The sequence below is a fragment of the Lagopus muta genome, chromosome 7, assembly GCF_023343835.1.
Source record: "Lagopus muta isolate bLagMut1 chromosome 7, bLagMut1 primary, whole genome shotgun sequence".
Lineage (NCBI taxonomy): Eukaryota > Metazoa > Chordata > Aves > Galliformes > Phasianidae > Lagopus > Lagopus muta.
Window position 1 is genome coordinate 31,303,186 of NC_064439.1, and position 288,358 is coordinate 31,591,543.

The window sequence follows — 288,358 nt, forward strand, 5'->3', positions numbered from 1 at the left end:
GTGGTTGTGGCCATTTTTCCTTCTGGGAATATCAAAGTGCTGTACACAGCACTGATTTACACTAAGAAATCCTTTTCTAAGAAGGGCTTTTTAATTCTCCCCCAGCAAGCAATCTACCATACACCCATCTCTTCTCTATTCCTGAACAGACAGAATCAAAACGTTTCTCTCTTCCCCGTTCAGAGGGAAATTGGAGAAGGGAGAAACCAGTGTGAAGGTATTATGCCTAAGCATGTAAGCTTGGAATGTACCTGCTTGTGTTCTCAGACTCTGAAAAGGAAGAAAGCTTACAAATGTATACCCATCCATCTATTGCTTGGTCTCAGGAGAGCTGGAGAAGATGGAACAAAAAATGCATCCTATTTCTAGGTATCTACCTGTGAAGTATGCATCTTTCCTTCATTTTTCTTTTCCAGAATGATTACAGAGTCTTAATGGCAGATATGAACAAAGAGATATTTACAGTCGCTGTGAATTTTGATTGATAGGAGGAAAGTAAAAGCAACTTCTTTACCAAGCTAAGAAGTTTCACAAAATCTTGTAATAAAGAAGAGAAGTTGGAAATCATTTCCTGAGACCAAAACAGAAATTTGGCTAATCTGATCAACCATAGCTTTGGGATACTTGGTCTAGGAAAAGAAAAATAACTGATTAAGTCAGCTAAGAAGCAGACCTCACTGTAGCCAGTGCAAATTCACTGGGCTTTGTGGCTTTTTATCTTTGTTTGTTGATTACAGGACTTTAAAGTGATTTCTGTACAGGCACAGAGCGGCTCAGAGAATTAGCTTCCATAAATAACGATAATTGAAAAAGCCTGAGATGTAAATATAATTTAGGCCATACTCCCCTCCACATCAATGCTTTAAAAAAAAAAGTAAAATTCTAGCTAAGAAACAGAGGTTGTTTTTAGTGCTGATTCTACTGTTTCCAGTGTTCTTGAGTCCTTCTTTGTTGCCCTTTTACCCATATTCTGCTAACAATAGCTAGTGCAGATTACTGCCTTGTACTTTTAAGGTAGGATTTGAAACTTGAAGTTACATCATCAACTGTAGTGTAACTCAAGCACATTGTGTAAGTGGAGACATTGGGCTCCGGTGTTGCAGAAGAAGGATCAGAGCTTGCAGCTCTGCAAAATATCATTTGATACGTGGACTGAGTAAATATCACACCATGCCTCAGCTGGCTGATTTGCTAACGTGGAACCTATTACCCTAAAATAAGTGACAGCAAAATACAGACTGCTGGAGACAGGTAACCTCATCTGGGTGATTTCACCAGCTGAAGCAAAATTGAATGCAACCAGCCAAAGGAAAATTTACTGAACACAGGGAGTTGCCAAACTTTCAGTTGCAGGTAGGTGAGTTTATTTCTTACTGTTTCTAGGCTTCCACTGCTTCTCCTTTCAGACTGGACTACCTGGCACTACTAATTAGGCTAAAGCATAGGCACAGTGCTAATCCTGATAAATGCTGAACATGTAATGAGAATATGTAATATCTCATCCTTTACTAACCTTGTTTCATTTCCACTTTGTTTCCCCTTTCTTTCCTTCATTTGTGTCATCTTGATTTCTATCCTATGACCCTGTTCTGTTGTTGAAGACTTCTCTCTATCCTTGATAGATTTTCTGATATGGAAGAATCTCTTAACTGCAAAACCCAACCTTTGGATTGTTCTATGAACCTTTGCTTTGTTCTACAGGGAGTTGTTTCAGATGTGTCATCGGCATGCTGGTATACAAAGATGTGTCATCTTTCTGAGAACTCAGAGTGGCAGCACATACACATACAAACTAAAATTTTAATGTCTGCTCACACGTCTTCTAATAGGCACTGAAATACAAGCTTAGACCTAATACAAGATTTGAACACCCACAAAGGCTCAAGGCCTTGAGTATTGCAAAGCTGCCCTTTTTTATTATTATTATTTTTTTAGAAAATAGTGGGAGATGGGATTCCCAACTAGCACTCATACTCAACATTTTATTTTGAGTTGTAATCTGTATGATTTGACATGAAAAAAAAACATGATCTTGACGCTGCAAATGCCTTATATTTAGGTATGTGCCAGAAAAGCAACTCAGATGGTTGACCACCCAGCTACGTATTCTAGCTAATTAAGGTTCGCACTCAAGATTTTAAGTGTCTGTTTCCCTAGGACCTTAAATTGCAACAATGCTAGTATATACTCATATGATATGATATATCATGGTTTTCTGAGCAGTTGGAGCCTATCATCAAATATTATTTATGTATTAAAAACAGGACAAAGCTTATTTTTAACAAAGATTGATGTGTTCCTACCTAAATGCTAGTGAAGAAACTACTAAAATCTGTATATCCGTTTCAGGCATGATTCTTTAAAGACAACATCGGGGGGAGCTCCACAGCAGGAACAAAGCCTAAGTATGCATTGGAGGTCCCCACTTTTGATTAAGAATCTCTTAACAGTCAGAAAGTAACATTATCCCTTCTAACTGAAAGAATCTTTTACAATATGAATACGTTGAAATTTAATATAAGCTACCTCGAACTTGAGTTAGCCTGATGAAATATGAAACACGTATCAGGCTTAAGAATTCAGAAGACATTTCCATGCATCCAGCTGTATTAATAATCTCCAGCACTTTTTGCTGAGCACTTCCAGTAAAAGTGCTTTTTGTACAGATGAATGTTGCCTTTCAAACGGTCGAAGGCTCGTTCAAAATTGCTTTCAAGTACCTGTTACGAATTTCTTCTGCTTTTTAGTACATTGGCTCCCTCTTCTGTTCATTTGGTGTAAACAACAAAGTGATCAGTTGTTAGTTGGTCGCCAGCACCTAATGTGATTCTTTTTGGAAACAGGTTCCAAAAGCTTACAGAAAAGATTATTTCCAGGTATCCTAATGAAGGATACAATCACTCTTCAATATATAAGAACACCTGGGTCAAAAAGAGTGATATACACAGAGGAATCAACTAAAATGCAATTGCATGAAGGGTTGTTAAAAAGCAAACCCTCCAATGAATTTTAAAAAATCGTATTTTAAATGATGAAAAAGACAAATTAGCATTTCCAAGTTAAATGATTTTTCAGAAACTGGAAAAAAGTCCACTACAGAATTAAGAGACATTGAAATTAGAGAGTTTATTTGAGCACTGAAGTACCTGCAGTTCAGCCAAAACAGAAGATAATATATCTATATTATATATATATCTATATATAATATATAAGAATAAATTATAGAATTAGCATGAAATAAGAAAAGACCTAGTAGGTAAACTAACTAATGAATACTTCTAAACAAGAAACAGAATTTAACATTAGTGACTATGGCAAAAGTCTGTAGAATTGAAAATGTGGTACCTTTCCTTTAAAAATAGCACTGGCAAAATCTTCAGGCTTAATATCAATAGAAGGTAAGCTGACAACATAATTGGAGTTAAAATGTCAGAGTCCCATAAGGAACATGTTACAGCATGAAGAAGTCTGATTTCCATTTCCTTCTGCTTTCTGAGCAACAAATCAGCAGTAGAATGAAAAACGCAAGAAAAGCTGTCAGGGAAAGGCTGGTTCCAGTCAGCGTCAGCACATGGCTGCAATGCTGAGGTGACAACAATGATATTTTTTAAATTTACCATATGTAGTGCATTCTTCTTATTTGTCTGGAAGCACTACGTATCAGGTAAAGTGGTCCCAGATTATTGCTCAGCTCTCACGTTGCAGCTCACCTTAAATAAGACCTGACATCTAAAAGCCATGTAAAACTCTACCTGCTTGTTAGCCTTAATGAAAACTGAGTTAAAGAAGATCAGCAAAAGTCAATGGAAGACCAACTAAAAATCATCAGACGTTAAAAGAACAGTCACAGCTGACCGAGGACAGAAGCAGTAAATTTCTGTAGGGTACCATAAAGATGAGAACATTCTTCTGTTCAACAGCTTTTGGGTGCTTAAGACCCACTGGCAGTATGGCGACTTGAGGGCAGCACAGTCTAACATACAAAAGTATGTTTCAAGACCTGGATGACCAGGAGGAAGAAAACACATCGAGAAAGTGGGTGATTCTGATGGTAAGAGAGCAGGGGTTCACACTGCCTCATCAAACAAACACTGGCCGACAGCAGAAAGCTGCAGCAAAAACTATTAATAAGATATAGAATACCTTGAGTATTGATTTCTGATCTCCACTGCCAAGTTTATTTTTATACATGTTTAAAATTAAATGCATAAACAATCTGGAAAGCACACAACTTCTTCCCTGCTCCAAGGTATGTGTTTTGAACACTGTGCTACAGGTAGGTCCCATTACTTGTTTTTTTTTCCAGTTCTGCTTTGGCATAAAGACAGCACCAAAAGAAGCAGAGAACACTTTTGTTGTAGCGCGTGTTCACCTTGATGTTTAAAACAGTATTCTAGGAATTCAGGGATGTCAGTTGGCATCCTGTCACCAATACAAACGTGTAATCCAAGTCTCTCACCTCTGGTGAAACCTCTAATCAGAAACTAATTATTTGAAAGGCAACCATTATATTTTCTCTGTTTCAGAGCAAAATAATTGTGGGAAAAATAATCCATGCAAGTACTTACATGCAAGCAGTGAATCACGAGCAGATGGATGTAGCCATCTCAGTCCCAGTTCAGACGTGACTGCTGGAAAAGGACAAGACTGCATACAGGTTCTCTTGCTAGCACTGGGCTGCTCTCCTCTCAGAATACCCTGGTTTTCAGGGTATCAGTTTTAAACTGTTCTACTCATCCTATATGCAGCAACATAAAGAATTTGGTTGGTTTAGGTCCTGGAAGAGTTTTTTGAATGCATTTTAAAGGCAAATGACCCAGCTTAATTGAAGTAAATGTGTGCACTTTAATGACCTTTGATATATATGATAAGACTAGAATATCTGATAATTCCTTTACAAGTTCAATCTCCTTGCCTTCCCATAAGAGAAGCCTAACATATCACATTTGTTTGGACAACTGATACTATATTTTGTAACAAAAATAAAAAAAACCTTCAGCCAAAGTGTCTATCTACAATGGTGTGAGTTGCTACAAATGCAGATTCCCCAAATGCAGCTGTTTGCAGTGAGATCACATGAATCTCACTCTAAGATGGAGCTTCTATATCATTAAATTTCACCAGGATGCATAACTAATAACTTCCATGATTTCAAAATTCTCCTGTTTCATTCTGGTTTTGAAAAGTAATATTTTGAAAAGGTGTACATTTGATGGCATAGTCCCATTAAAATCCCATCTTTATGGGATTGTGCAATGTTTGGTGCCTCGATTCCTTAATTCGCAACTATAATTTACTGAAATTCCACGTTTTTAGACTGAAAACATTGCACTTGCTGCTTCATAAAACATAAGCTTTCTGTTCAGTAAAACTTGAAACCAAAGAACAAAATACTGACTATACAGTCAATTCCTTCCCTACTCCCACCCCCTCCCAAAAACAAAACAAAAACCCAACCAAGAAACCAACCAAAAAGTACCACCCAGGTACTTGCATTCATACCAGCCTCAATAAGTGACAATTTTACATTTTTCCATTTCAGTATTCCTACCTTGCTGAGCCACTTGCAGTAATGCTGTGGTAGCACGCTTGCCCAATGGTGTCAAGTAGAATGGAAGCTAACTATTTAGTACAACAAATCTCATGAACTGTTGCTATCCAGCACTGTATGCATAGAAAAATGACATTTTAACAGTGAAGTCTTTCTCCCCTTTCAACAGTATGCATTAGCATGAACTTCACTCCTGTAAAAAGGCTGTAAGATACGGATAAAAGCAACTAAGTGTACTACTACCTTAGGACAAAGGATCATTCTCCCTTTTCCTGGAGTTTTTTTCTGATGTGACATAATCTCATTTGTGCAGACTTAAATGCCGTCTAACTGCAAAATCCTCCTCAGAATATGTTTCTTCTTCACCCTTAGCAGAGAAGAACAACAGCTTTCTAAGTGTTGCAGTTTCATAAAGGTGCCAATGGAACAGTTCCACAGTACTCTTTTATAATCCATCTTACAAAGACTGTAGAGCTGGGTAAGGTTATGTTCTGCATCTAGGGCTGTTCTATCAGGGTTCTGACAGTGAAAAACCAACAAGTTCTGCATAGCCATAGAGGTGCAATAAAAACATCACTTCCAAAGACTGTGCAGTGTCTAACAACTACAGCTTGAAGGTATATCTGAAGTTCTGTTGGTTTTTTGTTTGTTCAACATGCTTAATATCAAGTCTTCCTTCCTATTTGCATGAAACACTACTTGCACATTCAGTTTGAAAAAAAATTAAGAAAAAAATAATCACAAAACATCACAAAGCAACCATCCAGACTTCTCAGCGGTCTTTCTTCCACTTATTGTGAACAACAGCCCTTTCCAACTCAGTTGCTAAACATTCTGTTCTGACATAACTTGAGAATTCCACCAACTTTACAGCACAGCTTCAAGATATTTTGAGTTTCCAGTTTTATCCAATTAAAGAAGCACAGCAAAGGCAACACTGGAAGAAGAGCCTAGCTTTGCTGGTTCTAGTTCAAAATACTTTCTAACTGTGCCACATTTCCAAGTGCTTTTCACACCAGCATTCCCACCACACTATTAGTGTTTACTTTTTTCAAGCTGAGCTTTTGCTTGTCCTTTAGTGACATAAAGCCTGTACAACCCCACCATTTCTGTTTCAGACACATACAGCAAATAAGACTTTGAATTCTTTTAATTTACAAGATTGATCGCTCTTAGTTGTGCCTTACTGTTGATACACAGTAAATACATTCATCTGAACAATTTGCTTAGTCTGAAAAAAAGAAAAAGCAATTAAAACACTAACGTACTACTTAACACTGTTGATGACACAGTCAGGCACAGAAGACCGTTTCCTAATAGCCTACCAGTGCATTTATTGCTGTGCGTCTCAATCAGCAGTTGTGTGTAACAGTAGATTTTAGGTTAATGCTACTGCTGAAATAAGATTTATCAACTCTCAGCTCAGCCTTTTGTAGTTACCTTTCCAGAAGAAATGTTTCTTCTTTCATTCACTATACTACAAATATTTCTTCTCTGGAGATCTACTGAACACAGAGTTTCAATAACATTCGAAAAGATGTAAAAATGACACTGGAGAACTCTAGTCTACTGGTGCATGCAACTGTGAAAGTCCAGATAAATCAAGTAACATGTTTCTCCTAGACTGAAGGAGCTGGGCACAAGTGTCATTTTACAAGTAGCACTTGAGATGCATTCTTACCCCAAGCTTTAGATAGATTAATATGCACCACAACACCTACAACTGATCAGTTCAGAAAAATATTTTAAAGTCTTTGTTTACTTTTAAATCTTTACAGAAGACTTATGGTGGAAGATGCCAAGACCCACTCTGCTTTTTTTTTTTTTTTTTTTTTTTTTTTTAACCTTGAAGAGTTGGGTTATCAAAGCTATTATACTTTTGACAGTTACTTGTTAGATACTTTTTTTTGTTGTTGTTTTAAACAATGAAGAGGCAGGAATTTATTTTTTTTTTTTTAATTTCATGATTAAGAACAACTGAACATTATACTCATTTAAATCAACCCAGTTACATAGCTTACATAAGTTAACGGCTGCCAAGTGTGTTCATCAGTAACCCACCATGAGTGACATTATGTGATGGGCAAAACTGATTTTAAGGTTAGACATGGTATACATAAAAATAGAAAGTTTAAAAACCAATCTTGTCACAGACATTTCCATTGCCATCTCCTTTGTGAAATAAATAAGGCAGCAGATAACTTTTATTTTGAAGTGGCATCTTTGAGATATGCTATTAAGTCTACTCTCTCAGACTTCTTCTTGATACCCGCGAAAATCATCTTCGTTCCTGGGATGTACTTCTTTGGATTTTCCAAATACTCCATCAGAGTATCCTCACCCCAAGTGATACCTGGCAAAAAAAAAAAAAGAAGAAATAAGAAAAAACAAGTGACTTGAAAGTGAAATGAACACTTTTTTTTTTCTGGTCATTCCCATTATTTTGCTTTCTGCAGGTTTCAGTACTTCTGACTATCATCAAGAACCACCAGTAGCTCAGGGGAGCTGTTTTACATTTACCTTTGTTCTTATTAGCATCTGTGTAAGAGAAGCCCTCAGCTTGTCCTGTTTTGCGTCCAAACAGGCCATGGAGATTGGGTCCAGTCTTGTGTTTGCCTCCTTTTTCAACTGTATGGCACTGGGAACATTTCTGGACAAAAATCTTCTTGCCCTTCTCAATATCTCCCATTGTCAGTACTAGACCAGGAACATATACAGAGGTCAAAATCACAATATCAAGGTCAACTACTCATCAGAAACATTAAAAAGGTTCACATTGGTTTACAAATCTGCAGCTACAGTCCATCAATCTGGTAACACTCCTGAATGCCTTCCAGACACGAGTTATAGCTCTTTGAAGATTTGCATAGAACCATTAGACTATGTAAAAGGTACTAGGGTCACAGACTTTATGCCTGAAGAACAGGAAAAAAAAAAAACCAAAACCATGCCTCAGCTCAAGTATGCCCCAGAGCATTTAAGAAGCACGGCAGTGACTTTTGAAGTGCAAATTGAGCACAAGTTCTAGGTATAGCTTGAGCAACAACAACCGCGGGGCATCCCAGTCACCAACAGCCTCGCGTAAAGGACAGAACCGCTCCCGTTCCCACTCCCGCAGGGCAGCGCGCCGCCTCGGAAGCGCCGAGAGCGGCACCACCGCACAGCGCCCAACTGCTAGCCCAGTCCAGGATGACCTTGAGGCGAGCGGCTCGCCCGGAGCGGTCACCTCACGGTGGGACGAGGGCCGGCCCAGCAGCTTCGCCTACAGCGAGGCTCCGCGCACCTCCCCAGGCCCCCCAGGATGCGGCGCCCCGAGAGGCGCTAGGCCCAGCCGTGACCTTCCGCTGCCAGCTGAGGCCGCGCCTCCGGGATCCTCGCGAGCCGCTATCCAGGCAGGCGGCAGAACCGCCCGGCCCCGTCCCTCATCACACCTTTCCCGCCTAACGGTCCCGCCAGGCCGCGTAGTGGCACCAGACTCGGACACCGCCACTTGGAGGTCAGAGCCTGATCGCCCACAGGCCTCGCCTGACGCCGCCCGCACCTGCCTAGCCTGCCGCTCCGCTTACGCTGCGCCCACGGCGGTGACTACGAGTCCAGCTGCCCCACACCGTCCGACTTCTACGCCCAAGGACACGCCGGACTCCGCTCTATGTAAGCCGGTGTCGCTGCAGCCAAACCGCGCCGGCACCCCACCCGCCCACTCTGGCTCGGTAGGCAATCAAATGCAGCCAGCTGAACTTCTGATTGGTTAAAGCACCTGTCCTTCAGGGATGACGTCACGACGCTTGCGAGTAGCGGGGTAGGTTGCGACAGCGAGCGCCGAGCTCCCTCTCCTACTACTTCCGGCGGAAAACGACTAGCGGAACTCCTCTACGTAAAGGCAGACGCGAAGCGCGGGACGCCTGCAACGCATGCGCACAACGGAAGGTGAGGCAAGTGTCGCGCGGCTCCCCGATCACGCTCTGACCTCAGCTGGTGGTGGCGTGGCGGTGGGTGGGGCCCGGGCCGTTACCGTGACCGTGACGTCAGCCACTCTCGGCGGCTTTCGGGTGGGGGGAGAGTTGGGCTTCCGTGAGGACGCTGCACTGTTTGGGGCGAGTTCTGTGTGGCTTCCGAAGGGAGTAAAGGGTGGAGGAAGCTTCACAGTTGGTAAAAGTGATGCTAAGGTATTTCCTCACGTGGTGGGCGTGCAATATCTGCCTGCTGTGAAGCGTTAATGATTAATGCCGTCGCCAACTGTAAAGCTACTAAAATAAAGTTATTTTGCTTATGATGTGTTGTTAAATGTATGTCAGTGAGGTCCAAGGGAGCTGACTGAAAGGGTCACCTTGACTTCTGCCGTTGCTGAATTCCAGTCTCAAGACTCCCAGAACTATGGCTGGAAGATTAAAAGCTAAAGACATTGTGTTTAGTTTGGTGTTTGGTTGTTTTTTTAATAAGGCCTGTGTGTCTGCAATGCTTCTTGGCATTGGGTGTATGTAACAGGATCCTGAGGCTCATGGTAAGTCTTCCATCACAGAGCAGGAGGTGCCTTTTAAGCTGCCTTAAGAACTGACAGAAGTGTAAACTCTTAAGCTTCTTTAAGCACTCAATGAGGGCTGATGCAGGCTGCTTGGAGGACTTGGTGAGCACTGGTGCCTGCTGACATCCACTCAAAAGGTCTGTTCTTCGCTGCAGGCAGACTTGAAGGATGTGTGATTCACCATTTTGATTGGGTTTTGGTGTCTAAATGTGTATGCTCTGTACTAAGCATTGTGTCTTGAGCCTTCTTGAGCCTCACAGTTACCGCTTCTGATCCAGGTGGAAGAACACTGTAGCAATGTTCATTCCTTTTCTGAGGGAGTCATAGACCCATCTGAGCTGAAAGGGACTCTAAAAGGCCATCCAGACCAGCTCGAGGGCAGTGAACAGGGACATCTGCAGCTAGATCAGGTGCTCAAAGCCCTGTCCCACCTGACCATGAATGTCTCCAGGAATAGGGCACCCACCACCTCTCTGGGCATAAAAATATAGTAGTTCAGTAGAATCACAGAGTTGCAAGGTTGGAAAGGACCTACAGGATCATCTTAATCCAGCCGTCCTCTCGTCACCATTACTGCCACAAGCTACTAAACCATATCTTGTAGCTCCTCATCCAGATGCGTCTTGAACACTGCCAGGGACAGCAGCTCCATCGCCTCCCTGGGCAGGCCATTCCAGTGCCTGGCCACTCTCTGAGAGAAAAAGTTTTTCCTTATGTCTAATCTAAATCTCCCCTGGCAAACCTGTAGCCATTTCCTCAGGTCCTGGCTAAACCTCTCCTCATCGCAACCTCCCTTCAGGTAGTTGTAGAATGCAATAAGGTCTCCCCTGAGCCTGAGCGTCCTCTTCTCCAGACTAAGCAATTCCAGTTCCCTCAGCCACTCCTCATAAGGCTTGTGCTCCAGACCCCTCACCAATTTCACTGCCCTTCTCTGGACACACTCCAGGGCCTCAATGTCTTGCTGGTAGTGAGGGGCCAAAAACTGAACATAGTACTTGAGGTGTAGCCTCACCAGAGCTGAGTACCGGGGCAAAGTAGATGTATTTTCACTAGTAAGGACTGGCATGTCAGATGGGGAGAACCTGATTTGTTTACACCTACTTTGCTTTAACTGAGTGTGAGTGTGTGTGACAGTGGGAAGAACTAGTGTGCTATGCAGCAGAAGGTGCAAGAAGGGGGTGGTTGTTCAAGGTGCCCAGTGTTTTGTTTTTGGAAACATTCTGCAGTAGGACAGATTAGTAATGAAATGTTGCCCTTCTGTGCTAGACACAGGATTTGTAGTGTATAATTTGCATGGATCCTGCATAAGTTTTATGACTTCCTCAATAGCACAGAATAGGTGGAATTTCTGGAGGCTGTGCAGAAGGCAAAGTCAGGGCTTTTGTGTCTTTATGTGTTTGCATTGCAGAAGTAAACTGAAATTACTCAACACATTTTCAGTGCACTGTTACTTTTCTAGATGTAATAAAATTAATTGGGATATTTACTTTCATGTGGTTTGCCTGGAACAACTGTGTTTTAAGCTTTCAGTTATTCACAGTGGTTGTACCTTAAACAACTTCATCTTTTTATTAACTCAGATTATTTCAAACTGGAATGATTATTTTGCAGCTTATTTATGCTTATTGCAATGTAATTTTGTTCTGAAAGAAGGGAAAATAAAACAAATATATACCAAAGTACAGCTTAGAGGAAACATAAAACATCCAACCAGTTCTCTTCAGAGGTACACTGCAGATGAAAGAGGAAAGATCACCTTCTTGGGACTAGGCTGGAATTCAGGAGATCATGATTTATTTCTCAGTTTTGTGATATATATCTTGTGTTGTCTTGAAAAAAATATCCTTTTTCAAATGAAAAATGTGTTATTAAAACGAATATCTGGATTGCACTCAATGTATATTTTTCCATTATTGAAAAGATAAAAGCTTTTGTCAAGATAAAAAGCATTGTAGAATCATCAATCCTTAGGGGTTGGAAGGGACCTTTAACGGCCATTTTGTTCCCTCACAGTGAGCAGGGACACCACAGCTAGATCAGGTTGCTCAGGTCCTGATCCAGCCTTTTCTTGAAACTCTCCAGGGATGGGGCATCCACCACCTCTCTGGGCACCTTGTGCCAGTGCCTCACTACCCTCAGTATAGAAGACTTTTTCCTTGTATCTAACTTTAATCTCCCCTCTTTAAGCTTGAAACCATTTCCCCTCGTTCTGTCACCACAAACACTGCTGAAGAGTCTGTCCCCTTTTTTCCTGTAGCTCCTCTTCAGATACTGAAAGGCCTCTATCATGTCATCTCGGAGCCTTCTCTTCTGAAGGCTGAACAGCCCCAGCTTTTTCAGCCTGTCCTCGTAGGGGAGGTGTTCCATCCCTTGGGTCGGTTTTGTGGCCCTTGTCTGGACATGCTCCAACAGATCTATGTTTCTCTTGTACTAAGAGCTCCACATCTGAACACAGTACTCCAGGTGAGGTCTCACCAGCACAGAGCAGACAGATATGATCTCCTCTCTCACCCTGCTGGCCATGCCCATTTGATGCAGCCCAGTTGGCCATCTGGGCTGCAAAGTCACATTGCTGGCTCATGTCCAGATGCCATCCACCATTACCCTCAGGTCTTTTTTCGGTAGGGCTGCACTCAATCCTTTCATCACCCAGCTTGTATTGGTATTGGTAGCGGGGGTTGCCTTGGCCCAGGTACAAGACCTTGCAGTTGGGTTTGTTGAACATCATGAGGTTCACCTGGGCCCACTGCTCGAGCCTGTCTAGGTCTCTCTGAATGGCATCCTGTCCCTCTGGTGTGTCAGCCACACCTCACAGTTTGGTGTTATCTGCAAACGTGCCGAGGATGCACTGGACCCCACTGTCATTGTCACTGATGAAGATATTAAAGAGTAAAGATATTAAAAAGAATTGTTGCTGTATTATCATATACCTAAGCTATGAAGATAACATTTGGGTATGTACGTAAAAGTATTTTATGTACCCAAGGGTGCAAAGTAGCTATTGAAGGATTTGATCTCAGCAGATAAAGCAGAACTTAAATCTCTTTTTGTATCTACTCTTCCTATTTTGTGAATTTTGTAGAGCTGTTGATGCAGTTGTGTGGCACTAAGGGAGAGAGAAAGGCTATCCTGCTATGAGAAGTTTCAGGTGTACAAAGGACTGAAAGTTTAATCTTAGTCTCATGCTGTTGTGGAGTCTGATACAGTTTACTGGAAAGCTACAGTTAAAAGAAGAATAAAATATCCTTGAGCGTTGTCTGAGAATCTGATTCCTTCTGGTAAGCAGGCCCTGTGTCCAGCACAGGAGCCTGCCAATTAGCAGATAAATAGCTATAAGAGCTATACATTTAGTCTAGCATACTGCAATCTGTCATTATCTTGAACCCTTTGACCCTTGTTCTGGGCACCAAAATGAAGTGTTGTGATTTAACCCTGGTAGACAGCCAAGCAATACAGCTGCTCATTCACTTTCAGAAAGGCAATAGTGAAAAAACTCATGGGTTGAGACAAATACTATTTAATAGGTCAAACAAAAGCTGCACAAGCAAGCAAAGCAAAATTAATTCACTATTTTCCACCAATAGGCAGATGTTCAGCCATTTCCATGAGAGCAGAACTTCATTGCATATAGTGGTTTCTTGGGAAGACACAGCACAAGTCTGAATGTACCCCTTTCCTCCTTTTCCCCCAAGCTGTTATTGCTGAACATGATGACACATGGTGTGGAATATTCCCTTGGTCCATTAGGGGTAGCTGTGCTGGCCGTGTCTCCTCCCATCAACTTGCACATTGCCAGCTTGCTCACTTGCAGAAATGTCCTTGATTCCGTCTAAGCACTACACAGAAACAGCTAAAACACTGGCACATTGTCAACACTGTTCTCATCACAAATCCAAAGCATAGCACCATACAAGGCACTATGAAGAAAATAAACTCCATCTTTGCCACAAGCAGCACAAAAGAATAGGCAGGTTGTATTGAAGTGCTTCTTTATTTGTTACTATTTTTAAAATACCAATGAATGTGTCAGTTATGGAAATAAAAAGCATTGAAACCATAGAATTCATGTCTCCTTCCCTTATTAATGTTATCTCTGAGGTCTTTTGTCTCTCCGTTGATAGAATCATGAAAACATTTTTGTGCTGCTGTCTTTGAGAAGGAATCCTGCAGCTCTAGCAGCACTGTTTGGCGCCAAGCAACCTCAGAGCCAGGGACCCACTCTGGCAGTGCCACCTCTCCTAGTCTGTCCTCTGGTCTCCATGCATGCTCACTTGCTTCTTGGTTCCAGAGCTTGTGCAATACAATTTTGTTTTCCTCCCTGTTTCCATCCTGCGGCAAGACTGTCTTACTAAGTGGGTTTGCCCATATTGTATGTTGGTCCAAATGTTTGGGCTTTAAATCTTCACAGGAAAGAGAATGCGCAGACTCTGGAAGGGACTGAAGTTCCGGCCTTCCTGAAAACTGCCCCTGGTACAGTGCTTCCGCTTGCTTTCTATTAATGATGTTCTGAAATGTGCTTATTGGCAGCCCTGCATCCAGATGGTGGTTTTTTTGGTGGGCTACCTGAGGCGGTTTGGCCCGCTCGTGGCAGCAGTGCTGTTCCTGCAGAACAGATTCACAGCGATGTCGGCCTTGCAGTAAACGCGCCGTGCGCCCTCTAAGCGGCCTCACTTGTGAGAGACTAGACATGAATGTTTCTTTCTAAGGAAAGAAGGAACAGAATTAACACTGTAATCTGAGCATTTTAGCAGCAATTGGTGTAACCACTGTCTGTGACTAGCGAAATTATTTCAGGGTCTGTCTTTCCCGCCCCACACTGTGGGACATGAGGGAAGCCTGATGCCTGTAACAGGGGGCTTGCTGTAACATGCCTGCTGTGAGGGCCACAGCACTCTTGGCCACTTCTTCACTCTGTATGCAAAACACATGCTGACAAAGGGAAACAGCCCAAGCATCTGTAACGGCCCTGCTGCTTAGGTGGGTTGGAGTTGGTCTTTTTGCTTTGGAAAAGACAAAATATTCTGCTTTAACACCCCTTAACCCCTTTAACAAAGGGTTATAAAGGTCTTGTGCCTTCATCTCTGTTTCTCTATAAGCAATTGTCTTCCAATTTTTGGTTTTGTAAGTAGTTCTGTAACATGAACAGTGACTTGCAGTAGCACATTTTTAACTTTCTGGGGGAAGTGTTGGTAGTGGGACTGAGGATGTTGGCTGGCAGGCAGCTTTTTAGCTCTCTCAACCACAGTTTTACCCACTGCTTGAATACTGTTACCACGTATTTGTCAATTATTGTGTTGAAGCTTCAGATAGTAACGAACTCAAAGCCACATTGTATAACAAAACACCTTTGTGTCATGTTCCCAGGGAGTGGACATCAGCAGTTTCCATGCTGAACATTCTGAGTGTTTGATATTTAGTGTATGCATCTTTGAAATAGGATAATGTTTTTTAGATAAATCAGCATGGCACAAGGTAGGTTTCTACCAATCACACTTTGGAAGACAGAGGGCAATAAAACTGCTCTGTTTTGAATTGATGTAAGCTGCGACTTTGGATTTTCATTTCCAGAGATGAGCTATTGAAATGGTTCTTTGAAGTGTTCATAGTCACAAAGCAAAACATTTGTTTCTTCATCATGTTAGAGAAAAAGCCAGACGGTGTTTCCATTTCAGATGCAGTGATTCAGTTATCAACAACTAGTAAATACCCTTTTGAAGGAGATTTCATTTCTTGGATTTAAAAAAAAAATATATATATGTATATATATATATATATATATATATATATATATATATATATATATAAAATCCAGTAGTAAAAAGCATGACAGTTTGGGGTCTTTCTACCCAGGACCATTTTTGGACTGTAAGTAAAAAAAAAAAAAAAACAAAAAAAAAAACCCACTGCATTTGACTTCTTTACTTCTTGTGTAACTGTGCAGTCATATCTGCAGGCATTACAGGCAGAGAAGTCTGAAACTGCAAGTGCTGCAAAACCAGCAATACTGTGAAAGTGTGAGCAGGAACCTGTTCTACCTGCAGACTTGCTTAGTTCCAATCAATTACACCTGTGTATGTACTGGGCATGACAGTGTGCAGGTGACACTGACAGGGCTTAAGCCATTACAGGTAAGGATGCATTAGCAAGAAGCAGCTCAACTTAATTTACTATTCCTGTGTATCATGTCATGCTTTGTTTGCAGTGTCTTTTTACTTTCCTACAGGTCACACTAAATACAAACACTGCTGAAGGTAATAAGGATAGAGTTTTCCAGTTGAGCTTGTATATTCTTTAAAGTAAGTATTTGCATTAAAATGCAATTTGGTAATATTACGGATGCACCATTAGGGAAGAAGGGCAAACCACTTGCATAAATGAAGGAGGATGAATCACAGAAACTCTTCCAGACTTAAACTGGTATAATTAGCAAGGACACAACAGTCTGCAATGGTAGTAGATCACTTACCAAATAAAGCAACGGGCAATAAAGTCATTAAGCTGATGAGTTCAGTGCAGCTGTGCCGATTAACACCAGCTTAATGTCTAGCAAGTGTATTTCAGTTTTTGCAAGACCGCACCATTTAGAGAGCTGCCAACTCCTTTTATGTAGGCTGTTACTTGTATTTCCCAAGCAAAAAGCCTTTTGAGTTGGTAGCAACTTTAAATAAGATAAAAAATAAGCAGATGATCACAATAACCCGACACCAGCACCCCAAGCCCTGAACAAGTCACTAACCTGTCACAAATGTTCTAACAAGCAGCTATGTCAGGAAGGATTTTGTATACTGAACTTTTGCCTTTCTTTTAGAATGAGTCTTGCCTTGCATTTAAGTGGTGTGAAAGGGAATGCTTTGTTCTTACAGTTGGATCTGATAATACTCTTGTCGATATTAATAGCGGGGAAAGCATCTGATTCTTAGTAAATGCTGTACTTACAAGTTCCACATCTGTACCGAGTTCTCCAGTTAATCTGCCAACTGCTTTCATGTAGTAATCATCCAGGATAAGGGGATTCATAGGACCTCTTCCTTAATGGAGACATATTTTACTGTCATGCATTTTTTATTAGTTAGGAAAATGAGAATTAGTGCTCAGTCTCTCTGAAAAACATCAGATCATTTACAGTTTATGTGACCTTGGTTGCTAAATTACAAAAAGTGAGTATCTTTGAGAGAACTAGGGGATAACATCTTGTGGCCTTTAATTGCTATCCCAAGTAAATTAGCAACAACAACAAAATGCTTACCTGTGAAGTTTCGATTGTATGTTGTGATCCACTGAGCTCTTTCAATGTTTTGTAGTATATTGGTTGTTCTTGAAGAGACCTTATGTTCTAACTCTCTAAAAGTGGAATTAGGAGCCACAATTTTTGATGGAGTTGGATAGTATATTTGATCCTTTTCTTCAGAGAATTTAGGAAGCTAAAGGATAAGAAGAAATAGGTAAGGTATATACCAAAAGTGTGGATAAGATGTTTTAAAGCTTTAAAATATCCCACCCGCCCCAACATAATCTGTTTAGAAATTCTAAAGCAAATCTTTTTTCCAGTATTATGACTGAAGTGGGAACATTTAACAGACACATGACTCAGCTGAATTCTGTTCAAAGAACTTGGAATCAACATCTCTTCAACTCACACGAAGGCAGAACATTGCAAGCCATATGAGCTTTATTTAGTAGTCACAATAACAGCCTGCCTGAAAATGGACTGCCACTTTGAATTTCCCCTTTTGCATCCCTAAGACTGTGTCTACAAAGACCTTGTCTACAGCTTTCGTTGTTTACCACTACCTTTTTCTACATTCATCATGACTTTTATCTGTCAACAAACTTCAGGCTACATCCCTCTAGGAAGAGAACCACTGTTTAACCGGGCTGAAGAATACTAGAAACACAATCATTCACAAAGAATTTCACTCTTCTGTTTCATGGATCAGGATAGTCCCCATCATTATAGCTGAGGAAAGCAAGATTGGAGTCCATTCAGAAAAAGATGTCACGTCCTTCAGGATGTGAAAATACAGTCTGTATAACACCCTGTCAGTATGCTGACAGGACTTTTGTAAAGGTATGGAGGAACAAAAACTACTGCTCAGACCTATTTCTCTTAAGGACTGCAAAGTGTAATCTTATTCTCTGATCCAAAGGCTCCCCCCACCTCCTGCAACCCTGAATGTGTCATCATCATCTACTATTAGATCTTGTTCTTATCTCCAAAGCTGTAACGCTAGGTTCTGTAAAGCTAGAACCTATGAGAATTAGTCAACACTTGAAGGACTTCAGTCACAAGACAACCAGCTAGCTGCTGATCTTTATATGTTGCTGAGGTGGGTGAAAGCCTTGCGCTCTTCCTCATTGTGATGCTCAGTTAATGACCTGAAAGTATTTGGAACAGTACTGTACCTCCCTATGTAACATTTCTTCCTTCATGAAGGATATATGGAAATTTGATTTAAAAGGGAAAAAGAAAAAGACATTCTTCTCTTTGCTCTATGAATGACATACTTGCAAGCATGCGTGCTGTCTTCTACAGCACAAAGCCTCCTTCAGGGAATCAAAGGGAATGCTGACAACTTCGTGCCTGTATGGGTTACCTGCAATAGTAACACCATTGGTCAGAATGACAGATGGATCTGCATTTTAATCTGTAGATGTTTGCTCACACTGTAGACAGTTGTGCTGATTGCAGATGTTTTTTCTGGAGCCACCTCTAATGTCTTTTCTACCTAGATAGAGAGACTTCACGGATTTGCAGACAGAACCACTTTTCTGTAGCAGGGTTAGATCAGCTCATGTATTTAATGAGCTATCTTTCTGGAAGTTATCAAACTCTCACTTGCATTCTGATGTGAGAGAAAGTCATATCAAATGGGGGGAACAGCAAATTAAATTAAAGTGTTTCTTAGGTGCCAGCAGTACCTGTTCCCTTAGCTAGTAATTCTGAACCTACTTAGCTTTTCTGGAAATAGATCTTGGCCTCCAGTGATCCTCCTGTTGTGCAAAAATAGACTTTGTTAAGTCCACCTCCACATGTGTGATTAGCATTTCTAAAACTGAACAATGATCAGTGAAAAGTTACTAATAAAAGCCACTCCTGGCATTAATATTCTATGGAGAAATTTTTGATTTGGGTAAATAAGCACGGCTCTGCCCCTCTCTCCCCCCCAACTCCCCCCCCCCCAAAAAAAGGTATACACAATAATATACGTAAGTGTACAGTTCTGGGAATGGCAGTTCCCAGTTCAGTTCAGTGTACAGTTCAATGACTGGGAATGGCAACTAATTAATGCAAATTGACCTGTTACTTAACATTATCAGCCTTTACTGTATAGAAAAGCTTCTTATCCATGCCAGTGTGTGCTGCTTCTGTTTCACACAGCTATTGCCAAAACCATTGCAGAGAGCCATAGAACAGAGAGGTGGTGGCTTTCTTCTGTCCCATCTTTCCCCTGAGTCTGTGTGGTCAACAGCTGCCAAGTATTGCTCATCAGTTCATTCAAGTAGTCTGGGAAGTCATCCGAAAGAAAGTACCTGTCAAAGTCCTGATGTAGTAGGCTGCCCCCGGAAAAAAAAAGAAAAAAAAAACAACAAAAAAAAGCAGCAGAACAAGAGCAAGGTTATCTTTCCCTTTTCATCCAATGTATTATTTAAACCACTTTCAGGACAAAATGCTGGCACATCATGATGGCTTACACTGTGTTCCTTAAACAATAAGTTACTTTGGCATTCTAGTCTTCATTGTATCATTTCTGTAGCGATAAAAGATTTTAATCATTTAGTACTCATTGTCCTCAGCCAAGATATGGCACAGGCATGGCTTTTGCCCAGAAATTGCTAGTTTTTGAACCCTCTGATGGATTTTTTCCATCTGTTTCCATCTGCTGTTCCCTCAGACCGTGAAGAACTATTTACCTACCAAAAGCCATCAGATTTGCTGGATGATACGTCTTGCTTTCATGGAGATTAACATTAATTTTAATGGTTCTGTTAGCTTCTGAGGCTACAAAGTCTTTACATGAAACAGAGGTTAACTCATCACTCTCAGAGCTGAGGTATTCCCCATGGAGACTGCATCAGCACACAAGAAGCTCAACTCGACCACCTGTGTTCTCAGATCCTGGCTCCGTTAAGCTTCATTAGAAAAGAGTCATGAGACTTAAGCAGAGTTCTAAATAAGATTCTTGAATATGTGATCAACCAACACAAAACCGTCTTACCTCTGGTACTCCTTAGAACAACCACTTCAAAAGCCTTGCAGGAGATATCAGAATGAAAAGGCTGGCGACAGCTTGCATCAGTTCCAGTGTCTCGATCCCCAGGTGATTTGAAGTCCGGGAACATGGCATACCTAGAGATGTGTGTCTGGTAGGGATGAGAGGTGGGAAACGGCAGGCTCAGCGGTCTTGAATTGGTTTCAGTTGGCAGGAGAAGAACAGAAAGAAAGAATTATTTCACATTTCACAGAGTTTTAGCATTAAATATAGCAGCTTGCAAGAACTAGGAGAGAAGTAAAAAAGCAGAGGTGACGTCTTTGTTCTTTAATCCCCCCCTTGCTTGTACCCTATAATGATTTCACAGTCATCATTCCCTTGCCTTGCTCCTATGTTGTCTGCTGTTATAAAAGAGAGCCATTCAGTCTGTCTTTGCAACTTGCAGAACTGGGTACATGGACTACCATCACTCCTCAGCCCAAAGCACAGTTGTCCAGTGCTGAAGTGTAGTATCTACTGTTTTCAGCAGTTTCTTTCTGATGCTTAAAGATGGAACCCAGTCAACTGGGATGCCTCTGTCAGACCCCAAATGCAAATAAAATATTTGCTTCTTTCACCATAGCCTTCTTATTAGCTACAGTTATCTACAAATAAATTTTTCAGACATAACAATTCTTGTGAGTCTATCACAAACAGTATTGAATATCGTAAAATTTGGGAATTTACTTTGGTCTCAATGGGATGCAGGGCAGGACTGCTCTGCAGAGACAGGTGCCCACAAGGAAAATTTGAAATGACCGAAGAACTTGTGAGAAGAAAAGGATTTCCTGCAGGCTCCAAAAGGTGAAAGGGTTAAGTAAAGCAAGGTTTTCCAGAGGAGCAGTGTGAAGAGAAGTGGGGGAGTAACAAGTGAAGAACACTCAACACAACAGAAGCAATCTCATCTGCCATTCACAAGTGCAACCTTGACTGAGAAATTTTGACCTTAGAAGGGAACAGGGAAGGATTTCAGATGCAATTGCAGTATCTAAAGCAAACGTTCATGCCACTCGTTCACACAGAGCTGTAAAAGAGGCCAAGATACAAAGCAGAAGAGAGGACAAAACTCAGTGAATTCAATTCTTTACACTTCCATGCTGTACAGGAGACTATTGTACCTCTAGACATGATTAACTGTGGGTGTGGTTTCCTGTGGCAGTAACTCTGTTCTCTGTGCAGCCCTTCATGTGTAATTACTGTAAGTAAACCTGGGGCTCAGTGAAAAAGAGCTCCAGTGCTAGTGCTTTGATACTGGAAGATATCTGTCCTGAAGAAGACGAGAGGGACTGACATAAATTAATATTTACAGAAGGATTTCTTGTTATTAATGGACCAGGTATCCTGGTTGCTATTGATGTAAAACCGGGACACTTTGTTCCATTGCTAGATCTGCAGCTAACCTCTGTGGCTCTGGTAGCCAACTATTTATTAGCATTAAGAAATCAAATACAAACAGTGGTTCTTGCAAATCTTGCTTTTAATATAGTGTTGCACGAAGAACATTCCCATTAGTCGCTTGAAGAAAGTAGAAATGAGAAGTATCTTTTCTATTGCCTGTATCTTTCCTTAGCAAGAAAAGAACCACAGCTTTTGTTTATAATCAGTCATACCAAGTCATATTTACTTTTATATGGCTTAAGGGAAGGGAATGTGAACTTCTGATTCTCACAGAGCTGAAATTGAAATTAATAGTAACTGAGTTTGTGTGTATGAAGTCAAAATTCATATATAAGCAGGCACTTATTTCTGGTAGTAAGAAAGATGAAGCTGAGCTGGAAAGTTTTATGAGATTCTGAGAACCAAGACTTCACAGAGTTCCCATGCTGCTGTGGCTGTTCTTTTCAGCTTTCAGTTTTTCATGATAGACTAGTCAAAAAGTATTTTAAATCCTGAAATAATAGGAATCTTCTGAGGAAAATGAAAGCTGTACTTTATTCCAGTAGGAGAGACTAGCACCCCATTTGGATTCTTCTAAGCTCTACCACAACTGCATGCAGCAGCTCACTGAGAGCAAATGCCATCTCCCAGTTGCTGCTGAAAGCAAAGACCTGATCTCAGATGGGAGCAAAATTCATTGCCCAGACTATGTATCATGAAGTAACAAATTGTCTTATAAAGTTGAGCTCTTCGTAGGCTTCTCTCTCACGAATTCACTTTATACATACCTTAGACCTTTAAATGTTCGTGGTAGATGCTCTCAAACTCCTTACATCACATCAGGTAAAAAGGCCATGAACAGCACAGCCAAGAAAACCCAATTAGACCATAGGCTAGTCAGCAAGACAGGTATTGTTAGGAGAGTGGGTGTGCCTGGCAAACACAGCTAACCTGCTGAACACATCGCTAAATGCTTCATTTGAAAGAGAGCTTGTTGTTGAGTAGCTTTCCTGCCAAGGGACTTTCACTGCACAATTATGGCAGAAAGGCCTTTTTATTTCATTAAGGAAGAGACAAGGTGCAGAATAGCTGAAATATACTTACTTAGCCAAACTGCTTGGTGGCTTACAAAGTCTGTGTAAAAAAAGAAAAATAATGAGTTAGTTGAAATGACTCATGTTCATTTGCACCTTCCACATTTTATCTGGATCTGTGCAAACAATATATATTAAAGACAGAACTATGTGTAAGCAGTGCATACAATATTCTTACTGATATCACTTATTCCATGATAAATGCCTGGTATTGCTGGGAGTTAGAAATGGTGCCTGGAACAAGTGGTCTGAAAAATGTCTTTTTAAAAGAAGTGAGGAAAAAAACCTGCGTAATATATTTACACTCCTGCATAATAAATCCTTTATTAATTAACGACCGAAAGCAGTATCAGTAAAACCAAATCAGTAATGCTAATCAGAAAACTTATCCTTTTATATTTGCAGGGAAGGCACTTATTAATTCCATACTGATAAACTACTTATATTTTACCTTGGAGACTTTATTTTATGCTTCAAATAATTTTTTAAAATCTAATTAAAGGAAAACATTAAATTTTAAGGGCAAGAATTTAATCACTGAGTCTAGCGAGGAGTCTTTTGGTGATTGTACCAAGCCAGAAAAATGGCTAAGGTTAAAAAAATAATTAATTTGCTTAATAGTACTGTTTGATATAACAAAAACATAGGAAAATGTCTGAAAGAACATTACCTGACAGATCAACTAGTAAAAAATAAAAATGGTTCACCTGAAGCTCAAAAATTGGCCAAACCCCCTCGTGTTTCTCAGTGAGGAGATGTCTTGGACTCATTCCCAAGCAGGAGGTGATAGCTTCATCCCTGATCTAATCTCCATAAAAAGAGATGTTGCACAGGAACAAAGAGGAAACACACTATTGCCTAAAGATGTTAAATACAGACCCTTGCTCAGTTTTTCCCCTCTCTGTAATGGTTACTGTGAAAATAAACTTCCAAGTGCTGTATCAGTTTTATTCATGTGTTATTCTGATGCAGTGTGCAGCATTCGTGCTGCACTGCAAAATCTGTTCTGGGATTCTGTGGGACTGACCATGATGTATTATGTCTCAGAAATTACCATACCAGCATAACTCACACCTCAGCTAAGTTGAATGAAAGATCTGCTTTCCTTTTCATGTGTGATCCTATGAAGGCAGCAGCACTTTCACAACGTGTTGGATTTTGAAAACCATTCGTATACTGTTATAATGACCTGTCTTGGTACATGAAAGCCTTTACAAAAATAGCCACCCTTACAGAAAAGCAATCCTTAGAGGTTTCCACAAATAGTTTTCCATTTCTACAATTAGAACAAAATTGTTTGGTGCTTTAGGCATGCAGGAAAATTGTTAGTGTTTATTCTCCATTCACGTTATGTTACGATGTGAATTGTTACGTTCTTCGTTGCATTCACTGTGTAAGGAGAATAAGTCTGCTGTGGGCTTCATCATTGCACAAATATTTAAATTCCTTTGTAGAACACTTCATTGTAATATATGAACGTAAGGAAGAACAATAAAATAAGGATAGCTGCAATTCCATGTGTACCGTGATGTAGAGAAGCTTTGTTCTAGCATCAAGGAAGGCTTTACACATTCAAAGGTGGGAAATATTTTAGAGTGTTCCTTATATTTTTAATTTTCAAACTGGATTATCAGGTCTGGAACCACTCATCCTGAATGGTGATATAGAAAGGTGGAGCTCCAACAGGAAAGGAAGAATGTTATAGTAATTTTTCCAGACTTGAGTCTGAGAGGCTTCCACTTGACTTCTAGTAGACCAAAATCCACCGGTATTGCACAAGATGTTGTTGTCCCCTAATGTGTTATCTGTTCCTGTATGTTCAATCCACAGTCTGTGTGTGTGTGTGCGTGTGTGTTACTAAGGTTCTTAGCAATGGCTCAAGGCTGTTTTTCAAGGCCTTTCCGGGCATTTGATGTAAACTTGAGGATTACGAACACCTTTAGGTGGAAGGAGGCAGCTACTGTTCTCCATTACATTTGTCTGTGAGGGCACAGGAGCTAATGCACTTGCAACAAATACATCTATACAAAGTGATTCATTCTAATACAAAACTGTACAAGGATCTGCAGTGTGCGAACTTAAGGCAAAGGCAGAGTCCTCTCATGAAATTGTACAGAGTTACTGCAGATGCCTGGTAATTCATTTTCCACAAAAGACATTAATGGCTCAGAGGAGCCCTCACAGGGCTATAAGGTAAATAAACTGTGTATTAACAGCTCCCAGGTAGACCTGCAGAGCAGCACTCAGTGAGCATTTTTCAGGAAACATTCCATATGGCTGTCACTGCTTAATAGTCTCTGACAGTAGAAAGACTGTTTGCTCTGAAAGACCTTGAACTTTGAACATGGTAGAATTGTTTGGCATATGTTTCATTTTTCATTTTAAAGGATGTATTAAGTCTTTAAAAGACAGAGAGAATATAACCTTAAAGGAAAAAAAACTGCTCTAACTAGGACAAAGTGTAAACTGTAACATATTCTTAGAGATCTGGCATGTTTCAGATGAAGATGTGGGTTCAAAATAGTGGAGAAAGTACATCAGTGCTAATGATCAAATAAGGTTGTATCCAAGGTTATGCACATTCCAGTATGTGTGGGGGCAGAGTCTAATGCATGCTTATTTACCACCTCCTTCCTCGTTATGTAGACAGCACGAGGCCGTACAGTCAGAGCAGTCCCTGATTACTTTCTCTGAAGGAAGCAAATGCCCAGAAATGTGCTATGATCTCTGTCTTAGCCTGAATATGTGGATGATCCACTGTGGTGAGGAACTGATATGAGGACATCTCTTGCTGTGAAGTGAACAAATTACTGAGTCCCTGGGCATCATTTACCAACGTGTACTTCAGACTGGCCAGCCTTGGAAATACTGAAAACACTCCCACCTTACCCAGAGGACAATTTTTAATTGTTCTCTGTAACCTACCAGTGCTTCTGCTGTTTCAGGGACACCAATACAGATGTCACATAGCAAGACCAGCAGGTCATAATTGGCTCATTGTTTCCTGGTATTATTCCATTGCAGTTGATGGGAGTTTTCTTGGGGACGCGTCAGGAAATAAAACCAAATCAACTGCCTTGACTATGCAACATAAGAGAAGCAGAAATCTGTGGAAGTGATTGGTGTTAAAGAGTGGGTGATCCTGGTTCAGCATCAATTGTACATCTGAAACTTGAGATGTGTGCACAGCATGTATATGGACTGAGCTCTGCTAACTTTCTACAAGATTGGTTGGTTTCAAAAAAAGCTTTTAAATACTCCATTATGTCACAGAAGTGCATTGGCCAGTTCTTGCTATTTAGTTCCTAGGTGACGTGTAGGAAGAAGTGTGCAGGAAAGCTTGCTGCTTCCTTGTGGCTGTAATCAAATTATGCAAAAGCAGCACAGCTGATATAGTTAATGTGCACAGTGCTGGCGGAAGGCCGTAGTCTGTCCCAATAAAAAGCAGTGCACTCCTGTGGTAACCAAGTTCACCTCTTCTTGTCCTGTAATGGGGCAATAAAAAGAGGAGCTTGCAGACAGCAGTGAGCTACAAGGGCAGGGTGGCAGCTTTCCTTGTGTAGCTCTGTGGCCTGTTCACAGTAAGCTCTCCTGCTTTTCTGGAGTGTTTTAAGTCTACACAAAATGGGCAGCAGGTAACTCATGTGCAGGGAGGCTAAACAGGGTCAAACAATACCCCTCACAGCCCTGGAAAGATAACTGAGAAAAATCATTGCAGAATTATTTTCAGGTTTCTGTTATGCTCACCTACTAAAATCGATGTGAGAGGTGTAACATTTTTCATTATCTGCTTTTGATAAGTTTACATTTTTAAATTAGTTTAATCTAAAATTGCAGTTGTTTGATCAAATTTATATGTTTTGCTGGTGCCATCAAGTGGCAAAATGTTGTATTGCAGAAGTCCAGCTCCATATCTACTATGTCTCTATATATACACACGGCGTCATGGTTACTGCAGTTAATTCAGTTTAATCTGAATTCCAGCTAGCAGAAAGGCTGGTATTTTTGAGTGTTACAGGTTGATAAATAAGGCCAACATGTAAAACAAACTCAGAGAACCTTGTTGAAGAGAGCTAAAAAGAAGGGGCCCAATGCTGCCTTCTGAATTTCTGTTCCAGCTGCTCTCCTTGTTACAAGCTAGTCCCTTTTTACAGAATGTGTCCTTTTAGTTTTCATGTCTTATATGTGTATTTCATATCACATGTGTATATCAGCAGAGTGGAATGAATATTCAATTTGCTGTTATGTACACTAAATTCACAAGCTGAGCAGCATAGTTTAAACTTACAGATCATCATTCATACGCACATCACTTTTTCTCAGCAGGGTGACATCATAGTACTGCTCAATAGGAAGGCCTCTGTGAAAAGAGAAAATGTAAATGCAAAATGCTTATTCCCTGTATTCTTCTAAATATCTGAAACAATTGATCTGGATTTGTCTAGATTCCTCAGAGAATATAAAAACTCATAGATGCTACCTGTTTAGAAATCCTCTGATGGTTTCAAAATTCGAGTACTGCAGGCATAGATTTTGAGTGGTGTTGAGCACCTATGCTTGACTCTGAAGTTCCTGAGAATCTGAGTATTTCCATCTCTGAAAGCTTGGCTCTTACAGCCCCTGACCATGTGCCCCAACACTCAGTAGGAGCTGTGGGATCTGGTTTCACACCCATATGTTCTGAACCACTTGAAGAAGAGGGAAAGATACACTGTGTGTCTATCTCAAAGAGAAACAGAATTTCAGCTGTGAGAGCATTGAATCATATATTGTATTAAGAAACTGTTCTTCCTTCTAGCTAGAGGCTTTTTAGAGGTCTAGACAGGGTTATCTAGGATACAAGTGGGCTTAAATATCGTAAGGGACAATGACCCTAACTTACAGTTGGGTTACCAGGTAGTGCTGAAGGCCTGACTCAAGTAAGGACCAGCTGGTTATTTTACATTTGCTAGCAGGTACGCTGGGTTAGGGCCAGAGCTGGGATTGGAATTTGGCTGGCAAGGTGATGAACTGCATTTGAGGCTGGGCCCCTTGGAGTGCCTGTTTACATTTTTTCCCAGACAGATGCAATAGTCAGCTTATCTGGGCCAACAGAGATTTCTGGGCTAAGGCTAAGGCTGAGGTCAGGAAGCGAGAAAGGAAGAGCTAGACTCAAATTCCATGTGGGACCAAAGAGACTGTGAGTATGTGTAGGTGTGGTGTCAACAGGGCCCTGTGTCTAAGCTGAAGTGTAGGCAGAAAGCACTGGGTTGGGGTCTGATCTGTTAGGGAAGAGTGGGGTTTATGACTTGGTGTGGAAAGTGCTACTATGTGCTTTCATTTTCTGCCAGCCCTAAGCTAGTAGGCTCTTTATGTGCCAGGTGAAGTCCAAAGTCCAGAAGCCAATGAGTAGTCCAATGAGTCCAGAAGCCACAACCCATAGGTACTACTATAATCTCCACTGAAACCTCTGTGCAAAAATCAGGTTTCCTGTTCTGCCCTTGAGTCAAGGACAGGGCCTGGACAGAGCAAGGCCAGAGGAGGCAGAACTCAGAACTCAGACTCCCTGAACTCATCTGATCCTGGGCCATGGCAGCACAGAGGGGATGCTACACTGCTGAATGGGGTCTGACTGCATCATGATGGGGGAATGGCAGCTTTCAGTCTAAGCTGTATCGTTTAGCACCAAAAGAGCAAAGTATGCCAAGAGTTTGAGAAGGAACCTTGAGTCAGAAAACAAACCCCAGAGCTCAACCCCTCAGCTGTTGTCTAATGAAGACAGATCACTTTCTGAAAAAGCTGTGCATCTACTTGTTATTTTTTATGCCTATGGGATTTGTGGATGCTGAACTTTAGTGTAAATTAGGCCACTAGACACTTTTAATGTCAGGAAGGGTGTCTGGGACAGCAGTCAAGAGTAAATCATTATCAACAGATGGGCAAAACAAAACAAAGGAATTATGGAAATGTGGAATTCTAAGTTTTTCAGCACAATACTCTGCAGAGATAATGTGGGTCCAGTATATTCACACATCAATATTTCAGGCTTTGTGAAAAAGGTGAAAATTTAAAACGCTCTTTTTCTGGAATTCACATATTTGCATGTTTCAGTCTACATTGCTCTCTAAACCGTTAAGTGTCTATTCTTGTTAAAATCCCTTTATTTCAACATTTTGACTGTGAAAAGTATTTGTTGAGCTTACCTTGGGCAAGGGAATACATCACTACCAAAATGAGGATGTCCTCTCACAAGTGTGCATGGTGATCTGTGGTCTTTTGGCAATACAGGCAGAGCAATTCCTCCATGCTCCCTTTCTGTTCCCCCAGAAAGCTTGCAGTGATGAAGGGATTCCCTGAACTCTTCATATCTGAAGGAAAGAACACCCCAAAATAATCCTTTTACAGAAGCAATGGTGATGGTTGCTCCAACAATAAAAATGTGGTTTTATTTTCTTGGTTCTGAGTTACTCAGTCTTATTTTGGGTGATGAACTGGCACTAGAAGTACAGTGATGACTAGCAATTGTCAATAAAGGTTGAATCAAGTCTATTATGTTTTGATCAGTAAGAGAAAGAAGCTGATACATGCAGCATGTACATCTCACAAAACCTTAGCTTCCAGCATGTAGATTCCTACACTGTCCCATGAGTAAGCACTACAGAGTGGCATATAGACAGTGAACATATACAGGGACACAGATGGAAGCTTTAACATTTAATTCCCACTGATTTCAGAACTTGCTGTTTGTGCTTTTGAGAGTCTTACATCTCAGTCCCTAGAGAGGGGTGAGTGAAGCATTTGGATATGGTTGCAGACAGGAAACATTTGTTGCCTGTGGGGTAGCCACTGCTCTGCTACCACAACACAGGACATGGTGAATCAGGATGTGGTGAACCATACAGATATTGCAACTTGCTCCCAACCAGCTTGAACTTCTCTACCATGTGCTCCAAAGTATGGCACGGATGAAAGTGCATGGGTACAATTTCTGATGGAGCAGGGTATATCAGTTAAAGAAGCAGAGATCTTATTAATCCTTGGGAATATTGATCATTAATTTGGAATCAGATGGGGCGAATGTTTGGATTAAATTATACCTGGGAGAAGCAACACTCTACATGTACTGGCTGGATTCAGGCTTACAGTGTTTTTCAGGTGTTTCTCCTAAGTGTGACTAGTCTTATATTGATTCAAAGGTAGAATAATAACCTCGAGTCTGCATGTTTTAAAATATAAAGAGAAATCGACGCATTATTATGTGGCTGTATTTCAACAAGCTTTACAATCCTGACTTTTGTTGTGAGTTTTGACTTTTAAGAAGGAAAAAAGAAATAGCTACAAAAACAAGCAAACAAACAAACTTCTTCAAGTGCATTTAGATCCCAGCATTTTCCTGGCAGAATCCTGTGTATCGAAACAGATCTGAGGTAACTCTAGGGGAGAGATGGTGACATATGAGATATGGACACTGCTGCTGTTGTGTGGTGATTTGTTCTCTGTAATCTGGCAGAGCAGTGCCATCCTGTCATTTGGTTTCATCCTTGGATGTTAGCACCATGCTGCTGCCACCCAGTGCTTCTCTTTCGTGCCAGGGAAGGTTCAGGTTGGACATCAGGAAAAAGTCCTTGTCAGAAAGAGTGGTGATGCATTGGAATAGGCTGCCCAAGGAGGTGGTGGAGTCACTGTCCTGGAGATGTTTGAGAACAGTACAGATGTGGCACTGAGGAACATGGTCAGTGGGCATGGTGGGGATGGGTTGGTGTTTGGATTAGATGACTTCAGCGGTCTTTTCCAACCTTAATGATTCTGTGATTCTATGATTCTGCCATTATGCAAGGGACAATACATTTGTGTTGTAGTATGAACCAAAATAAAAAGCTGATGTTCTGAGGATTATCAGAAAGCTTAAATTTCTGAAGGAACTTCAGCATCCATTTCTTACATTATTCCTAAACCTTCCTTTTCACTTTCTCAGAGTAGTCAGGCAGACGCTGTCCCATCTGCATGGCTGTGGTATTTGTATTCATTAAACCACTCTCATTGGAAACATTAATAAATCATCCCTGTTGGCTGCTATCTCTAGGTTACTAATTAGCATAACAGCCATTTTATGTAAGCAGTAGGATGAAGCACTGTGCATACAGATCCCCGAGCCTGATGCTCATTCAGCCCAAACAAGGCTCTGTTAAGCTTAAAATGTCTCCAAGTCTCATTCTCATAAAGAAATATTTATAGTTGATATTGATCCAGTGATATTAAAGATTTTGAGGACATAGAGAAACAGTGTCTCTGCCCAGAAAATATCAGTTGGAGCCTCAGATGGATTGACTTTTATAGAAGATACTGTGAACAAAGTGCTGCTCATTCAGCATCTCAGCAATATAGCCAATGACTTAATACAGGTTTTCTGTTTCTGAAATCCATGATTCTAGATGTATTCTGAATGCTGCCAGACAACTTATAGCTTTCTAGCTCTTTTGTTCTGGCAGAAGAAAGAAAAAGAAGTTAATGTTCTGGTATCAAAATATCTGTTTGCAGGCACCTTTTTATTTTAGAAAGGTTGCATTTTTGCCTTCAAATTTCTTGTTGCTGTATGAAGCTCAAACCAAAGTGTATGAATAAAGTGTTGTGAGCCTGTAAAGCCAGTAAATGATTTGATCAGCAAATGAAGCCAACACAACTGAAAGTGTGTTGCCAACAGCTTCCAGATCTGTGGAAAGCGTTTTCTTAGAGCAATAGAATTGGACTCAATTCTGTGTGAGCTTACATATGATCCATTGGCACAGGCTTTTTAATTTGCATCAGGAGTGCACTTCTGACATGAATCTTGTGATGGTCTCTATTTTGCAGTGCCTTGGCTTGGAGACGTGAAGTGGGTTCATTCTGGATGAAATTAACTGGAAGATGTGCTACAGGAATGCAGCAGGAGTATAATGCAGTGCTCAGTCCCTGGAATTGTACTAGAGGTAATCTAAACTAAACAGCACCTGAAATTCAATTTTCTCAGAGCATAAAAAATAGTAGAAGTCAGCAGCAGTAGTAAAACAGAACTTTGTGTGTTACATGAAAACTCAGAACTAAATATTCTAACAACAAAGATAAAATCTCGTGTCAAAGAACACTGACTTGAATCTAACCCTTGAATTTGTTGCCTGTGCAGATCCCAGAATAATTTTGGCATTAGTACTGAGCACCATGAAGATTCAGATTGCCAGAAATTTAAAAGCTCTGGGCATTCTGCCACATGCTGACCCCCAGCTAACAGATTAACTAGCCCATAAAATAATAATGCAGTGGTTCCAAAAACTTTCTTATTACATGTTAATAACTACCAAAGCAAACTGCAGGCTTCCTGTCGTTAAATTTTAATCTTAAAGTTTATCTCAGTAATTCTAGGTCAATCTGTAATCTAGAAAAAAAGTTCAAAATAGGACTAGATCAAAGAAGAATACGATAAACATTGGTGATCCATTTGTGAAATACGCTCCTTATGTATTTTTTTTTCCCAAATTGGAAATACAATATACATGTCATTTTTATTCTTCATGAAAATTATTTCAAGAGATATTTGAACCTTAAAACCACAACAAAATATATTTTCAGTTATAATCATGTTTCCCAGAGAACTGACAGACCATAGCATTAGGCTATAATGGAAAGAAAAGAATATGCCAGAAAAATACAACCCTTAGAAAAATACTTTTTAGTAACAGCAATTGGGTATCAAATACTTCTAATGGAATCATTTTTCTGTGTGAATTTTGTTCTTACCTGTCTTGCAAGACAGTTGGAGGTGAAGGAATTTGAAGTGGAGTCAGTACTTCATTGGACTGAAAGGTTCTCGATAAGATTGTTTTCCCTCCTGTTTCTCTGTGGTAGCGGAGCAGGTCATGAAACATCATCATTTTTCATATCTGATGTTCTAGGGGAGGATAGAGGGATAAAATACCAAATAGTCAGAGGTTTTGCCTGTGCATACAGGTGCTAAATAAGGAACATACATGAGTTCTGCATATTTTGGGTAAGTGTAGACTGGAAGTGACTGTTGCTTTTACTCCAGCTGTTGGTCATTTCCACTCGGTTATAGAACAAACCAAAACTGAGAGGCAGAATTAAAAAATGCGATGCAGTTGCTTTGTGTTATTGGTGAACAGGAGCTAGAAAACACTTTCAAGTAATGGCTGAAGGAAGTTTGGAGTTGCACTCAGGATGCCTCACTTGTGATCATTTGGATTCAGTGTAAAGTTCCAGTACCACTCTGGGAAAGGGGATACTGTTCCTTTAAAATTTCTCATAGGAATTTTTTTCCTAGTTGTCACAATTGTCATTCTACCAGTGTGCTGAGAGGAAGTACTTCAGTGCTCCTGTCACTTGTATTTCAACATTGGTGACAAAGGCACATAATCTAGTGAGCTCTGTGTGAGGAGTGGTAGGTGGTATACCAAGTCAGCATAAGCATACTGTCAGGTTCAGACAGCATTCTGCTGTCTAGGACCTCATGCAGGTGTTTGTATCTGAACAGGTGGCCTCTGTTCAGAGCTACTCTGGTGTGCAAGAGAAAAGTATTGGGAGAAAAGTATTGAGCTTTTTACTTGTTAAAGCTCTGGTTGACAGCATTGGGAGTCTTCTGTCAAATAACATCAGCAACTTCTTAGATAAAGTGTATGAAGAAGCACTGCTGCTTCCTCCTCCTCCAACAGGAGCCAGCAGAACATTCCCTTGTATCTGTGCCTTGCTTTTTATGGAAGAATTCTACATTTTCCAGATTTTCTCTATGTCAAACCCAGGGCAGGTATATAATAGATTTTAGTAGAAGTTTATAGATACAAAAGGAACTTTGCTCTCCACAAGTGGTGGTAAGGCTCCTTTTGATTAATGACTAATGGCTCATTGTATTTAGAATGTCAAGATGCCCTTGTTTTATCACCTCACATTTTGACTTATATCTTTAACCTTCTTCTGTACTGCTTTCGGATACAGAACTTCTAATGGCAAGAGGAGTCTGAGGGTAGTATCAGGAAGAAAGAAACAGTTTATGTTCATCTCACTGGTACATGTTTGCAATCCTGACTTTGGCAAAGGTTTGACAAGTTTGATATTTTCATTAAGCTCTCTTCAGGCATGCGTCAGTGAAATGCAAAGGATTTCACTAAAACAGGAAAATAATTTGTAAATATTTGAAACATTACTATTCTAGGATGTTCAGGCATTTAGGCCAGTTGTATCACAAGAAAAAAAGCTGCTATAATATATTAAAAAGAAAAAAATGAAATGAATTGTGTTTTGTTGGCAGTTTCTAAAGCGTTGTGTGGTCTGCTGTGGTATCTACATGAGCAGTATAGGAATCTCACACAGTTGACTCAAATTCAAGTACTACTGCCTTGCAAAGAGAAAAATGTTCAGAGCTGCTGACTCACAATTGACGTTACAATTAAAGAAATAGAAGCCGTATTTACCTTTCAATGTAACTACTGTGGTTCTGCTCTATGATGTAGTTCCTCTCCATCCAGCTTTCCTACTCTTTCTGGGAAATATGTTCCTGGCTGACTGAATTTCAACTGAGCTCTTTTGCTCTTTAATGTGGGGAAGTGCCTCAGTTCTCATCTTCTTTGGATTGTCCCCCTCTATTCTGCTTTTGTGAAGCCCTGTCTGGAATATTGCATCCAGGCCTGGGGCCCCCAGCTAAGGAAAGATATGGAGCTGTTGCAGAGGAGGGCTGCAAAAATGATTGGAGGGCTGGAGCACCTGCCTTATGAAGAAAGCCTGAGGGAGTTGGACTTATTCAGCCTGGAGAAGAGCAGGCTTCAGATAGACCACACTGTACTTGGAAGGAACTTGTAAACAGTAGGGAGACCAACATTTTACACAGTCTGATAGATAAGGGAGAATGATTTTAAGCTAAAAGAAAGGAGATTTAGATTAGGTGGTAGGGAGAAGTCTTTTAGTCAGAGGGCGGTGAGGCCCTGGCACAGCTGCCCAGAGAAACTGTGGATGCCCCATCCCTGGAGGAGTTCAAGACCAGGTTGAATGGGGCTCTGGACAGCCTGAGCTGGTAGATGGCAGCCCTGCGCATGGCTGGGGGTTGGAACTGGATAATATTTAGGGTCTCTTCCAACCCAAGGCATTTATTATTCTATACCTAGAAACACCACAGTCTAGACAGTCTAATGTGTTTGGAAGGAACCAATTCTCTGTCTTGTTCTGCTCTTGAGAAACTGGCTTAGCTCTTCCACAGAAGAAACCAAAGGTCTTATGGCTCAATGAGGCTACCAAAGCTAAAGGACTGGCAATAGATGGAAAAGGATACCTTTAGGAGAGAGATAGTGGAATAATAAGCCAGGTGGAGCTAGGTACTGTGAGGACCAAAATCTCAAGTCCTTCCTGATCCAGGGAAAATTATTTGCATAGGTTAGCTCAAAAGCAAATCACTAGTTTCCAGGATTATGTCTTTCCAAAGCAGGAAGCACAATCCTTCATGTTTCACACCCAGAGTTTTCAGAAGTCTGTGGCTGAGATAATAAATCATCTCATGATGAGCCTTAAGGTTACAAAAAGCTATGAAGGCCAGTTAGGAAGGCAGGAAGATACAGAAAAACTAATCTGAAGAATAATATCTCTATAAAAAATAACTTCTGAATGTAATAATCTTTTAAATGCAGCATTTACCAAACACCTGAGAGATCTTATTCCAAAGCAGAAGATTAGTCCCTCTTTTCCCAAGCATGTCTGTCTGTATTCAGAAGAAAAGCTTAGATGGAAATCACATAGAGCAAAAGCACAGGCTAAGCCTACCTTCTTGTTCAGTGTGACACAGTGTGGGTATGCTTTGTCCTGTGTTCTAGTAGTGTTTGACATCACCATGAGAGAATGGTGGGGATCTTCTGGAGTGATGCCTGCAGTGAGGCACCTGGTGATGTTAGCAGCTGGGTGCCTACAGCATGAGGAGATGTCACAGCACACTTGGGAGCATGGGTCTGAGATACAAGTAGCTGATGATAGGTTTTACCTCTCCTGAATGAAGTACAGCCACAAACCAAGCCAAAATACATTTCACTAAGAAAATTTGACCATATTGGATATAATTGGGAAGGACTGAATAAAGCCGTAGGGATGTTACTAAATTCTTCAAAAACTGGCTGAGCCTAAACATTTCACACGAGGCAAGCAGCATGGCATCACATCATTTATGAGTTACGACATATTATTTCCATTCCCAGAGACACCAATATCCTTTGTTTGTGTCTTTTGTGGGATTTTCACATCGTCTTTCAAAATAGGCACCAAAAGGAATATGGATTCTGGTTAGTTGGTTTGCTGGTTGTTTCTGCGTGCCTGTGCTTGACTGACATGGTGATAGATTTTGATCTGTTTTACTTTCTTCTGCTGACCTTTTCTTTTCTCTCAATCTGTTTTTTGTTTGAGTTGAATTACTGTCAAAATAAATGGATGTGTTTGAAGAGAGTGTTTTTGTTCTGTTTCTTTCACCAAGCAGGGTAAAATTAGCTGGAGATCCAACTTTCCATGAAAAGTGGTGGGAAAAAAAAGTTGGAAGCAAGTCATTTGGCAAGTGATGATACATAAACAGGTTTTCTGAATACCAATTAAATGGACTGTTGTGTTATCAGCCAGTGGAGCCGGTATTGGTTTATTATGGTTTTGGAACACTGGTTTGTTTTTAACGTGGATAGCTTGGCCATCACATTAAAGGGAACTGCACATTAATGTCTTTGCTATATACAAGTGTGATAGCTCTATCAATAATTCCCAGAGTTCACAAGTTCAATATATTCCAAAAAATAATATTTTTAATGTTTCTTTCTCATGCTTCAACTTAGTCTAGACCAGAATGTATGGAAAGGTTTGGAAGTATCTTTTCCTTCATTAATTTCATAAATTACTCAACTGTTGAAAAACTCTATTATTTCCTTCCAAATATGTCACGTGAGATTTAGAGTTGTGGTTTTAAGATACCACAGGAATGACATTCATTATTTGTTTTTATGGAGGGTGTGCTGGGGGTAAAATATCTTAGATCATCACTTGTACCCTCCGAATCTTCACACAGAAGACATCTCCCCGCATGTAAACCTGTCACTGCCTGCTGAGAAGTTGGTTCTATCTCTGCTATATAATCATCTCCCACCTGTGTCTGCAAGTTAGTGAGTTTCTTTGGGAAACAACTGCCTGGGAGGACTAAGGTTCATAAGGCCTCTTTTTATTGCCCCTTACTGGGCTACAGGGATTGTTCTGTGCTCATGTGATGAAAGAATTAGAGAAAGATGGATGTCATAAGATCACAGAATCTTATCACAGATCACAAAATGGTTGAGGTTGGCAGGGACCTCTGCTAAGTTCTTTTGCCCAAATCCTGCTCAAGCAGTGTCACCTAGAGCAGGCTGTCCAGGACCATGTCCAGGCATTTGTATCTCCAATAAGAGAAGTTCCAGAACCTGTCTAGGCAGCCTATGCCAGCACTCAGTCATATTCACAGTAAGTGTCCTGATGTTCAGAGTCTCCTGTTTTCCAGTTTGTGCCTGTTACCTTCGGTTCTGCTACTGGGCTCCACTTGAGAAGAGATTCCCTTTAGAGTACTGGATACACTGATGAAATTCCCCATGAATCTTCTCCAGGCTAAGCAGTCCCAGCTCAGCCTTTCCTCGCAGGAGAGATGACTTGCTGTCAGCATTCTTTCTTATGTAGTTCATGTTAGCTATTGGCCTTCTTTGTGTTATGTTCAACAGGAGGTCCATGATGGCCCTCATGCCTTCATCTGCAAAGCTGCTTTCCAGCTGGATAACCCCCAGCAATTAATGATACTTGGGATTTTTCATTCCCAGGTGCAGGACTTTGTCCTTCTTGTTAAACTACTTGAGGTTCCTGCCAACCCATCTTGTGTCCTCAAGAATGTGGAGAATAAATTTGTCACAATCAGATCTATTTCTGAAACACTGTGGAAATCAGAAAGGAAAAGTTGAAATGAGGTGACATTAAGAAATACATGATTGCTTATAATTCTTCTCAGGTTATTCAGGAGACCAAAAAGAAGCAGAGCTCAACCCAATTCTAAAAATGACAGCTACAAGGCTGAGAACTTTACTAAGCTAGACAGTTATGCATAACAAGTATGTCTATCTTAAGTTCCTTTCAGTTCCTTCTGTTTTTATCAGTATGAGGCTCTTTTTGAGGTATTGCCCACATTTTTTGCTTCTTTCACCAGTAGCCAATTGACTGCTTGCTCCCGTTACCCTACAAACTGGCAAAGGTGTCCCCATGTTGGGGGCAGCTTTGGGGAAAGTGTGAACAAAAGCGATCCCTCTTCCTGGAGCAAAGCGAGGAAGGAGCTTTGTAACAGGGCTGTTTATAAACTGGTGGTAGTCTACCTTGTTAAGCAGAATATTCAGCTCCCAAGGCATAATGTCACTTACTAGTTCTGACACACAGATAAAATCGCTGTTTGCGTTTTGCATATTCGTGTTCTCAGATCAGTGCAGTTTCAAACTTTTCAGTAACTAATACAGAAAGGATGAAGATTTGCAGAGACAGTACCAGTACCTTTGCACATGGAATACATGGAATATGATAGGATTGTAGAATCGTCTCAATTGGAAGGGACCCTTAAAGGCCATCTAGTCTAACTCCTCTGTAATGAACAGGGACACCTACAGCTGCATCAGTGTGCTCAGAGCTCCGTCCAGCTCCCGGCTGCTCTGTCAGGCTCTCACGGCGACCACCAGCAGTCTGTAATGCAATGCGTTTTTCAGTGTTCTTTCTGCCCTCAGGTGGCCACACGGCGGTGCTGCAGATTTGCCACGATGTGATTTTCAAACGCTTGCTTTGCACTTCATTAATCCTAATGTCTGGCTTTTACTTTACAAAAGCATGAAGTATTTACTTATGTAATTTAGCTGAGCATTAGACTATCTAAACTGTCAAATTCATTACATACAATTTTCTTAGTTTTATATGATAACACAGAATGCAAAGATGTGACTTGCATGTTAGGAGGAGCAGGAGGAGGAGCAGGTAAGAATAATTTCTTTGTAATCACTAAGGTCATTTCAGTTCAAGGATCTATGCCTCACTTTTGTCTGCATGATACACATTGCATCATTGCATACAGCAGCTCCTTCACTTCTGTGACTCTTCAGTTATAAAAACCCCACTCAAAGTTTCTTTGTTAAATCAGTCAATAAATGAACTGATTCCAGTGAAATTCCTTTACAAGAACAGAATAGATTATTCAAGTTGTCAAGTTGTCAATGTCAAGTATGTCAAGTTAACACTAACAAGATGAGAGTATTTTGCTGTTACAATAACATATTTATTAGGAAACAATAACAACAACAAAAGCCACTGTTTTCTATATTTACTTCAGACTTCCCCGTACCTGCTTTTCCACAGTCAGTCCAAGTTACCATACCCCAATCACTGACATCTGGAGAAATTAGAAAAATTCCCTTTGAGGGCTATTGCACCAGCACAGACTGCGCTGCTGTTGTGTCCGTTTCAACATGCACCACCTGCACTTGGCATGAGAGGGAAATAAGACCCAGAAAACATTTACCAATAGTTGTAAATCTGAGATGGGGGTGGACTCTGCAGTCCTCCAGACAACCCTTGGAGGTTCTAAACTCATGTGCAGTATAAATATGTGCAGGCACGTAAGGAAATGTCTTCCTGGATGGAACTCGGGGAAGCAAGGAGCAGTGGCTGAGCTGATGTGGGAAGTGTGTTCTGACAACAATCTGCTCTTTCCCCCTACCTGCTCTTTTCACATACAACTGACATTTCTACTTCAAGAGCTATTCAGAACCAGCTGCATTCACGTTTCTCTGTTTCAAGCCATATGTGATTCCAGTATAACAGCACAATAGGTACTCCAGTGTGCATTCCCTGGCATTTAATTTCCTTTTAGGCATCTAGATTAAACTGCTGCCTTCTCCTTCCTGGCTGCCAAAAACATCAGCTGCAGAATCCAAACGTACCATTTTGTTTGAGATGCCTCTTGAAAGGAAACTTGCAGCTTGGTGCTGGTCCATAGAGGCAAGTGGGTTAAACACTCAAAGACGATCTTGGGACCCAGCATATACTTTTATTTTAAACTTGAGCCTCTCTCTTCAACAGCAGGGTTCAGAGAGAGTTTATCCCCATTTTTTTACAAATAAACTTCTCCATATTGGTCCCATAATGTAATTAATTCTCAACACTTTTATTACTTCAAGATACAGATGTTCTTTATGTACTCACAGAGTTGAGCAGCAAAGAGAAGCAGCTGATTTTACAAAGTTCCTCTCTCTTCTCCCTCGCAAATCCATGCAAACAGCCCAGCTAATTCCTGCTGGGAATGAACAGTACATGAGGGTCATCAGAAAATGCTGCCTCTGTTCAGCACCTACCCAAATTGTAAATCTATTTGTTTTCAACTGAAAAAAAAAATGGTATAAAAGCTCCTCAGAGATGTAAGATGACCTACTGCACACTTTGATTCTCAGTGATGCGAAGTAATTTAGTATATTCTCTTTGATGTGAGGCAGGATGGATTTAGAGACTAAAGGTCAAAACCCAAGCAGAGTTTTGAATTAGGATATGCCTCTGCTTTTGAACCACTGATCATCTATCACTTAGTACGAGTACATGTACAGCTGTGATATTTGCAAAGTCAGATGTGATAAGTTAATATACCCTACAATATATGTATTTTGCTGTTAATGCCTGTGCATCTAAGCTATGTTACAGAGTGTGTGGTTTAGATTCTGTTTCTAATATTTAACCATTTCTTCATTCATTATATCTGAGATGTCAAATATATTTGAGGAAAAAGTGAACGCGTGTTTTACAATAGGTAGAATGTGAAGCTGTAATGGAAAGGATTGAGATGTATCTCGTTTGGTTATTGATTATCTCTAGCAATTTACATAAGATTGGCCCTCCAGGTTTGTCTGAACTGTAGGTCCTCCTTCTACTATTTTGCAGAACAACTCCTTCTATATTTTTACACAAGTAGGATCAGCCTTCTGAAGCAATTAGTATCTCAATCTTTCAGTACTTCTCCATCACTTTCTGTAAGGGAGGGTTTTATCACCTAAACAAGGTAAAACTTCTTATGAGTTTACCCAGACCCTTGCCCAACAGCAGCATGCACTGAAAGTACAGTGTTTAGGCTCAGAGTCCGCCAAAAGGTATGACATCAAAACTGGATACATGACTAGTTTGAGTTTCCAACTCAGGCAGCAGCTCATTCAGAGATGCTCTTAGCTTGTGTTCAGAACCAGAATGGCCTTAGTGGCAAAGGCAAAGGTTCCTCTGAACCAAGCGCCCTGTCTGCAGTAGAAACCTGTGGCACATATTGGGAGTGCACAGCATTCCATGGTGATGAAATCCATCATTTGCATATTGTCTGTTGAAGATCTTCTGTTAGGTTAAGCTAAAGCCTCTCATTCAACATTTTTTTCATTCCTTCTCTTCTTGTGTTACCAGAAATAAAAACTAATTTTCTGTTCTTCTTCTATGTGTAAGTTATGATTTTATATCTTCTTATTATTTCCTCTATTGATAATTTCTTTTGCCCTCTGAGAATTATTAGTCTTCATAGATTTTCCTGTAATTCTTTGACCATAGGACTAAACTTCTGGCTTCATAGAATCCACATGCATAGGCCCTCCCCCTCTACTCTGTCCTGGTTAGATGCATCTGGAATACAGTTCTGGGCTCCTCAGTTCAAGAAAGACAGGAATCTTCCAGAGAAAATTACAGCAGAGGGCCACAAAGGTGATTAGGGTCCTGGAGCATCTCCTGTATGAGGAAAGGCTGAGAGACCTGGAACTGTTCAGCCTGGGGAAGAGAAGACTGAGAGGGGAATCTTATCAATGCTTATAAATGTCTAAAGAGCAGGCATCAAGTGGATAGGGCCATGTTCTTTTCAGTGGCGTGTAGTGATGGGACAAAGGCCAATGGGCATGAATTGGAACATGTGGAAGTTCCATAAAAACATGTGGAAGAACTTCTTTACCATGAGAGTGACAGAGCACTGGAACAGACTGCCCAGAGGGCGTGTGAGGTCTCCTCTTGAGATATTCAAAGCACACCTAGATACTTTCCTGTGTAATCTGCTGTAAGGAGCCTGCTTTAGCTAGGGGTTGGACTAGATGATCTCCAAAGGTCCCTTCCAACCCCCCTGATTTTGTGTGATTCCATGAAAAAAAGAAAAAATATATTGTACACTGTCCATTTGAGATAAAGCACACATAATCCTCCTGCAAGCCTCTTTTCCCCCTTACTGATGGTGAAGATTTTTTTTTCATATATATTCTGAGGCCCCTTTGCTTCTTATGTCCTCAGGTGAGCTGCACAAGTGTGTACTGGATATCTATGGATGTCCAGGCTTCTTTGCTAGACATAATTCAGTGGGTGTCACTAATGAAAACATTTTCAACTCCTGCTAATAGTTACTCTTCAAAAGGGGGCAATTTTTAAAATGTCTTATTGGAAACTTCTAGTGGCTTGTTGCTTTGGAAGCACTTGGACCAAGACCATCACACTTACCATCTTTTGCAATTGCAAAAGCATCAGAAGCAAACATAAAATTGAAAAATTGCCTGTGTTAAACTCAATCTTCCTCTTTCCTTTAGATTGTCACTAGTGATTATAGGGCAGTGCAAGCTGAGGCAGTTGAAAACAAAACACTGGGGATCTTGTAGGGTTTTTCCATCCTTACCATTTCATGATGGCTAATACAGGCACTGGAGACATGGCGGAGTATTACAGTCATAGGGTGGAGAGCAGAAGCACTGATCTTTTTGCCAAGAGCCTGCAGTCAGAGCAGTGCCAACTGACCATGCGCCTGCATGCCAGATGCTTAATATAAGGACAGAAATGGTCTCCGTTCCACTGACCAGCTTTGGCTGACTCCTTGGGTCTTTAGAAGTGTGAGAGGCTGATTTCCTGCTCCCGTGAAGGAAAACTGACAGACAAATGGGAATTTTCAAATGCCAGATGCCCAAGCCTTCAGCTCCTTCTAAGGGTAAAACAACAGTGTCTCTTTACATTCCACTAAATCTGTCCGAATGATGTATTGTGATCAACCACATGATGAGCCCTCAGACTTTTAAATTAATCAGTAGATTGTTAGCTGTCCTCTCTATGAGCTGAAGTCAGAATCTAAAATAAGCCTGGTTTTGTTTTTGCACGGGGCTTTAATAACAGACATAAATATTACGTGTATGGCAGGGAAGGCTGGGAGCTCCTGAATCCTACTAGAATTTGTGCTGGTGAGCCTTGATAGTCTGTCACTTGATTTACTTTAGTCCTTTCCTTGCTTTTGCTCAATTCATGAATAATATCTATATACAGATAATAAATAATCCAGTGAGTAATAGCTGTAGCAGTCTATGTTGCCCGTTGTGCCCCTTCTCTTCTTGTTGCACTATCCAATGATTGTTTTCTTGGCTCACGTGCTCCCAAACCAAACAGAAAATTTGCACAGCGTAGCATAATTCCTCCTTTATGTACTTTTCACCTAGCTCTTCCTCTGCTGAGGGAAAATAAATCAACAGCCATCTCCTGTGTCCGTGCTGTGGAGCTTGCAATAAGAGGGTAACCTAATTGTACTTGGTGCTGGGCCATTGTTTGGGCTTCTGCTTTCCTCCCCCAGCAGCCATCATTAATGCCAGTTGATGTGTACCCCTTCCCAATTGTGAAGCTTGCTGATATGTGTCTTAAAAAAGCAGCTCCTATTGCTGCTCAGAGATTCTCACAAATCTTATTTTCTCTTGGTTCACATGATCTGCAGTGGGGTTTGCAGGACCAGAACACAATTCGAAGTTCAGGGAATTTCCTTCTGCTGTTCATTTGACCATAAATCACTAAAAATTCCACAGTATTCCTGATTACAGAAAGAACAATATCCTGTTCTGGTGACAGGCAACGACAAAACTACTTCATAGGCTGGGATTTGGACTTTCCCCCATACAAACAATGTGTTGACCAATATACTTCACCATCGTCTTAGCAGCAGCGCTCAAGAGCTGTGCTGCAAAACCAATGTTACCAGCACTTATTAGGTAAAGCGTTTTCTGAAACTCAGAGATAGATAGGTTTTAGACTGTGCTTTCAAAATATTGAGTCCCATCACAATATTTTTTGATGTCCGTTTCTCTTTGGTGTTTCAGTGTGAGTGAGCAGACAGATTAGACATTCTCAGGACTTTAGTTTTACTAATTCAGATTGAATTATGAGGGCTGCTCTGAAAGTAATGCCTCCTATTTCATTATATTGGCCCACAGTTTCAGAGGCAGATTGTGGTATGGCAGTAGAGGTTGATCCTTCCCACCAGTATTCCGTAACGTTGTGTAGCCATGAGACAGTTGGCAGCAGAGGGGCAGTCTGACAGAATGATGTCTAACATGGAAGTGTGTATGAAGCAAAGGAGTGGAACTGAATTCCTCTGTGTGGAAAAAATGGCACCCACTGACATACACTGATGCATGCTGAACATTTATGGAGACCAAATAGTGGGTGTGAGCACAGTGAGGTGATGGGTGGTGCATTTCAGCAGTGCTGACAGCAGTGTGAAAGACAAGCCATGTTCTGTCGGCCCTGCACAGCTGTCACACCATAGAAAGAAGAGACTCTTGGTCATCTCATCCATGCAAATTGTCAACTCATGATCAGGAAACTGTGTATGGAGCTGAATATTGGCTTCAAAGCATTAAAAATGATAGTGGTAAGGTTGGAATATCACAAAGTTTGCACCAGGTGGGTCCCATGCATGCTCATGGGAATAGAAAGAGCCCTATATGAGAGTTTGTCAGGTCCTATTGAACCAATACAAGGCTGAACGTGACAGTTTCCTGGATCATACTGTTATTGGTGATGAGATGTGGTGTCACCACTACAAGCCACAAGAGTCAGAACAGCAGTCCATGGAGCAGCGACATTCTCCATCAAAGAAAAATCAGCCTTCAGTGGGTAAAGAGATTTGCACTGTTTTTTGGGATAGGAAGAGGATGTTCCTTCTGGATTTCTGGATTCCAGGGAAGCTGTTAACTCTGACCATTACATCTCAGCTCTGACTGAGTGGAAGATTTGTGCTGTCAGAGTCAGGCTAGAAAAGATGACAGCCTTTCTCTTGCAGCATCATAACACCAGTCCCCTTCCCAGTTTGAAGGCTGTGGAGCATGTTGCCAGTCTTGGCTGGATTGTCTTACCACACCTGCCATATAATTTGGACTTGGCACCTTCTGTTTGGGCCAATGAAGATGGGCTGTGTGGGCAACATTTTCCTAGCAGTGATGTTATTTGTCATAGTAGCTGTGAAATAGTGGGTCACCTGTGCTTTTGCAAACTTTTCTGAGCACGGCATGCAGACTCTTATTCACTGCTTGCAAAAATGCATAGCTAATGGTGATGCCTATGTTAAAAAATAGTCTTTTGTAGCTGAGAATTTGTTCTATCAAGTAGTATTATTGTCCTCTTTACATCCATTGTAATTTGCATAGAAATAAATAGGAGATGTTACTTTCAGAGTGACACATGTAGATTCACCAGACACAGGTTGATTAATTAGCATTGTCTTTCAGGCAGCCTCATTAACTTTGTAGAGGAATGGCATCTCAGACTCTGTCCCAACTACGAATTTATCTCTCCAAAAAAAAAAAATCAATTTGATTGTGATTTCTTCATTTTTTGAGGTTACTGTAAAGATATGAGTACTGTAGAGATATCAAGTTACTGTTATTCAGCATAAAATACCAAGATACAGGAGAAGTAATAAATTCAACAGTCAGATACCCAACCCCTGAGGAATCGGAGATAACTAGACAGTAACAAAGAGCAGAACTCTTAGATCACTGATTGATAGGGCCATAAAGAACTTAGCGCCTCAGTGAGGCTCAGCCAGAGCTTTGTAACTGATTGTCACGGATCTTATAATAACCATGGGAAAGAGCAAACTTAAGATGGGATATTTGAGAGGGCTTGTGGGATAACGTAAAACTTAATATGGGATATTACAAAGGGATGTGGGAAAGTGCTAAACTTATTTGGGGATATTTAGAGGAAGGCCTAAGACAGTCAAAAGAAGGGATCAAGATAGTTGAGAGAGTAACAACCATGGGAAAATGAAGAAGACTGGGATTAAAGGAAGTCCATTGCATCCAGATAATCTGCTGTTGCTATGTTTGTCTGGTCATGCCTTGTGCCTGTTATCTTGCTCTGTCTTCTTGTTAATTAATAACTCTGTGCTTTCCTATGTGAGTGTGCTCTCTGTTTTGTGTGCGTGTGTATGACCCATTGAAAAATTTCAAGCTAAGCTAGCTTGAAGAAGTAAGTAGAGCATTCTGGGTGCCAGCAACTCAAGATGGAAATTGGGTCTCATTTGGATCCATGGGTCTGAGAAGAGAATGATTGTCAAGGCACCAGTTAATGGAACAACCCATTTGTCCATGTGTGTGTGTGTGTGTGCTCACACAACCTTAATTTGAATTTAAGGCTGGATTAGCTGCTGAGCAGGATAAGAGATGTGGGAGCTGTTCATAGGTCAGGAGGCTGGAGGGAGCTGGGCTGTGTGTCAGCTGCTTAGAGGGACCACAAGTCACAAACAGCTGTTCACATGTGTCTGGGAGGAAAATCTGCTAGCAAGCTCTGGATCTGATTGGCCTATGAGTGAGAAGAGGATCAGTCCATTTTATGCTTGTGTGTGTCCTGTTGGTGCTTATGTTGTTCCTTCAAATGTGTTATTCTTGTCTGTTGGCAGTTAGCTGTATCTGTATAGCGTGTATGTATGTGTTGTGTGTTTTTAGAAATGCCCAGTGCCACCACTGGCTGCATCTGCCATCAGGATAGCGAGACCTCTGGGGACTGGAAAGAATAATCCCATAGATTTGGGTATAGTCCATCACAGCAGGATTCCAGTAAACAGGTAGAAATTCACCTTTTTTTCAAAACTTACTGGAAATTTACTGACATTTTGGAGGAAGCCTGAACTTACAACATTTCACTTAGAAGGGAATGTTTTTAATAAGAAATATGAAATATGAGCATACAATGGAATAGCCCCTTCTGCTCGTGTATCCAGTAGCAGTAATGTTCACATTAACAGAGGAACTAGGACTCCCACAGGGCAAATCTTGTAGGATGTTAGGGAAGACATTATCTCACATATAAGGGAAGGTAATTGCACTACAGCATGACTTTGGTTAGATGCTATTCCTCATGGGTGTCCAAGATTTTTTTTCTGACCAGTGGCCTTTCAGATTTATATCTAACATGACTCATAAACTAGAGGAAAAGTGCTTTCTCTACATTTTACTTGATTTTCTTCAGCTACATATGACACAAAGATACCAGTGATTTTGGTTCTACTTCTGTTTGTTAGTCACACAGTAGGCTTCTTTTTATTTGTATCATGCTTCTTTATTTGCACTGTTTCTTTTAAATTTGCTCAAAATGCTTTCAATTCTACAGCTATTGTTTTTAAATTAGTTTTTACAGCCAATAGGGTATCAGTCACGCAGAAATCACACAGAAGTAAATAGAATTTGTACTACACCACCACTGAAGTAAACTGGTACAACACTCTCTACAGTTATCATTGCCTTATACGTCAATGGTTTGTACAGACTACACACATTATAACATAATATTAATATAGTACAGGTTTGTATTTCAGTTCTCATATACACTCCCTTCTCAAGATCTTTAGTAGTGAATACACACTGCATCTTTTCTGAGTCTTTCCATTTCCATCTTCATAACTTGATAACTTGAATGTGATTGAGAGAATTCACATCCCTAAAAAATCAGAAAAATAAAACCAAATCTGTTATAGTCAGGTGAGACAGTGAGAAAGGAATAAAAGCAATCCAACTAAATAGGAAAGAACATTGTCTTCTGAAATATCAATAATCTATTCTGTTTGAACTTCCAATTTATGCCTATGTCAGAATTAAGTTGGGGTAGTTGGTTTGAAAGTAAGTAGATGGTTCAGATTTAAAACAGCAGATATGAAAAGAACTGCTATTGAGGAAATGTTATTTAAGAACTATTTTAAATTATTCTTACAAATGGACAGAAAATATTTTTTCTATCCTAAAAAAAATTTTGTGACATCAAAAAGATTTCTCATTTGGTACTGGAATAAAAAATCAAAATCTCAGTCATTGCCTCAGTCTGGAAAAAATAGGTTTGGATGATGAAAAGAACTGTTTTTTTCTGACTATTTCAACATGCTGCAATTAAGTAAGTTCTGAATTTTGACATTTCTGCTACTCTAATTTGCATACAGTTAGAAAACAAAGTAATTTTTAGATAACTTTATAGCGCTGAAATGGAATATTTGAATGTTTGTTTTACACCAAAGCTTTAAACTTTCCAGAATGAAAACTGATCTAAGATAATGTTGCTAGACTTAACCTTTACATAAAAGCTTTTTTGGCTTTGATTACTTGACATCTCCTCATCAGCAAAGATTTCATGAAGAGATTCTCCACTAGATCTTGCAGAGGCCTTTTGATTTCATGAACTGCAAATCTTTCTTATGGCAATTTGGCCTCATATAGAAATGCTTAGGTAATATGCCTGAGGAAGGCTGGCCATGTTTGATCATCGCTATGCTATGATTTAATATACATTTTAATACATGGCTTGAACATTTGCTAAGTGTTACCTGGTTCAGAGTCCTGGACGCCTTGAGATAGACCGATGGGCACTGACTTCCCAAATCTCTGTGGCAGATTTAGAAGGGAATGAATAGAACTTCTAGCAAGTGGAGATCTCCCAAGCCTGTATGATGAATTTGGAGCACGCCTAGATAGGCTCTCTCCAAAAGCTCTTCCAAATCTCAGAGGCAAATAAGCACTCGGCCTAATGCTTCTTTCTTCTGGATTGCTTCTTCCAAACCTGAGAGGTAAATTAGCAACTGAATTTGGCACTTTGTTTACTGTAGGTGTGTTTACTTTAATGAAATTTTTTGATCCCCAGTCTTTCATTTCTTCAAAATTCAGACTCCTCTGCTTTTCCTCCAAGATACTGTCTTTAATCTAAAGGAAAAAAAAAGAAAAAAAAAGTCATTCCAGCTACCAATCAGACAAAGTACTTATTCTCATATCTCCTTAGAAAGCTGCTGGATAACACATTCTTTTCTATTATCCAATGCTTTTAGCTGTATTTGCTGAACTCCATTCTAGTGTGGATTGATTCATTTGAAGCTGTTGTGCACCTTTTTAGTCCACTGGCCTCAAAACACATCTTCGTATCATCTTCCACAACTATTCAAATGGAGTCAATTGAAAACATTTCTGTTTGTTAGTGTTGGTAACTCTGCCCTCAGCTTTGAGTGGACAGGAATAATCATTAGGTCCACATTTGCTAATATCACTGCTTGAAGTTGTCTGTGGGGAAGATGCTGGCTGTAGTTATGACTTGCTACCAATAGGAGGATGGACCAAAACATCTGAAAGTGTACCTTGTTTCTTGCTAGGCATTAGGTGGATGCTTTTGACCCAACATCCTCATGAGCTAACAAAACAAATGGAAAGTATTTGAGTCAATTCCATGTAAATGCTCTTCTGGCGTTGCAGCATAGAAGCTGTGCTGAGCTTAAGTTACTTTGATCCTCCATTGATACAGAAGACACAATGATTGCTTGTGGGCTGTCAGAGCCAAGAAACACAAAATGTAATTTTTGTGGCTATGGTAAAGAGCTGACCTCAGTATGTTACACATTTTATGATGTCAAATGCAGCTGCTACCTGAAAAATCACTATACCAATGTGACCCTTGGCTATTTATTAGTGTTTCTTCCCTGGGCGCATTGAAAATCACTCCTACTAATTAATTTTTTTTTTTTTTTTTTTGGTCACAAAAATAGTTTTCTCTTCCTTAGCAGAGAAAATATGATTTTTTACTTCAGCTGAAGACATGAATTCTACTAATCCTAATTTCAATTTCCTATCTATGTTTTGTGGCTTCCCCAGCTATTGGGAGAGAAGGAGAATGAACCATTCTAGTTCATATTCTATGATTAAAATGTTAAACAAATGATGTCTCTGATTGCACTTGTGCACCTGAAGTATATCAAAGAGAGATCTAAAGACCAGGAGATTTCACTAAAGTAATTAAAGGTGTATTTTGGCTTGAAGTATCTTTATTACACTAATGATGATGAGACAAAAAGAAAGGTTGGCTCTTATTTCCCAGGGAGTATTTGCAGGATAGACAAGAAAAAATGTGCATAGATGAACTGTGCAAATTTGATCTGGCATGTACTGAGATATAATAAATGTGCAACCCTATGAAGATATTTTTATAGCCAATTTCCAGAATAGAATTTTAAGTCTATTAACTACACTAGATTTATAATGGTCTCTGTTTATCATTATTCTTTGAATATTGCAAGCATGCCTTTATTAATTTTGGATTAATAATGCATTTGTTATATTATGTGCATGAAATACGTGACAGGAATGTTAACTAAGGCCCCACTGTGTAAGTAAGAAACATGTCAGAAGAAGTCTCTCCTATCGCAAGGCTGGATTGCAAGAAAATTGATACATGCATTGATTTACAGTTTGTGTATGAGAGCAAACAAATTTCCTAAAAATTCTCTCTGCAAGACTTTTTTATACCACACTGTGTAGTTCCATACTCTGTGAAGTTAGAGAGCCTTTATCAATAAATTCAGTGCTCAGGATTTGACCCACAGTTCCCCCAAATGCTACCTTAGTAATACAAATCTTACCTCATAATATTTATCATCAGCGTCTTCTCTGCTCTCCAGGCTGGATTTCATTAGCTCATCTAGGCACATAGCATGTGGTGTTAGAAACACCACTGTACCCAAAGTAAGTAGAATAAACTTCGGGGTTGAAATGACTTCCATTTCTCTCTAATGAAGCTTAGTTAGAAAGCTCAGAATCTCTACAGAAAAGTAAGCTGTCATCATTTTATATGATCAGAAAACAAAAAGATGTTGTTTCCTATGACATCAATCTCAAAAGCCTTGGTTCTTAATATTAATTAGGGAAGTAATTTGAATGTGTTTGAAGAATGTTGGGAATTTCTTTTGTGAACCTTTCTAATCAACATAGCTTCCTGTTAGCTGACTTTACAAATATTTTCTTCTAATGAAATGTATCTTAATTAACTAAATTTGAAAGCCACAATACAACAGCCACAATGCATTGCAACTATTGGTATACGAAACCACTGTACTTTTTCTTTTGTATCAATGTCCTCAGATGCACTAAGGAAGCTTCTTCCATGTATGTAAATTCTTTAGTAGTCCTTTTGGATCACATAATGATTTTTTTTGGATGCATGCAACTGAAGACATTTGACCCATTGAAATCAAGTGCTGTGTGTTGAGGTTGCTGATAGGATCATAAGAGGTATTTTTCATCAGTGAGATCTATTGACGTACATAGTGTCTATACTCTAAATGTAAATGTTAATTTGCACTCAGACTGAAACAGGAACTTGTTTTTTAAATCCTGCTCATCACTTACATTTTTAGACATTTCAAAAGTTGTGTTAGTTTTTATGTTCTTAAGGCCAAATTTCCAACAGCAATTTTTAAAAAGGCTTCTGCCACTTTGTTGCATGTGATGGCAGCACTGGACTGCCTGTGCTTGCTCTGTCCTGGAAGGTGATTCAGGTTGCATATTAAACATGACCTTTAGGCACACACTGACTTGATTGCTAGGTAGGCCAGTGAGCCAAGTTGCCACATATTGTGCCATATGGCATTTCACAATATGAAAGCATAGTGTGGTGTTCTGCCACTTGTTATATTTAAATTATGAAAAAGATTGCCTAAATCTCTTATGTTAATACTTAAAATTAGCTGCATAAGGAGAAATCTGCTCGTGGTAGATATTCAGACTGGTAGATTGGACTCTAGACAAGTTGATATTATTTACTGCACTGCAGGTCTGATGCATTTGCAAATAAACTCATTTTAGAATTAAGATGGCTGCTTGTATGGGTTTAAAGCTGTGTGGCACACGTGGAGTCATTTCTGCTTTAGTTTCTCTGAAATGAAGATCCTGGAGGCTTTAAACTGCTTTGTATTTGTGTTAAAAAATCTCCCTCAGGACTTATGAGTACCACAAGTCACATGGAGGAAACTGCTCTGACGGACTCATAGAGTCATTTGAATTGGAAGAGGCCCTTAAAGATCATCTATTTCAACACCCCTGCAATGAACAGGGACACCTATGGCTGGATCAGATTGCTAAGAGCTCTGTGCAACCTGACCTTGCATGTCTCCAGGGAGGGAGCTTCCTCTGCTTCTCTGGGCAACTTGTTCCAGTACCTCACCAACCCCACTGTAAAAAAACTTCTTCCTTATGTCCAATCTAATTTTCCCCTGTTCTAGTTTGAAACCATTTCCCTTTTACCTTGAAACTATTTCCCAGTTCCTTTAACTACATAAGAGGAAACACTAAACATAAGTTTTGTAATTACATTTTGTAATTACGTTCTAGTGAAGCATTTGGCATGTCACCCTGAAGGAGCAGTAGACTAAACAGGCTGTGTGTCTCATCTTACCTGGTAATTCCTGAGAAATACTGCTCTTCTAGCCTAGCTTCAGTGCCAGCCCACCTGCTGCTGCTCCCTGCTCTTGTTCCAGATAAATGGTGTAACTGCATCAGAGGGGTGCTGAATGCGTGCCCTTGAGTTCTCTGAATTATGGGTTCAAGCTCAGGAATCAGGTGTAATTCTGTCTCTGAGAGAAGGACCACTAGATTTTCAGACACTAAGGCATTCATCTGCTGTGTCATCCATTCCTCCAGCAGGGCTGAGACTGCAGGGTCAAACAGGTAGGAGGCTTGGGAGCACAGCTGGGTGAGGTGAGCCATGTGTGGGGACCTGTCCACGTGTCTTGCTACCAGTATCTAAGGTGAATCTGTCAGATACAGTGTGTAGGGATGTGTTCCCTTTCTCAGACAGAGAAATCCTATTCAGTGCTGGAAGTGGAAAAGTTGTAGTTTCTCTCAGGTGGAGATAGTGAGGAAGATTCTGCACATTTTTATGTGACAGGAGAGCATCAAATTGATAAATTATATGAGAATGGTATTAGAGAGCTAATTAGGAGTCCTTGTGAGAAAAGAATACATTTTAATTAGTCACTGCCTTTTGTTTGCAGCTTTCCCTTGTTGCTATAGACATTATTTGCATTCATTTTCTCTTTGTTCCTTTGCTGTGTGTTTGCTTTCTGGCCTTGCCTGACAGCAGAAAAGGCTGGGTTCAAAGATCTGAGTCTTCCTTCAGAAAACTGTTGGAAAAAATGAAATGTTATGGGAAAATAAGCACAGTTCTGTACCGAGGCAATGCTTTGCTTTGCAACCTCTGAGCCTGTTGTACAAGATGTGGTTTTGGAGTGGGATGTGGTGGATGGGCAAGGAAAAGATATTTGAGCAGTAAAGATTGATGAAGCATAGTTGTTGGTATTTATTTACATACACAACCTCTTACAGGAAGTAAAAAGGCATCACCTTCCCTCAGAATAGGTGAATTCTTTTGTTTGGAAAATAATAAATATTCTTGGAGTGGAGTGGGGATTTGGGAGTACTAGAAGCCAGGCCAAATTCTTTGGAAAACAAAGGGGTTAAAAGGAGGACCTTAAAAGAAACCTGTGTCCTCTTGGTGCTGAGGCAGGTTGGGGCAGCAGTTGCCTCTTTTCACTGAGGACTGAGTGTGAGTTTCTGACCCTCTGGAGCCTCATGTCATGCGGCTTCCATCTGTGAGAACAGATGGATTTTCCAAATTCCTTTTCTTTATGCTAACAATAAAAACAATAATGAATGCAATTCCTGTGCTAATATCTATGGAACGTGTTTTGATTTTCCTTTAAGTTACTGCTGGATTATGAACTTCTCCTGATCAGTGGCTTTTCAATTAGCTATGTGGAAAGTTTTGATCTCTAATGAAATGGAATTGGCAAGATCGAAAAACTCTCCTGCACTGTTTGGCATAAACACAAATTCTGTTTTCCCTAGACAGAATACAAAAAATTATTGCTGTTTTCAAAGGTGTATTAGTTTTTCTTGGCATTCAGTTTGTCTCCTACGTGTGTTGATTTTCTAAGACAATGAACAATGAAGTTTTCGGGTATTTTGCATGCCAGGCAAAGTTGTACATACCCTGTACTTTCTCATGAGTTAATTTTCCTCTGATGGCACTATGGCCGGAACTCTTCGGAAATTTCAAGTCAAGCAGTTATGAAGACTGATCATTATCTTTCCTGTGGTAGGACTCCTCAGACCCAAGAGCTGAAGTACAAGAATGTGACTGCAAATTCTGTTGTGTTTTGACCATCTTCAGTAGTGATACAAGCTGGCCAAGGCAACTTAGAATGTAGGGAGCATCCTGCGGTGACTTATTAAAATGATTTATTGTGGGAGGGAAGACGTACTCATTGGTGGCACAGTGCTGGGGAAGAGGGCTACCCATACCTGAACTGCTCCAGCATGATCCTGACAAAGTTCAGATTAAGGTGTATGGGGGCCTTTAAGTACTGTTAAAAACAACTTTAGTGTTCCTAGCCTCTTGTCCCAGACTTGTTTTGTCTTGCTGTCTTACATCACTCATCAGCCAAGCTGTACAGAGGACTTGACCATAACTGAACTCATGCTCTGAAAATTCCCCAGACAGTTAAATAGGAATGAGCCCACCCAACTGCATGTGAAGTAAGCTTCACAGAGCCAATTTTAAGAGTTTTCTTGCAGATGTATGTTAGAAACAAAGATAAGGAAGTGCTTGCTTCTTCTCTCCATTTAGTGTAGGTAGGCATAGGCAGGCATAGGCAGAGCTCAAGAGCATTTATTTTAACTTACTGTACAACAGTGAGGTCAATCTGGTTTGTGATGAGTAACTACAATAACTTGATGTATATCTACTTTAAAAATTTGACCTTAAAATGTAACTAGTAGTAATGGCTGAGTAGCTCAATTTCATAAACAACTCAAGGTACAGTAAATTATTTGATTCCAATTCCAACAAGTTTTAATATTGTTCTTTCTGTTTCTTATAATAATATAGCGATAAACCCTTATCTATTATTAAGAACATATTTTGTGAAAATTGCATGTTATATGACTCATGCCACCAATAAGTATCTGCACATTTCCATAATGATAAATCATTCCTAATATATTCATTTTGCCTTTATGTATTATATGACCTATTCTATGGCTCATTTTGAAGTAAGAAGATTTAAAAATGTATAGTTTTTTTCACTGGCAAGCAATTCCATTTGTTTTTCAACCTCTCCTATGGAATGCAATACTGAGCTGCCGTTGCTATGTTGTGCTCCAGTTTTGATATGCAATTCAAGATGCATTTGCCTATAATACATATGGATCTGAGCATATTCATACCTTCACTGCAGTCAGTACCCCGACACTGTAAATGTGTGTAGGCCTAGTTTCCCTGTCATACTGAGAATAAATACTTAATTGATCAGTAGAACCAGTGAAGCTTGGTTTTCCCATGACCGAAGAGTAAATGCCAGCGTGGATTCTATGAAGTACGTTATGGACTAGCCTTACTGCAGGATCCTTGCATGAGCAACATGTCTGTCCTCTCTTGCCTTGTTGTTATCAAGACATAGAATTTCGGTGACACTTCAACCATGCCAAATTCAACTGAACTTTCCTTGCAGATTTGAAAGTTGTAACGGGTCACTGACAGACACACATTTCTGTGCAGAGAAACAGATCTGCCTCATTTCATTAGGAAACCAGTACTAAATCAGGAAAGGCTCTGGTGAAATACCACAGGTATAAAGCCTCAAAATCTGTTCAATTACTGTGGGCATGGTGAGAGTTTCTATCTTTATTAATGAGACATCATATCAGCTTTGGTGATTTTGAAAGGAAATTGGGAAATTTACTCTTCTATGAAGGCGCTCTTCTTTCTGTGGGATGGATTGGCAAGGAAAAAAACCCACCACTTGGTGAAACTACTTCCCCTGAATCACACCTTTGCTTTTAAACCAGATGTTCAAGTAGCTCTTGAGCTTTCCTATTAGCTGGGCAGAAGTAGACAAAAGACAAATGCATGCAAACATCAAGGTCTAAATAATCTTGTTGTAAAGCTAGCCCTTATGAATCAGTCTACAGTGTCCAAAGATATTGCTGCCTTCATCAGCGAAATCCAGAATGTATCTATATAACTTCACATTTTAATGTTGTTTCTTTTTTCCCTTGAGCTTTTGGAGCAGCAGAACATCATGGGAGACAGAAAACAGTAAGAGGCTTAAGTTATTATGGTAACAATCTGAAAACGACTTAATCTTCCTGTTAAAAAAGGTGATCAATAATTTAAAGTTAGACAGGTTCTTCAATTATACATTTGTGTTTGTAATGAAATAAACATGTTTTCAATAGCATTTGGGATATAAATGCATTCTTCTTTTTTACTAACAGCTCTGTAGAGTTTAATACTGTACTTACCAATCTAATACAGTGTGTAGCAGCTCTAGCCCATTCTCGTAATTAAAAATTAAACCTCTTTACCATACATTATTAAAAGTGCTTTGGTTGGCTGCAAATCAAAAAAGACTTCATAAAGTCTTATAAGAGAAGAAAGAAAAATCTGATTAAATCTACGGTCAACAGGCAGTGATGGAAAGTACACAAGAAAAAAGCAAAAAACCAATATTATATTTTTTGTCTTCAAAACTCTTTCACATCTTTAAAAACATCACTAGCATCACTTTAATGCAAGTTAACTGTTAAGCGAAGGACTTCTAACAGATTCATTATTCCAAGTTTCCCCTTTTGTTTTTCAGTTCAGAACTTGTATTTGTTGTAGATACTGATGTCTTTTTCCCCGTTCTTCCCTTTTTCAGAATGACTTTTTTTTTTTAGAAATATGGTGCTCATCTAATGGCTTCCCTGCGTCTGCTATAAAAACACTGAAGAGCATGAAGATTGCACAGTTTGTTAGCTGAGTGTGGATTGCAGGGTCTGATTTTCAATTTAGAAAAAAAATGTAGGCAATTTAGAAGAAGAAGAAAAATAAATAAATAAAGGAAAACACCTTGTTTCCAGTAGTTAGAAAGAGTCTGCATGCATTTTACTGACAAAGCTGGAGAAGGAAGAAGGTCTGGCTGTTTTTTGAGGCCAAGCTTCTCTCTCTTTCTTCATGTCACTTGTCAAAGGGAAGTGGAAGAGAAAAATCTGTTCTTTTTATCCTTGCTTTTTCTTTGACAGTGATGTTAGACAGTATCCTGGAACAGGAAATAGGATTTCAGTGGGAAGTACTGAACTTTGCAAGTAATGGTGAAGGAGGTGATTGTGTCATCAGTTAACCATGAGCTGAGCATTAGCCATGAGGTTGGCAACATCTCTTTACACTGTGAAAAAATGATGGGGAATGCCACTCTCCTCCAGTACTTTCCCTCTCGATTCTTCTTTCAAATGGTCCAGGCATACCTGTTCATCTGAGACACGGAGGACAGATCTTTGTGAAGGTCTGATACATTGATCTCTGTATGAACAAGGGTTCACTAAGTTTCTAATAGGAAGACTGCAAGTAATGAGGCTCCGTTGGGCGCTGGAGCTCATGTACTGTCAGTTCTGTAGCATTTCCAAACCATTTCACAAAGTGCCCAAATTTATGAGTAAAAAACATTTATTGATCCTGGTTGGAGTCACTAGTAGTGCCCAATATTCCTGTCATAGGCTGAGAATGGCCTGAGGTCACATTTTAATTCTTGATATATTGGCTTGGATCTCAGATAAATACATTCTTAGAGGAAGCACTCTTCCTCAAAATCCTTATCAAATTCCAAGTCAGCTTATCACCACTCAGTTCTCCAAATCTTTCTTAGAGACAGTCTGATCTACCTGTAGATGTCTCTGTTCATTGCAGGGGAGTTGGGCTAAATGGTCTTTAAGAGTCCCTTCCAACTTGAATGATTTTATGATTCTCTGAAAATCAGGAAGTTTTAGCTGAGGTAGCAAAGGAGCGATAATGGCAGGTGCTGCATGGTAGGGGAAATGCTTGGAGAGGGGAGAACTGCCTATGATGCCTGTGGATGAATCAGAGCAAGAGGCAGAAGCAGAAAGAACAGGAACTGAACTGTAAACTTGGAGAGCCTGTGTAGGGCATCTATCCAAAAAACAGATTCTCGCTTTATAAAGTGTAAGAACTGAGTAAATTTTGAGTTCTATGGCTATAATTCCATTGCTGGATTGTGGTGACTGTGTAAGGCCACTTGAGTTTTGCTATTATAGTTTACGACATCACTTCAATCCCTGGGTGGATTTACAGCACTGTAATTTTTTACAGTCATGAGCTGTTTATTTTTCTATTTGCAGCAGTGCATCACTAGAGATACTGATAACACTCACCTAATTCTATCATATAGTTCTCTACATTCTTGCATGTTTTTTTTTTTTGTTGTTGTTTTTTTTTTTCAGACAAAATTAAAGTCATTCTTTAGGATCAGTGTACTCCTAAAAGGGGGGAAGCTGCATCATCTGCCTCTCTTCGTCTGTGTAAAGACTGTTTAATTTAGCAACTGTTTGTCCAGACACAGGAAGGCATAATGACTTCCAATCTCACACGGCGGTAGGACAAACAGCTGTAAGACTCCCACACTCATGTATTTCTTTTTCTTCCCCCCTGCTGCACATTAATTTCTCAATTAAGGTTCATCTCACTCACCTCTTGCACAGGATGCCACCATAATAGAAGGCTGAGGGGCGGCCAGCGTGGTGCATTTCATGCAGAAACAGGGCTTGGTCTTGATACCACACTACTGCAACCCCATGGATTTGGGTTCAGAACAGATGGACTTAACAGTTAATTTGATTAGTTGTGTGTATGGCAGGGAGGTAATCACAGTGAAAGGGGAGGAACACGGTAGGTAGCTAATTTAAGTGTCATGCTCTGTGCTGCTGCAGTGTCACAGCCGTGTTCTGCTCTGCAGGTTATTGTGCCAATTATTTAGTGCAAATAGATAACTTGCGTCTAACAATGAGCTCAACGGGACATCCACCCATTGTACCCTGAGAGTGGGACAGCACAAACTTGGCAGTGCTGGGCAGCTATTTGGGAGAGTTAAAAAGATTGGAATGGAGAGGTAGGGGATGCCCAGAAGCCTTTGATTGTGATGGAAGTAGTTGACCTTGGCATTTAGAAAACTCAGTGTCCCTGCTTACATCTGTCGGTATGACTTGCAGTGATATCACTGCAGGTCATAAAGTTTGTCTGCGGCTACAAGGAACAGAACCTCTATCTCCACAGGCAAACTGATTGGTGTGTATTGGACGAGTCTGCAGGACGGTGGTTTTAGATGAACACAAATTATCAGAATGGACTTCTGTTAGGAATACCAAGTTATCTTCAGTTCTACTCCAGAAAATTATCACTGCCGAGGCACAGGATCTGCCACATGTGGGAGATTTTTTTGTTTCCCTTTGTTTTGAGCAATGAGATACTAAATTTGAACCATGATAATCATTTAGTTTTGTTTTCATTATGGAATGTGAAGAAATATGCAAACAAATCCATCTTGATATAGCCCTGCTTTGCAAAGACATCCAACATCAGACTTTTGCTTAGAAAAAACAACCATGCATCCCCATGCTTGACATTAAATCTACAATCTACTGATTTTGATCATAATTCATATTTTCAGGATGTAGTTTTAATTGAATACCTATAAGCTAAGATGGCTAGACATTAACAGATGGATTTTAGCTCGTGCCCTTCTAAACACTGTTAAATACAATACATATTGCAGTCTCAAATGAGTCAGTTTTTGTCAGAATTTTGTGTACTCTATCCCAGGTAAGCTTATGGTAGTGCCTAAAACAGCACAGAGTTTTCTAGATTATAGTTATGTACAGACCTTCAATGTTGGTAAAATATCTAAATTAGGATATCAAGCAGTAAAGTATCTAAATTAGGATACAATTTGGTTATCATTCTTTTAGTGCACACAGTGCTGTACACTGGAACAACGATAAAAAAAAACAGCTTTAAAGGATTTATTCAGCATTCTCTCAATTTAACCACATGGGGGCATGAGATATTTATTTAAGAGAACTTTAGACAGAGGATTGGGAGATAAAAATTGGTAGCAAATCTTACTGGTAAACACACAAGAATTGTCACTTGCTCATTAGCTTTCTGTTTGCAATTAAAAATAGATAGTAATTGTGGTAAATGTCCTTAACCTAAGATATATCTTAAAAAAACAACTAAATATACAAAATACCAATGTCAATAAGAAAGATTATGAAATCAGACTTTAAACATTCCCATTAGTTAACTTGGCCTTTAAGTATATTTTTATGATACTATTTTGAATTCTGGTGGCTCTGTAAACAAAATCAGAAATCCTCCATATAACCCTACACATCTGACTTAAATAACCTGGACGTTTAAATTAAATGAAAAGGAGGCTGCTCTGATATATAGTGACCTAGATCTGGAGTAAATCCATTTCATTAATTGGTTAGATGACATTAATTTTTGTTCACTTGCAAGATTAGTCATATGCTCTATACATTTAGGCCCAGATCCAACGAAGCACATAAAATCATAGTTAATGATGTTAAGTACTTGAGTAGTTTTCCTTGAACATATGTCGTAAGCTGAGTATATCTTGAAGTACATTCCAACACAAGGAAAGTGACACAATCAAACCTTTAATTAGTTTTAAAATGGAATTCAAAATGCAATGCAATTCTTTGCACTTTACACTGAAAAAAATGCATGCTGTAAGACTCTCTTGGGATAGAGATGACTAAACCTATTTATCCACTTTGGTTTCCAAAGGGAATGAATGCTCATTGTTTTCTGATGTAGTTTTACTCAAATTTATAAAATTATTTTGGTCAGACAACTGGTTTATCTAAAGCAGAATATTTACATGAATATTTTCAAGTCTGTTATTTTATGGACTTTTTTATTTATAAGATAATTTGTGCATTTTAATGGTGTTTTAAGGGAACACTGTGGTGTTTATGTCTGCTTCTGTAATGATAAATCAAAGCAAAATGAACAGCATTAACACCATATAAACCAGAGTTCACAGTACCTGAAAGTTTGTTTCTTTTTAAAACAAGCCAACAATCAGGATTTTGTACTGCACGTTTCCGATTCTTATATTTAACACCCACTTGCTTCAAAGGAGCCATATATTTAGGTCTTTTATTTGGAGATACTGTTTGCTTTCCTCACTGCAGTTCTTAGTGTGTGTCTCTGATATACCGGTCTCCATCAAGCAAGACTACTGTGTGCAGGTGAATTCTAACAGGGAACACTGTCCTCCTGCTCCCTGCAGAAAGAGTAACCTGAGAAAAGCTCTTCTGAGTTCAACCCATACATCATCAAAGCTTGGAGTACTTTGGTATAAAATCATCTCTGTTGTAAATATATTTTTGCAAGGGGACAAAATAATGCCTAGATTCACAGCAGGTAGAGACAAAATTATTCCCGAACATAATGTAGCTAGTATAGCACAGTGAAATTGATTCCTGAAATAGCAGACTACAGCTGTTGAATATATTCTCTTAAGCTACAAAACCTTCTTATTTCAATGCCTTGTTTTAGATCCTTCTTGATTGCTCCAACATTTTCTCTTGACACCTTGCATTTTTAAGTGTTCTGTGAAAGTTTACCTGGAAATCCTGCCAATGAATGCTGAAATAACCAAGACTGTTGTTTGTCTCGCATAAATAAAGAAATGCATGTGTTCCCTGATTGTGTTGTTACTCAGAATTAAAGCAGACATTGAGACAAGCAAGCATAGGATTAGTCCATGTTACAGCCTTACTCTAGCAAAATGCCCACTGACACCAAGAAAGCAGCCTCTGTCCCCAAAGTAAAGTCTTTAGTATGTCTGACTGTGTTTATATTCCCTAATATGCCTGTTCCTTGCTAGCAATGAAGCATTTGCATGTTTCAATCTCTAAAGCTATCAGTTGATCTATAGGCTTTCTGAAATGAATGGGGCAGTGAACGTGGTGTCAGATACTCTTTTCCGGTAAGTTTTTCTGATCCACTAATGCATCAAATATATCTGAATTTACTATTCACATAACATTTTATGGAACGTTGTTAAGCCAATTTGGCTGATAACTACTGTAACCTTTTTAGTAAATTACAGCACACGGAGGTCATTATTCATGGATGTGGTTTGCTGTAACATATACTATACAATGATGCCATGACATCCTTCAAACATGAAGGAAGAGAAGGCAGTTTGTTGGTTTTGGTTGGTTTTTTTTTGTTGTTGTTGGTTGGTTGGTTTCAAAGATTTCTTCTTCTTAAACAGAGAATTAATTAGAGAGAATGATTTAATATTGCTCTGCCTCAAAAGCAATGCAATCTTGGGAAAGGATCAGATTGTCCCCCTAAATTGGCTACCACTGTCCTGACTTCGTATTGTTTTAAAATGAAACATCTGACACATTCTCCAGCTGGGATGTTATTTTGTTTCTCTTGACAAAGTGATTCAAAATTCACTGGAAAATAAGCTGAATGGGAGAGGGATGTTCTTTTTTTCCCCATAGACATCTGGAGCTTTCTTTCAAAGCTGATGTGATCTTTCATCTGGACAAGAAAGGCTTTGATCCAAGCTCTAAGATTCCCCTATCTCCCAGTTAATTGGTGTTAGTGAGGTAGGTTTGACAGTCCCTAACGCAGTCTCTTGAATGCCTTACTCTGTTAAGACCTGTCTTTTGTGGCTCTGTCATCTCAAAGACATCAGCTTTCTCTCACTTGACTTCTGGCCTGGTGGTGATGGTTACAGGTTTTATTTGCTTTCATTATTTTCTCTTGTAAAGCCATTGAATGCCAACAAAGAAAAAACACTTTCTAAACCAAGAAAAACCAGGCTTTGGGTTTCACAAAAAATCATAATAAGAGAGAGGGGAAGGAGGATTGCATTAAAAAAGCAGTTTTTTATGTTTTAAGATCTTGCCTGCTTTTTGGTGTGGTCATGTCTGCTTTCCTGTAATACATTTATTAAATGAAACAATAAAAGCAAGCTCCTACCACATCACTTATACACTGTGTTGTTACTATTCTCTAAAAAAAAAAAACCCACACTCATTTTTTAATCACAATTTTAGTGTAAATTATTTAAACAAGATCTGTGCCCTTTTTACACGATAGGACAAAGGAGAAGAAATTAAATCTTACCTTCCCCACTGTTTAGCCATCCGTTTTCCAAAGAAACTAATTGCACTTTTTCTCAGGCAATGTAAAAACAGCAATTACTGAGACAAACTTAGTTATTAACAATGTGCATTTATCTCTAAAAACATGTTGCTTTCATTTAGAACTACAGAAAAAAATCTGTGCCTAGAAGGGTATGATTGTTTTTCCTACAATAGTGGCTAATCTTATATATTACGCCTTTGCTTTAATCCTGTCCACTTCTATGCTATTCCAACTACAACAAAGCTACAACTTCATCAGACAGTGCAATTGTTTTGCTCTCCTGTGTGTGACTAGGAGTCAGCATCTCACATAGGAGAAAAGGTTGCTTAAGTAATTGATCCAATACGATTCCATCAGAAGATACACCATCATGTTCTTGAGCACTGACAGTTTGCCAGCTTGTCTTTAAGGTACAAGAAGGAGTATGAACTGGAATGAGTATGAGTACAGAACAACTCTTTCCATTTAGGTACTATACTGAGCTGTTGTATCGCTTTGGTTGCTGGCAGACAGTTCCCCAAACCAACAGCTATTAACCAATTCCATTACAGAAAAGTCTTTGTCTCCTCATCAACTCGACAGAGCAGAACTACATTTTAGAAAGAGTGTAGCATGTTAGTACCTGTTTATTGTCTGTGAAGCTGGGGGATAAACTTAGTCATGGCCCTGACATCTGATCAAGAGAGAGTATTTGAATTTCAATGTTGAAAACATCAGTGATGAAAGTAGAGATTCCCATCTAGGAGACAAAATAAGCCCAACAACATAGCAATAGTCATTATTAGCTGGTATGTTTGAGGAACTGTGTGACAGCAATAACTCTGAAGATGTTATTGATCTTAGCAGCTAGTGGTTTCGTATTGATTAGAAACTGATATACTTCTGACACACACATATCCATTTTTCTCAGAAAATACCTCATCTTTTTTCTCTAGGTTCATCTCTGGAGCGAAGATCTCTGGAGCGAAGAGTTCAATGAGATGCTATTAGGTTCTGCATCACACAGATATTTTTTTTTAGCATTTCTTCTTCCAAAAAGCTGACAAAAAGTAGTGCTTTTGAACTGCAGTAAACTTATCTGCAGTGTATTAGGTTTGATTATATGTAGGAAATTCAACTTCAGGAGGAAAGAAAAATTAAATGAGGCTGTAAAAATAGTTTTCCAAGATTGGAAAATAAAATACTGTAAACAATAAGAGAAGGCAGGATGTAAATGAAGGTACTGAATGACTGATGATTGCTATTCAGGTACAAGACAAAAGAGTGTTAAAATAGCCCATTTTCTGCTTATCAAAGAAGAAGTATTTAAGGATCAAACCTCTTCTCACAAATAATGCTGACATGCCCGAATTTAAACACCCAGTATTGCGTGGACATTGAGTTTGTTTAACAGTGGTTCATTTGCAGGTTTGAGGAGATGGGGACAGGCATATATGTGCTGTGGTAAATGCTTTAATGAGGAGGTCAATTACCCATTGCTGGGTTCATGGTCCTGACGGAGCTCAGAGCGTTTAGCCTACTCTGGGCTGACCTGTTCTCTGCACACATGAGCTTCTCCTCCAATGGAATGGAGCATCTAATCTCTTTTTACATGAGATTTGCAGTTTTCTAGATGCCATTTTCTAGATGCCATTTTTATGCCAAGGGCTTCCTGGCTTTTTGAAACAATCTCAGACTCCTATTTTTGCCAGTTCAGTATGAAGAAATGAAGGGCTTGGGGATCATTGATCCAGTTCTGTGACTGTTAATCACCATTCTGGAGTATGAAGAAGAAAACATACAAAATTAAGTTTGTTAAGCAGCCACTGTTTAGTGACTGCCCGTGGCTTTGAATTGGGTATTTTTGGTGGTTGGATTATTTTTAAGGGGTGCAATAGCTTGCCTTTGGAACAATAGTTTTTAATTTTTTTTTCATTGACTGACTTCTTCAGGAAAGTATAACAAATGTAGTTATTACATTCTGGCATCCTGAGACAAGTTTCAGGCTGTTTCCATATCACTACTGGAATCTGAGACCAATGGAGATTTGGGACAGTTGTTGAGTTACATACATAAGCTCAAAATCTCCTACATGAGCTTAGAGTTTTTCACGTGTTTAAGTACATAGGATTGATTCAAAGTGACTTTGATGAAATAACCAGGCTTTATGCATTAGACATGAAAGCCATTTCAATAAATTCCAGTTCATATTTAGGTCTGGCATTTTCAGGATCTACTCTTAGCTCATTTCCTTTCAACAAAATTGGAACTGTGCTTTACCAACTTTTCAAGAATTTCCAGAGAAATACCTTTAGAGAAAAGAAGTCTGACTGAAGAATGTACTTGCTTTCTTTACTTATTTACAGTTTCAGAAACAAAACCGGACAGCTTTTCACTTTTAACCTCTTTAGGGCTGAATGTGTGAGAAAGTTCAGTTACAGTTGGAGAAATTTCGATTTACCCACTGCTATCATTTTTGACTGGCATAAACAGTATCTCATTAGGGTATCAAGGAAGACTGACATGTACAGGGGAATAGCATCTATTGTTTATTTTTACTATATGTTGGGATAATCTGTGAATCCCTAGTGGAGCTGTAACTCTGCACATGCTGATTAGAAGCATTAAGGAAATTAACATTAAGCTCTATTAATGGCTTAAGGGAATCTGACTAAACAAACACTGAGCAATAAATGGGAGTCTCAGACTGCATGACTTTCCTTGTAACTACTCTAATTAATTGCTACAAAAGATTAATTTTATAATACTGCATGAATATCACAGGGAAATAGCTTAATGATTTAAGTGTTATGTGTCTCCCTGGGAGATGCAGGTTCAGTTCTTCAGGAGGCTATTGTCAGCCTTCCAAAATACAATAGCCACAATTAATTTCTTGTATTTTTGGCTGCTCTCTGATAGTTTTGTGTCCTTCCTATATTGTGGCACCCAAACTGCGCCCAGTGCTGGATGTGAGGTTGCACAGCACAGAGCAGGGCGGGACAACCCTCCTCTCACCAAGTGCTGGGCATGGGGCACCTCAGGGCACAGTTGGCCCTTTGGGCTGCCAGGGCACACTGCTGGCTCACATTCTACTTACCCCCCAGTTCCCTTTCCGTGGGGCTGCTCTCCAACCACTTGCCCCCCAATTTATACATTACTCTGTGCAAGTGTAATTAGCTGCAATTAATTGCACTGGCTTCTGAATCAGGATGTGACAGAAGCATAATTTAGTGTGCTTGGAATTTCAGCAGAGCAGGATCCTAGCTAGGTTAATAAAGGGTTTTCTTTGTGAAATACGTTAGACAGATGAATGTAGACTCCCTTTGCATAACCTCTCTTTTGGTCAGTAGTTCAATTCTGCCCAAGAGGAGCCCAGAAATGTAATATAGCCTGGATCATAAAAAGACTTTGAACCCAGAAAGCACTTTCTTCTTGGACTGAATTAACAGAGTTCAGCGACACCTTTTTTTTATGCTGCTCTGCTACTGCATATAAACCAGGTCCTACAGGAGTCCAAACTGGAACTTTGAAGTTAGACAAGAGAGCAGTCATCTGGGAACTCAGACAGAATGGGACTCATAACAGGTAATATTATCTACTTCAAATTTAGTTACCCACCTGAGGTAGTTGAGTTGACTCTCTTTGTAACCTAAAGAGAAAAATGTCACTTTTCAGTACAATTTCTCTGACTTTGAGACTTGTACTTTAGGACAAGGAATCTGACACCCACACTCTCTCAATAATACCCCTGATTTTGGTGATATGAATTCCTACTCCAATACTGCAATCAGTCTGGTGTTTTCAATAGCTACCAGTATAGTATGCCAGTGCCACAGCTAAGTCCTGTTGCGTTTACATGCATGGTTTTAGTGACATCAATTTAAGACAACATGATTTTGATTAGCTTCAGTAAAGGCAATGAAGCCAAGTCACATTATTTTGTGTTTACAAAGCCACATGCACAGGAAGTGCTGTGATAGCTCAGCTGATATGTAACACCCTAACTGCATATCTGAGCCCAAGGGTTATCATTCAGTCTTGCTAATCACCTCAGTGAAGAACTGTCAAGCAGAACAATGTCCCTCTACTTGTAGATCTTGGCTGGAGCTTTTCTTATTTGATGGCTGGTCTGGTCTTTCCTCTCCAAAAACTTGTGAATTGGATCCAATAATTATTCTTGGTTTATTTTGACAAGTGTTTCAATTGCTTCCTCCTCACAGAATATTTATCTACATGAGCCAAGTTGAAGGCTTATATTTTAAAGAAAATGAATGGTAAAATAAGACTTTGCATTCAGAATTAGGCACCTAACTAGCTGACCTGATTTTCAAAAATGCCAATTGCCCAGAAAAGACTTCAAGTTCTAAAGACCATTAAAAGAATCTTAGCTTTATAACTGTTATTACAACGATAACTTATGATATGTATTAACGTAGCACACTGGCAATGGACAAAGACTCATTGTGCAAGGCGCTGTATTGCTGTGGAGAAGAAAGTTACATGGATTAAAATTCCAACTGTCTTTTCCTTGGTGGAAACAAACACAAAATACACCCACCTAACACTGGCAACCCCTCTTTGGAAAATGTCTGTCAACTATTCAGATATCCTACTTTCTAAATGAGTCAGTCAAAGCCTTTGATGGGCAGAGGAGATCCAAGAAGCTCTGTCCTGTCCACCCCGTCATTTCTGAGATCCCCCTGAACACCAGTTAGGGATCCTCTCTGTTGCTCTCCACCCCTGGGCATGTCTCAGTCACACAGTATGATCCCAGCTATCTTTCATCAGGCAGCACTAATAGCTTTGGCTGATGTGACTGGTCCTTTTCTTTGTGGCTGTTTCTGTGCCTTTCACATCTGATCAAAAATGTTTACAAAGGTGCAGTCAGTGGATGAAGGTGGGGGGAGCAGAAGAAATCCAATTTTGTTTGGAAACATTTTCAGAGCTTAATTAGTAAGGAGGGGGGTAGAAAGGGGGGATGAACAGGTGGTGTATTATTCTGCCAGGAATCTTCAAAAACAAGGGAGTGCACATTGTTAGTTTGCTGCTGAATGAAAAATGAGAAGTTCAACAGTACCTGGATACCTAAGAAGAAGTGAGATGTGGAGTTAGGATCAGAATCATGCACACATATATACTCAGAAATCTGCATAGGAAAAAAATAAATTTTCCTTTTTGCCCAGAGGGGGACAGATCACAGCTCTGCATCTGAGATTTACATGGATTCATATTCATTACATTAGCAGTAGCCACATTTAGCAGCGATTCCCAAAGGAGCAGAAAAATGATGGCCTAGAAGAAAGCTGCCACATTTCAAACTCTCCAGCTGTGCCTTGCCACTATTACTACATTCCACTGCCAAATGCAGTAATTTATGAATTTGTCTTTTTTATCTGCAAAAAATGTTAATTTACAGAATAAAAAGAAGAATAGGAAAGGACTAACATGGTTAGGAAAGGAATGTCTGTATTTCCTTTTAACTGCTTTGTAACTATTTCTTAGATGCTGTAAATGTTATTTGTGCTCACAAGATCATCATTATTTTGCATTAGATGCTTAAAAGAAAGCAGGGGTGCCAGCAGAAAGTGCATCTCCGATTACAAAAGAGTCATTGTAAAGAGATGGTAGCCCAGCAAGACTACAGCAGAGTTTGAATAAATAGAGAATGAATTATGAATGGTAATGATTTTTTTGTTTTGCTTTGTTTATTTAAGTACTGTGTGCCATGAAAGAATAATAGGTATTGCAGTTGTCTCAGAAAAGCTGTTATGTGTTATAATGGACAGAACTTTCCATATGCATCTGTTTCAGTGAGGCAGAGTATGACCCATACATTTTCTGTGTGAAATTACTCAAGGATAATCATCATAAGCTTTCTGATGGCAAAAGGGAAATTATTCCTAATTAAATATTTTTCTCTTCCTCAGCATTGCTGCTGAAAGTATCATGCTGAGCTACCTACAGTATCACTAAAAGAATCGACTCTTGCAGGCTGAAAAGCGTGTTCTAATAGTGTCCCTAATGCTCTGATTCTGTTTTACAGTGTTTTTATTTTCAAACTAAGAGAAACAGAGTGTATACATTTGTGAATTTTATAGGATTTCTTAACACTGGAGATTGTAAACAGAGCTTCCCATAGAAGCTTCTGTACCTCATAAGACACTGGCTTAGAGTTCAGAAGCAGTTCTGCCAAGGCTTTCTTATGTTATTGTTTAATAAGTCAATTCAGCACTATCACTGAGATGCAGGATAAACCCCTTCTAATTCAAAGAGGCTGGCTACACTGGTGTTGAAAGGAATGAAGATCCTTCTCATAGAGCAATGAGAGCAGTTTGCATCCACAAATGTCTTCCAGTGGGTCAGTGCATAGAGCTGTAAAAAACCCTCATGTGCTCCTTTGTGAACAGGCATCTATAATTTTGACTAAGCCTGATGTCTCCTTTCTGGTGCTCAATGATTCCTAATTTCATGGGCTTCTTAATTATGCAGATTTTCCATTTTAAAGGTTTTTTTTCTTAATTTCCCATTTCCTGTTTTTATAATGTCTCAAGACGTCAAGAGACATAAGAGTTGCCTTTTCAATGTCTCATTGTGAGACACATGTGAGGCTGGTGGTGTAGCCTGCCTCACAGAGCTCAGTCAGTACTGAGTTATCTAAATTCCGCCTAGGTTTCCTGGCCAGTGATGATATGAAGAAAATAGTAGTGACTTTGTGTCCTACCTCAACAGGTCATTTAAATATCTTGTTGATTGCTCTTGTGGGGCATTTCTCTTTAATTCACTTTGAGGTTTCTTCCGCTCACTTTATGTCACGCCTTTTCTCCTATAGAGAATGCCAAAAATAACTATCTTCCAAGTTCATTCACTGCTAGTATTTAGGGACTGTGAACAAAAGTCTTCTTTTGCTTATAGACCTTTCATCATGCCCCTGATTTCAGTCAAGGTATGTAGGATTTACACCAGTGTAAAAGAAATCAACACATGACCCATGACAGAGGCTGCTTATCAGTCTTTTCTCTAGGCTGTGTAAATTAATTTTTCTTGAGTCTCCTCTCGGCAGCATAAATTATGAGGCAAAAGCCTGTAATTCACTGCTAGGTGAGCAGCAGTAACTCCCCCTCTACCACTTTCCTGCCAAAATTATGGGAGAATAGCTGGTGATCTCAGCTCATATTTGCATGGCATGAACAAGAACGAGTCAGAAGAATGATGGCTCAGATGGCACAAAAGACCTGGACCCAATGTTCCACTTCCTTGCATCCAACAGGGGGAAATTGCGTGGGAGAACAAAGAAGCACTGATGTGCACTTTTGTTTCTTTTTCCATTTTAACATGAAAAGAGCAGTATATTAATGTCATATAGAAATAGTGTGCTGATGAGCGCACAAAATATTGAGCTGGAGGTTCTTAGTTACTGAATTTGCATCACCAAGCTTTCCTTCTTTCTTCTTTGATTCAAGAGCTCCATGTAAATATTAACTATAGCTATCAAGAGGCAGAATAAAGTTTCAAGAGACCCGGCCATTGGCTATTGTCCCTTTAAATCACTTGAATATTTCTCCTACAGTGTGTTCTAAAGGTTATGCCTTTAAAGAGTGCTGTCTGATGGAAGCCTAAAAAACCACACATATTGCTGCTCCTTTTGGTCCAAGGGCTACATGGGCAGCTGCAGAATTTGCCCGTAACTTCCTCTGGCTGCTCATCAATAAAGGATCAGCCATTCCCTCAAGAGAGCTGGAGTGGTTCAGCTGTCAAAGAGCAGATCTTGAGAGACAAGAAGCCCTGTAAACCCTTTCTCCATCTCACAGCATCAATGTCACTGTGTAGGCTGTACAATCAGATGGTAAAAGCAAAGAAGCTGGCAGATGACTGTGTTGGCTGACATACTGCCTGTTGTGTTGAAGTCAGACCAACCCAGCTGGCTGAAAATGCTCTTGGCTTCTAGCACAAATCTAGTAATTTCTTGCATTATGCAGGTGGAGGTTGCAGCAGCTTGGATTTTCCTGTTGTTTTGGCAGCCACACAGCTCTAATGCTAATGTATCACCACACTTTTGAAATACATTTAGCTTTCTTTATTGGCTTCCCTAATGTAAAAATATTATTATAATCCCCCTCATATTTGGCAACAAGTGAAGGTTTTCTGTTGAAGTTCAGCCCTTACTCTCTGCTGATCTGTGAGAGTGAGTTACTACCTTGTAAGTGACTCACAGGTATTTATTACTCTGTGTATAAAGGTCAGGTTTTAATGTTCTGCATGATATATGCACATGGCTCAAGATCAGGCAGTCTTGAACGATAGATCTTAAATTATGATCCAGTGGAAGAGGAAAGAAATGAGAAATCGCAACTTTTGTTAAACAAGCTTCAAAAAGCACTTGCACATTTGTGAACTGGTGGTGGAAGCTGGCCAGCCTCAGAGGCCGGTTTACAGAGACATGGTCTAGTGCCTCATGGAGCCCAACTTGGGTCTCTTGTTTGGCCTTCCTGAAAAGATAATTCTGTGACAGATCCTGGGTCCTGGTTTAGAAGGATGTGTACATGGCAGAAGGCCAACAGAGGCACGTCCCTGCTGTCTGCTTCCTGCCTTCCTTCCCACAGAGGCAAGCAGTGGTTGAAAGAGGTGTGTGAGGAATGGGGCTCTCAAATCGCAGAGGCAGGACTGGAGCAGGAAACATCTCCTGGTGCTCCACAAGGCTGGCAGTCCCTATGAGGAGCTCTGCCAATAGTGTAATACAAAACAGCCCAGGACATTGTAGGGGAAAAAAGGGTGGGAGCTGGCCCAAGGCTGCCTCCTTTCCCCTCCTTCTGAACTGCTCTAAGATTGAATTCCATACAGTTGAGGATTCAGCTCTGGGCTTTATATTTTCAATGTTTTTTGCAGAGTACCTAGTTCAGCCTCAAAAGGCCATAAAAATACTTAAGGAATTTTATGTGGCTTTATGTCTGATGAGGAGGATGACTGAAATTCAGGGCTTCTTGCTGCTGCCCAGATGTTGGAGAAAATCAGCTCATAACTTGCTCAGTAAGCTGTAGTTTTGGGTGTCAGCAATAACATGCTGTGACTTTGTTCCGAAATGACAGACCCAAGAGCTGTGGGTTACATATTGCTGTTATGTATTTGGCTATGTGAAAAAAAATAGAGAGTTGGAGGGAAATGTTATCTGCAAACTGTTTTAACCTAAAGTTCTCTGTGTTCTCTCATGTCTTTTACTTCCTGAGAATGGGATTATTTATTCCAGGACTCTGACATGCATAGTACTGAAGTGTATAATGGATCTAAGACTGGGCAACATTTTTTTTAATTTGGGAATTGAATCTTGAGCACAAAACTGTGTGATGGTGATTTTAAAGACATTCAGCTCTTCATGTAGATTTCTGCTATTGCACTTTCTCTGTCCCATTAGTGCTGAGATTAGCCCAATTTGTAATTCCGTGAAGGAGAGTAGGATTTCTACTGCTGGCAAAGTGTGCTCCATAATAAATAAATAAACCAACGTGGAATTGGAGTTGAGCTGAAAAATTCCAAGACCTTTTATTCTTATTAAAAAAAAAAAAAAAATTCTAGTTACTCTGAAATGTATATGGAAATATGTCTTTCAAACTGGAGAAGGAAATTACAGTGATGATGATGGTTTTTCAGACAGAGAAATGTTAACTGCTTATTGGAAAATGGAAGCATCCTGTCTTGTTCATTTTGAACACATTTTACAGATGTGCCCCATGTTGATTTTAGTCTCAAATATTATTATTTACGTTTGATTTATGGTTGTGATACTTCTGAAGCCGTAAAGAAATCAGAACTGAAAATTTGTAGAAAGTAATTTCTTAGTGGTTCTTAAGTATAATTTGTAGAATCAGGTCGAAATTAAATATGTCATAAAAATGACTGTTTTACACTGTTGGCTTAGTTACATTTTTATACCTATGACTCCTGTATGCATATATTCAAAATCAGTGTCATCATGTAAATTCACATTTCTTGTATCAGACAACTGTCTAGCTGATGTAGACCATACTCCCTATTTCAGCTAGTGAATAACTGTGTTTTAGATCATTTGTTGTGCATTCTAGCAATCAGATGATTCTAAACTTATAAAAAATGATGTATTTTCTTTTCATGTGGAAAAACAAACAAAATGAAACCATCATCTGACATTCCTTGCAAACTGTCCTTGCTAAAGCTGCACACTTCTCTTGCATTTCCTGTCAAAATGTTGGTGAAAGATTAACATTTTTTTTAGACCTAATTGCTTTCTTTCTTCTAGATTACAAGTGAATAGATAAACCTCATTCCCTTACAGTAGCAACTTTATTGCCCTGATCTGATGGTCCTGGTTAAAAACCAATTAGAGCTACACTGACAGCTCTATTTAATCTATTTAATCTCCAAAAATTAGTGCACACAAGCTCTGCCTAGAGTTGAGGAAGGTCAGAAAGCCCCACGTAGCTAATATTTCTGTGTTTTTGAGTGGTGTGATGTAGTCTGGCTGGTGTTTATACAGCCTTGGGCCAGCACTGTACTGTATGGGCACTGCTGGGGCACATCCAGGAAAAGAAGAAGGGCCAGTAGTGAAAGAAACAGAAAAGAATTTTAAAGCCAGCCCCATGCTGATTCATGCTGCCTCTAAGCATTCTTGACTCTAACATTCAGATAGTTCCTTAGTGAACTCTAGGACTTCTCAAGACTGGTGCTGTAGATGAGGTTATAGCAAGGGCAGGCTGAGAACAGCACCAAATACAAGGAAATATGCAGTGGAAGCACCTGGGCCAGTAGGTCAGACTGCTGCCTCCTAAAAGAAACTACAGCAGCAGAGGAGGGAAGGAAGTAAGAGTGATGATGGTAGGTAGTTTCTGGTTGCAAACTCCAGACCATAATACCTTTTCAAACCAGGTATGTCTTTCTTTGCTTCCTATTCCCAGGAAAGCTATAAAAACAGCTCTGCAGCACTTGCAGTTATGTTTACAGAGAAAATATCGCACACCAAATAAAGTCATTGCTTGGCCCAGGGCATTGGGGGTTAGAGGACGCTCCTCTGCCTCTGCTGCCAACCATAGTCTGGTTGCAGAACCTGCGTTATTATTTATTCATTGACACTGAAGTGTTTCTCTGCAATGTGAAACAGTTAATGGAGATAATGCTGAAAGCAAATAGCTTTCCCCACTTGCTAGTATACCTACGCAGCATCATTCGATCGTATTTATAGAACTTGTTCATTGCAATCTAGTATGTAAAACAGAGAAGTGCTTGAGCTAGCTGGGTGTAATGCTGAGTGGAATCATCAGAAATACCTTCTCTTATTATTATTCATAGGAACAGAAAACAAAGAAAATATCAAAATCTTTCAAAAATAATCACAACTCTTTTATATAAACCTACAGGAATCTTTTTTTGTTCTCTTTGTCTCAGTTATTGAGGACTCTTGCATTATCTGAGAAATTAAATCCCAAGCCTTAGCTGTGTTCTCATTTTATTAGTCATGTAGTGATAATCTCACAAGGATCTTAATGAGTACAGGAGGAAAAAAACCATCAGCTAAATGGGGGAACTGAGAATGTTCCAGCCCGGTGCCATTACACAGGTCTTAGGGTTTTTTTTTCTGCCTGTTCCATAATAGGATGTTTTGCACATTCTTCTCTCAGCAGGTTTTGAACATGAACTTGCATTACTATTCTTACAAAATAATAAACAGCTTTGGGCTATAAAATCTCACAGATTGTTTTCCACAGGAGGGATTTGCATGCTGACTCATTCCTACTATATTTATAACCTATCGCCAAACCACCGCAACTGCAGGATTTCTAATAAAGCTATGGAAATTACATGCCTTGCAATAGGAGTTGAATACATTTACATTGGTAGTATTTTAACATTTCAAAATTTATGGCAGATTACCTTGTTTGTGCATGTCTGGACTTTAATGGTTATTTTTTATAGCAGAAAATAGTAGTTTATGGTGGTATTCCCAGTAGAAGTATTTTATGAATCCGCCATATGGAGTATTACATAAAACTAAACTTGTATCAGTGGTGATTTTATGTAAAGTGAGGCAGTGAATGTTATAAAGAACTAGTGATTACAAAAAATCTTGGAAAATGTGTTTTTTGGATTTTTTTTCTCCCAGTGACTCTTACTTTGTGTTACTAGCAGGACTGCTATTCACTGCTTTTATAAAAAAGAAAAAATCTGCAATGTCTGAGGCAAATAATGGGCATCAAACGTTTACTGAAGGTGACATTCCCTTCCCTGCCTGCTCTTTAAGGCATGCTTCATGGAGTTGTGATGTTTGCATAACAGGTACACGTCATGCTTTACAGAATCATAGAATTGTTTCAGTTGGAAGGGACCTCTGAAGGTCATCTGGTCCAAATCCCCTGCAGTGAACAGGGACACCTACAGCCAGATCAAGTTAGTCAGAGCCTTGTCTAGCCTGGCCTTGCAGGAAAAGACTAAGAAAATCTGGAATGTCTTTCACTTTTCTCAAAAACAAAACCAAAAAAAAAACAAACAAAAAACAAACAAACCAACCCATCTCTACCAGTCCATATATTGTAATCAGAACTACTTTCTGCAGCACTGCGGTAGAATATTGTTTTTTACATGTGCCCTTATACAGAGGGAAGGAACAGATTTCTTCTAACAAAAGTTGCAGACAGGAAAAGTATCACAATAATAAAACTTAAGGAAAGCAGGGCTATTTTCATGAAAATATGTGTTTGCATAAGTATTGACCCTGGGAGGCTGCTCAAGACCTTTAAAAGAACACCTTATGGACTTCAGAGTCATTCAGCAAGGAAGCAGAAGTGAGCCATGGAAAGAAGATAACTGTTGACGCCAAAAGAGCAACAGATGGTGCATCCATGGAACAGTTGTCACCAACAGTAGCCCGGAGTGTTCTGCAGGCTGAAACATGTCTGCCTCATTAATTCACTCTTGCGCTGTGAATGCCTATGGACATCAATATATACTCGTTTTATCAGGCTGTAAGGTTCACAGATGAGATGTTAAGAAGATGGGAAGAGGATAGGAAGAACGAGCTGTAGGTATCTAATCCTACTTCTTTTGTTGATCTTCTAATCCTACTTCTTTTGTTGGGGAGTTCAAAGCTGGTTTTACTCTCAAGGCATGGAGCATTATGGATGGTGATCTGGGTAAGTACTGCTTGTCTGCACTTTCCTACTCCTTGCATGGAGGCTTGTTTGTTGCACCAAAATGGTATAGGAATGAAGGCATAAGGTCAGCTCTCATAACTGGGATGCTTTTACTGGGAGACATCCACATCTAAAGGGATCTGAGAGTTTTCTTAGAAGTAGAAAATGGCCAAATCTTGAAGAACAGTCTAGCTCTTATGACTAGAAAACTCAGGCTGTTACATTTGTGTGTAGGCATATCCTGGGAGGCTGTCAACTTCTAAACTATTTTGAGGTCAAATAGAGCCATTTCATCATCATCTTTGCCATTTCTTTAGTAGCAAGGATCTTTTGTAGCTCATAAAGCTTTCTGCATATATCATGGAAAGGATGCTGTCCCACCTCTTTTCTTGGGGACAAATTCTCTTCTGACATGCAGGCTCAGAGATGCAGAGATGATCCTTCCTGTTCCCACCAAGAGGGGCTGCCTCTTGGCCTTTCTAGTTGTCTGAATTGCACTCTCTTCACTTTTTCATTAGCTGATGTATCATTGTCTTACAGCTGTCTTCTCTCAGTCTAAATTGCACACTAATACTGTACATTATTGATTAAATGAGTCTACAAATGTCTTTTTAATACTGTATGGGTTGATCAGTCTTCTCAGTTAATGTGCAGTACCTCCAGTGGGCTTTAAAACCTAGTGAAGCAGCTTTTTACCAGGTCTAGCTGGGAAAGAAAAAACTGAGTGAGCAGCCATGCTCTCATGCACTCCAAGGTATGTGCTTTGGCAGAGGAGAATTAGCCACATTTTCACTTGCTATGCTAAAAAGTTTTCTGTGATTGTAGGTTTGGATTTTCATAATTACAATTGCTAATCTGAAATTATATTTGAAACAAAAATAATTCATGGGTAATATTTGGTATATATTCTGGTGGCAAAACTGCAATAGCAGAGCTAGTTTAACAACTAATTTGGTTTTTCCTGTGATCTTTTCAGAAAAGAGGTTTCAAAGCTTTCTGATACTTTTTTTTTCCTTTTTATTTTTTTCCTTTTTATTTTTTATTTATTTTTATTTGTATTTTTTTTATATAAAGGACTGATACAATTACCTTTCCCAGGTATGACACTTGATGGTAAAAGTAACAGTGCATAGGTAGCTCCATAAGGCTTCCTATTTATATTCACAGAATCAACAACAGATCCAAGGAGGACAGCAAACAGTATTTGATAGAACAAATTCTTAGCTACAAAATACTATTTTTCAACACAGTCACCACCATTAGCTATGCATTCTCACAGCGATGAACAAGTGCCTGTGTGCCAGTGGCGACCCACTGAAACACACCACCTCTGCTTCACTGTGTTCACATCCACTGCTTGGTCTCCATCAACTTTCAGCAAGTATAGATGTATGTCAATAGATGCCATTTTTTCCAGATTGAGGAATTCAATTCCACACCTTTCCTTCATATACATTTCCATGTTAGATGCCATTCTGTCAGACTACCCCTCTGCTGCCAGCTGTTGCGCAGCAACAACATGTAATGGGATATTGGTGGGAAGGTTCAACGTCTATACCATACTACCAACATTCACCTCGGACCTCGTGGGCCAATATAGTAAGAGGCATTACTTTTGGAGCAGCCATAGCATTTTGATTTTTACAAGTGATTCTTTGCATTACACAAGCGGCACTCAGGTGAACAAACAAACAAAAAACCCTCTAAACAAACAAGGTCTTTATGGGTACATGTAGTCAACACAGCTTTGAGAAGCAGTTAGGTAGATTGTTTTCAGTGTTTAAACAGGAATTGCAGTGGGGGATGGCAGCCTGTGTCTGCTGGCTGGAAATCACTTTTTGGTGCTTTCCTTTGCGATGCTGGACATGGTTTTGTGGTGTTAAGAAAACACTGGAGAAAAGAATAGTGAGAAAGAGAAAAAGCTTCAAGACAGAGCATGTGGATCTCATTTAAACGAGATGGTAGCAGCTGTGGGCAGGGGGGAGTTGGGCAGTGGCAAGAATAATGTTGAGAAGGTGACTGCTTGCTATCCTCATTTGCAGGTGACAGGCAGCTCCAGAATGTTCTGACTGTAGAGACAGAAGATTTTACTTTCAGCTACTCTCAGGTAATCAAACATTTAGCTCCTTGTCAGATTCTTTGTGCCGTACATTAGCAGTGAAAGAGTGATGCTGCTACTCGCTTCCTTGATGATTCAGCAAGAAGCACAACATGATAGCCTTTCTAACAAGACAGTTACTCGGACATATCACTCAGAGGCTGCACTCTAACCACACACTGGTTCAGTATTAATGCTCTGCATATTGTGCTTAATAGAATTTTAAATTATTTTGATTAAAGTGTCAAGGGATGAGGATTTAAGATTGATCAATGCTGCTTGCTTCTGCCATGCCAGTTGTTGACCAGCCACTTCTAGAATGTTATTACACAGAAGGCTCAAGTGATACAACATGCAGACATGAAAATTATGAGGGAATATTTTCCCTAATTTTATACTGGTAGACTGAGAGGGTAAGAAGAAAGCAAGGACATAGGAATTTTTTGGATAGTAACTGACTTCAGGTCCTAGTTCTGTGGAAGCTGGTGGGGCCTTAACCATAGCCTTCCGTTCAGTGGTGGTTCAACCGTGGGTGAGCAATGGCAAAAAAAAACAAAAAACAAGTAAAAAAGCAAACGTACAGAAAGCCTTTACTTCTTTGAGCAAAGACTGTAAACTTTAATTTATGCCTTGTCTGCCTCTGGAGACAGGTATTTGGAGAAGAGTCAGGATGAATCTTACCAATGTTTGTAAATACCTCAAAGGAGAGTGCAAAGAGAAGAGAGCCAGGCTCCTTTCAGTGGTGCCCAGAGCCAGGACAAGACGCAATGGACAGAAACTGGAACACAGAAAGTTCTGTCTTAAATCTAGGGAATACTCCATAGCTGTGAATTTGAAGGAGCACTGGCACAGGCTGCTCATAGGCTGTGGAATCTCCTGTTTGGAGATCTTCAAAAGCAGCCTAGATGTGAGCCTAGGTGGCCTGATCTGAGTGGCGCTGCTTGAGCAGGGGTTGGACCAGATGACAAATAGTCCCTTCCAATCCCAACCAATCTGTGATTGAGTGATTCTGTGATTTTGTGTTTCTGTGATTCTGTGGAGTTGATCAGCACTAAGTTTTTGCTTCCAAACTCAGATGATAGGAGCAGAGTTGTTCTGTCATGGCAGTAAGGAAGGAGTCGCATATTGCTTCTGTCCCCCCAAAAATACTTTAGCACACACATAACTGCAAATAAATCCACTGAAATTAATGTATAAGAAAGCACACAAATTTTAAATAAATACAAGTGCTTCTGGATATCAGAGTTGGACCTGAGAGTACATGATGCTCAAACCATTGTCACAGAGAGAGTATTTGTTAATGTTTTGAGCTGTATCAAATAGCCTGGAGTCTGAATCTCTTGCTAAGACACTTCTGGTTCTCAGACTTAAGAGACATTAGAAGTGCTAATCATTCATAGCATGCTGCTCTGTATGATGGGCCTGTCTTTAGCTTTGATTTTCAGTTTCATTTACATTAAAAACTGGGAGGAAAAAAGGGGTCAGGAAGATAAGGAATTAACTCTGAGAAATTTAGAGGTATATAGTAGGAATGCTAAGATTATAACAACACAGATAGCTGCCCTGGAATGGGTTTGTCAGTTTGGACTCCTCAGTAGTGGGGCACAAGATAAATGGAACGGAGAGAATTAGGGATTGGCAAGGAATAGGAAATAACAATTTTTTGGAAGATGTGGCCTGTGAAACCATAATCTCTTTCATTACTATCCAAGGTGAAGCTGTGCTCTTCTCTACTTCATCTCTAAAATAAAAGAACAGTCTGTACAGATCTTATTATGATATTCCTTTAATAGATAGTTGCTTAAAATCTCAGTAGTTTGCATCCATGTCATCCATGTCTGTAAATGATCCAATTGCATTTATGGAAGAATCCTGTGGCAGACTAATTGCTGTTATCCAGCTACACTTTCCCTTAGCAATCCAAAATGACCATAAACTCACCTAAACTGGTTCATTAAGTCAGGTCTACAGCCAGTCTGAGTGACCGCACTGGTGAAGCCACCTCTTTCACTGGATAGCATGCTGTTTAAACAAGTACTTTAATTAAATGAAAAAATTGCTGTGATTTAAAGTTGTTTTTTACTTGAGAACTATAGTTATTAAAGTAGCTACTGAATAGATTATTCCAAAAGTAGCACATTTTTTGATTGCTCTTCTGTTCTGCAATTAAGCAGGACGTATAACAATAGTCAAAGACCATTTACCTAAAATGGGATTCATTTGGCTTGATGATAGCCAAGCCATTTATTGTTTGATGAGTAAATCTCAGAATAAAATCAGAACAAAAGCTGATGTTATGAAAATTGTTTAGTAGATTAAAGAATATGGAAGCTAAAAATGAAGAAACATAATGAAAGTCTTCCTTGATGGTTCTCAGTTGGTGTAAGTCGATGCCATCAACTCCGTTGCCTTGTGCAAAAGAGGGAGAGAGAACAGGGAAAGAGCATTTATGTGCCACTGTTCTGAGTCTGATGTGCTGGAGGCATCTGATATATAAGGCTCATCCTGTTTCTAGCGTGGATGTCCAGGACCACAGCCATTTACAATGAATATACAAATAGACAAATGAATATACAGAACCATTAACGTATTAAATAATCATGCGTATGTTTAACTGTAAAGTACATGACTAATCTTTTTGATTCCAGGGGCAGCAGGGCATGCATCTTGTGCAGGTACTTAATAATTCTGTTGAACAGAGACCACAGAACATTATTTACCTTCACGGGTAGACGAGTTAGACGGCATAATTGCATGTGGGTTATCACTCTTATGTGGAGAGCAGGAGACTGGGCTGTGGTCATGCTGCCCTCCTCATGTGCTGCTGCTGTATTCCCTGCATGGCTATATGTCACTTATGGTCTGTTTGGGCCACGTGTAGGAAAGAACCTTCAGGAAACATATGATGACACTTGTGAATTGACAAAGAGGGTCTGACCCTGGGAATGAGAAAAGCTTGAGTAAACAGAAATCAGAGAACAAAAGGAATTCAGAGTTGAGGGGTGCTGCAGGTAGAATAAATGATGAAGGTTTTGTGCTGTATTTCACAGTAAGAAGCAACTCCCATCCCTGAGCAGGTGTCAAGGTACAGTGAGCACCAGGTCAGGGCTGAAGCTGTCAACACTGCTGCTGCTGGTCAACATGTACCCTGTGGCAGCTGCTATTGAATGTGCTCAACTATCTGCTAAACCAAGGCAGGCCTGCAAGTCTCAGGCTGAATCAATGAGCACAGTGTGTCATTCACAGACCTTGGCTCCTGGCACAACCAGGGAGCTGATGCTGCAAAGGCAAACAACTTTGCAAGAAAAAAAGCTATATTGTAATTTACAGAGTAACCTTTACACCACGCGGAAAAGGATTTTCATAAGACAAAGACATGGATCTCATTGTGAAACTTTCTATTCCTTTTATTTCTGTCCTCATTTAAATGAGTTAGGGGGACCCACTTGCAGCCAACCAAATTAGCTAAAAGCTATTCACATAAAGACGGAGATTTTAACAAAATCAAATCGATATATATTATCTCATAGGAACAGTTGTCCAAAGTCAATTTCCAGGTTAATAGCTGTTATTGCCATTTTCGAGTAAAGCAATTAAAAGTAATATTCCTGATACCGTGAATCAGCAGCAAAGTGTGATAAGGAGGCTCGCACTGCACTGGATTGTCAGTTTATTTTGTTCAGTGCCTTTAGTCAGACATTTTCTAGTCAAAGTATTTAACTAAAGGTGGAAAAAGTCTGCCCATCATTTGTTTTTTTTACCTCTCTGAAGTAAAAATGTGATTTTTTTATTGAATTCTGGACTAATATCCTCTTGTCATTAATTTGTGGAATGTATGAAATGTATTTTCTAAGTGAACTTTGTTTTTGTCAGTTTATCTGAACTGAAAAGTAGAGATAAAACACAACAGACCTTTTGTGGTAGATGTTAAAAGCTGTCAATGGAGCACATGTAATATCTTAAACCATAATCTCTTCCACAGAAACTTTCTGTGGAAACTCCCAGAATATCTCCACTTTTTTGCTGTAAGATCTACACCATACAGGCAAAAAAATTTGAATCTAGGAGAAAAACTATCATTTCTCAAGGGGACTTACCATAATATATGAATGAGAAAACATTACTTCTTCCTGTAAAATGGCATGACTATAACATGTGTCCTGCTCCAATTAGAAACTATCTTTTTTAAATTATCATCATGTCAGCCTACACTTGTGAAAACAATTTTGATATATCTGGGGCACATTTAAAAGCAAAGCAGACAGCCACCGATAGCGTTTATAAGCAGGAATTAACTTTTCAGAAAGGATCATTTTATCTCTTTGAGAAGACAAAGAGTTAAGCAAATCCCCCTCATTCATGCCACTTTGGTGGATAAATGCAGATGCGTTTCACAACAGCAAAACAACTACACACAGTTACTTTGAGGGACTAGAGTAATGTTAAATTCCTGACTTGGCATTCTTTCTGTTTAGTGAAATCTTCTCCAAGTTTGCTTTTTCTCTAAAGTGAATGTTCCAGCAGAAGAGCTTGTAGTTGTCACTGTGTTGGATAAGCTGTACTGAACAGAGTGATTTGATTTTGGCTGCAGTCAGCCATCAGTCATGGGCCATGCAGGGAATCCTGACCTGGGAGTGGGCCTTGAGGTGATGAGATCCTGATGTTTCTGTGTCTTTGTGAATCTACAGCATAGATCTGGAGTACGGCAAGAAGGAGTCCGTTCCTAGCATTCCTGTTTGCAAGCCTCTGAGACAGTCTTTGGATTTATGGGAGACATTGCTGCAACATTCCCCACGCCAGCAAACCTTTTCATCCCTGAGAAAACACCTGTGGCTCATGTTTAATCCTTAAGACCTGTGAAAGTTTTGACACGTGCCTAAATAATGCTTCACTTTGAAAAGTATAAAAAATGACCCCCTGGTGCAGCCTTCCCAGCCAGTCATGTATTCACCATAAATAAGGAAGCCGCTAAGGTTTCTCAGCTTCAGTCATTCCAGGATGTAAAACCCTTGGTTCATCTTCTGGGATCTGATTCAAAGACAAGTACACCAATCCTTAGGGATGCTGGGTGCAGCCCGTGCCAAGCAAACAGACTAAGCACTTCTGATTTTAAGCACGTTTCCTTGTTCAGTGGTACTGGTGAGGGATGTAAGTGATATATCCCAGTCCCAGTACAGCTGTGTCTGGAGTTCACAGAGTACTTTTGGGCTGTGCTGCATGCAAGTAGATGACATTACTTCGTTCCCGAAGGCCAGCCTAAGACCTGTGCTCTTCTCAGATCGCATCAAACTTTTTTTAACAGTAGAAATTAGAAGTTTGTCTTTGGGTTTTCCTTGCCAGATGATCTGGATGATGCTGAATGGAATGCAGACTGTCTTCTGCTGTGCACAGAGCCTCAAAATCAGGAGGAACACAGGAGAACTCTCTGTCCACAAGTGACATTTTGTCTTTCAGATTACAGTTTTTAATTAAAATGAACATTTTTTGGCCTGCATATTGGCAGCAATAGGACTGCTGAAACGTGACATCATTTATGGCTGCAGCAGTAAGGAGTTCACTGTCCATGATCGTAAAACAGATTCCAGTCTTGATTTGATATTGATTTAGCAGTCAGCATAACTTTGCTCCATAATATCAAACAAAATATGGCAGGCTGAGTGAAGCATTAACACAGTTCTTCTTCAGATACCTCTTCCAACTCTTACAGTCTGTGGTGCCCTGTAGAGAACAAGGCTGTGACCCCCTCTCCTGTGCTGCACTTGCACATACTATCCCCATCACTGCCTTTTGCCCTTAACAAGGACTAAGGTTGTTTCTGGCCGAAGTCTTCTGTTACAGAAGTGGCAAAGATTTGTGAATCCATTCTTCATCTGCAGACACACTGCTGTTTTCTAGTCTTGTGCTCGACCCTTCCTGCCTAGCAATGACAGTTCTGATGGCTTTAGTCTATTCTCTCAAGTCTCAGTTATTTCCTTCTTTTTGACACAAATGATATAAGGCATGACCTCTGACTCGTTTTGTCTCCTGCTCCCACATTTTTGGTATTCATTAAGGAGATATTAACTTTTGCAGCTCTGCTTTTCCACTCAATGAGCTACACTCAGAGGCTCATATCATTGTCTCTTTGAATGGCAGATTCTTGCTCTTGGATTTGAATTTCATCTCCTCTTTTAATTCCTGATTTTAGCCATAATTCTTCCACTATCTTTTGTCCATTTGTTTGAAAAGTGGCCCAAACTCTGCAATAATGGTTGTCCTTTGAAATGTTAGGAGACATGTGGTCTTTTCAGGAAAACAGCTTATCCCATGAGAACTCATAAAATTGCACCTTTAATTGAAAGGATGCAGCAGTTTGGAAAATTAGTATTCATGCTGTATCCTTGCTATCATTTCCTTTTGTCTACCAGAGTGAAATGAGATTAATTTAATCAGCTATGTCAGATCCAGGCCTGCTTGGAGTGCTGACTTTCTGAGCACAATAAGTACTTTTATTTGGGACAACATTCTGAGAGTGGCTTGTAGGTGAGGGATGTATAAACTCCACTTTGGGCCTCAGCTTCATCTTATTCTCTTTTTAAAGCCAGAAGTGGAAGCAGCCATTTTGTCATACTTTCCTGCCTCATGTCTAATAGATCTTGGAAGTAAAGCTGACTTTAAGTAAAAGCTTTGTGATCAATTTTCACTGGTCTGAGAGGAAAATGTGGAAATGGAAAAAAAAAAAAAAAAAAAAAAACAAACCAAAAACCAACAACAACCAAACCCACAACAATATAACTAAAGACAGACAGAAACTACTGGATTGTAAAATTATTTATAGGTTGATTTTCACCGTTGTTAAGACTACAGAAAAATCCCAGTTGCTAATGTCAATGCAGGAGCTGCAGCCCACACTCAGATGAATTTCCAGTGTTTGCTACCTGTGTCCTGAGATGCTTGCCTCTTCACCCCTGGCATGTGTTCGTGTCCAGCCCACAGTCACATTTCATTCCCAAATTTCATCCCAGACAGGTTATAAATCCATTTATATGAACAAAATGCTTCTGTGTTTATATCCTGATGCCCAGAAGTGATACCTTATCCCTACTCCCCATAACAATCCAGACGTCCTTTGATTGCTTCATATCATCTACATAGTCCCCAACTGGTGAATGAGTTTAATTTTGGCCTATGATTGCCAATATGTGATTTGGGAAGGCATAGTCCAATACTGATGTTTCCATCCTCTCAGAGTGATGACAGCTCATGATTTACATGCAGCAATATGATTCTGAGGGATCTCAAAACTGGTGAAAATAAAGGTTTAATGATTGAATTATATATTCTCTTTCTGTGGTGGAAAATAATATAAGACAACTGACTCGACCAGACAGATTACATAAGCCCAAGTTAAGTGGTAGAATAAAAATGAGTGATATTCCTCCTTGGCTTAAATACAGCACTAAGTAGTATGCCCTTGAATTCAGCATAAAGCAATTTCCTCCTCCTTGGTAACAGCTAGGGGGCATTCTGAATGCAAATAGAGTCAGCTTTGCATTTTTAATATTTCTTATATACATAATTCACTGCCTCAGTTTAGAAACGTTATTGCTACCTCTTCTGTGCATTTAAATTATTTTGTACCTCTGAACTTTCATATTAAGTTTAATGTCAGCTCTTAAAATGTATTTTATCCAGGCGAGCTTGTGCTTACAGCTCTTGAAATTCACAGATTGCACAAATATGCATACAGGCACAAGTACACTGTACCAGTTAACCTGAATCGTTCCACTGAGACATGGGGATTTTTACTAACTACTGACATGGTTATGCCAAAGCACTGAAAATCAATAGATAACAAATGGGAGCAGACCAAGTGCAATCAGTATTAACATCACATTTGTGTGAGGTCTACTCCACATATGTAACCCATGGGCATAATGAAAATTCTAGCTGATCAATAGGAAACAATGCTTTTTCTAAGTAGAGAAAATAATTACAGATGGAAGAAGATATCCACAGTGGGAGGAAGTCCATCCCTATGCTAAGTAGGATTAATTAACACATTGCACAAAGCCAGGAAGATGTGTTGTAAGTGTGAGATGGTTCAGAGCAAGCTTTAATTCACTGCATGTTACAGAAGAGAGTAGTGGTCCAGGTAATCTCCTGTGGCCACAAATGCTCATGAGATTATTTTCACACTGGAGGAGATGAAGACAAAGATTTACAGAAGATTTACAGCATCTTGCTTTATTCATCAAACTTCCTCAATCACAGGCTGACATTGTCAACTGCTTCAAACCAAGGATCCCAGAAAGATGGCAGGGTGAGGGCATTGCTCAGCTCAGTTCTAACTGCCCATGATGGCACAGCTCTATCAATCTTTTCCATGCTTCATGCAGGAAATAGAGCCGGGAACACTGTCCTTGTTGATCTCACCTTTTTTGCAGCCTCTCAGAGCAGGCAGGCAGGAATCAGTTGTGCTCCTTCTGTGGAGAGACACACCTTTCCTTCATGACAGCCTGTGATGGAAGAAAATGGGATCATCTCACCTCCTGCTCCACTTCATGTGTTTCCCCAGAAGTCTCTCCTACAAGTGGAAAATCCAACTCAGATTGAGTCAGCAGCAGTGTCTGGAGTGCAGACAAATGTCAGCATGACTGGTACTCATTCATATACCTTGCATTATCCAGGAGAGGCTATAAGCAAAATATATGGTCAAGTTCTCTGCTGGTTTGAGTCTACTGACTTTCTCAAAGCAAATTCAATTTGGAAACAAAATCAGGACCCCTGCCTACTGCTTCACAATCAGTAATAGACATCCTGCTGCCAACTCTAACTTCCCTCAATTTACACCAGCATAAGCCTATTGGCATTGATGGAAAATCCACCCCTAACTCGCACTGATCTTCTGCACTTCACATGGGAAGCTGGAGCTCTGCAAAGTCAAGGGCTGTAATGGTGGTAACATTCATGGGAATGCCAGCAAGAACTTGAAAGTATTTCCTTGCTGCAGATGAGGACCATGTGCTGAGGCTGGTGGCTGCTGTTACTGAAAAGGAGCCTGTTTCAGCGCTGCTTGTGCATTGGCAGTCAGCAGCTTGGAACCCAATCCTGTACATTTTTGGCAAAATGGCTGGTGAAATCCATCCCCAGTTTGATTTCTCTCCTCTCAGCCAAAGTAATTGCTACTGATAAAGTTACAGTGGGAAATAAATGAACTCAGAGTTTACACTAATGTTATTGGTGGCACTGGTGGGACTGTGAGCTGCTCTAACTCAATTTCCAGACAAACAAAGCTATGCTCATTTTGATCACCGCCAGTGCTCCTTAGGCTACGCACGGTATTTGGTGCAGGACAAACAAGGTAGAGCAGCTAACTCTGTAATTGCAGAGGCCGTTTCCCAAATGAATACCTGCCTTCAGCCTTAATGTTTTGGCTTGCTGGACAAACACAATAAGAAAAAGATTCAATTTGGATTGAATCAGTTGTTCCTAATATTACTTTACTTTAAATGAAATAAATCTCCTCTTTCAACCTTTGCCTTAATTAAATGGATTCACTTAACACAAAATAGCCTAGCAGAGATATAAAACCAAAGACTGAACCAACAAATAAAATAGAAGTGGTTTTTGGGGGGTCCTTGTGAAAGAAGGCCTTCAGCTAGATTCAAGCTGTAGTCCAGTAGCCCAGTGGTTGGAACAGTGACCTACATTTGGCAATCTACATTCTGATCTTCTCCTCACCCTGAAGACAGAGTTCTCTGTCCTCAAGAAAAGCTGTGCCACCTGCATGGCTATAGAGCATGGAAGTATGGCCACATGTTGTTCTAGAGGGGCATGGTGACTGTCTCCAGTTTATGCTACTCTACTTTTAATAAATTCTTTAAAACAGAATCCATTTATTTCATCTTTGTCTTAGTTTCAGCTGTAATGGAATTGTTTTCTTCAGACAACTTCAGGCAACCGATTATCTCACCTGTCAACACAGCCAGCTGTTTGCTAGTACATTTGGAGGAATAGGAACCACATCTTCCAGCATATGCACTCCCTAAAAGCAAAATTTCTCAGCTGAAGATTCTTATCAAACTTTGGAGAAATCACTCAGCTTGGTTTTTTTGTTGGTAAAATGCATTCAGTTTTTGAGACTTTTGGGAATAAATTACCAGTATGGACAGAAGTCCATGCAAACTTTAGGGTAACATTGCCTTTTTGTTCCTGAGTAGTCTTTTTTGGTAAAACAGGGTGCAAGGTAGCACAAGTACCTTGTTGTACTAACAGGCACTGAGTTGAGCCAAAAGCTAGTAATACAAAATACAAAAAAAATACAAAAGCTAGGAATCTTGACAGATGTTAGTCCCCAGCTGCCCATGTATTCTCATCTCCCTCTGCTCTAGAAAAAGTAGGAATTCTTCAGAGTGACCTAAAGCACTGGCTCTCTTCTTATTTATTTCTCACTTCTGCTGTCATTCATTACACTAAAGGTTGTTCTTTTAATAAAGCACGGTGCGTAAGGAGAAATAACTTACCTTCTGTTCTAATTGATGAATGATGTGTGAACTAATCAGAATGCTTTGCTATAGCCACCATTAAAGCAACAGAAGTATGTGGCTCAGGAGAGATTTGTTAAATAACTTCAACCTTTAAGTGTAGAGGATAAATGGGTGGTGACATCATTATACCTTGACAAATAGAAATTATATCATTCTCTTTTTTTCATTACTGATGGATGATTTATTTCTATGGCTTCCGTTTCCATAAGATCCACTCATTGTCTCTAAAGTTAAAGCCTTTAAAAAGTGCAGTATGCAACTGAAGAGGCTATGACATTTTGCACATCAGCTGCAGTGTGTTGTGTTCAGAGCTGTTCTCCCGCAAGGTACTTCTAATAGAACAATACCATGATGTGCAGTATGGTAAGACAGAAGGAAACATTTGCAATCTATACTTGGGCTTATTTTTCCACCAGCCACAAAAACAGTGTGTAACGAGCCATAGGGCACTCAGTGTGATTGTACTGCACCTCTATCAGCTGCTGGAGGTTTTTTATCTTTGCGACAAACTTGATGCCTTAGAATTGAGAGAGGGCTGTTCTGTACTGCAGAGCTGGGTCATAATAAACAGGCAAATGTTTATTTCATCCATAAATAGGCAAATGTTTATTTTCTCTTCCATATTTCCCCAGTATATTCTGGGGTCCTGGCTTGTTTGATTGCACTTCTCATATAGCCAGTGAGATGGGCCAGAATTTCCCTGAAAATTGCAGTTATTACTGAAGATTGCATTTCTTCTACTTTTACTGTAGCTTACAAATCAGAAACTAAAGTATGCGACTGTTTGGATATATTCTCTCCACAACAGATTAAAATGACAGAATAAATCTTGGAAGTTTGTGGAAGAGCTTTGTATGAATTATAACCAGAGATGAAAACGAGGTGAGCTTTGCTTGGCTGTGACCTAAATGAGGGAATTAAGCTGATGCTGTGTCAGGGCAAAGTTTGCAAAATAAAATAGGAGTCACTAGCATGTACTACAGAAGAATAGAGAGCAGATTAAAGGTGACATTTCTGCCAGAAAGCTTTTGCATGTGCCAGGGAAAACAAGAGATCAAGGTTACTTAGAAAAGAAAGAACCAAGAAGACAAAATTCACATAGAAGATCTCATGGGTGCTGGCAGGGCTTTCCCCGTGGCCACAGCTGGTACACTGTGGGCTGAATAATTGCTTGTGCTCTTACCCCAGGGAGAGAGATGCAAGATATGGCCAAGACATGATGACAAGTACTCTGATTTATTTGGTGCCTGGCAGGAGCTCTGCAGTCAACCCTTTCCTATACAAGAAACTCTTAAAAAAGAGTCCCTGAACACTTAATCTGATCCTCAGAAAAGCTGTTAAGCTAGTCCCCGCATGCAGTCCATTCTGAGAGGATACATGGCCCAGCAAAAGCTGGGGGCTGTCCCTGCTAATGATGCCTGCAGCCACTATGTTCCTTCTGCAAGGAGCTGGTAATTGGGGAAAAAAAAAATGGCAAGGAATCAGCTCCAGGTAGGCTCTGCTGAAAATTAATTTCTATGTATGTCTATGTGTGGATTTAGGACTCAAATCTTAGTATTACTCTTGCTGTCAATCAGCTGCCTTAAAAATGGTAAATTATTCTAAGTGCAAGAGAAGGAATGGAGGGATAATTTAATATAAATATATAAAAATTAAGTGCTCCCACTAAATCAGACAACCTACAACAAAATTCACTTTGGAAAAATCTGTGTGTAGCTTCTACAAAAGCAACGATTTTGCTTCAGAAACAACTGTGAAGAAAATCACCGTGTTTTCACAAGAGAACTGATGTTCATTCAGATCCCTTCTGGACCTAAAAAATCTATGAATCTAGGAAATCATGCCTCATTTCACAATCTAAGTCATTAGAAACACACTTCAATTATTGAAGTAATCACATTTCTTGGAAATATGGCTGCTGTCTGCTTAGACGATCTGTGTTTTATTGAAATTCATGAAAAGAACAGCATTTGTTACCAGAAGTCTTCTTTTGTATTGTTTTCACAGACTCATTAGGACTCCAAAATACACAAAACTGCTCAGTATTATGATGTAAAAATGATGTAAATGAATGCACCAAAGAATTGCATGATCTCCTCCCTCCCCTCTTTTCTCTGTAAAAGCAAAGAAGGCATGGAACCCTCCCAAACAGGCAGAGGTGCATCAGGAAACTGCAGTTATTTTATACACCTGAATAACTGTTCTATTACATCCTATTATGTTTTGCTGTGAATGTCAGAGAGGTGCCCTAAGAATCAGGAACTACTTAAAGAGATACTATGCAGTTCCTACATGCTAGAAACTTGTCTTTACAATAGAAAACATAGGCAGGCTTAATTTTGTCTCTTTCAGTGTCCCTTCCAAGGGAAGGGAGAGCAATTCAGCTTGAATTTCTTAATGCTGCTGTGAAACACAACCAGTTAAGCACATCTGATGAGCCACCTGGTGAACTCTACTGTGGGGCTGCAGAACAGGATTTACCTTCCTGCTCTGGAGGCTGAGGTAGAAAATCAGCACAAAACTCTTCTTTATAGAGATGCTTCTGGGTAAATAATAAACTGAGTCAAAGAGGATGAATAAAGGAAACTTTTTTTTTTTTTTTTAATGCTGAATGAATATAAGGTAGGACTGAAGTAAATGAAAACATTTCCTTGAGAAAGTGAACTCAGTAGAAACTTCTGGTTTTGATGAGCTGTCTCTCTGAAGAACTGGATGTGCTTTAACAGTATCGTTTCTGATTTATCTGCTGTTGCCAGATAAATTTTTCTTCAAGGGGGGAGAGTAGAATTCTCTTTATTTAATGTACCATGTCTGGAATGTGGACTAGATTCAGCTACATGTCGCTTATAATTATTTATGTAACTTATTAATCACCAGGCTGTCACTCAGTGTTTATAAAACACAAAAGAACACTTGGAGCCTGAAAAATTACATTTTTCCTCCCCTGTACCTCCCCAAAGGCCCCTTTGCACTTCTGAGGAGACCTCCATTTAAATGAAAATCTGTTGCCCAGTCTGAGCAGCAAGGAACTCTGTAATGATAATTTAAAGAACATGCTTGTGCTTGGGAATTGGAGGATTTGCTTTAAGGTGCTGTTAAAGCTTTACTTTCAACTTTTCTGGAAAATGCTCTTGGCTCATCATTAAGGTGTTGGTTTTTTTTTCTGGATGGTTCATGGATAGTGTCCCCGTTGTGCCTGCTCAGCAACTTAATTTTCCCAACACTTAATACTTGTAAAACCACAGCAATCTCCAAGATCGCTACCTGTGGACTGTGCCTGCTTGAAACTGGCCAGTGCCTTCAGAAATTGTTAGAGTGCCCATAAACAGACACATGTGGAGCTCTACACCCTGCTTTCCAAGCCTTGATACCTTTTTACCACCCTTGTTCCAAGCCTCTTGTAACTCTATGATGAGTAAATCAAGTGTGGTTTTGCACAATTTGCTTTTGAGCTCTTGTGCAGGATAGCTCACAGCCTGTCTTTCAGGAGAAGGTACCAGTTCACAGAAAACAGTCTTGGGGCTTGTAAATAGTACATAGAAGAGCAATGACTCCATTCAGCTGAATTACATTTAAGATTTGATTATGAATGGCATCTTTGAGGCAGGCCATTTATCATTTGGCATTCTACGTGGGTCTCAGTGTCTTGAAGCTTCATAAAGGCAATTTATTAAACAGCTTCAGCCACATGGGGAGGTGACCCAGTGAGCTGGTGAAATCCACTATCTGGTGCCCACCTCACGGGCTGTGGTACCAGCAAGGTGCTTATGCTCTTGATGCCTCAGCACAGCCAGCAGTTGTTTTACTGGTTTTTATCTGCCTTCTTACCTGTTTGGTAGGCTGACGAGCAGCATGTTTTCAGTCTTTGCATGAAAGGCTCCACATTAATCCATGCCATGATCTGCTTTGTTTGCTTCCACCATTAAAATTACTTGTTTCCCCCAAAGATCTGCCATCTGTCACTCTTCACCTTTTACATTTTTTATGCTCTATAGCTGAGCAAACACGAGTGCCTGGGTAATCCTATTTCCCATTATCTGTGCGTGGAAGTGCCCTGAGGTCAAGGCGATGGTGAAGGCTCACTCTTGCCTGGGTTCCCTGGAACACGAGGGCTCTCCCTGCAGGCTTGTCCAATTGTTGCTAAAAGCACTTTGGGTTTTTCATTGTAGTTGTTGCCCAATCTTAAGAAAACTACTTTAATTTGGATTATTTTCCCAGGAAGCAGCATAAAATTGAAGGTGGGATGGGCAAGGAGATGAGGCATTAAATGAGGGAATGTGGGTGGCTAAAGGGGATGGCTCTGTGCTCTCAGCAAGGGTAGTGATACTGAGGTGTCATTGGGCACCTTGGCACTTGACAGAGGGCCAACCCTTTTGTGATGGCTGGGACACAAGCCACTGAGTCACCAGTTGCAAATGATTTTTGTGTTTTCATAATCCTTGTGAGTAATATCCTGTCAAAGTCTCATCAAAAGTTATTAGTCTCTCCATAAACTGATACATCAATATGTAAACTTGCCTTGTAATTAATTTTATGAGCTATGCCCCTGGCACCACAGAGTTCTTATTTCATTTTGGGAGCATAATTGATTAGGCTTCCTGTAGCTATAATGTAGGCCAAGGATGTTGCCACCAAACAAGGAGCAATCTGTGACAGCTCATTTGCAGAGAGCTATCTACTTTTTCCAATGTTGAGCATACAGAAGGCAGTGCAAAATATTTTGTATTGCTACTGCAGTGCTCTGCTTGGAATTAAAAGAAAGACAAAACAGGGTAATTAAACAGACAAATTACTAAGGTAAATTTGTATATATTTGTACAGCAGCTTTTATTCTCCACTGTAAAGGTTTTTCTTCTCCACTGAATTCCTTTGATAATGTTTGCCTCACTATAGCATCAGATGACATTCCCGTTCGGGCAATTAGATTTTGCATTGCTAACATTTCCCTGTTACAATTGCATCAGATACTTTCCTCTGCTTTCCGTAGCTGCAGTGGCACAATTAAATCTCTTTCTCTGATCTCCCTTTTAGCAATTACAGAGCCCATCTTTATGCCAGTGCTTTAGTAATAGGATTTCCCTTCTCTGTCCCTGTTTAATATTTGAGTGAACGTTACCTGAGAGAAATATGTTGGACATGCAGGCTGTATTAGCTTAATTTATGGCTAGCATGAAAGAGGCAATATTTCCTGTAGATAAGGTCAAAAGGGCTTTGTTTTCTATTAATTAAAAATAAGCTCTTACAGGATGATGCGTGTAAGTAATAAAGACATAACGTGCATTTGTGTGGCCATAAAGAAAAGGAGTGGGATTATTCACAGAGCAGTGATCGTAGCTGGAGCCTCGTTCTGACCCTGGCAACAAAGCAAACAAGGGGCAAATATGGATTATTTTATTCCTTCCTGCTTATGCCAGCTGGAGAAGTGAGCTGAGTGCCCAAGGGATGCAAATCCTGAGTTGTCCAGCCCCTGGAAGCTTATAGACACAAGGATGAGACTAAGAGTGTCTGATGCTTGCAGCTCCAGGGAAAGCTCTATGTGGCTGAATGTGGTAGGAGTTCTGTCTAGAGCAAAAAGAAAGCAAAACCTCAGAAAGCTGTTTAAAAATGAAACTAAGAATTTCAGAGGAAGAGTCAGAAGAAATGAGAAATGCTTCCCTCCAAAGCAGCAACAGAATGATAAATTACTTTTGCCTTTCTGAAGCCAAGCTAGAAAACCTCTGTTCACCTCTATTATCTACTTCTGGTCTCTGAAGATGCATTACCATATTAATTCATTGCATTATACAATCTGAGCAACTAAATGAGTTTACCTTATGCCCTCTTAATAGTATTTTCTCTTAATGCTAGCTTTAAGTGATACATTTTAGGGGATACTTGAAGTAGGATGCATCAAGAAAATTTATTTAAATTCAATTTTGCTTACAAATTATGACTTATCCCTTCTTGATGAACCAAGTATGGAAAAACCACATAGCCTCTCCATGGGGGAAACCTCTCGCCACCGAGACTGCTGCTACCTCACATGTAATGTGGGGTTTTACTGAGGCAAAAAGCAGCAGGAGGCAAGAGGAACTGTTCCCGTCAAAGGCATCTGTGGCATCGTGGGCCGAAAAACGTTCCTGATGGATCAGGATGGTTCCAGTCTGCTGGAACACAGGGCATGTGCTATGGTGCTGTGCTGCATATTGTACCCATTGCGTGGTTCAGGGTGTGTGTGCGTTTGGCTGCATTGTTTGTTACTTGGGCTTTTGTGTTGTTGTGGTTTTTTTTTAATGTTCAACTATTTGCTATTTACAACGGCTGATAGAAGTAGCATTAACTTGCTGCCAGCTGGAGATCAGTTCCTATCTGACCTCTTGATACATGCTAAACAGCTTGTGACTTCAGAGGGAATTTCATCTCATCTTTGTGGCACTAACATAAATTAGTAAATAGAAAGTATCTTCATTTGACATGTTCCAATGTAAGTACATGATCAGCAGAGTCTCATGTTCAGTAATTTTAATTTAATAGGTTTATCCCTGTGCTAGGTATGCTATTCATTTAAACTGACCTTGCTTTATTTGAATTATTGCTCAGATTTGCACAAGTACAAATGACCTAATCTTCCAAAATACATTTTCTGATCGACATAAGCAAACATTCTGAAGAAGCAATTATGTAAAAGAAATGGTTTTAGGCAACAAATGGCTCTATAAGTAAATGAATGCATCCTAATCACAGGCTAAAAAAGTGTGACACTTCTATACTTAAAAAAAAAAAAAAAAAAAGTTAAATCAATGAAATGTGATGTTTCTGAAAATAAGAGCCCAAGACTACTCTGAGAAATGGATACAGTGAAAACAAAGGCTGTTCCAGCCTTTTGCTGGTGCATAGCCTGCATACACACATCTGACCAGTGTCACCTCTGACTTTCCAGGTCTGCAACATCAGCGAGAAACTATATGGAAAACCTGCCCATTTTTTTATCTACAACCTGTAGGAGGTAAGGTTTTTTAACAAGTTGAAAGGTCTTTCTTTAAAGCAAAAGCACTGCAGAAGTTTGCCATGCTACTCACCTTTGTGTCTTTTCTATTTTGTCCTTTGTCGATACCCAGGGATTATATTATTTATGTAGGTTTAAACACTTTTCCTTAAATACAAGAAGAATGTGGGGAAATAGATGTTCCACTTCTGATACATTTTTAACATGTATCTACTCATGCTATCTGTGGAAAAATGTAATTGATAACTGTTAGAAAGATATTACAAAGCCATGTACTATCAATTGTGTCAATGGGTACGGGAAGAAAAGCAGTAGATGAAACTTGGTGCTGGAGAAATCAGTATAGACAAATGATTTTCTCACAGTGATCAAATCTTAGACTACTTACTGAAGATAATAGGTAGCTACACAGTTGTGCATTAGTATGAACAGAGTATCAAGACAAGGAAGAAGAAGGGTGAAAACACAAATGTTGCTTGAGATAAAAAGAAGAAATTATATTGCTAAAGAGAGAGGAAGAGCAGTATGACAGCAGTCAAAGCACTGTGAGAAGACGACAAAGAAATGCAGTAATAGAGAATGTATGACATAAGGAAGATGAAAGGCACTGCTTACACCTACAGTTCTCGCATGATCCTTGGTGTGATGCTGGCTTCCCATAAGGTAATACATGGCACATGGCTAGGATAAGCTGACACAGCTCCGTCTAGAAGTACTCAGAAATGTTTTCTCTCTTGTTTTCCTTCCTCATAGGAATGGGTATGGTCTACCAGGAAGGTACATCTTCCCAAATCTGTGGGCATTTTTTTTTTATGCTTAGAAACAACAAGAGTGCCTTTTTACACACACCTTGTTATTAGTCCAACATCTCCAAGTTAGCATAACTTATATGATAAAAGACTTCAGGAAAATAGACTGTTTTCACCTAAATCGTGCTATAGCTGCTACAAAGGGAATGCAAAAGGAGGTGTCCAGGACAAGAGCATCTTTTATGCTGTGATAATGAAAGGCATGTGGCTGTGAGGAGCATAGCACAGTGCCAGCTGGCAGTGCACTTGATCTTTATTGGTGGCATCAGTCCCCAGGAACAGGAGAGATGTGTTTGTCCTATCTCCAGGTGGCTGCCTACACAGTGTGGGCAGAAGAAGGGCTTTGCTGATGTAAATTGATACTTTGCTTATGTTGCTCATGGCAATGCCTTTTTAACTGGTGTGCAAGATGAGAAGAAGAAATGTGGTGTCTCTGGAGAAACAAGTGTCTTTTAGATGCACAAATTAAGCAGTTATTTACAAATCCCTTGCTGGCACTGGGGAGGGAGGTGGCGCTGGGCACAGCAGAGGCAGCACATTAGGCAAATGTTTCAGCTTTGTCTCTAAGATACACGCTGCCCTTTCTAAAATAAATATGTTTGTACCTTAGAGAAAAAAGGAATCAAAGTGCTAATACTTACAGGAGGCACACAACATGAAGTGCTGTTTTGTATACTTGCTCATTTCCTCAGACTTCTGGGTATCTCAAATATGTCTCCTATGCATATTTTGGACCATGGAGATGTTTCCATGGTGACAAATAGATGCTATGTTTATTTATTGGGCAGCAGAGAATGACAATGTCGGCAAATGACATTTCTTTCCATTCCTTTTTTTTTCTTTTTTTTTTCTTTTTTTTTTTTTTCATCTTTCCAAGGGAGATTTGGTTTAGCTAATGAAGCTGGCAGCAGAAGCAGCAGCAGTTTTTCAGATATCATTCAGCCCCACTTTGAGTACATGAGACAAAGGTAGAGAGCAGTTACTGTGGCTGTGTGATTCTCCAATTATCCCTCCAAAGCCTTTCTCTATTCTGCATGCACAGAATTTGTGGTGAGTGGGCATTGCCTGCAGAGTGTCAGGGAGATTTCATGGGAAAGGATGTAAATATTTCTTGCATTAAGTGCATGGCTTTTTTGTCAGTCCTCCCTCACATCTGTTCCTGTCAGTATTGTCCATAATAATGATCTTTTAGGTAAAGCTCTTCTAGCCCATACTGTTCTGGGAACAAAACAAAAGAAAAACCACAAACAAACAAAACCAAAAACCAACCAAGCAACAACAAAAAAAGCCCTTCATATTTGCAATAGCCATTGAAGAGGAGGAAAGAGAGATTTTTAGGAGGAGGCTTCTGTGAGAAGAAGCTTCTGGCTGCCACCTACCAGGTCAGGCTGCCCAGGACCCCATCCAACCTGGCCTTGAACACCTCCAGGGATGGGGCATCACAACTCCTCTTCTAGAAGGAAATTCATTACTCAGAGCTGCCAGCACCTCACTGCTCTGAGTAATGAATTTCCTCCTAAAATCTAATGTAAATTTCCTCTTGCTGAAGGAGTGAGGTTTTTATAGTCCATCTTTCCTCCCTCCTAATGTATGTGTTTGTGCGGGAGCTGCCCAGTATCTGGCTGTGCTTGGCAAAACAGAGGAGCCAGCAAGACAAGCAGTTTCATGCAATATTAACAAGCAGAAGAAAGAAGCTGATGATACTCATCAGTGGCAGACTAGATCTAAGTTTGAATGTTTGACTTGAACTTTTGAAAGTAAGTAAGCTCCTCTGGCTTTGCTTTTCCTTCCCTAACAGTTTTGAAATTTTGCCACTTGACCTTTCATTGAATGGGGAACTGCATACACTGTCCATGCAGGTGTGGCTTGATGCTAAGAAAACACACATCAAAATGGCTCTGTTGTTTTTCACAGACATATCTGATCTTCTCAGCAGGAGAATCTGGTCTCCAGTCAAAAGATATGCAAATCTACACCCATCCATATATAGTCAGCACATTCCTGGAGATTTTTATAGTCTTGCATAAATGTACAAGGACTGCTCCAAAAGTAATGCCTCCAATTTCATTATGTTGGCCCACGAGGTCAGAGGTGGATGTTGCTTGTATGGCATAGAGGTTGAACCTTCCCACCAATATTCCATTACGTGTTGTTGCAGCAGAGAGAGGGGTAGTCTGACAGAATGGCATCTGACATGGACACGTGTATGAAGCAAGGGAATGGAATTGAATTCTTCCCTGTGGAAAAAATGGCACCCACTGACATTCACTGACACTTGCTGAATATTTGTGGAGGCCAGACAGTGAATGTGAGCAGAGTGAGGCAGTGGTGGTGCATTTCAGCAGTGGTGACAGTGATGAGAAAGGCAAGCCTCATTCTGTTGGCCATGCAGATATTTATAAGCATGGCATGCAAGTTCTTGTTGACCACTGTCAAAAACGCAGAGTTAATGGTAGTGACTATGCTGAAAAATAGTGTTTTGTAGCTGAGAATTTGCTTTATTGACTGGTGTTATTGTGCTCTTTGTATCTGTTATAGTTTCCATGGAAATAAATAGGAGGCATTACTTTTGGATATTTCTACAAAATGCCTTTCTGTAAATAATTATCAATTCAGGACTTTGTTTGAACTTGGAGATGTTTAATTCTTGCAAGTGTTTTTTTCTGCTTTTTGGTGGTTTTTTTTTCCTCCAAATGTTTTGTATTTTGTGTCTGTGCTCATTTCCTGAGCAGCCCATCTGTGCATTGGACCTAGGACCCTGGATCTGGATTTTCTGTCTCCACTCACACTTGCAGAAAGCTAACCCAGAAAATGTTAAGTACAAACAGAAGTCCATTCGTAGGCCATAGCAAAGACACAAAAGAATATGTTCTCTCCTTTAATATGCTGTAACCCTAATCTTGCACTAGTTCTTACTGCCAGCAATTTAATTACAGGGATTTGTTACTTACATCTTGAAAATATTTTTGGAGGGCTTTTCTCCCCTTTTGACTGTTGGATCAGGCCCACTAAAGCTGGCATATGCCTACAATCACAGGAATGAAAAAGGAAATACTCTATGCTGCATGGAATAAGAAAGATGTGGAGTTCTATCCACATCAGCTCCTTCCAAATTGTATTTGTGTGCTTCAGCAAGTCTTCAGACTAATGTCAGATGGATCCCTTGGATGGTTATTACATTGCCACTGCTATGGGATCAGAAGGGTCTGTGCAGTTGCCTTTGGCTGTGAGGCAAAAAGCCTTGTGGCATGGTGTCAAGAAAAGGAGGAAAGAATAACAAGGAGACAAATGAAACAACTTGGCCAGCCAGAAGATGTGACATTGGAGCCAAGCCAGTGCTGTGACACAACATGTGCTGTGAAAGGTCCGTGGGCAGCTGGCACGCTGCTCACTGTGGGACGTGGGTGTGCGGCAGGGATGTCTGCATCATCCTCCAGTTCCCAAGCCCTGGCTGCTCTCATTCAAGGTGGGGACATGGGGCACTGGGCCCAAGTAAACTGGGAGCTAAAATGGGAAAGGAAAATCCTGCAGAAAATTTATGCGGACATTTGAGTTTGAATGACTGACAAGTTCTGCGATATCAGAACTTTTGTTGCATTTGAAGGAAAAAGTGGGTACTTGGTTTTGGTCTTGAGAAGAGGCCCTGAAGAGGAGGCTGACTACTCTTGGTGTGTAAACTGGTAGGGGGAAGCTCTGGTGCATCCCTGCTCTCCGTGAAAGGTAGATCTACCAAACAGGGAAGCTTCAGAGAGCACTACTTGCTGTTGTACTCTTCAGCTTCTCCTTGTCACAAAATCCTTTGCCTCTTGGAGCTCAGGGACTTTCTAGAAACAACATATTCTCATACTTGTTGTTTTTTAAGTCTGATCCCTTGGAAGTCTTTCAGTCAAACGCAGTGGTCAGTGGTTCCAGGTCACAGTGCCTTTTATATGGCTTTAAGCAAGAAATTCCTAATGATATGTTTACACCTCAAGCATTCCTCTGAGGTTGCCTTCACAAGGAATCTGCTCTCAGAGCTCATTTGTTCTGATCATTAGCTCACATTGCTTTTCTTGCTGAAAAAGGGAGTAACTGTCTGCAAATCCAGGTTCTGTGGGCTACATATAAAGGTGGATAAAAGCGTGCTTTGAAAAACAGGTCCGCTCACTTCTCCCACAATGGAAAATCATTCATCTGCCAGTGTTTGGTAGTCTCAGCTACATCAGATGCAGGAGAGGCCAGCTTCAAGAAAAAGAGAAAGTAGGGAAATGAGGCAGAGGTGCCTCAACTGGAGAGAAGAGCAGGAGGCAGTCTGAGATGGGATGGCATCAGAAAGACCACAGAGAACCATGAAGTGGACCTCAGCATTGGACAGTGGCATGGTCTGATGGAAGTTAGGATAATTAGGATAATACAAAAACAAATGTTTCATAAATAGCTGGACTGGATACCTACAAAAACATCTCTTCCTGTCTTAGGAACCACCTCACTTCTACCGTTGTGAAGGCTTTTGTTTTGCGGCATAAGATGTCACTGACTGGCAGAATTGTTCAGGAAAGCCAATTGCCCTTCCTAAAATGCCTACATTCACCTCTCTGTGACTGAGCTGCTGCGTTTCTTGATGAATAAATAACATGTTTTCAAATCCTGGCCATTTGTCCAGACAAGAAAAGTCTAAGTTAAATATATAGAGTTCTAAATCTTCTCGCAAGGGCACATGAGAAGGGAAAAAAATTTTCTATAGCATATGAGCTTTCTTTCACTACCTTCTCCTTTTCCTCTGCATGTATTCCTCCAGGCAAAAGATAAGTCTTCTCTGTGAAAGTAAGATCTTTCCCTTAGTATATTCCCAGATTCAAATTTGATCAGACTGATTCCTAAGAAGCTCAAAAGAAGATACAAATGGCTGCTTCAGGTTAAAAATGGCCTTTTATCCTGTGAAACACGTCTAAAAGGGGCTGTCTGTCCCTTTACTCACATCCCTACCCTGTGAACCCCATATTCTTACAGTGCTTGATCTTCATAGGGAGAAACAGGAGTTTCAAGGTTCAAGATCCAAATGTGACTCTAGTTTGGGCAGACTGGAGTTCATCTTTCCAGTGGGCTGATGATAAAGATCATTTAAAAACCATCTGCTTGAATAGAATTTAAGTGCTGTCAGACACTTGCCTTGTACATAGCGGAAAAGGTGGTGCTGAAGGTCCAGAGGGATTACATGGTTTCTTGGTCTCTTTATTATAGGCTTTCAGTAATGCATACTTTTGATACAGCCAGACTGCAAGTTGGTGCAATATACATGATGTACAGCTATCACTTGTAACTGGAATTGCTCTTTAACATTAGCAATCTTTCTGAAAACATTTGCACAGCAACTGCTAGCAGAGAAACCCAAAAGGAAGGGTTAAAATGAACAAAACTTGCATTACACACGATCAGTCAAATACAGTGGCATCTGTCAAACAACTTCAAATTCACAAGTTTTTTAAAAAATACATTTCCAAGAGCTGCTCCAGTCTCCAGCACAGAGCAGAGTGCTGAGGCAGTCACTTAAAATTCTGCTAAATCATTCTGCAGCTTTCTAACCAGTGCTAATAGCTTTTAGGCTGGCGCACAACCTCATGCCAATAGGAAGCCTTGCACAGGCTTCTAAGTCTTTTATGTGTGTGGGTAAGCAAGAGAGAGCACCACAGATTTAATTTAGTGCCCTTGGTGGCTTTCAGTAGAACGTGTATTAATCACTTGTGACTTCTGTTTTGTGGGGCGGGAGTTTGTCTGGAGTAAGGGAAAATCAAATAAAACTCATAAAGTTGAAAGTTGCCTTGATTTCATTTGCTGATTTTAAGCAGCAAATTGTTTCTTACCCATCCTTGCATGATAATTGGTAAATGTACTGAAATGGGTTGTTTGAGTTTCAATGGACTCTCTGGGCAATCGCATAATAACCAGAGTTCTAAATGTGCCCTATAGGTACAATTGCTAATTGCATTGCTCTGATAATTTCTGTATGGCAGAAACACATTATATTTCAAACTTGGCATCTTGCAACAAGGAGGCAGGGCTATCTTCAGCTGCGTCTGGCACAGGGTTTCGGAGCAGAGGAAATGCTGTAGCACAGCCCTGAAAACACAAGCCATCAGCCCAGCTGCAGGGAGTAAGAAATGCGAGTAAATTACATGAGATGAATGAGGCTCAATAGGTCTGCGGGCAACATTACTCTGCAGATGAGAGTCACTTCATCTAACATTAAGCTTCGAATGCTACACTTTAATTTAGTTGAGTAGCAGCTTTCTGTTGCCCAGAGAGAGAGAGGCCCTTGGGGGCCAATTTATCCTATGCAGTGTTAATGACTTGCACTTCCAGAGCACAAATCGTCTCTCATCTGTAGGTGAGATAACTCACCTTCTGCAGGTGCTTATGAGAGCAGACAGAAAGACCCTGGCTTTGACTTGCACACTGAACATCTGGGAGATTCCAGGTAGGATCAGAGGTGTCCTTCTGAGAGCTGCCTTTGACCCAAGGAGCTCTAGGACGTTTAACGCAGGCTGACAGTACTGTGTTGGGAGCAGCTCTGCAAAAAAAAAAAAAAAAAAAAGGAAAAATAATCAACTGCCCACAGCTGCTCCTCTCCCACATAGCTGCTGTTGCCATGACAGCAGTCATCCCTGATGGAGGATGCTCTGGAAGGTCTCGTGCTCTTCCTTCTCTTCCTCCTTCTTCTCCTTCTCTTCTTCCTTCTCCTTGTCCAGGGAAACCCTGCAGGGACATTTTGCAGAGTGGGGGCATTTGTTTTACGGTTCTCCCCTTTCAGATGTGAAGAACAAGTTTTCTGTTCCACTTAGTGTGTGACTGTCAAAGACTGTCAGGCTTTGCCCATTTTTCTGTCTTCATTGGATAGTGGCAGTGGCTATGAGATGTATGCGTAATTCTCTCAGTTATTCCTCACAGCCACACTGATTCTTCCCTGTTTGAACTGCTAAGACATACTGTTGAATTTGGGAGCCCCAACAACTCTCAAACCCTGGCAAACACACAATGGAAATGTGCTGGTGGGGTTTTGTTTGCAAAATTCAGAGTATGTGGGATGATGAAACCTGTGGACCAAGCAACCTGTTCCTTGTTCAGTAATAAGCAAGTCAAAACAAAGTATTTCAAAGCTATTTCTGCAGTTCACTTCTTTTCTCACTGCATTTCTTTCCTAACTAGAAGAAGGTGTGAAACAGACCTAGGTCCAAGCTAACAGTAGATATCGAAATGGTTGTGATGGCAGGAAATTGTCCCACTGTGGGTATTGTCTTCTTATTCCTTTTTCCTCTGGGTGATTCTCATGTGTAGGAGATAATACAGGAATGATCTGAAAGTAGTGATGGCAGATGTACAACAACAGAAGCTTTCTTGGCATCCTGTTTGGGTATATTTTTTCTCTCTCTTCCCATAGAAAATTGTAGTTTTGATGTTGACAGAATTAGAGAATTTGACACTATAAATGTAGGTTAGGTTTAACAGTGGAAACATATTTTGAGAGGTATTTTGCTGCTTGCATCCAGACTAAATTTAGACTGTCCATTCTCTGGAAAATTCAGTCAATAAATAAACAAATAAAAGAAACAAAAACAAAACCCCAAAACTTCAGAAATTCCATTTAAAAGGGATATATATATATATATATATTTTTTTTTTTTTAATGAAACAATTATAAAGACATAAAAATGTCTCACTTGAAGGCTTTCATAAGGAAGCATCACTGGGGATGTTCAATTCAAGCTCTGATACCCACAAGTTACTTCTTCCCAGTAGATTCTGCTGCAGGACACTGTTCTGCCCTCGCACCTCAGTGAGTCCTAGGGCAGGATCTGTAGCCATGAGGGCTTTTGAGCTCACAATCCCTGTCTGGGAAACCTGAAGTTTTTTTCAGTCGGTGATTTTGATGACTCTAAGCTTCACAGAGAAAATGGAGAGGGAGAAACAGCAAGAAAGCAGACGGTGCTCTGCTGGAGCCCCTGCAAGGTGAGTGAAAATCACCATCCCTTTTGCTGAAAGGGCCATTTTCAATGAAAAATTGTTCTGTCAGGTTTTTTTTTTTTCTGCCCAGCTCTTTTCTGTGAGTTTTTAGTGCCGTTTCTCTATGCTCCTGCTCTTCCCTGTGGGCTGGCATGCTGCCTACCTAGCGAGTCCTGATCTTATGCCTGGTGGACCCAATGTATTGCAGATATGCAAGGAGGTGTCACCTCGAGGGAGAGGGAACAAGCAGACAAGTGCTTTCTAATGGGGTGTGGGAACTGGGATTGAGGGATTTTCATCCTGCAGTGCCCAGGAGGCTCTGTGCAAGCATTTCCTGGTAAAATGGCTAATGGATAGGAAGATTGCTCACAGGTTTTTTTGGATGAATGAAAGATTTTCATTCCTGGAGTAGTTTTTGGAGGGTAAAATCCACCTTTTTCTTAAGGAAAGGCAGATGTTTTTCATTAATAATCTCATAGAGCCGAGAACTGGATTGTCAAAAAAAGTAAGAGTTTGGGTTAAAATTATGTTGAAATGATCATGTAGAGAAGGACCAAATACCTTTGTAGGCAGTGAATCTTTAAGCAAACCTTCATATTTGCTGCAGTCAAGGTTGTAACTCAATAATATTGTCTTCCATAGAGGCTTGGTAGGATTTAGATGTAATCTGTGCTAGGATTTCTGCCTCCAGTTTCAGACAGCGGTAAACTATATTGTTGCAGGCCATATTTGGCACTCCATTAGTGTTGCTACATCAGTATAGTAAAAAAACTGTCTGCAAATAAGTAGTCATTTAAATAGGAATCTCAGAGATGTTCAGAGATATCTTTAGCCAGAAACAATTATTGCTGCTGCTGATAGTGTCATCTTTACAAGGAAAAGAGAGACTGCACCATGAAATGCCTGAGACCACACTGTACTGTGCTGCAGTTCTTTTAATAGGGTTTGAATTCTGCTGTCCTGAAATCCTCTTGGCACATCCAGTCTGTGCTGTTCTGTACGTGCTGTGTGCTGTTTGGAGGAGATTTTATCCCCCAAATGGAAAGAATGGTAATTTTGTGTTTTTGTGATAGTGTAGGGGCCCGAATGGCACCAGTATATCACCTCTGTCACATAGGAACAGTTGCTTGACTCTTAAAGGAATTATTTTGAATGCTTCTAATGTACTCTGTGTTCTGTGAATGGGTGGTGTTGCAAAGCATAATTAAAGCTAAAAAGATACACAGTCCTAAAACACATGGTCTCTCACATTGGTTACAACACCAGTGTTATTGCAGTGCACTTGAGAAAAATCAACAGCATTATTAAAAATATGCTGATCACAGGAACTGCTAACCTGCATGACAGGCTAAGTATAAATTAAATTTATTCATTTTACAAATTGGCCATTTTATAATATTAAAACGAGAATGAGATTAGCCAAATTAAAAAAACACCCCATTTCAAGAGATGTTTATAATTCTGAAGCAGAAGGGCTGGTGACATTATCATTATTATTAGAGCACTTCCTGCAGTAGTTCTGCTTTGGAGGGGAGAAGGGGGAGAAGCAGTCTAGCACATTGTAGGTAGTTAAGGAATTTCCTGCTACTTTATCGGCCATCTTGAGCTGCAAATTTAGATCTGTCTGGGGAAAAAGACTGAACTAGGTCAGTTCAGCAGGGAATCCATAAAAAAAGGAAAGAATTTTAGTAGGCTAGCAAAAAGGAAAATCATCACCTCAAAGAAAAGAATCCTGCTCGTAAAGTCTCAGCTAAAGCAGGAGAGCTCATGCACAAGTGTGGAAGCAGAGGAAGTCTCAGAAGAATTATCCAACAGTGAAGGCAATAAGTATATGAGGTATTAAGCATACTCTTCTGGATCAGACTTTCAAGCAGTTGTAGTTTGAAATAATAATTGAAATAACATGGCTTATAAAAATTAGCCAACCTGGTTATGAACACAATTTTAAGACCTAACTGATTTATTTTATTTGCTTAATCTTCTTGTATTAATTGGTTGGTAATGGTCTGCTAAAGAAAAAATAAGCCACTTGATGAGAATAAAGTATATTTTCAACCTGTGAACTGTAAGATGTCATTTAGTCACTAAGACCAAGTCAACCTAGGCAGCTTACACTGGAGTATTGATCATTCAGTTATCTGAGACCAAAGCCTACACCAAGGGGAATAATAGCATTACTCTGCAAAGCAAGTAAACCTGTTGCAGGGAATAGCCAGATAGCTTGGAAAGGGCAATGGGAATAGGAGATCAGGCTGTGAAGGGAAAAATGGGGGGTTAGTGCAATTGTTTAATTTCTCACTCCAGACATCTCTCTCTGATGATGCTGAACAACACTGGATGTGGCAAAAGTTCTCTTCTGATCCCCTGAACTGTGATTTAGGTTTTAGACATTACCATTAATTATTGAAACTCAGAAGGCTGCAAAAACATCTTGATTCATTGGCAAACTGACAAACATATGGTGTGTTTTGCAAACCTCTAGGTTTCTGTTCAGAGGAGGAGAACATTAATTGCATACAAATCCTACTGGGAGTTCTGAAACCAGCCATCGTTAACATTGTTAGACATCGTCTCTGGGAAGCTCAGTGCATTTTAAAATCTGAGTGAAAAATTAACAGCTTTTTAGAACTTTTCAGAAGGAAAGTGATGAAGCGTAATAAACTAAAAAGCAGAACATCAAAGTCTCTGGTGTTCTTCAGCATCTAGTGTTGGTACATCAGCAGCTTTGCTTGTTGATGGCTAATCTGGTTGGCAGGTTGGTATTTATCAGCACATGGAAATTGGCATAAGAACCTGTTGTTCCATGTTGCCCATGGCCTCCAACCAATTCCACTTTGGCCATTTGATTGCCACGCTGCCATCTGAAATCCTATGAAAGTCAAGACTTCAGATCTAGATTCCGTGAGCACAGAGCTTAATCAACATTGGCAATGGGCCTTTGATAAAGGAGATTGTGCTGTCGTTATTGGTACAACCCAGAAAGCTTCGCCAGCAAATGCTGCAGTGCATCACATGAAAAATCCAACACCCTCTTTTTCATTTAGATTGTAACATGGCTGTTCTCTCTGTCTCTACTCTACTGTAGGAATTCTCTAGGACACACCACAGAAAAATCCCAGGCCATTCTGTGACGGAGGGCTGGAAAAGGACCTGTGTGCTTCACCAGGTCATTCCTCCACATCAATGAGTGGCATTTCTTTCCCACTCAGAAATGCCTTCAGCAATTCCTCTCTTTCAAAAGGGTTAAATTCCATGCCATTTAGCTACTTGTGCATTCCCCTAACAATTTCCTTGCTGTGGGCTATCACTGTTCTCTTCAAGCCTCATATTTCAGTGCCAGTGGTCAAACTCCAGAAGAAAAGCAAATCTCAGCGTAGTTATGTGTGCATAGTTATGTGTGCGCCCTCGAGAGCACTGTTCTGCAGAAGTCTTTGAAGCTGAGACTATTGGGTGGATTTCCTTCCTTTCATCTTCCATCTCACATTCTTTATATGTGTAAAATAGTTTAAAACTGAGCCCCAGTGTGCTTATAAAATGCCAGGTCATTGATAATTATAGTGCTCATTTGCTGTGGTCAATTTAGTACGAATAAGCTGAAACTGTTCTGCAGGGATTCTTCTACATGGAACATAAACTCCTTTTCCCTCACTTAAGAACACTTTCCTATAAAATGAATGCAACCTAATAGTTTTCCTCCCCATTTTAGTAATCAGTCTCAGCCTGTATCAGTGCTATTTCTCCCATCAGCTTTCCCTATAAGCTCTCTTTTAAGGCATCAAATCAGTGATTACATGGTGTGCAGTCTATTGAACAGTCCATCTTGGGAACCCAGCATGTAATACAGTCTCTAATACCTCAGTGCCATAGTAAAAGCAGAATTTACTGCGATAGGCTAAATTCAATGCACAGACTTTTCCTTCGTTCTTTCCTTCATTCCTTCCTTCCTTGCTTTCCTTGCTTTCCTTCCTTCCTTGCTTTCCTCCTCCCTTCTTCCTTTCTCTTTCTCCACCCCCCCCCCCTCCCCACCCTGCATCCCCTCCTTTCTTTTTGTCTTTCTTTTCATCCACGTATTTTGAAGCAGGTGGGACATCTTCATGAGTGCCTCTCAAAAATGCTGAGTCTGCACGCGGGCTTCCTGAATGTGCAACTGTGGTAGCAACAGTGAAAAGGAAGTTTCTCACCCTCCTAAACTCGTTACTCACTCAGCTCTGAGTCTGCAATCTGTATATATTAATCAACATTGGTCACTGCATTTCTTTCCCTTTTTCCTTGTCCTTATATCCAGTTGATTTTCTTGAATTCATTCTCCTTTGTCTTTGCTGGCTCTTTTCTGTTTTTGCTATCCCTGTTGTTTTCTGATTCTTCATATTGCAGTAAATCATTCTTCCCTCTACTGTACTCTCAATCACTTTCAAGAATACCCTCTACACTTATTCCCTTACCTACTTGGGGTTTTACTGAAATCTGTAATAAAATACCTGAAGAGAACTGTAAACAAAACCCAGACACATAATTTAGAGCAACTCATTCCCTATCACTGTAGCACCCTGTTTACACAAGCATTACTCTTCTGAGCAAGTTGCCTGCCTGTACAACTTTCTACATGCTGTTGGTACTGTATGTAATTTCACCAACTGCTGTCCATATCTCCCTAATGATATATTGTGCATTACGTGAAGTCACAGCTCAGTGGGTCTAGAGCCTCTGGTTTAGTGGAATTATTATTAATAATCCAGTGAAAATCTTTCCCGCAATGAAGTTACCTTGTCTGATCTCTCTTTTACAATATAAGTGGAGTCTCTTGTCTACTTATATTCCACAAAGAGAACTATATCATTCTCTGATAAAATGACTCTAACAATTTTTTCCCCAATAAATTGACTGCGTGACATCATTAACTTCCTGCACGTTCCGTGTGGCCATAAATAACCACCACTTGCACATGGAAAATGGCAGAAGAGCCATTTTTCTGACGAGCCAGGAACTGTTACAAAATGAAAAGGAAAAAAAAGACTTATTAATTTTACATTAATTAAACCAGTATTTTAACAATAACATCATCATCCCCCTGTTTTCCTCCACAGTAAATAGATTCCCTCATTGTGATAAACTGCCCGGCCTTTGGCCTCATAGCTTATCCACTTGGGAGCTGAATTATTGCTTCATAAAACAGAGGGATGATTATATAATCACTTAATTAAATGTTGTACTCAGTCACTGCCGAGCTATTCCTGAAATGCATTTGGCATCTGGGCTTGCTAGACAAATTTAAACATTGGAAGAGTTATATTTTTCAGATGTGCTTCTTTAAAGATTATTATTTCCAGTGTTCCTTTGTCTGTGTGGTCTGGTTGCTTTCCACGTGTCAAGCTCAATCCTAATCACAAAGGAGATGAAATGCTCTTTGTGTTCCTATCTGACTTGCAGATTGCTGTTAGATTCTTGCTGTTACCATTTTGGAACTGTTTTTCTTGTTTCTGTCTGCAAAGCACTCAGAGGGAAAGAGCCCTCACTCATTTATTTGGCAACTCTGTTCTGATTCGGGACCTTACCAAAGACTACTGAATTACTGTTACGAGCTGTGCATTGGGCATGGGAAGGAAAAACCTGGCAATTACCAAAGCCCTTGATGAATCCCCTCCTGCAAGCAATGCCTGGAGAGGTGCTGGACTTCTCCCTTAGCAACAACAAATACCAATGCTAGCACGCATTTGTGAAATATGGTCCAGCTGGTGTAGGTCCCCAGGCTGCAGAGGGCATCACATATCCCTGAGAGGTCCTGCGGCCTCAGAGCCTCACCCTGATAGACTGCATGGGTTTCACCATGGGGCTCACCCAGGGCAAGTGAAATGCTGACTGTGAGACTATGCATCTAAATTACATGAACACACATAGACCAGGAGGACATGACAGGCACATTTGGAAGGCCAGAAAAATGAAGATGCTTGCACACAAAACTTCTAATTTTCCTCATTTCATTCATTCTGTCCCACATCTCCCTGTTCCTAAGAGCAGTGGGAACCAAGCATGCTCCAGAAAGTCAGAACATTTTTTTGTTGGTGGTGGTCCTTTACAAGGTGTCTGTTTCTTCTCTCCTACCAGGAGGGAGAAGCAGCTCAACTTGTAAGGCTTTCCACTGCCCTTTTCCAGCTTTGGTGTTGCCTCATGATCCATCCTGTGAGTTGAGCTGCAGAAACCAGGAAACCTTACCTCTTTTCATCATCACAATCTCACTTCTGTGAATGTAACTGCAGGGTCCGACTCAGTTTCCTGCCAGCTCTGATAGAACTCTCACTGTTAATGTCTGTGAGAGCAAGATCAGATCAGTGCAAGGAAACAAGGCAGAAAGTGGAGGCTTTCTTCAACATCAATCATTTTGCTGGCATAGAAAGAAAACACAGGAATCTTTGCTCTCTCTGTTCCCACTGCTTTTAGGAACAGGGAGACCTTGGACAGAAAGACACTGAAATCATTTATTCTGATATGAAACCTGAACTTCCTTGCACATGCTCATTTTCCTTGACAGTAGGCAGGTACAGCAACTGAAACTCAGTGATCTCATTGCTGAATTAGACTCAGTATTCCTCTCTATTTCTTTACTCAAAGAATTTTTCAGGGCTGCAAGACTGTGGCTGAGAGGATGAACCATCTTTTCATTAACCTGAATCAGTCATGTTTTGGATCAGTATTGAATATTTTCAAAAATCATTTCCCCTTAATCTTCTTTAATTGTTTCCTTAGGATTAACTACTTTCTATTCTGTCTCGCTTTCCTCTGTGGGAAGATCTATGATGAGCAGTGTGTCTTCTCCTATTATGCATTTGCTTGCAATATAAATTACTTTTCAATCAGATCTTTGCATTTCTAACATCTTCTGTACTGCAGCAGGTGCTTTCCCTAGTGGTTACTTATGTGGACTCTAATGGCATGTCATCTGTCTATGCAGCCACTTCTCTGCCAAATATGTAATAGAGGAATTTTCTACTCGCAGAAGCTTTCAACAGATTTGGTTCTTTAAAGTCTGATGTTTTTTATGTATTTTTTCATAGCTCATTTCACTGGGCTTAGATAAACTAAATAAGGAAGGTTTAAAAAGTCCTTCTGGAAGCCCCATCCTCAAGTTACATCTCTTCCTTTTCTTCAATATAGCTTCATGAGAGGGTTAGAAACTACTTTTCTTTTGCTTCCTTTTCCTCTTTCTTTGTTTTATTTAAATTATTTTGACAGATTGAGTGGAAGGAGATTTAAAAAAAAAAAAATTATTTATTTATTTATTTATTTATTTATTTATTTTCACACAACAAATACTTACAACTGTAAAACTCTGACCTGTGGTTTTGGAGCCCAGGAGTGACGACAGATTCCCCTGCCCTGGGTCCTGAGCTCTGCAAGCCTCTGCAGCCCACTCATTTGGAAAGGGTCCTGGGCTGGATGGTCCTTTAGGATGTTTACTCAATAAAAGCCAGGCACAGGGACTGCTCTCCTCTGAAAGAAAGCAGGAGCAACACTGAGGGCATTGCTATCCAAGGGGAATGAGTGGTGCGTCCACTCATTGACTTAGTTTCATTGATTTTGGTCCTTCAGTTACTTGCTGGTCTTTGAGTTAGTCAAAGTGAGCCAATCATTTTGACAGCGCTGAGGTCACTCTGCACTGATTTATTTGTATGACCAGAGGCAATGGGACAACTGCTTCTGATCCTGAAGAGTGCTTCATAAGACAACAACAACAAAAAAACACAAACAAACAAACAAACAACAAACCAAAGAGAACCCCAAACCAACAGAAGTTCCTAGGGAGAGTGGCTGTAAGGTTGGAGGAAGAACAGAAGTAACAAAATAACAGAACCACATATGTCTATATATTCCCATGTAGGAACATATATATTTCAATTGTGTTCCATTTTGTTTGTAGCTGTGCTACTGGGGTGCCACCAATAACTGCAGCCCTCTTTCATCTTTTCATTCTGATGCTGAATCTCCTGTTCTGACAAGTAAGACACTTCTAAAATAGATTTGAGCTCTACAGGGTGGCAAAACAGAAAGAAAATGTTCCAGTTCTTCCTAGCATTAGGAAGCTGCTGCTCTCCCTGTATAGACCACAGAGGTCTGAGGCTGCTCATTCAGATAGGGGTCTGTAGGCTCTGGGCTCTAGCTTTTGCCCAAAGTAATCTATAATGTGGAGAGAGTATGCATCCATGGGATGCTCTGACCTGCCCAACCATTTGCCTTGTGCATGGGGAGCAACCCCTGGTCACTGGCAGTACAGCTGTCCAATGCCAAGCATTACAAAGGGCAGGTGGGACTGAGATAAGCCACCTGTACATCTGCAGGGAAAGGATGTGGGGGAAAAAAAAGGTCTTAGGGGGCTTAATATGAGCTGCAACTGCACAAATATGGGAGTGACTGGGAAGGGAAAAACTGCACTGTGGGCAAGGCTTGGTTTTGATTATCCTCTTCTGTTGCCAGGCTGATTTCTGCTGGGTTGAATTTCCCACTGCTTGAAATTTATGCTTCCACGCTGCATTTTTACTGGACACCAGGGTGTAAAGAACTGGGCTGAGGCTCTCGACAATAAAAATGAGAGATAGATGTAAAGACACTGGCTTTATTTATTCTTTCACCAAAGCCTTAGGCTGTTCTGCTCCAAATCTGCTTTTTTTTTTTTTTTTTTTTTTTTTTTTTTTTTTTTTTTCCATACTCACGTATTTAATGGAAGTACATGAATACAGTATGTATCAGAAAAAAAACTAATTAGCTAGCTCCTTTCTTCCGCTTCACTGTTACCTCCTGGGACAGCGACTTCTATAGGTTTTGAAAGGCTGTAACACAACACAGTACAACGGGACGCTTGTAAAGCAAAGATTCCTCTTGGTTCAGAGGCAAAAGTTCAGGGCCAGAAGGACCAGCTTTGTGTTACCATTTACATGCTTTTACAGCTTTATCTCGTAATTACTGTTGTTTTTTCTTTTTTTTTCAAATACGTGGCAGCAGCTATAAAACAAACAGAAACCAAGAAACAAAGAAACAAAACAAAGAATCAAAAACCCCATAACCAAACAACCCCAACCCCCCAGCCCCTTACCACCCCCACCAAAAAACAAAACAAAGCAAAAAAACAACCCCCAAACAACCCCCACCAAAAAACAAAACAAAACAAAACCAACGAAACAAAGCAAAATAAAACCATAGAGGTATATAAATTCAGTATACCAGAGGAAGAAAGGCAATTCCAACATACCCCAGGTGGTGGAGCTACTCCATTGCCGGTGAGAGCACAGTGCTGCTTAAGTTTTACCTGATGAGCTCTGCAGAAAAGAATCATTGTCACCAGAGAACGTCCCCAAATACCTTTGCCATCACACCCCATATCTGCTCTTTCCAGGCTGAAGAGCGTAAATCAGTGCGCATGATTTTCCATGTGTCTTCTCCAGGCAAAAGTTTGGACTCTTCAGTGTATGCTGTCTTTCTTCCAGAAAAATATACAACTTGTCTTTGCTTCTGCTTTTTCCCATAGCTCCTTAGTGAGTTATATGCAGGACAAAGTGCATTTGGTTCTGCTAATGACAGCATCAATACTGCATCAGAACTTTCCTTGATAGCAATTGTAAATATTTTTTGTGCAAAGGGATTGCCATAATTTGGCTTTTCTTTATAATACACATGAGATCTGTGAAAATACGTATTTTGAGTTGTGGTTTTAAGCATTCCATATTAGGATGTCTTCTAAGGGAAAACATTTCTCAAAATAATTTAATTTCTGTCTGTAATAGTAGGAAACAAGGAAAAGAAAATGTCAAGTTGGTTACTCTCACTGTTACCTTCCTCAGTTTTAGTCTTTCAAAGAGCCCAGCTGCTGCTGTCTGCTTGTAAAGGTGCAACAGAAAAAAAGAAGGAAAAATGTCTTCTCAGACAGGGTGGTGAGGCTTTTGACCGGGCTGCCCACAGAGGTGGTGTGGTCATCCTCCCTGGGGCTGCTCAAGGACAGATATGGCGCTGAGGGACATGGTCAGTGGGCATGGTGGGGATGGGTTGATGGACTGGATGATTTTAGTGGTCTTTTCCAACTGTAACAATTCTGTAATTTTACAGAGGCATACGACTGTGAGCTGCAGGTTCTTTTCCCATCATCAGCTAATGGGAGACACTCTTGGTGAACCAAAAAGAGATTAAATGCTTCAGACAGCATAGGTGGAGGCAGGCCTTCCACGTGGTCCAAAGGTCATGCAGAGCTGGATGCAGGCTGTTTTGTACCATATCACATCCCAGAAGACCTGTGAGATATCACATCACTGCAGCTCTTCTCTGGGGCAGCCAGAAAACTCTGGGATACCTGCCTACCTCCTTGTTAGCTATTACTAGGATTTATACTGTCATCTGGGGAATGAGCTCAGATGACTCTGGGGATTGGATATGGGATGTTAACTTTTCATGTTCAAGTCACCTCACAGCTGCTGGATGGGACTACAGCGTGTGTGACATGGTCTAAGGAGGAGTCCCATACTACATGCCCATGTACATACCAATGAACCCTGTGCAATTAGTACTAATTGACCCTCCCTTTGGAAACCACTGTTGAGCAGCCTAAGTGGCCACATACATAGACCTGAATTGCTGTACATCTCTCTTAATAAAACTTGGGTATTTGGCTTGAAAAATCCATTTTGGAGCCTTGGTTTGAAAAGGTTAAGCACGCCCTGCAGCAAATTTCATGCCTTCCTTAAGTGTCAACATTTGGCTGGTCAAATAATTGGGCAAAAAAAGACTGGATAATTTCCAGTGAGTTTATAGGACAGATGCTCTGAAAGCCTTCTACCTCCCCCATCAGGCTGCCCTGCCATGTGTATAAAAATGAGCAGATATAAGTGCTAATTAAAAAAATACACCAAAGAAACAAGATAAAACAAGCTCCATCCTCTTATGCTAGTTATCTGGACTGCAATATAGAACCTTAAAAATACCATTCCTTGAAGTGTACTCTCTATACTTACTGAGTACATTCTGCCCAGCTCAGGATCCCAAGGCTTCCCTAGCCTCTCCATCCCATAAAAACACATTTTTTTTCAAAGGCATCTGAATAAGGTGGTTCAGCATTCTGAAAAAAATGGTATTCTCTTTCACAGTTAATTTTGTGGTTGCTGAAGGTAAGGAGAAAACAGACTTTGAAATCCACTACTGAAGCACAACAGGCACCCCACTCTGCTCTCTCACCCCAGTACACTGCATCTGGTAAATTATTTTGGGCATCATTTTGTTAATCAGCCTCACTTGGCACTCACCTGCAGCCTGAGCAAATGCCCACTGCTGTCCATAGCATTCAGAAAACTCTTCCATGAAGGCTATGGTGTGACCTGGCCCCGGCTCCCCTTCGAGAGAGGCAAAATGGACCTCACTCCTTGGAGTGAACCAGGCTGGATTCGATAGTGCCTGGGCTCAAACTACTGCATCTTTCATTGGGTTTACTCTGGGTTACATTGGGTTGCCAGTCAGGAACTCCAGACTCCTGTGGTTTATCTGCAACTCCTTCAGCTCCTGACAGCATGCCTTGGGCAGATCACTTCAGTTCACAGCGCCTTTAATCCCTCTCCTTTTTCACACCAAGGTCAGGCATAGCAGCTGATGGCCTTTTGCTCTGAGGGCTCGTTCCGTACAGCATACGACTGAAGTGCCTGACAGATCTATTGGCCGCTATCACAGAGTTCTGGCTACTGTTTTATGTACACTTATTTATATATATTTATTACTATTTCATTTAATGTTTGTTCAGCTTCTGTTACATTTCTTTTCAAGGCAAATTGAAATATATTTGAAATTATTACCATTAGTACCCGTGACCAAGAAGGCAGTGTTACATACTGACATAGTTATGAAATTTCCTCAGTTCATATGAGGTGAAGGTTAATTTTAGACTGCAGGAAAAGTACCAGAGCCCTTAAAACAGTATGGAAGAATGTTACCAGATGAAAAATTGTAAATTTAAACCATGATTTCAGTCATGTCTTTCTGGACTACTTTAATACTAGATTTTTTTTTCTTGCCTGCAAGCCTGCCAGAGGATTTCACAGCAATCACACTCACTTCCAAGGAAGTCATTCTTTCTTAGCTTAGCAATAAGGGCTGTTTCTCAAGGTTTGTGAAGATACTGTGCATAAGGAAAAGAGACCTGATCGTATAGAAAAAAAAATAAATCCATTTTGTTCTTTTTAAAATAGTGGTATAACTGCTGATAAACCATCATGTTATCATGTTGGTATGAACACAATGTGCTGTGTTGTTTTGACACTTCTGGATGTGTTTCTTCATTCCCTCTGAGCTTTGTTATGTCACTGTCAAAATAGCTGCTGGTAGCAAATTTTATGACTTGTATGGCAAAGGCTGCGGTGCCACGGAGATGAACAAAGGATGGATCAAATCAAAGACAATCCATCTTCCCTCCTCAGGACTGCACTCGCCCTTCCTTCTCTCCTTGGCAAACTCTGAGGCTCTGCGGCAGAGCACTGCACTGCTGCAGGAACCACAGTCACACTAATGCTGAGCTGGATGCCTTTATACACTGTTCATCCTTGTGAGGGTACTCTTGATGCAGCTGTGATTCACTGGATCTAATTTAGCAGGGTCAGTGTACAGGAAATTGTGAAAAATAAAGCTAGCTTTACGCTTTATGTTTTATCTTTGTTTTTTGAGTGAGCTCCCACTAATTTAAAAAGAATCAGTGGACGTTCACTGTTTTTGAAGCCAGGTTGTAGACTCATCTGCATGCATTGCCTAGTCACAGAGACCAAACAATATGATTTTTTTTTATCACTCCTGCAGAAATGATCATTAACCCATATTTTCCTGTAATATGTAGGATTTCTTTTAAGCAATACCCACTGCACTGATTCAGGACAGACCCCAGGCACTTTTCCCACGCGAGGTAGACTCCCATAGTCTCCCCTTGGAACAGCAGCAGTGCTGTAGCCTCCTAAAAGTAGCTGTGCCTTTCCTTAAGCTGGCATGTAGGTTAGGAGGACTGTCACCTTTCCCAGCTGCTTTAGCCTATCACGGGGGACAGGGCATGCTTTTTGGGATAAGGCATAAGGAAAAGCAAAAGATAGGTATAACTGGGAGGTAAGCCATGCAAACATATCTTTTGTCGTGAGTTGTGTAGTGGAATACTCTGCATGCTGTTTCATTGTTGTGTTTGTCTTCTTGAGTTGGAAGAACTGAAAGTACAGAGATAGAGAAAAGCTGGAAGTGGCCAAGGACATTCAAGCAAATGCTCAGCTGGTGGAAAGTGCTTCAGACCAGTCAGCAAAAAGTCCTTGTGTCCTGCAAGGCTTTTCTGCCTCTCCTCAATTTACACGTATCAACAAACAGCCTATGCATGAAAGCAAACCAAGTATATCTAGGGGATAATGATAGTCACATTAGCCATCATCAGTGAATGTGTGCATTTGTGAGCAGCTAACCAAAACCTTAATGCCTCCTAATGCCTGGATACTTGCCTAGACTGCAGCAAGTCACATCCTACAAAAGGCAGCTTAGCAAAGGAGGAAGGACTCCACTTCCCTCCACTTTTCAGCCCATGATAGATTTAAACCATGGAGTTATCTAGTTCCTTTTCTCTCCTTTCTTCCCACTCTGCTCTGCCAAAATGCAATTAGGCAAAGATTCTGCAGGCAGAGGCTACTACTTGCCAGGGGACACATTTGAGGCTGCTTCAGGAGTGAAGACTCTAACAAGGATTTAAAGGGCAACATGTTGCATTAAGAAAGGTTAGGTGCTTTGCATCTGTCATTTTGCATGCACTCAGCTGTTCCCAGGGTGGCTTGAGCTTTGGCAGTTGTTGCCTGCATTATTTCATCAAATGAAATTTGTTTGTGGGGAGGAAAGCAAGGATCTTGGTGCAGCATTGGCTCTGTTGCCCATGCTCAGGCTGGTTGGAGCTGTGCAGGCAGCAGCTATGAGCGCTTGGCAGAGCTGGGCGCTTCCATCCTGGCGGTCACCTTCATGGTAATGGATGGAAAAAAACAGCTGTCACTGCATTGGCAGGACGTAATGAACTCCAAGAGGCATTATGGAGTGTCTGTGGTTTTCAGTAACCGTACCTTCAGTAGTTACTGAGTCCTGAGTAAAACATCAGGAAGATCAAAGACAAGGCTGCATCTCAAATGATGCTGAGAATATCCTGAGCACACAAAACGCACTGATTTCATTTCTGCAGTCCCAAAGAAGTGCTTGCAGGCTCAAGTTATGACAATGTTTGGTCAGTTGAAAAAGTATGTGGACAAATGACAAGCAAAAAAATCACACATTGGAACTAGCTGTTCATTTCCTCACATGGAGTACTGATCCTGTACATGAGGAAGGAAAATCCAATGTGCATCCTGGTCTCAAAGGCATGAGGCTTTGCATCAGCAGTGGCTGTTAAACTCAGCTCTGGTACAGACCAGATTGCTCTGGGCAGGGAGAAGGGATGAAGTGTACTAGAGTGTAGTATTGTTGGATCCTCTTAAAAATCACATTCACTTTGTTTTGGACTATGGTGGAAAAATATTAGCAGAAATACAAAACTTCTCAGTAGAACAAAATTGAAGTGTGAGTTGAAGAAGACCATCTTGTTCACCTCTTTCTACTGCAGGTTTCTAGTTTAGGATTCCTGTGCATTACTGTAAATACAAATAATTTATGTGTTCCTATAACACAGAAACAGAGGCATGTTCAGCTTTCTTGGAACATGAACATTTAACATGAACACAAATCCAATTTGCACTTGTACCAAAGAAAATCTGAACTAATACTCTAGAAGTGTGAAAAGAAGTTAAGACCTGACCTATTTAACTCACAGACATTTTTGTGGTGTTATATGACCTGGTGCACGTCTTAAACATTTTTAATATTAAATATTTATACAAACAATAAAAAAATATATGCAGTTCCTTTGTCAAGGCTGTAAGTTCATGATGAATAGAGAATCTTTATTTTCAGTGTACAGGTCAATTGCTGGCTGCCTGCATGCAGGTAGGAAATATGTTCTTGCTAGTTGTTCAGTTAAAATCTAAGAAATGTGAAGAATTTATTGGAATCACCTTTCTACTGCTGGTGGCATCTCTAGTCCCTTGACTTTTTGACCTATTTAGCACTTAACTTTTATCCATCCCAATTTCCATTCCTTATATGCCAATTTTAAGAGTATCTGCAAATACAGATCAGATAGATTGAATTTCTCTTCTGTAGTACCCAATTGAAGAATACCGTAGAAAGCTGAGGAATGGCCATTGATTTTATAGGGAACTAAATCTTGTGCAATTTAAGGTAAAGCTCGAGTGAGAGGGAAACAATTTTGCAACCTTAGATGCACAAAAGCACTTACAGCTACAGACTGCAAACATCTAAGTCTTTTTCTGAAGAGCCATTTTAGATCCGGGTCCTCAAAAGTATTTAGGCCACCAAAACATTTTGAGAATCTGGAACCTCTCTGAAGCAAATGGGTTGCCCACAGGGGAAAATGCTATTTAATACACAGGTGCAATTATCTACTTACTTGTGGGTTAGCCTTCATCCTTTAGCAAGGTGACAGATCCTTGCCAAATGAAGGTGATTTAACATGTACATAGAAAACATAAATTTTGGCTACTTTTTTTCCTCCTTTCAGCATAGCTCTGCCCAAGCTGACTTACCTAGGATACTGTAGGAACACAATGCCACATGCTGTTTGTACAACGGCGTCATATGCACAGTGACTTGATATGAAACTTCTCACAACTTTTTTACTTTCGGGCAGTTCTCTGTCTGTTAACGCTGCTTTCAAATTCACTTGCCTGGAAAATCAGTGGAGCTGCGTGAGGTGAAGTTTTACTTCTGCTGTAACACTGAAACAGTCTAATGGTTGTATCACAGGACATTTCACAAATAACTGTATGAGAGTGCCTCTGTGGAGGTAAGCAGAAAGAGAATTGTAATAAATCAGAACTAAAAGTAGATGTGAAGAGCATCTGAGCTCCCCCCATTCCCACAACAGTTCTGAATTAACATTTTCCCCTACAAGTGCTTTAGAGCTGAAGTGGATCTGTAAAGATGGGGCATGAGTTTCAATTAATATCCATTCCCTCATGAGCAGAGGTCTCTATGCAGAGTTTTTTCATCAGTAATAGTGTGGGCAGTGTCAAGAGCAGATCAGAGCATGGGAGATTCTTTCAGAGCTGTCTCTGCATTTGGATTCCTCACCATTCTCATGAGAGCATATTCTGCTCTCAGTTCCTTCTGTAGGGATCTACAGAACTTATTTGGAAATTAAGGCAACATCTATGATTTACAATCAGACCAGGTTGTGGTCCATGCACACTCTGTTACCAACACCTTCCTTTGAATTGCCGAAAGAAAGGCATCCTACTCTGATTCTAATGTTAATCCTTCACTAGTTTTTTCACTAGTCTGTATTACTTCAGTGACAGCAAAAGTTGTGGTTTTGGTCACAGTTTTGACATTGCCCCAGGGCTGCACAAGGGCCCATTCTGTTGAGCAGCAGAGCATTACTGCCCAGCTAGCCAGAGAGTGCCTCACTGCACTAAAAGTGGGAAGTGGCACTCAGTCCAGCTGCTGTTGACTCAGGTTCCAGAGAAACAGCACAGAAGGCTTCTGCTTTGGTAATTCAGCCTAGCACTTGTGCATGCTTATCCCCTCTATGCGAGCCAAGGCTTCCTCTTCAGTGAAGAACCAGGGGATTTGACAAGTTAGTCCAAAATAATCCCTTAAGCCAAAGCAAAACTCATATTCCTCTGAAAATCAAGTGCTAAATCTGTTTTCTCTCAGCCCTGGTCAGGCAGTCTCAGCCCAGGACAGTTGATGCTGTTCCCATCACATAACAGATCTGTACCTTCTTTTTCACTCTGCTCTGTGCCCATCCTGTTTATCTCTTCTGAACTGCATATTGTTTCCACTTTAACAGCTCCTGCCAGCTGTTTTCTTTTGGTACCTTTTATTGCAGATAGAATTTCAAGGGCTTCCAGGGGAAGTTGCTGAAAGCACTGCAGCTCTCGGACTCACTTCAAAGTAACTTTCATCATTTTTCATGCACTGTTTTTAGGACTCCTCTTCTGTTCTTTCCCCAAAACAGATTCTCTCAAAGATCACACTGGGAGATAGCACTATTTATGGCACTTCAGCAGGAGACATCATGTTTTTTGTCTGATTTGGACATATCCACTGTCCTGTAAAGGTTAACAACAGAGAGATTTCCTCCCCCTCTCACTTGTATTTATTGTTGGTGGGATTTTTTTTCCAGAGGAATGGATAGGAGGGAAGGTTACTGCTGGAATTTAGCCACCAGAAGCCTGAGGGTCAACTTTAATTTAGTCGAACCTCCCATCATTAAAAAGATTGCAGCTTCTGCACTGGACCAGACAGACCTATCTGTGGGAGGCCCTGGCTTCACACCAGTGCTAATTGTGGCTGAATTATTCTTACAAGCTGTGAGGTTTTGCTGCTGAACTTAGAGGAGTGATAACCCATCAGTTTCACAATTATCTCTGGCTGGAGAGCAGGAGGGAAAAGAAAATTCCTTCCTGATCAATGGAGAGCAGTCCACTGTCTTCATCATGCCGATTTTGCCTAGGGCAGTCCTGCTTCCCTGAGGAGCTGAAGGCTGTGTCCTGAAGTGGGGCGGGTGGAAAGAGGACAATGTCTTGAAAATGAAGGGTTGAATGGCTATGTTGGGTGGGAGAGGCTAGATCCAGCTGTGACATAAAGGGCTGTGACCCCATGATTATAGTGCAGATACATATCTCCAATTGGGATGCCTTCAGGAAGACCAAATATGAGAGCGGGATTGGAAGAGCTGCTTGTGGCACCATGTACTGTTATGTGAATCTTCTTGAGCAGCATAGCGTGATTTGAGACACTCAAAAACCAACAAATGAACAAAAACACAACAAATAGCAAAAACATTATATATAGACTTGTGTATTTAAATCTTTCTGCTTGATAGATGTTCAAAATCCACCTGGACAAGGCCCTGACTTTGAGCAGGAGGTTGGACTAGGTGGCCTTCAGCAGTCTGATCTGTTTTCTATCTGATCTGTAAGCCACTGATACTCCAGTATTACAAAAGAGGCTAGATCTGGCTTGGTAAGCTTGTGAGAGTTCTCATCATATTACCATCTGCACAGGACAGAAAGTGGCAACAGTAGGGAACAGTGAAATAGTGAACAGCAAACAGTGTGGAGCCCTCCCTTCCAGTTTTACGTCCAGATCTGAATAAGGAGTCATTGGCCCATCCCTCAGTCCTTGCGTCGTGATTCTTAAATAAATAAAAAAGTGGGAAGCGACCTCCATTTGTCCCTGCTTCTCCACTATTCAAAGAATGAGCTTAACAATTACAGAACATCTTGATATTATAGCTACCAAATGTTCCTGAATGATATTGCCCGCACACCTAGGTGGAAGGCTGCCAAATACATCATAGGTATGTTTTTTTCTTTTAGCACGTAAGACTGAAGGTCATATTCAAGTTAGTTGCTGGACTTGTGCCTTTGGGACACTCTTTAGCTTATGTGAAAAACAATAACCTTTTCCTGAATTACAGCTGCAAAGAGAGGGATGGAAACTTTGAGCTGAGTTTGAGATGGTTTCCAAGCTGTTTGCTAGCATGGGAAGGTGGTGTTGTGATGTGATAAAGGAGATGAATATGAAAGGAAGTCCAGCCTGCTGCGTGGGTTTGGAGCTTCTGCACTGCATTTAAAGCTTGATATGGAGTTATTCTGTGCCTCCTGCTAGCTCCCTCTCTAGAGAAGCTATTATACTATTTGGGAATACAATTTTACAGCCTGCTTTGTAAAATACATAAAAGTTTTCACCTCTAAGTGTCAAACAGTTTTTTAATGATCATTAATAAAATAATGAAATCTGCATTATTCTGTATTTTTCCTCTTAATATAAACTCAGAGCAACCCACATTTTACTATTTGCCAGTCTGAAACAATCTGCTTCAGAAGAACCTGTGGCAGAAAATAACCACATTTTCTTGCTATATAATCCCCACATACACTATAGAATACAGATTACTGCAACACTCTTCTTGCATAAATAAGCAGTTGTGGGCAAAATATTACACAAAAGTTGATGAAATTCTCAGAAACTATAAGCACATATTATGAATAATGAGGCTTCTCCCAAGGGAAGGCAACAGGAGTATCATACTGGCAAATCTATCACATCATTGGACTATGACAATTCTAAGAAAGACATATTCTAGGATACACCAGTATATTAAAAGAGGAAGCCTATGGCAATTGTAGAGACTCCAAGAGCTTGTAGCCTAAGGCTTACTGTGATTGCAAGGAAAAATGATCTTGTCTTCAATTTCTCAAGATACAAACCAAATGCTTTACAAATTGGTCACATTCCATTTAGCTCATATTAATCTACATCATGTTGCCTGGGGCATCAAAAACAGGTTTTTGTTATATTTTTCTTTTTTCCTTTTAGACTAGATCTCTTTTTTTTGTTGTTGTGAAATATGCTGAAAGCTGTACAAGAGACAGTCCCAAATGTGCTCCTCATTACCAGTATACTCTGTACAGTAATGTCTGTGCAGTCGTGCTAGTATGTTTTGCTTCAAGTTCATGTAAATCAGGCTTCTAGCTTAGATAATTTCAACTGTATTAGCACTGTAAGAGCTTTGGTCAATACAAGAAATGCATTGGAGAGTCCAGCATTGCTTTTTCTGACTCAGAAGATACAGAGATCCCTTAAATTTAACAACAAGCTCATTCACTGCCATGTGTAGAGACAGTTTATCATGAATTTCCAGCAATCATAATGTAGATCATGCAACATGCAATTATTCAGCCTCCAAAGAGCAATCTTTTGGACTGGAAGGTAAGCACTTTTCCTCTAAATAGCTTCCCTGTGAAACACTGTGAAGCATTCACTGAAAGTTGAATTAAATATTTCAGACTAATAAGAAAGTTTTTAAGTCATTTTAGGATTAACCTGCCATATTTTGTATACTTGGGGGAAAAAAAATCGTGCTCTCCTTCAAGCCAGGGAAAATAGAGAGATCCTCCTAAGCTTGCCTTTTGGACAGTAAAATACCTGACACAATGAGCTTAGCTCTGTATTGAGGAAAGCATTTCTTCTTGCTGTACCAGCTGGGATTTCTCTTTGGTGCAATCAGAGCAGCAAGATCTCCCTGTCAGAGGCCCTCCTCCCAAGGCCTGGCCAAGTCAAAGGTAGTCCTGGTACTCTCCTTTCTTACCAACCCTTTCCAAACCTCTTCAACTTGATGATATTCAATCGGGTTTCTCGATTCTATAGAAAATGACTTCTGGTGGAGGAGCCAGCATGGGAGCGCCTCTGCTGTTGGTCAAACATCCCCTTTGGAGGATCCCAGGAGGCTCCAGGGGACATGAGTAGCTTTCCTAAGGTGCTGTGAAACACATTCATCTGAATAACCCCTTAGAAATGGGTAGGCTCTGATTTGGCCTTTAAGGTGAGTGCTGAGGTGCCCTCAGGCTTTTCACACCACCAACAGCCCCATTTGTCCCTCTGGAGGGCTTGGTGGCTTACATCTGGCTCAGCGTGGAGGGAAGCAGGGAGTGTGTGAGGACCCAGTGCTCCTGGGACAGCCCAGGAGGGGCAGACATACCCCCTGACTTTGTGAGCATTATTATATTTTTTCCATAATGCATCCTGAGACAAAAATTGACCAAAGGACATGCGAAGTGGTAGCTGGAATCACGTATGGAGTCAGCACACCCCCTTTTACAAGCCCTATCCTGACTGACTGAATCCCCAGCCATCTCCCTGAACAGTGGATGGAACAGGAGGGAAGAACCAGGCTTGTCCTATGCATGCTCAGCCCCCCAGTGTGACAAGACATATTTGCTTTAAACCCAAGCAAAGCTTTCACCTGCTCACTGCTTCTTGATAAAACCGTACATGAAACAGTCATCACCACAGATATGAACAGATGCAGATAGGAAAATGGAAACAGCAGCAAACATTATGCGCCTCCCAGAGCGGTGCTCCTGTCGCTGCCCGTGTCACATCTGTGTTTTTGAAGGGAAATGTCATAACATCGCTAATCAATAAGAAGAGTGACAGGACCATTTGTCACAAGCCAGCCAGCACTGCAGCTGTTGTAGCCATCCTCTCCCTTGGCTGTTCAATGGGGAGCTGAGGGAAGGTCTGCTTGGTAACACCACACGGGCTGTGCAGCCACTGGGCCAAGCGAGTGGGCAGAAGGCCTGGCAGGAAGTATAGAGTTTCCAACAATGGGATGTAAAAGACACCAGACACCCGGCACGGGAGAGGGGGTGCTGGGTGTCGGAGGAGCCTGTTGACCTTTAATCCTCGGACCGCTGTTGCATATGCATCACGTTTGAACTGCAGATGTTCCTCGCTGCTCTGCCGGTCAGGGTGACGAGCCGCTGATCTTATGGTGGAGGAGGCAGGGCTCGGGGGGAAGTTAATGAAGACTTTAAGCTGTGGGCTGCAATTAAAATGCCCTGGCGGTGTGAGCATGGGGGGGGGTCTCTCAGCTGCTGCAGCTGCTCTGCCAGCAGTAATGGCTGAGGGTAATGGCCTCCACAATGAGTGCAGTCATGCATGCCGGGGGGCTGCTGGCAGAGGTGACAAAACTGAGCTGCCCTTTCCCACCCATCAAAATAATTCTTAAATTAGGAAATTTATCTTAATCTGATGGTGTATCTGTAGGTCGCGCTGCCACAGATAATGCTTCACCACTTTCCTCTAGACAGTAAATCGAAAAAGAATAAATATCATTGTGTCCAGGAAGAGGAAAATACACCTTTTGCAAACCACAGCATGCTATTTCACAGGCAGAATTTGTGCATTGAAATGATCCTTGAAAGCAAAGAAAACTGCCTACAACAGAGATCTACTTCTCTGTACTCTATAGCGGCCAATTAAAATAGAATCCACAAATCACTTACGGTATCTGTACTCAACTGCCAGAATGCCTAGAGGCTTATAATGAGATAGACTCAAGCTCAGAGTCTTGAGTTTTCTCCATCAAGATACAAAAATGATATTGATCCCTCAGTGGTTCTTGAGTTCAACAGCAAATACTCGTTGTGTTTGTTAACTAACAGTAAGGACCAGAGTCCAGTGCCCCCTTAGCAGCAGTTGATGCCACCTGGAAGTCATGTCCTAAGGTTCAGATCCTGTTGCTCAAGCTGAGCAAGTTACAGGCAAAATCTTTTTTTGCAGTGAAGTTTCTTCTCAGTGAGGAGTGCCCTTTTTCTCTTATTCACAGTGCTTTGAAAAAATAAATTGTCAGCTCTGGCAGTATTTTGTTTCCAGAACTTCTTGTCCCAAAACAAAGCATTCCCAAAAGGTTGAAGTAGCCCATGTGAACATTTCTGGCATGGAATATTTTCAGTTTTCATTTGGAAATAATTTTTCCCACATGCAATTCATTGTCGTTATTCTCACACAAAAGCACATCAACACGTTTTCAAAGGACAAACTTGGACCAGAACGCTCTGATTTCATAACAGCAGAAAGTTTTGATTGACCCCAAATAACATTTTATCAGACCTCCATTTCACACAGAATTTCACTTGCAAACAAATGTTTCCATTTTGTTCAGAAACTGGGAAAAACCTTTTGCTTCATGGAGAGGTTTGGCTTGGCTTGATCTTACCAAGTTCACCCTGCATCTGATTCTCCACTCTGATGTCCCAGCTCTGGACAAGGCTCTGGCACTGCCCACCTCAACAGCCATCATCTCATTGCACAGCCTTACTCTTGCAAAACCACGTGTTGGTCTGCTGGACCTCACAGCCACCACGAAGGGCAAATTCATTAATGCTGGGAGGTCTGATCAGAATGCATCAAGTACCACACAAATTGTCAGGCTTGGATAGTTTGTCAAATTATTTGTCATTTCTCATCTTTTTAAACATCTGCAGGTCTTCGGGCATTTGAATTCTGGTCTGGTGGACCAAGAAGTGGTCATATTACGAGAAAGGAAATTTTGAAAAAAAGAAGTAGGTCAGTAAGGTTGAATTCATTTTAAGGAGTGATATAGTCCCCATAACAATATATCTATCTCCTGTAATTTACAGTCCAGACTCCCATAATGCTCTTGTATCCCTTTTTCTTTCTGTGGTTCCAGTTCACTGAAGAATTTGAGCACGTGCTTGGATTGACAGGACAAATGGTGTTATTGTGCGCATTTATTGTAAACCTATTATTTATCGGTTAGAATTCTTTTTTAACAGAATACTACTGACTATAAAGTTTAATTGACCTTTTCACCAATAAATACATCACTGCTGGTTTCTGTGGGGATTCTGCTTTTATCTGCCAATGAAAATCTGAAGGAAATCTCTTTACTACACCCCTTCCTCTTTTCTTTCCTCATCTCCTTGACCTCTCCCCATGAAACAGGATCCTGGAAAGAAAATACATACGGAGGTGGAATGAATGCCTCTGTATCTGTGTAAATCAAGGGTTACATCAGTTAAAGAAATGGGGCTATGTTGGTTTAAATTGGCCATATGGTGAATTCTACCTCCCAAAGTCCCGACATGAGTGGAAATGGTATTTTATTCTGGGGCTTGGTCCCCATCTCATTTGCACTGGGCTTTGATGGCATGCTCCTGCTTCAAGCTATTAGAGAATGCAGCAGGATCAGGATCAATATATTTGAAACTGAGAAATATAAACCAAAAACCATCAGTCATGGAAACATTTGATGGTAAAAAAGAGTATGCTTTGCAGATTTACATTTTTTTTACAAGGAATATGTGATTAACAGACATTGGAGCCCAGAACGGTATTAATGAGAGTTTTGAAGGGCCAGCCAGCTGCACTTAAGCAGAACGGGCTGATGTGGCTCATGACTGTTCTTGAATGGCACGCTTCCTCTCAGCTTGCTTGTCTCCCTGATTTAAGGCTATCACCTGGCAGACTTTCATTTCCCCTCCAAGCCCTTCAAGCCAAAACCATTAAAGAGCTGAAAGAGAAAACTTGGTTTGGATATCTGAACCTTTGGGGTATGGGAGGGAGTACTGATCTGCCAGAGGGGAGAAAGGCACTACAGAGGGACTTGGATAGACTGGATCAATGGGCCAAGGTAAACTGTGTTTACTGAGTTTCAATAGGGCCAAGCGTCAGGTCCTGCATTTCGGTCACAACAACCCCAGTCAACCCTACAGGCTTGGGGAGGAGTGGCTGAAAGCTGCCTGATCGAGAGAGATCTTGGTGTACTGATGGACAGTCAGTTGAAAATGAGCCAGCACTGTGCCCAGGTGGCCCAGAAGGCCAATAGCATCCTGGCTTGTATCAGGACTGGTGTAGTGAGCAAGACTAGGGAAATCATCCTGCCCCTGTACTCCGCATTGGTGTGGCCTCACCTCGAGCGCTGTGTTCAATTTTGGGCACCTCAGTACAGAAAGGACACTGAGGTGGTGGAGCAGGTCCAAAGAAGAGCAACAAGGCTTGTGAAGGGCTTGGAGAATATGCCCTGCAAGGAGAGACTGAAGGAACTGGGGCTGTTCAGTCTGGGGAAGAGGAGGCTGAGGGGAGACCTCACTGTTTTCTTCCAGTACCTGAAAGACAATTACAGTTGAGAGCAGGTTGGTCTCTTCTCACTGGTGACAGGTGGCAGGATGAGGAGAAGTGGCCTTAAGATGCGCAGAGTAAGTCTGGATATCAGGAAACATTTCTTTACAGAAGGGGTTGTTCAGCACTGGAATAGGCTCCCCAGGAAGGTGGAGCCAGGAGTCACCATTCCTGGATGTGTTTAAAAACCATTTGGATGTGGTGCTCAGGGACGTGATTTAGTGGTGGGATGTTAGAGTCAGGGTAGTATGGTTAGGTTGCGGTTGGACTCAATGATCTTTAAGATCTTTTCTAACTTGAGCAATTCTATGATTCTATGATAAGCCCACCCAAACAGAGAAAAACAAGCCTCCTTTTCACACCAGGAGTTCATTAAGGAAACAGGTATAAGAATCTACAGCTAAGACAATGTATTTCCACTATATTTATCTATTTAAACCTCACTTAACTAGGCATCTCTGAGGTTTTCTAAGGATTTGTGCTTAGGAAAGGACTTTTTAAGGGTGGTTGAGTAGGTAGAAGAAGTAAGCAAAAGCCTCTGTCATGCCACCGTTATATCATATGCCCATCTGGCACTGCTCTGATTGCTTGAGAAGTAGTAAACTATCATATATATCATGTATGCAGATCAAAGACACAAGTAGCATGAGAAAAGCCAAATTGGACAGTGAAATTTCACTTTTTTTTTAATAATGATCACCACCCCAAGCAAATAGGAGCAGAACCATCATTTCCCATTTGCTTGTCCTATTCAGTAGAAGCAATTAAAATTAAAACCAAATTCCCTAAAAGTGAATCAGGTGGTGCGCTGCCCTCAGTGAAAGAAGCCTGTTCTAGTTGTTAATATCCTTCCATCAGAACAACGTATCCTTTATGCACTTTGGGGTTGCTACATCACGTGAGATCAGAAGAGCTTCTTCAAAAGTGGCATTTTGGGGAGATGAAGGAGAGATTCCCTCTTGCAACAAACCTTGCCTATAACAGTGACTGCTCCTTCAGAAGTCCATGGCTTTTCAGCAGCTAGACAGAAGATACTCCTTGGCAGTACAGTCTGAAAGAAAGGCAAGTTAATATGACAAGCCCTTCCAGAGCTAAGAACAGAATTATTCCCTTTTAAGCTGTAGCTGTGATCCAGTTTCAGAGTGCTGGTATCAGTGTCAGATGAACAGGCAGGTCTCATAGCTACACTGGTTTTACTGGAGATACCTAGCCGTGATGAGCACTGAGCAGACAAGGAAGATGGACCTGTAACCCATTTAGCCCTGCATACAGCAACTGTTTCCATGACAGATTTCATACTGTGTTTTACCATCCAATTAATGGTGTCATAGCAAGCAAAAATAGGCAGTAATGGGCTGACTGCCCTGGAACGGTTAGAGTCTTCATCTAAGGGGAAATACAGCAGTATTTCTTCAGAACATTTATTGGAATATCTTTTCTCTGTCTCTCCTATGGACTGGGAATAATTAATACTAAATGTTGCTACTGCATACTTAAGCAGGTTTGACTAAGCTTGGAAACACCTCCTTAGGCAATACTGCAGAGCAAGTACCTGATCTCAGCCCAGTCATAGAAAATCTTGCACACCCTTTTCCCTACAAAATTAAGTGATACCATCCTGGTTTCTTTTCTGAGCACCTGGCAGGCCTCTTGCTCTTGCAGAACAAAAATAACAAATTTATTTCTCTGCCAGAAGTGACTTGCTGGCTAATGTGCCTTAACACAGACATGCTATATTCTTTTACAGCTACAGTCCGGGTGGAGGTGGCTGCGACTCTCTTCAGATTAAGGCTGTCACCTTTCATCATATTAACTTTAATGCACCAAGGTATTCCTAGGACAACTTATCTCTTCTTTAGCATCTTATTAGCTATGAAAAGAGGTTCTGCTAAGTGGTGATGACAACATAGGAAAGCTTTTTCACATACTAGAGGAGCTGAATTAGAGAAGTGCTTCAGGATTGTACAGTAAGGTGTACAGCTGCCTGTCCTTGAGCCATGAAGGCAGGTAAGCAATTGCTTTAACTTTAAGCATGCAAATATTAGAGTGAGACTATGCAAGTCGGTAAGTTTTAATCACAGAATCATAGAATGGCTTAGGTTGGAAGGGACCTTTAAGATCATCTATTTCCAAGCCTCTGCTACAGGTAGGGACACCTCCCTCTAGACCAGCTTGCTCAAAGCCCCATCCAGCCTAGCCTGAATGTATGTGAAGATTTTCCGGATCTTAGAACTTGTTATGAAAAAGAAATTCTCTGTGATTTCCTTTTCTTTCAGGCTACTTACCAAAATCTCAGTTCATTAAACAACTCCTTGCTGTTCTGGCAAGTGACATGATGTACAGTACAAGCCTCACAGTCTTGAATCCATGTCTTACTTGGAATTAGTTTTATTTTCATGCTCAGCTCCACTTCACCTTCAGAGATTCATTCTCTTTGTTTGCTCCTTTGTTTTTCTATGCTTCTCCTTTCTTAGAAGCAGCTCTGAGACTTGCAGAAACAATGTGCACAACCAGCAGAGTTCCTGTAATATTCAGGTCTTCCACTTTGCCACAGCAGAAGTTTGCAAAATAGCCTACGAAACTTTATATTTTTCCTTTTTATTTTATTTTACAGTAATGAGAAGAAGAGATGAAGATGTTCAAAGACCAAGTAGCTTCTAGGATCAACCTGTTCTGACAAGTCAGCTAGTTTGGAAGTAATCAAACCAGCAAAATCATGCAATTAACTTCATTGAGACTGTGCCTTAACTCACCACTTTATCTCATTGATGTTGCACTAAAACATAAAAGACATTTTACTGTCCTCACACCTGCCTTTCATAGATGGGCACAGTTATTTTACACTGTGACACAGTGTCTTGCAGCCATGCTATGGATAAATACAGATTGCAAGAGGATAACTACAGCTTTCCCTTGTCCCATTGATGTGACCTGGCAGTCTTAAGGATGGCACTGATTTTCTTTGTGTTCAGGCCCTATCCTGTGAAGCTTTCCTATGTCAGCTTGAATGACCTGATAATGATACATCATCTTTACCAGGTTGCCCTGACTAGTGGTGGCAGCCAGTCTCCTCAGGCAAGTTATGGCTCTGTGCCTCTATCCCAAATGTTTCTGCATCAGGCAGGCACATAATGATCTACAAAATGTTTGTGCCAGTGTGGGCTTTCAGTGGGATGATAATGTCGTGGACAAGATACTCTGAGATGAGAACTGAGATAATTGCATTTAAAATTAAACACATGCCAAAACATGGGCCACAGTATTTTCAGTCTTGTTACAGAGGGAATAAAGCCTGAAATCTGAGAACGACTGGGAATCTTGAGTGCCAGTGCAGGACAATTCCTGTGCTTGTGATCTCTGTTTTCTGAACTCTACTGCTTTCTTAGGGCTTAATCTGTGCCAGGGAAATCTCTAGACACAGACAAGGTGAACATGGGAATACCTACTTGGCATGGGCACACTCCCCTGGCTTGCAGAGAGAGAACAAGCTTCTCTTTATGGTGGAGGTATGCTAACTCTATACCTGCAGACATGCAGGTGGAAGAGTCTAGAGTCTACTTACTGTGTCCAACACAATAAGTAGGTATTTTCAACAAATACAAATATTGAGGTATTTCTTCGATGTTGATAACTCTTTCCTTGACTACCAATGTACATAACTCAACAGCTGAAGTGATAAGATGCTTGACATTCCATGTAGGCAATTTCAAGTCTAAATTTAAGGGGTATTATCCCTCTATCGCAGAGGAAAATGGAATTTGAGAAGCTCTTAGCTATGGGTTGCATTTTCTGGCATCTATCTACTCTATCTTGACTCCTGATATTTTCAACAGATGTAGGAAATGAACAAAAAATACAAGAATAAAAGAAGTCTGCTGCACTTCACTAACTTCAGCTACCACCCAGCACATGTCATGTTGTTCTGGTTATATCTGTAAGAGGTACTCCTGGGGGCAACATGGAGAGATCATCACTCTGGAAGAGTAACTGATGTGCTTTCTGGTTGTATCACAGACACACTGTGCCATAGGTTGCATCTGCTACATTATGGCAGTAGGCAACAACATCTCCAGAACCACCTTCCCCATCATGGCATAGTCTAACAGCTGAGATCAGGCTCACCATTTTGGCAGATTTTTGAGATGTACTTGTGAGCAATCTTCTTGCCTTCCATCTCCAGAAGATCCTTCAGACAAAACAACCTAATCTCAATTAACTTGAAAGCAACTTTTTCAACCAATCTCTAATCTTCCATGAGCACCATAATATTGCTACAAAGCTCAGAAAAATATCCCCCCCAGCTCTCTGAAATGGGTTTTGGAATAAATAGTTTGCTCAAACTGTTCTACTCTTTTTCTGGCAGATTCAGCTCAACTATGAGTCCAGACAAAGATATCAGACTAATCACTAGCTCCTGGGAACAGAAACCTTCTTCCTTTTCCAAATACACCAGTCCATATTTGCCTACCAGCCATTTCTCTTGCACAGGATTCTCAGATAGAAATAATTGGCAACTTGCACAGCTTCTGTTGCTGGAGCTTTTAACCCTCAGCTTTCCTGATCAATCTTTGGAAAGTATTCATCTCACTGCCATTCCAAGTGATGTTTAACATCAGCAAATGAATATTTTAATTCCAGAGAAAGGCAAGAGTTTGGATTTCATTTTTCCACACGTTCACAGTTACATGACCTGACCATGAGCTTTAGAAGAGATATTAGAATTCCAAGACTCCAGCAGGCCTTGATCAATTCACTTTACAAAGGACTAATCCAATCGAGCTCCACAGCAGAGAATACATGGGAATATATACTGCCAGTGAACAGGATAGCAATAACATAACATTTATCTTGCTAGCAGAAATATTGCCAGTGCTGCTGATAGGCAAAAAAATCAATATAGTATAATGTATGGACACTGTATTATCCTGCTTTAGGTAGTAGCTGTGTCACTGATCTATCTCTTCCCCATCAGGAATGAATGGTTAAAAGGACATGGAAGGGGAGAAGCATGTTGGAAGGATTCAAATGTGCTTTTCTTCTGCACTCTAGGTCTGTGGGTCTACTCTAATCAGACTCAGCCTATACGTTCCATATGCCTTAGACTAATCAGTGTGGACATGATCACCCTGCTGATAATCCTGTTCTTTGGGCATTTTTTTCTACTCTGGAGGAACAGGCTCTGTTATTCCACCCCAACATTCCATCTCTGGCTGATCTTTAGGATACTGAAGTATTTCATCTTTGAATGTAAACCACTTGGGATGGTGCTTTATTTGGCTTGTAAGTGATCACAGAAAGTACAAATTCATAAGCTAGTAACAGTAGGTGTTTTGTTCTCTGTCTTGGTATTACTTGCTTTACTTGCACACCAACATGTACAGCCAATGGGTCACATTCAGTTAGTGAGGTGAGCATCATATTAAGACATATTTAACTTTTCAGCTTGGCACCTCTTTAGAGCTGGATCAGGTAGAAGTGACTTTCAAGAGAAGCCCAGAGCAAAGTTCAATGCAGACATATGTCTGCAACCATAGCAAAATGTTTCTGTCACAGTATGCTCCAAAGAGTAAAGCACACAGAAGAATCTATCTGTGGCAAGCTTCACCAATGGGGCCAGATGCTGCTGCTGTAGTGTACTTAACATTGCTGTGGGGTCTTGCAGGACTAATTACAGTTCTCAGTACTGCACAGCATGAAGCTCACATGCAGGACACGTATGCTATCCTTACAACTTCCTATGGATTGGACCTAAAGAAATGTCAGGTATGAGCTCAGAGGGCCAGGGAGGTAAGGTCTACCCTTGCATCAGGAGCAATGCAACGAGCTCATCTGTGAGCCCTTAGAGGCCAGAAGGGAGCAATTTCCTACTGCATTCTGGCAGCGAAATTACTCAGCATTTTCTGCCCTCTTGCTAATTAAGCACATCTTTATGCACTTTCACTTATATTTTCAGAAGATTTAATGTGGGAGAACTGACTTATTTAGTCTGCTTCATCATTAACATCACCACTATTATTCTTATAGCTTGGAGTTGCTAAGGGAAACAGCCCTTTGCCCCCTCTATTCTCACACCTGAGTTGTTATGGGAAACAAAGCTTAATGTATGAAATACAGACTATGTCCTTCTGAAATGTGATGATAAAACTAATCCCAAAATGGAAAAATATACAAATACAGTATTAAAACAATAGTAAGTCAGGTCTGCAGAGCAGAGATAGTACCAGTACTCAAATTAGAAAAGAATTCCTTAGGTTCAATTAGCAAAACATAGTAGGCAAAGAAAAAAATATTCATGATTTTACAGATGTGTTTTACAAAGTGTGTGTTTGTTCCTAAGGTTTCTGGATAAAGTTCAAGATCACAGTTTAGATAAACTGCCCCTACATTCCCACAAGGCACAATTCCTTTTTCCCTTGAGAGAAACAAAAAGTCAACAGAAGACACTATTGACATCTGGGCATATTAGATCAGTGCCCAGATCTAGCCAGGCTTTGGAAAAGGAAAGCATGCAGCAACACTGCCTTAAAGATCCCTATTTAAAAATTTAAAGCATAACAGGATGAGAATAAAGGTAATACTATGAAAGTATTTAAATGGAGAGAAATGAATCAAACATCTGATGGCAAAATGCTGATGAAAATAAAGATAATCATGGAAAGATGATTAGATCACAAAAAAAAAAAAAAGAAAAAAGAAAAAAGAAAAAGAAAATTACACAGCAATATGAAAAAGAAAAGTAATTCTTATTTGATTAATTCAGGCTTTTACTATATCTCACTTCTAGATTTGTTGAAATATTTCAGTACACTTCAAGTCCCCCGGTACTCATTGTCTTCAGTGCTTGATGAAAATTGAAAACACCATATAAACCTATGATGTTTGCTTGTTATTTTCTGTTTCTTATAACGCTTTGTGATGATAAGTTGTACAATCAGGATATTTCATCTGATTTTTTTTTCCTGTCAGTACAATGAATACATTTCAAATTGAGTTTGGTATTCACTTCCTGATTTTTTTGGAGGTCATACAAAGACAATATCTACATTGTCATCTCATTTCATTCCTTGAGGAGAACGTATTTTGTTTGCACCAACAGAGATCTCCCACTAAGGTACAATAGAGAAGAACATTGTCCTACTGTGATTAAAGCTATGTTCAGGGCAGCAGTTCCATTTGGCAAAGGATTTTGAGACTTTGACCTTTATCTTCCGCTCAAATTGCAATTGCCTCCTCCCCCTCCCCTTAATGCATGAGCTGTCTTTGAAATAAGAGAAAAGCAAAACACAACAGTGTTTTCAGGCAGATCAATAATGTTCTTTTGTTGTTGTTGTTGTTGTTGTTGTTTTAAATGGCCTTGAAACTTACTTAGTGCTGGAAAAGACTTTTGAGTGACCACGTGTAGGGAAGCACTGGGTGGTGAAACCAAGCTATTTCCCAGATAGATGTTGCCAGGAGAGGATGGCTTTGCTTGCCTGCTTTCCCAGCAGTTGGTAGGCATAGCTGCTGGTACACGGAAGCTTCAGAGTACCACAGAGTTCTGCACTCCTCAGCACCCTTCAAAGCAAGACAGGAGGCTTGGGTGTGCTCAAAGAAACCCTGGGAAGGCAGGCTTTGAAGCTGAGTGTCTGGACACTGTTACCTCCCTGGCTTGTGCTAGAGCTATTGGGACTTCTGGGCTCTTTGCATGATATCATCCTCCAGACTGAAGTGAGAAGGAACAAGGCGCGTGCAAGCCCTGGAAGCTGAGCACGTCAATCAGATGCCTCTGGGAACGTGCTCTCTGTGTGCACTCGTCAAGTATATGTAACAAAATGGTTATTTTATATCTAAATGAGATCCTGTCTGATTTTCCCTAGGTAAACTCAATGAGTGTATCCTTCATGCTGAAAGAGATTCCCTTCTCACTCCAAAGTGCCTGTATTTATCATGAAGAAGACATTCTGAATTTTAAATAGTGATACTTATAATATAAACTTGGTTTAAAAAAAACACTTTTTTTTTTTTTCCAAATTGAGACATCAAAAAGCCTGATGTAAAATATTGAAAACATAGTGTAAAAAATATTTCCCATTTCTCTTCCAAAACCTTATTTTTGCCAAAGTGTTTGATGAAACTTCATGTCTTCGGTGAGTGATGGCCTGCCAAGGTGTTGGGGTCCAGCTTTAGCTACAGCTATGTCAGCCACTGCCACGCTGGAACTTAAGAAGGGTTGAGTTGGGCAAAATGCCATGGGTGGAAAATCCCACAGATTTCCGTTTCTTTCAAAGGATTCATCTGGCTGGTGACCAGAAAATGGAACTCACCCTGTATCCAAGTCCAGAGGTTTCATTTACCTCTGCAGAATCTTGCAAATGTCTTTGGAGCCGTGTGGGTTTAGTCAGTCTGGCAAGACAGCTCACTCTGGCCCTTCCCCAGGAAAGTGTTTAAGCACATGCCTAACAAGAGCGTGTGATGGGTCCCACTGAGGGCTGCACGGGATGTTTCTGCAGCGCCTGGTTCTACAGAGCACATCTGGGGAACACATTCAGCCGCGTGAACTGCTACAAGCAGCACAGGTAGGGCCGCAGCTCAGTCTCGGTTGGGGTTGTGTCTAATGATGTACGTGCATATCATCAAGCATAATGGGGCCACGACCTGCCCTAATAGCTGCACACGCACGTACGGAGCCTGCATAAGAAGAACGTTGTTTGAGCTGCGATGCAGAAGTGCACAGGGATGACTTGTGGCCCATCTGAGCTGGAGTTACTTAATCCACTGCCAGAGGGCAGAGGAGTTGCGGTGTAATGGGGTAATTTATCTTCAGGCAGGGCAACTGAAGGGCTAATACTAGCAGTCGGCCTTCCTTAAGGAAGCTGAGAAAGGGTTTTCTTTGCCCTTTTTTGCTAAGAACTTGAAACCATTTGTGAATTTTGCCACCTTTTGTCCAGAAGAATGTCAAATCAGTAAATCCCTTATAAGCTTTTTCAACCTCAGATTACCAGGTAGACACAGACTGCATCTGGCAATGTCCTCTTCTCTTTGAATATGATTATGATCTTTGAATAAAAAACTACATTTTTACAATGTCCCCAGCAGGAGCACATGGTCAACAAGGATAAAACCAAAGATCAAGTCAAAGTTATCCAAAGACCTAAAAATAATTTGAACATCATCTTCACAACTCATTCTTCCTTCAAAGAGTCTTTGGAATGAAAGTGTGTTTTAAGGTCATAACGATATCCCTTGTGTAGCACTAAGAACCCAATAATAGCCTCAAATGTACTGCATTATGTTTGGTCTTCATTTTGGTGGGAAAAGACAACCTGAAATGACACTAAACCAGAATAACAAGTCATGCTTTTTGCAATTTTATGAAAGCTTTGTGGTGTGATGGACGTGAATAATTTTTGACAAAGAATGAAGACCTGCTATCCTAAACAGCTATTGTGGCACAGATGTTACCCTCAGCATATACACACTTGTGCAGCTGCAACTTGGAGCCTCCTTACTGGTAAAGCTGCGATGTAGGGAACAGTATAAAAATATTACAGGCTCAGGTTTTTTTTTTTATAACTTGCCTTTGACAGGAAACTCAGGTGCTCCTGACTCTCCCAGGATACAGCCCATTTTGTTTTAGCATTCAGTATACTGCTTGTTGAGTTAGGGATGTCATCTTGGCTGTTCAAAAGGAATGTCAGCAGCGTTTGTGAGAAATGCCCTATTAGTTTGCTGTGTCCCAGCCCCAGCTGCTTGGAATTGGCTGGAGACATTTCTAGCTTTTGAAATTAATAATTTGAAAGTGATGCTCTCTCTGGCAGTAATGACTGCATTCTGTCTTCAGAAGTAAAAGAAACTGTTCAAAACAGCAGTTGCTCCATCACAGTAGATCTCATTATGTGATATTGTAATGCACAAGCACAGGTACTAGTGTCATGGACGCAATTTTATAACTACTTAACTGCAGAAGTAATGATACAGCAGAAGGTGGGAGTGAACATTAGCAGCGATCTTTATTCTATTCTATGTTCTCAGGTCACATCAGATTTTCTCTTTGTTTTGCATTTGTGGCAATGTGCTACTTTAAATCCCAAGAGCAGAAATCAGAGCAGCTACTTTCATATGCATAAATGTGGAATTTTTGTATTTTTGACAAGGACAAGTTTCTGAAATAACGTTATGGCATCCCTACAAAAATGTTGTAAACTCAAACCAGATTCAAGCCTTTGGTAAAGCCTTTTTCAGGGAAAGGCTTGAGGTTGATGGGTTGGGGTCTTTTTTTTGTTTGTTTGTTTGCTTTTTTGTTTGTTTGTTTGTTCACTGTTTCTTTTTAATTGCTTAAAATTAGGAGGTAATATTGGAAAGCATTTCGCATTTAAGTAGTTCCATGTGCAGATACATAATTCCTTACCAATGCACCGTATAAAATACAGCATTTTATAATGAGATGTGTGCAAGTGCAGAAGCAAAAGGAAAGACATTTGCAGGGGTTATGGGAAGAAGACCTGAAAGGCTCACATGGAATTTCAGATCCACATCAAACACTGCAAGCAATAGAGAGTCCTCTATGCATATTTCACAAACAGCCAGTGGCTCCAGTTTTCCAGCACCCTGGGTTACATTTAAATCCAAAGGCATAACACTCTCACTGTTTAAATAGATGATCAATCAGAAAGGCCATTCTTGGGTTCACTTACACTCCACATAGCCATGGTCAACCATTCAGTACCTTTGACCCGACCTTTGAACAGAAAAACGCAAAGGCAGCAGCAGCCGGGGTTGGAAAGAAAAGCACCCAACAAAAAGGCAGCGAAACATTTTCATAACAATAGAAACTGTTTCATAAAATGCTGACGCCAAGCCAGATGCAGAGGTTTGCCTGCCGCAAGATGAAACTGCTCACAGAGTTAGCAAAATTCAAGGGAAGTTTTAATATGCAGCAGCTGCTGAAAGCGAAATCTTGCAGGGGTTAACTCGCAGCCATGAAAAAATTATGAGGTTAATGACTCTGGCATGTAATAGAAACTGTCTTTCTGCTGTGATTATGCTAGGATATTGCCTTTGCCATTTTTAAAGGCAGTGTTCTTGATCTGAAATTGAAAATACCATATACATACAGCACAGAAATATGGTGGTAATTCAATCGGTCACATACAGGCCAGCGTTTCTTAAATCAGAGCTTTGAAATGAATGTGTCTCTCAGATCTGGCATGTGTTTGTTATTTGTGTGGGTTTCTAGAGGTATTGTGATTAAAATACCTATTTGCCAATTGCCTCATTTGTCTTGGTTTATCAGATTACAAGATTAAATTACACTCTTCCGAGCTTTAAGGGAGTCTCGATGTAATTCACTTTTTCTCTCTCCATCTTTCTCACTGAGATTACATTAATTTCTAATTCTGTGAATAAACTTTAAATTTCTTTCAGGGAAAAGTAATCAAGCTGCTGATCTCAAATGAAATATCCAGGAAATTATATGGTAGATGTTTTCAGTCATGGGGCTCTTTGTTTGAATTTGGAAATGAATGTAACTTTTCGTATGTATGATTTTAGGCATTTACTAGTTCTGCAAACAGGTAAACTAGAAGAGTTTATTGAAAATTGGGTTCCATGATTGCACCTATATTGTAAGAAGGAATTGAGCAAAAAGTTTGATAAGGCGCATTGCTTGCAATGCTGAAGAATTCGTTTGTATTTCTGAGCCCATTTCCTGGGAAACATGATGATACACTTGTGATTACACGTAAGTGGTTTGTACAACTCAAATCTCCTCCCCAGAATGAAAATATAGTGAAATACAAAAGAATGCTGCATGTAGGAATTGAAGACTGTGGTGTTCAAATACAGTGGTGAAAGAAGTAGCTTAACATAAATCTTCCCGAAGTCATCTTCAGTGAGCTCTCAGCTGTGCACATTTCACATGTTGTTGCATTTTGGAAAGGATTATTTACTTCTGGCAACATATGGGCTCTACTTTTATTGTATTTTTTATTTTATTTTTATTTTATTTTTAGTTTTTAGACATGTGGATCTCTATGTTTGGCAAGTTATACTCTGGGAACCAATCTGCAAGCTCTTCAGTTCACACTCATAATGAGATACCATTGCCATTTTACCACCAGCCTCCAAGAGGCATGCCCATTCATAAATACAAGCTTGTGCAAATATCTCTGCCCATATACATGCGATGGGGCAATCCCAGCTAGCAGCCAATTTTGATTATTCGTTCCGTTCTTGAACAAGCAGATAAATCAGTGGCAGAGATGTGATGCATGTTAATTCCTCTCCGTCTGCTCAGTTTTCCCACTGCCTCTTGCCTCAGCCTTTGGCCCCTCTTTGGGTGCCACAGGGACAGGGAGGAGGCAAGGAGCTGCTGCCGCACCAGTTCCTCTTTCCCAAGAACATCTTCCTGGATCATCTCAATGAGGAAGAAGTGGGGACAAAGACATGCATCCCATGTACCTATTCTCTCCTCTCCACATCAGCACCCTATTGAGGATTCTCTTGCCGAACTCTTGCTGGAGAGAAGCCAGGGTGGAGCTCATATGCTTACTCCAAGGGGATGAAGTGCGTTTGCCCCATCATCTCCCCTTTCCCCAGGGTATCCCCCACCATCAGGAACTGCCAGTGTAGAAGTGACAAATGACCCTGAGCATCCCTGGGAGTACACCGCAGGGCACAGGGTGCCAGCCTGAGCACAGAGGCAGGAGCAATACCCTGGCAGACTGGCAAACAGCAGGGCAGCACGCCTTTGCTTTGTGCTCACAAAGCCTCTGGCAGCTCCGTCCGAACAATCCCGTTTGACAAAAAAATGCAAACAACATTACGCACAGGAGGTCTTAAAAAATGCCTTTCATTTCCAGAAGGGGAAAGATTTGGGGTCTGGGCTGCGATGAATTAGCACGCTGACCTTTTATCTTGAGAGGCCACTGGTGTTTGAAGACAGCCTCATTTTTGAATGAAATTGCTTTGGGTGGTCTTTGTCTGCTTAGGAAAGAAAATTTTTGTTGTGCTGAAAATAAGGGCATGAGAGTACACAGACATAAACAGCAAATTCAATCTCTCCTCAGAGTGAGAGAGGGGGCCTTAGGCCAAAACAGAGGTGCATTAATGAGCTTACATCAGCCAAAGGAAATGACTAAGTACCTGTGAGTTATTTTGGTATTAACTGTGATTGTCGTGTATGGCTCTATTGATTTAAAGTAATAGAAAATGCACAGCATGATAAAGTAAGGTATTAATATCCTTTATCAGCCAAAAGTAATTTTCAGGCATGAATATATTGAGAGTGTATGAGATTGAAACTCATTGACAAACTCTGAGAGAATTATTCTCATTATTGGCAATTTGAAGTAAAAATGGGAATAATGATACAGTTTATATCCATTTGCACAGCTCCTCCCACCAGAAACTTTTCTGTACTACAGATTTGTACCGTGTAGGAAATAGAGGAACTCTGTAGCGAATCCCAAGCCTTCCTTTTCTCGTATCCATCTCTCTAGAAGAAAAGAGTATTTTGGAAATTCGGGGACACGGTGCAGGTCATTGCACAACACAGACTAACCCTGCTGCCAGGTTTTGGGAAGTCCTTGTGTTTTGGTGCCCCCTCTTCCCACAGAGTAGAGCACTATGTCTGATCACATTTACTCTCTGGTACCATATGCCACTCGAAAAACAAATTTTAGAAAGTCGGAGCAGTACAGCAACCTTGCTGGCTCCCCACCCTGCTTTGACATATGCAGGAGAAGATTTAAAGCTGTCAGGTTGTTGGATGGTTGCCATGGGATTTCAAAGGAGGGGAGAGAAATCCCCCCGGCATGATGCAGATGAACAGCGTGCTGCAGTGGCTGGCTGACCTTTTCTCAGGGTAGCCCTCTAAGAAAGCACCCCTGAAGATCTTAGTTAATATTATTACATTTAAGCCTTATTTACCTTGACATTTTGTGCAAGCTAGATGAGGAACTCAGCATATGATGTTAGTCTAAATCAACATGCAGACAAACACCTGAACTGCTGTCTGAACAGCCAGGCTGACCAGGGCGAGTGCAACTCATCCCCCCAGGGCAAATACACAATGCAATTCACGTGGGAGCCCTACATGCGTGCCCTTGCCATGTCTGCTTTCTATTTGGCTAAACGCACATGAAGCTGTCACCGGTGCTCCCGCTTTGGTTGACCTCTGTGCTATTTGAACTATTTGTCTTGCCGGTTGGAAATTTTCTGAGCAAAATAGCCTAATTGGCCTTGATTAACAAGCATCTGGTGCGAGTACAAATGGTTATTTGAGCAATAATGAGAAAGAACATGGGGAAGCGAGTTGGCGGCCTAATTTCTTGCAATTGTTCCATTCCCCATCCCCAGCTGCTGAAATCCTTTTTCTGGCAAGGTGGGAAAGGCGTTTCACTGCAAGCAGCCAGGAACTCTGCCTTGTTAAACCAAATCCCTGCCATTCTTCTCCATTGCTTGCCATGCATACAGGGCTCTCTGGCACAGCAGTTCATGGGATGCACAGCATGAGGGCATGTGAAACTGGACTACATCTTTTGCAGCCACACATTGATCAGAGAAAATGTTAAATATTGCAGAAGCTGCATTAGTTTCCCCTTTATCTTTGTACCTAATCTTAAGCCTGTGAAATGCCTGTTCATAAATAATGCCTAAAACATATGTGCCTCAGATGATTAAAGTTTGGGATTTAGAACTGTACAAGTAAATAAGCTTTCTGAAGCTCCCTGCTACAAATAACTCAGTGTAGGTTCCGAAATTTATTTCTTATTTTCTTTAACTGGGCGGGCTATTTCACATTCCCTCAGAGGAGAAATAGCTCTCCTTTCTCACATATGTCTGTATATAGAGAGATATTTTCTGACTTTTCCAGTGGCATGATTGTACATAAGAGCTGCATAAGTTATTTGGAACATGTGGAAAGAAAACCCTTTGTACTTTAAAACTTAAGCTTTAAACTTGTATAAAATCATCAGCAGGTATGACATAGAAGGAGTGTAATGCATTTGTAATAAATGTGGTATATGTATCCAGCTAGTGTATGTATACATGTATAAAGCTGTTCACCTTTGCCAGAAAATGTGATCACGGCATGAAGACTCCTACGGAGAACAGATTTCGTCATAAAAACACTACTATAGTGTAGAACAGCAGTATGGCCATATAGGTGTTAGCTAGCTCCTTTATCCCTCCTGTCAGCAATGGAAGCACGGAAAAAAAACCTGAAAAATCTATAGTGTTTTTTCCAGTGGGGCTCAGAAAAACCTGAGGTCTTTTTTGGAAATGTTAGGATGAGTATGATTTGATTTCTTGTTGAAAACCAAAATTGAAAACTTTAAAACTTGTCACTGATGAGGAAAAATGAAGTTTCTCTGAGCTGTCAGCATTTTGGGGCTGAAGCGTGTCTCCTAAGCAGCACTGATCTCAGTGTTCTCTCTCACAGGCTCATACCTCTCATTATGGACCAACAGACCCATCACAGGCCCGAATTACATTTCTGTAGCTGTACAAGTTTCCTTTTTTATTCTACTTTTCATCCAGCCTGGGCTTTCGCTATACACATTTGTAATATTGTTAGTAAACAATAGTAACAATTAATTTGCTGCTAATAAACAATATTACAATAAATATTTTGCATTTCTGATAGGCATACTTAAAAGTGCAGACAGTATCTCTCCTAGAGCTTGAGGTGCTGTATGAGAGATACTACTACAATGTAGAGATACCCAAGTCCGAGCTTCTGCAAGTACTGTGTATCACCCTCACAATACTAAGAAAATATTGATTTTATCATAATCGCTTTGAAAAGGAAAAGAAAAAAAAACACATCCAAAACAAGTCATTCTTCAAATATCCAACAAACCCTGAGTTTAAAAGTTCAGGCTCAGTATGTTGACAATAACTTTACAACAGGGCAGTGGGGATCAAGTCAGCATACTGCTGTGTCCAGTGACATGCATTTCTTTAGGTATGTGTTTTTAAAAGCATGTGCAGAAATTGATCTGTACTGAATTCCAATCACTGGAACTGAGAGCAGATTTTCATTCTAAATTGTGCAAAATAAAGGTCAACTCAGCTGCATGGAATAAGCACAGATATGTGCTACTCGTACAGATGGTAGCAGTCAGTGCATGTCTTTGTTGAAGGAATTTCTAATTGCTGCTTTTCATGCATGAGCAATGGTGACTGGTTTCTCCCACAGAGCAGGTAAACGCAGAGTCTACCACTGTGTCTTTCAGCACCCAAGGCCATCTGATGCAGTATGTGCTTGCCCACCCCATCTGCAACATCCACCTTGGTACAGGGCAGCAGTTGCTCTGTGTTGGTAAGCCAACATGATAGGAGCTTTGTAAAGAGTGCTAAGGCTCTTGTTTTCTATGCTACGGCATTATAAATCCCTTAGCTCTACTGCTGCTTTGGCGCTCTATGGAGGAAGCTGACAAGTAGCAGTTACAGTGCCACGTGATGATAACCTCATGTATAAAAGTGCCGTGATAACATTTAGTCATGATAGGCCTACAAGAGACAAAAATGTGCTTCTGTGTTTGAGAGATTGCCAGCTGGGGAAGGCAGAACTGTCAAGATAAAATGTCTAAGAAATGAGGTGTTTAAAAGAGAGTATGGGATATCCATCTTTCACTAAGATACATTAGAAAGCCATTAAAGAAGAGGTAAAGAAGTTTATAGTAGAATTTGCTGGAGACAGAAATGTGTAAGCCCTACCATTTAAGCCTGATAATTGACAGAGCAGCACATCTGCAGCAGCTGAAAGATGCCTTTCTAAACATCAATTCACTAAAGGGATGGAGGGGCTGGGAATTGAGCTAAATGGATCACTTCAGGAGCAAGCAGTTTGGGCCCTTTCAATTCACTCTGCTTCTTGCCAGTCAAAAAGGAGCATTAAAGCTTTTCAGAGTGAAAACTGTGTCTCTCTTTTTTGTTTTCTCAAAAGGCCTGGGGAGATATTATGAAGGGTGTTTTGCAGTTGGTTCAGAAACTAGAGGAGTCCATCAGCTTTAAGCCCATAACTGCAAAGACACAAGATATGTTTGGGTTTTTTTTGTATATGCAAAACTTTCTGAGCTTCCTTCTCCCTCCCCAAGGATATGATACGTCAGTTAATTAACTTACGTATACATATGTGCATATGTGTAATTCAATATTCTGAGTGCAAGGTTTTATTTAGATAGCAGAGAAACACATACAGATAAGAGAGCTTTGCCCTTCCAGCCCAAATCTGTCCTTTTTCTCTTCGTTCCTGTGTATTTAGCTTCGGAAGTGAAAATTCATTAGTACCAAATATTCTCCTTTTAGCCTATGGATTTGTAAGAATCACTTTTCTCCTCTAACCTTGAGTCCCAAATATAATGTAGCCTTAGATCTCCTGGAAAATTTGAAAATACAAGAAACAAAGTGTAAAAAAAAAATGCTACTAGTGATAAAAATCTATTGCCTTTCATTAGGGAATATCTTTATTCCTGTTGTGACCCTACTTTAGTGGTGTCAACAGCAAAGTCCAGGGGATTCAAAGGAAGATGAGGCTTGCATTCTTCCTGAATCCAAAATTATCTCCTATCTGATCAAATACAAACATTCTGCCTAAACTGCAAGGCTGTGTGTTCACTTTGACTGTGGGAGAGTAGATATTTTGAATTTTTAGCTACATAAAGGATGAAATAGACCCTAAATTTCTTTAATAGCAGGAACACATGTATATATTCAAGTCTCACTCTGGTCATCACCATTGAATTTTGCCACTACATAGCTTAAAAACTAAAAAATTAAAATTAAAAATGAACAGCTGAGCTATCCATTCTCTCGCTATTAAAAGTTCATAGGCCTAAAACACAGGGAACTATCTGTAATGGATATTACCCAACATTAAGAAACCAGATTCAGGGTTTACAGAGCTGACCTTGTTTATCCATGCCTGAAATACAGTGAAATCTGACAGCACGATGAAATTTATTTCTATATTAATTTATTCTTACTGAGTTAATTATTTTTCCAGCATTAACTTCCTATCACATTCCTTTTTCTTTTGGCACCAGCTGGAGCTGTGATGAAGAAATTATTCTTATCTATAAATATCCTTTCTGATTACAAGGAAATGATACACCATTTTTATACCTGACCTTGTGATTTTCATTTTGTTCTAGATTTTGAGGAGACTCAACTATGTGATGATTGTGCATGCTCCCAATTCTGTGCTTGTTCACGCGAGTTGTTCATGCTCCCAATTCTGTGCTGAAGTGTCACTTGGCTGATGGTTTTACATTCATTTAATTCTTTATTTTGTCATCAGAATGCTCACTGGGACAAATCTTCTTGTGAAGGCTCTCTGAAAGCCGTTCTCTGCAGCATGTCCAGCAAAAAGAGCGTGGCATGCTATGTGCAGTCTTAAGCACTGGGAGAAATTTTAAAGGAAGAAACTTTCACCAGCACTCTTAAGAAAATTATATTTACACTCTAAAGAGCAAGGCCAAGTCCAGATGCAGCCAGGATAAGCAGTTGCTTGGCTTGGGGTGGAAGTGAGCCCACATCTTGCTGCCTCCTCCTCTGCCTATGCCAGAGGGACAGAAGCCAGGCTGGTGGCCCTGCCAAGAGTGGGTTTATGATGTGTGAGGAAGCAGCCACAGCTGGCACGAAGGACAGGAGGTAGGGGACTGAGCATCTCCTGGCACCCTGGCAATGCCGGCTGTGCCTCCTGTCCCAGCCAGTGGCAATTGCAGGAAGTCTCCTTCTGAAAGGCTTGTGCTGGGCATCTGGCCCAGATGTGTTTGTACTCCTCCCCTTCCTTATATGTTGGCAGCAGTGGCACGCACTTAAATTTGGCTTGGCTAGGAAGTCTTGAACCATCTCTGCATGATGGTAGCTGAAATCTGGTCCAGGTTGGATGAGGCCCTGGGCAACTAGTGCCTAATTTAGTGGTTGGCAACCCTGCCTGTGGCCAGGCTGTTGGAGCTAGCTGATCTTTGAGGCCCTTTCCAACCCAAGCCTTTCTAGGATTCTATGATTCCATGATTCTCTGCTGAATGAATTGTGGAACAAAAAAGCCAACAGTGAGAGATCCTAAAGTGAAGGATTGCACATATGAATTTCACAAAGGAGCCCTTGGCTTTGGGGCCCTTAGACAGGAAGAAGTCAATGTAATTTGGATGGCTTCCACCCCAGCAGCAACAGAAGAAATCTTCTCAGTGCAGTCTGCTTAACCTGGACAAGAGAGCACTAAATTAAGAACAAAAGGGGAGAACAAAAAGAGGCTCAAATGAACATTCATTTAGCACAAAAATTAATATGTCAAGAGAAAATTAATCAAGACATCTAGGGATATCGAGAGTATAAATCCCTTGATAGCTTGTACGCTAATGCCAGGGGTCGAGGTAATAACAGAAGGAACGGGAAATGATCTTTTATGAGAGTATATTCAACTTCAAGTTGGCCTCAGTGAAACCAGGGGGGGAATTTTACTTGATCAGAATTTTAAAGTCATCTGTTACAATCTGTTTAGAAAGAGTCAGATTGTGAAAAATAGCATTACGTGTTCTGAATCACTGGCAACTCAACCGCATAGGAGCTTCAGTGTCTTCAGTTAAGTGTCTTGAGATATAAAATGAAAGATGAACTGTAAATTGCAAAATGTTATGAATATTATATACTACCAGAAAACAGAGACTAGCTCCTTAAGCTTTCATTAATATCATGTTCTGAGGAAAAAGGTATTATAACAGGAGGCAACATTCTGAGAGATGTAGACTGAAGGCTTCTCACTGTCAATGTTATGGCAGCTTTAGAAATTGTATAAAAAATCTCATCTGGGGAGAAGAAAAGGAATTGATCACTGAACTTGTATGGAATCAATCTTATCTGATTTTGTATATAAAACAGTATCTAATCTACATGTGTCTTATCTAAACTAGACAACTCAACCTCTTTTGCAATTAGCGGATTGAGCCAGATATCTCCGAGATGATTTAACCCATCCTAAAAGAGGTATGTCAGCTGCTTGGGGTGAATTCCTTCTGGATGACCAGCTCTCTTAAATAAACTACTGGCAGAGCCCTCCAACTGGCTGAAGGCAACCAGCCCTCATAAAGCAAAATCTGGAGGGATGAATCCCATTCAAACAGAACCAAGTGCCTGAGTGTGCCTATTCCTAGCAGAGACTTTGCTAGAATTTGGTTTAAATGCTGCTATGCTGATACCATAGCAAATAACTGGGGGGGGGGGGGGGAAGAAAACCAATACTGTTAGATCATTTTACTTCTTTCTTTTAGCTGACAGGGAAATCCCCTTATCAAGGGGTTGACAGATGACAGTTACAGTAGTGGGAAAAGAAGGAGAGCTCCAAGACGGTTATACTGTATTTAGATCCCTTCCTGATAATCCAGATGAGACTCCCCAGGCTCTGTCCTAAGGAAACAGCTAACATTCAGTCACAGCAAGCTATTGAATGGGTGCTTAATTTTCCACTCTCTTTCATCTTCATATGTTTAATTATTTGCCATTCCACGAGTCTGCTTTATTTTTGCTTTATTTAAAAGAAACAGGAAACAAACATAAAAGTGCATATGTAATTGTATAAAAGGGAAAAAAAATGGGATTCAGCTCTTATAAACTTCTGCTTATTTTGAATATTGAAATAACAGAGAACCTTTATAGTTGGGGCAACAGATCTGCATGTCCTAACCTCAGCCCCCCAAAAAAGAATGGAGATTGTGAGGGAAAATTCAAACGCGCACCTGGTCCCACACTTATCTGATGAGCCAAACCAAGGCACACTTGTCTTTCCATCTGGACTTTCATCTCGACTTTCATCTGGACATTTCAATTTCCCTTTGAAGTTGAGGCTGCGTCTTTTGATTTGTAGTGTTTGAATGGGGATTGCCACTGTTGTATCAAATGATTTCAGGGAGGGAACAGCACAGCACTTGGGCTTACCATCAGTTCAATAATAGCAACATCACTCACGTATAACTTTGTTTCGCTGGCTGGTATTAAGAAAAATGGTTGCTTGCAGAATGATGCACCGATCTGTCAAATATACACATACATGCCCTTTGGACTGAAAATGATTTTGTTTTATAGCACCAATTCGATGATACAAAGTTCATAAATTTGTATTAGGAATGCGATTTCATCATTCTGATCCTGTGGTGTGAAATCGCAAGAGGAAAGAACCCAATTACTCAAAAAAAAGAAAAAAACAAAAAAAACACACTGGAAGTTTTGCGTAAAAATCAATGGCAGGATATGACCCATAGTTTGAAAACTTTAAGCATGTAAAAAGGACTTAAATCTTTATGATGAAGATTACGTCTCTGGGCTCTAAAATAATAGCAAGTATTAACTGCACCATCTCAACAGTTTTATGAGACAATAATCTGGTTCTGAAGTGGATAAACTATGAGGCTGAAGACTGGGTAGTTTATCTCAATGAGAGACCTGGAATATTGCCCACTAAAACAGAAGGATTGGTAGCATTATCAGCTGACTGTAATAAGTAAAATATATCAAACTAAAATTTTAAGTAATTCAACAGCAGAGGCCGTAGGAAAAGCAGCTATAATCATTGGAGTAGCCAGAAGGGTGGATTTCTGGTTTTGGACTCCGGGCTGCAAGACCATTACATTTGTACACATCTAGTAGGAAAGAGGCCACGCTAGAGAGCTGATTAATTTGGGTCTGTTAAATGACCCAAGTTCGTCTTAACCTGCAGAAAATATTGGGGTGTTTGTGATAGATATACTTCATGTAAATAGAGGATTAGAGGCCACAAAAGGAAAAAAAGTAAACGATACCTATGTGGCTAATTTTCTTTGTCACGCTGTAGACAACATGCTCCTTTTTTTCCCTCTGGTAACCCCTCCACACCCCCCCACCTTGAGTCCTGGAGCAAACGAGATTCAATCACTGAAATGATTTCAACAGAAATTCCCAAGGAAAGGGAAACCTTAAAAATGAGTTTGAGGTAGCAAGTGGTTATGCTCTGTGTGCTAAATCTCTTATATTTCTCTTTCGTGGCTTGAAAATATAGCAGATATTAAAAAAAAAAAATAAGGACTGCAGAAATGGTGGAACAAAACTTCTTGAATGTGAACTTCATTTGACTGTTTACTTCCTGCTAGTTTTTACCTTTGTGTCTATTTGCCTGTAGACATGTTCTTTACATGAAGAATGTAGTAAAAACAATTTTAATGAAAAGGAGCAGTAAAGTTCCTGAGAATGCAAGGCATGCAGCAATAATCAGATACAACAAAACCACAAAACCTTCTGAAGGTGTTAGAAGGGCAGTGATTTTTCTTTTCAAGATGTTGAAACAAACTAGTCTTATTTTACTGCAGCAAGAGAAGAACATCTAAAATAGACTAATGTTGTCCTTCAATTCAAAGATAATGGTGAGGCACTGAAATGAAAGTGGACAGGACCTCATTCTGCCCATGCTATGTCACTCGTGCTACAGAGTCCATTCTTGCCTCCATTTAATGGGAGAAAAGATATTTTCACTGTGTCATTTGCTGAAGTTAATAAACTTGTGAATGGCCAGGAATCAGGATCCCACTCTGCAATGCTGGCATGTTCTGGAAGAGCATCTGTGCCACCAGAAGTCCCAGGCACAATCCTGTAGAACTCATTTTTCCCTCCCCTGCAAAGACCTGAAGTTACACTCACATTTTATTGCTTGTTATCCAAAGATAGGCATGGAGGAGTATTTAGAGCAAGCTGCCTTCTCTCTAAGCAGGGAAGCTCTGCCGTGTCTATCAGGCATTGGTGGTGCATGGAGAAGACAGGTAGGCAGCAGTGGCAGGGCCGCTTCCCACTGCACTGCAAAGAGCCCCCAGAGCAAAAGTGGACACCGACTTCCACTATTAATGGCATCATTCATGTGCAAGTAGAGAAACAAGGCATGGAGCAGCAGTACAGCTCTATTTGCCTTGCCTGCTAATTGGCTCCAGTGATGGATTAAATGCTTATCATTAGGAAAAAAAAACAAAGAGGGCCTCACTGTTTTCTGTGATGGTTCATTCCAGGTAACTTATTACCAGGAGCACCTGCTGGCAAAGACAATCCTTGGCATGAACATGGATAATTAAGCCCGATACCAGCCTACCTCGTTATGAGTTTGTTAGGGTACTTATTATTTTCTCCATTAATATCGATGGGAGTCCCATCTGCACGTGGGATTGAGTCTACTGCTTGGCAAATTTCCAGTCAAGTTAAACTTCAGAACTTGTCTTCAGGCTGATATGGAACAACACATTCGATAATGACCAGTTTCAACTTCAGGGTGAAGCTGAAGTTGTACAGCTGCATTCCTGGCATCCAAAGAACAGCTCACATGTGCAAAATATATTAGCTGCAATAATAGGAGCTACTCACATTAAAGCATCCTGAAAGCCTTATAGGAAATCCTTCCTCTAATGTTAGCAAGATGATTTATATATGTATCTGCAACATGTCCCTAAGTTCTCTTTTCAGGAATCAAAGTGTACTAAAGTTTCACATTCCCAAGCTCCTTTTATTTCAACATGAAAGTGATTAAAGATGTTTATCTGAGCTGGAGAACCTTAAGACTGTACCGCTTTCATTGTAGGAACGATTAAATCGATCCCAGAGGGACTTCAGTCACATAAGAGAAGTATTTGAAAACTCTCCATTAACCCACTTGCCATTTTCTTAACAAGAGCTCCTAATGCATAAACAAATAGCATAAGTGTGACAGGAAATACAATGAAAGAACAAGATTTGCTAGAGGGATTGTTTTCCTGGTATCAGTGACTGTTTGGGACTTTATAAGGAAGCTTATTTTCCAGCTTCTTATGATAAAGAGCAGGTATTCAGATTATTAGCTTTAATATGAAACATGATTTGGTGGAATATAAAGACACTGGTTTGGCACACAGAAGCTGAATTTGTGGTACTTACTATACTAATACTAATATACTAATTTTGATCATGAGAGTTAAAAAGCCAAATCTTACCTGCTGACCAAGGAGAAAAAGACATGGCTCTATTTCACAGAAGGAATTAAAGCTTTCTGTACTGGATTTACAAAGAAAATTTGTATTAACAAGTAAAAATGGTTGGAATTACAGGTTCTAACCTTTATTTTGGAAATCTGCATGCCCAAGATCCCTCTTCATAGCACAAAAGCTATCTTAGGGCATACCACTCTGGGATCCAACAGCCAGTGGTGTGATTGCCTGTTCCTACTTTCTTCTCTTGTTTCCAGGGTGTAGGGAGGGATGCAAACATCAAGCTGAAACCCATGTACTGTTGTAAAATGGACGATAGAAAGAGACTGGAAATAAGCTGGCAGGCAAAGAACCAGAAGAGGATGTATTGCTGAGAGAGAGCAGCAGCCCTGGGACTGCTGCAGCTCAAATGTTTGATTTGTAATCACTCCACTGCCTGAGTGTCAAAATCATTTGGCCCTCTAGGGTTTATAGAGTGATAAACAACTCTGTTTTGTCATTTCATGCCAAATTCATTGTATTTCCACAGTGGAGGCTATAACTAATAAGTAGTTAAAGGAGGCGGAGATGCTCTCTTGTTTCTAGAGTTGGCAGGAGAAGTGATTTGGAGATCAGCTAGCTCAGCTGGGTGGGAGGGTGCACTGTGACCTCCCCAGCTGCAAAGACAGCACTACTAATGGGCTCTCTGGGAAGCCCTCTGGTTGTGAGATTTCACCTGGAAACCAGAGCTCTGCAGAGAGGTGGAGCTTAGCTGGATTAAGGAAAAAGACAGCGAAGCTTTCTTCATCACACAGCTCTTACCAGGAACCTGTAAAATGAGAAATGGAAGGTAAGGATTGGATGATATGGATTTACCTGAAAGCAGGTTGAAGAGGTGCAATAAATTGAAAGTCACTGCAACAAGCTGGAACTCAAGCCAAATTGTTAGAGCAGGGTTTCCATTGGCTAATTCCCATTGACTTCAATTCAGATCTATTTCTAGAGGGGTTAGAGGCCTGTTTCTGTAAATCCCACCTGTGACCCATCTGCAGGGTGGAAAGGCAGTTTACTGGTTCACCCTGCCTTGATGCAGCTCCAACACAGTGACTGACTCTGGAAAGCTGGCCTCACACAATCATCTCTTTTCATAAGTGCCACTGAATACCGGTGCCTGGTAAGGGGAAGAAAATGTGACCTCAGGGTCCAAGCTGCCACTGCCCACTGATCTTCATCAAGGTCTTGCCAGTGTTATAAGTGTGGAAGTTTCTATTTTCTCAAGTAGGAATATGTTTTGTTCATCAGGTTTCTTCAAAGCTTTTACAGCTGTAATTTGGATGCTAACTCTAATTTCACTGCCATGTGTGAAATGTTATGTTTGGAAAATAATGGCATGTGACTCATCTGTTATTGTATTGGTCTTAACTATTTAGGATGGAAGGTGTTGACTGCTTTTTATCACAGGATAAGAAATTTTGCTACTGTTAAGTGTAGTGTGATACTGCTACTTAGCAATTACAGGGAATTGAGTAATTCTTATATTCACTGGACACCCTTTTAGCTCCTTTTTATAAAACATTACAACTAATCAGTGAGTAGGTGAAACTCCAAAGGATCACAGGCTTTGAACAAGTGCAACTCACTTGCATTTCAGGGACTGCAAGATTTGCCCTGACACAACCAGCAGTAAATGAAATCACCTCCCCATCCAACGCACTCACTGCGTTGGTAATAAAGACAAATACGTTTGATCAGATTCCCAGCTGGATCAATAGCAATTTGTGCAGTTGGGTGATCTTGCCCATGTTATTACTATGAGCTGCATTTCCATGGGGATTACTGCCTAGCTTCCCTTAAGCATGTATGGGTTTTAGTGCCCAAAATCTGCTTCTTCATGTGTGCAGGTGACAAAACTACATGCTCAAAAATGGACCACCAAAAAATGATTCTCAAGGACTAAGAAGATATGATTCCCCACAAATCACTACAGTTAGAGACATTTGAACCACAGAAAGTGAAATCACTCCTGACCTCAGAGGAAAGAATATCTCTGTACTAGCGGGTTAGCTTGCAATGCAAATTCAGGCTGGGGCTCCAAATCCCCGATTATGCACATTGCCTGTGGGCTGGTAATTACCCGTCCTCTACCCAGGAGCGAACATGTTAGCTTCCTGGCAGGAAGAGGACAGCACTGGTTCACATTTGAGCCTTGCCTTTACAGGCAGAATGCCCACAATTGCCATGATTGCAAATTTGAGCACAGCTTCTTAGAGGAATGTGGATGTGAACCCAGAGTCCAAAATTTGGCTTACCAACAGCTCTTTGTTCCCAGGCTCCTGTGCACACCAGAAACCCTTCCAATTAGCTTTAGTGTCAGTGGTGGGTAAAATAAAAGAAAAGGAAACACCAGTGACCCAAACCCCTGTCAGACAGATGATGGAGATCATAGGAAGTACAGGGACTTTCCCTTTATTTAAATTTTCACTGGTTATTTTGCTGATTGGAGTGGGGGAGGGGGGGGGGCTTAGGAAGGAGCAAAAGGAAGTCTGAAGTCTAAAATCTTGATAAACACATTGTAATTGTCATATTATTTGTTTAGCTGGAAAAAAAATCTCAGGAAAACATATAGAAGAAAGTTCTGGTACAGATCTACACATTTGCCAAAACAAAATAGCAGAAAAGTTCTTACAAGGACTTTATACTTTGTAATTCACAGGGTAAAATGGATTTTTTAAAAACAGGAATTGAGGGTGCTGCTCAGGTGTGCATTACTCCACTCCTGTACCAGTTATGTGTATTGTGATTTGGCTGGCACAATAGGAAATGCATAAATGAATTTTAAAAAATCCCTCAAAGTCTCTCTTCTTCTGAGCATACACACCATGCTCATGTAAAGGGGAATGGCACTTTAGAGGTGACCACTTAGAAGGGCTCTATGGCCATTTCAGTACACTGAACTTGCCCTTAAGCACATTCCATGCCAAATTCCAGAGCAGGAACAGTCTCCCCAAGCAAAGCTGCCCAAATAACTTCCTCACAGTGTGTCCCAACATCAGATGTCATTAGCTATCAATGAGAGTAAACTAAACTGGAGATACATCTGAGATGTTGGGCTGGTTCACTTAGGTTGAATATTTGCAAAAATGTCTTCTTAGAAAGAGTGATGACTTATTAGAACAGGCTGCTCAGAGAGGTGGAGGAGTCACCACTCCTGGAGGTGTTCAAGAAACATGTAGAAGTGGCACTGAGGGTCATGGGGACATGGGTTGGTGGGCATGGTGGGGATGGATTGACAGTTGGACTAGATCTTCGTAGTGGTCTTTTCCAACCTTATTGACTTTATGATTCTGTGATTTTTGATGTTAGTATTGTGTGGGTTGTCTTTGCATTCAGTTCCTCTGATGTAACACTGAAGCTTCATTTGAGCTTCTGCTTTTCTCCTTCTGCATATTTGTTTACTGCTAGTGCACAGAGTGCTTTGAAACCTAGCAAAAACTTAGCAAAACTTGGTGTTTCAAAGATCTTCCCAGATATCTACAAAAGCAACAATTCTCCAGAGTTTCAACTGGCTGATATTTTTTTCTCCTACGGTATCAATAAAATTTCATAATTAATTTTCAGGAAATATTTATTATTAATTTTTCAATAGAGGAAATTGCTATAGAGAGAAACCAAGGGATTTCTGCTGTCACCTGCAGGTCACAGTCCAAACAGAAAATATTTGTGCTTTCTCCAGATGTTTTTGTTGCCTGCCCTTCCTTGCATTCCCAGAGCAATTGCTTTTCTTTCCAGCTGGGTATTTTGAAGACTGTCATCATTTGTTAATCTAAAAAAACTGGAATAACTGGCCCCTGTCACCAATGCTGTCACCGGCATTTTGATGTTTCAATATTGTATGCTGCAGATGATTGTCCATAAGAGACAGCTGTAGTTTCACCATACACTGCATGCAAGCTACTCCAAGGACATCCTTACAAAATGACGCTTAGCTGAAATTGTTCCCAAGCGATGCCCCAAACACCTTTAAAGATTTGCTTTGAAACTTTTCCAGAGTCCAGCTTTTCCCAAGCTTCCCATTAAAGTCTTTACCTGAAAGGGATGGAATTGCTCAGCCTATGTTCTGGCTGATACAGTGTACAGATCAGTGTTTACATCTCTTCTTGCACTGAGTCTAATTTATAATTTAACACTGTTGAGACCAGGCTGACAATGTAAACATGGTATATTGATGACCTGCAAAAAAGAGAAGCTGTCTTCTATGCCAAGTCCCTGTGGCTCTGTTTATGTTGGAAATGCATTATTAAAGAATGTGTGTGGTCAAGCTGTAACCTTTCTAGTACTGAAGTATTCATTTACTTTGGGTCATTTCTTTGTTTCTACTCACATAGTCTCCTAATCCAACAGCTGATCAAGTTTCAGCCTTTCGCTTCAGCTTGGCCAATTAAGATAGCATCATACACAGTGTGACAGCTTTTTCAGGCTCTGTGAACCTTGTGCAGTGTGCCTTGTACTCGACAACTGAATTAGGCTAACTCTGGGAACAAATATGCTACGCAGGTAGTGCTGAGCAATTTATTATCAAAGCAGTACTTTCTTGTCCTTCCAGCCTCTGTAGAACATGACAACTGAATGTTGGTCACACTTAGACTTCTAGGTAGAACTTCGAGATGAAGGAAATTAAGATGTGACTTCAGTCTTGGCCAGTTTGTCTGCTTCTCTGTACTCGGTCCTGGATTGCCTGACTTTCTGAGATGCCGTGGCAATTGGTGAGCTCAGTAAGCCTGGGCGAAAGCTGTAGTAGTCTCTGACCACTAAATATGCATAGGGGGTTTTCTAAGGTAAGGTCTTTCATTTTTCTATCTTTAGAAGATAGGTATAGGGTATGATAACTCAAAGCAAATGCTCAGGGAAAAGATGCTGTGCTATTAGCATTAAAAACTGAGCTCTGACTGTGAGGAACAGCAACCTAAAAGCCTTTAGCAACACTGTGCCATAACTAGACTGGTGAAGACATGTTATCCATCCTGCCTTGGGAAAACTGCAAAATGAACCTCCCTGCAGAACAGGCAGAGCACTCATTGATTCCTGAAAAAGTTTGAAACGCCCCATCTGAGCCTCCTCTTCTTTATCCATGCCACCCAGGAGGCCTTCCACCCTTTCAAGGGATTGATAACTCTGCAGTGCTGATGGTGCTTGATGATGGTGCTTGATGATGTTGTCCTACACTCAACATTATGTAATTCAGTATTTTGATGCAGTCATCTTGCAGTATGAAGGGATGTTATACAAAGGAAGCCCACAGCATGCCAAGAGACAGGGAGTGAGGAGTGCCCCGGTGCACAGAAGCAGAGTTCTGTGTTTCATTTTTTCACATTGCACATCCTCCATTTCATCAACTGTGCAACAAACAGACTTCAGCTAATAACCCTGATTCAGAGAAACTGAACATATTTTAAAGCTTTTTTGTTTTTTAAGAAATATCTACACATCAACAAATTTTACCTGTGATCTAAATAGAACTAGAAGGAGTGATCATTGCCAGTTTTGCAACGGTGTTTGCAAGCAAGAACAGAAATGTAGGCGATTAATGCAAAAACACTTTTTTTGTGTGTGAATGCAAACAGCAAATATATTCCATTCTACTGACAAAATGATAGCAGAGCAACAGTGAACTAGCCTTAGCAGTATCTATCTGGGTTTCCAGGCATCTAAAGCATCAGCTCTTTCCACAGTAAGGATATCTTTCTGGTGAGGCTGCAATGTAACTGTGTCCTGTTTTTGTTGTTGTTTACTCTGTGTGACATCTATTGACTCAAATGAGCCAATTTTTATTCCTTTGTAGACACGAGAGTGAATTTAGCACAGTGTGTTATCACAGAGCTCCTCACAGACAGTGCTGACAAATAGCTGTGTGGACAACCCATTCAGGCTGTAGTACTATCCATCAGCAATGACAGTAGCTGGCAAACCAGTGCTGTTTATATCAATTTGTTATTTTCTAGGAAGTAACCCAGCTTCATTATTATTGGGGGAGATAAAACGAAGATGAGAGGCCAAGACCCTCATTTGGTTCTTAATGCACTCCCATTGCTTTGATGTATTACAGAGAACAAAATTGACCGATGTAGTAGCGCATTACACAGGGAAAAACATACACTAAAATAACAAATTTTCTTTACCTTTAGTTCAGTGACAACTCAGAGCGCTCTAGAAAGGATCCTGGGCCAGATGTTAAAAATAGACCCTCCCTACTTGGTCCTGCAAAAGAAACTGGGATTCATGATGCACCACAGTCTGTAGATGGAGAAAATTCTGTAAGATTTAATGTCTTTAAAACAAGAGTATTGTTTTAAGACTCCTTGTGAGCCAAAGCCATTTTACTGGCTTTGCACAGTACTGCATCACAGTACTTCTCTAGGACATTCTTCCAGACTTTCTGTGATACTTGAGCAACAGATCCTCCCTATGTCTTGCACAGTAGCTGAAAACCACAATTATTATAGATTCATCCTCAACATTGAGGATTTGTTAGTGAGGTAATCTATGAAAATCTTCCTTCCTGAAATGTGAGGAGGAAGTTCACATGCAGGAAGGTTGTTTCCTTCTGTAAACAGTTTTGTTGAGATAAGAAATGCTCCTCTCCAGATAATATACTGTGAGCACCCATGAAAAAAAAAAAAAAAAAAAAAAAAAAAAAGAAAGATTCTATCTCCAGAATTTATTTAGGGAAAGCAAATGGTGTCTGGCTAGCACTGATGCTTAGCACTTAATAGACAGGACGGGGAGGCAATAAAACTTGCATCACTGTAGCGTTAAGGCTGTCAGTACATCAGGACTTGTTAGGCAGAAGTTGATATCCCTGTCTTGGAATACTGGGCTTGGAGTCCTTGCAGATGGGATTCAGCTTATCTAACTTTAGACATGGAAAGAAGTGGCACAATATTCAGAAACATAGGCTATGATTCGTCTGTTCTGTTTCAGATGTCCAACTTAGGATGCATTTACTCTGATGAATCCCAGCCCATCTTATTTTATCTGCAGTCAAGCCAGGAATGTTACCCATATTATTTTATCTGCAGCCAAGCCAGTCATGTTACCCATCTTTCCATTTGGGAGTCAGACCTAGCATTCAGCTTGACTGATACTATAAATAATGCCACCTTGTCACTAATGGCAAAAACTATGTGGAGCCTTGAATTTGTGTCCAATCCCAAAGTGACCCTCCATGGCAGAGGAAGGTCCTAAAACTCTTGATTCACTACTGACTCAGAGCAGGAAGAGCTGCCTACTAAATTACAAACATTGCTCCCTCGTGGCTTGAATGTTTCTTGAAACCTTATGTTTGTGCTGGGGGTGACTCGGTACCTGTTTATTTGTATGAGATGTGGTTAGATAGCAGCAAACATGCACAGGTGCTGCTGCTTCTCTCAGCTGTAATTAGACAGCTCACCTAATGTGGGGACAGAAACATCCTTTGAGCTGTAAAATATTTGTCCTTCATTACCTGTCACCCTCTGACTTTTAGTTAAAGTGATGCTCCTTTTCCTGGAACATGCACATAGTTAGGATTAATATCATAATCCTGCCTGACAGCCACTCGAAAGCTCCTCTGTGTTGATTAGGTTTTGGCAGCTGAACAGAGCTGCCACTGCATTTTCTTTTGATACCGACTGGTGATAGGTTTGACAAGAAGTTAAAAAGAAAATAAAACTCTCTAAAAAACAAAACCCAATTAGCTCTTTTGTTACTCTGGTGAAGTGGAACAGATACTTCAGCTGCTGGTGGTGGTACAGGCAGAAACCTGCTCCTCGTCCCCTGCTGCCCTCAGAGGACAGATGGATGAATGGTAGCGGCTGGCTTAAAGATGTCTTCATCTGTTCCATTAGGAAGGGAAACAGAGTTTTGGCACCAGCTTTTAAAGAAAATAGAAGGTGCTAAATTCACTAAACTTTATTGGTTTGAATGTATAATAATGATAGTTTAATGGCAGGAGAGAGGCAGATAATTAGAAGTGAGCAGCTTTGATTGCCCTTGTACGTCATTCCAGATAGCTTCTCAGGGCTCCCGAATCGTTGTTTGCTTTGTCTGAAGCTGAAATCCCACAAGGTCTGAATGTAACCAGCTGTCTCGCTAACTAACTGCCAGCACTTTCCCTGAATGCAAGCTATCAGCTTCCACAACATCAGCCTCCTCCCCTGAGCTCTTCCTCACTGTCTCTCCCTGCGTGATTGCTTTTATCTATTGCTTGCAGAGCTTCTTCTAATCATATTGCTTCTTGCCTCCGCGGGTCAAACACAAGACCATTGCTACCTACACAAATGGGGAAGACTGTCACCTCTGCTACACTGATAAGCATTTGGCAGGCAGGACACTGCGAAGCAGGAGAGCAAACAGCCAGCAATCTGCAAACACCATAAATATGTTACATTCTCAGCAGGAAGATGGGCACTATATGTACCAAGAGGCCTTTGTTTAATGAGCTGTCAGAAAGCAGGCATGAAATTATGTTTGAAAACATTTGCAAGCTGAAGAGACAGAGCTTGGGCACTGAAAAACCTCTTTTGGCTGTTTGGAACACCTTATCAGTTTGAGAACTGTCATGTGACGAGAGCTATCGCTAGCAAGATAATAGTGTTTGAAAGCTACTGATTTTTCTCTCTCAGTTCCATTTTGTGACAGAAATTAGTAAGAGAAAAACTCAACATTTCTTTCTGCATAGTTTTTTTTTTCTCCTGAAGGTGTAGCCAGGAACCCCAAAGTAAGCACAAAGATGGGAGATAAATCAAAATCATCATAAATTGTAAAGGGCTAACTGTGGAAGTCAAGAATATCATTAATCCGAGATTGTGTTCATGTTACACCAATGCACCTCCCACCACTCATTGCTCTTGATCATATGCACACAAAAGCACTACAGAGCAGGTTACTGCTATGTGTGATGGCAGCACTAAGATGACATGGGGTCAGGGCAACAGCCTGCAATCCAGTGGCTGTCAACAGCAGTAAAACTCTGTGCAAAATATGATTGTTGCAGTATATTATCTGTGCTAGAGTCACTTTAGGTAGGTGTAATAGGCTGTGCAGCAGCATCAGGCTTCCACTGCAGCTAAATCATGCAGAACAAGTTGATAAAGGTTTAGAATAAATCCACAAGTATCCTTTGGGGCCACAAAGCCCTTTCTTTCTAAGACAACTGGAGTAGTTTTCATCATGCCTGAGTGTCTGTTTTCTTTGTTTTTAAGAAAGCTTTTTGCAGCTCAAGCATTTGTGGTTCGCTCCTGTGCTGAAGCAGAGCACTGAGCTGGATCACTGTAAACTGGGGAGGTACTCATCCCAAAGCTGGCTTCTTTTTCTTTTCTTTCTTATCAAGAGTGTGGATCAAAATCCAAGGCTTCTTGGTTAGATCAAGTGGAGCCCAAATCCAATCTGCTCCTGCTCTTCCAAAATTCAGAAGAAAAATTAGTTTTGGGAAAACAAGCAAACCAATCAAGAAACGGATTATCAATTCTATGTGGATCCTACCAATTTTTGCCACAGCATGAACAGATCAGATCCCCAGCAGTGTAATATCGCTAGTGTTAAAAGGCACATGAAATGGAGAGAAAAGTAAGGCTTGTAAACTGTACTTCTAGGAATTCTGAAAAGGAAAATGTGATGCTCAGCAGAGAGAGTATTTTACAGAAAAAATTGATTCCTTTTTAAGTTGGACTATTCATTAATTAAAACTGAAAATAAAATCAGATGTTGGCCAACAAGCAAGGAAATAAATATTTCTGCCATTAAATATGTCCCTGAACTGCCATATTACTTGTATTTTGGTGAGACCCTTGTATGCATGCAGCATTTCACTACATGTCTGTGTCCCATGTTCTGCCTACCCCATCTCACTGAGCGTTCCCATTATGCCATAGAAGATGTGGTTTTGCAGGAAGCATATTCTGAAAGGATAATACAGATGTAAACCCCCTGTAGTTCACATATCACCAGCCTGAGTAGTTCCAGATAGGAGGATTCAAGCCATAAATCTCTGGTTTGGGATTTTTCCCATAACAGTCAAGTATTTCTATGGGGAAATGTTTAATGTTTTTCAAGCTGCTTTTCCAACGTTTGTGTTTTGCCAGTGTAAAGCAGATGAGGACAGTAGACGCAACAGATAAACTTGTTTCCTCTGCTTTCCATTTGCTGGTCTGAAATAGGTCAATTTCTGCAAACGTGTTTCATTTTATCCTCACTAATATGCTTCAAGCTTAAGCAGTTTTTGATTATATTAAAATCATAATAGCATGGATACTATAGAAACCAAAAATATCCTGTTAATTCGTACAAGAAACTGTTTTATCTCATTTTGAATGGATTATATGTTACACACAGGAAATACTTTCATTCTGTGGCCTTCTCAATGATGCAAACATTCATGAAAGACCACAGCATTTCTTTCCTTCTCCTGAGAGTGTCTGGTTTCCAAGAGATTATGTGCTATTTGAATTGGAGTTCGGCATTGAACTGCAAGGAGATGGACAAACAACACTCAAGATGAAGGAAAACTGAAACCTTTCCATTGCAGAATTTTTGAAATTGAAGCATTTTACTTAGGTTCATGAGTTGCTCTTTTTCTAGTGTATTTTCTCTCTTGCTGACTTTGCTACTGTGTTTGATATAATATACATATAAAATTTTGCTTAGTTTTGACATTTCTTTTTTTCTACCCTTCATATCTCATTTTGCAGAGCGTTAAAAGGAAAAATGAAACTGTGATTTGCTACAGATTTCCCTTCTGACCCTCACTGAGGGATCACTGCAAGTTGTGCATTTTCCGTGCTTTCCTACTGTTCACTTCTTCGCATATCCAAGCCTCTGCAAGGCAAGGAGCAAGAAGACTGGCCATGAAAAACAAACAAACAAACAAACAAACAAACAAAAAAAAACAGAGGAAGAATGAGGAAAAGATCAAGAATTTTAGAGATTATATAATATGATATGGCAGAGATCAACAATGGCCAGTTTTATGTGCTGCAGGATTGTCCATAACCTCACCTGAACATTATCAAAAATGTCCAAATGGGACCTGTTTAGACTTCTCCCACTTAAGAAGGGAAGCCCCAAGCTTCAGTCAAAGGAAAAAACATACATTCCTATGAGGGCACTGAGCAGTGCTCTAAGACTTGAAATTCCACTTAAGCCTACTTGCTTTGTCAGTGGAAAGGTTGGGTGCCTTTGAAGGCTTCTGAAGAGCAGTTAAGAGCCATGAAAAAAGCAATGCAGGAGCCAAGAGCACAAGGACTTCAGATGAAGTTTCCAGTCTGGCTGTGAGCTTTTAACCACCACCACCCAGAGCAGGGCCAGAGTCCCACTCCTGCCCTTGTCAGCAAAGCAGGACATGGCTCTGCAGAACAGACAGTGCGGTAGAAACAACTGCTGTGAGCCTCGGCTGGGAGGGACTGAGCATTTTCCCCATCCTGCTTTGGCAGAATTGGCCAGGGTTCGAGGCATCTTTCATTTCCCAGCTCTGTTTTTGTTGCAGAAGACACAGCTTCTTTCTATTTTTCTAGACTGGCCGATCCCAGCATGCACCAAATCCATGAAGGGAAATAGGAAATGATTTTCTTAGTCCCTGAATTGACCCGTGGGTCTGACAATCCTGCTAGACTCGGCAGTTTCTCTGCTGGTTTGAGGAGAGCGTGTTTATGCACCTGGGATCATGCAGCTTGAATTATTCTTTTAAACATTTTCATAGAGAGTGGCAGTGTAACAGAAATCACTAAACAAAATGTACATTGTGTGTGACAGTTAGCAACGGGCCGGTTCACAGATTGTTAAGGGCTATTGAAAGTCATGCTTGTGTTTTTCTTCTTTAACATTTTTCAAGGACAATTTGATTGCATTTCCCAGAAAGGTTAATATAAACAATCTGCTCCCTTCATTTTTATGAGAAGCGTTTAAAAGTAAAACGTCCTGCTGTTATTTCGCTATTGCCTGTGTTATTGATGGCTGAGGATTCCCAAATAAGTTCTGAAATTTTGCAGCTTTGCACATTTCTGGGAGAATTACTCCAAAGTCCACTGTCTCATTCCCCATCCACAGCTGCCCTGAGAAAGATAAAACTTTCTTCAACGTCTCTTTAAGCCTAAAAGGCAGGATTCATCCCTTGGACTTCAGCCTCATAAAGATTAGGTATCTATTCTGAACCAGTTATTTAATGCCCTCCACAGTCAGAAGAGGAGAAGCAAGTCTAGGTGCCAGCTTGGCTCATCTTCTATAGGTGCCAGTCTTTGACGTAAGTGACTTACTTTGTGGAAGCAGTTTTCTTTCTCCACCAAAAACAAAGTCAGTCCAAACAACACACTCAGATTGTGTCATGTCTGTCCTGCCCCTGGTGTGCTCTCTGGCTCTGCCCCACAGATCGTGTTGGTAGGACCTCTTCTGCTGTCAGTGTCTGTCAGGGTAACCAGCTGGCTCCAATGCTTACAGAAGTACTCTGCACCTAACAAACGCGGAAATATTGCCTCAAAGAGTAACTTCTGAATGTACTTATGAGTATTCTTGGGCCAAATTTGCAATTCCACTGTAAGTCTACAACCACAGGTAGGTATTCCATCTTATTTCTGGATGACCTGTCATGGTAATATTTATTTTCAGTTTATTTGAGTGCTTTGAGTATAGGGTTGGACTAGCAAGGGACTTATACAGGTCCCTTCCACCCTAAACTTATGTATGATTGTCTCTATAATTTTCACAAAACCAATATGTTACCTAACAGTCATTCAATGTGTTGTCAAAGTCAAATGTTATGTTGATTTTGTTCCCTCCTCTCCCCAACCTCCACGTACAAAATTGAAAGCAGAGATAAAATGAACAAAACTGGAACAAAACACTTGACCTCTCCTTGGTCAAGTGTTAAGCCTCTCCAATGCCTTCCCACCAGTACAGAAAGTGGACCTCTTGCATCAGACTGCATCGGTTCTAAGGGCAATATCAGCAGTTAAAACTTCTGGTACTGAGGTCAGCAATGAACCTCCCATCAACATGAGTGGTGCAAGGCTCTGGGAAAGATTTTTGTTCACATGTTCACCTGTTCACCATAGCACTGCTCACCTTTCCTGCTGCAGTGTTTGCTGAGGTGCCCTTAGTTCCTGCAGAAAGGAGCTGCATACCATCTTGGCATTCCTGAGCACTGCAAAATATGCCTTAGCATGAAAGGTGCACACCATGCATTTTAGAAAAACAAAAAATTATCCAAATGCAACATAAGCTTTTAGATTTCGGTTAAATCTAGATAGATGTGATTCATAAGGTGTAGCTGAGAACAAGTCAGGACCTTCCCTTCTCAAGGCAGACAGGTCCCGATTGTGCTCTCAGACCCACACGTGCATTTCCCATTTTCTGCCCCTCATTGGCTGCACAGCTATTCTTTGACAACACAGAAACAGGGCTGACAACACAGAAACAGGGCTCCTCTGCTCGTATGTTAGCAGATCTCTGCCTCCTGCCAGCCAAGTCTTCCCAGAAAGCTGCTTCCATAGCTTTTCTTAGGCATTTTCTTTGTTATCCTACTATTTGTTTTTTCTGCAGATGTATTACTATTGCAAAACCTATTCTTTACACTCACCCAGATGCACAGAACACTTTTGTTCAGATTTGCTGGGGCACAACTGATCTCAATGCTGTGATCACCAATGCATAAAAAAACACACTGCCAGTTTTCATTAGATTCTTGCTGGCTGCAGATGCTCAAATACAAATGGTCACTTTATATTAAAAATTACACTGTGCACAGAACTGTGCGTGCATATATGTGTATTTAAAAGTGACCTTATTTCAAGAAAGAACAGTTGAAAAGAAAAACACACAAAAAAAAAACACCACTGTGTTAAAGCAGCATTTAATATACACTTCCAAAAAGACAAACAGAAGATGTGATAAAGGTTCAAACCCCAAAATCCTGAGTGTGAAACTAAGGAGGCAGCCAGCACCAGTGGGTCAGCAGTGCCACACCACAGACAAACCTTTTCTCTGATGCCAAGTGATGCCACAGCTGGCACGAGGCAGCAGTAGGTGTGAGTACTTCCATCAGACCCGGCTTAAAGGTAGTTCCCATTAAAATCTCTCAGTGCCAGTCATTCAGGCCCTAAAATGTCCACAAGTGACTAATGGTTTCCGATGCCTCCAGTGCTCCAGCATGTGGCTGGATATCTGAAGAGAGGTGTGGGTGGTCTCTAAAAGTTAATCTCTTATAAGAAGCAAACCCAAAATTAACAGTTGTTTTCCAGCATTTCCAGTATTGATGTAGCCTTTAAGCAGAGAAGCCGAAGATCTTCCTTCATGCTGAAAACATGACAGCCCCTGTACTGGTGAGAAACTCAAATTTATCTTGGTAACACTCCCTATATAAGGAACATTTTCCAGAGTCTCTCATTCACTGCATAAAAGCCCACTACAAGACAGCTAACATATCTAAAATATACTCCCTGCTCTCCAAGACGTACTCACAAATCATCTGGTTTAAAAGAGCCCTCTCCAAGTGTACTTCACAAAGTTTTCCATTTGCCCTCCCAGGCAGCTTAGCAACGTCGCTGGCGATAAATAATGCTGCAAAGGAAATTCTGTGTCAACTAGGAGGGTTACAGAAAAAACCCACTATAGAAAATGTACAAAAAGTATAATTTATTGCCCCCCCAGCATCTGCTTTTATCTGTATCCTTTTGAGAGCAAATTAACAAGTCTTGCGTATCTCCATATGTTTCTTTCTGCGGAGCATCACGGCTGTGAAGGTGCGTGTTTGTTTGGTCTGTAATAACAAACACGTATGTTTGTTATACACTGGAGAATGTGAGGATTAAATGTTGATGATACTTTTATAATATGATAAATCACCAGAAGAAAAAAGAAATATTTTAAAAGCCATAAGGATTTTTTCTTCTTTTGTCTACAGAAAGCAGCCCAAATCCCAGTGTTTCATGTGTACTTTTCAGGTAATAAAAGCAGCTGCTTTCAAAATGTGAATAAACCCCATATGCTTACTAAAACCGCCCCTCAAAGGCCAGCAATGAATTCACATTATTTTTTAAAAATTGGAATTATTTTTCTTTTTCAGCTCCAGAAACAGAATGAAAGAAGTGACCTTTATTTGAATAAACATTCTTTTCAACTTGTCGATAGCTAATGTATGTCTATATACATACATACGTATACATATATATATATATATATATATATATATATATATATATATAAAAGATGTAGGCAACTCAGTTAGAAATCCACTCAAATCTTTGAACTATGTTCTCAATAAACATAGGGAATATTAAAATCTGATCTGTATTATGTGTGCACAAAAGCAGTGTTGAAAAAACATATATTTCCTCCCAAATTAATGGGGAATAAATTTAAGCCAAAGAAAATTCCCAGTGCAGTTATTTTTTTTCTAAAAATATCTTTGCCTTAACTTTAAAATCTAATGTTGACATAATTTCTAGACTAACAAGGGAAAGCAATATTAATGTACTCAAGCAGCATTTTGCATTCAATTCAATGTCAGTGTTCAAAGTATTGTTGAAACATGGCTGTAGATGATTCTGATCTTACTGCAGAAGAAAATACAGATCTGTATATAAAACCATGGGCGGTATGGGCCAGAACCCTACATCAGAGCAGCTGGGAAAGCCAATGTGTTGTGCTGAATCACACCAATTAGAAGTCCACATCCGAAACTGGATTGTCGAGAGATTGTTTAGTTGAGCCAGGCACAGCAACTGTTGCAGAGATAACATTTGTCCAGTTGCAATGGGGCCTTTAATCATCTGAGACTGCTCATGATGCTTCGTTAATGGTCATCCTTTTTGGTTCATTTAGGCACTTAAGCATTTTTCTGTAGAACTACTGACATATGAAAATAATATACAGTGGTAATGTCACTCCAAATGAATCAGAAAGCAATGTTAAGACCTTTGAAATGATGGAACAGTCTTAGAAATTGAAATTATTATTTGAACATATAACTTCTGCCTACATTAAAAATGAGAACCTTGCAGCCATTCAGCCAAAGAGCTTTCGCAGGATGATGCTCTGGCACATGTGGCTAAACTTTGCCCCTCTTTCACAGTCAGACATTTTGTACAAACTTGCCCTAAATCTGCCCCATTTATCAAGCCTTTGCAAAACCTTGCAGGACCCACTTTGGTCATAGACTTGTGGGATTTGGCTCTATCTGTGCACAGCCCAGCCAACAGCTGAGATGTTGCATGATGCTGCCCAGCCCAGCTGCCCCCTGTTTCACACTGTTGTTGTAGCCTCCTTGTCCCAGGAATATAGAATCATAGAATCATTGAGGTGGAAAAGATCACTAAAATCGTTTTGTCCAATCACCAATACACCCCACTAAACGTGTCCCTCATTGCCACATCTCCACATTTCTTGAACACCTCCAGGGACAGGGACTCCACCATCTCCCCAGGCAGCCTGTGCCAGTGCCCAAACACTCTTGCTGAGAAGAAATTTTTCCTAACAACCTCAATCTCCCCTATTGCAGCTTAAAGTCATTATAGTCATAATAGTCCTATTGCTGTTACCTGGGAGAAGAGGCCAACCCCCACCTTGCTGCAACCTCCTTTCAGGCAGTTGTAGAGAGCAGTAAGGTCTCCCCTGAGCCTCCTCTTCTGTGGATTAAATATATCTATATGAGGATCCTCCAGCACACAGCAGGGAACAGGACATTTTTACACACATTTGGAAGATGTTAGATGGTTTGGGAGGACTGACAACACCTGAGCACATAGGTATGTGGTTTTCACACCAGCATTGTGTTGTGAAAAGTTGTCCCACACAGAACCGCACAAGGGACTTTCCAGCAACAGTGCCCTTTTCCCCAGCTCTCCTTTTCCTTGTGATACTGAGACACCCAGGGCAGCAACAGACTCTTTACACCCAGCCGACTTCAAAACAGTTTCTATCTCAGATTACCAGAGTCTGCAGAATTCAGCTGTTTTGAGAGCAGTCAGAGGTCACTGCAAATCAGCAGTCTTTGAAAAGTAACCTGTCAAGGCATCCACTTCTCATGGCTTACCACATCTATCTAAACATATCTATACACAAAATGGATGACGTCTCCTGCTGCCCTTTCAAATGGTTTAGTGTAAGACCTCTCTGTTTTCTCAGCCTTTGTACTGCTCTGATACAGAGGGCAGCCAGCAGTTCCAATTATAAGCGCAGGGAAAAAAGAGTGGGTAGATCTTCCAGATGGCTTTGAAGAGGCATCAATCTGTTAGGGATTTGCAAGACCCCATACAAATAGTTAGATAAGCCAAGACTGTACATTAAGGCCAAAACCCCAGCATTACATCAAACCCAACCATTTTTTTCATGATATTAGTTACCACAGCAGTTTGGCCAACTGGAAAGGTGAAAGTGTAAACTTAACAAAACCCAAGGACGATGCCAGTAAGTTTTCTTACTTTCCCATTATTTCTATCCCCATTATTTCTATTCTACATGCACTTCTTCAAACTTCATCACGCCCTACCATTACTCAGAAGAGCGTATCAGTACACATGTCTGCTCTACCTGGCAGAAAGGTAGAGCACAAACCAATGTGCTCCAGTGTTGCATGCAGTGGTAGAACATAGAACAGCCTTCTATTGGCTCCATGCTCTCTGGTCCAGCTGGTCTTCTCCTGGCACTGGAGTTTGTCGGTCATACCCTTAGCTTACTAAGAATTCAACAGCATCCTGCACCAACATATTCTCATCACAGCCACAGAGAAGCTAGGGCTGAATTCCCCTGTGCAGCATAAGTGATTTCCAATGTTCCTGCTTTGCCTGTTGGGAAGAGACACTGACATCTCAGTGGCAACCCATCCAAGCATCACCATTCCTACATCCATAAGAGAAAGCCTTCAGCTCACCAAAAGCATGGACACTTAGTAGCTGCCAATACAGTTCAAACACAAACAGAAAACATCAGGGTAGGAGGGAAGAGTTTGCAAAGTGCAGTATTTCCAAGCACTGGCAGCATCTGACACTTTAGGGAGCAGCTAGCGGACAGCAGTGGCAGCTGCACAAGCAGTAGGAGCCCAAGAGGCCCTGCTTGCCCCCAGGTTGCCCTTGGGAAGCTGAGGGAGAGAGGAGGCTGATGCCGTGCTCCTGCCACAGCAAGATTATTTCCCCCATCCATGCAGGCTTCTGCAGCCACCAGGGAGTTCCTGCTCCAGCAGTGAGGGCAAGGGGTGAAGGGGGCTCGTTGCTTTTGCAAACACAGTTAACAAAATGTTGATATTATGCTTAGCCGTTGTCTCCTTGTCACTTGCAGTTTTAGGTCTGGATGTTAAAAATGCCAATAAAAAGAGATGATGAATTCTGGTGTTACAGTCTTATTCATTTTCAAGGCACTGTCTGGGCTCGTGGGATTGCGGCTGTGTCCAGAGAGGGGAAAGAGAGAGCTTTAAGTTTTAGACAAAGCGGGTTTCTTTCACTGAATGAATACTGGCAGCTTGTATCATTTGAGACATCCCAGCGTATCCAATCTGCCTTGGAGAAGATCACAAGTCTCCCATAGGTCTTGTGCTGTATCTGCCAGTCCCATGTGCATATTTGAGTTACCACGGGGCATTTCAAATGACATCAGGCATCTGTGCTTCAGCAGAACAGCCAAGCTCACCATGTCCTCCTCTTGTCCACTAGCTATCACTTGATGGTAGAGTGGTTGTGTAGGCACAGGAAAGCTTACAGGGAAAAACTTAGTGATTTAACTGAAAATTACAAATGGAAATGGATTATTCCCCTGGGAAGCTTGCATTATAGCATTATATCACCTTGTATTAGAGCTTGCATATGAAAGGTTGTTCTCTATAGGTGAGAAAAGTTGTCACCTATCAGCACACTGAAAGATGGGCATCTCCCTCAGGATATTCCAATAAAGATAAAATATTTCTTTCTTCTCAGTGATGCCTTTGCAAAAAACAATTGAGGATTCAGATTGTAAGAATGAGAACAGAAGGCCTCCTTTTAGACAAGAACAAGGAGTGCATACTGTTGATGGCAGAGTAGTTTAAAACCAATGAAAAGGAAATTATTAATAAAGACTCTATTACGGAAAAATATATTCTGAGTAATCAAATTAAACCTAAAATAAAATCCTTATTTTTGGCCCTTCAAGAAGTGCCATGTAGATCCCATTAAAGCCACTTTTACGTTCTTTAAGAAAAAAAATGGAGGAAATGTGTGAACTTTTAAATACATATGCCTTAAGCAAAGAAATAGCCATGTTTAAAAACAGAGTAATTTGGATTTTATTACTTTATCTAAGGAATTAAGGACTCCATATGAAACCTCATCACAGACAATTATTTCTTGACATTATCAGGGTTTAGATACACTCTTGACAGGCTATTTTCATTACAGACCAACAGTGTCTACATGTGAATTAAAGAAACCTGCCTAAATGTACCTAGTGGGCTGCTCCACTGGGCTTTGGGACTTGTATATGGAGACCAACAACACATGCTCTTGTGTTGTTACACAAAAGACTGTAGCTGGTTTTTTTATCTTTGAACACTATATCCACTTTTTTCTGTCTTCTTGCCTAATCATTTGTCTGTGAGAAGGAAGATAGAATTATGAAGATAGAAATAACAGGGCAAAAGTTATGTCCCATGTGATTTAAGAAGTCAGACTCAGAGATCTTGTGGCTCCTCCTGGCACTCCAATCTGCAGACTTTTCTGACTGGCACCATCAATTCTGTTGCTAGAGAAGCCTCGGGGCCCAGACAATTGGCTCATATTTCATACTATCCTGCACTAATTGGCAATTATGAAGGTATGTGTCAGTCTCTGTTAGATCATCTGTTTTAGGACAACTTTAGAGTAAACCTAGCTGTACGGATGCCACCAGGCCACAGGCTTACAATCAAAACTGAAAGTGAAGACAACTTTATGTCACTATGCCTCGTTGACAGTGACGGCTCCCAGTTCTGTGGATGAGAATTTCCTCCTATAAGTGAGTCACCTTCCATTACATATCGAAGATACAAATGTTTATATGCATCTGTCCATGGTTCAGCCCAAAGGAAAAGCCGTGATGTGTTCTGATAGCTTATTGTCAAACCAAAATTACGGATATCATGTTTTGCAGGCACTGACTGATGCTAAATAGAAACCACAGAGTAAGAAGCAGAGCATTATATAATAATCCTTGCTCATTCATGGTTCTCCATTGGTTCTCTATTGACATATTTACTCCACTCCACAAGAAGTAACAGTTCTCAGGGGAATATTTACCACACAGGAAATCTCACCAGATTGAGAGCAGGAGCAATGGCCAACCTTGTGCCCTCACAAGCTATCGTGTAAGGTCCCTGTCACCAAACATGAGAAGAGCAGGACATTTTAGCTATTCTGTTTCACGTAAGGAATATGGAGGGCATGATATTAAATTACAGCAACACACAGTCTGCCCACCAACACACATGGGTAGCTATTCTAGCCAGAATCAGAATAACAGAAAACACAAGGGTGATATAAACAAAGAAATAATACTGATCAGTCAATGAATTTTGGTACAAAGTGTGTAAAAACACTTCCTCACCACTGCATGTGTTCTCAGTACTCTAAAGTAAAGGCCAAAAGGGTAGCAATAAAAACACCCTCGGGTACTAAGAAATTGGCTCATAAAGTAACTACAATAACAGTGTCAATTATTAGGTTTACAATACAAGATAATATAAATGGACTATATTCCCTAAACTAGCAAAATATGGGGAATCAATCTCAATAAAAAGAACTGTTAGGGTAAGCTATTTGGGAAGGAGATACAAGCCATTCCTGGCTTAGAAATGTTAGCCTGCTCTTCTCAGTGGTGATTAATATCTTCTGCTACCAGATGACACTGAACTTTGCAGTGAATGAGGTTTGGAGGCAGGTATTTGGAGCACCTGTCTGTAAACTCCAGTAGCATTATGACTTCTGTAGAGGATAAATGCACAAATCTCTCTATTTCTGCAAGAAGAGATACTCTGCTAGGACAGAAATTAAGCATATTTACAAGATGGGGAGTTATGACAGAATCATGACTAGACATTTCTGAAAGTAGTGTCATGCTCTGAAAGCTGATCCCCAAGTCTATGCTGTATTGTTGGGAACAAAGTTGTTATTACAGCACGGAGAATTCTGTTGGTTTGTTGATTTTAATTTATTTTTTTTCATTGCCTAATCTTTTCCCTTTGGGAAAATTAAAAGTGTTTTTTTGTTGTTCTTTTAATTTATGATGGGGCTAATGGAGTTGTAGGGAACTTAGTTTCACTACAGGTCTGCAGGTGAACTCATCGCTGATCCGTGCTCATCTGGGCTACTATGGTACCTCAGAAGGTCAATCACACAAATGTGTTACCCCTCACTCACCTCCCTGCCCAGACTCACTCACATGGCTGTGACCCCCTTTTTGTCAGACCTGTTGCAGAGCAGCTTGGAGAACAGTTAACCAGAGCAGAGCACGAGACACATATATGCATAGGGAATCAGGCTGATAGATGACACAAGTCACCACATCTCTTGCTCATTATGACACACTGAAAAGTCTATAAGCTTCTGCTTGAGTTTGCATCCCAGCTATAATTTTATAATCACTTCAGGGTGATGTCATGGGTAAAAAATGCATGATTGAGTGAAATTAAATTGAAGGCTAGACTGTTTCTTGCAGCATTACTACATTACTAGAGAGTGAGAGGGCACATAGGGAGCTTTTTTTTTAGCACTTGTGGCATCTCTATTTCTCAAGACAGAGAGGCCAGTTTTTCCATTACATCCCACTGTGCTGTCCTTTCAAGGCATTAAAACATACCAAGCACGTCCCCCTGGCCCTGCCTGATGTGCTTCTTCCTGCCTCCCAAAGTCCTTGGAACAGAGATTCATTAGCCAACAGCCCAGCACTGCATAGGAATGGTCACCATGGCTCGACTCAGATAGTTCATTGCCCAGTGCAGCTATTAAAAACCAATTTGTTAAACTGTAAGAACAGAAAACTGCTTAAACATGTCAATTGTTCTAATTTTTCAGGGTGAGAAGTGGGGTTACATTTTGAAGAAGGAGGTAAGGCACATAAGAAGGCTTGATTTTAACCAGATGGCATTTCAGTCTCAGGTAATTATAATGATCAAGATAGCACATTTCTAAGGCACCTCAAGGACAATTTCTGTTTCAAGCACAACCAAATTATGAGGAAACAGAAGGTTGTACTCATGGCAGGTGAGATTCTCAACTCTTTTGTGCCATTATTAAGATCGCTAAATGTAATGCTATGCTGACTTGAGAAAACTGTAACAATGACGATTATTATTTAAGAACATGACCCTAATTACATTAAAATAAAATAATAATAATATCATTAACGAAGAGTAACTTCTGAAGAGCAATTTTCATTCAGAACCAATTTTAATGTTCCAGACAGAAGTCCATCCTAATCACACTGAGAGCTAATACATTACTGTTTGACTTGAGGCAAAGGCATATCAATTCTTGACAGCTTCTGCAGATGCTCTGTCCTTTTGCAAAAATGCCCTTCAGTCTTTGGACAGGATGGTCTGCAAAATGGTTTCATGTCACATCTATTAGGTGAAGTATACATTCCCCCAGTGGAAAATGCAGTCATACTCCACAGCAATGTAGTTCCCCTTTTATGGATGGAATGTATCGCTAAATGGATCCAAAGCATACAATGGCTTGAGGGAGTGCTCTCTATGAGGCAGAAGCTTCCCGATTCTGTGTTGCATTTTAAAGCTCTGCAGACATTTTGCCAAAGGGATCTGGCAGAATGTGTGGGTTTGTGGCTTTGTTGTGTTTATTATTTCAGCCACTTAGAGCAAAGCTGAGCAGTGTCACCAATGTGTCCCCATAAGAAGAAAACTTTGATCAGGCCGACACTCTCCTATGCGCTATTTTCATGAACTAGCAGTCTAGAAAAAGTACATACAGAGAAAAAAGGCAAAATTTTGGATTGTTTTCAAGCAGCAATCCTAGCTAACTGCAAGGTGCCGGGCAGTGCTCTCCAGAGGATCACGGCTTGCCTGCCCTGTCCTCGCTTTTGGCTCTTGGCCACGCTCAAAGGGATGCTATCAGGTGTGGTGACCTTCAGTGCATCTTTGCAACCACTCCTATGTCCTGATTGGGATGAAGTTTGTTCAGAGCACACCAGTAAGTACTGGCCCATGAAGTCGCAGTGTGTCTGTGCATCTCAGCTCCAAATGTCACATGAACTAACAAGACTGACAGGTGAAGGGGCTTCTCCTCTCTCTCCTTCTCTGCCAGCTTGACCCTTCATCTTCCTTTTCTTTTATGCAATAGCATCTCAGAGTATTTTTACTTCTATGAGTAAAATGGGGAATAGTGCAGGGATTCTTTTGTTCAGATCTGTGAGTGCTCAACTCCAGAGAGGGCCACGAAGATGATCAGGGGACTGGAGCACCTCCCCTGTGAAGACAGGCTGAGGGAGTTGGGCTCTGTTCAGCCTAGAGAAAAGAAGGCTACAGGATGACCTCATTGCAGCGTTTCAATACATAAAGGGAGACTACAAAGAGGAGGGCAATCAACTCTTTGAAAGGGTTGATAACTGCAGGACTAGGGGAAATGGTTTTAAGTTGAGGGAGGGGAAACTTAGGTTGGACGTCAGGGGGAAATTCTTTACAGAGAGATTGGTGAGGTACTGGAACAGGCTGCCCGGAGATGTTGTGGATGCCTTGTCCCTGGAGGTGTTCAAGGCCAGGTTGGATGGAGCCCTGGGCAGCCTGGTCTAGTATTAAATGGGGAGGTTGGTGGCCCTGCCTGTGGCAGGGGGGTTGGAGATTCATGATCCTTGAGGTCCCTTCCAACCCCGGCCATTCTGTGATTCTGTTAACTATTTTAGCAATGAACCTCACACAGCATAATTAGTACAAACGTCAGCACATATTCATAGCACTGATCCTAGAAAACAACTTTTCATTGAAAGAAAAGTAACAATTAATTTTTAAAAGAACACTCTTTAAAGATATTAGAGCAAATTCTGAGATGAGGCAGTAGTAAGGCTTCATCTTTTATGTTGCACAGGCAATAAATTATTCTTTCTACTTTGGAACTCAGATTTATCTGTTAAATATCAATTCAAGTCACACACCACCCAAAGGCTCTTAAACATAACAAATATTTAAAATTTAAGTCACATTCCACAAGCTAGATTATATTGTTTTTATGCCAAACATAAACTAAAAAAGATCAGAATGCCCTGAGTGAAAAAAAAAGTTATAAAATGCAATGAGGATTCTAAAGCTGTATGATAAATTTACAAAGAAAGATAAAAAAGGCTCAAAGGGCAAACACATCTTGTCAATATAGTAGCCAAGTTAAACCAGACACTGAGAGGGTAACTTACCATTAGAAATCCCTGAGGCAGTTCTATTTACCAGGGAAGGGGTAAGAAAAATTAGTATTAATTGGGTTTATTTAGTTTGGTCATTGGCCACAAAGTTCAGATAAAGTGCATTTCCCAGCCAACTTTTGCACATGTAAAATTTCAGCAAGTCAGATGTAATTTATATGTTTTGTCACTTTAACACAAAAAAGAAAGTAATACAAAGCCTTACAAAGGAGCTTCTTTTGGCCATGTTAGATGCTTTCCTTGTGCAAATATACTTGTAAGAAATATTTTTGTAACAATCCTGCTGTTGGCCATTCAAGATAAAAAGTGCAGACATGGTACTCTAACTCCCCCTCTATGTAACTAAAGCATTTGAGAAAATCAAATCCTCCAGAGGCTTTAGTGCAGCAGAATTTAATTTCATCTCACTGCACTATTTTTTAAATCATCCATGGTTCCTGGGGAATGAAGGTTGAAAGGTGAAATGGAATCCTGTGACACTTACTGAGGCTTCCTTTGGACTCATGAGTTGTTGCTGGGCTTTTCATGTGGCTTATCAAATAAAGCTGGACTGGATCACATGAGAGACATTCAGGATCATGACAAAACTGTGGGATAAAAGCTTGACTGTGATGAGACAGTGAGTTCCAGGTATGATGAAATGGATAGCTGCTCATGCTCCACATGATCTGGACACACACAGCATGTATGTCTCTGTAGCACTATTGTCTGATGCATTAGTAGCCTTTCTAATGAAGGACGGGTATTTTCTCTCGCAGACTTGTGCAGAGCCCCAGACTACTTATAAGCTCTGTTCTGCCAAGAGGATACAGCTTTGGGGGAGCTGCTTATTTTTATTGAAATTTTCAGAACATATAGAGCAGTGATTCACTGTGAAACTTTCTTCCCTTTTCTTTAAATTGGCTTCTTGACATTTTTATGGAATAGAATTTATTTGGCACTTCTAAAAAAAATTTAGAAACATCTCAGTGCTGGTGCCCTCATTACACAGCACTGCACGTTATCTCCTGACTTCATTTTTCCACGTCTGTTCTTGAAGTGCAGTACCACTGGAAAGATAAACTCATGACCAAAAAGGCTGTTAAGGGGTGAAAAAGCCCCAGAGAACAGACTGCTGTTTGGTGTCTGAGAGCACTCTTGAAAAAGCCTTGGCAAGAAGCTTGCTCGAAGAGCAAGAGAAGAGCAGGTCAAGCTGGAGGAACACTCGAGCAGTAGTGGAATGCATTGAGTGAAGTTAAATCTCTGGCAAGATGGGCTTCAGATGCAGTACATTCCCCTCTGACAGCTTCTTTGCCTGTCACCTACTGCAGGAATCTTTTTCCTGTGCTTTTTCCTGAAAAGGAACAACCCAGCTGCCTTATTTACTCAGTGAACACATTTGGCATCTGAAGAGCTTGGACGACAAAGTTTTGCTAGCTGCATTTGCTCAGGCAAGGACATTTGGCTGTCATCCCCCCCTCCTTTCATGGCCTTCTGCTAGGCTGTTTGTTGATCTGGCCATCAACATTGTTATGTTTCAGATGGCTGGAACCATGACTCACAATTTCCTCTCCAGAGGGGAAAAAATGGAAAACAAAACCCAGCAAGCTCACTGTTCTTGTACTTGATTTGCAAGCACCAAGCTGCCTTTTCCCAGGAAAAAAAGAAGTATCTTTCTCATACAGGTCTTGAGGAGCTGGTCGTTACTCAGAAAGTTGCTGGATAGCATCATGGTAGCTGGCAATGCCTGGCAACACCGCTGGTGGCCTCAGCTATCTTCTAGCCTCCAGTGATGCCCTTAGCTGAAATTAGCAGATGAAATTGGTTTGCAAGAAGTTTTCTGCCAAAAGCTCACCTAAGTTTTACAACATGAAGCAACTGTCGGGTCAAAACTACGGCACAGATTACGACTAAGATGACTCCTGCTGAAGCAGGTGGCTGAAGACACAGTGGAAATCACTGCCTGTGGTAGCTGCCTGCTTTCCCAAGGCCTTCACTAAAAGACTGGTTTACAGCAGCATTCTGCTACACTGGCACTGCAACCTCATTCCTCTTCCCACTGAACCAGGTGCAGAAGGAACAGATTGAGTCAGCATAACCATCTAAGGGAAATGCCAAAGAGAAAAGGCTTTGCCTAAGTTAAGAAGAACGAGAGGGCCTGCTGAGAGCACAGGTGAACCCAGGTGCATCCCATCTGCAAATAACAAGGATGGCATGGGAAATGGGTACTCTAGTAGCTTAGCCTCCCCTTTGACTAGAACATTGCAATGTATGGTAGCATCAGCCTGGCACCTGCTGACCGCACACATTCAACAAGATATATACGCTTTTTACTAAACAGAGTAAATGAAAACTATTGGACTATCCGTGTGCTTCCAGCTAGGCACAATTTCCTCAAATGCAATGCTCACTACAAATATACTCTACAATAGGAAAGAAAAGATCTGGACCAATATAAAACCAGGAGGCAAACTGCTGCATGCTAATCCTAGCCTTCATGTTTCCTCTTCCCTACTAAAACATTATTGAAAGCATAGGGTTTGGTAAGTCATCTGTGACCTACACATTGCTCAGTATTTCACTCTGAAATCATGTCCACAAAATGAGCATGAAGGGGAAAAAAGAAAAAAAAAACAAACAACCAAAAAACAGAGAAATAAAGGGAGAGAAATTCTACAACCTCCTGCATTCATGCAAATTTTTGCCATCATCTCCAAAGCGGTTGTTGAACAGAGATTTAAGTTGCTAGTAAATGGGCTTAGATAAAAATTGAGGATCATCAGTCCCACCTTTGGACAGTGTTCTGTAGGCTTCTGTGGTAGTCCAGAGATTTCAGGAGAAATGCCTGAAAAGTTGAAGAGGGAAACCACAATCTCTTTAGTGAGCCTTTGAATGAGCCAGTAGAAGGATTTATTACTCCACCGTATAGGCTGCTTGTAAGTACTTCATCTTTCTCTGTGTCTGTTTATTTGTCTCTTTTACTGTCCCTAATGAACAATCCCAGTGCTATCAAGTCTAAATTACAGACACTTTATGTTTCTAACATTCGTTCTGCTGATCTCCCTTCTTTTCTGCTACTTTTGACTGCTGAGATGCATTTGACCTGCTGTTGGGAGGAGATACAGCTGCTAACTGCATTCTACACTCCAACTGCTTCCGCTGATTGGTACAACTCCACTAGCATCAGTGAAATAGCACTCATATCAAGCTGGCGTTACATCTTTTAGAAAAGGGACTATAAACAGTGGAAATTTTGGAGTTTTGCAATTAATTGAATATCCACCACCTAGGTTTTTCCATGCTGCTTTTGAAATTAGCCAGAAATGTTAGGCATCATATGGCATAATTTCTCAGGCAGATGGAAAATTGCTTATAGACGCGTTTGTCGCAGCTCTGCAGGCAAGTGTACTCTTCAGTATACAGCCAGGATTTCTGGCTCTCAAAAGCTCATACCTATGTCATCTTTGTACCAATACAGGGAAGAGGGATCTGAGAAAGCGTGTTCCTTGAGCTTCCCTGCATGCTCAGAACTGATGGGAACATTACCGTGACAAGAGACACTTTGTGGAGCCAGCAGTAAACTATCTACAAGTTTCTTCAAAGTCAGCAGGACCCTGCAGGGCAGTGTCTGTCACTTACTGCATCACGGCTGTCTTGCTTCTCTCAGTTTTATGGGTTTTAATCCATTTCCATCACTTACCCTATTTTATGGTTGTAACTGATAAGATAAATTAGGCTCTTATTTGGAAGTGTCAGAGTTTAGAGAGCACACGGCTGTCAACTGGAGCACAGTGCTCTGAAGGCTTGTCCACTTCATGACCTCATGCAGCATAAAACAGAAATTAAAATTATTTTAGGACAAGAAAACACACATGCATCCCCCTCAGACATTCCTCCGGGAGCTTTTGTGAGATCAGAGTGATTATTTTCTGCTCAGCATCCCGCTCCCCACTGTGCTCGCTTGCTGTGCCCTGAGTGCATATGTGCAGGCACACGGAAATGTGGTAAGGGGCAGGTAATTAGCCTTTCTGGAGGGGACATGACTTTCTCCTGAGAGCAGAATGAGAGAGGTCGGAGGGCTGGAGGCAAGCAGATGTGAGCAATCGAGGAGGGAAGCTCGCAGACAGGACACAAGGTTCTGGTTCATCTGAGGTGTGCTTAGAGTAAAGGGGAGCACAGTACCAAAATTCCAGAGGTAGATCAACCAAGCTTTCATCGACAGAGAACTTTCCAGATCAGCTAGATCATCTCAAGGTCTTGCTGGGATGGGATTTCTGTTGTTTCTGCCATTCCACTCTGCTCATGCCCATACCAAATGTGGCCATCCCAGGACATTTCGTCAGGACTTAGGAGTTCAGGAGCTTGAATGAGGTGAAGGATAATTGGGCACTTCCAGGGCAAAGCAAGAGCCAACTCAGAGTCATTCCAAAAGCACTCAGCCCACGCTGCAGCCTTGTCATGCAGAGACAGTCCTGAATGACAATGTTTTTTTTTCCCCAAGCCCGTTCACCCATTCCTAATTAAAACGATAAGCTGAGGACAGTAGCTCTCTTTATTACATGACCATTCCTTTCCCTTTTCTCCCACAGGGTTAGTGCTTGTGCTGACTGTTGAAAAATCAGTCATTAACAGCCAGGAAATGACTTTGCCATCAATCAGAATATTGCTCAGCCATGTTTCAGCCATTTTCCCTTTCTCTGCGTAATTATTCTCATCCTCTGCTGATTACAGTTTATAATAGCTATAATTCTCTCAAAATCAATCATTACTTGACTTAACCATGGGATTACCAGTAGAAACATGAAGGAACACAGATATACTGGACTGTTTTTTAATTATTTAACAACACATAAGCTTTTAGGTAGATGGTACTTAACATTCCTCTCGGCAGTATTAAGCAGCAATTATTTTATTTTAATTTTGTTTTAAATCATGAAGTGTTTGATTACAAGGCTATTCCAGCCGTGCCAGGTGTTTTGATGACATGTTACAAGCATGTTATTTGGAGGTGAAATCTCAGCGGTTGTCCTAAATTAAACTGCTGTAAAAGGACAAATATCTCTTGTTTGCCAGCACAGACACGGCAGTCAAAGTACAACCCAAGGACCTGATTTTTACATTAGGATTATAGGTTAACACTGTTAAATCAAAAGTTGGCTTGCTCTTATGAAAGGCAAATTTTGAGTACACCATATTAAAAGCAACATTTGGATTTAAAAATCACATTTTTTCCTTAACAGAGTGGAAACTTGTAGTCTACCACACACAATCATGTTCCTCCTACAGCTGAACAATGGCTTTCTGTTATTTCACTTTCACCACGAGTTAACTTGACACCACTTTGCCTCTAATAATTTTCTCTCATCCACATATTCAGTTAGTTTCCTTTACTGATTATGTGGGTCTCTCATGCAGAAAAAGGAAATATTTTAAAATTGGAGGAAATAATTATACGAAATAACCAAAAGTGGAATCTGTATTGAAGAGCAGATGTAGAGTCTCACTTGACTTTTAAGTTAAAATTAATATTTTAATTATTAATTACATTTAATATGTAATTTAAAATAGACCCTTTTTTAAAAATTTGGGTAAGGAAAAGTAATTTTTCAGATTATAGCATTTGATTGGGACAGGGAACTAAGCTAAATGCTTTGAGTGTTTTGAGCCTCCTCAAGGAAACCACTTCCCCATAGAAAAGTAACAAGTTCTGTGATCCTATAATTCCACATCCATTTTTATTTAAAACCTATTCAGATATCTTTTGTGAAAAATTTACATACCAGCTTCCACATATAATGCCCATCTCACACATCTGGTTCCTCTTTGTTTACCAGCATACAGTGAACGGTAAATTATTGTTAATTTTGACCTAATGAACACAGAATCTACAAGTTCTGCTTTCAAAGGCCAAGTGGGGAGAAAACTCACAGTCATTAACATGCAGATATGACATACACATAAATTATGCCCCACACAGCTATCTTTACTAAAGAAATTAACTTCATTGGTGCATCAAAATAGAGCAAATATATCACTGGAGATAGTTTGCCAGTTTCACATAGCAGAAAATTCCAATATGAAATAGCTAGGTACATTGGTATCAATGTTCCCCTGTATTGCATTAGATTGGTGTATAGCATTTGTAGCAGATTTGGAACGTGCATTAAATGGAAAAAAAAAAAAAAAAAAAAGTGTGAGGTCTTGCAGCCGAGGTCACATTTATCCACCCTTTATAACTGCATGCTCTTGCATTTCTCTAAAATCCCCGACTCCTGTCAACTGCATCAGATATGGGTGCAGTATGGAAAGATATGTCTGAAAAGATTTTGTCAAAATAAAAGATTAAAGGACCATTTCTCTTCAGCAGATAGCATGAATGCAGGCTGAGCCTTGAGGCAAAAAAGTCTCTTGAACTGTACAGGCCAGCCACAAAGCCGAGTAAAATTCATTTTATCACTGTGGTCCAAAATGTGGACCAGTCTTGTAGGTTTCCTACTGGTGACTCTCAGAGCAGGAGAGAGTGGTGTCCAGCAATCCCTGCCTCTTGCAAGGAGCTCTGACACAACCCAGGGGTCTCTCGGTCATGTGAGAAATGGTTCATAGGCTCAGGGCCCCAGGGGCCATTATTTCAAAATAGCGCAGCTATCGTGTAGCCACACAGAGCACCTCCTGCTGTATCTGTGCCTTTCAAGAAACAAAGCTGTGTTGTGAACTATTGGCAATGTTAATAGCTTTCTTCCCTCTAGAGATTTGCTCCTGCTTTGGCCCCAGATATTTCAAAATAGCTGAAGCTGGCAGTAAGAGCCATGGGAAGAAAAAAGTGATGCATGTTAATTTCTGGTTTAGACATGATGGGAATTTCATTCTCTTCATTAAAATTCTCCAGAGACAAAGAGATGTTCCTCTGATTCATGAACTATACCTTGTAATGCTCCTCTGTGAGATATCATATATGCAGCCTGATGTCTTTAAGCAGTTTTGCTGTCCTCTCCTTCAAAATACTCCAGTTATCACCCTCCTGATACATAAAACATTCTCTTTCTAATTGTATGATTGCATGTTTATTTGGGAATTTCTGAGCTTGTTTTTCATGTCCTATAACAAGAATAAAGTTATTAAAAATGACAAGGCCATGTTTACTCAAAGTTCAAATGGAGAGAAAAAGGGAAAGGTTTGCAGAGGATCCTGCCAGTGGTAAACAGAAAAATTAAAGGCAAAGGCAAAGCTGAATTCAGAATGACTTGGGAGCAGACTGAGGGACACAGAAGAGTCGGACAAATAATCTGATCTAGTCCTAAAGAAATGCTTGAGGAGGACAGACAGAAGGGTTGTATTGCTGGGTAACCAGATGAGTTGTTAAATGCCTATTAAAAATACCCCATCTATGGAAAGATATGATGTTTTGCCACTCAGAAACTAGCTATATATGTTTGTGCTATTTTTGCTTAGACAAAGAGTGGAAAACTTGTGTTTAAAATAAGTAAAAATAAAATCCTCATTACATAGCCCTGTGTGGTCTCTCCTTAACCTGCTTAATCAACTTAGACCATAGTAACTGCTTTCCAAACATGAAAACAGAGCTCTTAGTTATCCAGATATGGAGGAGACAAAGGCATTGAGGATTCAGAAAAACAAGTTCAAGAGATTAATATTCCTTTCTACCCTCCAAAGAATATTTTTATTCTGCTGTGATTTCAAAGATAAATATGGTAGACAAACATGGAGCACTTTTTCCACTGAGGAACCATTTTGGGAGCACTGAATTCCTTCAGCCATGAAATTCACGTCTCAAAATGTGAACAGAAAAACACTGGCATGGCATGAGGCAGGAATCAGAACAGATGAAAATCAGGAACAAAGTCACTTTTTGCTGAAAAGGTAGCATGCTACAAGGGAAAGTAGATGACCTACTGACTTATTTCTTCATGTTGCCCATCTGAAAACCAAACAACAGTCATCCAAGCAAAATAAGGCAACTGAAAGTCCACATGGAATGAACACTGACACAAAGGTGCTTCACAGCACACCAATGCAAAGGATGCTTAAAACCCTGCAAGAGTGATACTGGGTAAATCGAACAGATGTGATGGTAAATGAGAGTGCCATAAGGACAGCTCTCAAGTGTACATGAGAGAAACTTAAGTTCAGATTTCATTTGTTCGATCAATTACCAACTATTTTAAAACAGATTGCCAGTAGATGACCAAAGTTCTGCTGATCGTTTCTGATGATCATTCGCATGTTTGTACTTAAAGGAGCACGTTCCATAACACCAACTCTGCTGCTGTGACTATAGTGTCACGCCCACCCTCCCAGTCTTTCCAAGGAAAGGGATCAGCTGAAGAAATCATATATGTACTTAGAAGCCACCGAGAGGCTTCCAAAGAGCAGTATGGAGACTTATATTTGGACCATACATTCACTAGGAAAGGAGCATGCAGTTTGTGGAACAGCAGGACGAGTGTGATCAGTAATATTAAGTTTGCACCAGACAGAACTGATAAATATAGACTCAGTTTCATTGCTATGTTTAAGGAAGAGCAATGCTCATCAGATTAGGGCTTCAGCATTGTTCAAATCAGTGTGCAATCACAGCCCCATAATAACTTCATTGATTCATCTTGTAAAGCATCACCAGGGAATTTCTCTCCCCATTTTCTGGCTTGCTACAAGACATTGTTCCAGCTAGGTGAGTGACTTAATGCAAAGAATAACTGAATACACCTCTCAGTTCACCACTCTCTTTCACCACCTTCACTGTCACTGTATACTCTGTATTTTTTAAACGATACACATTACACTGAGACTTAAAATGCCACAGTGAACCTTGCTTTGATGAACTCCATCAATACCAGGAGAAAACTGACTCCTTTAGCCTTTCCAGAATGAGATGCCATGCTGAGAACCTGAGAAGACAAGCCGAGGAGCCTGGTTATCAGTGTACTGAGCTGTCATCATACAGAATGGTATCACTGAATGATGGGGAAAGCCTGTGAAAACAGATAGAGTTTCTTTAAAAACCCTACCTAAAGAAAATATAAATCAGTGGTAGCAATCACACCACATTATTTCTCAAGTCACCTATTTAAAATCACTTTTTTTTTTCCACCTACCCCAGGGTGCCACATATGTTTTCAAGTCTAGCCATAGATTGAGGGTGTTTTTGTGCCAAGTATTACAGACCACACAGAAGAAGCTGCAATTAATGGCATCTCAGTGTTCTGCATTGCTGATCTACTTAACAATCCATTTTCTAGGACATTTTAAAAGTTGTTTAGCCGGCTGCCAAAAATGAGGATCATTAAAAATAGATTCGCAGCTGTTCAGGAAAGCTGAGATATAATTTTGTCTTCATTATGCCTTATTGCAGATGTTATTGATTTAGTCTCACTGCATTTCGGTGGGCAATATCAATTCACGCTGCCTTTGACTTTGGAAACTGGGAATTCCATTTATTCTTATTTTTAGAGCTCACAGTACAGAAGAAGGAAAAATAATCACAGAGTAAATTTAGGAGAGAGCCTCTTTCTGTGACAGCATCATTGTGCAGGTGATTGGAACTGATAAGCTTGTCAAAGCATCCCAAGACAGTGAGCCTGAGATTGCAGCAGTGTGTACAAAGCATGCCCCGAAACTAAACATGAATCTTATATGAGAATGGCCTACAGCTTTAGGTCCAATAGTACAGAACAGAGACAAAGAGAAGTGTGAATGTGATCATATTCTATCTTCATATGTCTGCACGATGCTCGATACTACACTATATATTCATTTCTTTATTATTTCATTATCCTCATTAAAATCTGGCACTGTTCAGAATAATAATTTACAGTGAAATATCCCTAAGTGTACAGTATCTTGGAGAAAGATCATTTTCTTCTCCAAGGAATATTTATTTAGTGAGAGTTTTCACACACAGCTGCAGAAATTGGGTCTGTACACATATAAGTGAATGTATTTGTTTGCATGTATGCATAGGCAGGAAAAAATGCTGTTCCTTGTGGCATGTATGAAGACTCAAGTCACACTTGACCAGTTTATGCAGAAACAGAAAACTACATTTCCTGGTATTCGTTCACTAATGGGGGAAGCCTTCAAAAGCCTCCATGAGAAACGGCATAAACAATCCCTGGAAGATCATGTAGAATGCGTACGTAATAAGTGCTAAAGCCAATGAGTAAAAAGAAAAATAGCAATAATAGCATACGTATTGAATTTTATATTAAATAAACCTCTCAGTCACTCACTCTGAACAAGCATCGCACATACAGTGTTCTGACTGCATAACACTGTTAATGTTGTCCTTTCAGATAGAGAACAACCTACAAACAACCTTCTTGTCCAAAAAGTTACACTGAACTGTTGTGCCTCTTAACATCCTCACACTGACTTGGGTGAGACCTTCTCACTCAGCCAGGCTTTAATGCTTTGTAGCCGTTTTCAATGGAGTGAAAGACAACTATTTCTGCATCCCTCGTCCCTGTTGTGCTGAAGAGGATCTACACACAACCAGCGTGTGGGTTGTGAAAGCAGCTGTGGCATTGTTAGTCAGCATTCTCTTCCCACATACAGTACTACCCCAGGATGAATGAACCCACCACAGACTATTGTCACCCATGGCATTTCTAAGTGGCTCTTTGTCTGCTTCCATGGCTTAATCCAGCAGGCTCCCAATGCTGGAGTTAACACTGCACATTTCTGATTTTCATCTTAGGAGCACTAATCTCCAAAGCCATGGTATGGGACTATCTTGCTGCTTCGCTTGAGTACATATAGTTCTGCAGGGAAGGAAAGGAAAAGACATTTTGTGGCAAAGAACACCTGGTTTTGGTAATACCACAAAATGTCATTTTTCTCCAGAACTGCTGAGAACGCTTAACATTTTGCAATCTCCAGAAGGACTGGGAAATGCAAATCCCACACTTGTATTGGCAAGCCTTCAACTATAGTGGATCTGTGTGCATGGGTAACTGCACACAAATGTAAGTAAAGGAATTCACAGATTGTCTCAGAATGTCTTAAGAGGAAACCAACTCGTAACAGACCACAATATGTCTCACACCCACAGAAGGACCTCTCTACAAAAGGACTTTACACACTGAAGCCTGAAGGAGAGCATCTCATCCAGCTGAGTAGCATACACATACTGAATTTAAAGCATATGAGCTATGAAAGGGAAAAAACAATTCATGTGCTTAGATTAACGTGCTTTGCCACTACAAGGTTTGACCATCAGTCTGCAGTAGGGGTATGTATGGCTTCAGGTGATGCAGTGAGCTGAAGCAACTCACTCTGGCCAAAAGAAAACTGTATTTTTCTTTTTTCACTGCCTCTGGTCTTGAAAGACACTCCCATCACTTGCCATGCACTGACACTGATGCTCAGGGGACCAAAACCTGCACAACAGAGGGATGGAATGACACAGTCAGGGAAAGAAGAAAAAGCAGTTGGAATTAATAGAAATGCAGAAGGGTTTCTTCTCTTCCACTGGATTTGGCTGTCCTTTGAACTGATGCCAATGTATGACTATCACCAAAGAGACACAGAGAGAACTGAATATAGGTGTATCAGCACCCTATATACCAAAATGTTTTCAACTAAATATATGAAATCTGAGCAAAACCTCACATCTTTACAGAAGAAACTGCTGTGTTTCAGCCAAGGCATATAAATATATAACAGAGAAGAGATGTATAGTTATACAGTGTTTGAAGGAGCATAAATCCTTTTGGGCAGCCTGCTTCTCTGTACTTTGGCAAGAAACCTCATCTGGCCCATAGAAGTGGACATGTTCCTTGCTTGTTGGCTTACACAAAAAGGATCAAACCAATAGTAAAAAACACAAGCTGTTACTGCCTAAACTCATAGCTCTAGGTTGTAACAACATGCCTGTGCTGCAGATCAGTGGGTCGCGCCCTGTTGGTCCTTGCTCTGTGTCACCATTCTAAGTATCAACAGACAGTAGTAGAGAGCTGTACTCATCACTCCTAGCTCTGGATTTCGTCTGTAAATCCATGTGCGTTGGCCATCTTGACCTATTATTTTCTGCTTTCTTGCTTTGTCTCTCACAATTACTCTAAGCCTGTAAACACCATTGGTGATAATGCAGTTTGGGCTGCAGCCATTGTCACCAGTAGGTCTTTCTGGTGTGGGAAGCATGGACACACCATATAGGTAGGAGGAGACTTTGAATTTTAGACAACTGCAAAGTGCAGGTGTGTACAGATAAACATGGACCTTGCAGATCCTTGCACACCTGGTGGAAGAAAACTCATTTTAAAGCACATCTAGTTTGTTCGGATAAGTAGTTTAAGATCAAGACAATAATAACCTATAATTCACTGACAATACTGACTACTTATCTTCAACTACTGAAATGGGAGCCCTGTGTCTGGATGTGGAGTTCAGTATGACGATCCCTACCACGTCATCAGTTCTGAAATTGCTTAGCACTTCTTAAAAAAACCAATTCAACTTCTGTTCTCCTCCCTCAGCAGACAGGATTCATCTGCTGCTGCATTTGCAGCTGATGATAATTCCAGTCCAAAAGTACTCTGAATTTTACTGTCTCCAGTACCCTATAGAGTTCAATGTCTGATTTGACTGTCTAGAACTACCTTTGAGAAAGGCTTTTAGATAGGCTGATAGATTACATCTTTCATTGCATAGAAGATTTGTGAAGGCTCAGTAGAGACAATGGGCAATGTTATTTCCTCCCACTGGAGGCTAATGTCAGGTGGTGACACCAGTGCACTCAGCCATGCCTTATTCACCAAGCTGCTTATTGTAGCAAGGCACATTTCACTTACGGCCAAAGGTGAACTGGCAAAAATGTTTCCATCAAAGAGGCACAGGGAAAGGCTCATTCTCTGCCTGGGTATTTCTCCTTTCTGTATACATGTAATGTCTGCTTACAAATCCCATAGGCTGGTGGCTTGATAATAGTGATACTGCTTCCCTAGTGCCACCCTCTACCTCCTATTGCTCCATGGAGTTGCAATGTTTTATGATATATGCCTGGCTTATGATACTTCTATGCTTTCAGACACCCACCTGGGGCCTCTGGCTAATTCCACTGCGTAGCTGCTGCTTTGTGGCACTGCAGTACTCTGCTGCTGCACGTGCAGAGCATCTGGACATTTCCACAGCGTGACACACTTCCTGAGGAAGCCTCTGTATCTCAGAGGGAGAACAGAGCATAGCAGAGCTTGCCAGAGCCCAGAGGAGCTGGCCTCAACCTCTTCTGCTGTGTGCAGCCTATGGTTAGTCTCACATCCCTTAGCAGCAGCCATGGAACAGTATCACAATCCCAGTTCCCCTCTTATTTGGCTTCCTTTACTCCTGTGATGTGAGCTTCATCTATGAAAGACACTTGATGTCTCCTGCTTGTGCCCTGGACCAGCCATGGCTACAGCAGGATTAGATGTGACCATCAGGGAATGTTTTCATTGTGCTCTGTGAATTAGGATGAGTCCACCTATCCTGTCAGAGATGCTGGCACTGCAATGAATGTCGGGCAGCGCTCTCCATGTACATACCTGAAGTCACAGTGCTCTTCCTCCCTAGTGGCTGTCTGCTTGTCTTCCACAGCCACAGCTACTACGTTATTTCTAGGAAGAGCTGCAATGGCACATAGGATGGTTCTGTTTCTCAGCATTTTCTCTGTTCAGAGGACCAAACTCTACCTGTGCCCCTTATTCAGAGGACCATTTAGACCACTGCACTCATGGACCTCCCAGAACATCTCTTCATTCAGAAATTTCAGGGTCTGCTTCAGGCTCTACTGCTATCTGGGCCGCGCCCCTCATCCCGCCACAGCTTTATCTACAGTGATTTCCCTTTCTCACTTGCAAAAGTATTTGCTTGTCACATTTCATACAAAGAGAGCAACGCTTAATTCCCGGCTCTCCCGCTGTAACCAAAGCGGCAACACCTGTCTCACACGGGACGGCCCGGCGGGAGGCGGCGGCGGGGCGGTGCTGCCACCTGGTGGCTGATGCCGAGCACCGGGCTGCGACGATGGGAACAGCGCCCCCCGGTGGCGGCGCGGAGCAGCATGGCACGGCCCGGCACAGGGTGGCGCGGCGCGCAGCTCCGTATTTTTCGCTTCCCTTCTGCTTTACGTCTCCCTTTGCGTTTTTTTGCCTGCAAAGCTACGTGGGAAGAGTAGTAACGGCTGTAGGAGGCCCAGCCACGCCGCAGCCCTGGAACAGTTCAGTGCTTTTCCCTTAGTTGCATTCAGATAAAGCATCTGCTTTGAAACACAGTGTTATCTCTAGCTGAAATTCTGTTAGGAAACAGCTTACCTCAAAAGCTGGCGAGCAGTGACAACCCCTACTAATACGTATTACAGCACCAGTGTTAACATTGCCAGTAAATCAGCATGGGCAAGATAGAACCACTGAGGATCGTAGTAACTGATTAGGAGTTACGCATAAAAAAATTAAGTCTGGCTCAAGCCCCGGGACAACTGATGTTCCAAGCCCTTTATTATTTTTGCAAATGTGATCCCAGTAATTTCATCAGCATGGGAAGAAATCTCCATTTGGTTCCCCTCCCCACCAGGAGGCTTCTTCTTATGCTGGAATTAATAAATAAATCATAAACCTCACCTTCTCCTTTCCTCCTTGCCCCCCAGATCCCTCAGCCTTTGGGGATAGCATTTATCAAGCGAGGGTCTCAAAACACTTTACGAAGGTGGGCAGGTGAATTATGACCTCCCTTGCCTGCAGACAAAATTACAGATCTAGCAGAGAGTCTCTTCGGAGACTGGAGGAGTGGAATTTGTTCTCCTGAGCATTCCATGGGGAAGCAGTGTCTCCATTGTGCAGGAAGGAAATGGAGGATGGGAGTGACTTAACCAGGATCACAGTGGCATCCCATGGCTGGGCTGGAAATTGATATCTGGCCACCAAGGTAAGATAGATAAGGAAAAGCAGTAAAGAAAACCCAAGAAGTTATAGTTTTTAGCTATAGAAAAGCACTGGATTCCTTGAGTACTTCTTCAAATAGAATAGGATTCCGCCTCTTTCCAAAAATATCAGTTGAAAATGTTGATGTCCTTCTGTCACTTGAAAGAGACTTGTGGACAGGACTTGCTCTCTTGTGAAAAACACATAAGGAAAACAAAACCAGCCCCAATTTTGCCTGGCAAGAGAAGCATGGACCCAGATCTCAAGCAGACAGCACATGGAATGTTGTGTAGACAGTCGTATCTTTACAATTTCCTGCATGTTTAGGCCTGGTCAGCAAAAGTACAGATGACCTTACCCATATGTGTGGCTGACTGCACTAGGGTGGGTTGAAGAGCACTGGCCACCGTAGGGCAATAGAGCGCAACACCAGATCCAGCCCTCACCTCTCTGACATTAAACCCCACACAACTGAAGTGTTCTGCATGTGCAGCTGAAGGCAGAAAAGTCCTTCCCTAACCCATCGTAGCAGGCAACGGGACCTTCTGCAGATTTCTCTTGTTGCTTCACTATTTTATAGAATCACAAAATCATTAAGGTTGGAAAAGACCACCAAGATCAGCTACTCCAACTATCACCACATCACCACTAAGCCCAACAAACCAGGGCCCTCACAAAGGTCATTGTATGAAGACCACTGTGCAAATGCCATTGCTGGCTGGATGCATGTGTGGGCAGCACAGATGGCATAAGGCTCCTCTAGGAGCCTGGAGGCAGTGGCAACTCCAGCAAAGCTGGAGAGCTGTTGCTAGCTGGGACAAGTGTCAGCTACTGCAGAGGAGCACAGGACAGCTGCCAGATGGGACAACCTGTCACCAAGGACATTGTGAAAGGCAGCAAAGAGACTCTTCCTTACAAACTACAGCATATTTTTAAAAGTTCGGGCTACTCCAGCTGCTGCAGCTGGGAGGGACCTTGCCCTTGATCAAACTCCTGACATGCAGTTCCCTGGTCACCGTGGTGGTGCCTCACAAATCCCCATTCTGTTCTCCTTTGTCTCCAGCTTACTGATTTGGAAAGGCTTTCGCAAGCTTGCTTCTTTCTTTCTTTCCTCTTTTTCTTTTTTTTTGAAAATAAAAAGCATCTGCCCACTCATCACAGATTGGATCTTCTTGTAAGTCAGAGACCCTGCAAGCTGCTCACACAAACATTTACAGGGACACAAAGATGAAAGGATCCGCATCTGGCCGACTCAGCAGCCTGTTGTTTAAACAGCAGCACATGATTCATACTCTTCAGTTACAAAATAATAACATGCTTTTAATTTACACAGAATGAACCCAGAAAACTATAATTAGAAAAAGAGTTTCTGGAACTGCAACAAGAAAATATTAATACCGTGCAAAAAGTGATCCAAAACCTCCAGTCCCATAGAGCTGTGCTGTCTAAAGCATTGCGATATCCAGTTTTTCTCTCTTAATCCAATAGAACAGCATCTCTGGAGCAATCCTTTGTGAGTGTTTAGCCTCACTGACCATAAATCTTAGCCATTTGACACCCAAGTTATTAAATTATATTTGTGTTGTATCGTAACACAATGCTTAGCCATATATCATGCCCCCAAGGATAGCCACGGATCCAGCAAATGGTCAAACAAAGCTTCTCTTTCCAGAGCCTCTTTAAAACTGAATCTCTCTGATGTGCAGGCAGTGCTTGATTTTGCTTAGTAGACTGTGTTACACATGCATATTGTCCAGGTTATTAAAATATGGTCACATTTACAAGGAGAGACAAATCGCCAGCACTAGCACCAAGTCATTTCTTATTACAATTCTTAATTGGGATTTCAGAGAGGTCATCCATATTATGTCATAGGTAATAAAATTTTGGGGACTGAGCAGAAGTGAGAAAAATAATCTTACCACTGAATTATTTAAGGTTTAAATTCCTCTGCATGGTCCTTGGAGGATCTTCAGAAGCAATCTCTTCCCCAGCATGCACAAAGCTATGCCTCATTCAAACACCATGTGGACGCTGCCTAACAGCTCGTATTCGTCAGCTGTATGCTAAGGACCAGCTGTGGTTGCCAGCAGTTTCTGCCTGCTGATTGACCTTCCCCGGGGTGCAGCACTCACCAGGTGGAAGTCAGAAAATTCACCCCCAAGAAGTGCAGTGCCCCTTATGGTGAATTATGAAGTTGGTGATTTGCCTTTTGGCGTTAAAGGTGAGTAAAACCATCACATCTTGTCTCAAAGCATGTTACTTCTCACGGTTGGTCCCAGTTGGTCTCACACCTTGTGCTTCAATTGTGGCTAAGGATTGTGCAGGGCTAAAAGTCCTCATGGTCTCGCTGGCCCTTCCACATTCACTTCTGGTTGTGGTGCCAGTATGTGTGTGGCCACAGATGTTTTAAATTGCAGTAGTACCTCCAGAGAAGCCTTAGCAAAAAGTTCCTGCCAAGTGTCCTTCTGCCCTCATGAAAAACTAGCACGGATGACTCATGACACCCAACAGGGGAGAACCACACCTAACAGTTCTGACATCATTTTCTCATTGCTCCAGCTTTTTGCATGCAAATTTCTTGCAAAGTAATTTCTCTAACAACTTCAATATCTGTACTAATGTAGTAACAGAGCCTTCTCCATTACTATAATGTCTTTCTAGTCATCGGTTCTTAGGGTTTATTATGTGAAAATTAGAAATACATTATTATCAGAAAAGCTATTCTCTCAACTGTGCAGACATTTACAACCTGACATAATCTCTTAAAATCTGAATTGTTTGCAATGAAATAGACTTTTTTTTTCTTCGTGAAGATATCAGAGAATTTCAATTTCAGCTAATTCTTCCAATTCTAATGAGTTTCCTTCTCTAAGGAACTGGCAATGTTCTTTATGCTATAATAGTTCCAGGAACAATTGGAAACTGCTTAGATAATAGCATTAAGTTTTTAGATCAATATCACTTTTGTAATGGGATACTTTGCCAGATCTAGGTATCTGAACTATTCCCCTCTTTTTTTCCATTTTTTTTTCCTTTCCTTTCTTTCTTTTATCTCATTTTATTTTTTCTTATCATCTTCTTCCTTTTCCTTTTTCTTTTGAAGATTTTTGAAGATTTCCCAGAAAAGTTCTTGTACACTGGGAAATCTTGATACAATTATGCACACCAAGAAATGACAAGCAGAAAGTTCATTGACAGAATCCATGGTATGACACATAGACAATTCTATTGTTGCTGCATTGTAGGTGAAATTCCCAAACAGAGGATCACTTCTTTCATGCATTTTGAATACTTTATTTTGTGTGTTGTAAGGAGTACATACTCAGTGAATTTGATTACAGGTAACTATGTCTTATGGGCCCACTGAAGACATCTCCTTCTGTTCTTGTTAATCAGTTCATAAACTTAGACTGATTTTGTTTGTGTAGATTCAAGCTTGCATTGACAAAATATGCAATTTTACTGACAAGTTAGATGAATGAACTGTATTAACCCCAAGAAGATAAACCTCATCTCAAGCAGAAATCACGTGTCCGGTCCAAAACTTGTATCAGTCACTAGAAATAATTCTTGGACTTCAGCAGCCTTCAGATCTGGTCCAAGGCTTACAGCTGCTGACATGAAGCTTACACTTCTTGTCTTGAGACATTTCTGAACCGACTTCTCATTCTCGACATCAACTCATAGCATTTTTTTATACAGAATGCTATGATCCTTGTTATTTAAAGATTTTTGTGGCTCTGAAGAACATCTCAGTAGGATATTGCAGCTTGCCACCTTGCATTTTAACTATCTGCCATACTTCTCCTGTGCAAAACTGCTGAAAGTCTACCTGTATTTGAAAGTTCTATAGATTCCTTCGAGTTTTGGAATTGCTAACAGAACCGCTGTGAAACTAGGGGATAACCTGCATGGTTTTCATACATCTCTTTTCTTAGGTGAAGGAAGAGCATGGGTAGCACTGTCTCTGTGCCTCCCATACCCATCTTTCTGAGCTGTAAAAAGTAGTTGTGAGGGAAATGTCTGCAGTCTTCTGCAAAGCTGTTTGTGATTTATTAGTCCTGTGTGGGGCAGGATCCTACCTTCTTCTCTATGTTACCTTTTGTTGTTTTTGTTGCTAATGTCTTCAAACAAGATTCCATCTCTCTACCTGGTTCTAGTAGTGCCCCAGCTGTGAACATTTGAGTGCTATAAATTAGCTCTTGAGCAATCTCAAGAGTATGTCTCATTGTATGCTCTACCACTACAGCATGTGTTCTGACTGGTTCTCACTGCTCCTGCAGCCTGGGATCAGCGATCACCTTACACCAAGCAGCACTGTAGTTCCAGTGATGCTTCTTCTGTGCCACTTGACAGCCACTTTGTCATCATTCTTCCATCATTCATCTGCTCTCAAGGCTGACATACGGTTCCTATTTGCAATCATCACCTTTAAGGCATGAGAGAGCAAAAATTACCTGCTTGAAAGTCTAAGTTCCCTGCAAATTGCACTTTCAACCAAAAAGCACTAGACAAAAGTAGCAAGCGTGCCCTAACTGAGCTAATTTTTCAGATCAGGTTCTCTTTCAGTACAGAGTGTCCAAGAGGGCTTGTGCCTACATCTACATAAAGGAGACTGGGGACTGTTGGGTTTGTCACTGTACCAAGAGTCACAAACAACGAAGAACTGTGGCTCCTTCTCCTCTCCCAGTACAGCATGTTCCCTGTCTGCAAGTCTGAGGGGGTGGAGAGGCCTGTCCAGTTTACTGCGCCATCTGCTAAGTTCAGCCAAATCGCTTAATCTTAACCAATTTCAAAGGGAATGAGGTCAAAACTTCAGAGGTGACCTCAACTTTCATAAAATATTTGCTGTCTCAGATGTTATGAAGAAAAGGTTGTTTCAGAGGAGAGAGGATGACTTGCCAGGATTCTTCCTGACACTGAAATGCACTTCCTTCTCCCTCTACAAATACCAGAATGCTCATCACTCGTCTGTTCCTGGCAGCAGCAATGAACCATCCCTTGTGACCTCCCCAGCTCCCTCAGTGCTACAGTGCTGTGAGGGACCCCAAATCTCTGTATGATGTACGCACAGTCTGTCCCACACTTCATCTCATGAGTCTCCAAGACACATCTCTGTACACTCACACAACTTCCACCTCCTCCCAGTCCTCTTCATGGCCAGACATCCTACAAAAACCTGGGACTCCCTTTAGATGTCCCACTTAGACCTCTATGTGGTGAAACACAGTTGGAATCTGTATAGGGCTATGCCTCATGCAGGTATTCCCTGCTCAGAACTCCTCCAGTCATAAATTGCAAGGGTCATTAACTGGTCCCCAAACACCACCTCCTCTTTTCCTGCAAGTTAGATGCTTGCTTTTACCAAAGAGAAAAAAAAAAAGAAAAAAAAAAAAAAAAAGCTCTGTAATTAAATGATGCATAAAGCTTGGTTTTTACACATGCAATATACTGAGAAAATCCTTGACTTTATCATTTGTCCAGAACTCTTCAGATTTGTCATGCAGTAGAAATGCGAACGCAGAGCATTCCAGAGCAGGTTTTTCTGGTATCCACTCACCACGAGTAAGCACAAAGACATTTAGAGCATGGGGACAGCAGCTTTTGAAAATGGAGTGTGTTGCTAGAATTATCTTTTTTCCTAGCATCCTCACCTGGATCCTGTTTGTCAGCTATGGCTTCTTCCCAGTGTTGATTTGCCCCATCTGGGAGCTGGGAAAGAGCAGTATCCCCATCTGCTACACAGCATGTGAAGAGCAGGACCCAGCCAACAAGAGTTGCATGTAGATGCTGAGATGGAAGAAGACAGCAGCCAAGTGAGGGCTTTGAAGGGGAAGAAACATTTGATCACACAGACCTCTAACCTCCCCTTAGGAAGAGAATATGGGAAATATTTTTATGTTCCTATTGTCTTGGAGGGAGGATAGTGCCTAAGAATCATGTTGATCAAAGACAATCAGTAACACAATTACAGTTGTGCGCCACTTGTGTGGGAGCGAAACAACACATGATATTTTAGCACCAGATCCTACCTTGAAACACAGCTGAGGGGGACAAAGGATCAGCAGAAAACCTGGGGATGCACAAAGCTGGTTTTCTGTAACCTCTTCACTATCCTACTTAAATACAGGCTGGTTCAAACCTGGATGTTGATCAGCCGAGATTCTTTGCCCTTAAAGCTTTGTTCCTTATATACCAGAAATGATGGAAACACATCAGATTCCTGACAATTTGTGCATTTTTTCCATAGCCTAATAAAAGGTACTCCATTTTCACATGAGCCTTACTTCACTCTGAAACTGAAGTAATGTTGTTCTTTTATTTAATCCATTCTTATGTCCTGGAATCACTGTTTTATGGTGGTATGGGCTTCAAGAACTCCATCAGAGGAATGATCTTTTTGGATGGAGACCTACATATGCAAGCAGGGTTTTTTTCAGGAGTTGTTATTCCTTGGCCTTTCTTGAACTTGTTTAGGGTATTTTAAAGACAGTTTGAATGTCATGCAAGCTGTATTAAAAGAGAACTGAGGGTGACTCAGCATTTCAATTTAGATGAGATTGTATTTTCAGGTATGTGGAAACAGGTCTGTTGCCATGTTAAATGTGGGAGAAATGGTGTCTTACAAAAGAAATCAAAGCTTTGTTGAAGTGAAGAGACATGGTGGAGTCCAACAAAAAGGTCAAAGCTTGCTTTGTCTGCTTTGTCTGCTTTTTGACCAAAGTCTGCTGCTGAACAAGACTTTTCCAGTTTGCACGGTTTTTACTTTTTACTGGGACATCTCAGCTCCCACAGCAGTGGAGGGGCACAAAAATGATGGGATTTGCATCAAGCCCCGTAAGTCCAAGTTAAAAGACAGTCAAGAGAACTGCCACCACCACCACCAAGATCCTCTGATGTTCAGTGCAACAACAGAAAAGAACCGAAGAGTACCATTCCCACAGGGAGACTGGGCTCTTTGCCTGTGGCACACCCCATCTTTCTCAGACAGACTCTCATGAATGCCATACAACATCAACAGGAATACAAAGCCCATTGACTCCATCCCCTCTGGCACAGAGCCTTGTGCCAGGCCCCCCACTGTTGCTCTGATTGTGCAGAGTGCAGAAGAGTGAGATCACTCTGTTGCATTTTGAGGAATGGCCTGCAGATGGGAACAATCAGATAAAGCCAGTCACCATTACAGAGGAGGAAAAAATTCAAATAAGTTCTTTAGTGAAACATAGGAACAAAGAAAGATCTTTCTTCTTGGTGCTGTCCAGCCACTGCTTCAAATCTTTGCCTGAAAGTACGAAGCAATGCTTGGCCCACCTGTGTGAGTAAGCAATCACAGCAGTCCATGTGGAGGACAGGCTGAGAGAGGCACATCCTTCTACCAGTACAAGAATGCCTGGGGCCAATCTGAGAGACAACCTCAGATCTTTCCTGGAAGCCAGTATGTGTGCCTGATAGGTCAGTGAGGCACAATAAGCCTTCCGACCACCATGGCTAATTTTGGTCAAGGCAGCAAAAGAGAAGCAGGAAGAGGTTTGGAAGAGCAAAGATTTATTGTGGCGCTTTGGAGGACAAGAGTAAGACCAGTGTCATGAAGGCACTCATAAAGGGAGGCAGGAGGCTTCCAGGTTCCCACCAGGAAATCATGGCATGGAAGCACAGCAGCAGTAAGAAAGGGAGACAGAGAACACTCTGAGTTCTTTTTGAGGTCTTCTGCTTCGACCCTGGGAAGCCCACACCCACTGATTTTATGAAGTTGTAAAGCAACCTTGGTGTAAATCAAGATGTCAGTGCCAGTACTGTAAGCTCTTTGAAATACACACCACCATTTTGTCTGATGTTTTGACAGCCCCAATCCCAGCAAAGTCTTGCCACACAACAGGGTCTCTTCTACAAAATTTACAAAATGGTCTGGTTATTCTTAGCAAGATAATCACTAATGCTGACAATTCCAGTGCTACTCAAGATGGAATAAAAAGCAGGACCAGTGACTTCTATTTGCTTCCATGGAGTAAAGTTCATTTCTATCCACAATTTCTTTTCTTAAATGCAACTTCATTTAAAAGAGGGTGATTTTGATTACTCTTTGAGGGCTGTTATGCTGTCTGCCCCTGATGCCTGAAGAAGTTTTTGTGCTGCTATAGCGAGAGGAAATCCATCTCTTCCCTTCTTCTTGTCAAGGAGAGCAGCTCACCACTCTGAAAGATTTTGAAGTCATGTTTCCTCCCTAGACAAACTCAGAAACGGTCATTCAGAGAGCATCTCAAGCATGCACATCTACACCAAACCACAGTGCTTAAATAGCAAACAAGAGTCTCCAGTCTCAAATCCCAAAACAATTTAAGTTGCAATTGGCTATGCATAAAGTCTTAAAGAAAAGCAATGCAAAGGTTGGAAGTGGGCTCAAAGGTTCTTGCATGAGTTTCTTTTCAGTAAGTGGCAGTTTCCTTGCAGGAGAGGTTAGTATCATCATCATTATCATCATCATCACTTTAGCTGTGACAAAAAAATATAAGTGACTTCAGCGATCTAATCTGAGATGTCCTGAGAACAATGTTTATTCGTTAGGAAATATAGCAACAAACAATATCTAGTGATCTAAAGAAGCAACTTGAAAAGGAAAAAAAAAAAAAAAAAAAAAAGGATCTGGAATTTGGAATAGTTCCTGTGACACTTTGTTCTGGTACTAATTTCCTGACAGCACTCATCACAGATAGTCCCTGTTCCCTGGCAAGAACTAGCAACACTACCTGTGCCTTTGCAGATGGTTTGATGTGTATATATCTTTTTGGAAGCACACAATTTGTTTTTTGCCTGAAATGTATTTGCCAGAAACTTTCAACTGTCAAAACAACCCCTTTCCTAGCTCATGATCTCACAGCAGTGTACCCATTAGGCTTCTGTCCAGCCCAGAAAGACCATGGCGACATGCATTGCTGAGCACTGGACTGTGTTCTCATGATGAAGCGCTAAGTTGAAGTTGGCTTGAGAGGAGAGGCAGTCAGCTTGGAATAAGACCTGGGAGAGGTTAGTTTTGGAAATGCTTATAGCAGCAGTTTGTGTAAAATAGTGCGAAGATTGGGCTCACTGGGTCACCGTTTGGCAGCTGGAGGAGGAGGACAGTAAAGAATGTGGAGCTTTTATTTGTCCTTTTTACATACACCTGTGAAATAAGTGAGATAGTTACTCTGACTGGAGTCTTCCTCTTGGGAGGGAAAGAGGACAACAGTAAGAAAGCTGTACATTCTTAATCTGGTACATTTGTGTTAAAAGACATACATTATACAGCTTCAGCTCCCATGGAGGGAACAAATCCTGTCAGAATAGCATTGCAGTATGAAGAAGTGGGACAGCACCATCACCGAGACATATTCATGGCATCTGGTGAGCAGGTCCCATCCTCAGAGCTGTGTGTGCCTGTGGAATAGAGGAGAGTGGAAGCATAAGCTATGTGGGGAAGGATTTTTTGCAAAAGCCGATCGTAACAGTCCATGCCATTCCATTCCCACCATCAGCTTCATACCCACTGGGACTTTTTGTTAGAAAGATTGAAAAAAAAATTCTGTTAAATCTGGAACAAATTTTAGAGGAGGCTCCATTTGGATTGGTCTCTCTGTTGAAAAGTGTTTTTTGGGATCGGGAAGGAAAAGAAAATGTTTTGAAATGGTCAAAGTATCCCATGACTGTGATTTCTGAACAATAAATTAATTCTCTGGTTAAATTCATTCTTTGGGTAATGTATGCTAGTGAAAAAGGGTGTATCTTTGAAAATATCAACATTAAAACTGATGATTCAGAAGTAACCGAACATAGGTTTTGTTAACCTATGTTAATGAACAGAATATCTTTTCTTTCTATACATTACAGATTTCTTCTTTCTCATTTCGACTCTTAGTTCTGATTTAGGAAGGGCAGGGAAGAATGTCAGAGTGCCTGTGAATATTTTCACAAGGACTCAGGAGAACTTTTTCCCACGCCACTCTAAAATCAAACCCTCCAGATGCCAACAGATTACTGATTAGACTTTCCTGCCCTTGACTTGGGATCATCGTGTTGCAGAGCACTTGGGGACAGAGCAAAAGTCACCTCTCATCATGCTGTTAATGATGTTTTTCCACAGACTGTGAAAACACATTCCCAAGAAATGCCTTAAATGAGTGACTCCAGAAATGTTGTCAGTAACCTCTGATTCTCAATCCCTGTGATTTATGTCTTCAGATATCATGAAACTGGCTTTAAAGCTGCACAAATGATGATTCTGTTGTCAAGCTTTTCATTAGACCCATTTAGTTCTTTTCACATGAAAGCCAAGTGTCTCTTGGAGGACAATTGCCAGAATTTAAATGGTCAGTGCAGGTAGCAATGCAAAGGCAGCTTGCAACTGAGACTGGGGGGATTGGGTCTCTGCATGAATTTCTCTTTGGCAGTAGCCATTGCTTAGGATACTTAGGATGCAATACTTCTCTGTGAGGCAGTGGTTCTTTCCTACATCCAATCTCACTTATTTTGAGAAGTGTTGATGAACAAGTTTTCTAGCTGAATAGGTATGATGTCAGGGAAAATGTGTTGATAGGGTGAATATCAAGCCAATTAGTCGTGCTGGGTTTTATCCTGAGTGTGGAAGAAAGATCATTCAGCTGTAATCACTCCGTGGGTAAAAAAAAGAAAAAAAAAAAAGGGGGGGGAAAGAGACAAACCTGGGACCTCTGCACCTCTGCCTTGCCTCAGCTGTTTCGTCTACACTTATGAGAGACCAGAGCTGCAGGGATGCTAATGGGATCTCTGGCGATTTTAGTGGAGTTCCCTATAAAAACTCTAGGTCAGACCATCATTCTCTCTTACAAGAAAGCTGGCTTATAGCAGTGACAAATAAATCTCACAGGTATTTAACTTGCACCCAAATCTTTTTCTTCTTCCCAGGACATGCTGCCAGCCTGTGACCTTCTGCAAGGCGGTCTCAGGGCCAGCAGTGTAAAGGATGAGTTAGAACTTCCTCTCACTGTCATCACAAGCCCAGAGAAGAAATGCTAACAGCCTCCTGTGTACTGCGGTGGAAGGCAGCTGGCACAGAAAGTGTGGAACCACAAGAAAAGGTGAAACCAGAGCTTTTGCAACGGGAGACATTGGCAATTTGCTGAAGTTTGTTGTGATTGGTTTTGACTTAGGCTCCTTTGTCTCTTCAGCTTTTATGGAGAGATAAGGAAAAGAACAAAAATGTAGCAAATGCTGTTTAAAAACAGCTACGATTTGCTATAATGGTGCATGGCCTCTCAACTTCATTTTTAATTAATTTCCAAATCCAGGAAATCCATTCATCACAATTCTGGAATGCTGGAAAACTCACTGAGGAACTACAAAGCGCAGGTAAAGCAAAAGCATTTAAAATAGTTGCAGATGAGCTGATAAGAGGCTCAAAGAAACAGTTAAATTTGTGTGCAGATAACTTAACCACAGTATCTGGAATGTATAAACATAGCACTTTTTTTTTTTTTTTCCTGGCCTTAAAATTTGATCCAAGTCTGGGAGTTAAAAAGTCCCATTTTGTGTAATCAGGTTCTGGTTGAACATGATTGCTGAATTATTTTAAATTGAAGACACATGTCTGGATGTTGAGTTCTGTATATTATTCCAGGATGGTGTCCATTAGGTCTTATCCACAGGGGCTATCTTCATTCCTTATGCATCAGGATTAGCAAATGGTGAATCATGAATATGGAGACAGTGAAAAGAATGTGGTACTAGTTAAAGGGTGATTTTGGAAATTATCTTCCATGCATTATTCAAAACTTTTCAGTCTCTCCTGCACAGAGTCCCTAAGGCTGTTTCAAAGTGTTATTTTAAAGCACACTTGTACAAGGCATTTGCATTCTTTCATTTTGAATCTTGAGTTTAACAATGAACCAACATTTGCCTTAACCCCTTGTCAGTCCTAAAGCATTCTCAAGAGTATGAGTTGCTCATCTAATGGTTGCATTGCCATATGCTGTCCTTCTATAATAGATCTGCCCCTGACCTCTGTGTTTTTACATTGCTTCTTTTACTGGCAGATGGACCATTACATAAATTGAAACATATTTTCATGGATACTCCCAGTGGTGAGAGAGTACTGTCTCATTAGCTCCATGGGGAAAGCAGTCTAAACCCAAAGCTGAGTAGCTCACCTATCCATATGGTGGGTGAAAAGAGGTGTCCTTACAGCATATGCTACAGGCAGTGGTGTCTCCTGAACTGCTAGAAGATGAAAGTTCTGAGGAGTGGCAAGGAGATGATGAACAAAGAGTTTGTCTTTTTCCTGTCTGGGTTGTCCAAATACTTGTGTAGCTTTTAAAGACTGCGCTGGATGCTCTTTGAGTGCCCTGCAACCGTGTACCACAGGTCAATCACCACAGGGTGCTCTGCCCTTATCTTTTCCCCACACAGAGCTCCTGCAGGGAAGGTCTCTGAAAGTCTTTATTCACCAGAGTTCTTCTTTTTAATTAAATGAATCTTCTTGTTTGTTATGTTTGTTTGTTTCAAATCAAAATAAAATCGACAAAAAGAAGACTTAGAAACATTCACATGTTTCTGTTTTCACATGTTCGCAACAACCGTAATGGGAATTTTATCCATCTTTTAATCAAAACTGTTGGAGAAATTACACCACCCAACTTCTTCGCAAAGGAAAACACTCTTGTCAGTGTGTGGACGACTTGATGACAGAGTCAGCAGTGATTCTGATATAACATTTCATGAAAACTGAAAGACATCCCAAAAGCCTGCACGGAGGAAGCGGCCACAAAATATGAATACCTATGGCCTGTTCAAAATGCATTCCTCAGTTTTCAGCCTGGGAAGTGACAGAGTTCATTGTGCAGATGGTCTCTGATTCCATCACAATGGTATCTCCATACACCACCTCTCTCCCTCCCTCTTAGGCAGGGCGAATCTGCTGGGCTTTAAATCTTTCTCAGCCAGGAGGAATTCTGAAAGGAGGAAAACAGCTGGGAAACACATATCCATGCCTCCTGCAAAGGTATGTGCCTTATGTATTACTGTGAGGCGCAACATCATTTTCCAAAAATCTCTCACTCTCTTAAATAACACACAGCGTATTGTTCTGAGCGTAGCTAAGGTGGAGCTGGCAGTTGACGTGTCTGAGGTCATTCGATAAATGGGTGTAATGAAGTAGTCATGGCTAATATGTGTTGTAAGCTTAATATGAACCTGAAAATCCCACAGAGGAGATATAATATCTTTTAAAAAATGATACTACGGTAATGATTCTAAATCCTGCAGCTTACAATAGTGTTTAACTGTTTTGAGTCATTATCATGATATTATTTTAGGGCTTTTCACTGCAGTAGATAGCTACATTAAAATTACATTTAAATAGATAGTTGCCAGACTTTGCTAACGCTTTACAAAGAACCACACAGCAGACACTTGTGAAAGAACTTCCTCTTGCCACGTACAAATGGGTAATTTACAATATGGCTGGAGATGACAGCTTTAATTAAATTTCTTTTGAGGAGCTCATTCTGACAGCAAACCTGTGCTGGAAGGAGTGACACTCACTTGAATACTTAGGATGAGAATCCAGAAACAGTCTTTTTAGTGCTGTATATCTAAAATGAGTAAATATCATCTTATCTGTGCAAGTCTGGAAAATGAGGCTCAAAGGTGTAATGTCTCTTGTACTTCACTAATGGCCTTAAAATTGCAGTACTGAGCAGTACTATATTATTAAAAAAAAAAAAAAAGACAAAACCAAAACAAGTTCTCAAAACAGCACCAAAATTTGCTTAAACAATAGAGGTTATTTCAATAGGTAAACAGGGAGGAAAAAAAATACAGTTTATTACATTAGGTTCCCACATTAATAGTTTCATATCGATCATAGAAGGCAAGTAATATGAGGGCGTAAAAGCACTGACTGAATCAAAACCAGTAGGTTTAGGGGGCAATTTCAATTTCACTGTCTAGAATTTGAATGTGAGACAAATAAATGAACAGGAATGTCAATCGGCAGGACTGTAATGCAGTTTCATTAACAAGACTATACAAAGTCTCTTCATGTCAGCTTGAAACAAGCAGCTCTGTCCATCAGCAGGAAGGAAACCATTGGCATTCAGCCATGTGTGATCCTTCCTGCCACAAAACAAATCCCCATGTTTCTTAGATATGAATAAGCAAGAGAAGGAGTGTTACATTTATATGTGCATGTACATGCATGCACACTTGAGTACGTGTACATATGCATATTGTATACATACATATACAGTTATATAGTACAACTACATAGACACTTATACAAATATACTGTGCAGTTCTGTGGTCTACACTCTAAAACTGCTTTGTTTGGAAAAGTATTCCCACACATCTATCTACACCAACATGTTTACAGTGAAATACTATCCACAGCATTAAAATGTTGAATATTGCCTCTTTGAAGCGAATTTGCTGTTTGCTATGCTATATCTCATGCAATGTTGTAGAATGGAACAAAGCTTCTTTTCTTATAAATATCAAAACCCGTAAGACCTAGTAATGGGATGGAAACAGCAAATTCATTTTACTTTTAGCATGCACTTGCATCCATGTATCTCAGCAAAGACAGAAGAGAATCCTCTCAATACCAAGTGCATCCTTCTGCCATCTTAATGTTTTCTATTTTGTATTTATGCTTCCTATACATTTTCAGTGAGCAAGCCAGTCTGTCCTCAATTCTGCACATCAGATGAGCAGGCACAAGAGGATTTTTCAGGATGGCTAGGCTGTTCTCACTATAACATCCTGTTCCGACAGTTTGCAGTGGTTCTGGTCCCTTGGAATACCTGAGTCCAGTGTGGACTTGCAGGTGATGTCTGGGAGAGAGTGCTGGTCATGAAACACCACTGCCTGTACTACTCAATGGTCAGTGCTGTTCCCACCAGATAGCACTTTCACAAAATAACTTGTAGGCACAGGACTTCTTAAGAGCAGTCACCCTTTTCCAAAAGGAAAAGGTGTTCACTTTTAATCCCAGTTCTCAGTGCATGGAGTGCTGCTAAGCACATTAAAGCTAGCAGTGTGCGCTACTCCCTGCAGCGCATTGCTCTTCTTTTTCTTTGGATCTCAATGTATCCCCTCACCACAGGTCAGAAAATGTGGAAAAGCAATTTCAAGAGGCACTGTCAGCTAAGCTATAGTTTTCAAACATATAGTTTCATTAGGGTTTGGGATATTTCACATGGCTTTGCACTAGTTGAGCTAAAAATGTGCAGTTGTGCCTTACATATCGTCTTGCTGTGATAAGTCCCTCTGTGAAGAAGGAATAAGCTCTAATTACAGGAAGAAAGGTTTCCTAGGATTCCTTATGTATATTTCTGCTGTTCAGGAGAATAATGAGTTTGCTAATTATCTCAGTAAAACCTACTGAGCTTCCAGCATCTCGTCATCAGTGAGATTTCTCCTGCTTTATAGGCTGACCTGTTTGGTGCTCCTGCCCTTTTGGTGGGAAGGAAAGGCAAATACCTTCACAAGTGATGCAGGATGGCAGAAAGATGGGGAAGGAGGCAGAGGGATGACGGAGGAAATCAATAAGCAAAACAGCATATATAGACCTGCAGGAAGTTTTATAAATATCTTTTGTGCCCTATTCTTATCTATTAGTGAAGGCACAAGCTTCTTGTACTAAAAAGCTTCATCCTGACCAACAACATATTGCCTGCTCTTTAAGAGACTCTCACACTCTAGGTAGCACAGCAGTGTGAGAAGTCACATCCCAAGGTTATTCTGTGCAACAGAAATACTTCTCATTATCTGTCTGACTTTCACTGCGCTCTACAGGAGAAGGACAATGAGAATAAATTGCTTTGAATCCAGTAGCAATCTCCTGCCTATGCCCTGGCAGATGGCTGTGGCAGCACGTCTGCCTGTGGGTTTCCTGCCTTAAGTTTGGGAAATATTTCTAGTCCTACATTTTGGGAATTCAGGTGCTTTTCAGACTAAGAAGAGCTAACTCCTGAGAATGTATGTGTGTGTTTTGTCCAAAGACTAAATTCATTTAGTTAGCACTGCATAATCCTCCAGAAATCCAGATAGGATCTGGCTTTGTGCATGCGAAAGTTCTTTTCTTTCAAAAACTGTAGGAAATCTGAGAATTTATTGTCTATTTTTTCTCACACCAAAGAAACAGAAGTTCCAATCAGTAAGTTCAGGTTTATAATGGAACTTTTTGCCTTTGCAGATACAACAGCAAATCTTCCAACCCATAGCTGGCATAGCTATGCTGGGGAAGGAAGGGAAGAAGGAAGGAAGGGAGGAAGGGTGGAAGGGAGGAAGGGAGGAAGGAAGAGAGAGAAAGAGAGAGAGAAAGGAAGAAGCCAAGCAACGTTGTTGTAAGCAACAAAACCAGCAAAAGGCTGCCTTTTGCCAGTGTAAATTAAGTCATCCCAAGAGGTGGTCTAAATATGCAAGCAGAAAAACTCCTGTTGCCAGTATAAGCTGTATTTCCACAGGGGGCTTTGCTGCTTTTGCTGGCAAAGCTTTTCTAGTGTAAACCAGAGTTGCTGATACTGCCTTGTAAGCACAACTGATAAAAAATAACGTGTAATTATCATTCTTTTTGCCTATCTGCAATGGTCATTCGCAGCCCTCAGCTGGACGCTGGCAAGTGACATGAACATGGGTCGGGATCTGGAGCACAGTGGGACTGAGGGGCAGAGCATGGTGAAAGAGCAGGAAAATCTCAAAATGAGAGTAAAATGGTAAACGAGTGATCATTTTTCAAATTGTTAACCAGTCTGCCAGGTGCTGCTTAACAGGATTTGTGTTGTCAAGCCCATTCATAAACGTATTGGTGCTGTAACTTTATCAGTGTAACTAAAATAATGCAGATCCATGGGTAATATGGTTACTCCTCTTAGAGATCACTGCAGATGCTTTCAGATGACAGGAAGGTTTTCTTTGACTTGCTGAAATGATAGAACTCAATCAACCATAAATCTGTAATTTTTATTTTACCAATTTATTTATGTATATATATACTGATATATTTTATAAATTATGTATCATACAGATGGGATCTGATTCTCTAACTTTTGGGAAGAATCTTGTGTAGACTGACCGTGTAAAAAGAGCCACAGGAATTAAAAAAAAAAAAAAAAATACAGTCTTGGTCCCAGATCTAGGCCAGTGTACAGTGGTGATTTCACATGGTGTCACTGCAAGAAGCTGTTGTGAGTGTTATGGTATTAATAGTGTCTAGATAGTATTTAATACTTAAAGAGATGGTTCCTTCACCTAGGACTCAGGATAGCACATTCTGCTTATTGAGAGGTGTCACCAAATGGCAGCATGCATGAGCAAATACTTAGCAACCTGCTTTGCTTCTGGGAAAAATACCAGGTAAAGCTAAAGCATGTATTTTCTCTTGGACATAACAAATGAAAGAGCACCCTCACTCTCAATGAGCTCAGCTGGAATGTACTGGTGAGTCGAGCTGGGACAGAATCCAGTCCAGTGATACTGAGGAAGAGGAGAACATCATGAAAGCACAGGAACAAAGATGCAGGCTGCAGGCTCCTCATATACCAAAAAAGAAAAAGAGGTGGCAGCATCATGCATGTCTCTTTGTTGGCATAACGAGCAAAGAGAGGTGAGTGGTGTCTGCATCAGGTGATAATATTCACTAGGAACCAATAAATTTACCATATTTCAGTTTCCATGCAGAAAATGATTAATTGTGATGATGCCTAGCAATTATATAACATGTTGCCTCTTCTGAGGCTTACACATACGATAAGCAGGTGTGAGTAATTTGCCATTGTAGTGGGTGACTGTAGCTAAAGCTGTTCTTTACTGTTTGAGCTGAAATGCATTTTCTGCATACATTAAGCAGTGCAGCGCTAATCCCACCTCCCTTTTTAATTCAGGTTTGGTTGATGATCTGTGAGAATCTGCACATTTGAGATTCAGAGTGTGAAAGCCAGGAACTGTGGGCCAGGGGCTGGTGGTCTGTGGTATTCTTTGAAAAATGCCATTGCTATGGCTCTGCATCTTGGTCTCTGCCTTATGTTTCCCAAAGCACTGCAGCACACACACATCAGGCTTCCTGGACCTCCTGTCTGGAGAAGCTGTGAAGACAGACACTCAGCACAACTATTTTTTGTGATGCTTAGGAAAATTGTCCAATGCAGAGGTAGTTTTGCCATACTGTGCTGTCTGCACTTCTTTTCACTGGGATTCAAGATGGAAGAGGTTGTTTCTGAGGTACATCTACAAGTTTTTTCTTCATGATAGAACAATCTGTCCCCAGAGACTAGAATACCAATCCACAGATTCTTGGAAAATACCCACCCTGCCTCTCAAAACTCTCATGGAGTGAGAGAATTAAACCCAGAAGGGAAAGAAAAATCAAGTATGTCCCTACTGCTTCTGAATTTAAAATATGAGAAATGCTGTCTCAAATATGGGGCAAATATGCCAGAGTTGAGGGTTGGTGTTTTATAGGTCTCTAGCTTACTGCCCATTACCTGTAGATTGTGCCCGTAATGAATGGTGGGTAGCATAGGCAGAAAATAAATATGAAAGATATTTCAGTCCAGTACAATTAAAAGCCTTACTACCATGTAATCACACTTCCAAGGAGACATAGAATCTCCAGAGACCACATAAGGGTGTCAAACAGACTAATGCAAGGAGACAGCTCAAGGGTTTGAACCACCTCCTGTGTTTCTCTCCTCCACTGAGTGCCATTTCTGTGCAGCTTTACTTGCATGAATGCATGCTATCAGGAAAAAACTCCATGACAACACTTCCTCTCTCTTATGTATGTTGTTGTGTAGAACAACGCCATGCCCGTGGTATACACCTGCATTTACCATTAGTTGCTGTCTTAATAATAAATTATTGAAGGCATATTTCCTTTAATGTTTACCTAAAGAGGGAACAGCTAAGAGAAGCTGCATGCACTGAATTCAAGAAGGGGATATTTCTTTCCTACTATAAACAGAACTGATTATAAAACCAGAACACAAACTGAGCTCCTTGCCCTTTGGTTTTGTATGAGGTTACATTTCTTTGCGAGACTCTAATTTCTTCAGTTTTTTACTGCATTCCAACCCAGGGAGATATAAACCAAAGCAAACAAAGTACCCCCAAAAGGATTCTCTCCCCCTAAAGCAGGGCTTCTATTTTTAATTCTCCACAGCTTTTAAAACATTTGAATGGGAAGCTTCCATCAGTCTTCAGTGGAAAAAAATTCCTGCTGGTCTCTCAGGATATCCACTCCAGATAATCTCAACTGGCAACTCGATATAAGACCGATATCTCTTCTCAGAGGGGTTCCTTGCTTTGCATTTCAGCACATTCTGCCTTTGCAAAGTAACTCTTTAAACAGTCATACTTTCCTCTTTCCAATATGAAATAGGAAAAAGAAGAAGAGGCTAAAAAAGAAAAGGAAAAAAGATGACCTTCTTGCTTGTTGGCAGTGATTTTTTCACACTTTACTGGTAATCTTCTACAAAGTTGTCTCTCAGAAACACACTGCACTAACATTATTCTGGCTGAGCAGAAATGTACACAGGTGTGCTGTAAGGAGGTCTCACCTCACCACCGTTTTTTCTCATCACTTTTCCAGGAGCCCTTACTTGCAACATCACCAATAGTCTGAACCCCTCTCCTAGCTGATGCTAATGGGACTCAGTGGGAAGCAGGAAAGCTCTTACACCCATCACAAGTGTGAGACAAAAGAATATTGCAAGAAACTGAAAAAATACTTCATATTTCCAACACTAAAGGAACAGAGTGGTAACAACTACAGATCATATCTACATTGTGCCTCAAGAATTTCAAGGAAAGCTCCTTTAAGAAGCTTAAAGTCTGGCCATTTTTCTGTACTTCAAGGCAGGAACTTTCTCCCCATGCTCCCCAAGGAAGGAACCAATTGCTTATCATGAGTGAAAGTGTAACTGAAATGTGATAGCCAAAAAACAAAGAAATCTCTAATAAGTTAGAAATTCTTTCTTAAATCTATGGAGTGCAGTCTGCTTGGAGTCTGGCTTAATCTGTCGCCGTAAATACATCTATTGAGGGAATTTTCCATGAGGCTATCAGACAGCAAAATTCTACAAGTCACATCCTTGCTCACCATGTGATGCCTCTGGAAGGTTCAACCTGGTTAATATTTATGGTACAATCACCAGTGACTTCTTGATTCCCTAAAGGCAATCCAAGAAAAAAAGAAGGAAAAAAAAAAAGCCCCAGAGCTCCTGGAGATGTGCTATCATCATAAATTCAACCCAAAGTGAAAACTCAAATAATGGATGTCTGTGTATAAACACGGAAAATAAAGTAAATTACGAGATACACTTCCCAAGTGTTTTGAGCTGCAAGGTATCCTCACACGCATAAAAGCCCATATTCACACTTGCCTGCACCAAAAGAGCTTGCATGCTTACCTGGGACTTTGGACCTGTGAGTGCTATTATCAAGGGGCAAATTTCTGACCAGTGATAATAAATCATAACAGTGTTTTTGCTCTATGGAATGATCTCTGAGTGATTAACACCACCATTTACCTCCCTGTAGCAACAGTTGTTTCCTATTGCTGGACAAAGAGAGCACGGAGACATGTGGGAAGATTGTGTAGGATGTGGCAGCTGTTGACAAAAACCTAACTTTTTAGAGGCCGCCTATCTACCTTGAAATATGTTCAGTGCCAAAAGGCAGATAAGGGGTTAAGAGATTTCTCCCACCTTATCTCTCACATGTTCTTATCTGCCTAACAGACCACAATAAATCAGTGGACCTCTTCTTCCATCTGGCTTACTCCAAATTCCTTGCTTCCACATGATCTGGGAAGGTTTTCCTGACCTTTCACGACTTCTGTGATATTGCACAGAACATGGGCTTGGAAGAAGTGTGTGAGGGAAATTTGGCAGACATAAAACATGCCTGCAACTGGGTGAAGTCTTCAGTGGGGCATCACTCCCAGGATCTCCCTTGGGATTTGCAACCTGTGCTCTTTCTTTCACAAGGTGGCAATCTACAGGTTAGAGTCACAGAGGATCCACTGCACAAAGGGTGGCCAATCGCCACAGGGCCTGAACACTGCCTTGCACATTCCCAAAGTCCATTGAATGTCACTGTATGATTATCAAGAAACATGAAAGAGCTGTATAAAAGATATCTGACATACTGGCCAGCTTCAGCAATGAAAGAGATGAAAGTCCCATCCCCAGAGACATTCAAAGTCAGTCTGGACGGGGTGCTGAGCAACTTGATTAGGCTGTAGGTGTCCCTGTTTATTGCGCTGGAGCTGGTCTGGATGGCATTTAAGGGTCCCTTTCAACTTAAACAGTTCTATGAATTGTCTACTACATTACAATTAGCCCTTCACGTAGAGAAGTTAGAGGTTTCATGAAAAAAAGACAGAATTATTACTCTGATTTCCCAGTGTTTTCACTCTAATCTTTCTGCCCCATCTTTACCTCCCATTTCATTATCAGCACCAAGTCCCAACTCAGGCCATCACTCAACATCCCAATACTTCTCCTAAGAAGTTTACGAAGGTTCATATAATGAATTTGCCTGCAGCAGCAAGTCTGTACAAGACTGTTTTTCTTCAATATACATAAGTTCAAAAATGCTTTTTTTGTTTGTTTGTTCATATACTAACAACTGCCATGTTGCAATAGAAACATTTTTTGCTTAGCCACATGGTGGTACAGTCCCAAGTGTTTGGGTTAGTGTGCATCCACTGTACACCCAGTGAATGTGCGTGTGTTTGCCTTCATGGTGTACTAAGTACAGTGCAGGTGTACACACTAATAAAAATCATGAGACAAGTAATTTGGTGGTGTGACTATGCTGGCATTACTAAGGTAACTGCCGCACTGAATCTAGCCCCACATCTCTGTTTCATACATATTAAAATCAAAAAAAAAAAAAAGAAAAAAATAAAAAATGATGGTTTTCAAGGCAGATGTCTTTCACATCAGTGAAAAGTAGAAGGAAGAGTTATCTCTCATTAGCTAAGGAAAAAAAAAACAGCCCTTTACCTACATATGGTATTTAATACATACCTCTAATGGAATGAGCTTCATAATTTATTCTGGGGTTTACCTTTTCATGAACTCTGTCTTGTTCCTGCCCATGAAAGATTTTCTGGTGCTTAAAAGATATTAAAAGCACATCATCCCCATCTCCCTCCTCTCATTTTTGTGTATTCACACGTTGATATATTTTGCTGGCGCACATGGCACAACAGCAGCAATAATGTCGTTTGCTTCTGCTCTGCTTTTTGTCTCAGGGTCTTCTGCCAAGAGTTATAAAGTGAAGAACCTAAAGTTGGGTATTTTATATTCACACTGAGGCCCTTAAATTATGGCTTGAGTTTCAGAGGTGCTGACTTTAAGCGGAACTGGAGGTTTGCAATACCAGTGCTCAGGATACTTAACACCAGGAGAAAGGTTTCACACACTTGTGTCCTACCACAACCTATGCACACCTCTTGGCTGTGGCTACTGATGCAGGGACCAGCAAAGGCAGACTGCAGAGATGAGTCCCTGTAAGCTGTAAGCTGTGGTATTTGTGGTGCTGGAAAAACGGAGGAGATCCACCAATCAAAGCAGATCCACAGCAACACATTTAGGGCTTGACCACTCTGAAATACGACACATCAAATCTGGGATTTCCAGTGGCTTCCAAAATATCTGCTTGCTACTCAGGCACTGCTTTCCAGCTACATCTTTTCTGCACAGCATCTTCTTCTGCTGACCTGCTTGAAATGTGTTACCCTGCTTCCACCTTCTTTTAATCACATATCTTCTTAACCTCCCACTGACAAAGCCAGGCTGAGCAAGGCCTTGCCCTGGCAGTGTTGTCTGCCCTGCTGGTGTACTCCATGCAGGGGATGTCCCATGGAGTGGGAATGGGAACAGTGCGGGAAGTGGGACACAGGCTCATGCCTGAAAGGAACGGGTGTCTGCAACCTGCTGGGGTTTATTTTTGTTTTCTTAACTGAAACAGCTCTGTTGGTATAAAACATGTGCTAAACCAGGCCTGAATCTTCTAAGAAAGCTCACATAGACCTATTTTATTCAGCCATCCTTCTCATGTTACGGTTAATGGGAATAGCATGTGATTTTCAAAAGGCAAACTTTTGCCCGACTATTCTTGTGTATACTTTTCCCTCAAATTTCTACATTCTGTGGCATTCATTTGCTTCATTATTGTTAAATGATTTCTATCGTCTAATAGCAATTTGTCCTGTTTACTCAAAGCTCTCAGCAAAGGAAAATGGAAAAATGCACACGCTGGGAGAAAACCCTGGTTGCTTATCTCATTGCACAAATATTGTTTTCTTAGGAAAGTGTGGTCCTGATAGAGTCTATTATTCTGCCAACCCTCTCTCCCAATTTTTCTGTTCCCCTTTTCATCTCACTTTTTCCTTGCTCTATGCTCTGAGTATTTCATTGAGAAAACAAACATATTTGCACAGCATTCGCAGTCCAAATACTGGAGAGGACACATTCATGTGTATAAACTTCAGAGCGTGTGTAGTTTATTTTTTGTGTAATTGATTTTGTAGTAGAAAGAAGCCATGGTATGAACTAACAGGATAATGTTTTTGATCAGTTTCCAATGCTTAATTACAAGTCTGCTATAACTAATTTCCTTCATGCACTCGCAGCTGCTATTCTTTTGTCACTAGTTTATTTTTCTTTGAAAATCTGAAAGGCATCGAGCCTTTCTCGGAGAGTTGTCTGCCCTGATTGACTCATGCAGACACCTCATTACCACAGTCATTTTGCAAAGTTGTGTAGCTGTTTGGAACCTCACATTCAAGTATTTTTTTTCTTTTTAATTAAAAAAAAAAAAAAATGCTGCTTTGAAATGCTACAGAATATCTGGCTCATTAGAGCATCAGACCAATTGGCTTAGTAATACAAAAAGCCTTATGGGAGGAGCAGCAGAATTTATGGGATTGGCTGCACTGCTCATCTGTAAAAGCTTGATATTTTGAAAGAAAGCACTAGATGATAAGATATTTGGTGTTGTTTTTCTTTTTCTTTTCTTTTCTTTTCTTTTCTTTTCTTTTCTTTTCTTTTCTTTTCTTTTCTTTTCTTTTCTTTTCTTTTCTTTTCTTTTCTTTTCTTTTCTTTTCTTTTCTTTTCTTTTTTCTTTTTTTTTTTTCTTTTTTTTGGAAAACAATCAATGAAACTTCACATTTAACAGTGTATTTTAATAGCTAATTTTACCTGGTGAATTCATAGTACATTTCCACAAAATTTATAAAAATAAAAGATAAAGTGGTTCTGTATGTCATGAATAGCTATGCTAATAGGTTGCAAGCAGTGAAGTGTGGTACTATCGGGTGCCTTTGGGTTCCTCTTCAATGGCAGAGCAATGCAGAACTCAACACACCTGCATACTGTGAGTTGTCCATTGAGAGTCAGACTCAGTAAATGCTGAACCCACAGCAGGACTGGGCAGAATGTGACCCACTGATGTTTCTATTTGTTTCTAACATCATCCCGTCTTCTGTTCCAGCATATGGTGTCCCATTCCTTATTTATTCAGTTGAAACTGAATTTGGGCTTGTTCTTCTCTGGATTGCAGTGTTTGACTCTCATTGTCAACCACTCCTTAGTAAATCTTCAAGCACTTGAAATAATAGAGTAAAATGAAGAAAAGTAAGGCTGCCTGATGGGTTTAAGAGCCACCAGTTCTTACTTTACAAAAGGCAGCTAAGCCAGAGATGGGTGGGTAATGTATATCTCTAGTTCCTAATGTTAACAAAGACAACATTTTATATCAATGATTACATGCAAATGCAAATGCATGTAGATTATTTACTTGGATAAGAAATTTCATATATCCATCTCTGCACTCCTCCTCCTCCTCCCCCTCTCTTTTCACGCAGGAAGAGATACTATTGTTATTCTAGTCATCTTTCTCTTGATTTTATTATCTAAGAGCGCCATAAAAATGACAAGAAAATGGATTTTTCAGATAACAGTCTCCTGTTCCCAGTGTAATTTCACGTTGAGCTACAGATACTGACAACATCAGATAGTTTATACATCTCTCCTTTAATTGTATAGTGCAGCCCCATTTTCGGAGGAGTGCTCACTGCTACATAATTAAGAAAGTGTTTAAAGCATTGATGTATTGTAGAATGCTGGATCCAGAAAGGATGAGGTGTGTGAGACTGTGCTGTGGCCAGCCTGGTCCTCACTAGGTGTGTAAGGGGTCAAAAACAGGTGTGAAGGGGTGATGAAGGTCAGCCACGCCACCAGGCCACCAGGCACTGTGCCTGCATGAGAAGACTGCAGCCAGGAGGGGCCCAACATGCACCTTTCATGGAGGTCTTGCATATTTCAACTAGGGCTGGGGGTTTTGGCCAGGGTTTCCCCCTGCTGGCCTGATCTAGACCAGAACTAGCCGAAATGAGATAAAAGCCAAAAGTGCTGGGTGCATCCACCTCACGGCCCCAGGCGGGGCTAGAATCTCAGGGAAACAGATAAATCGCCCTCATTATCTCAGTGCCCCAACTATGTCATTTTTTAATGGGATAAAAATGCAGCTCCTACTAAACAAAAAAATGTGTTGTTATATAAGTATCTCCCTTCAAAACACAGCAACAAAGCAAGCACACAGCCCTCCTGCACCGTCTGTGCAATAGGATTGCAATATTTCACTGCTACACAGGCAGATTCAAATACCTCACACTCTATGGGTTTCTCTCCCCGGGGTAGCACTGAAAATCCCAGTGCCAATCACAGAGCTCAATGAGAACTGAAGCATAGCTTTGCCCTGTGGCCCGATGAGGGGCTGCAGAGATGGGGACAAAGCTGGGGAATGGGGTGGTTAGGGACACTCACTGTGTGTGCCGGGTGCTGCTGGACCCTGGTGGAGGGAGAAACAGGAAGAGGTGTCCAGCTCAGTGATAACTAAGAAGCATCGCTCCGCTGGGGAGAAAGTTTCTGAAATAATTAATATTTAGAATGATTTGGGGTAATACTTAACAGATGTGGACAGAATGTCCTCCATTAAAATAAGTTACTCTTATAATTTCAATGACATTCCTGCTATCACTGTCTGCAAATTCAAAAAGCTTATTTTAGCTTAGGGATAAAAGGAGCTGAAGCAATGGGTAGTACAGCCATTTTCCCACTTTTTTTTTTTTTTTTTTCCCAACAGCTACTTCTCATCTCTCAGAACTATTCATTTTATTAAGAAATTCTGCAGTCTGAAGCCAATTTATAGGAAGCCCAAAGCTGTGTGTTACAGTCACTTTCATAAGGACTATTTATTTTTTTAGCAGCTATAGATAAATAAATAAATAAATAAATAAATAAATAAATAAATAAGTACCAGTCTGTTCCATATGCAAAGCAAAGGATTAACCAGGAGAGGAACACTAATAAATTTCTTTCTTTCAGGAAAGAGTCAGTAGGGTTGGGGCTTCAATTTGATTTAACCTAACGTTGTTGCCCATCACTTCAAAAGACACTGCACCCCCTCTAGCTGGTATCATGAGGAATGTTGTTTGCAGGGAGAATCACGTGCAGAATCCTATCTGCAAACTGGCACGCATAATTACTCCATGTTTTCTCCAGAAGGGATTACCCCACGGTAATAATAATGTCAAAAATAAGCCCCAAAGAATAATACTTCAGACAAGTGCCGCCGTCCGGCAAATCCGCTGGATAATTATGTTATTTTTCCTCTCTGAAAGCTCTCACTCATCTCTGCATCGTCTGTGAAGACCTCCTCCAAGGGGAGCACCAGCTTGCTGCCACAATGGCACATACATCACGATGGCAAATACATCACAGCGCAGTGGCAAAGTCATCCTGCCTGGCTCCTGACGCGGAGCTGTGCTTGGACCTTGCCCCGAGCAAAAGATGCCACCTCTAATATATGGAACTGTCACAAATTTGTTTTTTGTCATAAATGAAGCATGGGGCTGTGCTTTAATTTTCCTCACTGCCCTCTGTCAGGTAATAACCATAAATATTGTCCTGAATCATTAAGTCACAAACTGAAATGTGATCCTGCCCAGTTCCCAATCAGACAGCCATCTGGAAGATGAAAGAAGTCTATTTTCATTGCAGAATGATCCAGACTCTAATTTGTAGTAACAGTCTTAACAGGCTGTTTCAGAGACATTAACCAGAGACTGGTGGTGGTTACCCAAGGTGGGGGCACTGGAGGCGCTGCCTTCAGCACGCATCGTGGGTAGAACACTGCTCAGTGCTGTGGGCTCACAGCGTCTGCGGCTTTTATTCTAATGCTGTGTTTCTAAACAGGCACAGGTTATGGATCCAGGGTGGCTGGAAATATACTGTCATAAAAAATGCTACGTTTGTGAGAGACAGAAAATAGTACCTTCACAGAGCCAGCAGTGGTACTGCAGGTTGTATAAATACCTCCTATCTTAGGGTTAATTTCATGCTGAAAGTAAATATCTATATATAAAAATGTATTTATACGTATAAATGTATGTTGCTTCAAAGGTAACGCCTCCTATTTATTTATGGGGAAACTAAACAGATACAAAGAGCACAACAGTCGTAGTTGATAGAACAAATTCTCAGGTACAAAACACTATTTTCAATGTAGTCATCACCATTAGCAATGCACTTTCACCAGCAGTAACTAAGAGCCTGCATGCTGCGCTCATAAAAATATACATTCGTGGAGGTGACCTACTGCCACTGTCACCACTGCTTAGATGCACTAACCATCACTTCAGTGTGCTCACACCCACTGCTTGGTCACCATAAACATTCAGCAGGCACTGGTGAATGTCAATGGGTGCAATTTTTCCTCATTAAGGAATTCAGTGACACACCTTTGCTTCATATGCACTTCCATGTCAGACACCATTCTGTCAGACTGCCCTTCTGCTGCTCTCTGTTGCACAGTAACTAAAAGAAACAGAATACTGTCAGGAAAGCTTAGCCTCTAATGCCATACCACCAACATCCACCTCTGAAGCTGTGGACCAACATTATAAAACAGGAGGCATTACTTTTGGAGTAGCCATTGTATACCCTACTGTTTTCTGGCTAATGAAAAGAAAGAAAAAACAAAAACAAAAACAAAGCATTTTCATCATTGAAGAGCACTTTTCTTGTGACAGAAAAATACTTTTTCCTCTGTTAACAGCCCAACTATGTGATTACACGGTTGAGAAAGAGCATTGCCAGCTGGGAGCATCTCACCAGGTACCTGATATCACTGCTCCTATCAATCCATGCTGCCTTCCTGTGTATGCCAGTCTGTAACTAATGTTGGTAAGGTTAAAATTCAGCCCAAATTAGGCGGCTTCAGAATGCACTATTAAAAATCTTAATTAACAGACTTAATTCTGAAAGACAGGTAGCGTTGTCATAATTCTCTCTGCATTTGCTTCTGAAGAGAGATTTAGAGATGTCTCTCTCACTCTTAAATGGCGCTGAAAGCACAGCATTAGTCTGTCCTTGTTCCTAAGTCCTTGCTCTTGCAGGTCTGCCAATTAAAGATGGATGCAGTGGCATAGAAATGCAAGTGCATCTGACAGCAGGCATTTCTTAAGCATAGGTTCAGAGGGGTAAGTGTTTGGCTGAGCCTCCTATTTGCCTTGATGTTTTATCACCCTGGATTATGTTTCCTTTAAAGCTAACTGAAAGCATTTGCTATAACAGAAGTGTGTATATGAACGATCTTAGCCCAGAGATTTGGAAATGACCACATGTGGGTCTCTTGTAGGTAGAGATAACCGAATTAGCATCCTTCTGAATAAGCTCTTCTATATTTCTAAAACACTGTGAGTTACAAGTGGTGTAGAGAGAAGATAAGGAGTAAAATAAATGCTGTTGATCCGCATCTCTGCACTGCAGATGTAGAACAAAGCAGGACTGTCTACCAGCAGGTAGGACTGAAGTGTGTCTTGCAGTATATGCATGTACGGGTGTCCCAAACATTCCCAATCAGATGCTGAATTATCAGTGTTTTCTTCTAAGCTCCAAAGCAGGAAGATAAATGACCCCCTGGATGCATTTGGCCCATGCCTCACTGTGTGAGACTCGTCACAGCTGTTATTCCCACCCCAGCAGGGCATCAGTGCTGCTCAGAGCTGCATGTAGCAAATGGAAACCTTCATTCTGCCTGCTGATACATGAACTGACAAAACAGACGCATAGTGGGAGAAAGGAAATTCCCTATCGAGTTCCCACTTTCCACACCAGAAATTGATAGACAAGTGAAATCCTGGATGCCTTGGCACCATGCGTGTTGTTCATCTTAACCTTCACTGGGAAGTGAGGAGGTCTGTGGAAAAGCCAGACTTGGACCCGTATTTTTGTGACCAAAGGACTATTTTCCCTTTCCTACTGCAAATTAAACATGCCTCAGCAGCAACTACCAAAAAACAGCAGGAGCACAAAGCACTGAAAGCTTTGCTCAGTATTGCATCTCCCAAAATATATAAAGGAAGCTTTTTCTTCATTGCTTTTTAAAATGTGAAGGCATATGTATTATACTATTGCAGCGTAATGAACAGCAAATAAAATCACAGGCATGACCTGGCATATCATACTATGTCCAGTAAAAAATTTCTGTCATAGCCCTTTGAAATTGTTACTGAGTTTCTATTTTGCTTTTTTTTTTTAAGTCACATAATTTGGACAAAGCACAGTTGTGATAATAGGGAGCGTGCTGGTCTTTCTACATTCCACGGCTGTAATAATGAAGCCATTAAATTACTAGGTCAGAGGCCCCAATTCGCAAAGAAATAATACCAGTTTATTATTTCTAATCTTATTAAGTTAGAAAATTGTCTCGAGATGTAACGTCAACCTGTAATGGCTGAAGTATTGATTATATTAACCCAATGCTCATGGATAATTCAAAGAGCTTGATTTCATCTAATTTCTGTAATTTTTAAAACAGTCCAGCCCAATTTCTTTATGGCGAACTAATCTATAATTATTTCTATAAATAATGAAAATGCATTATAAGATTTGCTAGGAGTAAGCCAATAAAATATGTTGTGTGACAGCTAACAGAGTGAGGTTATAATCCTTTTCTTCTTTATCGTTCTTGAGTCATGAATCTTTTTTTTTTTTCTATCTCTTTCTCTTTTTAATCTTATTGTCTCTTTTGAAAATACAAAACCATGTTTTTCAGTAATATCTACAGTCTTGCTTTACATCTTAACTGAAATGGATGGTTCCTGTGTTGATATTTTCTGGATAAAAATAACAAATAATATCATTTCACCTCTTCCAAATTTGAATCTGCCCCAGTTTTGTACAATAGCTACACTGCCAAGGAAGATGGTGTGTGCATAAGTGATGTGCTATACTTGCAAACTGAATGTGATCCTATTTAGCCCAATGGGAATCTTTCCATTATTTCACCGAAGTTCGGATCAAGCCCTGAGGGTGCTGGTTGACTTTAAATATACATTTTCTAGAGTTGTTTTTATCCTTCTCACTGACCTCACTCTGCACTACTTCCCAAGTTCTCATCCATGAACTCTATCTTAAGAGAAGCTGTATTTAGGTATTGCTCTGTGCCTGCTTTTCTGCCTCCATCCCAGCGGCTTTCCTATCAAAGCGCTACATGCATTAAGAAAATTAATGTGACTTAAGTCACTGAACCAACCTGAAGGCTAGTTCACTCAAAAATATTTCGTATACGGATATTTATTAGCCCAGAAGACATGTGTGGGCAGAGCATGTTATTTAGTGACCTGTAATGCCCAAATAATGATCACAATAAATCAGTACTCATTACTATGTAAGGGAGGTCTGGATCTAGTGACTCAATAGGTAATGAGGTCTAATTTAGTGCCATGGTATTATTTTACAGAGTATTTGGGGCAGGGGGTGGTGGAAGGGAAGCCAGGGCTGAAAGGAGTCTGATTACCTCAGATTTTTTGGATGATGATGAGCCTCTAACTTTGGCCAGTTGCTTCAGTAGAGTGTTAGAGGTCAGGCCTTTAATTGCTATTGGCTGCATCTGACTACATTAAGCGAATAAATATTTAAGGTCTGGACCTCTAACACTGGGTTAAATGGAGCGAGTCTGGGACTAAAATCAATGTAATGGAATTCAGGGAAGAAAAGAGCATTAAGGTGGAAGATAAGGAAAGGAAGTCCTTTCCCAGAGGAGATCCCTGAGGTCCCCCTTCTCCCCACAAACCATTGAGGAAGCTGGGAGTACCAGAGGTAGACTTCTTTATGCACGTCCCAGGGGTAAACCAGATCTCACATATATACATCTTTTGCAATATGCTTTCTTACTGACTTTTGATTTCAAGCCATATCTGGATCTTCAGTGCATATCACCAGCTAGAATTAGTAGTAGGTACTGGGTATTGGCCATTGTCAGGCCTCTAGGTGCAGAGTTACAAAAGTTGTTTTAACTTTTGAAGCAGTCTCGAGTGATCCCTGCTGTGAGAACTTGTAACCTGGACACTCAACTCGAGCTGTGAATCTCTGAATTTCAGGGGAAATGCGGGACTTTCATAGGCATGTAAAGCTCCAGACCCCATGAGCCAGGCGCTGGGCTCAGCCCATCTCCTCACGATAACTATTCAGGGAAATAATCATAGAATCATAGAATCGTTTGAGTTGGAAGGGAGCTCTAAAGGTCATCTGGCCCAACTCCCCTGCAGTGAACAGGGATATCTGATATTCAGGCAAATAATGGAATATTCTTTAGCATGAGTGAAGCCAAGCTGTCATCCACAGAAATGCATACTCCTTCTGGTGGAAAAGAGACTGTGCCAGCTCATCTCCAAGCTTCTGCTCACAAACTGCATACCTGTTATGTCTGGATGTTAGGGAGTGATGAGGCCCATGGGAGGCATCAGTACAAATCCTGCCTGGAAGATTCAAGTGGAAACTAAAACTTTTTCTACACTCTAATAGCAAAAGAAGCAAAGAAAATCTCAGAAATGAATCTAAATCGCAGCTTTCCTTCCTTTTCCAGCCAGACAGAATGAGAAGTGGGGAATCTTTCAATCCTCTCCGCTTCAAGACAGACACTCATTAGATGGCTTTGAAGAGATGCAACAGAAAATCCCCATCTATCTCAAAAGTGTTGAAAGGAATGTGAGAAATTAGAAAGGAGAAAAGGAGCAAGAGAAAAATGAAAGTCCTAAAAGTAAAATGATGTGTGAAAAAAGGAGAGAGCAAAAAGCAGCAGTTTTGTAGCAGAAATGAACATGTGAGGAAGAATATAACATTCTGCACATTTCAGAGCAGGAGTAAGCCATTTCTCTGTAGTCATCATTTTAAATGGGAAGGAGAACAGACAGAGCTTGGGCTACAGGACTATGAGCTATCCTAATGTGACTCCTACACAAGTTAACTGTGTGCAGTGCGTAAGGCAGACTCCAAACATTGAGCTTTTCAAGCCCTGCCCCAGGACCATTGCTACAGTTACTTTTAAATCCTCTAAGAAAGAACTGCTTCTTAACAACAGACCTCCAATTTCCTAATAAAATGGCACTTGTGCAATGACACACAATGCCAGTCTCCTGTGTTTTAGTTTCTTCCCATCCTTCTCCCTCCACAGACTTAGTCACTGATTTTAACCAAATTTGACAGAGCAGTAGGAGCCTTAAATACATGAAATTCCACAAATTCTATTAGATGCTCAGCCAGAAGACAGATTCCAGTAGTGCCCATGCTGTCAGAATGGCTGCCAAGTGAACTCAGCCACACAAACTCAGTGGTACTAGATATCAGTAAACACAGAGAGAGAGAGCTGGAACAAAAGAGCTGCTATTAGTTCCCCAATCATGAGATAAGCCTCACTGTTCATTAGATGGCAAAGATTCCAAATACACACCACAAAGCCACTGGAAAGTAGATTAGATAGATCCTTCTACTCAGAGTTATTTGATAGCACGTTATATTCATGTGCGTAATCCAATGAGACTCTACAAAGCAAAAGAATGAATCCTGGGGAGATTAGGGCACTGAGAAGACTCCAGGACTGCAGAAAATTTTTAATCTAGCTCTGTTTTTATTCTCTTCCTCCAGCAAGATATGTAGAGACCATCTAGACAAAATCAATGTGCACAAACCAGTGGGCTGCTACAGGATGCAGTCATGTGTCCTGAGGGAGCTGGCACAGGTGACTGATGAACTGCTCTCTATCATCTTTGAACGGTCTTGGAGAACAGGAGAGGTACCTGAGGACTGGAGGATAGTCAATGCCACTCCAGTCTTCAAAAAGAACGAAAAGGATGATTAGGGAAACTGCAGGCTTCATCTCTGACAACTTGTTCTGGATACCATCTTTAAGCTCTTGGAAGATAAGAAGGCTATCAGGAGTAGTCAACATGGATTCACTAAGGGGAAATCTTGACCAATCTGGTAGCCTTCTACAATGTCATCACAAGCAGGGTAGATGGCAGGAGAACAGAGTGTAGTGCTAGGACAAGGAGCAGAGGTCAAAAACTGGAACACAGGAAGTTCCACACAAATATGCAGAACTTCTTTACAGTGAGGATGACAAAGCTCTGGAACAGGTTGCTCAGAGAGGTTGAGGAGCCTCCTTTTTTGGAGACATTCAGGACATATCTGGACGCCCACCTGCATGACCTACTGTAGGAAACCTGCTTTAGCAGGGAGATTGGATTCAATGATCTCTAGATATCCCTTCCAACCCTTGTAACTCTGCGATTCTGCATTATCTGAACACTGGTAGCTCTTGAAGGCTGCAGATTATAGGAATGGCTATGTGTCTGATAATACTGCACTATTTTTTGCATGCTTTACCTCATGTTTTTGTTTTGAAATAAAAAGAGGCTCCTTTGTTCTAGATGTGAGCATAGGCTAAAATGAAATACCCAGGAGTCTGGATATCTCTTTGACTTGTCCAGTCAGCACCAATTTCTTATCGTCTGGAGGCCTTTGACACAGCAATCCATTATTTCTTGGTTTAATTCTTTATGCACGGCTTTTCATATTGATTACCTAACATCATTAGTTTTGGTCATTTCATGCAAGAGACAATGGAAAGATCAATTTTAACCACATGAACTAGAAGAACTTGCTTTTAAAGCATCCAGGGACTGGAATCGTTTATCTTCTGCTCTCTGAATCATAAATCTTTTACAAGTGCAGCATCAGATTCATTGTTTGCTACAGACGCATGGGATGTAGCTGGGGATCATTGTTAAAGTGTCCTACATTGCACTGTGGGGCTGTACCCATAAAGCATATTAATGCACAGTATTGTCATGAAAATCATCATGAGTTGCTGCAAAGAGCATGTTCTTCACAAGAGCTGTGCAAATCATTGATTTTTTTAAATTTGGTGTCTGAACCAGAGAGAGAGGATTTGTTCCTTTTAGATCTGGCATGAAACTAATCAGAAAAACTCTTTTGCACTCAAGAAAATATTTTGTTTCAGATTTTTTTAGTAAAACTAAATAGAATTTGGAAGGGAGACTTAGCTTCACAAAGGAATTTCAGTAACATTTGTAGAACTGGGCAGAAAGTAGGATGTAGTCCATTTACAGGCAATAAATGTGCAGGTAACTGTGGGTAAAGCTCTCAGTGCTGAATACAGGAATGTGCTATTCAGCCTGTTCAGAACCTAGAAGAGTACATGCTGAGCTACAGTATCTCTCATAATCACATTCATTAAAGTTACGTAATTTTTTAAGATAACTTACACAAAACAAGCAGAGACATGTTTTAAGCCATGAACTCTCATACCTTGAATCCCTACCACTGAGGACAGAGGGATGGAAAGAAAAGATATATCTAAGCATTGCTCAAAGCATGTACTGAAGCTTTCCAAGCAACTTGGAAAGTTTACTTGTGCGACCTGGTGTAGGGAACCTGCTTTGGCAGGGGGATTGGACTTGATGATCTCTGGAGGTCCCTTCCAACCCCTACAATTCTGTGATTCAGTGATTCTGTGTAACTTCAAATCATTCATCATTCTTGTGTAACCAACTAGCAGCATCCAAACTCTCAGTGCAAGAGAGGAGCAGGACAAGCTGTCATCAGAAAGTTCAAGTCTCTATGATGTGAGCAAATGGAGCTCTTCCACAGTGATGCTACTCGTATTAGGGCTTGTCACTGGGACAGGTGTGGTCTCACTCAAGGCAGCCAGACTAATAAAGGGCATTTATATACTGATTACCTCTGATCAGGGTCAGTAGTGCTGCACAGAAAACATGAGGAAAGGTATTTTTGTTGTTCCTCACCTAATAGTCATATGCACATATCTGTACAAGTACAAGTGTTCTGACCTCTTGGTGGCGTCTAATCCAGTTTTGCAGTCTCAAGAGATCTGAGTCAGATGACTTCAGAGTAGCATACAAAATTGAACTTTCGAATAGTTAGTCAAACTAATGGATGAATTGAACTTTAAAGGTATTTCATATTTAGTAAGAATCTAAAATATGCTGGGCTTTTTTTTCAATCTAATTGAAGAAGAGTTGTTTAAAAAAAAAAATACACAAGAGTTTTTATTCTTCCACTCTTCTGTTGGAGGCTTTTGGGAATTTGCTTTCATTGATATTCAGACTGTAAAGTGTGGAGGAAAATAACTGAAAAATAGCATTCCTTATAATGCCCAGCAGGATTGACCTCCTTCAAAGTCTTCGAAGTAATGGTGTGACCCTGCCAATAGTTTGAAGTAATGCCATTTTGATAATTCTACCAATCTTACAAAGGACCTATGAAAAATTTGTAGGATTTTTATATTCTAGCCAATGTTCAGCTGATGTGATTCAACGGGGCTTCAGATTTCCTTCCAGACATCTATGCTTAGTCAAAACACTGAAGACCTAGGAGGCAGTGAGAACACAATGTGGATACAGTGGTATTAAAAACAAAAGGAAAGCCTCAAAGGTCTTCTTTTATCGTGGACTACGATACTTAAGAGTGTAACTTGCCTCCAGCAGTACGTATTTCATTTCTTTTTTTTTAAACCCTCTAAGGCTAACCTAAAGAGTTAAGTGCAATACCAAAAAAAAGGACAACCAAGAATACAGGCTGAGATTGTCCAACCAAGTCTCTTTGTGAAGACAGTGGGTAGTATGGGAAAGCTGCACATGCAACAGTTGCATGGGATGAAATAATGGAGAAGCTAGAAGAGGATAGATAACATAGCATTTAATGACCAGAGACAGCACCAGCAAGTGCATGAGCAGCCAGAGGGACCCTCCACAGCAATGGCCTGTAGCAAGGGATTTTGCGTGGGAAATACCGCAGTGTTTTTCACTCTCAGGAGACTCAGGTCTTTTTGTAGAATTAATGGTGGTGGTAGACAATACCTCATTCATCCCTGGTAGCAGAGTAATCACAAGATGGAGGTTTGGTCAAACAGCTATATGTAGGGCAGACCCTGTGCAATCTACACTTGAAACAGACAACAAACTTCCTAGCTCTCAGGGAGAACATTTCATTCCAGCATGACTCAGATGAAAGTACAAAATATCACTGATGTCTTGGAAGGGATTTGATATTTTTGCTTAATCCTAACATTGCTTTTGTTTATGGACACTATTTCTAAAGCAATCTTATCTTGCATGGCTTTTATGGAAATGAAAACGAATATCAGGCTATCTCTTTTATAGTGCAGAGGGTGACATGGATTTGATTTACAAACTTTGTAAATTAAATCTTTACAGATTTTGCTGTGATGCATAGCCCTTAGTGTTTCCCAATGAAATTCTCAAAGGAAATGAGACATTTCTGAGCTTGTGTGTATGAGCAGGGAATTCATGTCATGCTTACCTACCTGCACCTCTAAGGTTTGTGCTTCTTTGAGCATCAGAGTTTTAGCTTGGAAAACATTCCCCCAGGAACAAATCAGTTCCTCTGTGTTAAGTTACCCCATAATTCTTACATGTCAGACTGTTTACCTTATAGCCTCATCTTGAAAAAATGGAAAAAGAGATACTTGGGCTTGCTATGGAATATTTCACATGTTGTTGTTGCAATGGATGTTGAAAATACAGTAAGACTGATCACAGCCACATCCCTGGAAGATGTGAAAAGAGATGGAGCACATTCTGTATAGTGCCATGGTATAGAACCTCCCAGGTGCCAAGTTTTTTTCCAGATATAGGTATACATACTCCATCTCAGGGAAGTCCTGAGAAGTGCAATATATTCTAATTGCTGTACAGAGCAATTAGCTTAGCTCCTGCTGAGCAGAAAGGAAGCTTTTGAGGTGAGCTTTGTGCCTCTCAGAGTCCAAAGGATTTCCGGGGAAGTCCATTCTCATATTAGCCCACCTATCTAACTGTCAGCACATTTGAAGAAGTGTCCAGAAACCCTGTGTGCAGTCATAATACTGATCTACAATTAGGCATGCAGCAACAGAGAAGTCCATTACGGAAAAAAGTAATACTTTTACCTCTCAGTAAAAATCATTACTTTCCATGCATCCTTTCAAAAAAGAAAAGAAAGAAAATCTTTGTTTTTACAAAGAAATTTTGCCAACTTCCTAGCAAAAGCACCTTTCCAGAAGAAAATGGCAGATACCCTGCTGTGAAAAAAAAAAAAATCCCTTTGGTTCTCCACAAGCAATTTAAAGAGAAAAGTTGAAATTATTGTTTAGATGTTGCTGCAAAGATGTTACTTTTAATTAATGAAAAACTGTTTTAGTTATATTTTCCATCTGTGTTACCAGAGGTGAGAATCAGTAGCTACACATCTTCTGAGGCTATTTGAGGAGTTGAATGGGGATCATCTGACCTGTAGATGTTGCTCCCATCTCAAGAGCAATTCTGACTGCTACCAAGGCAATGATGACAGCCAACTATTCACAGTTTGCTGCTGGGAGGTATTGCAGCATTAGCCATGCAGTTCTGTGAGCTTTTTAGTCTCCCTGAGAGGGTGTACGGGTGATGGTTCCTCTCTATACCTCACACCCATCAACCAAGCTGGTTGTTGGGCATGGTAGCATCTGTTCCAGGCATGCTACCATCATCCAATGGGGAGCCTGTCCAAGGAATCTTCTTGGGAAATCCATACCTCCTGGATACAGATCTGATGCTGCCTAACAGCTTGCTAATGTCAGGTGTTAGCTGCTTTGCAGCAACATGAGACCACTGCGGTAGCTGCAAACACCAAAGTTCAGTCATGGGGATGAATCTGGAAATCTACCTGCAGCAGGAGGTGGGATCTCTGACTTGGCCACACCTTGCATGCTGTGTTCACTTTTAGGCCCCTCACTACATTGAGGTCCCAGAGTGTATCCAAAGAGGAATAACAAAACTGATGAAGGGTCTAGAGCACAAGTCTTAAGAGGAGCAACTGAAGGTACTGGGGCTGTTTAGCGTGGAGAAGAGGAGGCTCAGGGGAGACTTTATTGCTCTCTATAGTGACCTGAAAGGAGACTGTAGCAAAGCAGGGATTGACCTCTTCTCCCAGGTAACTATTCATAGGACAAGATGTAATGGCCTCAAGTTGCACCAGGGGCGATTCTGGTTGGATATTAGGAAAAATTTCTTCTCTGACAGTGGTGATGCGTTGGAACAGGCTGATCAGGGAGGTAGTGGGGTCACTGACTCTGAAAGTGTTCAAGAGTAGATGTGGCACTGAGGGACATGGTTAGTGGGCAGGGTGGGCATGAGCCAACAGTTGGACTAGATGGTCTTATTGGAATTGTCCAATCTCAATGATTCTATGATTCTGTGAAAACTGTCATCATTGTTGCATGCTAATAGCACCAGGACTTTATAATGCACCACACTACGTAGCTGTTAAGCCCTTTCAGTAGTGCTTGGAGGCTGGAAAATTGTTACTAATCTTCTCCACTGTTTCACATAGAAAGATACCCTATTTCATGGTACCTGGCATTTGCTGTGGCTAGGCTGAGGCTAGGGGAGCCAATGCCTGCATTCTTGCAGGAGCCAGGAGCACGCTGGTTAGCTGCTCGGACGGATCCAGCTCAAAGTGGAACCTCAGAGCTTCATCTCTGAAAGGCAGGATGGTGTCTGAAGAGAACTACTTGATTTCTCCAACATCAATGCTGCCTAGGGTGAAATGTCCATGGCTCCTGATTTATAGTTTCTGGATTCACTTCTATGGGGTGGACAAGGCCAGTGTGTCTGCAGGCACACTGACACTTGTGTTTCTGTGTGGATGCTGGCGGGTGGCTTGGGACAAAGGGAGAGGCTGACTGTCAGAGCTGCTTGAGTGTTCATAAAGCTGGGATCAAGGAGGAAAATAGTCCTCCAGACAGGAATCCTGGAATTAACTGAAGAAAGTTTCAGGTCTGATTACGAAAAGCACAGGAGGTGAGGGTTTCTGGTTGCTGTTAGCATGCAGCAAATTGAGGTATTGTAGTTTTATCTGTTACTAGAAAAGCCCTCTACTTAAAAAAAAAAAATGTAGGAGCCCCACCGTCTCATTTTTAACAAGGACCAGCTGAAAAATGAAGGCAAGCAGCACACAGACCATCTTATGTCTGCCAATTCATTTCCTGGCCTTGAAGGGAAAAAAAAAAGAGAGAGAGAAAAAAAATCCTCTTGCTTCCTCTCATGCAGGCCAAACATGGCAAAGCACCAGGGGAATTCTGAATGGAATCAATTGCACTTGTTACTAACTGAGTTTTCTTTTATTCTTATATTACCAAGGCCTGGATATTCAGCTGCAAGCAATTATAATGAGGAGTTACTGAGTAATGGTTTCCAGATTGCTCCATGATGGGGCATTAATTGAAAGGGACAATTTAAGAGCCTAGGCCATGTAAATGCATTTCTTATTCTGTCAGATCGAGAAATTTCTGCGTAGAAAGAGGCTGAAATGCTCAGAACTGATAAAGACTTAATAGTAGCCACTTAAGTGAACATTTGGAAAAGGGATTTTACATTTAAGGGATCAAGAATAATTAAAATAAAGTAGAGAGTCGGGGTTTTATTGAGAGTCGGAAAGTATGTGTTATCAGCAGCCTGGTAATTCCTCTTGGAGGTACACAGCTATTGGGGGTGGGGGGAAGATGACAATGGGGTTTGGCTTGTTATCTCACTGCCTGATCTCACATCAGTCCTTGATACTCCAGAATGAAAGACCCTATTCAGTCTCAAAGAATCAAAGGCAAAACTCCCCATAAAGTCAGCAGGATGAGTTCAGGAGAATAATGTTGTGCTGCTAGATATCCGGCCTTTTCTAAATGCTGGCTAAGAGAAAGCACTTCCATACTGAGGAGCTGGTTCCTGATAGAGCCATTGGCTTCATGTGTAACAGAGCATAAACAAGATGTTTAATTCTGCCACAGACAAGCAAGCACAGAAGAAAAATATCCCTTGGAATACACTACTGTAACCCAGGGTTGTTTGTTTCAGTAAAGGGATGAAGACCTGGAATTTGCAAGCTGTCCAAAAGATAATATTTTCAGTGTGATATAACCAGTGTTTCACAGACTTCATATAAATATTTTTCTGCACATATCTATGAAATTATACCTTTCATTTTTTTTCTTCAATCAATATTTGATTGTCTTGGTAATTGCTATAAAAGCACAAATGAAAAATACATATCAACCTGGGTTAATAAGTCTTCCCAGTCTGTTCATGAATTCATATGAAACCAAAAAATAAATACTAAGCAGGAGAAAAGTTTCCTGTCCTGCAACATTGAACCATATATATGAATAATTCTGGAAAGAAGGAGAAGGAAGGGAGTTTATACCTTGGACTTCTGTCATTATTTTGCTTGAACAGATGGAGGCTCAGGCACTTGCGATTAATTCACTGAAATGAAGATGGACACCACTGAAATGGTGGCCAGTCATTTGCTCAGTCCTTTGTGGGGAACAGCCCCCCTGAAGCAAGGCACAGCCTGCCAGAGAGCCATTACCGAGATGCCTAGAGTTGAAAATATAAACACCTTCAGAGTGGGTGGTCAGCTCAGGTCAGGCGTAGGGTTGATTCACAGGCACTAAATTAATCTGTAAAAAGGAGATATTGCTGGGATGGAGACTGGGGAGGGGGGTAGCAGGGTGTGTGCCAGTTATTGGCCTCTTACAAATGAGAAGGCCAGGCAGGAGTCTGCGTTTCACCATCTGACACAAGAGCAAACTGAAAATGAGGGCAGGAGTGAAATAAAAGTCCTGCTCCGCAGCGTGGCAAAATCTTCTGGACTTCCCTGGAGATCCTCCTCCCAAAGTATTCATCCTCACCATGGTCTCATGCCATAGTTGGTGTCCTCCTTCCTGACTGTAGGAACAGGCATGGCTCAGGGTTTTTTTCCCACCTCGGGGCCTCCAGTATTTCCTTGCCTTCTTCCAGCTCCTTTTTGACCCTCAGGAGGGCAAAGTTCTCTCATGCCTGTTCTGCCATGGAGCCCTGAGCGAGCAGTGGGAGATGGACACAACAGCCCTATGAGAGGGCAGTGAGACAGACAAAAACTCCGTGCATACTGTCCCCTGATGCCTCCAGCTCTGTGCACCAGGGCAAGCACTGTGGACACCCTGGTGGCAAGTTGCTGCGTATTTGGCCTCTTTGGCATCTCTGCCTTTTCTTATGGCAGTGACAGTCCCTGGTGCAGTTAGGTGGAGGAGATCCTTGCTGAGAAACCTCAGGAGATATCAGAGCGTGTCTGTCACTGCAGGATGGAATCAGAGTGGCCTTCCTGGGGGCTGGCAGAAAGAGGCAATACATCTTCATGCAGTTAATACCTGGAGAAGAAAAGCTGTGTGGTGTTACTTCACTGAAGCCATGGGAAAGGCTACTGCAGAATAGGAAATTTAGGAAAGGCTTTCCCCATTCTCTGCTAAAAAAAAAATACATGTTTATGTTCAGTAGGAGAGCTTCTCTTCAAATCAGTGCAATTTGCTACAACCTACAACCAGTCAGAAATCCATCCAGCAACCCCACACACACATGGGAAATAAATGAAAATATTTTTTTCTGCATAATTATTATCAAAAGCAGAGAAAAACCCATTATTTTGGCATAAATAACATTATCATTAAAAATAGCCTGTGGAAGGCTCAGGGCTTGGGTGGGGGGCAGCTGTTATTGTTTATCAGTTTAGATTTCCCCCAAAGTCCAACCCGGCTTTGAAATGTAACACGTCATTAAGGAATTTGTAGTTACAAAGTACAGACACTTGCTCCTGACAGTGAGCATGGCCACTTCTGTCAACAGAGTGAAACCATAACCACTCCCTCTACCTTGCGCCTACTCCAAAACAGCAAAAATCCTGATTAACAGCCAGGATAAATATGGCAGCCAACCAAAACACTATCCAACACGAAGTTTGGTCAAGCTATAAAACTGCCAGCAAATAACCCAGAAGCAAAGCTTGACGCTGAATTTTAAGTTTAGAATAATAGTCTAATCCCAAGAAATATGAATCTGATAACCACTAAGGAAGGAGTCTGGGATTTTCATTAGTAGTTGTATGGTGGGGGTGTGCTGCTGGTGGGAGGTGGGATGCAGAACAGCACGGTGCTGAAATGTGGAAGGGGCAGGATGGTTCAAATCCTAGGGAGGAAAAGGGAGGGGGGAAGAGTATTTGTTTTTAAAGGCAATTTTACATTAAGTCACACAAGTGGTAGAAAGACTCACTGTTCATGCAAGTCCTTGGCTGGTCCGCTTCGATGCGGCATAAAAGTTCTTCTGTTTGCACTGCAGGAGCGGGTGTGTGCTCAGCACACAGAAGTTAATGGGCTGTACACAAAGTCATTTTTCTTTCAACTCCTCAATTTTTAAAAACTTTTGTTTTAAGGAAAACCCATGGTCCCGTCACATAACGGAAAGTTGAATGCCTCAATGTAAATCAAATAATTAGAAGGATATTTCCTTTGCTTGATAAATTGATAAATATACTTTAAAAAAAAAGGAGAAAAAAAAAAAAAAAAGGAGAAAAAAAAAAAAAATTTGGAGGTGGTTTACTTGTTTTTTTTGGCTCCAAGGATCGATGGGTTGCTGCATAGCTGGCCCTCATGTGTCTTGACTTTGTGACACCCAGGTTTTAGACATGCTTATCCTTTCTGAAAAATAATAGTAGTAATAACAGCAGTGGCAGGTTTAACCACAAGCAGACGGGATGTTGCCTCATGGCAACTTCTCAATAATGAGCACAGGTTATTTTGGTTGCTATTTTCTCTGCGATAGGCTTGAAAGCACTTATACATAACTCCTGGCACCAGCCCAACATCCTAAATGGCATTTCAAGTGTAGCCAAACACAAACTGCTCATCTAGGCAGGATTAATTCCTTCACTGTCTACCTGCTGCATGCAGGCATATGGACGTGTAAATGGAAGTGCATCTGCAAATCTTTTGGCTGTTCATAATGTCCTAGCAATAGAGGGGCTGCGATTGCTTTCTGTGATTTGTGCAGTGAACCTGAGAAGTCCTCTCTTCTTTGTGATGCACAGCATCGTGCCAGACTGTTTATGCACAATTTCCTAAAGCCCTAAAACTCAGCTCTGGTGTTTAGAAGCCAGCAAAATCTGCTCTTAGTGGAAAGAAGCTGACAAATCTTTTTATTAAGATTCTTTAGCTGTATTTTGAGAGTTTATTTTAAAACAAAATTCTTTCACACCTAGTTAGTGAGACTTTTTCTTGAGAAAAATGTGGAAAATAGTAATTCCATGTATGAAGGAAGAAAATAAATTTGTGTTCTTTTTTTATGTGTGTGTGGCTTATATTTTATGTACTTTTTAGACCTCGCTGTGTGCTTGGGAAGAGGAAACCAGGACCTAAGAAGTTATGTTTGTCCGATAACATGCTGCCTGAAGTTGTGCAGATCCCTGGTGTTTTTGTGCAGCTCGGACAACTATCAGCTCTCTTTCTGCAGAAATCCTCAAAGAAGGCTATCAACAAATACCCAGATTACTAAGGAAGCCATTGTTTGATAGCTCAGTGCTGGCTAACCATATTGGCAAAGTCTCAATTTGCTGTACTTGCACTGTAAGTACAGGAGTACCTTGCATAAGGGGCAAGTGGTCCTCAGCAGTGAAAACCACACAGGCTGCTAGAACTTGATTTGTTGGGTATAATCTGAAAATCAGAGCTCTCTTAGTAGTCCCTCAAGATACTCACTTGTGCTAAACCTTTCAATCTTTATGGAAAATTTAGAGAAACCTATTGCATTTTCAAAGCTATCTAATAGAATTTAACAATGTCACACTACAGACCATTCCATATCAGTTTACAGATTCTACTCATCCTCCTCTAAATGCCAGAGTATTTTTCTCTAAAGGAGTATACAGTGATTTCCATGTCAGTACAGCTTCCTAGAAGGACATTTCACAGCTTTACAGATGTTACAGAAATTTACGCTCCAAAAGATGCTACTGCAGTTCTGCTGACAAAAACCTGGCCGCAGGAGCCACAGTCTTCACAGAGAAAATGGGAAATGGAAGAAAAAGTAGAACATATCCTAGGAGGCTGGTTGTCTCCAGGGTTTCATCTGGCAGCACACTTTACCTCCAGCCAAATACTGGGAGCAATGTCATAGCATTATGCTACTTTATTTTCCTATCAACCTCTGCTCACAAGCCCATGGATACTTTGCAGAAACAATGTCTTCCCTGAAACATCTGGATCCCAACAAAGGCTTTCAAAGCAGAGTTGTGACAAATACACCACTGACCTTGGCAGCGATAGAGATGTGAGCGTGTTTGTGTCAGAGGGTTGCAGATGATTGATGCAGTAAATCACTTCTCATTATCCCAAAACAGAAAGAAAGAAGACTTCAGATGAATGCTCTGTTCCTTTATATCAAGAGAGAAAAGATATCAGCATGAAAGTACTGCCTATATCAGTGACCAATGCAAGTAAAATAAAAAATATGGCAGAAATTGGTATGTCTATCTAGTTATGCTTTGGCAATGAGGTTACTGAGGCAGCAGAGTCAGACACTGGGCATGGTTCATGCAGCAGGTGCCTGTGGGCAAGCTCTGGATCTTCCTCAATAAGTTCTGAATGTCTTCAAGATGTAGGTGTTCATCATCTCCATTCTGCAAGAGTGCAGGTACTTAGGTGCAAGTAAATCCAAGGATTTGCAGAAATCTTCTGGTATGTCTCTGATCACATGAGGTTTTCTCACACCCCCATCTGTTTAGCTGTGTACTTTGGTCTGGGTAAATTTATTCCTTATTGTTTCAGGAAAAAATAGTTCACAAAATATCTCCATTAGTATATATAATTGCAGGCAGCAAGGGTACTAAATAAATTCACAGTGAGCAAGCAACTTTCTTGGGAAGCAACTGTGGATAACAGTCATTCCACTCCACTCCCTGAAAACCTGACACTGGGCTGGCTACCTATCTAATATAAACCAAAGCAGCTGCAAAACACAGACTGAGCAGGATGTGATCTGCTGAACTTGCTGGAAACAGTGACACCTGACTGAAGGTAATCTTATAGGGGGAGCTGCCACCCCATGTGTACCCACACACACAGGCTGTCCTGGGACCAACTCTTGAAAAAGGTGCCCCATCTGAAATTCCCATCATTCCTCTGTGACACCAGGGTTTGCAAAGGCTGTTAATATAGTCTTTCCTTGACCATGGTAAGTCAAGAATTTGCATGCATTCAAATGTTTGCTCTCTAATACATTCACATTTCTGCTCAGCTGCAAGAATGAGGACTGCATTCATCCAAGCTCTATGGTGCCTTTCCACAACATACAGCATTTCTGCCTTTCTGCTGCTGCAAGCACAGCATGGTCAGAGAGAAGTGGGTGCAGAATTTAAACCCATCAACTAGTGATACCCACGACAGCCTGTGCAGAGCTTCCTACAATGTCTTAGTGGTAGTTAACTGTGTTTCAAGCTTCTTTTTTTCTGGTTTCATTCCCCTCAGAATCATCCCTGAATCACTGACCAGAAGATATTCAGCTGCCATTGATTTCAACTGCTAGATGCAGTAAAAGACATACAGACATTTAGTCTACATATGTCAGTAACTCCGCCTGCCCTAGCCAACAGTATCGATGTTTCACTCATTGATCAAAACCAATAGTGCACTGGGATCCTTCCCTTCTGAGACAGTATCTCCTTTCTATCTTGCCTCCATTTTCTATTTTCATTTTAAAAACCTCATCTCAGAATCTTTTCTCCTGCAACACACCTGTGTATGTTGATGAGATTTATTTTTTTTGCAGAATTATTCCTGCACTTCGCCATATCTTGACAGAGCCCCAGCAGCTCTATGTATACCCCACCACTCTTTTGGTTGAAGTAATTTCATCCCTCAAATTGTAGGAGAGATAAGTCAGGCCTCAGCGTTACACATACATTTCAGAAGCTCCTCTTAGTGTAGTGCATTTAAACTTTTGCCCTACAAAAATCTCTCCTACGATTAAGTTTTGCATTACAAACCTTCCATCAGACAGACCAAATTCAATCATGTATTTTAGTAGCTGATGACACAACCTGAGTAATATACATTTCTAATGTGAAAATAATGCAATAAAATCAAATAATAATAAAATGCTTTTTACTGTACTTTATTATTCCTCCTATGGAGAGGAGTAGATTAGAGCTTTCCTTGCCTTATTCCACACAAAAACTGCTGATTGATATTATCAATCTTCCACTATCCAATACTTTCTATAGTTTTAAACTATGAAAGTTTTTTCAGCAGCTGAGCTAGTGTTGACACAGTGAAAGTGTATGAAGAGAGAAAAACCATGTGCAAGGATGTTAACAAAACGACTCCATACAAAATCCCAGATGTCTGTCACTGCATTCAGATCTTTACTGATGCATGAATGCACGCAAGACGCAGGTGAGGCAGATAGGAGTACAAAGTATGCGTAGATCAGAATCAGCACAGATCCACAGCTCTTAGTGTGCCTTAGATCAGCCTGTTTCTTTCTGTTAGGGAAAAATAATAGCTGCTTGACCTATTCGGTTTGTTCTAAGTAGCACAATATCTATTACACAGAGTGCAATCTGGGTATGTCCATACATCATCTTCCTTTGGAAGATGCCTGTACAAGCTTTAGATTTATATTTTAGAGAATCATAAGTTACGTTAGAAACTTCTCAAATGCAGGCATTCCTATGCTTTCTCTTGCTGTTAAAATCGGTGGTGGCCCTTCCAAACTGCGATTTCCCTTATGGAAATTTCATTTAGGGAAGGATTACCACACCCAGACTCTGCAGGCCTCTCCTTATCTCATAAGATCTGATTTTTGGGTGGTCCTGTGCAGAGCCAGGAGTTGGACTCAATGATTCCTTATGGGTTTCTTCCAACATTCTATGATTCTATGAACTGTGAACTTCACAGAAGACTCACCATGCTGCGCTTATAGATCACCTCACTCTGAGCATTAAACCCGGAGAGCACCAGAGACTCTTTTGCTCCTGTTTTATCCAGTCTGCTCAACTGACACAAAATTTGCTGGGTATACTTTGCAGTCTTTGCATGCCAACAGAGCACTTCTAATTTTGGCTCCAGTCCAAACCCAGTGATACTTATCTGATACTTTGCATGGAGTCATCATATTTTCTTCCTCACACGCACTTTTCATTTCTGCAGCTTTAACAAACCTCTTCATTAGATTAGGTATTTGGAGAGCTTCTTCTTTCAAACCTTGGAGCCTGCAGGTTGCCTGATGAGTGCTTTATGCTTGACAGCACCTTTAAAAATTTGACAGCTTCAGCTTACAGGGACGCAGCACTAAACCACTGAACTCTTGGCTCTGTTCATTTCAAGATCATTTAATCAAGCCCAGCAAAAACATCTGAGAAATAAATTTACAAGGAGACAGATACAAGGCAAGCAATTCACATTCTGCAGCTTATTTACTAGTTAGCCCTGAACAGTAGTCAGTCTCCTTCTACCTAAACCCTAATAAGGTTGTTTTCCCTCCCTCCCATCAAAAACCTAGCACTCTGACCTTAATGCAAAGTGATGGATTAATGTTACACATGCTGTTCTTAAACCTCAGACACCCTCTGCTATGACAGCAGGATTAGAAGGGAAAGTATGGGCTGAAGGCACCCAGTGGATTCAGTGATTTAATTGTCTGAGCTTCTGGTGTGCAGGATTACCTTTGGCATAAATAATGTATTTTTCCCATCAAAAGAAGTCTGTTTGAAATTAATTCTGCTTTCTGAAGAATTCTTGCTCCTACGGAAGAATATTTTTGGTCATTTTTGTTTTTTAAGGTAGTTTCTCCACGACAAGGGTATTTGTTTATCTTAATGCTCCCAAAACATGAATCCAGAGCTCTTTGCTGCAGTCACTTTCCGCATCTTGTTTTGGAGATGTCTTGATCAATTAGTGCAATGTCACAGTTACATGTAGTTATTGTATCTCCAGCTGCAAGCTGTTAATAATAAACTTACCCAGAGGATAAACCTGCCATATGGTTGATGGTCAAGCAAGGCTAAAATATGCATTAGGAAAAAAAAGCAACTGTCAACATGAAGCTGGATATGGCTGATTGGATTTGATGTGGGCATCTGACAGCAATGTTTCTTTTAGCAACATTCTGTATTGCAGGTCAGGAATCTGCCTACTGTGGAATATTTGTCATAGGAAAATGAGGAGAGAAGAAAAGCAGAAAAACATTTGTGAAATGAAGAATACTGAGTAGGTTAGTGGTGGTTGATTTTTTTCCAAGGAGGGAAGGAGGAGTGGATGAGGTTGGGTTGTAGGAATGATTTGCTACAGAAGGCCTTATTCAACTGTGGTGTTTTTTTCACAATCAGGGAAAATCAGCTACATATGGCAAGAAAACAAAATGTGTTTTTTTTTCTTTCTTGTAAATAGATAGCATTTTGATTAACAGATAAAACATGAGCTATAGAAGAAAATAGCCAAAGCCTATACAGCAATAAGTATGTTCTCAGTTTACAATATGTTTGTGCTAGGGAATGTATCAGCATTAGTTTGTTTTTTTATAAATCCTGACTTCTATTCTAGCCATTCAGTGAGTGGCACTGACATGATTTCTTGCCTCACTGATAACACCATTGCAGAGAATACTTCCTTTAGCTTTATAAAAGTGGAAGGTACCACGGCTGGGTTTGTTGAATAAGACAAGTCAAAGAACAGCGTGAAAGTAAAAGCAAGTCTTCCTCTTCAGAAAGGGCCTGAAAGTCTTTCCCTCTCGCCTCAGCAAAGGTCACCTCCCAATAACTGCTGTTCATTTATGAATTTGAGAACGTGCCGCTTCCTTGCCTACTATTGTCACTTTTATCAATGGAAGCAGAAACCAACTTAATTGCTATTCTAAGAGCAGTCATGCAGTGCAGACATTATTAAAAGTCCCAGAGTCCTGTTTACATGTGGCAAGGCTTGATTTGATTAGTAGGTAATTAGAAGCACACTGTTAATTATGCAATATAAAAGGGATAGTTGAGAGTCACAGTTCCTGGGAGAATTCTCCACTATGTGGGAAAGCATTATTTTTATTAGGCTTTGCTGTCAAGGCCTTGTTCCCTCAAACAATTCTGCCCATGCTTAGTTCTAGCACTTGATGAGAGGTCTCCCTGACTTTTATGAGTCACTCCTTAGTTAGCAGAAGCCTTCTGCTTACATCCTTGGAAGGACTATGCCTCAAGTGCCAAAAAAACCTTTCCCAATTTCCAGTTTTTCCTCCAAAATTTGTCATTTTTTCACAGAGATCACCTTTCCATTCTATGGCACACATAGCAAATAAGGACAAGCCTTCCTTGTAGTTTGGAGTCATCAGAGCATTGTGGGGTATATCATGACATAAAAGGAGTGTTTCAGTGCAAACCTCATAACTTCAGTAGTTGGCCTAAATCTGGTGATGCTGAAACACTTCACTTCTAAATATGCCTTTCTGCTTCACTAGAGAGATGTTCTTTGTCCACTCAGTGACAAGTGATGTTCAAGCTGGGCTAGCTGTTCTACATGTCTTCTGGGATGAGGGTGTCTATTCCAAAATGGTTTATGTTTTTTATCACAAACTTACTGTGAGGAAGTATTCTACAAAAGCATAAACTGTGTTTTCTGGGGACTCAGAAGTAACTTGAATGGAAATGATAACTCCAGTTTAATCCAGGGCATTTCTTTTCACAGTTTTATAAAATGTAAAGGAAAAATTAAGAACGTGAATTTAAACAGATTTCAAGCCCATATACTCTCAACTATTTTTTGGGCTATTCCCAGAGGTCCTACATTGTAGAATGTTTTTTTTCCATCAAGCTAAATTTGTATTGTAGTATAAACATTGGCACGGCATGTTCACTTGGCAAAGATGCTGATGAATAAGATAAGCAATCACCTTAAAGGCCTTCGAGTTCAAAAAGATGAAATGTGTTCAGTAGTTGGGAAAAAAAGTTTTTTGGATGTAGTGAGAAGTACAAAGTCAAGAGCAAAGGAAGAAGACCAAGAGAATAGTGAGACTTACAGTGACAATAGAGGAGTAGAATATGGAGAGAGAAAGTTTTACATGATCTGAACATACCTGAAACCAATATAATCCTAGGAACAGGGAATTAGTTCTAATATATGACATAAATTTTTAATTGCTGTATTCAACAGAAGAAACATACTTAACTCTGATCACAGACAGTGAAGTAAATGTGCCAGTTCTTGGTAGCATATTTATGAGCCACCGTTTACATTACCAGCTCAGTATATATACTCAGTAACTCACTTGTAAACCATCACGTGCTTATTGTTACTCCATATTTGTTCACAAATTCATCCTAACTGTTTTGTCTGAGCAGAGAGTGTGTCTATAACACATCTGGATCTTCACAATAGCCCTAATTTAGGTGTTATGTACATACATATTCTGCAGCCTTCTGGGCCACCCATCTATTAAATGTCCTGCCACTTGACTGTTTTACATGATGTCAGCTCGTGATCTGGCTTTTTTTACTCCGTTACCAAATCCCGACTTCTTAAAACATTAAATAAAATGTTTCTTTCAGGGTTAATTATTTTGGAGCATGACAGAAACCAGTGCCCATAAAGTTTGTTGACATAAAAAGAGTAGATGTGAAAATAAAAATGTATGCATGACTACACTGAGCTCCTGAGCTAATGCACTGAGTTTCAGATCTTGACAGAAACTTGGCCTCCATCAGTCTTGACTCTGTTTAAGTGACAGGATGGCTGGCAGCACTCACCAGTGCTTGCAGGATGTACTAATATTTACAAGCAAAAGAAGGTCTCTGGCTTTGTTGAAATAACACCACTTTCTTAATTTGACTGCTGCTCCATAGCAGACCTTAACAAACAGCTACCAAGGGAGGAGGTAAAGGACTGAGCTTTCATCAAATGGTAATGTTTATCTTAAACTGAAAAAGTCACAATTATGTTAAACAGATATATGCAGGCAAAGTATAAATAATGATATCATTCTTCTGGAATATCATACTCAGAATGATAATGAAAATAGTAAGGAGTTCCAAAAGCAAAATGCAAAAAGGGGGAAAAAAATGTATTGGACAAGACTTTTTCACATAAACAATCAAAAAAAGCTTGCAAGTTTCCTGTTCCATCCCAAAATGTACAATGCTCATGTTGTGTGCATGGGGTGAGGCAGAAATGTATCTGGCATTTCCTTTCAATGAGTTCTCAAGGCAGTAGTTGACTGCATAGCATAAATTAGGTTACAATTTTGGTTCCAAAGGCACCTGAAGTTTCAGAGCAATTTCAACTCACATTTCCGCTTTATCTTTGACATAAGCAGGATTAATGTAATCACTTTACACTGATAACATTTCCATTCCTCTGAAAGGATGACAGTTTTGCGTGGTGAAGTGGTGTGGGATTTAGTCTGATGTACTACAACTTGCTTGTCCATATACCTCTTTACTGGAGGGTTAGTAATACATACAATAAATGTAAATTACCTGTACTACTTGTTGCTGCATATAGAGATTATCAGCAGTGTTTGCATGGCCTCCAACAACCCAGTGATTCACAATTTGTAAAGTAATTTCTCTTTGTAGCCCTTCAGAGTAAAGAAATAAAAGGAAATATCTATCAATAGAAAAGAAACAGAGACTGGGGAGGATCTCATGGGTTTGCTCAAATTCATTTAGTAAAACAGTAACATGTGCAGATACATCTCATTTATAAGCCAATACATACAATACCCCAAAGAACATCTGGATGAAAATAAGCTCTGTAGAAACTAAAAGGACATTGCTTCTAATGCTGATAGGCCAGTTTAGTTTTGTACTCCTTCCCACGCAAATGCAAAGGACAGTTTTACAGAGAGCATTTGATTTGGATCCACACTAAGATGGAAAAATCTGTGAACTTGTACTTTTGCATGGATATGTGCCAACAGAAAATGAGTGGAATAACAAACCAACAAAAGCCCTACTCACAGTATATGCAAGGCTCCAGCACACAGTGTATAACTGGAAATGTGTACTGCTAAATACAATAATCAAATATGTCTTCTGCTGTCATTTTTAGCAAAATAGCTAGAAACACCTATTACTTTTCTATGCAGGGGAATTGGAGGGAGGGAGAGGCGCAGCCTAAGTAAGGGAAGCAGGCATTTTTGTACTACAGATCACTGTCCCATACACTCACAGTGGATTTCCAGGGTAACATTTTCAGCCACAATCAGGCACCAAGGCTGTTCTTAGCTATGTGTAGCCAGAAGGTTTCATCTTTTATCCCAGCATTCAGCATTGTCTTGGAAAGGATGTGACTTCAGGTATTCAAGTGCCCCCCTGGGTGCTGCCAACTATCAGTTATTGACATATCATCCTTCAGGTGGAGGTAGTTTTAGATGCCAACTCTTCAGCATCATATAACATGGGACTCTACCCTTTGCTACATACATTTTGCACTAATTTGCACTAATTATCTGTTTATCTCCTTGTTCACGTAAAAGTTTTCAGAAACTGTAAATCTAATTATTATCATCATCCCAGCTTAATCCCCAAACAGTAAACTTTCTTTTTTCTTCTGGTAATTGGTAGTAGCTTCAGTGCAAAATGCCATGAAATTTTGAAATCTGTTAAACTACTGCCAGGGAAGTCTTGGATGTTCCAGAGCAGAGAGAGTTTGCAACAATTATAGTAAATGAGTGAAAAAAACCACACAAATGCTGTACACAAAGACAAAACCATGACTGCAGCAAAATATCATCTTGTATGTTGGCCAAACTTAGTCAGCAGAACTTCTGGAAAACAGAAGTTTTTCAAGCAAGTAGGCTTGAAGTTAGGTGTATAAGTGCCCCAGCTTTGAAGATGTAATTTGGAACAATTAGAAGAGTATGATCTTCAGAGAGGTTTGTGACTCATTCATTTCCAGGACCTGGACCACCATTTTGGCTGACTTTTTGAGTGCATTGTCACTCACACATCTCCTTAACACAGAACAGCTTTTTCATTTTTGAAACTGCTCAATTTTCCTCCTTATCTCCTGAATGGAAATGAGAGTCCTGAATGACAGCTGGAGAAAGCAACTTTCAGTGAACATTAAAGATCTTGCAACACTGTAAGAGTAACAACCCTTTTGAGATTTCCTCATGTTTTCTTACTGCTAGTTTTAAGCAGGTTTTTTATCGTGCATCTCATTTGGGGTCACCATAGCGAGCTTTTGCTGCTTTCCAGGAGAGTCTTGGCAGAAGATATTAAGGCACGAATTAAAGAGGGCTTTAGCACCTGGGCTTTGGCAGTCTTTTTCTCTACTTCTAGATCTTTCCATCATAGAATTACAGCAGCTGTAGCTGTGAGAAACAGTCAGTTCTTCCCTTCTGCTTTATGTAATGCAATTCCAAATCAAAGCCTGTGTCACTACGAAGCATCTACAGTTCCTGTGAAATTCAATGTAGAAAGACAGTCTCAGCATTTCTTAATTTTTCATGGTACTACTAGCCCAACTCTGCATTGGAACCAAACAAAGCCCTTCATATTTGTATGGCTTCTTTCTAAGTTATGACTAAGAGAATGATTAGGAAGCTATAAGCTCATTCAAGTGGTCCCACACATTCCAGTTTTGAATCTTGACTATTTCTGTGAAAAAAAGAAGGAAGAATTATGTACATGTAAATCTCAGCCAGTAAACTGTGTGACTGGTATCAGCATTCCGGCAGTCCTGCCTTTCAAATACAAAACACTGCAGAAAATAATGTTGCCACCATCAAAGTTCAGGGGCTCTTCCTTATAAAATATCTTTTCACTATCTGCAATTATGTACCGAAGTACCATCTCAGTTACCACTACTGTTATTAACCATAAAAAAACTGATGTGGTTCCTTGTAGGCTACCCTAAAGGGACAGTTGTTTTCATATTCTGTGCATTGGGGCATGAAATTATAGCAAAGTTATAGCAACTTTCAACCCAGAGCACATCCTACATGCCATGAGCATCTATGTGTCTTTGTAGAAATGGCACTGTGGTGGCTGCAGGACAATTTGAGTAGTTGTCCACTCTATGATCAAGCCATAAATATCCCCCTTCAAACTCTAATAAACCTGTGATGGAGAGTGTTAGGGTTGGTCTGCAAAATCTAAAGAACATGATTTTAAGCATTCTTTTAAGATTTTCTTAAGTCTATATTGTAACAAAGAGATGCTTTTTTCTCTGTGCTTGTACAAACATTATTTTAACAGTCCAACCATTGAATTGCAAAAATGATTTCATTTTGAGTGATCAAAATACATAATCCTACACTGTAAAAAAATGCTGAATACCAGCTACAATGTCGATTATAGTAGTAATGCTTCTTGTAAGGTTTGACAATCCAGATTTGCTTCTGTAAATGTCCTGAAGTTAAGGTCAGTGCACAAAAGAGCTGTAACTCACTGCTGTGCAATAGCAGTGGACGCGATATGGTAATCCTGTGGGAGCAGCAGAAGGCAGCAGCAGTGAGATTGCTCTTAAAATCATGAATATGGGCTGTAGCTCACAAGATGCTTCTCTACATACAAATCTAGCTTCTGATCAATGTGTTACCAAACAAAACAAACAAACAAACAAACAAACAAACATGATTTAAAACAAGAAACTAACCTCTTTTCTCCCTCAAAGCATTTCCGAGTAAACTCAAATAAAGCTATAACTCCTCACACTTGTCTTCCTGAAAAAAAATTGAAAATCTTTCACTGGAGACTTTTTCTTGTACATTCATAATAACCTACTTCCAGCAATTCCCATACCAGCCTTAACATCATACAGATGTTGTATCCTGTCTATTCATTAGTATGAGTGTTGTACTTGCAACGCATTTAGAAATACACTGCATATTTGACAATAGGACTTGTTTTACTCTCATTTTATTGGCATAATTTGACAAAAGACTTGGATTTTTATCTGATTAAAAATGACACTTATCTTTAAGCTTGTGTAGAGGTAAAGATTTTTCTTTTTCCTGAAGATGTTAGATAGAAATATAGAAACTCTAACAATATGTTTTGTTAAGTTACTCTTCTATTTTCAGGCCACAATTACTTCCTTACTTTTATCTATTTGATGCTCATCTCCAGGATGTCTCCATACTCATTTCATGTGTCATTTCATGACAAATTTGATATTTCAGTAAGGAAGAGAAAGTTCCACACTTTTTTATGGCCCCTCACCTGATATATAAAATCAATCATCTGAAAAAATTGCATGAAGGAGCAATATTTTGCAACAGCCTTTCCTAAAAGTGGTCAGGTTTGTGCTTTCTCATGCTTTGCAGGGAATTAATTTGGAAAATTTGCAGCCACCACAAAGAAATCTCTTCTCACAGCATTCAGACTTTGCTGACATGGAGCTGTCAAGTGCAACAAGCCCATGCGGCTGAGTGGGTTCTCCTTCACTCGGTCGTAAGGAGTCCCATCTGCCTTGCCTTAAAGCTGACAGGAGGGTTTCTGTGCCTTGTCATATGCCAGATTCATTGCAGGATTGAGAATTTCAGGGAAAGGCTTCAGCAGAAAGAACATTCATTTTGGTATGACAGGAGAAGCAATAAGACTCTAGAGTGATCTTTGTGTTTTTAAGGAAGAACAAGGAATATAAAATGCTGTTCAAGTGAATTATCTCCTTAGGAAGAAGGTACAGTAGATATCATCAACTTTAGCATCATTAAATGAGGAGGGTATCTTCAGTTCCCTTTTAGCAGTTGGGATACCTTTTCCTAAAAGTTCACTTTTTGCTCAAGATGTCCAGTGCTACTTTGAGAGGTGTCAGAGTGGTTAAAAAAAGGGAGCACTTATCCAAATCATCAGTCTCGTTCTGTTTTAAAGAATATATTAAAAAGAAGGAAAAGAAAGAAAAAAAGGAATAAAACAGAGATTAGAAAGAAGATTCTTGCCAAGGCATCTTTGATACTTAATAATATCTTCCCCAGAGAGACATGATAAAGGAATTTACTAAATGAACCCCACTCCTCAGTTCTTTGAAGAAAGAAAAGAGAAATATTTTTGCATAGAACTAGAAGTCAGATTTTGCCTAGTTTATTTACAGATTATCTTCCCAAAACATGCCAAAATATGGAGGTGGAGAGGATTTCCAATAGGTGGCTGGGAGGGAGGTTTAGATCAGAAGGCATCCTGAGCTTCTGTCTCCATCAAAGGTCTATGTAGATTTGTAACTGAACGTGGGGAAAAAAGGTGTTCACTATTGCTTTCACCTGCCACAGAGCTCTTTGGTCAGCCTTGGCTTCACAGTCCTTACTTATTTACAGATTAATTACTACTAACAAATGTTAACAAAAGAGATAGATAAATGCTTATTGGCATCTTTGTGTCACCATTAGTCACTTGATATTAAAGCTTTACCAGCAACTTCTTTGTCCCTGTAGAGGAAAACCAGAAAGGAGAACTACACGGGGTCCTGGCATGAGAGAGCATGGCCACAGCACTGGTTAAGATCTCCTGCTCCAGCTGGAAGGCTGCTTAATTTAACAGCAGGCATCTGGAGGAAACCTAAACAAAGGAAATGTTAATTATTCCTTAACTTCATAGTACAAACTGAGGTGAAAACAATCACAGTCATTCAAATTCAGCAGCAAGCAGTTTAATTCCAGGATTTGGATATTTTATGAAGGAATCTCTTTTAACAGCTTGAAACTTACACCAATAAACATAAAGTGTGGCTGTAGGAATGAAACAAAAGGGAAGCCACAAGGCAGCAGCCCTGCTTGTGCATGGCAGCCAGGGGTCCTGCATTGACCAGCATACATCTTGTGTTGGGAATGAAGGCTGCCCATGCCCCTGTTCATATGTTTCCTAAACCATAATATTCTCCTAATAAATGCAAAGGAAGATGATTAACTGAATATAGGCAAACTGTGCCTGTTAAAAACTTCAACTGTATGCAATACTTCCATTTTTGTTCTGCCTGCAGAACCACGTCTTGCCAGCAAATTTTCTCATAACAAAAGCCAGTCCCCTAATGCTTTTTTCACCTCTTCTTGCTTCACTTTGTAGTTTCTGAAACACTCACTGTGCCAGCACTATATTCAGCTAAAGCAAGGATGAGTGGGAGCATCCACTTCATCTTCTCAGCCCACTTTGGGCACACAGAGGGCAGCCAGGGGCAAGGATATGGGTGTGAACTGGGAGAGCTGCAAAATGCCACCAGTCACCCAAGGGCTGCACCTCAGCTGGGTGAAGTCTTAGAGAGTGTAGCAGAGAGCTCTTTCTTCCCTAGAACAGTCATGCTGCTACATCTGCATAGAATCATGGAATCATATCATGGAATGGCTTGGGTTGGAAGGACCTTAAAGGTCGTCTAATTCCAACCCCCCAGCCATGGGCAGGGCTGCCACTCACCAGATGAGGCTGCCCAGGACCCCATGCAACCTCTCTAATGCCTCCAGGGGTGGGGCATCCACAGCTTCTCCGGGTAGCCTGTGCCAGTGCATCACTACACTCTGAGTAAAGAATTTCTTCCAAATATCTAACCTAAATTTCCCCTCTTTCAACTTTAAGCCATAGCCCCTAGTCCAATCACTGTTAGACTGTGTAAAAAGTCAGTTCATCTCCTGCTTATAAGTTCCCTTTCAGTATTGGAAGGCCACAGTCAGGTCTCCTTGGAGCCTTCTCCAGACTAAACAAGGCTGGCTCCTTCAGCCTGTTTTCTTAAGAGAGGTGCTCCAGCCCTCTGATCATCCTAGTGGCCATTCTCTGCACCCGCTCCAAGACCTCTACATCTTTCTTGTGCTGGTAGCCCCAGGCCTGGATGCAGTATTCCAGATGGGGACTCACAGAGGCAGAGCAGAGGGGGACAATCACCTCCACCCTTCCTGCTGGCCATCCTTCCTTTGATGAAGCCCAGGATACTGTTGGCCTTCTGGCCTTCTGGGCTGCAAGTGAATATTTTGGAGAGTAGACAAAGGCTTCCTGGGCTTTCATGCAGCACTGACCACCACAAGAGCCTACACTTCACTGAATTTTATACCACTGCAAACAGATAAACAAGAAATACAGTTACAAGTGCCCCTAAGTAAGCATCATTCAACACAGACATCCTTTCCATTTGTGTCTCAGCTCTATCTCCATCTTCATTTTGAAGTTCAAGGTAGGAATAAAATAAGAGTTCAGAGCTGAGGAAAGCAGGCCTGCCCAAGGACTTCTCAGCAGACCTATTGGGCAAATTGACACCCATCATCTTGTATTGGCAGTAAAATGTGTTATTCTTTGTGCCAGCAGGGAACACCACGTGCAGAGTGGGCTGTCAATTCCAGCATCACAAATTGTGTCACGGCAAAACAGCCCATCAGTTGTCAGCAGGCTCAAAGGAAAGGGAGTGTTCAAGAGACTGAGAACCTCAACAATTTCTCCAGGCTGGGTTTTGCTTTTGCCTTCATAACCAGATTATTTATTTTAAGGAACAGGAAAAGGATTGAAGTTGCATGCCAAAATTTATGTTTTCTTTAAGAAGCAGAAAATTGTTGCTGTCCTTCTGGTTATTTAGCCTGCCTGGTAAATTCCATTAAATCATAGAAGGATTAATCAAGAATCAGTGTCTTCCCTGACATTTATGGAAATTCCGGCCATCCCATTGCAGCCCCTCACTTCCCATCTGCTGGCAGCCCACTGCCTGCACTCCAGGTTCTCATTGTGCCCATCCTTATAAGACCCTGTGCAATACCATAGCTGTATCACAGCATTTTCCTCTCTCAGAGGGCAAAAAGGGGCCAGCCTAAATTTGGCAAGCAATAACTTTTAAGGCTAAATAAAACCTGCAGAGCTCTACTGCCTAGAAGCCATGGGAACTGCAGCACTGTGAGCCACCTAGTAAATATATGTGAGCTGTCAGAGTCAATGAGTGGTAAGATATGGGTGAACTCTGTGCAGACGGATGAACCATACCTTTTAATGCATGCCTACTAAAATGTGAAAACTGGTTTATTTCTGGAGTCTGCCCATGCTATTGGCTGTGTCAAAGAAAACACATAAAATGTTGACACCATAAATCCTGACAAATCCACAGGATAATCTGCTCATGCACCTAACCAAATAGTGCTTAGAAAAATACTGCTACCAAAGCCCAACTGGAATGATAGGCTTTATGCTCTTATGGATGGAAACATCAAAAATGGTGGTCTTGAGACAACAAGAGATCAACAAACCCAAAAGACAGAGCAGATCATGATGTATTGCATACCATGCATAGCCTTCTTATATGTCAATACAGAATTAGCATATTTTCATCCTTTCAGTTGCCTGTGAAGCAGCCTTTTCCCTGCATCAGCGTGTTTTACTTTAATGGATGATGCATTATGTTATAGTGAGCCTCAAATTCTGATGCTGTAGCATGATATTGGCTACAAATATACAAATATTCACATAAGGAGAATTTAAAATACATTTAAGTACTTGTAATTCCAAGGCATTTCTGTTTATGATTGAATCCTCACTCAACTGCAGGCACATCAACCATGGAAGAATTTCTGAAGACGGAACAAATCCATTTTGACATTGGCTACAGGAGAGAAAGCCTGTTATTATGGGCACCTAATAATTCCTCCTACAAGACCTCCTTTTCAGTGCCCTATATCCTCAACAAACTAGAGCCAGTTAAGCTGAAATTCTCCATGCCAGATTCACATTCAGATTTATGTTCAGACACGTTTTATCCACAAATGTTCAGCCATCCTGCAAAGACAGCCATTGAAAAGACTTTAGGCTGCAGCACTGAAAACCTCCAAAAATCCTTTCTCAGAGAAACTGATGTCCACCTAACCTTGGAGCTGTTTTAGGAACAGGAAGCAAGGGGCAGAAGAGGAGAGGGAATGATGTGAGGAGTAGAAAGGCAGAGACACAGGGAGGGGAATGCTGTGCACCAGAGCAGGAGGGATTGGGTGGATGGAGCCAGCTGAAATGGATCCAGAGTTCTGGCCACTACATTCCTCTGCTGTCAGCAAGTACCTGTGAAAGCCATTAGCAAAGTGTACTCCATCCAGGCACTTCCAAACCTCAGAGTGACTGAATTTGCAACTTTAATATGCTTTCAGTGTAGCTATGGTGTGCAACACATGCTGACATAGCCCATTGGTACAGACACATATGATGTACAGGCGGACAGACATACGTTTTGTATTTAAAATGTTACAAAAAACAGAAATAGCAGACATAGCTATGTAAAGTATTTACTTATGTGCCTGATCACAAGGACATCACATGGATCAGAATTTGAAAAATAAAATTTAAAAAAAAAAAGTAAAGACAATTAAAATGCCATTATTTCTTTTGCACGCAAAGATGTAATGTTTTTGTACAATATCCCTGCACAGTTATAGGAATCCTACTTGGACAATAGCTTATCAACCTCCCAGTGGTACGGATTTCAGAATAGGGCTGTGTAGCCCACAAGTCCAAGAACTATCAACCAAAAACAAAAATACCTGGTTCTGTAGCCCAAATTTCTCTATTTCCAAAGACAAAAGGATACGTGGGGTTCATTTTAAAATTACAGTCTTAAGGAAATAAAGGCAGTGGTTGGTAGGTCCAGCCATTCACAGAAAGATGAGCAATGCAGCACCTTTAAAAGCCAAACATATGGCTGAACAGAAATAGTAGTTATCATAGAATCATTGAATGGTAGCAAAGAATCTTCTTAACTTGAAAGATATGTTCTTATAGGCTTGTCTTGCAAAGGACAATTTAAACAATTTAAAATCACTCGCATTTAAATTTCACTCAAAAATATGTTTACAGAAAATAAAAATCAACAGAAGGATTTCAGGAGAGCATTTTAAACTAAGCTTGAAAATCTAATTTCATTTGAATTTAAAAAAAAAAAAAGAAAAAGTTCATGTTTTTTGAGCCAAAGCAGCAGAACACACAATGAATAGGAAGTGAAATGGCCATTCAAGCACCTGTAAAGAACAAATAGCAGAGAAAAACACAAACACGGTTGGCATCAATGTGCAAATAAAATTACTCATAAATGAAAAAAAAAAAAAAAAAAAACCTAAATCTGAATGGCATTGGACTGTTTTATAACTAGATATTTGAAATAATAGCAATATCCTGAAAACTCATAATATTTCCCAGGTGAGTCCTGACCCAAAGATATTTTCTGACCTAGATAAACCTCAAGGGTATTTTCTTTTGGGCTAAGAGAAAAGAGTAATCTGTGCGTGTTTGGATGGCCAGGATCACTGGAAGCATCTGGCTTCCCATCAAAACCAGAGAAAGTGCCGGCGGGACAGGAGTGAGCATGGCTGACCTGGCCTCCCTGGGGGCTTCTGTAACAGTGGAGTAGGAATCACCAAGATGTCCCACCTTCACAGGGATCTCAGCCAGGTCCAGGAGCTAGGATGCAATGGTGTCTAATGAAGAACCAAGGAATTTAACTTTTAATTCTAAGAGTCACCAAATATTTTATTTCAACATCACACAACTATTGCATTTTTCTTGAGTTTTCATCCTTCATTCAACTACATTTTCTGACAAACACTAAAAAAAAATTGCTATATGGTATCTGGAATGTGAGTTGGATTGATTAATCACTCCTAGTCCCAATTAAACACCTGTTTTTCCCGATCAGATAGATGAGTCAAATTCAGGGAGGTAAAATTGCAAGCCTGGCTCTCAGAAAGAGCAATGTGCTAAAACAAAGTTCCAATAAACAGGATTATAGCATTTTAGAGCACTTTAAATCTTTCTCTTTAGGTCTCATAACATTTCACTTCAGCAACATACCTAAAAATATTAAAGCCTCTATAAAATTTATTAGCTGGGAACAGAGTATAAATGTATTCCTTCTCTTACTATGCATGACCCTGCTACTCCACTTCTTGTTAATAAACAGTATCCAACCCCATATAAAGCATGTTTGATACATTATTGCATAGTTGATTGTAATTTTTGTCAGCACCTTGGTGACTGACACGGCATAATAGCATGTGTGTTCAGTTCCTATCTGAGAAGTGAGTAGTCAGATCTGTATATGTTCTATTTAATTGCCTCTGTGCCTGGGCTCTGTTAAATGGCTTGAGGAAACCTGATCTATTGATGTCTCGTCCCCTATGAAATATATCACTTCCGATGCAAACAGTTGAGCATGTGAACTTAATTCACTCGCCATCGGTTACGCTGGGAGTAAAATGCGGTTGGTAGAAAACAAATGCCAAATAAATATAAACGCAACCAGAGCCGATTCTGTTTAAACTTTGAGAGCACTTTCCTGAGAAACTTTAAATTAATAATTCCAATGGAAGAAAAAATATATATATTTTAGAAGTATGCAAACAAGTAACTCTAGGCTAAAAGTTGAAAACAAGTGGCAGTCCTTCTAAACGGTTTATTTGATTTAATCAGTTGTTGAATCTTCATTTTGAAATATCCAGGGCAGGAAACGGGGATCTTGTCACACCTCATTACTGTCTGACGGGGTCACAGTCCACCAGTGGTCTAGAAGAAGGTGCACAGGGAGCACTTCAGAAGCTAAAAAGGATGTTGTGGAAAACAGCTTAAGCCTTACAGAATAGCTTAAAACAATATTGAATAATTTTTGTCAGCTTCTAAAAACAGCACTGAGTAAAAATAGAAACTTCTGCAGAATTGCAAGAATATCTTTAATATTGACCTACAGTGCTGTAATTGCTCTATCTTTATAAACTCATAGTGAAATAAGTGTCGAAGGCTTATTTAAAAATTCGTATAGACAAAGAAGGAAGAAAGACATTTCTTAAGACACTAGAAAGAAAAACTATGGCATCCTCATTATGGCCCTATGAACTCTGCAGTGTGAAATTTGCATCTGCCCTTAAACATTTGCACACTGCCTTCTTCCCCACAGCAGAAGCCCACAGTTCGAATTAACCCTTTGGAAGTGTTTATACACTATTCCAAATCTGATATCAAATCTACCAGAGCGTGACTCTGCTTTAATCAATATGTAATGAATGTAATGGCAAAGATCCCATTATTTCTATGGAGTCTGTACAGACTGGCAACAGCAGCCATCAAAAAGTTCAGTTTCAAACTCAGTTCCCTTTTCCAGGAGTGAATGTTTGTCCTTTTCCAACTTCCTATAAAGAAAAAAATAGCACCTACTTTTTAAAGGTATAGCTGGTCCCTAGTAGTGATTTCCAAAATGAGTAGTTAGCTACATCTCTATCTTCATGCAATAACAAGTATGGAGAGGAAGCCAAGCCTCCTAAGACACACTCCTTGTTTTCCATCATCAGGTCACAGGTTTCCAGAAGACATTCCCCAATGAAACTTGAAAAGTAACCCAAAATTCTCTAGGAAGAAATCTATCATAGAATCTTGGCAGGCTCTCCTGAAATCATGTTGAAGAGAAGTATTTTTAACATCTGGAATATTGAAAATGTTTTATATCAAAACGTTTCAGTTCACTAGAATTACACAACAACAAATCAAGAGCTTTTTGGTGGTCAGAAAAATTACAGGATTTCTTCCCACAATTCAGCTTGAATTGCAGATTCCTTTTAAGAGAAGAAAGTTAATTTGAGTTCAACAGTGGCATATCCGTATGAAGGTTTTATTGTGTATAATAATCTATGCCATCTGCTTTGCCTATTGGAAAATTTGTAAGCAATTGTGAAACTGGTCTTCTTGTGAAATATCTCAGATTCTCCAGTGTAAAAGCACAGAATTAGCCTTTCTGTTGTTTCAGTCCAGATGCAGACATCAAGACATTTGGCAATGGCATTTCCAGAATCACAAAATTGTCATATAAAGCATTAGTCTTCAAAACCCTTAAAGGATCCTATGTCTGCTGGTTTATATATTAGCTTCTAGCTGCAGAGTGACTTTGCATATTCCTCAGAGTGAAGAACTTTTGCCAGAAACTTAGCATTATGAATTAGTTTGTCATGAAACTTTTACTAAGTGTTGCTAATGATCACCATGAGTATACAAAATGCTTTACTGGTTTTTACAGCTCAGCATCTTTATTTAATTCTTATTTCCATTGTATTATCACAGTTATTTCTTACTTCACTCGACTGTTCCTAGTTGTTTCTAATAACCTGTAATAACTCCACTCTTTAGAACTACATGTCTCAAACAAATGCATAAAGCTGATGTTAGATGAATGAAATTAAAAACAGGGATGTATCAGATATCATTAAAAAAAAATTCCTAGGTCATTCCCTGGGCATTCTATTTAAAAATAATAATAATTTTAAAAAAGTGTACTCATCTTGGAAATTATGAACTGCAGCTTAAAAAGGTATGTACCTTTTACATTAAAAGAGTTAAAGGAACAGAATGGGGTGATTTCCAGAAAGAAGAGTTACTTAAACACATGCTGCAATTCTTGGCCAAGAGCTAACCTAAGGTGTGGCCATTCATATGACAAGCAGTGAATAATGAGAATGAAAAGATGTTAATATTGAATTAAAAAGGAGCTGAAAGAATCAGCTTTGGAGAGCACTCTTGCGATCCTACTTCAGTTAGCACTCCCTTCTCTATTGCCTGCTCTTTTATCTTAATGCATCCAATGAAAAGACCAGCTTTCCATATCAAGTCTTATCTCCCTATTACTTGTTGTTGTTTCCTGGTGTTGTTACCTTTTTACCTCACCTGAAGCTCACCTGGTTCTCGTGTCCACAGGAACTGCAGTATCCTTCCAAGCTTTTTAATAAGACTTCTTGTGGGAGCTTTCAAGAGCAGTAATACACGCTTATTTAGGCTCCCCCTAGCCTTTTGTGTACAAGTAGTTCATTCAATTACCTGTGCACAGTCATTGTATGGAGAGCAAAAAGCTCTTTCATCAACTACATAATCTTACAGATAGGTCAAAGAACGATTCTCTCCAATCTCCTGCACAGACTGCCGTGCAAATGCTCCATTTATCTCCAATAAAGCAACCACAGGAAGTGCTGCTAAGTCTTGACTTCTTTTTTGCAGCTATTTCATTATATTTCACACTGGTCTAAAGTCTTCAGCTCTCAGAGACCATCTGTCAGGACAGAATGGGCCTGTCATAGGGCAGCACCTGCTGGAAGGAATGTGAGCACACCCAGGCAGGACAAAGTGAGCAGAACAGAGCATTTTCTATCCTCTGGGAGATACAAAAAATTGACAGAACAAGACTGTTTTCCCTGTGGGAAAGGACTTGGAGGTGCTGGTAGGTGGCAGCTGGACATAAGCCACAATAATGTGCTCTTGCAGCCCAGACAGCCCATTGTATCCTGGGCTGCATCAAAAGCAACGTGGCCAGCAGGGTGAGGGAGATGGTCCTGCCCCTCTGCTCTGTGCTGGTGAGACCTCACCTGGAGTACTGTGTCCAGATGTGGAGTCCTCAGTACAGGAGAGACATGGACCTGTTGGAGTGCATTCAGAGGAGGACCACAAAAATTATCCAAGGGATAGAACACCTCCCCTATGAAGACAGGCTGAGAGAGCTGGGTCTGTTCAACCTGGAAAAGAGAAGGCTATGGGGAGACCTGATAGCAACCTCTCAGTATCTAAAGGCAGGCTGTAAGTAATAAGGGGACAGATACTTTAGCAGGATCTGTTGTGACAGGACAAGGGAAATGGTTTCAAACTAAAAGAGGGGAGATTTAGATTGGATATAAGGAAAAAATTCTTTACAGAGAGGGTGGTGAGGCACTGGGGTTGTGGCACTCTCAGGTTGCCCAGACAGGTGGTGGATGCCCCTGGAGACATTCAAGATCGGGCTGAAATGGCTCTGAGCAGCCTGATCTAGCTGTAGGCATCCCTGTTTATTGCAAGGGGCTTGGACTGGATGGCCTTCATTGTCCCTTCTTACTCAAAAGATTCTATGATTCTATGATATCAGCCCACTTTGCCAGAAAACCTATCTACTTTGCTCTGATATCATGATGTCCCACAGCTCTGCCAGCCAGGATGCAGTGCCCCATTTACCTCCTTCTGCAGGACATCTCTCTGCAGGGCTGGCAGGCAGTGTGGCTGTGGGACATAACAGCATGGGGGCATCTTAAGTTTGTTTGTCTTGTCAGAAAGCTTCAGAGATAGGGTCTCTAACTCTTTAATTACCACAAGAGCTATAGTAAATTTTCTTTCTGTATCCTGCCCTTATGATGTTTGATTTTTCTTTCAAGTAGCCAAATTGAGACCTGCATTTCCCTGCATAATTTGTGATCTCTGTAACACCTTTAGGCCTATTCAGAAGCGGTGTTTGTAACGGTCACAGCCTTACTGCAATCTGTGGTTGCACTCTGTTGCCTGCTTGCTCACGTGCTATTTCCATGACGTTGGTGGTGTTTTTTTAGCTTTCATTCAGCACTCCCAAGCTGCTAGGAACCTCTGATCCCTTTCATGTTTTCCTTCCAGAAGTACCCATCACCTGGGTAGGCTCTAGGAACATGTAGACCAGCACAAATCTGTTGTGTTTCCCAGTGAGCTGCCATAGGTGCCAAGCACAACCCAGACTGTAGGCAGGGGAAACAGTTGCTTTTGCACACAGAAGGTGCTAAATCTGAACAAAGGTGCTCAGTGTTTCTCCTAAGGAGAGTGCCAAAACCCTGCTGATGCATCACACACAAAAAATATTTACTTTCAGTAAGGTCTCCACTCAGAAGTAATAGAATACGATCCTTTTACACATTTAATTTCTTCCACTGGGTTTATACTAGACAAGGGAATGTGCTCTTTGTGTATCCTGACCAACGCCTGGGGTTTTGCTTGTGCCTGTGAGATCAAAAGCCAACCCATCTCCCCTCCAGAGCCGAAGGGGCTTGTCTTCAGACTTGAGCTGTGGAAAATTCACGCTCCTCAGATCTTCTTTCTAAGTTTCTGCCACCTTTAAATGATAGGCTCCACCTTTCTTCAATGAATGCTGTCTCTGCCTTTCCAGGAAACCATGCTCTTTTTGCCCTCATCAAAAAAACCCATATGTTTTTCTCTCTTGACATATCTTACCCTGATACAATTACACATGCTGCTGGTGTCTTTCTATTTGTGATATACTAGGATATTTACCCAACAGACTGCCACTCGCTGTAGAAAAAAACAACTGATCCAGGTCCTGCATTCTGCTTTGTCTTTCTGGGGGCTTCGCTATTAGCAGAGCACTGAAAGAATGATTGTATCTCTCTGCCTAGCGCCAAGGCAGATCGTGTTCCTGTGTGCCGCTCCAACTAAACAAGAAAACCTTTTGTCCATGCTTGATGGTTCATTCATTTCCTATTACGATACTCAAGGCAGTAACCCTGCTGTCATTTGGTTTCATATGCACACTCCTTGTAAGCTATTGCAAAATGAGGTAATCTCCCCCCGTGTGCTTTTTGCTACAGCTTCTGCTACATGCAGACCCATGTGCAGTCTGTGTAAATCTGCTTGAGTTGCTTATGCCTTTCTACTTCAAAACTTCCATCTCACCCAGTTCTCAATTCTCTGCCATCTCATAATGTGCACTCCGTCTGCTCCCCACAAACTTCATGTCAGACCCAGGAGAGGTTTATGTCTGTTACACATGTAATGTCTCTCCAGAGCTTGCAGGGAAGTTTACACAGAGGGGTTGCATGTGCTCAGAGCTCATCTCTGGCATGACATGGACCAGCAGCCAGGTGCCTCCCCAACTGTGACAATGCTGCTGCAGCTTGTCCCCCTCACTGCCTTGGCCTGAGGGAAGTGTGCGAGCAGGGCAAATAGCCCCTGGAGGGATTTGGCAGGGGGACAAACCAAAAATCCCTTCTGGTTCCACATCTGCTGTGCATCTCACAGCATGTGTGAACAGAGACTGGATGTGAGCAAGGGAGACAGTGGATGTCACTGTCAGCAGAACTCCCCAAAGCCTTCTCTAAGGCTCAGTTTTCAAGGGATGAGCTGCAGTTCTGCTTTAATGCTGAAGAACTCATTACCATTTCTTTTTAGGCAGTGGTGAGTGGGTCTGGCTGCACTCCTAAGCTCTCCAGTACGCACACTTATAATTTCAGTATTGTCCATTCTGCATTTGTTTGATGCCTTACTGCTGTTTGCCCCAATGTATCAACTGAGGAAACCACAATCATATTGAAATACACATTTAAAATCACAGAACAAGACAGCTTCTGAAACGTAAATTCATGGCTTAAAAAAGAGAAAAATTGCACATAAACTGATATTTACCTAATTTAAAAGAGCTCAGCAACCACCAGCCTTTTTCAGAGGACCATCATCCAACATAGGTCAGTGAGTTTCAAATGTAGCAGGTGATTTTAATTCCCACAAACAGCACATGTGCATGTACCAAGGAATTTGCTTTCGGCAAAAAGTCTGCTAGCAGGAGGCTTGCCATTAAAGCAACTTGTGTGGTCTGCAATGGGGTACATTCATTAGCCCCCACATTCCTATTGGACATCTCTGAGCAGAAGACATGTCTGCTGGGCTCCCTACCAACAGCAAATTGGTGTTTCTCAATTCCCACACTCTGCGAAAATGCCACCCTCTGGCCTTGTAGAGCATGCCTGCAGGACAGGAGGTGACCTGGCCACATGGGCAGTTGGGACTCAGCAGTGCTGGAGGCACGGCCAGCTGGCCTTCAGCTTTCCAAGTTGTGTCATTCACACCCAACCTGCACAGCCCAGAGAGACCCCTTTGGATCCACAACTCCTTTAAGCAGACAAGAGATTCATAGAATTATAGAATGGCTTGGGATAGAAGGGACCCCAAGGATCATCAATTTCCAACACCCCTGCCACAGGTAGGGCCACCAAACTCCAGATCTGGTACTAGACCAAATTGCCCAGGGCAATTTGATCCTGATCCTGAACACCTCTAGGAGGTGCCTGGGGCAGCACAGAGATTGCAGCTGAGGAAGGGTTGGAAGGGAGAGGAAAGAGGAAGGAGTAAAAGGAAAACCTGTGGTCAGGAAACAAATCTAAACCTGTGCTAAGTTTCTCCATTGCTTACTGCTGTACCTCTAGGCACCCCTCCATTATCAGTCCCCTTCAGAAAGCAGATGGCAGCTGGAGCAGAGGCTCAAGCCTTTGGAGGTTCCTGCCTTCCCTTCACAGGGACAGCTTCCTATGAATGCTTTCAGCCTGTCACGAAACGGGATGTTTGCACAGAGAATTTATTTGCTGAGTTGATTCACCAGCCTTCCAACATTTATAATACAAGATGCAGGAAATGTACTAATGTAACTCTCACTTCTGGCCCCTTAATGGGGTGCACGCTCATCGCAGCCGTAACTGAAGCTGTTTATCCACTCCATAGAAGGATTCACTCAGCCTAAGTTGGAAACAACTCCGTAGTTCATGAATTTCGTGTTTTTCTCTCTAGACTCCAAAAAAAAAAGGTAAGTAAAGACCCATGTCAATATATTTGACACTAAATTTGGAATTTTGTTTTGCCCTTTTACCACACTTTAATTTTCTTTTTAGATACTGATCATTTTTTTAAAGAGAATTAGAAAGCACATGGTAACACTTGGAAACTCGGATTTTTTCTCTCCCATACTGGCATATGGCACTTCTCCATTAAGGTTTCACACCTTTGGCTGACACATTATCTGTTCGCTAAGAAAGCAGGTTTATATCAGGTTGTGAAAAATTTCCTAGAAAAAGAAAAGCCGGTCTATTTTGATAGTTTGCTAAACATCTGGAACTTCTTCATTTTTAAATTCATTAAGACTTTGCACTGCAAGTGGGCTGGAAGCATGAGAAGGATCTGAATGTGAGAGGCCAGGACGCTGAGCATATGCCATAGACAAAGAATTTAGAAAATGCGGCAGCATGGCTGTGATAATAAAGATAAAAGGGAAAATAGAGCTAAGCCATCAACAAATCCAAAATCAGCTGCACTCAACAGGAATTTCTATTTTGGCTTTGAAGTGGCATGATCAGGTCGCACAGGTTCACTCTCATCTCCAACACTCTGTGCTTCTGATCATGTTTGTCCAAGGATCATTGTCAGATTTGGACACCAGGGTGTGAGGGGAGCCTCAGGCACCCTGAGAATGGCTCAGGTGCATCCCTGCAGAAGTGTCCCCAAGGCAGCTAGGAATGGCTCCATGCCACATTGCTTCCTGTGGCAATTTCAGATCAATCCAAACCCACACATTTGGGTCTGGAATTTTGGATCAATCCAAACCCCCTCATAGTTCATCACTCTCAATTAAAGAAGAACAAATAAATTCAGTCTGATTCTGGTCAAACAAAAGGCTGTCTCCGTGCTTTCTCAAATCAATTGTTTCTTCATGGAATAATTATTGTGAAATCATACATTTTAATTAAAAAAAAAAGTTTTGAAAATGTCAGAATAAAATATTATGATTTTCAGTGTTGTCAACAATTAATTTTCCTGACCAAAAAAAAAACAGTAATTCAGGCCAGTCTGCACTGGCACATATATTGTTACTTATCTTTTCACAGAATCATAGAATTGTTTGAGTTGGAAAGGAACCTGAGAGGTTGTCTGGTCCAGCTCCCCTTTTCTAATGGTTAAAACGTTTCTCCCTTTCCATCTTTTTATGAAGGGGGCTTTTCTGATTTGTAAGGCCATTTGGCATTTCATACACTGTTCTCAGGAGCAGCCACAGATTTCTCAGCAGAGGAAGGATCTTCTCTTCACAACTCCCTCACAATGTTTTAAATCCCCAGGCCATGCTGCTGGTGACAAGTTTTATGTCTGCTCACAGGGGCCATTGGCTAATGAGTAAATCCTGCAACTTTAGGATTTGTTTTAATAATTCATTCAACATTCATGTCTCAAAATGAAATGCTGGTAACTACATTTCATATGACAACACTGATCATGCCACAGAGGTTTAGGTAAACACACTATGTGTTTACAAGAGGTGGCTATTTTGTAAAGCCCAGGCACACAGTTGAGTTACAGAGATTTAGTGGTCTCCTTGCCATCTGGGTGGAGGTTTCAATGAACTGCAGATGGATGAATGAATCTGACTGCATTTACCACGGGCTCAAAAGTCTCATGAGGAGCTGCAACATCTCAGGCTGGACTTCACAGGCCCTGTAAGACCTGATAAACTTTTCTTTCTGGGTTGGTCATCAGGCTGAACATGACCCAAATCAGTGTAATCACTTGAAAAAGCCATTGGAGAGCCCTGGCTGTTCTGTGACACACAGTTAAGTTTTTGTGGAAGTGGTGTCCAGGTGCAATGGCACCAGGTGCCAATATGGCGACAGCTCCAAGTGAGAGCAGAAACATTTTTGCAATGGTACCAAGATCTTCATGTTGTCTGCATGGCCTGTCCCATTGATATCACTGCCAGCATCACATTCTCAGTCACCACTTTCAGCAGATGATTATTTCTTTTCAAAGAGTGATAATGGGAGACATCTGTAGATAATTCAGTTGGCAAAGCATGAGGTAGCAAATTCTGTTTTGTTGATAGCAAAGAACCGATATATGTACACATTGTTCCTTGCTGATCAAGCTCCTACCAATCCAGAGGAAGATAGGATGCACAAATAGTGCTGAAAATAATGGAAGTGCTCACCACTGCCTTTGCTGCTTTGAGCTTAGAGTTCAGCCTTCATATATCGCTGCCCAAATCCAGGTGACTTTATTTTGCAATGTATCACTACAGCCATCCATTTATTAGCTTTTCTCAATGTAAATCAGAAAAAAAAAAAAAAAATGTTTTTTGGTAAGAACTCTGAAACAAATTGCTTCAAGCAAGCAAAAAATGGTCCCAAATCCCATAGAGCAGGTGTACATTTCCATAATGGCTGCAAAATTCAGAAAAGCTGTGGCACTTTGTTGCATGTGTCTTGGAAGGGAATTAGTAATCTCAGTGTTCTTTGTCCTAGTGATTGAAATAAATTACTTGCTTAAATCGCTAAGCATGATGACCCATCTGTTGGCCCATGCATGTTCACATTCTCAGTGGGTTTATTATTCCAAATAATGACTGCCATATGCAACAGTAAACAGATCTTTTAAAATTGACTGAAAGATCCTGTGCTACTTTTGAAGGCAATTTACTAAAGCTATTCATGTTCCCCTCAAGAATCTGCCATTCAACTCAACTTTTAGAAAGTGATCCTGACTGGTTTCTTCTGACAGGGCCATTACATTGCATGGCAGGCAGAGACAAAACTATAGCAGGAGTCTGGGTTGGATCCAATCAGTTCTTCACGAATAGGTGAGATATACAGCTCTGTATGATACAAGCACCGGCCTTGTCCCAGTTTATTCCTTTTTTGTAGCACAAGGTGATCTGTTCTCCAGGAGGGACATTCTGGTTGCAGACAAGCCTGCACCTTGCCTGGAGTAGGGGTGTGCAGGTTCACATGGCTCATGATGCTGGGTGGAACTGAACAAAACTGCACTTAGCATCAAAAACTGCGTGCCTTTACAAATTAAGCTATGTGGTTTTGTGCTACATTTGATCTCCTCCTCTTGTTTTATTATTTTCTATTGTTCTTTTTCTGTTAAATCCTGCTGGTTCTCATGCTCTAACCTTTCCTTATTAGGGAAAGTTAGAAGGCAAGTTTTTTCCCAAACAGCCCTCAGATACATCTACTTAATAAGTAAATAAGTGGCAAGATTCCTTTTCATAAGTTCCTTTGCATCTAGTTTAGGCCATGCCAGCTTCCTCCACATGCTGAACACACGTTCTTTTCATGCAAGGCCCATAAACCATGTTAAGACCACAGAGCACCCATGATTTGTTCATGATGTTAGTGGTGACTTACCATGGCCAGATTACAGATGTTAAATTGCTGATGAATGGCCCACATCCAGCACATGGTATTCAGCTGAGGTATTAATCATGTGTGGAAAGATCTTTCTTTTTTCTTCAGGTTTCTGTGAATAATGAAACCTCTAATTCAGTATACTGTATTTTACAAGCTCTCTGAAATGAATTCCTTTCTAAAAGGAGAAGAGGATAACACTGTTAACGCAGCTGAGTCCTGCACATGACAAGATGACATATTAGGACTTTCTGACTGGTTAAATGAGTACACTTGCTTTTTATTGATTTATATCAATGGGATGGGCCTTTCTTTAAAAAGATCTTTCCCAGGAAACGTTTTCTTGTTTCCCTTCTTTGTTGGAATCAGCTAACCTGTTGCATGTAATACTGACTTGATAGGCAATTGTTCACAAAAGGAGAAGAAATGAAAGACTAAGTGCAAACTTGAACACGAAAAAACACATCTGGAGTTGGAAATAGTGTTTTATCTGGCCAAGCTGCCAGGGGTCTATATACTGTTGAGATACTGAATTAGCATCAAGTGTGGGAGACTTCCACACCATTTTCTAGGTTTTCTTTTCCTCTTGTTTTTATGGAAGTAGTTTCATTAGTAAGAGAATAGCAACTTGTCCAGGACAGTATATGTTAACAATCTATCCTAAGAGTTCTTAGCATCTTTGTCCATTTTTCTTCTGTTTTAATTCCCAGGTGATCCAATGGCCTGTCCCACATGATTTGAAGAAGAGTAATTTTATATGCTTATGTGCATTGAACAGATGTTTTCTTTAGTTACATATTCTGGACTCGTTTTCTGCCAAGTCACGCTGCATTGGTAACAAGGAAGTATGCTGAGGAAAAAAAAAAAAAGAAGAAAAGCACACTGTAAAGTCAAGTAAAAAGCCCTGTGAAAACAGAGACACTGCACACCAGAACCAAAACTCCATTTTCCATTGCAGAATTTTCTTGTAAAAAGATAAGAAAACAAATGGGTGGGTCAGCACTATCACTCTGCAGAAAATATCTATGTTACAGCCTAACTTGCCGAGGTTCTTAGATTGTGCTGATTTCTGCATTTCCCTGGCTAACACACACCAGATTAGCACAGTGTCAGTTTGTTCAGGGATTTCTAGAATGGCCACACTTGCTGATGTGTCCAAAACCACAAGTCAGATATTTAAGCTCAGGTGTCCTATATTTACCACATAGGTGAACATATCTCACCTTTCCTTGCTGAGGGAGGTTACTAAGCCGCAGTACCACTTTTTTTGTTGTAGAAATTTTTTCGAAACAACAAATAATGACAACTTCAACTTGATCTGTTCAACGTGGCCTTTCTTATCCAAGGTAGGACTTACGTGTTCCCAGACCTTGCTTCATGAAAATGTTCTTAATTAGAGAAGCATACAACCACATCCTTGCATAAGTACTGTGTGAATACCCAACTCGAGCTGAACATTTTGTGAAGTGTTTTCCTGGTCCAGGCTGTAGAGGAAAGGCATGGAGTGGGTGTCAGTCTCTTTCTCATAGTGGTCAATACCTTTGCTGACAAACTTAGAACTGATGAAGGATACAGAATCCATCTGGATGCATGAAACAGAAAATACTTGGAATAATCTTACTTTTTTCTGAGGTGTTGTATTTATTTCATTGGAATTAACTAGTTCTCTTTTTGACAGTTCACTTAGCTGATTGAATCTAGTCAAAAATATAGGAAAATGGTTTTTCATGTGAGGATCCTAAAACTGACCTTTTCTCACCTTTCTCTGTAAAAACTATGATGTCTGACTCTGCTTTCTGTAGCCTGGATTTTGCTTTCAAGCAGTGTTGATGCTGTGCAGGACAAGTGCTATTTCATGCAATGGATCACTGCCAGGAGGACAGAAAAAGAAAGCTCTCACCAGTTTTTTTTACTTCTAGATTCAGTCATGTCTTTTCTGATGTCTGCTTTTTAATGAATTTCTCATCAATATGCATACTCATAACTTCCTTTCGCTTAGCTGAACTAGAGAACTACTTCTCCTCCATCATGCTGTCTTTCATTTTGCTTGATAACTTGTTTCTGCTGACAACCTATTTGTTTTGTATCAGTGATATTATTTTAATATATCTTAAAGATAGATGTCATGAGAAATGTTTAAAATCAATCTCCTTGTTAATTCAACACATCAAAAATCAAGAAAAATAAAACTGGCAAAATATGAAAGACACTAAAAGCATAACATCATATCTTACTAAAGTTTCAATTTACAAATAATTTTGCTCAAATATATCTGAGTTTTTCAGAATTATCTTTATTTTATTACTTTTTTCAAACCACTGCCACAATTTCTGTAAGCAGCTATCGATAGCAAGATGCTTATTTTTCCCTGGAACACTAATATAAAACCTTTCTACTCAGTGTGGTCTGCATTTTTGACATAGGCAACAAGCCCTGACAACTTTCTCAGTATCATTTTTCACCAGAAGTCTTTTTTCCATCCCTAAGTAACTTTCATCTATCTTTTTCAGGAATTTTTCTTCAACTCCTTATGAATCACTTTGCTTCTGCTGTCTTCGAAAAATTCTCCTTTATTGTGAGAAGCTGCTCCTCTGAATGGATGAGGGAAGCTGAAAGAATACTGCTCTTGTACTGATGACTTTATATAAGTATTCATCACAGATATCATAGCCCATATTTCAGTTAAAATTGTAGGAAATTTTTCCAAATGACGCATACTTTGGACTTCTCTCAGTTTTTATCAAATGCCCCCTTTAGGTGCCTATCTTTAACACTTCCCCACTGGTATTATATTAGATAGACAAATCACATCTCTGCAGTGAAAAATCACCTCACTGTTCTAGTCAGGGTGTTGGACAAACCCAAACTGGTAAGTGATTTATGGTCAGTTTCAGTTAACATTTCAGGTTTTACAAATAAGGTCATGAACTTCTTTACACCACCAAACTAAGAACCATGGCCTTATTCTCTGCCTCAGTATAGGCACTCAATTTTAGGTGGCAATTGGCAATTTTTTTTTTTATTGCTACATCAGACTGCTTGTCTCCAGGTTTAAAACACATGTGGAAGATAACTCAACAAATACACACAGTAGAAGCAGACATGGACAGTTTAGCTTAACATTGACCAACACTGTACGTCAACAGTGGAAAGTTTTATTACCTCCTGTATTCTTTGCATACTGGTGATCATGTATGATACGAGCACATGAATGACTTTCACATCACTAGGGGCCTATATAGGAACAATTTGCTCTGCAAAAGGAGCACAAATACTACCAGTAGCATCAATCCTACCAGGAGCTGCTCAAACGCTTCATTGGATTAGTTTCTCTTCATGGTATGTTTTTCCTCTGAAATAGAATTACTAATTAATTATTTGTTGCTTATCTTTAGTCAGGCAGTTCTGGTCTTCTTCTGGTTTGCCCAGATCAAAACAATATCTATGTAAAATACTCCTTCTCCGTGTCATTAAAATGAATTTAGCCACAACATAACACCTATGACATCCCAAAAGCCCTTCATTGAAATTGTGCTTGCCAAAGATTATTTTTGCTTATTATATGCTTAATTTGCATAAACAAATGTTCTCAGTTTTAACACAATGCGCAATCATGAAATGATTCAGCTTTCTGAGAGAAACTCTTCAGCTTTTTCCTGTACTTCCAAAGCATTACAGTGCTTGGCTCTTCCTGTCTTCCCCTCAGGATTTTACCTTTAACAGCTTTTTCATTTTGACATCTCAAGGTACTCCAAAACCTTTGCTTCTCAAGTCTTAACACAACTGCTTCAATGTAGCAACACCTGTTTCAGCAATTGTCGCTTTTCCATCAGCTTCCAGTGTCCAAAAAGTTCAGTGATTAGAGACATACATCCCAACGCCACACTCTCCCAATAAGACTGAGTTTGCTTCTATCGAACTGCTCATTTTGTCTCTCTCAGCTATCCCAGCACTCCCTTCACTGCAACCCAGAAGTTCACTTACTCAAAGTGAAACAACAACAGTGAGCTATCATGACAGAAAGTCTTTCTACTTCCTTCTTTCTACAAAAACTAGCAATAAATAAACCCAAAATTTGACATTTTCAATTTGCATGTTAAACCTTCCTCCCAGCTCCTACTGACTTGGAGCAGGTTGGAGCAAAGCCAGACAGATGTGAGGATGTAGTTCATCTGGGAAGGGAAACCAGAGTGTAATTTTGCAAATCTTCGGGGAGGGAAAGGCATGCCAAAGGGAACCATGCCTCTGAAGAAGTAAAATATATGTTGCTCACCTCTTCTCCCACTACTACAGCAGTAAAGTGATATACCTTTAATAATATTTATTGCCACTCAGCAGCGTACAGTCATTTATAGAAATTACTGGCATCAGAAGAAAGGAAGAGAGCAAGAAGAGGATGGGCAAGAGGGATGGGTGCAGTTGAATAAGCCATCCGAGCCAGCGATGACAGAGGTTTGGCTAACCTCTCTGAAAGGTGCTACAACCTAAAAAAGCAGAACTTGCTCCAAGAAAGAGTTCTCAAGTGAAGGTTTCCAGTACAGGAATATCTTAATGACAAATAAACCAGGCTCAGTCACTGTGAGATGGATGGTGTCATGATTGCGTTCCGCCAGAAACATAGAGCTGCTACCAGAGTGAACAGGAAGATCATACACCCCACAACTGACCCCGAATCCTGGTTATCAAGCAAAGAGAGGTGGAAGCTGTTTCTGAAGCCCCTCAGTAGGGGGACATTTGTAGCACAGATCGCAGTTCCATAGCATCATCGTCAGGTGGTTTCAGTCTTCACAGCCAGCAATGGAGCTTGAAAGCGAGCAGAAACTCTTGTGTGCAACTTACATATTTCACTCTCTAGCAAAGCCAGTGACAGGTCTTCTCCCACTAGCCCGACTCTGGATTTATCAGGAGCAGACATCTGTGGCCACTGTCTACTGGGACCACCCATCAGCAGCAGAAAATGCCTCCATGCACACAGTGAAAATCAGGAGGTCAGGGGTCACTTGCTCCTACCAGTTGACTGAAAGTATCTCTATACAGCCTAAATGAAAGGTCATTTTAAAATACTGTGCAATTCACTGGCAGGGCACAGCTCAGCACAGGACAAAGGCAGCAAAAGAAATCAGCCCCATTCCAACCCTGCTCTGACTTCAAATGTCATAGAGTTTGCTATGAACACACGAGCCTCTTATCAGCCACACACTGGATTACAGACAGAAATGCAAACACAGATATTTTCCCACTTCCAAAAATAGCTTTTCCTTTTTTTTTTTTTTTTTTTTTTATTCATTGAAAATGACAATATAAGGAAAAAGATCAGTCTGTGTTTCTGCAGGTTTTACATCTTCCTTGCTCAGGAGAAACTGGTAGCAGATGCTTTAATTTCCTCCGTTTCCAGTGTCAAAGGTTCAAGCACAGTTGTAGTGAAATGTTCTCTTGCTCTTTGGATCAAAAACCTTTAAACAAATTCAGATGATTCAGTTTCAGAGTGCTGGGAAAGGCTGGGTGAACTTTGTGGGTATATTTCTCCTCATATTTACAAGCCATGCTCTGCAATACGTTTTCTGAAGGGAAATATCTGTCTTTCCAGTGGCCATTCTATCTACCTGCTTCAGTTAACTCTTTCTACTCAGCCCAAAGTAGACTTACCTTTGCCAAAATTCCAGGGAAGCCTGATACAATATCTGTACTGGATTTACATTTCTTTTGCTCCCAAATAGTTTTCATCACCAAATAAAGACTACGTAAAAGTAGAAAAAAAAAAAGAATAACTAGAAAAGACAAGTAGTAGACAATTAATCAGATAGGAAAAAAAAAAAAAGGAGACAGTGAGAAAGGAGAAAAAAAATCATAACTGGGAAAACCAGATGCCAATTGTAGATCTATTGGTCTAGGCAGTGAAGATTTACAAAGGAATCTGCTCATAAAGAGAGAGTCTCTGACAGCCCAGAAATGTCTCCCAGAAGCAGCTGTCAGGAGTAGGAGGACAAGTCCTGTTAGTCTCCTTGCAAAGATATGATATTCCCCTATTGTAGGTGCTTATTATTATTTAGTTCCTATGACTGAGAAAGGCTCTTAAATCTTTACAATGCATCAGTAAAATAGGCTGCAACAAGATATGTATATATATTTGGCAAGATGTAACAGTATAGGGCTCTCCCAATTGAGACTAAAAGACAATATCAAAAACAAGTGTTATTGGGAAAGTTTAACACTTCTGCTGTAGGGATGTATTTGGTTATCCACAGTGGAAGGTTTCAGGTGGTGGGACCACAAAGAGTGACCACAAGGTTTATGATAAGCTGCATTTTTAGCAGCTTGCAGACAAGGAATGGAAAGGCCCTTGTGTCTTCCCTGTATGAACCAAGTGCCAAGGTTCACATTCTTGTTCAATCATACAAGAGTGGAAACCAACATCAGCCGCTGGAGAAGTCTCTGCTTCAGCAGGTGAAGGTGCTGACTCCACTTCCAGCATGCTCTGCTGACTAAAGAAGATGCCACTTAAATTACAACACATGTAACCATATGTTTCAAAACTGCAGGTCATGTTTTATGCAAGACTGGCTGTGACGGGCTGTATATTTGTGCTGATCTGCTGCATTTCCAGAGTGCACTGCTGAAGAGAGCTATCAAACTTTATTCTAAATTAAAAGAATAACTAACAATTCTATGTGTCAGAAGGATTCCTTATGTGAACTAGATACTGCAGTAAAAAAGATAGCTTCCATACTAATGATATTTTCTGTAATGTTGAGAGATTGATTTAATAATGTGTGATTGTGCGCACTTAAACCATAGCATCTAACCTCACAGCACATTCTCTGAGCAATATATTTCACTTATGCTGGAAGCCTTGAACTTTGAACAATGTGTAGTCCAATGCAGCAGAGTAAATTATACAACAGATTGGCTGAAATCACAGTTCATCCCACCATCATATATGGTAAAAGGTCCTCCCACATAACATACTGGGTTCACCAGATATGTCTAAATGATATATATATATATATAATATATATATATATATATAAAACCAAAATGTTGCGATTTTTGATGGTAAATACTAGTTAATATTTGGGCTGAGATGTTGCTATGAAAGCATGAGGCTCTTCCAGTGGAACCCACACCTCGAGACCAGTAAGGACAGCCATGGTAAATCTCAGTGGAAAATGCTGGTGGGTTGGACAGAGGACCTCACAGCCTGACCATGAGCCATCAGGAGGAGGCAGGGGGAACATCTTTAAGCCCATGACAGTGGCCGTGCCTGGGTTTCCTCCCCTCATCTGGCCCAGAAATGGTGTAGGCAGACAGCTCCCAGCTATAAAGAGCAGGGGCTGTTCAGCCTAAAGAAGTCTTTGAGGTGACCAGATAGAAGCCATTCAATATCTGAAGGAGAGCTACAGTAAAGAAGGGGACAGACTCTTCAGCGGTGTCTGTTGCAATGGAACAGGGGAAAATGGTTCAAGCTTGAAGAGGGTAGATTTAGGTTAGATATAAGGAAAAAGTCTTTTACAGTGAGAATGGTGAAGCGCTGAAACAGGTTGCCCAGCAAGGTAATGCATGCCCTGACTCTGGAGACTTTCAAGGCAAGGCTGGATCAGGTCATGAACAACCTGATCTAGCTGTGGATGTCCCTGTTCATTGCAGGGGAGTTGGACTAGATGGCCTTTAAAAGTCCCTTCCTACTCTAAGGACTATGATTCTATGATTCTGTACTGCAAGATGAAATGACATTTTAATTACACTGGGGAGTGGAGGAAAAACCATGCTTTAACACTATTCTCAGATTACTGATGACTCACTTTAGGTGTAGCTTAAACAGCAGTCACTGAAGCACTTAGCAAACCCCTGGGTTTTAGCTGTAGTCTGCAGACATCTGGGGATCCACAGCCTGCAGCTAAGGTGTCAACAAAAGACACCTAGAAAACCAAGACCTGCTGTCCATTTTTTGTGTCAAATCCATGCCTTTGCCTCGTCCTGCTCTCTTAGTCTTCCCTAAGCAGGTCTGGGTTTGAGGTTGTCTTCTCAACATTTCAGGCAAAAGGAAAAGTTCGCCCCCTGTCCTTGAGCACCTACACCCCCTGATTTGCTACCACAAGAAAAAATAGCCACAGAGACTCACACAAGACCAAAAGTATATATAGAATAAAAAGAGCATCTAATGTTTTATTAAATATACTTTACAGTCATGTTTTTAGGGAGAACATAAGCCTTTTTTGTTCAAGTTATACACTAACTACTGAATAGAAGAGAGAAGCTCAGCCAGAGTAATTTCTTTTAACTGTTCGAATACCATGTTTCTTCCAGTCTACCTTGCAGCACCTGGTCACACATGAGTGTGAGGCCATGGTCACTCCAAGTCTGAACAAGACTTGCTTTATCTGACACTAAGTCTAACATTCCTTAGGGACAAAGTAGTGTCAATGCTAGAAGCAGGACTAGCATTTACAAACTATTGACCCATGTTCTTGAGAGATGGCTTGCTAAAGCTTCCAGCTTCAGCCCACCAGAAACAAAACACAGACTATGTGAGTCTGAGACTGTACCTCCATCATCACTGACTGTGATTTGATGTCACCTACCACCAAACAACAGGGAAAAAAAATAAGCTATCCCCTTAGAAAGATGGTTTTGACTGAAGGAGAGACATTCATGTAATCCTGTGTCAGGTGGAGTTTCTTCTGCAACATCTGGTAATGCTGCAGAATTTCTACACTCCACTGAGATTCAGAAGAGCATATGGTTTCCACTACAGCAAAACAAATCACTTCATGAACAAAAAGCTCTGAAAAGAAGTGGGAAAAGGAAGATGAAAGTTTCAAGTCTGTTTGTAAATTATGCATTATCCATGCCTGCAATGCCCAGAGGAACCATAAATTCAGAGGTTTCAACAGAAAAGCCTGCAGCTGACACCTTACATTCGTAAAACTCATTACTATCCCAGGAGTGAAAACGAAGGGGGAAAACAGTGAATAAATAATTGAGAAGATAAGAATGTTTCATCATTTCCTTTTGCTCATTTTCAACTTTTCACTGTAGTTTCTAGGCCAATACAGGGTTCATACCAGCTGTGGTCTTAAACATGAAATGTAACTAGTAACTTCCTATGTCTTTGACTGAAAAATGCAGTTTTTCTGCCTTTGACTGAAAAACACAGTTCAGTTAGTTTCATGAGCACAGATGACCAAAATGGGAACCTCAGATCGAAGATATTTCTGCTTTCAGGTTTCAGTTCTGCATCTGCCAGAAATACCAATTCTGTACACTGGATCCAGAGCCACTCTGGGCTCTCACTTTATTTTTGGTACAGCTGAAATCCCACACTAACTCTTCTGCTGGCTGAGAAAACAGACACTGGCCTTTAGGAAATTTTTAGAATATTTTGGATGATCTGGAGGTTGTACCGCATTTTAAAACTTTTTCTGTAGTCTGTGCCTTTTTATAAAGTGCTTTTATTCTTTTACAACCCCTTTGGCCTTTCTATATATTACTCAAACTCTACAGAAGGTTCATTCTTCAAAGCCCATGTGACACTGGACTTGGTGTGATAAAACAGAGGAATGAGTAAGTGAGTCATACAGAATAATTTTGCCCAAGGATTAGATGTGAATAACTCTAAAAAATGTGTTGTTGTCACCCTCTGTGCAGGAACATCAGTGTCTAGCATTGCACAGATTTGATCTTTTCCACTTTTTCCTCACTTTACTTTAAGGCATACGTGAAATGTCAAGAAACAGGCACATCATCTGCCTTGCAAATAGATGCAAAGAGCTTTTTCCCTTCCCTTTCCCTCCAGCACAAAAAGCAAGAAGGGGTAGAGAAAAGAGGGGGAATAAAAAGACTTCTCTTTCATTACTATGAAAAGTCACCATTTTTAACTCAGTTTAGCAGCTGAGGGGAGACCAGCCCAAGGGCTCACTGCTGCCTCCCGACCCCCACTAGGCAGGCTGAGGCTCACACGTCGACCTCTACCTGAAGAGCCAGGGTTCAGCCAGCAAATGGCTCACAGATGCTATTGAATAGCTGTAAAAACACCCTGCACAAATGAACAACATGACACTTAGGGCTGCTAGTATTCCTGCCAGTCAAAAGGAGTCCACAGGAAAGCCTTCTGAGTAGTTTTACAGACAGGAATGCCCCATGGAAATTTATACATAAACACAAGAGATTGGCAATACAGTGCAGAGCAGTGTTCCCACATAACTTCGTTTAGATTGTACTGAGCTGGTATATTTTTGTATGTCTTGAAGAAAAACATCTTTCTCATTTGCAAAAGATAAATTTAAAACACCAGTGGTATGCTAGTGCCCAGGGCCTTTTATGCATCAGCTTTTACTATTCTAATCCATGAGTCATAAGTTAGAACATTTATCCCATAGGAACTTGTATTCCCTGGGCTACTCATTCAGATTGGCAGGTTTTGCAAACCAGCATGTAGTCCATAAGAGGCTGAAATTAAAAAGGGAAAGGTGACAGTGCATGAGGAGACCCCCCCAAGGAAAATAAACATCAGCAGTGGAAAGCTGTATTTATTGAGGCAAGAACAGGTCTTTGCAAAGGAAGAGTGACTTCATGAGCAGTGAGGAGCAGAGGAAGCAGCCAAATCTGTCCCTGAGTATTGGAGTCAAATTAAAATCGTACTTACACTGCTGGCTGCCCAGCCCATGCTCACTCTCAGACCATCCTGAAGAGCCAAGAGGCCAGTCAAGATTTGCCACACATCAAGACCTGCCTGGGTGCTTCGGGTTAACCAGCAACCTGTGTCCCTGAACAAAGGACCCATGGAACTTGGGTATTTTGTGCGTATCATAGCAAAAGCAATTGCTTAAGGCTTACACCCACAGGTGGAGGTATTTCCTCCATTGGGAGGATTGAACTAGATGACCTCCAGAGGTCCCTTCCAATCTCAACTGTTCAATGGTTTTGTGATTCCCAGCTTCCATCCATGCACCCTCAGACCTGGAGGAAATATCAGGAAGCACAAGCCATGTCAAGCCTGCTTACCAAATGCTTACCAAGCTTTTGTTTACTAATGATGCTGGCCAGGTCATCTACATCTTGCCTGGTCCTTTGTCACTATGACACTGTTGTCCTGTAAGAAAAGGACAGGAACACAGAGCTAGCATTGCCCTACTCTTTCACCAGCTCCTAGCACTGCAGCATAGTATAGCATGATGCTTCTTTAAAATTGAATATTAACAGCTTCACACCACCACTGATGAACAAAAGGTATATTCTACCCTGACAGTTGTCAGCCTGTGATCTGAGGGCCCCTGGGAGATTCTAGGTCCAGGGAAGAGAATAAAAGAAAATGAGTTCATAAATATTAGACAGCAATTAACAGATGTAACGTTTTTTAAAGAGCTCACAGCTTTGCTGGAGGATGGTTAAAGAAGGATACATTAATCATGAAAGGGTGGAAAATGACTGTGCTATCTCTCAAAATACAAGATCACTGGTGCAGAAAACTACATTTCTTTCTTTATAGAGGCACAGATACATTATGACATCATATAAACATCATGTTTAACAACAGATAGATGTAGCCAGATGGCTACATCAATTCTTAATAACAGCAGATCTCAGGCAGCACTGTTGAGGTTTATTACTGAGTTTAAAGGTTCGCATCATATTATGGACTTTGCCAGAAGAAGAAATTGCTTGTTCCACAGACACTGTTGAAAGATTGTACAAAATCCAGGGCTATTGTCTTTTCTGGCATGCTGTAAATGCTATTGAATAGCTCAGATTTTTATTTTTTTTATTATTTTTTTATTTTTTTCTGTGAAAAAGCTTTTCTAGGAAGAATCTGATGTACCAATTCCACATGACTCAGGTCATCATACATATTGGAGTAGCTTCTCACTCAGTGTTGCTGACCCAAACAATTCTACAGATGTTAGTAGGACCACCCGAGTGAGAAACAGCTTACTCACATCTCTGGAAGGGTCACTGGGCTGCAGTGCTGGAACTGGTGGAGACCCAAAGAGGGAAGACCCCCAAAGTGATCCCAGCCATCCAGTTCAAGCATTTATTCTGCACTTTGCTACTTTGGACTGAATAGGCAATCAGACAGACTGATATTAATCCTTCTGGAAAGGCATTTTGTTGCACAGTAAGCAGTCTCCAGAGGACATGTACTCCTCGTCAGCAAATCTGACATTTTGAGGTTTGACTAGATGCCAGGGTGTGTAAGGTTTCAGCCAATTGGGGAGTTTAAATGTACAGTATAGCTAACTTTCAGATGCAAGGTCAGAATTTCTTAACCCGGCCCCTACTGCTGTCCTCACCATTAACTGAAATGTCCAATTTTGGCTATTTACGTGTGCATTTTTCTAACTGTGCATTCAAATCAAGTAGTTAGACACTGAGGTCACTTAAATCGCACTTACAATAATTTATGCCAGAAAAAAAGTGGGAACAAAGCCAGCCTGGCCAGCTCCAGGCCCCTCCCAGATAGCCCGAGAGAGTGAGGATGCCCTCATGTTCTACTGCCCTTGCAGCATAGTCCTACTCATTCCTCCCCAAAGGTGAAGTCCCTCAGTGCTGCAATGCAGAACTGAGAAGTGTCTATCCGCAGCAGCAGGGCCACATTTAACCAAAACCCAGCTCTGATCCCAGGACCCACTCTCCTGCACCTTCCTACCACTACGCCAAGTTCCATTCCCTTGCTTCACCCACAAGAGAATTAAAGCTGCAGCCTGCAAGCAAGCAGGATCCTCAATTCACCAGGGAGAATTCCCTGAAGAGAACAAGCAGCAGCACCTGTTGAAAATTAAATGCCTCCATTAAAGGCAGGACTCCCAAGCTCACCACTTGAAATCACTGTACCACAGATGAGGGTCTTTTCCCCCTCCCTTTCAGTTTCGTTTGTGGGCAATATAAGCACCTTTACATAGGAGATTGCTTAAAACTTTCCATTTCCCTTTAACAATAACCAGAAAAAGTTTGTGGCACTTTAGTGCTTAACTTAAGGAAACGGATGAAGAAAAGATCTCCTGCTCACTGGGCTCTCACACTAGTCTCTGATTTTGAAAGCATTACTTCACAAATAGGAGCCCCTGTACATTTCCCCATGTGCAATTAGCAGGGGCAAACATACATACAAACCCTTCTGGACATAAAAGTACAGAAATGGACATAAATTTTGAATAAATTTTCCCTAAAATGTATATACTCCTCACTTATCACTTATTGGCTACGCTGCTTAGTTGCTATGCTGGGTGAATGGACAAACCACATTTAAGTGCATGTCTGTGTTTAGAAGTGTGAAAGAGCATCTTACTCTCCAGTTTTGCAGATTTTTATTGAGAAAAGCCTAGAGTGCAAACATAAGCAGTAATACCTCGTTAAAAATACTTTGTGATGTTTGTTAATATAGGTAGGGCACTCACAGGGAGGCGATGATGCTTATGCTCAATGTTAGAGGCAAGGAGAGGAGAATGTTGGATGCTGAAGGACCCAGCACTGTTGGGTGCATTGTTACTGTTGTTACATATGTCACAGTGACACAGCTCTTCAGCAAGATGACAGCTATTCCAGCAGGAGAGCCAGGAATGCACTTTACTTGAGCGAGCAGCTTCACTTTCTAGTTAAAGCCACAGTTAATAAATGGCAAGAAGTGCTTCTCAGCATGGGAACGCTCAGACACAGCCTGAACAAATGGGGTGCAGATTTTTTAAGGGTTTATTTTCTCTCCCATTATAATATATGTCTCAGCTTGTAAATGTTTTTATGCCAACAGTAAAAATTTCCATTTATATGGGTTGAATTGAGGCTTAGCAATTCAGTGGCAGTCCAGCCACTTTTAAGCAGATGTTGATATGGCCCAAAACTTATTTAGCTGTGTGAGTGACAAGCTGCTAGAGCCCAACAATTTTCTGTGGCTGAGCCTGGAGATAGGTTAGACAGACATCCAAACTGATACATCACTCATTCCCATCAATGGAGCAGGGTGTGCATAGAGTCATGCCATAAATATTTAAGAACAGGATAGTGGCAGAAACTGCAGCAAAGAAGGCTCATTAAATTAAAAGAGCTGCATTCAAAAAGGAAATTCTGGTTAGTTCATTGTAATTTATCGATCTTCAAAACTAAAATAAAATATAGCAACACTAACCAGTCTGGGAAAGTTTCAGTGCATTCTGGTGTAGAAGAATTTGATTCCCACAGTTTGTAGTCCATGCTGCAGACTCAGGCAGCGTGGCTAGGTTTGATTCTAACTACCCACTCAGGTAGTTACAAAAGAAACCTTTTTTTGACGAAAGGTTTTCAGTACTCGCCTAGGGTCAAGCCATCCCTCAGGTCCTCAGAACCCCAACAGGGCTGTCTGATTCTTTCCTGTGAAACAATGACAGCTTATGTTCAGCAATTACGTTCCTGTCCGCACACAGGCAAGAGGCCACTGCCTTTGTTAGCACATGTTCCTTGGGCTTCCCTGGCCTGCCTGTGGGGACAGTGACCTTTCTGACCACATCAGGATGCCCCACTGCCATATGCTCCACATGGGGCCCACTGTGCAGCCCAGCTTTTTTTCCAGGCAACGGTAGAAGAGGAGCCAGTCAGTCTCGGCTGATGCAGCTTGAGGACAGTGATGGACTGCCCTCTGGCATAATTACACCTCTCCAAATAAAGGATAAATAATATACATGACAACAGACCCCATTTCCTCCTGCACCTCCCTGCACTGCAGGTTAGCCTCTGAGTGATGGATGAAGCAAGAACCCATGGAGATGAAATGGGTTTCCCTCCTATGGACTTGGGTTGGCCATCCCAGCTGAGCTCAAACATCTTCATTTGGGAGCACACCATGTACCATGAAAGTTTTGTCAACCCATAAGGCTGCTTGATTCCTAGAGAACATAACTCCAGTTAACCCAGACAAATGCAGAAAACTTCTCACAGCCAAATGCTAAGGACACTGACCCACCAACCTGTGTGGTATTGTCCTGTGCATCTACCTGTGCAGCTTGGTGGGATGAAGCTAGATCCTCCATTTATAATGATTCTCAACTAAGTCATGCAGGGTTTGTTTTCTGAAATTTTTTCTTTCTTCACTCTTTTCCTTCAACAATGAAAGGAAAGCAGTCAGAGCCAGAGTGTAACTTATCAGACAGCCAGAACAGGCAGATTTCTAAAGCAACATCTTCTTGTAGCTATGGTTGTCAGCAGCAGCTAACCTCCAAAGCAACTCTTGATGAGAGGTGGCCACAGCACCACAGACCAGACAGAGCTTCACTTCTGCAAGTAAATGCAAGAGAAACCCATTGGGACAGAGGTGAAGAAGGCAGAGGAAATGCATTTTGCTGCTGCTTTTAATCACATGCTGACACAATAGGCTCTGGCTAAGGTAGTGAATGACAAGATGTGAGAGAAAACTGGTTTTCCATGACTTTGCAGAGAAGCAGAAGAGTCAGGATGGGAAAAGAGCTGGTGCTGCCATGCAGCATCTGTCCCAGACAGGGCATCGTGACCACCAGCTCCATTGGGCTGGGGATTACACCATGGGTACGCAAACCAGCAAGGATCCCAGCAGTGCCACAGGAGATGTAAACCCACTTATTACATATTTCAATGCATCAGGCATCTGGCTGCCGTAGTAACACAGGATGCATTGTGTACAAAACCACAGATTGCCACCTCTAAAAGCGGGAGAGAGCCATTCCCTGAGAGCTGCGATAAGAACAGGAGCTGTTTGTTCAAATCCACTCCCTCGCAAAAAAAAGAAAACAAAAACAGATGGAATAGCAAATCCTTGAAATACAAGCATAGGATCATTATTCTCATTAGAGTAACAGTGGGCGCTTCTCATAACGTGCAGCAAAACACTGCTTGAGTGAATAGGACCAACTGTTCAAGCCCCAGAACAAATTGCACATCACTCTTAACCTAATAGGTAAGATTAATAGAATGTCATCTACGAGGGGAAACTCAAGAAATTAAGACAATTCAGCAGAAATGGCTTGGAATTGTAGTCCAAGTAAGTGCATTTCATCCAGAGGATTACTGTCTCCAGTGTTTTAGTTAAGAGCTCTGTGATTTGAAAGCCATGCCCGGCACAGATCCATCCTGGGCTTAAAGGCTGGTTTGCTAGCAGTGTGCACCCTCTGCCCAAAGGCTGCCCCAGGCCTTGCGGCTGATGGAAGGTCCATCAGACCCGCTGCCTTCTGGATCCGGCACCTGGGCTTGTCAGGGCCTCCTGGCTGCTGCTGGGAATGTACCCCAGCCGAGGCCGGCTGCTCTGCCCTGTCACCCCTCTGACAGATCCAAACACAGCGGGGTCTGTTGGATGACTGACACATTCCTCCTCCGTCTGGCTCTGAAAGGACTTCATTTAACAGTCCTGCTGCCCAGCCTGTGACTGACAGATTGCGAAGGGGAAAAGTCATTCAGTGTCATTAGACTCAGTAACCGCCACGGAACAAAACACCTTTAAAAAGGGGGAATGAAAAAGGAGTGGGGGCAGGAGCTTTAGGGAGAAAAAAGAGGATTCTTTTCAGGTTCAAAGACAATCTTTCCCTTTGCTTTCTGTCCATCAGCGAGGGCAGCATTCCCAGAGGGAAGGCGGCCGGGTGCTCATTGGTGCCATTCAGCTGCCAATCCGCCTGACAGGGGGACCAAAGGGCCCCATGTTGCGCTGCGGAAGCTGTCCGTCAGGCCGTCAGCAGCTGCCATGACATCATGGCCCTGCTTTGCCAGCACCATTGCAGGCGCGGGTGGAGGCAGACAGGGCCCAGGAGCGCTGCTCCAGATTAATATTCAGATTTTCTTTTTGCAACCCCCCAAAACCCAGATTTCTTTCTCACAGGGAGAGCGGCTATGGCTGTGTGGTTGCAGGGTAACTAATACTAGGGCAGGGGAGGACGGTGTGTGGTTTCTAAACAGTTTTTTTCCTGTTGAAATACAGCGTGTCAAAGACGCACAGCAACTTTGATATTTTTTAGCGCAAACTAAGATTTGTTTCAAGAAATATTCCAAGTAGGTAAGATAAACCTTTTCCCTCTCTCTTTTTCTCTTGCTTAAATCTCTTTGCTTTTGCTAAAATACCGAAATGCTTGAATTGCTGTCCTCACAACACATACATATTTGCATGCACACACAAAATATATACATCTAGAAGCCAGATCCTGCTCATACGCACAGTGCCAGTGCTGAGCTGAGGCTGCACTCCTCCCCAGTCAAAGAGCTGTAGAAGTAAATCATTAATCCTGATGAGAGCAGGAAAGATGATAAGCACAGAATGCAAGCAAACCACTGGCTCTATGTAAAAAGGATGGTGATAAGCAGAGCTAGGGCAGGACACACCAGGACTGTCCCTTCCTTTTTGCTGTGAACAATCAGGACTTATGTAGGGCAGCATCAACATTGGAAAGCTTTAAGCTTTCTGACCCTGCAACTCCTTATCTGTAAGAGCAGTATGAACACCTCAGTCGAAACATAGAATCCTTAGACTTGGAATAGACCTCTGAAGGCCATGTAGTCCAATTTCACTGTAATAGGCAGGGACACCACAGCTTGATTAGGTTACTTAGGCTACAAGATGGCATAAGGCTGAATTAATTTGTACCGCCACCTACACGGTGAGAGACCAGTCTGCTAAGAAGGAAGTGTGAGAGACATGAAAAAGAAAGCATGAAATGAGGGAGAGTCAGGCGGCAAGAGGTGCCTCTGGATTTCAGCACTGCATCCATACAGGGCAGGACTGGGGAATTGTGGCCAAAATTTGGCCTTCAGGAATGGCCTGCCTCTGCTGGACAATCATAGCTCTTTACTATTACTTGCGTCTGGCTGGCTGGCCAGCTGTTTGGTCAGTTGGTTGCAGGCAGGCATTAATACAGGCAGTAGCATTAAGTCCAAGCTGAACAAGAGGATAATAGCTCACCTCTGTATAGAGCTATGCATTGGCTTGACTCCCTGCCAAGGTCTGCTGTATGAGCCATTTTTATCTATTAAGTTCTCTGTTTTGTATCAGTACAGGATTATTGCAAATCTTTACAAGTTCCACATGGACCTTATGAGACAGTCAGTCAGATCTTGGATGGACTTGTATGCACAAGGCATACCCCTGCTGCTTGGGTCACAACGTCTCCCTCCTTTTATTATTATTTGTGTTTTTACAGCTCTGCCAAAGGTCTGGCAGGTATTGTGCAGCTACCATTTCAACCCCCTCCAGCAAATGTAGTCTGATACTCCAGCTATGTTTGCTCTGTACTTTCAGGCATTATTCTTTCTCACCTGGCAGTGAACCATGCAAATTAAGACAGTCTCCAGGCACACACACACAAAACTCATGGAAACCAGAGCTGCTGGATTTCAACATCAGAAGCATGCAAGAGGTTGGGGCAATAACACACAGGCTTCCCTCTTCTTTCTGCCCTTTTTTGCACTACAAGGAAGATAAATGCTGTGATTTACTCTTTTGGCACTCTTTCGACGAAGATTGTGTTAGTGCAGTAAGAAGCACTAGAAAATCCTTTATAAGAATATCAGATCAAGTTTGATAGGGCTGCCTCCAAGGTATTTTGATATGCACATTTAACAAACCAGGAGCAAGCGCAGATAAAGAATGGGGTCTCTGTTAGTGCTGAAAAGCAGAAGTATTATGATACTGTTTCTCAGGGGACCAGAAGTTATCACAGAAGCTGAGCATAGAAACACTGAAAATCCCTGTCCTCTTTAACTCTCTGTATTTGCAAGATAGAAGAGAAAACCAAGTTGACATGGACCAACAGGGTTTGTCATATATAAAATTGTTGTATAAAGCCTAATGTTGGGTGGATGGTCAGAAATAGAGGAGATCTTTATCACATTGCACATATGAATTTCAGCTTCCAGTGGAGCAGAAGACATTGCTTGCTTCTCTGAAGGCAAAGAATTCATCTCAGAGTCTGAAAGAGTTGAATGTTTTGAGATGAAAGTGAGAGAGAAATTAGATTTTATATGAATAAAGACATGCTGAATATAGTAGAAGGACAACATATATCCATGTGTCCATTCAGCTGTCTTACCAACACCTGTTGTATAAAAATATAGGTCAAGAATCCTCAAAGTTATACCCCTGCGCACATTCATATTGGCATTAAACAGTGAAAAGGTGTTTAATTGGATTTGAAGATCAGAATCTCAGTAGTTAAATCTTGGTTCCAGATAACAGTTTTCTAGAAGTCCTTTGATAACGTACTATCAAAAAGGCTATAAACAGGCTACTTCATAAAGAATATCATGTAAGTCCCTTTAAAACTGAATTCATAACGAGACAGATTTTATTCCTTTGCCAGTGTTCCTGCAGTAAACGACGAAGTTCCTTTTCCAATAATTGCTTTGTTTTATGTATACTTTAAACACATCCACTTCTACATTAAAAAATGGCTTTGAGCAGCAATTCACTTTCAAATGAAAGTGAAATATTTCACTTTGAGATTGTTCTGGAATGCTTTTAGCAGTCCCTCTGCCAAAAACACACAGTTTTCTTGTTTCTATGCATAATAGGAGCTTACAGTTTTTATAGAAATTTCTTGTTGTTTAAATTTTATATGAATTTTGAGACATCAGGTGTCATTTCAATTTTGAGACATAAGGTGTTATTTCAAATGCTCCTTAAAGAAAACAGGAAGAAAGGTTTCTCTCTCCTTTGAATGTCAGACCCAAACCTCTTGGAGAGAAGCCAGAAGGAGTGTGGCTTTGCACTGTTCTCCTACCAGTCCTTCAGTAAAATACAGACACTGAGGGAAGAGGGAGGGATGTTTCGGACAGCACAACAAATTAACAAGTGGCTGTGACAAAACGGTGGCCAAGGAGGAGGTAGGATCGTAGTAGATTGTTTCTTCTTCTTTCATTCTGAGGTGTTTCTCCAATACAGTGACACTGTAATCCACCATTATTTTTTGTCTGCTGATAATTTCTTAGGTACTGAAAGTAGATCTCCGCTAGAAAAATAAAATACATAATTTCTCCAGAAATATTCTGTTTGTTATCCTCTCAACTTAAAGCTTTGCAATTTGATGATCTCCCCTCCAAAATGAAGAGGTATGGATAATTTCCAGTCATTACTTTTGTCAGTTTGGCACAGATGTTTGTAGCTTCAGCATGGAGTTTCTCATTTTCACTGTCTCTGAAAATATCAGATCAAAAGACAAAATTCAAAAAGATACCAAAATCAAAATCTTTATCTAGCCACCTGAGGAGAAATCACTATTTGAAATTATTGGGATCTCCATATATTCAGAACCAGGGAAAATAGGCCATCAGTGTATATAGATTTAGATAATATGAGTTCTTAAAAATTCTAGACTGTCCTGTTTTTATACTGAGATTCCTCTTCTCTCCCATATTATCTCAGGAAATACTTTGTGCCTGTTGTTGGGACTTAATTTTTCAGCATTTGGAAGATATAAAGATCACAGAGGCCAACTTGAGGACAGCATGATCTACACAGCATATCAGTGCTTGCTTCTGAGCTGTGTTTGCTGTTCAGAACTGAAATTTTGCTTAGTATTCTCAAGAATATCATATATTCCATTGCTTCTTTCAAAACAAAACTTTTCCTGGTCAGAAATATATAAATTCATCTTGTATATTAGAGAAGTACTTCTTCACTGTTCAGGATTACCCTGACACCATCCTATACCGCCTCTGTCACATTCACGAAGCACCATGGGTAGGCTGTGCTTGGTGGCCAGCAAACTGCAATCAGGCTGGGTGGATCCGTTTGCTTTCCCATCTGTGGGAGCACTCATTTGGCCTTATCTCCTCTATCCAGATGCTGATTTTCCTCAGCTTTGTAGGAAGCTGATCATCTCAGAGCCTTTTACCTTCTGTCAAATTGAGCTGAAATTGGCCAGTTGACTCAAAAGTTATTATGTGGAAACGAACATAAAATGCAACTGCATTTGCTTCATTTTTGGCTAATTTCTTTCTGTAGGAAATGCCAGCCAGGAACAGACGGAGTGTTGCCTTCTGTATTTATTTTTGCTATGAAAATATGAGCACTAGCTACAGCACATGTTAATAAAGGTGAGAGTGCTGGGTAATGACAGCTGAACAGGTTTCTTGTGGTTTCCACTGGTGGTTGGCCACCACTGCTAAAGACACAAGAACAAGATGTATTTGTTATTTACTGCAAACACCATCTACGTTTGGTTTTTGTTTTGTTTTGGTTTGGTTTTTTTGTGGTTGTAATAACAAGCTTGCCTCAGGAACTCTGGGTATGTGCAGCAAGGGCTTCCAGGGGGTGAGCAGGAAGTGATAAACAAGCAAAAGACTTGTGCTATGGGAATCAATGAACACGCAGCCTATTCACAGTTGTCTGGTTTTCACAGCTCCTCACCTCCTAGGCTGCTTTTAGGACCCAGTTGTTCAACTCTTCTTCCCGCATTATGCAAAAAATCTCCCTAAAACCAAAGTGATTAATTCTAGGAGCAGAGATTACTTCTTTAATTCTAAAATATCAGTGTGGCTGTAAGCACAGAAGAAGGCCAAGGAGGGGGCAAGAGGGAGCTGTACTTTGTCACCCATGTTAGTCTTGATCCAGCCATTGAAATGAAAAATGAAAAACCACCAGCACAAAAGAGAGAGTGCCCTGAAAGGCTTCTTTTTACTATGTGTCAGCACCAAAACAAGGATGTGATAGCAGCAAATATATTTACAGTATTCTCTGAACACACTTAGGGAATAGACATTATTTTTCTAAGGGAGGGGCAGAAAGCTTGAGTAAATAAAATCAGGTTTTATTTACTTCATATTTGAATCCCTATCAATTATTTAATATTTGCAAGGCAACTTTATGTAGTTAATCTATCACGGAGCAATGTTTATTCTTTACCAGTAACGTTAAACTCTCAGTGACATATACCCAAGCCCTGGGAGATGGAGCCAGCTAAAGAGTTTGGAAATCTTAATTTATTTTTACATCTGCAAACAAATCTATTTAATTAGAAAAATATGCCTGAAATTTTAGTCAACATGAAATTGTTTACTTTTTCCTATGATTCAAAAAGTGCCTGGGAAAATGTCTAGTGCTTCAAGTAAAATTAGGATGAACAACGTTATTTGTATTGCCACAACACCAAGAGCTGCTAGTTGTATGTTAGGAACCCAGTGTGTTCACTGGTGTACAAGTACAAAGACACGTGTATGATTAAAAAGACAACTCTTGAGATAAAGCTCAAAACACAAAAAGCAAAAGCCTCCAGCTGAGTATGGACAGTCAAACAGCAAAATGCAGCAGAGTGTTAGGACAATGGTGAATACTGTGTTTTATCGTGTGCCAGATGGCCCTGAACTCCCAAACTTGTGAGACCTCTTCATGCTCACAGAGTAGACTCGTCAGCATCCACCCACAAATTTCTCTGCTGAACATTTTCAGGTCAACTGAAATAACTGTCACTTTCTTACATGACATGCCCATGTTTCAGGAGTGTTCATTTCTTCACAATGTATGAATTTTTCTTGAGCAACCATAAATCATAGCAATGTCAGTATTTTTGGTGGTACAGGATCTCAAGTTCCCTAACTGTATTTTCCAATTGTACATGAAAATCCTCCCTCCAAAACATGCCCCTCATTAGAGATAATGAAATCCCCTACTCGGTTGCCAAAAATATACACTGAGAGGTTTTATATTTCTTTAGTTAGCTTACTGCTCATACCTGTGATCTGGTGAGTTCTGCATCTGTATTTTGATTTGCACTCAGTTTCTTTCTTGTGATACACCTGAATTCCAGGTTCCTAGTTTGCTTTCCTCAGCATCCAGGTTTTTTTTTTTAATACTAAAATCCATTAAACGCAAGTGAAAAGAATCTGGCTTTCCTCACAAAAGCATGGCATCCAACTTAGAGACCTTGAGTGGAGCTAGACCTTGTTTTCCTTTCTTTTTTTACTTTATTTTTTTTTTACAGCCAATCATATTTAATAAATCTATGGGGACCATCGTTGTTCATTTAAAATGCACTTAATCTTTGCAGATACTGCTTCTTGAATGAAGAACCTCATTTCTTATCTACAGCCAGGTACATGTTACAAGACTCAGTGTGCCACATGTTTTTCAATACACTGACAATTACATATAAGATTAGCCCCATCACCAAGAGTTTGAGGAACCTGAATTTTCTAAAAGAAAATAGATTTTTTTGAATGCTTTTATCAGTAAGAAAGATATAAATCCTGCGTATG

At 40.7% G+C, this 288,358-nt stretch overlaps 3 protein-coding genes and 1 long non-coding RNA gene across 7 annotated transcripts; 1 reads left to right on the top strand and 3 right to left on the bottom strand.

Annotated features, from left to right (window-relative positions):
- Nucleotides 1-6,683: 6,683 nt before the first annotated feature.
- Nucleotides 6,684-9,227, bottom strand: LOC125695713 (cytochrome c). 2 transcript variants are annotated; one of them, XM_048950559.1, is made up of 3 exons: nt 9,118-9,227; nt 8,072-8,248; nt 6,684-7,904 (listed from the first exon to the last, which is right to left on the bottom strand). In XM_048950559.1, exons 2-3 carry the CDS (start codon nt 8,238-8,240, stop codon nt 7,756-7,758), a joined length of 318 nt encoding a protein of 105 aa, XP_048806516.1. In that variant the 5' UTR covers nt 8,241-8,248; nt 9,118-9,227; the 3' UTR covers nt 6,684-7,755. The 2 variants fall into 2 exon arrangements, with proteins under 2 accessions (XP_048806516.1, XP_048806515.1); XM_048950558.1 differs by having other exon boundaries at nt 9,093-9,223.
- A 114-nt stretch (nt 9,228-9,341) lies between these two features.
- On the top strand, nt 9,342-204,640 carry LOC125695714 (uncharacterized). Of its 3 annotated transcripts, XR_007378043.1 has the most exons (7): nt 9,342-9,478; nt 31,624-31,739; nt 78,134-78,198; nt 95,638-95,703; nt 203,197-203,369; nt 203,580-203,640; nt 204,324-204,640. It is a non-coding gene; the product is annotated as an uncharacterized LOC125695714 (long non-coding RNA). The 3 variants fall into 3 exon arrangements; XR_007378042.1 differs by lacking the exon at nt 204,324-204,640 and having other exon boundaries at nt 203,197-203,788; XR_007378041.1 differs by lacking the exons at nt 203,197-203,369; nt 203,580-203,640; nt 204,324-204,640 and adding an exon at nt 163,723-168,141.
- C7H7orf31 (chromosome 7 C7orf31 homolog) lies at nt 13,368-32,963 on the bottom strand. The gene is made up of 9 exons (XM_048950556.1): nt 32,545-32,963; nt 28,977-29,141; nt 27,083-27,154; nt 22,805-22,834; nt 20,291-20,475; nt 18,577-18,667; nt 17,320-17,420; nt 17,010-17,101; nt 13,368-14,774 (listed from the first exon to the last, which is right to left on the bottom strand). The coding sequence occupies exons 1-9, from the start codon at nt 32,676-32,678 to the stop codon at nt 14,100-14,102; spliced, it is 1,545 nt and encodes a 514-aa protein (XP_048806513.1). The 5' UTR covers nt 32,679-32,963; the 3' UTR covers nt 13,368-14,099.
- On the bottom strand, nt 47,169-50,671 carry NPVF (neuropeptide VF precursor). Its single transcript, XM_048950557.1, has 3 exons — nt 50,510-50,671; nt 48,437-48,809; nt 47,169-47,562 (listed from the first exon to the last, which is right to left on the bottom strand). The coding sequence occupies exons 1-3, from the start codon at nt 50,648-50,650 to the stop codon at nt 47,555-47,557; spliced, it is 522 nt and encodes a 173-aa protein (XP_048806514.1). The 5' UTR covers nt 50,651-50,671; the 3' UTR covers nt 47,169-47,554.
- Nucleotides 204,641-288,358: the final 83,718 nt, after the last annotated feature.

What these genes read in the sequence shown, in the direction of transcription:
- NPVF (XM_048950557.1), bottom strand. Translation starts at nt 50,650, where the DNA reads ATGGAAGTCATTTCAACCCCGAAGTTTATTCTACTTACTTTGGGTACA. An exon ending in CTGATGATAAATATTATGAG is followed by an intron (nt 48,810 to 50,509) that starts GTAAGATTTGTA and finishes TTTTTCCTTTAG; the next exon opens with ATTAAAGACAGTATCTTGGA.
- C7H7orf31 (XM_048950556.1), bottom strand. Translation starts at nt 32,678, where the DNA reads ATGATGATGTTTCATGACCTGCTCCGCTACCACAGAGAAACAGGAGGG. An exon ending in CCAACTGTCTTGCAAGACAG is followed by an intron (nt 29,142 to 32,544) that starts GTAAGAACAAAA and finishes TCTTTCCTTCAG; the next exon opens with ATATGAAGAGTTCAGGGAAT. An exon ending in TGTTCTAAGGAGTACCAGAG is followed by an intron (nt 18,668 to 20,290) that starts GTAAGACGGTTT and finishes TTACTATTGCAG; the next exon opens with GTAACCCATACAGGCACGAA.
- LOC125695713 (XM_048950559.1), bottom strand. Translation starts at nt 8,240, where the DNA reads ATGGGAGATATTGAGAAGGGCAAGAAGATTTTTGTCCAGAAATGTTCC. An exon ending in AGATGCTAATAAGAACAAAG is followed by an intron (nt 7,905 to 8,071) that starts GTAAATGTAAAA and finishes TTTTTTTGCCAG; the next exon opens with GTATCACTTGGGGTGAGGAT.